The 243793-nt window shown below is 38.8% G+C and overlaps 5 protein-coding genes and 2 long non-coding RNA genes across 9 annotated transcripts; 4 read left to right on the top strand and 3 right to left on the bottom strand.

The window, feature by feature from the left end:
- Positions 1-46561: 46561 nt before the first annotated feature.
- Positions 46562-93524, bottom strand: LOC123616469 (uncharacterized). The gene is made up of 6 exons (XM_045515694.2): positions 93455-93524; positions 65794-66149; positions 52535-52676; positions 52331-52376; positions 48822-48908; positions 46562-47580 (listed from the first exon to the last, which is right to left on the bottom strand). Exons 2-6 carry the CDS (start codon positions 66073-66075, stop codon positions 47448-47450), a joined length of 690 nt encoding a protein of 229 aa, XP_045371650.2. The 5' UTR covers positions 66076-66149; positions 93455-93524; the 3' UTR covers positions 46562-47447.
- Positions 93525-104396: 10872 nt separating this feature from the next.
- On the top strand, positions 104397-106630 carry H2AZ1 (H2A.Z variant histone 1). The gene is made up of 5 exons (XM_010953576.3): positions 104397-104547; positions 104979-105056; positions 105338-105451; positions 105801-105930; positions 106187-106630. Exons 1-5 carry the CDS (start codon positions 104545-104547, stop codon positions 106246-106248), a joined length of 387 nt encoding a protein of 128 aa, XP_010951878.1. The 5' UTR covers positions 104397-104544; the 3' UTR covers positions 106249-106630.
- A 1115-nt stretch (positions 106631-107745) lies between these two features.
- On the top strand, positions 107746-149814 carry DNAJB14 (DnaJ heat shock protein family (Hsp40) member B14). Of its 2 annotated transcripts, XM_074343323.1 has the most exons (9): positions 108236-108353; positions 108744-108925; positions 119367-119538; positions 126125-126270; positions 137301-137486; positions 138919-139013; positions 139831-139940; positions 140769-140941; positions 144889-149814. In XM_074343323.1, the coding sequence occupies exons 3-9, from the start codon at positions 119384-119386 to the stop codon at positions 145011-145013; spliced, it is 990 nt and encodes a 329-aa protein (XP_074199424.1). In that variant the 5' UTR covers positions 108236-108353; positions 108744-108925; positions 119367-119383; the 3' UTR covers positions 145014-149814. The 2 variants fall into 2 exon arrangements, with proteins under 2 accessions (XP_074199420.1, XP_074199424.1); XM_074343319.1 differs by lacking the exon at positions 108744-108925 and having other exon boundaries at positions 107746-108353.
- Positions 128088-154642, bottom strand: LOC123616480 (uncharacterized). The gene is made up of 3 exons (XR_006724477.2): positions 154456-154642; positions 128460-128588; positions 128088-128218 (listed from the first exon to the last, which is right to left on the bottom strand). It is a non-coding gene; the product is annotated as an uncharacterized LOC123616480 (long non-coding RNA).
- Positions 154643-154691: 49 nt separating this feature from the next.
- On the top strand, positions 154692-171203 carry LAMTOR3 (late endosomal/lysosomal adaptor, MAPK and MTOR activator 3). Its single transcript, XM_010953574.3, has 7 exons — positions 154692-154813; positions 155138-155183; positions 157221-157255; positions 165182-165240; positions 166799-166932; positions 168060-168123; positions 169815-171203. The coding sequence occupies exons 2-7, from the start codon at positions 155175-155177 to the stop codon at positions 169886-169888; spliced, it is 375 nt and encodes a 124-aa protein (XP_010951876.1). The 5' UTR covers positions 154692-154813; positions 155138-155174; the 3' UTR covers positions 169889-171203.
- Positions 171204-173478: 2275 nt separating this feature from the next.
- DAPP1 (dual adaptor of phosphotyrosine and 3-phosphoinositides 1) lies at positions 173479-223816 on the bottom strand. 2 transcript variants are annotated; one of them, XM_010953573.3, is made up of 9 exons: positions 223572-223816; positions 203563-203685; positions 199711-199844; positions 188230-188360; positions 180588-180635; positions 179109-179171; positions 178348-178433; positions 176044-176131; positions 173479-175203 (listed from the first exon to the last, which is right to left on the bottom strand). In XM_010953573.3, exons 1-9 carry the CDS (start codon positions 223670-223672, stop codon positions 175135-175137), a joined length of 843 nt encoding a protein of 280 aa, XP_010951875.2. In that variant the 5' UTR covers positions 223673-223816; the 3' UTR covers positions 173479-175134. The 2 variants fall into 2 exon arrangements, with proteins under 2 accessions (XP_010951875.2, XP_045371683.1); XM_045515727.2 differs by lacking the exons at positions 173479-175203; positions 176044-176131; positions 178348-178433; positions 179109-179171; positions 180588-180635 and adding an exon at positions 180645-187786.
- Positions 223817-223939: 123 nt separating this feature from the next.
- LOC141573643 (uncharacterized) lies at positions 223940-227887 on the top strand. The gene is made up of 2 exons (XR_012499592.1): positions 223940-224862; positions 226949-227887. It is a non-coding gene; the product is annotated as an uncharacterized LOC141573643 (long non-coding RNA).
- Positions 227888-243793: the final 15906 nt, after the last annotated feature.

Here is a 243793-nt window from a genome sequence, read left to right on the forward strand (position 1 = left end):
AGGCTGGAGCCCTCATGAAGGAGATTAGTGTCCTTATAAGAAAGGAAACTAGAGCTGGCTCCCTCTCTGCTCTCTACTTGGTGGGGATACAATGAGAAGACGGTCAACTGCAAACCAGGAAGCAGGCCCTCACCAGACACTGAATCTGCTGGTGCCTTGATCTTGGACTTCCCAGCCTCCAGGACTATGAGAAATAAATGTCTGTCATTTCAGTCACCCAGTCTGCAGTAATTTGTCACAGCAGTCTGAACAGACTAAGATATAAACTAAATGTTTTTTTTTTTTTTTGGTCAGTATTGTTCATTGCCGTAATTCTAAGACCAAGAATAGTGCCTGGTAATTGGAAGGCATTCAGTAAATACCTGTTGAATATATATATATATTATTGAACATATATATATGTTACTTTTGGAGAACAGAACTCTGGGCAGTAGAAGAGTAGGGGATGGGGAGATAGAGGACAGGAGACCTCTTTTCTCTCCACACACTTCTACAGAGTTTAGTTCTACAAACCAACATGTATTAATTTTATTATTAAAAAAATTTAAAGAACAGGTTAAGGATGATAGTGTGTGCCCCAATCTTAATAAACTACATCACAGAGGGCCAAGGCCCCACTTTTGAGAGACAGAATACGCTGCTGGCTGGATGACTGGTCTGACCCACTTAGCAGTTGTTGGGCTCTGGAGGAAACACTATTGAGATGATCACTTTTTCCCAAATTCCATTTAGGTGGCAGAGCTAACAGAAGTGTCTGTCACTCCAACTCTGCCCCTGAGTAGACAGATTGGAGTTAATCACCTTCAGTGAATGTTTCAGTGCAAATCTTGGTATCTCTCCCACAACTCCACGGGAAGCCATGATCTAAAAGTGAAACCTGAAGGTGCCTATTACGTGAAGCTTAGCATCAAAGGAAAGGTCACCAAGACGACTGACATTTTATTTGTTCGTGTTTCTGTGGTCATATCTACTGAACATCAAGATAACTGTTTGAAAACTGAAAAATCCCATGTGTTTTTCTGCCTGGTGCCAAGTATCCTATTATATTTATGTATTTTTTCTGAATTGATAAGTATTTTGGTAATGTACAGACCCAACTAACAGTAATATTTGCTCCATGGAACTAAGAAATGGATTTATTTTCATAACTATTGCATTTAAACAAGTGCTGGACTATGAACCGGAAGATTAACTACCCACCACTTACAAACTGTGTGACCTTCGAATAGGAGTCTCCTGAAATCCCTGCTTATCCTGAAGGGAAGCCTTAAATCTCCTCTTAGTCTTCTTTGCATCTGTAAAGATGTTGTGACAGTAATTAAATAATAAGAAAAATCTTTGAAAAACTTTAAAATGCTATGAAAATATATTATTAAGAATCCTCAGCTTGATTGAAAATTAAAAACACCATGTGTTACTCCTTTTGTTTTATAATAATAGTATCCTAAACTAGACTTCAAGCTCTGTAAAGAAGGGCAGTACTTCCCTGGCTCACTGTTTGTATCCCCAAAGCCCAGCACAGTGTCTGGCATATGCAGGCTGTATCTGTCATGGGTCAACCAGAGAAGCAGAACCCCGATAAGTGATGTAAAATAAAGGAGCTCATTGTCTGCAGTGGATGTGGGACCTGAAGCTGTGATAGGTAAGCTGGAGCAGTAGTTGAGAAGGACAACTGGATATAAAGTAGGGGAGAGCAAGGATAAACCAGAGCCCACATCTGGCTGTCAGCACCTCCAGCCTCCATGATGCAGGTGATCTGCAGGAGAAGCTAATGCCATTGACACAGAGCAGTGTATGCGCCCACCCAGGGAGCAGAGACCCTGCAGCAGATGATCCAGCAAGATCTGGAGAGGCTGCAGACCCAGGTGCCACCCACCTGGCCCCTAAGGTAAGCCAGCAGATCGGTGACAGCATTCACAGGCTGCCGCAGCGCCTGGCACCCTGCACCAAGTTTTAGAGCATAAAGAAATGGCTCTGCTTTTCTGTCTTCAAAATACCATGCAAATTTCTCTTGTGGACAACTCTTTCCCTGAAACATACATGCAAGATAATTCTGGAAAACTAAATTCTAAAGTGTCAATTTGGTAAAGCTGACATAGTACAAAGCCACCATGTAGGCACTTAATAACTTTTTCTTAAATAAATTAATATATTTCAGTGTACAAGCATAGCTATTGTAAAATGAAAAATGCTTATATATGAGCTTCATATGGACATTTGGGGCAGAAGCTCGACACAATGGTACGGTTGTAACCAACACTAGAGGTTCTGCACCTGAGACCAGGAGCCTATCTCCTGTTGTCCTGCTGGTTGGCATCTTCCGGACTGAAGAGAAGAGCCATTGGGGAGGAATCAGTCTGCGTGGCAGTTGGCAAAGGTGGTCAGATGGACACAGAATGGAGACGTTGGAAGATTTGGTAAGTTTCAAAATACTCTCAAAACCAGAAATAGAGGGCAAAGAGGGTTTCTGTTGACCCTCTCAGCAGAGAGTCAGGATTTATAGACCTGGTGTGAAGAACTCTATCGCGTCCCAAGCCTCATGAGCTCCCCCACGTTGTTCTTGTTTGTTTCTTCCTATTTTTCTGTACAGATCAGCAGTAAATTCCTCAAAATGAAAAACAATGCAATTGGCTTTCTTTGAAGAAGGAAAAGTGAGTTGAGGACAGTCAATCAGCCAACTAATTCATCTCTCATCCAAGTTAGTATTTCTTCTTATTCCTTATCATCACATTTTATTTTTAGATGTACGTACAATTCATGGAAATTTTCTTATTCTTTCATGTCTTAACATGACTTTTCATTCTATGATGTCAATCAGGAAAGACAATTAGTAGGAAACACAAAATAAATGTACTTCCTTACCCCATCAAAGTGGGTCACCATCATAAATTAAATTCTGTACCTGCTTTAAACATTCATATCTTTATCACAATTAAGTGATTTTGATTTTAAAAATTTACTTTTAACCTACTATATACATAGAAATGGTATCAGAGTAGAAAGCTAAATATGCAGTTTGTTAAACAAACATTGAGCCCTCATGATGTGCAGGCATGTGCTGGATGTTGTTACGTCATTTCATCCTCACAGCAGTCCTTCGTCCAAGAACACTTCAGTGGGCAAATGAGAATTTGTGCTATTTCTGTTTGATTCTAAAATGCACATTTCTTCCACTAAATCACATTGCTTTGGTGAAAAAATATTTTATAAATATTCAAGCACGTTATGTTACATTTATCTACATAATACACTGTTTTGTTAAGATTCAGTATCCATGACTCTATTACATGTGAGAACCAACACAGTTTTTACAAGCAAGATTTTTGAATTGCTTCTTCCCAAATTCCCTACAAGGCTGTATGTAGGGTATGTGTATAAACCTTCATTGGTGAACAATTATTCTTCTAATGTCTTTAGAGAAAATAGACTTCTATCCTTGTGTATGTGAGCTGCTTTATAAGAAAAAAAATTTGAAAGATACCAAGGATCTCTCTCAAGACCTGTTGTAAGTCTGTGAAAATGACATTTTCCTCCCCTGTAATTGCTACTTCATGTCTGCAGCAAGACATTCTGGGCAACGGGGTTTCAACACTACTCTGCCTTTTGCTTTGTCCCTGACGGCATCCAGTTCGCAGTAATCCCTTCGAAACATGCAGCCTGTGGAGTCTAATTCTCTAGTTAAGCTATTCCCAGGAGGACCTCAGGCACCCCTCCCCCTCCAGCAGGGCTCCCATATGCTCATTACCTTCCTCCAGCCTGCCACTTCCCAGCTCCACCGCAGCCTCAGAAACACCACAAAGCCTATCTTAGAGAAAAATAAATTATTGAAAAGGCATTTGATTTTGGAATCCTATTTAAAAATCAGAATTGCCCTTGAAACCTAAAATACACTTTGTACACAAGCTGATCTTTCGGATGAACCTAATACAAGGTATATAATATTCAGGGTAGCCGTATGCTGGTAACTAAAGCAGCTTCAGGTATCACTGAGATATATGGAAGTTTCTTTTGTTCAGAAAGACAGTTATCACATGCCGAGGAGTCTATGAGTAAAGGCATTCTTAACCTCAAACTTAGACACACAGTGACATAAGCAATCCCCAGCATACAAAAAGGGTTGGACTCCAGATTAGTAAGTCAAACTCTAATGGGTTTTTCTACTAAAAACCATGATCAATGTCAGTCTTTTCCTCAGGCCAGCCCACAGACTTGATATAAAGTGTAACTAAGAACGCTCTATTTGTTTCTATAGCAAAAGTCATTCAGGGACTCAACCAGGACTTGAAAACACATCTCCACCCCACTGCCTCCGCCTTAGCAGGAAGAGCTGTCCTCCAACCCCACTCCCACCGTCCCACAAAACTCTGAGGCAGGGAGAGTGGGTTCACTGCGTTTCTAAGCTGAGCTCCCCTAGTCTGCATTAAGAACACCAGAGGGTTAAGAGAGAGGGAGCTCAGGTGGGCTGGGCTTAAAGGTAAGATAACGTGTGCCCAAAGCAAGACATGGAAAGAGAGAGGCAAGACTGAAATGAAAGGAGTGGTCTGATTCTGCAACAGGATAGAATTTATTTTTACCCTCCTCCCTCCCAGGTCAGTCTTGCCCTCTCTCCTGGTGCCTGATGTGACCAGCTTTAGAATAATGACAAGGAAACAGTGGGGCAAGAAAGGGGTAGCAGCATCAGGGCAAAGTTTGGGGACCCAGGAAATGCTAGGTTAGTCATCTTAAGTGTTCATGTCCAAAGGGGTCTCCCAGGGTGCTTATTAAAAGTGTGCCCCCAGGTAGGGACCAGTTCATCAGCTCTGGAGCACAAGCAGCCCAGGTGATTTTTGAGCAGACCACGAATAGTATCAACTATTCTAAATGTAGAAAGGAAAGAAAGAAACTAGGCTTACATAAGTGTCTGTCCCTCGTATTTTGAACAAGCACAACATGAGGCATGTAAATAACACGCTGCTTTACTTTCGTCTCCATCTTCCCCTCGGTGACGTGTTCAGGGAGGAAGGCTTTCCTCTGGCTCGGGTCGGGGAGTGTGGTTCACTTTTCTCATTCCCAGGAAGCTTCCCCCACCACACCCCTACAGGTCTGCAAACCCTGGCGTGGCTTACCCTGCTCCTCAAACTCTGTGTGCGCAACACCTAGAGAGCTTGTTAAAATACGGGTGCTTTAGTAGGTCCGGATGGGGCCTGAGTTTTAGCATTTCTAACAAGCTCCCAAGTGAGGCTAATGCTGCTGGTCCTAGGACACACTGAGCAGCAAGGAGTTGGAGGACAGAGAAAGAAGATGAACGAGGATAAGAAATCTGGCGCTTGGATCGGTAACATCTTGAGCTGGCTTTAGGCCTCCCGGGCCTGGCAGACGGTGCTTGTGAGCTCTCCAGAGATTTGCATCCCTGGGGGTCTCCAACTTGCAGTTACCTTGACCTGGCTTATATATCTCTCTTCTGGGTTCTCACTTGCTTTTTCTTCACCAACCCTTGGGAGTCTCAGACCTACCTCCCTCTTCTTGTTGCCAGGGTCTCCTTGGCCCTCTCTCGGCCTCTCCCTCTCACTCCCTCTCTCGGCCTCTGTCCCTCTCTGTGTGTCTATGTCCCTTGCTCTCACTCTCACTCTCTGTCTCTCTCTTAGTATCCATGGTCCATGGAAAACCCTTGCACAATCTCTGCCTTGATAAATCTTGAGAGTGCAGGCTGATTGCAAAGCAATAGACATCCCCCTGCCTGTGCCACCAAAGCAGCTGGTCAGTTCATCTCTCATCTCTAGATTTCCCGGGTGAGAGACAGACATCTGTCCACTAAAACCCCAGCAGCAGGGGCCACGCTCTGAGCTTTCTAAGTCTTCTACTTAAAGTCTCCCTCTCTGGTCTTGAAATTAAGAAGCTATAATCCCCATCCAGCCTCCCATTCAGAGGGCAGAAAGGAGATAAGGCTCAGAACACAGCTTTTTCCAAAGATAATCATCTCACTAAATTGTTATGTTATTTGGTAACAGATAAATGTCCATGTTATTTTTTTAAGCAAAGAGATAATTAATACAGAATTGAGGATAGTGATTACTTCTGACTGGGTCATAGATTTAGCTTCAAGGGTTTTGAAAATGTTCTGGTTCTTATGAGGCAGGTTTGTATACGTGCTTGTTTTATTATTGCGCATTTGAAGGGGTTCAGAGCACACAAGCCCAAAATACGCTGCTTTGGCTTACTGATTATTTTGAGTTTAAGGCACTTGAAAAACAGCAGATGCAAGAAGGGTGCTCCGACCTTCATTTTTCCTTCCCAATGGCAGGAGATGACATTCCCATGTGAAGGATACCCTCCCTAAACCAGGAAGAAAGAAACATTCTTATCAGCCGAGGTGAGGAATCGAAGCCAAGAAACTGGTACAAACAAACCTTGTTAAAACAACTTACCTTCTTTTAGTCCTCCCATATATTTTAGTTACTTTTCCACACTTGAAACCTTTTGTTCAACCTAGTATATAACCACTTAGGCCTAGCCACTTCGGGTCTTTATTTTCCTGTGGGGACCCCATGTCCATGTAAAATTTTTAAAAATAAAATGTGTATGCTTTTCTCCTGTTAATGTCTTATGTCAGTCCCAGCCAGAAACCCAAAGAAAAGAGAGGAGAAATTTTACCTCCTCTACACATTATGATTATATATTTATTCTTATTTATTTAGTATTACATGATAAAAAGGAATTTCAAGTATGCAAATATGTAAGTTACTCATTGCTGTGTAACAAACCACCCTAACACTTAGTGGCTTAAACAATGCTTTACTCTGGCTCCCAGTTCTGTCCGTTTGCTACGAGTTCCCTGCTCCATGTGGTCCTGGTGGAGTCACTCATGCAGCTGTATCTGCAGAGGAGGGGCTGGACTGAAAGGTCCAAGAAGGCCCTACTATCATCTCCAGGGGTTGTGGTGCTGGCTCTTGGCTGGGGCATTTTGGCTCTCCTTCACATGCCTTTTCTTTCTACACGGTTTCTGATCATTGACAGGCTTTCCTCATGACTCTCATCTTCCGCAGGATGGCCTAGAGAACCTTACAGCATGGGAGCTGGGGTCCAGGATAGCAAAAGCAGAAGCTGCCTGGCTGGAAAGGGCCAGGCCCAGAACTTCTGCCACTAAACCTCCTAGTTGAAGCCTGTCACAGAGCCAGTCGAGATTCAGGGAAAGGGAAACAGAATGCACCTCTTAATAGAAAAAGTGGCCTGTGCATAGATAAAGGGGAGGATTTGTTAACAGCTGTCTTTGAAGAGAATCAACCACATTAAGCCCTGAAATATTTTTCCCATAAAAGAAAGGACTGTGATCTGAGTTATAAAAACTGTTCTAAAGACATGAATCTGACCTTAAGGGAATTGGACTAATTCCACCTGTTCAAACTGTCATCACTCACAAGTATTTCTGTTAGGTAGAAGCTCTCACGTATTAACATTGACAGAGAAAGATTACATGGGAAATAAAACAAAGGGTCCTGGTTTAGAGAGAAAGAAATACGTGTAAATATAGGTTTTGGTGCCACCAAATTATCTGCACCTGGCAAACTAAACACCCTCCAAAACTAGTTGTAAAGAGGAATGCTCAACTGCAAAACTATTTACAAAAGTGAAAATTAAACAATAGTTAATTTTAACTGATACCAACTTGGAAAAATAAGTGAAAAGTCATCATTTCTTTGCCCTAAATGAGCTTCTTCATTTTCCTACAGTGTTTTGTTAGTAGATTCGCTCTTCCTCAATCAGTGAAGCTCAAATTCTCAAATCTAGTTGTAACTTTTACTTTCTTCTTCCTATCAATTCTTCCTTTAAAGGATTTTTCACCTTCACCCTTCCTCTTCAGGCCTTTATCCACAATATAGTCCATATTTTCACAGCATTCAAACAAATGGGCTATGATTTTTTTCTGTCTCTGATTTCATGTCCTCCCCCAACCCAGGACACTTGAACACTGTCATTCCAAAGATGTATCTTCATCTTTCCATGTTTTGATTCAAAAATTTCATTGCCTCTTCACTCTCTTCACTGCCTGTGATTGGGGCTAGGAAGAAGGTTTTCACAATTAACAAGGAATTTTTTTAAACTAAAAATAGACTTATCATATAATCCATCAATCCTACTCCTGCGCATATATCCAGATAGAACTCTAATTTGGAGAGATACATGTACCCCAACGTTCATAGCAGCACTATTTACAATAGCCAAGACATGGAAGCAACCTAAATGTCCATCAGGAAATGACTGGATAAAGAAGTTGTGGTATATTTATACAATGGAATAGTACTCAGCCATAAAAAATAATAAAATAATGCCATGTGCATCAACATAAACGGACCTGGTGACTGTCATTTTAGGTGAAGTAAGCCAGAAAGAGAAAGAAAAATACCATATGATATCACTCATGTGGAACCTAAAAAGAGGGGAAAAAAGACACAAATGAACTTTTTTACAACACAGAAACAGATTCAGAGACATAGAAAACAAACTTATGATTACCAGGGGGGAGGGGAGAGTGGGAAAAGATAAATGGGAAGTTCAATATTTGCAGTGCACACTACTATATATAAAATAGATACACAACCAAGTTTCTACTGTAGGGCACAAGGAACTATGTTCAATATCATGTAGTGAACTATAATGAAAAAAATACGAAAAGAAACATATGTATGTGTATGTATGACTGAAACATTATGCTGTTCACCAGAAATTGACACATTATAAACTGACTGTACTTCAATAAAAAAATAAAAAAAATTTTTTAAACTAAGGTTTTTTTTTCAAAAAAATGCCTCTCTTTGGAGATTCTAACTACATAGCTGCTCTCTGCCTGCCCTCTTTTCTGCCACCCCTGCAACACACAACCTTCAAGAAGAGAATAAGAACTCCTGGGAGGAGTGCTAGTGTAGGTAAAAGAAGTTGAGAACCACTGGGCTGCAAGATAAAGTCAAAATTCCTTGTTAGGTCCTTGAACTCATATCCAATTTATTTAACTTCTTAATATTTACTCCACTACCTTTGACTGAACACCAATTATTGCTAGAAAGAATTAAAACAGGACACTTAGTCCTCATTGTCATAAAGCTTACTGCAGTGTAATGGGAGAGAAAAACACTAAACAAATGAACTCATAACGTTAAAGGAAGAACCAGGGTGCCCAAGGCAGTGAGAGGAGGCAGCCTCATGACTGCAGAGTAGAGGGCAGAGTGCTGGCATCCTCAAGCATCCTGGATTAAGAAGAGTTTCTTCATTAGGGTGACACAGAATAACTTCCCCTGTATAGAAATATTATACAAGCAACTGTTTATTCTCTTATTCCTGGGCTTACCTCATGCCCAACAAGGGTGTGGGCTGCAAAGCAGGCCCAAGATCCAAGACAACATAACAATTTTCTGACAGATCCTGAAAACAAGTAAGATATATTCGGGTAGATTTTGTTAACCACCCAGTGTGTCTAAAATGGGAAAGAAAACAAAACAAAACAAAAAAAGGAGAGCCTGTGGGTATGTGTTGTTCATTCATATTTTGTGGGTTGTCCTACTGTTTGTTTTGTGAGCTATTTTTATTAATAATGAGCAAAACAGAAAAACAGAGTAAGTCACAAATAGAAGATGCATATTTAGGGTCTCTGGCTAAGGATCGGGAGATGACCGGAAAAAAAAAAAAAAAAAAAAGTAAGGACTGAGGGCTCTCTTGAAACCAGAAAGAGGGCTTGATTCTCCAAGGGCATTGGTTGTGTATCCCTCTCACTTCCACCAGGGAGCGTTTGTCCTGTGTAAGCAGGTGGAGCCTTTGGGATGATCCTCTTGAGGAACTTGGCCTGGAAGGTGGAAGGTCAGGTTTTGAGGCCAGACAAAGCTAGGCTGGACTCCAGGTTCCAACACTTCCTAGCAATATAAGCCTCAGTTTCCTCCTGTGTGACAAAGAAAAGATAAAGCCTTTCTGGCACATGTGTTGGTGAAAATTCACAGATGATCTACGTGAAGAGATTGGTTCACAGTAGACTTTCAATAAATAGTAGCTATTATTTTTGTCAACCCAAGGCCAAGGTCACCTTTACTTACCATAACCATGTACCCCAATGAAAAAGCACAGTGAGCCCACCTGTAATAGCAAATCTTCCCAACAGCTCAAGGAACCATGAGAACTCACTTGCTGTAAGGTCATAAGCAAAGGTGCTTGACTTCTCTACACTTGTTCCTCATACACATGGGATAATAACTTCTAAGGAGTAACAGAAATTGTTTTTAGAGTTTAGGTCAGATCAGTGTTTGGCACAAAATAAGCAGCCAATAAATGGTCAGTGTTTTAATTTTACTATTCCCCTTTTACAAAAAAAAAGTAAGGAGAAAAGATTGACACTGTTATTTTCAAGATTCTGAATTTGGAAGCATCTTATGTACCAAATACTGTCACTTCTTATCACCCGTGAGCCCAGATGAAGTTAAGACCCTGCCCTTGAATTTTCCTTTCCAGATCTTTTTTTTCCCCTTTCCACATTTTATTTTCTCTCGCAAAGGAGGCATTCATGTTTCTGCAAAAAACCCTACTGTTTATCTATTTTATTTACAGGCACTATCAAGAGTTAATTTTAAAGGCCTTCAGTGGAGAGACAGGAACGTAAATACAAATAAATTTCATCATTACCATTTTCTCCTAAGATGACCATGGTGAAGCTTTCAATCATGTGCAAGTGACTAAAAATTACATAACATGCACTTCACCCATCAACGCTTCTTATTCTAATTCAGCTCCCTCAAATTCCAGAAGAGGGACTTCTAAGATGCCTCATCTAAGGGACTTCAGAGTCATTTCACCTTCCGGATCTCTGCGTGATAAAACTCGATCATGTGGCAAGTGTAATATTTGGAGAGGAGGCATATTTCCTGTAAATATCTAAGCAGAAGTGCTGGGTGGCTATTCGCAGCCAAACACCTTACTCTGTGAATAACTTGGGAGAAATCTAAGAAGAAAGTGCTGTGGTGTTTGAAGTCTTAAGTTTGGTTTTTACTTTCAGCTTTCCTTCGGAGGGCAGACTGAATGGAGTCCACATGAGTGTGACTTCAGCTGAAGGGTGGGTGGGAGACACACTGCGGGCCCATCAGGACTTTTGAAAACATCATTGAACTTTGAGTCAACATTTATGCAGAGCCTACTCTGCACATGGCACTGAGCTGGGCCTTGTGACAGAGTAGATTAAAAGAAACCCTTATGTTTTTTCTCCAAGCACTGACCCCAGCTCTTTTCCCCATGCTCTGAGCCTGGTCATTCTTCTTTATGTCAAGCTACCCTTGGTTTGGTGCTGCAGTGAAAGAATTATGAGTTTCTCTTTGGCAGCAACTCATCACATCACTGACCCCTTCCCTTTCTGGACTTCCTGCAGACACAGCCAATCTCTGTCTTTCCAGTCAAAATAACACGTTTCCTCCAAGAGTTGTGCTTTTTACTTATGCTGAGTTAAGCGCAGGAGGCCCTCAACAGAACTTCCAGCAGACATAAGGCCAGGTGGATAAAAGATGTTTAATAAGCAAGTGCCTGATTAAATGTATACTTTCATTTTATTATCCAGAAATGCTAGTTCACCTTTTGGATTTGGTTATGTACTCTGAAAGCTTCAGGTAGAACTGAGTAGAGGGCTTTGCGAGAGCCCTCTCGGTCATTCCAGAAGGTGGAGGGATAGTGCGGCAAACAGCACAGCACACTCCGTGCGTCCAAACGGACGCGGACTGCGGCCCACTGGCCGGCTGATGAGCAGAACAACAGGCAGCCTCTCCGAATGTCTCCCTCCTGATCTGCACACTGGGAACGATAACCCCAAACTCATGAGGTTATTTTGATGATTAAATAATATAATGAATGTAAACTGCATGGTACATACGCGGCATTTCATAAATGCCCGTTTCCTTTTTCCTTCTCCCCTAGCAAAAATTTAACTTTGCCATTAAAAAAAAAAAAAAAAAAAGCACCGAAGTTGCTCATTACTGCAAGGATTATAGACTCTTTTTTATTCACCCAAGTACTCAAGAAGTGTCAGGCACATTCCAACATCCAAAGGAAATTAAAGCTATTCCCCCGCCACCCACTCTACCCACCAGGGCCCCAGAGCACGTTAAAATAACATCAGGGCAATGATTTAAGCTGCAAATTGGGCAGGCAGGGAAAGCACCAGGGCCCTCTCCTCGGAGGCTCAGCTGTACCTACGGGCACAACCACAGCGTGGCTCCCGCGCCGCTGGCGTCGCACTGAGAGTTGCTTTTGCCCCTGGCGGCGGGCGTCCGTGGGAAGGAATGGGAGGGATGACGGGTGCGGTGCCTCCGGTGTCTTGGTAAAGCCTGCTGGGGACCCCCAGTGGTCATCAGGAGTCATAGGTTTCTCTGCAAAAATGAAGCTTGTGGCCTCAGGGAAGATACCTGTGCTTCGATGGTATTTGTCTTGTCTTCCCAGTCATCAGGGTTGGTTTTTTCCTGGGAGATTAGTGGTGAGAAAGCAACTACTTCAATATCTCCTGAACCAGCCTCAGGGTTAGAAATTGGCGTTACATGCGGCACGGGCATCAAAAGACGGCTTCAAATGGGAGAGGGGTCTGAAACGTTCTTTGTAATCCTCAGCTGGGGGGAAACAGGAGGCCGAGCAAGCCTGTCGGGGATGAAGGAAGCCGAGCGAGTCCTCGCCGAGCCTCCCTTTGCTAAGGACAGCATCGCTGGGACCCCCGGCAGGGTCCCTCCTTAGAGCCTCTCCCATCAGGGAGAGAAACAAGCAGGAAGTCAAGGTGTCCTCCCTGTAAACAAACCGTTGTGCATCTGCATTTCTCCTTCCTCTAGAGTCTTCACTCCTCTAGCCCTGGTGAAAATAAGCAGTTAAAGTTGTATAATGCTGGGAAATAAATAATAAATGATTCAGCCTACACTCCAGGCATGTCTGGAGAACAGAGATGGCCCAAGAGGGATTTATGTACATAAAGTACCAAGACACTCCTGGGTAGGCGCCTTTCCTTTTGGGGAAAGACCTGGGGAATAAATACAAGTTTTTCAAAGAGGGGTGAGTGGGGTGATTTTGAACACAGCCTAGTCATTGTCACTCAGATAAATCTGCAGCTCAGCCCTCCAGCCTCAGCTCTTTGCTTACAATGATGAGGCCCCAAATTAACTTGTCCTACAGCAGTGAGAGGAGGTATCGAGTCACCGGGTGTGACATCTGCTAAGAGACAGCTTCAGCAGTGCGGGGAGACAGCAGCCCCCGCACAGCCACTAAGGGTGCCATCCTCAGACACGTGTAACTTCAGCGTCTCTGGCTGCCCTGCCAACTGCCCTGTGCTTATCATGGGAGTTCAAGCTATCACTCTGGGCATCAGCGGTGACAGGAAACATGACCTCGAATAGCCAACGTAGAAGAGGAAAATGACAGACAACACAGGCAGCCAAGGGGCCTGTTTGTTCATTCATGCATCCTTCAAGTGTGCTGGGTGTAATGGCTTAATCGGTGGCCCCAAAAATACATGTCCGTGTCCAACCCCCCGAACCTGTGAATGTGACCCTATTTGGGAAAAAGTCTTTGCAGATATCATTAAGTTAAAGATGTCAAGATGAGATCATCCCGGATTATCCGAGTAGGCCCTAAATCCAATGACAAGTGTTCTTATAAGAGACAGAGGAAAAACACAGAGAGGAGAGAAGGCCACATGAAGACAGATGCAGAGACTGGAGTTAAGCAACCGAGCTGAAAGAGGCAAGGAAGCACCCTCCCCCTGACCCTCTGAAGGAACACAACCCTGCCGACACTTTGATTTCAGACTTGTGGCCTCCAGGACCATGAAAGAAGAGATTTCTGCTGTTTTAAGCCACACAGTGTGTGGTAACTTTAAAAGGCAATCCCAGGAACTAATACATTTGAAAAAAAAAAATGTACTGAGCACATTTACTATGCCAAACACCATGCCGGGTACTGGGGGTAGAGCACTAAACAAAACGGACACCACTCTCATAGATCTCATCATACAAGGAGGAAGGAGATAATACACGGTGAATAAAACAAGGAAATCTCTGAGAGTAAAAAGCCCCACAAATAAATGCCAAACATAGTGATGTGGTAAAGAGCAATTGAGGGGTGCCACTCATTACCAAAAAGGTAATCAAGGACGACCTGTTTGAGGAGGTGACATTTTAGCTCATAACATTCAGAAATGCCCAGAAAAAACAAATGGGGAGAATTGGAGTGAGGCTGGATTTTTTCCAGAGGAAGTCAGGGTGGAGCCAGAAAAATGCTATTTTGTAACTGTTACTGTGCCCCCTTTTCCTCAGAATCGTTCTTCAAACACTGTTCCCTGGCACCCTCAGGTGTTCTGCTAAAACCTCTCTTGGAGGAAAAGAGAAAAAACATCTTGGAGCTACAAGTGGAGGGAGGTTTGGAGGGGTTGCAGACAAGACGCTGTATCCCTGACGTCCCCACCAATCAGAACAGCTGTGTGGGGCCAGCTTTATACATAGAAAACTTCCAAGTAAGCTTTTACTTAATAAAATGTTCCATGGCTTACAGAAAATCTGAAAAACACTGTCTCAAGCTGGCACAGCCTAGGGAACGTGGAATTATGCTCTGCAGCATATGTTTTCTCCAGGGCTTTCTACCTTTTAAAGTACAGCCCATAGTTCCCCAGGATCTACCTACACCAAGTGAAGGGCATGGAACTTGAGAGAAAGAATGTCTCCTGGGTTCTGTTTCCCCTTTGATTGACATCCACTCCACCAAAATACCCTGTTTTCTTCTCAGGAAAGGAGGCTTTACTTAAATGAAAGACATACATTGATTAAGTGAAATATTTTTTAACTTCAGCAGATCATGGTTCAGTTTTCACACTTTGACTAAATGTTTTCTAAGGATCTTACCCTGGAAAGATGTTTCAGTTGCTTCACAGCTGTGCTGAAGTGAAGCCACCCGCAACCAGATGAATTTCCTGTTAGCTAGAAATCTTTTCCCCTCTCTAACTGTTCACAAAGAAATGCAGCAGTAGGGTACAATAAAACTGAAGAACCCTATGGATTTAGCTAGGCCAGTTCTAGACTTCTGAAACCCTGAAGTTATCTGTTAAAATTAGAACATCTGTGAGTGACAGGAAAAAACTGAGTAATAGTGGCTTACACAGAGAGAAGGATATTTTTATTTCTCTCTCTAAGAAATCCAGGTAGTCAAGCCCAGTCTGGTATGATGCTCAGAAGTGTTGAGGACCTAGTTTCCTTCCATCTTGTTGCTCTGCTATGCACAGGATCTCTATCCCAAGGGCAGTTCATGTCTCAAAATGGCTAATTTATCCAAATTTCTTTCAGTAGGAGGACACAATAGGAAAGAGCATGTCTTTTCATTTTAAAGAAACTTTTTAGCAATTGCAATTAGTATCTCTACTTACATCCTCTTGGCCGAAACTTAGCCACAAGAGCTGAGCTTTTCCCCAAATAGCCATGTACCAGCTTAAAATTCAGGGTTTATCTTTGCTCTCTTCCCCTCTCCGTAGCCTCACATTGCTCTGTGCTCACCCCACCCCCTGAGCTCTGCCACACAGACAGGGTCAAATGTGCCACTGCCTGAGCTCAGAGGAGCACATGCTTCTCATTTGTAACACTTATCACCGTGACATTTTGACCTTTACATGTGTGGCTGTTTGATTCATGCTCGTCTCCTCCTTTAGAAAGTAGGTCAGCTTGTCTGCTGTTCACTGCCGCATCGTCAGTGTCCCGTGTCTCTTGCTTCATACCTAGTACTGAGAAGATGCGCAGTAAATATGAGTTAATGCCATTTACATTTTCTGCTTTCCAAACACGGTGCCACCGTCCTTGAAAAAAAGAATCTATTTATGCTAAATACAACATATATGACTAATTACAAACTTTTTCTTCCATTACACCTGCCTACATGATAGCTATATACGAAATGAAAATAAAATACAAAATTTTTCTTCCCCATAATCTGGAAAGTTTGAATTACTTGAGGGCTAGTGTGATTAGGGTGATTGTACTGCTGAGTTTAGGGTGGGAGAGTGAAGGGGGTTTTATTTCTATTTTTCAGTCTTTCTAACAAGCCCAGGTGTGCTCTCATCCATCCCAAGTGCATGTGTAGCTAGCTTTATGTTTTCACGTTGGTTCATTCTTGGATATATTTCTGAAATATTCTCTGATCAGAGTAGCAGCCTTGCTTTAATATTTGAGCCAATTGGATCTAATTCTAACAATACAGATCAGCGGTTTCAGTTCTCTAACTTGAACAGCCCCCTGTCCTCAGCTCTACTGAAAAATCCCCTGGTGTGCAATTCACCAACACTCCCTGCTTAGAGGTCATGGTAGAATTGGTTCAGGGAATCAAATGTGCATAACTTCCAACACTAATCTGTCACTAGAATTCAGTTACATCTTTCTGTATCCCCTTTGTATAGAAATAGCCGTGAATAATAAAATGGTTATGAGAGAAAGGAAAAAGGATCAAGAGTTGACTATATCTGTTGTGTTTTCCAATTGCAGCCTTCTAGGTAACTCCATTGTTAAATTACTTTGAATGATATATTATTCTTAATAATGATGAAATGATAATAGTAGCTAATATCTATTGAGTGTTTACTATATGGCAGGCAAAGGCAACCAAATAAAGCAGTAGGGAATAGGAGGTTATTCTAGTAACATTAAACCAAATACACTAGAGCACCCTGTGTTTGAAATTCACTGTGTCTGGCAGTGTATGTATGTATAAATATTAGTATATGTATATATAAATATAAAAATAAGTACACAGAATCTTCTACTCGTGAATTGGTTGAGGATTCAACTCAAACCTTTTGCTTGAGCTCTTTCCCTTCCACATCCAAATCTTGATATATGCCATCCATGATATCCTCTCTCCTCTCTTGCATTTCAAATTCTGAACTAAGCTACCTCCTTAGGTTTTCAGTGATTTATTTCTAAAGTGTCTTTCCCCTCCCAAAGGTTGATCAGATCAGAGTCTAATTGATAAGCATCCCACAGCGGCCAGCTTTATGCAGCTCACCTGGCTTTGTGACACTGTTTCACATATAGTTTCAGGAACAAGAAGTGAAAATTTCGTATTGGTGAATGGTATTTCCACCAAAACATACATATTGGTAAAATCTTCCTCATGCTTTCTGTTGCCTCCAGGCCTCCACACATTCTGTTCCCTCTGTCTGAAACCCACAGCTTCCTTCTGCCTAGAAAATTCTGACTCACCCTGCAGACCTCAGTGTTTTCATCTCTTAAATCCAAGTGTCCAGCAGGAGCTCCTCTTGTATAGCATTCGTCATGCTGCATTATGAAGGTGACTTTTATTTGTCTGTATGGCCCAGTGGACTATCGGGCTTCAAAACAGTAAGGACTGGTTTTCTACTCATTTATTTTTTGCATAAAATGCAGATAGAATAAATATCCATTGAATATATATATATATTATATATATCCATTGAATATATATATAATATGTGTGTGTGTGTGTGTGTATTTTTAAAAATAAACACATGGAGTATTTATCACAACTCCAGGCAATGACCAAGGAGGTATATCTTCGACACTGCTTAATAGACAGCTTTAAGGTGACAAATTGTCAAACATAAGCTGCATCACAGATTCTTCTGCTTTTGTTGCAAAAGCAACAGCTTCCCAAGTGTGAGTATAAACAAACCCATTCACTTACTCAAATCCCAAAGTAAACACTTTGAGATTCCTTTCCATCAACTGTATCTTCAATGAGTAACTTGTGGGGAGATTGGTAAAATTACAGTAGACATTTTAATGTGAGAATTTATCTAAAGATACGGATAGATTGATCATGCCTCTTAACCACTCAAAACTTTCGATGGTTCCCTAATATCTGTAAATCTGTAAAAATCCATATTTCTGAGGCTAGCAGTTGAGAAGATCCACAATCTTTTTCCTTCCTGCCCTCCCAGCCCTTTCTTCCCAACCCTCATCACATGGTCTATCTTCCAGGCAAGTCGTTATTTTCCATATTAGCCCAGTATGTGCGATCTTTTGGGTCATAATGATAATCTAATCCTCAGAGAGTCTTTATTATGTGCCAGGCCCTCTTCAAAGTGCTTTCTATGTGTTAAGCCATTTAATTCTTATAATAACACTGTCGGGTGGTGATTAGAAGGTGGGAGCCCAGGCGCCTTGCTTAAGGTCAGACAGCACGCCAGCACGCGGCAAAGCCTGTCTGATCTGTGATGCCTTCACCCCAGTACACAGACTGGGTAGTTTTGTTCGGAGTGGGTATTTGTTACATATTTTTGGAAATTGGAAGGAGAAAGAAGCAATCAATGAATAAGGTAGGTGATAAATGTGAAATTTTATATTTCTTTACTAACATCATGTCCAAAGCCAGTGAACACATGTCTAAGTAAAAAAAAAAATCTTATAAGCTGAGAAAACTCTCTAAGACTAGTTTCTCCGTTACTTGGTGCCATTTCCTCCCCACTCACACCTTAGTCTTTCAGCCAAAACATCTACTTCAGGGCTGAGCTTAAATGTCACTTCCTAGTGAAGACTTCTCTGAAGCTCCCCCTCTGACAACCCCAGGAAGGAAGGAAGCTCAGGAACTTCTCTTCTGTACCCCTGGGGCACTCCTGTCTAACTGATGCACAGCTCATCTCTTTGTGTGGATGGTTGTTGCCTGACTTCTTATCAGGCTGGGAGTGCAGTACCGTGTCATTTTTACCTGGCCAGAGGAATTAGCAGTCACCCTCTCCCCATGTCCACAGCCACAGCCCCCAAGGCTGAATGCCCCCATCTCTGAGTGACCAAAGAGCCACCATTCTGCATTCCTCTGTCACTTGTTGACTCCCAGGGCCAGTCAAGGCAGGGTTCTCACTGATGGACAAGTGTTCTTCCCTCAGTATCAGTTTGGACTGTACTGTCTCTGAGAAGAAAATTAATGTTTGTCCTTGGAATGTTTGTCCAATGTGTTGTTGACTTAACAGGTTGGCCAGTGAAGGAGCCTACAGGCCTGCAGTCTCCCTGGGGGATGTTAAGAAGGAAACTCACGTTGCTGGGCCGCTCCCCACAGGGAACTGGAACCCGCCTCTCCCCAAGCCCACACCTGCCATCTTCCCCCAGAGGGTAAGCTTGCCCCGAGGTGTTGCACTGGCGGGGGTGTGGGGGTAGGTAGCAGATTTTCAGAATGAGAAGTTTGTTTTAAAAAGGGTAGTCTTCATGGAACAATGACCAAAAAATATAAAGTACCACACTGTGAGGGTGAGAGAGCCATCCTCTGGCAACTGGGGTTGTTCAGGGAGTGCTGCCTTCTGAGATTCAAGACAAAGCACAATTGAGCTAAACTGTCTCTTCTACTTTATAATTCCCTTTGCCTTCACCTCTGATACAGAAATTCCCAATCTCACTGCACTCCCATGTCCATTGCAGCATTATTCACGATAGCCAGAAATAGAAATAACCTAAGCATCCATCGACAGATAAATGGCTAAAAAACATATGGTGTGTGTGTGTGTATGTATATAAAAGCACAATGGAATACTACTCAGCCATGAGAAAGAAGGAAATCCTGTCATTTGCGATAACATGAATGGGCCTCGAGGGCATTATGCCAAATAAAATACGTCAGACAGAGAAGAAGAGATATTGCATGGTATCACTTATACATGGACTCTAAAACAAATAAATCAAACTCATAAAACAGAAAGTAGAGAACTGGTTGTCAAGGGTTGGGCAGTGGGTAGAGGGGATCAGTTTGTACTGAGAGAAATACAGAGAAGTTGGTAAAAGAGTACAAACTGAGCTATCAGATGAATAAGGCCTGAAGATCTAATGTAAAACATGCTGACTATTGTTGATAACACCGTATTGTGTACTTGAAATTTGCTAAGAGAATAAAACTTAAATGGTCTCACACACACACAAAAAGATAAGTATGTGAGGTGATGGTTCTGTTAATGAACTAGATGGGAGAATCCTTTCACAATGTATATGTGTCTATCAAACTACCTCAATGTACACTTTAAATATCTTACGATTTTATGTATCAATTGAACCTCAATGAAGCTGATATAAAAATAAAATTAAATAAATAAATAAGGCACATTTAAAAAAAAGAGAGATTGGAGGTGATGATTTTAAGAGAGTTTCTAGCTTCAAATTTTGATATCTAAATATGAAATAACTAACCTCCAAGTTTAGCAAGAGTAGGAAAAAAAAAAAAGAAATTTCCAATCTCAGGGAGTGCTTTAGGAATTCTACAGGAAGAGGGTGGTTAGAGGACATGAGTTGTCCCCTTCACCCACCCCGGGCTCCGGTGCAAAAGCAGTATCACTGTGCTTTGTGATGCTGCCCCTTGGGTAGTACTGAGGGCAAAGCGGGGGAAGCACATGACCTGTCACACAAGAGTATCCTAAGGCAGGCATCTAAAAAATAGAGTAAAACCAAAATTTCAGATTTCTCCAAAGGAAAGGAAAGCACCACCTCCTGAGAAGGAAAGGCTGTATATAGAAAAATCTCATAAGAGGCATTTATTCAGTAAATGTTTGATGCCAATGCAAAACCGTAAAGAAATATTTCTACTATTCTCCTGAAAGTCAAGATCTAAAACCTTAGACACTTTCCTTAAATAATTCTCCATTTAGTGAGAGGGAAGCCATAGAGCCAAGTGATTAACAGCCAGGAACTAGGCAGTATTTCCAATACAAACTTTCTGTGGTAATGGAAGATTATGAACTATGTTATATATCTGTACAGTCCAATATGGTAACCCCTAGCTACTGGGCAATGGAAATGTGGCTAATGTGATTAAGGAACTGAATTTTAAATTTTAATTAATTTAAATTTAATAGCCACATGTGTTTAAAATTAATATGGCTGCCATATTAGACACCCCAACTCTAGGGTCATGTTGAGTTATACTGGAATCTCAGTTATGCCTTTTATAATCCATGTAACCTGAGGGAATACAATAAATCTTTCTAAGCTTTCAGAGTCTTCGTGTAGAAAATACAGACATTAATAACACCCACTCTGTGGGGAGTTTTGTGGATTAATTGAGATATACGGCATATAACTGTTTGATAGAGTGCCTTGTACAAATTGCAAACTCAATGAATGTTATCAAATTATTATTGAACCTCAAGACAGCTGTTAATGATATGAGATAGAAGTTTTTCCAACTGAAATAAAAGAAAAATAGTTGTCTTAATGATGGAAGAGTTGTTTTCTGTCCCATTGCCATATTTTATGTTCTTCATAGCACTACCACTCTCTAGAAATCATATTATTGATTTATTCATTTAGATGGCTTTTATCTATTTACCCTGCAAGAACATAAAGTCCATGGAAGTGGTTTGTTTGTCGTTGTTTTTAATAAGCCCAGTATCTTGACAAGCACTTAGCCCATGATCAGTACTTCACAAGCTGTTATTGAGTAGATGAATGACTTAACCTAATTTTGTACTACTTTGGGAACCTGCTTATCAAAAGAGAAAAGTAAAGAAAAAACACTTTGTTTCCCTTACGGACAGTTTATAGTGAAAGATTATTAATGGGTAAGTATATGATGATTTTATAAAATAATATGGGTCAATTAAGCCAAAAGCAAATGCTATTTCTTTTAAGATTTGGAACTTCAACTCTTCAGATTGTTTTATTACATAGTTACTCAAGAATTAATGAGTGCTTTAAGTTGCTATATATAAAATTTGCAAATAAAAATGATATTCCAAGAAAATTAACTGCCTTTTATTTTTGCTAAACTTGTTTTTAAACAATCCAATCAAAATATGAAAATGTTTTCCAGAAAATAAAGTTCAATTAACATAAATGAAATGGAGATAACTACACTTTTATTCAACGATGTGCTTCAAATGCATTTTGCATGCTTTAGTACTCAGCAAAAGTACAGCATAATAAAGTTTTTAAAAACATTTAAATCACTCTCTAATTTGCAGTACCACCAAAGTCAAAATATATTAAGTTAATAAAGTTACAATTTACATAATGTCACTGCCACCAAAGTATACTTCATATAAAAGGAACTAGATGATAATTTACTGGGAAGGAAGCTCCACTAATTGCCAGAGGAGTGTTCTGAACAGTGATTGACATCTGCAGCGCTCAGAAATACAGTCAGGATTTACAGTCTCGAAGGTTCTATAATCTAATGCTTCAAACCCAGGTGGGACGACAATGAGAAAATACACTCTATTGCAGTTAGGAAAACTGGGATTTTTGTTTGCCTACTTTGCTCCCCTTTAAGTTGTTGGATGTAACCATCAAGCCCAAGGATGGAGAAGTGAATAGGCTTACATCAGATATTTACATCCAAAATAATCATTCTTGGCATAGCTAAAAATTACATAATTTCTACTATCTGTTCAACACTGTTATAAGACTTTATATAAAAACCAATCCATCTCTCCACTAGTCAGATAATACAAAACCAGTATTTCTAAACTAATTACTTTTCCCACAAACCTACAAATCATTTGAGCCATTTTCTTAACTATTATTTATTGTTATAAATGTCCCCTCTTCAAGAAAATCTGAAAAATCAAAATATGGAGATGCAAAACAAATTATTTTAATATTGGGTATGTTGAAAAGGCACACATGAAGCATGACATATTTAAAATGCAACTTTACTTTCGGTTCCCTGTCCTTTCTTTAAAATATATTCAGTTCGGCAATCTCCACCCCAGGAGAAAAACTATAGCAGCTTCAGGGCCTTTTATCAGTTCACTCTTCAGTAACATAAAATGACTATAAATCACACAAAAAAGTCTCAAGACAAATGTTAAAGGTCTAGTCTCATATAATAATTAAAACTCCAAAAGTGACTTCTTGTTCTTCCTTCCCTCTGCAGCTCCGGCTCAGGCTGGAAGTCTGCCATGAGCTGGGTGCATGTGGTTGCTTCTTTTCGATCTGTCCGTGTTGCTTCCCCCAGCCAATAACTATGCAGCTCCTGGCCCTCTGGTCTGGTTCAGGGGAGGGAGGAAGGAAAGGGGAAAGAAGGCACTAACTTATCAGAAGCCAGCCTCGTACTCCCTGGTCCAGGTGCGCGATTGAAGTGACCCCTCTCTCTGGTGGTGGGGCTTTAGTGGGTTCCTCAGTGCTTTCCTATCGGGTCCCTCCCTCCTGCCATCCCCTTGACACAGAAGGATGCCTTTCTCTTCCAGGTGGTCACCTACACATCTTTTCTCAGGTGCACCTCCAGGCTCCTTCTGCTGAGGACTCGTCCCCACGCTGGGAGGCCTATTGGACAGCTGTAGAACTCACACTGGATTGCTCCCGTGCAGCCCACATCTGGGGAGACACTCATGCACCCCACCCCAACAGTATCTCGGAGGCAGGCCGATCCCAAAGCAGCAGCAACCATCACAGTGAGTCATCAGCCCTGATCTCTCCCTCGACACTTTCTTGGTAAGAATCAAATCCCAGAGCACAGATCCTTCTAGATTCTCAAACAAGGGACACGCACATCCACCATGTCTCTAACTTAAGGCCACAGAGATGTGAGTATGTAGGAAATCTGATCCTCCCTCCACCCCAGTTTATTGTTTCCCAGGAAAACTTAATTCCTTTTATTTATAGAATGCATGTCTTTTGTGTTAAGAAACCAAAGAGAAACAAATAGTACACTCCTAATTAAAAAAAAAAAAAAAGCAGCAGCTTCTCGGACAGGGGACGGGCACCATCCGCTACGTCTCACAACTTAAGCAAACACATCCCAAAGCCTTCCAGGAGCCACCCTGTTTTTCTAAGCTTGGGTTAGGATGGGAAATCCCTGCCATCGTCTTTCAAAGGCAGGTGATGCAGTCTCAGATCATGAAAATACTTCTCTCTAAATAAATTTCTTTGGCAATCTCCTCTCTCTTCTCCTACTCTCAATACTTTTTATATCCTTGATCTGCTAAGTCAGGGAACTGGTTCTCAGAGATTTCTCTTACTCAACTCTTCATTTACAGATTTGCTTCGCACTCAGTTTTTCTATCAATACTTATTATATTTGTGCCTCAACTGAAGCCAAGGCATGAAGAGTCCCATTCTAGTAGGACTCGTGCAGTCATCTGTAACAGAGAGACCTAAAATATGATAGATTAAGTAAGACTGAAGCTTGGCTTTTCTGAACTGCAGAGGCTACTTTGCTTGATTAACTAATTTAGGACTCAGGTTCCTGCCACCTTGATGCTCGAGATGCTCTAGGGCAGTCGTTCTCAAACCTGTTGTCCCACATCCTCTTTATATACTTAAAAATTATACTTAAAAATTGTGGAGAACTCATAAAAATTCAAAACACTGACAGCAGCAATGCTGGCTAGGATGTGAAGCAACAGGAACTCTCGTTTATTCCAGGTGGGAATGCAAAAATGGTGCAGCCACTTTGGAAGATAGATTGGAAGTTTCCTAAAAAAAACTAAACACACTCTTACTATACAATTCAGCTCCTTGGTATTTACTTAAATAAGTTGAAAACTTATGTCTACACAAAAACCTGCACACACGTATTTATAGCAGCTTTAAATTTATAGCAGCTTTAATCAAAAGCCAACCTGGAAGGAACCAAGATGTCCTTTGGTATGTGAATGGATAAAGAAATTGTGGTCCATCCAGACAATGGAATATTATTCAGCACTAAAAGCAAAGGAGCTCTCAGGCCATGAAAAGACTTGAAGGAAAGTTAAATACATTTCTAACTGACAAATGCCAATCTAAAAAGGCTACATACTGTACTGTTCCAACTATATGACATTCTGTGGGGGAGGGTGTAGCTCAATGGTAGAGTGTGTGCTTAGCAAGCACGAGGTCCTGGGTTCAATCCCCAATACTTCCATCAAAAGTAAATAAATAAATGAACCTAATTACCAACTATATGACATTCTGGAAAAGGCAAAACTATTAAGACAGTAAAGAGATCAGTGGTTTCTAGGGGTTAGTGGGGAGAGAGGGGTAAATAGACAAAGCAGAGGCAGCTTAAGACAGTGAAGCTATTCTACGTGATACTGCAATGGCGGGTATGTGTCATTATACATTTATCAAAGCCTGTAGAATGTACACCACCAAGAATAAGCCTTAATGAAAAAAGTCTTTGGATGATTACAATGTGTCAGTGTAGGTTCATGGATTAAAACAAATGAACCACCCTGTTCAAGACGTTGACAGTGGAGGAGGCCGTGCATGTGTGAAGGCAGCGAGCACATGGGAACTCACTGGATTCACAGCCCAGTTTGCTGTGAATCTAAAACTGCTCTGAAAAATAAAGTGTAAAAAAGAAAATTCTTGAGGACTCCAGAGAGCTTTGCATTTTATGGGCTATGTAATTCTCAATATTCATTACATTAAAAATTAAAACAGGAATTTGTATAATATTATTCATTCACTTAAAGACAACAATAATCAGCCCATTTATACGTAAACATAAGTCATATATTGCCAGGGGAAAACTCTATTTACTAAGACAAAAATTTAATCAGAAAAGTGGAATTGTTCGGTTTTTGAAAATCTCTTTAATATCTGGGTTAACAGAAGTCCACTGGATTCTCATATCTCCTTCTGTATGCAATCTGTTGCACTATGTTATCTTCATTAAAATAGACAAATAAAATCCAGTCTCACACAGAACTGTATTTGAAAAAGGGAGGGTTATTTTAGTAGCCTTTTTAGATATTTGGGCCTATTCTTGTTTGATATTATCCTAAAACTTGACAAGCGATAGTTTCTTAAAGATTATGTGAAGGATAGAACCTGAAACCTGATATTAAAGAACTTTTCATATTCTGTTACATTAAAATCCATTGGTCTGTTTTAGACTGGGAGTTCAAAATTCGTAGATACTGACAGGTATATGTAGAATAGATAAACAAGATTATACTGTATAGCACAGGGAAATATATACAAGATCTTGTGGTGGCTCACAGTGAAAAAAATGTGACAATAAATATATGTATGTTCATGTATAACTGAAAAATTGTGCTCTACACTGGAATTTGACACAACATTGTAAAATGACTATAACTCAATTAAAAAATGTTTAAATAAAAAAAAATCCATTGGTCTGTCTTGCGACTTGAATGAGTCTTTTGACTACGCAAGATTTTGTAACAGCATACACTAGGAATGGAAAATACTGGTTCACTGAATTAAAGCAGGTTTTCCAAACATTGACACAATTCATTATGCAATATTTTAAAAACATATTAATGAATACACTGCCAACACCATCAGAAAAAGTCTTTAAGTGTTGGAAAGCTGTGGAGTTCATGGTAGTAGAATACAAGTTTTCCAAAATTCTTATTTTGCTTGAACACTCAAATGTATCATTGGCTAATTATGTTCATTTTTTTAAAGTTGTATTGTAAATATTTTTGATTTGCTGTATGTTTAGATGTTGCAACATCTTAAAAAACTTTTCTGGCTGGAGAGAGACTGCCCCTTCTGGGGCTGGACATTTCTCAGGGACAGCAAAGTCCCCAACCAGCAGCAGGCCTCCGTCTGGAGCCACGCCTCCTCTGTCTGACCTGTGTATGCCAGGAGGAAATATTCCTCTGCCTTAAAAATCCCAGGCGAGGTGCCACGCAATGAGGGACCATCCCCACAGCCCCAGACTCCTCGAAGTCATTCAAACTAGCCAGTCTTTCCCCTGCCCTGCCTGCCTTTTTCCATGGACACCTTGATGAAAGCCATGATCTAAGCCCTTCCCTGGCTCCTGTATTCTGCCTCCTGACCATCCTGCTGGCTTTCCCATGTGGCTCTGCCTGGTGTGCCCCATGTTTCGAGGGCCTATGAGTATAATTAGTTTGTTTTTCCCTGAGCCTCTCCACTGTCTTCTCTGTGACCGCATCTGACCTATCAGAAAAGAATACAAACAAATGTCTGCCAAAATTCCCTAGTCTAAATTACCATAGTTTTTCTGTCTACCATTCAAGTAGAAATGCTGTTACACACACACACACACACACACACACACACACAAACACACATAAGAGAAAGGGGAAAAAAGGGAAAAGAAAAAGGAAAGGAAAAAAAGAGCAAGCTCAGCCATTCAGTTGCACAGGAGTTCTGAGACCACCGAGCTTAGGTGTTCAGCAGAAAGGTGTTATGTGTACTTGCCATGTTGTCGCAGAGATTATTAAAGTGATTGTACCCAAGGATTAAGATTTAACAAAATTAATCATTTTTACTGCTTCCTCAAGGACAAACTTAAGTGACACTGGCACTTCACAGCCAGAGGGTGCTGAGAAGCTGAATGATTGCTGGTACAGTACAGCAAACTGCCTGTCTGTGACAGCAGCTTTATCCACCATTGGCTTTGCATCATCAGTGTCAATGCCAACATGGGGAAAAAGACAAATAACAACTTAACGTTATTAGTAAAATAGTTTTGACCTCTCAGACCCTCAAGCGTGTCTTGGAGACTTGCAGGAGTCTGCTGGCCACACCCTGAGACCAGCTGTCCTGGAGTCCTGCCCACATCTGCCTGGTCCATGTGAGGTGATCTCCATATCAGCCTCTTGAAAGGGGAAAGCTAGTGACATGTGTACGTGTCGCTTCTGCTCATATTCTGTGGGTGAAAACTTGGTCACCTGGTATTCATTAGTTATTTCTGAGAAACTGTTCACCCCCAAAATTCAGTGTCTGAAAGCAACAACCATTTCATCCAGCTCATTATTCCATGGGTTGACAATTCAAACTAGACTCAGTTGGGTAGCTCTTCTGGCCTCTGCCGGACTCTCTCATGCATCGTTGGTCAACTGCAGGTCAACTAGGCAGTTTTGCTACTGAGGTCGGCTGACTGCCAAATGAAGAGGTGAGGTGACTAACCATGTGTCTCTCACCATCCAGCAAGCTAGCCTGCGCTTGTTCTCAGTAAGCAGCAAAAATCTAAGAAAGAATGATGATCTACTGAGATCTAGTCTGTGAACTGACACAGGATCATATCCACTGCATTCTATTAGGCAAAGCAAGCATAAGGCCAGCCCATATTCCAAGGGTGGAGAAATAAACTTAACCTATTGAAAGGAGAAGTGGCAAAGTTACATTGCAAAGAGGATGGATAGAGCATAGGGAACAGCAGCAGCCAGTGTGCAGGAACTCTACCACACACAGCCCACACCAGCCGCAGAGAAGGGGAAGTGTCTTGTGAGTAGGAAGAACAGACTTAGTAAGAACAAATTAGCAGCTTGTAAAGATTTCAGTTTCCCCCAATTCTAGTCAAAATCCCTAGAGTTTTGGGGGGAACTTGATAATTTGAGTCTAAAATGTACACAAAAATGTAAGTAGTTTTTCTATATAAGAAGAGCTAAAACAATGCTAAAAAAAAACCCCACTAAGATGGGGACACTTGCCTTGCAGATGTCAAGACCAACAGAACAGACTAGAAGCCAGAAACAAACCCACACATGCACTGAAACTCAATTATAAGTGAGTATGTATTATGTATCTGTAGAAAATTGAGGACTAAAGACTTCAATGTGAAAGGCAAAACCAAAACAATTCCAAAAGGCAATGAAGAGTATCTTTACGATCTGGAAGAAAAGAAGGATCCCTTACGTAAGACCCAAAGCTACCATAGGTGGGAGGAGAAGGCCACACTTGACTATAGTCAAATGTGAGCCTTCTGTTCATCAAAAGACACTACAAAGAGCACAAGGCAAGCCAGTATGGAAATGGGAGAAGGATCATAATATAAATGAATGGAATAGAACAGCAAGGCAGAAGTGGCTCAAACTGGTTATGAGCCACAAACTGGGAAAGAATTTTTGCAACGCAAGTAACCAATAAAAGATAGTTATCTAGAATTTATGAACAACTACTACAAAGAAAAAAATGACAAAAGACACAAATGGGTATTTAAGAGAAGAGGAAATACTTATGATGAATAAATATATAAAAAGATGTCCAGACTCACTCGTCATTAGGGGAAGAAATTGGAATCAGAATCAGATGGCATTTTACGCCTCCCTGATTTTGCAAATATCAAAGTATCTGACAAGCCAGATGTCTTCATGATGAAGGCATTCGGCATCAGAGACACTCATACACTACCAGTGGAAGCACAACCCTTTTGGAAAACAATTTGACAAAACGTAATAAAGCTGCCCGTGTCACACTCTCTAGCTCAGCAATTCCCTTCCTAGGTATATGCGCTGGAGAAAGTCACCAGGAAACGCATACAATATTCACAGAACCATCTTATAAGAGCAAAGTCTAGAGGAGAAAATAAACAGCTAATAATATTTAGGTGGATAAATAAGTTATATTTTCATATTTTGAAATTCTATATATAGTAGTTAAAAGTGAGAGACTCAACAGAAAGGAATTTCATAAATGATGTTAACAACAATAACAAAACAAAGACAAAGGAAGTCATAGAAAAAAAATACGGCGTGATTCCTATTACGATAAGGTATAGCCCAAACTAAACAGTGTATTGTCTTAGGAGTCACTCCTAGGGGGCAGAGCTGTTTTCTTCTGTTGCCAATTTGACTAAGCTAGAAACTACAAATCACAGAGTTCCCTTCCTTGTATGGCTTAAGGTTAGACTTGGCTAAAAGAGGCACTTGAGCAAAATGTTGGAGGTAGAAGTAAAGCAGCAACCCATTTTCTTTCTTTTCTTTCTTTTCTTCCTTTTCTTTCTTTCCTTTCTTCTCTCTCTTTCTTTCTTTCTTTCTTTCTTTCTTTCTTTCTTTCTTTCTTTCTTTCTTTCTTTCTTTCTTTCTTGTTTCTTAATGTTTCTTATAAAGTTTATTTCCAGCCACTTTGAGTTATTTTGTATACAATTTTTAAAGTTATACTCCATTTACAGTTATTACAAAATATTGGCTATATTCTCTGTGTATACAATACATGCTTGTAGCCAATCTTGTACCCAATAGTTGGTATCTCCCACTCCCTGTTCCCTATATTGCCCCTCTCCCCCGCTGGGAACCACTATCTGTGAGTCCACTTCTTTTTTGTTATATTCACTCATTTGCTGTATTGTTTAGATTCCACATGTAAGTGCTATCATACAGTATTTTGTCTTTCTCTGACTTATTTCTCTTAGCATGTCTCCCAAGTCCATCCATGCTGCAGCAAATGGCAAAACTTTCTTTCTTTTTTATGGCTGAGTAGTATTCTATTGTATATAGACATGTGTAGGCAGTCAGATGTGGTGATGGACAGAGCAGAGGGACGAAGGAGTCCCAACTTACACTTGCTCTCCTCTCTTCAGCCCCCAGCCCTTCTTTCTCACTGCTCATGTGGGAACCATGGCAGACAGTGGGTTGTGGCCCCACAGAGGGGCAGCTATGCAGAGGCAGTCACTTCCCTAATGGCCTCCAGCCCTCTTTCTGTGGCCCCACGCTATGGCTGGTGGACATCTTGGATCCTTAGATTTTCTGGCGGTCTAGCTTGCCCAGGCCCACAGTGCCTCAGGAGGCTGCTTAGTGGTTTTTCCTCCATTTCTCCCAAGGCCCCTTGAAGATTGGCACTGAAAAGTTGAAATTCCTATAAGAGACCTTTACGCCACATCACTCACAGTGGATCTGCCTCTTGACGAAACCCTGACTGACATACTGGCAAAACTACACTGATGAGCAAGGGAACATCTCACACAAAATTCAAGGTACTGGTGTCCTCTGGTGGGTAGTGGGGAGGGGAAAGCATTAAGGAGGGGCACACAGGGCACATCTAAGGCACTGGAATGTTCTTTTTCTTAAGACAGGTGGTGGGGACACAAGCATTCATTTTATTAACATTATCAAATTGTACAAAATACCTACTACTCTATGTGATAAGTTTTACAATTAAAAGTTGGAAATAAAAAAAAGTTACAGTGAAAGGTTTCAAGCCAGAGAGTCCAAATCTTTAGGGAAAGTCAAGACACTTTAAAGGAGGAGGAGAAAATCAATCTCATGACTCAAGGACAAAGGCGCTGTTAGCTCCTGGGACAGGATCCCCGTGCAGAGAGGCAAAGGAGGCGGTCAGACCCAGAGACCCCGAAGATGAGGTGACAGACTGCTCATTCCGCAGTCTGCGATTCTTTAAACAGCTCTGATTTAGAAGGAATTGATAATTATTACACATATATATTAGTTTTTCTGGATCTTGACTCAAACTATATGACTTTGAGCAAATTGATTTAGGGCACTGTTACTTAGTAGAAGTCTACATAATCAGAATATGGGATATCCAAGAAAGGAAATTCAAACCTGGATTCCAGGAGAATGTATGTGCATTTCAAATAGAGACAGGGACTGTGTCCTTGGGACTACATCAAACTGCTACCAAGCATCCACTGAAAACCAGGGCAGGAAAGAGGGGTGGAAAGAAACATGGCGATGTCTGAAGAGAGCCCTTTGGAAAAACATTGCATGGACTCTCACTCAGCATTGAAATTCCGTAATGATTCTATTGTACTGCATGATGGAACATCTTAATGCAGCAGAATGCTACTATGTGTGTTATAGTTTAGCTACGTTCATTGAGGACTGATAAAATCTAAACCAGAATCTGTGATAAAGATAGAAAATAGGTTTTGCAAGTGGATTTTTATCCAGAGAATGAAATGGCCACAGGATGGCAGTAAAAGGTAAGCGATAAGGATAAGCCATGTCTTTCAAGGATCCTTAAAAGCCCTTAAAAGTGTTTTAAGATATACGAAGCTTCGAGTGGTTGAATATAACCTGGGTACTATTCTTAGAATTAGATCTAGAAACAAACAAAAACTCCTAAATACTAGAATTCTTCGACTAAAATTGGTTTCCTCGAGTGTTTTCCATGCCCAATTTATGATGATGACACCTTAAAGATTCCATGCCTCTTATACCTCTATCTTAAAGTTTGAACCAATATTATTACAAGTAAATTATAAAGTAACTAAGTTATATCTTAAAGGGAATTCAAAAGTCTATGGCAAGCTTTCCACCTCAGTTTCCCTTGAGTTCTCCACCCTGGATGCTCTTCCTCTGCCCTCATCCTATTTCCAATCGAAGTCATTAATCAGCTCAAAAACACATTTTTAAAGGTCCTCTGCTCACTTTGAAAATGATCCTTGGATTCCAAATCTTGGCTTAAATCATCTGCCTGGTGAAATCTTCATACTCATAAATGTAAATGAAGCTCACTAATGTACTCCCAATTTTAACTCTTCTGAAGTCATCACATCAGAGCTGATGTGCAAACAGCCAGTGAAGGAGCTTTAATACAAAGGAACTCTTATCAAAGGATTATCAACTATGTGCTACATATGTAAAGCACACACTGGATTTCAAAGATTTTGTATGGAAAAAGGACTGTAAATTGTCTCATATTTTGCATATTGTAATAGAAATTATGATATTTTATGCATATCAGATTAAATGAAAACATTGTTAAAAATTTTTTTTAAAGAAATACCAAAGATAATCTTGATCAGGAGAACCATGAATTATGGGACAAAGGTTGGGCGCAAGATGCATGTTCATTAATTTGTTCTACATAAATTTTTCCATGTATGCAAGGTGCCAGGCAGTGTGACTTGTGCTGGAGAGAGTGGTGGGAAAGAGTATTCACCCTCAAGGAGCCTACGTCTAGTTGGGACAACAGACAGGTAAATAGGCAAACACGAGGCAGTGACAACTGCTAAGGTAGAAAGTCAGTTCCTAGTGGGCACTAGAACGTGAACTCTCAGAGGGTAGGGATATGGGTCTGTTTTGTTCGTTACCCCCATGCAGGAATGGCTACATCATTTGTGAGGCCCAGTGCAAAATGAAACTGTGGGGTTCCTTGTTAAAAAGAAAATGATTCAGCCAAATGTGGGACTCCTGCTGAGTTCAGAGGGTGTGAGGCCGCCCCCGCCCCATGCCTAAAACAGTGCCAAGCATCCAGTAGGCGTTCATTAAATATTTGTGAAAAGAAAGGAACGGAAGGAGGGAAGAAGAGCAGGCAGAGAGGGGGCCATGAGAGGTCTAAGAAAGACTTCGGGAGCTGGACTTCAGTCAGCCAAGATTCCCTGGGCAAGTTGAGATGGGAAAGGCAGAGTAGGACAGCCCCAGGGAACAAACGGAGTAAGAGAGAACGCTTTACTCAGAAGGAAGTGAAGTCCCACAAGAAGAGGGAGAACCTGGCTCACGGAGGAACTAGGGGTCATAAAATTAGCTGGGTAATGCATATTAATCCACATTATTAAAAAAAAGAAAAAAAGAAGGGAAATATTAGTGTGTATCTTCCATTTTTCCATAACATTTTTATCGGTTATATTATGCACATGTGTGCATGTATGTTTACTGGATCACAGTGCAAACGCTGACAATTATTTACTAGGTTAAGGTTACTGAAGCATGAAAGGCTAGAGCCGGAGGAGTGTGGTGTGAGCAGAGGTCGGGGGAGGTGAGGTGAGGGCAGTGAAACGAGGATGAGCCTGGAAAAGTAGCAGAAATTAGTTCAGGCGGGGCCTTGCACATCTCATTAAAAATTTAGATATCATTCTGATGGCATTAAGTCACCAAAACTTTTAAAACAAGAGTGACGTAATCAGACTGCGCTCAAAAATTAGCTGCCTTTTGGAATGAACTCCCCACTCTGCAGCCAATCTTATCATTCCCAGGTTAAAAACCTTAACTGCCTTCCAACAGCTCTTGGAATAAAAAAAAGCAAATTTTTTTCTGGTTTCCAGGCCCCTTCTAAGGCTAAGGCCAGACCTCACCGGGGCTAACTCCCACCCAACCCACCTGACCCCTAAATGCCGGTCCTCTCCTGTCTGCTGGGCACCAGCCCGCCTCTGCCTGGGTGGTGCTGGGAACATTCTCTTGCCACTGCCCTCTGCCAGCCCTCTGCTTGGTGAATCCCTCCTTGTCTTTCTGGCTTTAGGTTAGAGACCCCCTGGGCTCTTCATGCTGCCTTTCTCTGAGCTCCCACTTTCCTTCCCATGTAATGAGATCCCAGAAGCCCTATCACATTCAGCCTTTGAATGGTTACTCGTTTAAAATCTTGGTGGTAGAGTCGTGCTTAGCATGGACGAGGTTCTGGGTTCAATCCCCAGTACCTCCATAAAAATAAACAAATAGATAAATAAACCGAATTACCTCCTCTCATCAAAAAATAAATTCTCTGTCCCCACGCGGAGGCAGAGACGGTTGGTGGGGCCTCACAGTATCATCTAACGCGCGAGCGGCCAGTAGGAGCGCCGACGAGCTGCAATATGCTCCAGGAGCGGACATAAACACGGAAAACACATCTCTGGAAGCACAGGTTCCTAGGAAAAACTATGACCGCAACTCAGATGAGGTAAGAGACTGGAGATGGAGAGAAATGCACAGCTACAAGAGCTCTTCGGAATGCACAATTGACGGCATGCTCCTATATTTTCATGCTGGGCTAATTGCATTTCACCTGGCTGCTCAGTGCCTTCTCTGGCCTGGGTTTCTTCCTACAGAACAGCACTAACCGTAAAACTCCATTGAGCTAATGCAGTGGGAGGATTGTGACCCTGAAGAATTTATGAACCTGGAGCTACTCAGGACTGATGTACCCTCTCTTATTATTCTGGTAAGCTCCCCCAGGCAAAGCAGGAAAGAAACCAAATGCTAATTCCTCTACTTCAGACAATAATAGCAGCTCAGACTTTGGGTTGGGGCTGGGTGCCTTTTTACTTGAGAGACTATTTCCTTTCTCAATACCTCCCTCGGAATGTAAGGTCTGTCCTTGAGAAATTTCCTGCAACTCAATTGGTCCATAATTAGAGGAAGCAGCGTATCAGCGTCCTCCATCAGTGGGGATATCAAAAGACCCAACCCTGAGGATACCCTCCCTCCTGGCCATAAAGCTTGTGCAGGCCTTCCTCCTCACAGTTCTGAAAAAGGAATTCCAACTTACCTGTGACTCCGGGAAAGACACTGAAAGAATCTTATTTATAATCCCCAGAAACGTTTCTCAGATGGCTTTGCTCCCAAATTCTCTAGCCTCCTCAAACTACTCTATACCTTTTTTCTTAAGCAAATCCCCCAAAACTCTCTTTCCACTCTCTTTTTTTCATTCCCTGCTCTTTATTATATAGACTTTGCTGCTCTCACTAAGAACCTTTCCCTTCTCTTTTTAACTAAGTCAGGGGTCCTGTGCAAGACCGCCAGCATGGCTGAGGAGTCTGTAGATGACCCAAAAGCACCCAGGTCAAGGGCTAAAGCAGGCGATGATTTCCAACAGGGGCTCCTCTCATACCCAGAGGTCTACTGGGGTCTCCCAAGTCAGCTGGGCTTCACCTACCATGAGATTCTTTTCCAATTATTGGCTCAGAAGCAGGTGCTCCTCAGGATTGCCAGGGAGGGAGCAGAGGGAAGCTAACTGAGCACACAGTTCTCTCCCTTTTGGGGAGGAGGGCCGGAGAAAGGCTGAAAACACTCACAGGTGAATCATATTGTATGTAAAAATGAGTATAGACTCCTTATGCTTATACATTTTACATAATAATAAAACCAAGTCAAACTTACAAATTCTATTTTAAACACTAAAAAGCAATACATTCAAATGTACCACTAGATTTGAGCTCTGCTACCATTTCCAAAGAGCAGTAACCAGCATCTTGCTCTAAAATGTATTTGGAACCTCACAGTATTTAGAGACATAATATCCATGCTGATTGATAGGAGAGTTTGTCATTTTTGATCATTTTGTGCTCTTTTTAAGGCACCCACACAGTTCTCCTCAGGTTCTCGTGTGATATTGCTCTATAATTCCTTTTGACTCTGCCAATAATAATTAGTCATTTATAAAGTGTCAGTTGGATCCTCTGAGAAGCAGATGTCAAAATAAGATAGAGGCACAAGAGATTTCTTGAAGGAAATGTCTGTGAAGGGAAAAAAGCAAGAGAAGGCAGGGGGAGCCTCCAGACCATGACAGAGGTCTGACATTGTGAAGAGAAAGGGAAGGAGAGATGGGGCAGGAAAAGCCTCATATAGAAGCACAGTTCTTCAAAGTCTCAGCCAGCCAATGGGTGTCCCCAGCTGAATTCGGGCCAGCTCTGGTAAATACAATGTGATTGGGGATTGGTGGCGAGCAGCCTGGGGAAAGTGCAACCTCACATCCTGGTAAAGGCGGATCCAAAGATAATAGCTGGTGGGGAGGTATAGCTCAGTGGTAGGGTGCATGCCTAGCACTCACAAGGTCCTGGGTTCAATCCCCAGGACCTCCATTAAATAAATAAATAAATAATCCTAATGACCCCCCCCCCCAACAAAATTTAAATACATACATAAATAAATCACAGAAATAAATAAAATTCAAACAAACAAACAAACAAAGGTAACAGCTGGCTGTCAGTTCACTGTGTTCTCCACTGTAGATTCTCTGAAAAGGACGCTGGAGCAGTGCACCTCCATGGCCACCACATATAGCTTAATGTAAATGACTATAAAACTCCAAGTGTTTATGCTTCCAAGGATGTTTGCTTATAAACTCTTGCACAGATATCTGCATTTTACATTTTATTACAAATTATAAAACATTGTATTTCAGAAATCATCAAACCTGTGAGAAATTTGGACAAAGGAAATCAGAGGCCTTTGATCAACTCCTAAGACCCTAAAGACTGCCAAGGAAGAAAGCAAGCATCCTCCCATATTTCCCTTCCCAGCCTCAGCCATCTCCCTGTGCTTCTGCTCTTCGCACGCTCTTCAGTATGCCCTCACTCACCAAGTGCATTGCGCAGTAGGGTCAAGCCAACCTCCCACCTAAACAGTGCCAGTCTTGTGGAGGGTGTGGTTTCAGAATAGATTATTCAACTTTTTCTTCACACCAATTAAATTTAAAGACCAAGTTCCATGCCTCAACTCAAATTTGCTGTGCCGTTCTGGTACAACTAAAATATGTTCCCAATTGAGGTAATATTCAACAGTTTGAGAAAACTCGGTCAATTCAAGTCAGCCTCAGGTAAAAGTGGAATTTTTCTGGCACATTTATGTATGTGTGTGGTACGTATGTATGTATTTGTGCTAGGAATATAAATAATAAGAGTCTTTGAATGCTTGAAGGAAAATGTATTAGAAATGCATATTTTGTTGGTTTTCTTTGGTTTGTTTGTTTTCTGATAATATCCCAAGGGGAGGATGGGGGCAGTATGTTAGTTCTGGCTGCTGTAACAGAATACCATAGACTGAATGGCTTAAAGAGTAAACATTTATTTCTCACAGTTCTGGAGCTGGAAGCCTGAGATGAGGGTAGGGTTCTTGGTGAGGACCTTCTTCCTGGTCTGCAGACACAGCTGCTTCCTTGCTGTGTCCTCATAAGGCAGACAGAGGGAACTAGCTCTCAGGTCTCTTCTTAGAAGGACACTAATCCCATAATAAGGGCCCCACCCTCATCTACACCGAATTACCTCCCAAAGATCCCCATCTCCAAATACCATCACAGGGGCGGTTAGGGTTTCAACATTTATGAATTTGGAGGGGGTACATAACATTTAGTCCAGAGCAAGCAGGAACACCACCAGGGAAGAGGCATGGAAAAGTCTTAATATTCTTACAGATACCTTTGAGATGAAGGCAATCCTAGGCCAAACACAAAGCAGATGCTTTATTGTCAGTCCCCAAATTGTTAGTTACTGAGGCTACTCTGTGTTTTACCAACAGGAGCCAGGAACGTAAGTGAGTGAAGAAGGACTACAGAGCTGTATCTGAATATAAGTTGGGAGGAATGGTGGCTGTGACAAATTAGAGAGAATCTGGCTCCCTTAAATAAGACAGCCACCGTTCGTCTCCAGCCTTCTAAGAATTTAGTTTTGTGCATTTCCTGTTGCTTAATGGTAATAGGGTAGTGTAGGATTTTTTATGTGAAGTCTTCTTATGATTAAATGTTGGTTCAAAACAATATATAAAACAATCTTCTGGCCAAATAAATATGGCTATAAACCAGTTGTATTGTATAGGCCACTGAATTTCAGCCTGTCCTTTACTGTGATGCCTTTCCCAGAAATACTTATATTATAATGGCTTGTAAACCTTTAAAGGGAAAAATTCTGGCAAGTTAGATTTTCAGACTAAAGAAAGGGGAGGATATTGAACATTGTACCTTCTCAGGGCCCCCTAAGTCTCAGATGCACAGAACTGCCCATTCTAACAAGGTCTAAGACTAATCTTGGCTGGAAAACATAGTCTAAATGAACGCTTTGACTTTCTACAAGAATCACATCCATCTTCCATAATAGTTTTATTTCATCACCCATGAAAAAGCACACAGTCATTATTTTGGTAAGCACTTCAATTTTATTTAAAAAGTAAAGCCCTTGGCTTAAAAGGCGCTTTCTCCCAGTTGGTGTATTATAAGAATAACAAGCCTCCCACATTTGCCCTAGACCTCACATTTGCCTGGTCATGGCCTGTATGTGCTGTCAGTCACCATCCCTAATTTAAAAGGTACCTAGTATAAAGGAAAAAGTAATTATCTGTTCAAGGTCTGATTCTGTAGCTTAAATGCTTGAATGGCTCCCCAAAATTCCACTGGGAAGCATAGGCACAGAAGTGCTAGAGCATCTCATCTTTTCTGTTGAAAAGTTAAAATAGGGCATCTTATCACCATGGTTACAGAGTTCTGTGGGTAGTCTTGGTCCCTTCCCAACCAAAAAGATCAGCTAAGTGACCAACAGGGATTCTGAACTGCAGCTGCACTGACACGCTGATAACAGCAGAGGAGCTTGCAGGCAACCTGAGACATCTGGGAGCTGACATATGGCTTCACATAACAGGTCTACAGAAGGGGAAAAATGTGTATTCCAATACTTACAATTGTAAAAATCAATGTGAACTTTGGCTTATTTTAAAAATTAGAAGATAAAGTATTCATTATAAATATGTATAGAAGGGTAATTTGCATTGATATTCATCACATGTATATAAGATTAACAGAATTAAATTAAACCTGATAGAAGCAGAATGCATAGTGTTCCTTAAAATACATAAGTATACTTGAATGTGTCCACAAACAGCTAACTAATATTGGGTATTTTCTACATGTGTTGGATGTTGTGGGTGATTCAAATGAAAGAGGTAACATCTCCACCTTCAAACAGCCCATAAACTAATCAGAGATTTGTAAACAGAAAAATTACTAGGCAGCATAATAAGTGCTATGTAAATGTAATCTATAAATTGTTAGGGGACCCAAGAGGAAAGAATAATTGTTTAGGGAATTCCAGGGAGGCTTCTGAATGCAAAGCGCATTTGAACGGGTTCTTTTCTTTCTTTTTCTCTTTCTTTCTTCTCCCTTTTCCTCTCCTCCCTGCCCCTCCCCCTCCTTTTTTGTCGATTTAAGTATAGTCAGGTCACAGTGAACTGTTTCTTAACAGAGGAGCCGGAAGATAGAGCCTGCGCAGTCCCAGCTGGGAAAGAGCGCCACCTGTAGGCAGTGACGGTAAGAAGACCTTTGTGGTGGGAGCTCGGGGAGTGCACGCTCCACGGGCAAAAGCAGAAGTGGGGAAGGTTATTTGGAGTCTAAATAAGCAAAGCTTTTCATACTGGATTTAATACTGCAGGCAACAGGGAGCCAGTGGGACTTTAATCAGAAAGTAAGATGATCAAATTTAATCTGAGACGTCTTCGCAGCTGCCACATGGAGAAAGAACTAGAATAGTTAGAGAACCGTATCAAAAGTATAATGAGCACACTGCTCTGATGCACCAGCTTCTTTGTTGTTCAAAGAACTCTTCTTTTCTTAAGTAGGTATTTATAATAAAGAAAATTCTGAAAATGTACATATCAACTTTATAGTAGAACACCCATACCCCCCAGGATTTTGTGGATAGAAAAAGCATCTCATGTAACTTGGTATAGTCTCTTAATAAGAGAACAGTTTTAATTAATCTCTTTTTCAGAATTCTTAGACTGAAAGATTTGTTTGTTTGACTCTCATGCATTTTGCATTTCAGAACCTCGAAAAATATGCCTTGCCTAGAGCTCAAAGAGAGCAGAGATTATTTTAAAGACTTCCAAAAGAAAACCAAAAACAAACAGCAAAAAACCCCACAGCACTCTCTTGGAAATAAATTAATTCTGATATCTACAGCTTATTCTTAGGAAGAGAAATAGGGAAATAATGCTACAGAATAAAAAGAGGGGAAATAAAGAAAAACAACAAAGGGGAATTCAAGGAGTATTTGAAACTGTTGTGCAGTGATCCCTAGGTGACAGTAAATATTTCCTACCTTCCTCCTCAGCCACCACTGACAAGTCATGAAACCTAGACAGGAAACCTAGACAATAATGAATCACAGCCACATTCACCACGAATCATCAACAGACACAACTCTGGCAGCTTCTGTCAGCCTTGGGAGCCGGGAGGCCAAGACAAAAAGAATCCATCAGAGTTATAAGAATACGGCTTCACCCATAAGCCCCAGGACAATTTCCTGCTGATTCCACAAGAGAGGATTACTGAATTTAATTTGGGAAAAAAGACACGATTAGGACAGTATCTCCAGGTAATAGCCTAATCACCCACATATATTATCGATTATAGTGATACAACACAGTAATTTTCCCATTTCACAGGTGAGGTGACAGCTCTAGAGAAACTGAGTCATGTTCCTAAAGTCACACAGCTGGTAAGTGGCCCAAGCAGAATTGAATCTATGACTTCCTGATTCCAAAGCTTGTGCCATCAATCGAGGAGAGCTACCAACATAAGAGGGAATATCAAGGGCCAGTGGGGTAAGACAGTGAGTCCCGTAGTTTGGGGAAGAGAGAGACCCCTGTTTGGTCTGAAAGGTCAAAGAAGTCTTCACAGCAAGGTGGGAGCTGATCTGAGTCCTTTGTCCTGGATAAGTCAAAGGATGAAGAAAGCCCATTCCAGGTTTGAACGCAATAGCAAACATGAAGAGATGTAAATCTGTAAGTGAGGTAAGATGTAAATTTGTACATGACCATCCACTTAATAACATATGTATTGTGCACCTATTATGTGTCAGGCACCAGACTGGAGATGCAGTGGTAAACAAGAAGATAACGTGAGGAGAACATGCTTTGAAAATTGTTTTAAGCACCCCTGCCTTACAGGGTCTAGGTTAACCAACATCATTATAACAAGAAGTTGGTAGAGAGAGAGAAAAAAAAAGGCAAGGCTGTCAACATAATTTGGAGTTGTGAACTAATAAATTTATTCATGGTGATGACAATTCTTATGTCATATCTCAATAGAAAATGCTTTTGAAGTGGCTTACAAAGATACCATATTGAATGGAACAAAATGTAAAAAGCGGATGAAATTAGAGTGAAGAGAATAAATACAAAAAATAAGAAGGTGAGGTATGGGCAGTCAAAAAGTTAAATACCTGTTGCAAAAGGCTGTAAATTTGGCTCTATACTTCCTAGCAGTCAAATCCTTCCCCCGTCCAAAAAAAAAAAAAAAAATCACCAGCAATACGGTCCCATAAGACAAAACAAGCCATTCAATTAAAATAAAAACAAAAATTAACTTCTGGTAGTAGGAGTAATGATAATAACAGCTAATATTTATTGGTTATCATGTACAGCTATAATATGGGCTTGACTGGTTTATACATAGTTTTTCATCTATTGCTCACAATAACCCCACGAGATGAGTGCTATTATAGTCTCCATTTTACAGAGAAGAAAACCAGGCCTTACAGAATTGAAGCAGATTTCCCAAAATCATCTCATCGGTAAGGGCTGGCAACCTCCGATCAAGTAAATTCCTTGCCTACCTCAAGCCCAGGGACTAACCACTAGGCTGCTACATCTTAGATAAAATTTCCCTGTAAGTCCACAAGAAAATAGACCAAGCGGTGAAGAATAGTGCATTTCAGACTTCAGTGTGCATGTAAACCACCTGGGAATCTTAAAATGCAAGTTCTGATTCAGTAGATTCTGGGTTGGGGCTTGAGATTCTGCATTTCTCACCAGCTCCCTGGAGCTACTATGCTGCTGGCCCAGACCACACTGTGACGGGTAAGGCTGTAGGGAACCATATACCAACAGGTTCGAGGGGTTCTAGCACACAGAACCCCTTTAAAGAAGGGAATGACCGAGAACAAAGCGTTTCAATAAAAGCATCTCTTTTTAACAACAGAACTATACAAGGAATGCAGACTGGAATGGTTTATCCTAACCCAGGAATTTAAAATATCTAGAGAAAAAAATAGGTAATAATAGACTAATAATATACATACCTCATGTTCCTACTAGTCTGTCTTTAACTGCAACAAAATTGTAACTAATCACTTCAACTAGAGACTGGTACTGCTGCCTAGATCTCAGTGAGGTGGGCGGAAGTGCTAATTACACACAGGGCTCTGAGTGACTGCGAGGAAGTAAAAAAAGGCCAAAGCCAAGGGAGATTCGGAGGGAAAGGGAAATGGCCTCCTATTTTTATGTCTAGAAGACAGGCTTTTCTAAAACAACTGCCGCGTGACAGCATCCGAGATAAAGAACTTCTCTTCTCAATTAACAAAGGATGGGAAAGGGCTTCTGAGACTGCTGCTTCAGCGCCTACGATTTTTGAACAAAAGTGCATATGTTCAATCACTGTTTTGCTTTTAATTTAGAATCTGTTGCCAAGGAAACATCAATATCTAAGCACATTCAAGGTAAATCTTTCTTGCTCCTGTTTTTGAAGTGAATCGTTTAGCAAGGTAGCAAGGAGTTAGAGAGGCAAGTTTGTTAGGTTTAATCGCAGTCAGTGTGTCCGTGATAAATCGGCGGGACCTCCTGATGCTTCCATTTCTTTACCCATAAAGTAATTATGATTATCTTGTACTCTCTCCAATTTATTTCTGGGGTATGATCCCTTTATCTGACATACAGTTTGTCATCTCTTTACGTATGGTTAGGAATCTATAGATTCAAAGTCTTCCGTGTGATTACACAGGGCAAGAAGGGGGCTAAGAACCTCTATTTTCTCCCTTAGTCATGCAAAGCCAATACTCATGGCTTGCCAAAAGGAACTGAAGCAATGGGAGAGCAGAATGAAGTTTTTAAAAATCCTGTCCCTACAAATACAGTCGTCTCTTGGTATCTGCGGGGGACTGGCTCCAGGGCCCCCCACGAGATACCACAATCTGCGGATTTTCATATACGCTTTACATGAAAGGCGTAGTACAGTCAGCCTTCTTTATGCGCGCATGCAGAACCCGCGGTTGCACGGGGTCATGGTGCTGCGGCACGCAGCCTAGAAAAGCCACAAGCTGAGGTGTTTCCATCAAGGTCCTTCTGGGTCATTGGTCACAAGGTAGATGATCACAAAGAGGGACAGATTCTGGCAGTGTGCCCCAGAAGCTTGTGCAATTTGAGGGTTTCCTTTAGAAGAAAAATTCAAACTTATGAATTTAAAAATGTGTGCAAATATATCACCAAATAAGAAAGAAAATCGCAAGTAACACACTAGAAACTGACGCATAGCATAAGCATCCATAAAAACATAACATAATTGTATTGACTTTGTGACACACTTCTGTTAGCCTTTTTTTCTATTTTTTGGACTTCATACTTTTGAAGCACCTTTTGTATGACAACTATTTTATGATTTCCATAGAGAAAATAGAAGGACTTCAGTATCTCTATAAGCAGGATTGTTCAAAATTCACCTTATTGATAGTTTAGAAAAGCTTTCAGGCTTGACCCTCATTATTGGTGACTATCCATGAATTTTTAGGATTATGATCAAAGCTTTGATCATTTCTTTAATGTGAGCTCTAGGGCTTAAAAGAATTTTCTACCAGTTGCATCCAGTTCAGTACATATCAAAACTAGTCCTCCACTACCCACATACTTCTGAGGCCGGATACTGCTCACACACTCAAAAGCTTGACAACGCCTCTGGCTTTACATCTGCACAAATCACAGTGGGCAGCTGGAGTTTTCCCAGAAGCCATTCTGGTTTGACCAGCTGTTTGGATCATTGAAAGCTGCCTATTTACTGTTTAGACTTGTGCTATTAGTCTATCCTAAATCCCTCTGAGAATGTGGCCACATGGGATAGTTCACCTCCAGGAAATCACAGACAGGCTCTTTTGGGGGCTTTAAGTGCAGTACATGCTGCATTAGGTGCCCAACACCCCTTCACAAATACTTCCAAACAGATGTGCTCCCCATTATTACTCATCAGAGAAATGCAAAATGAAACTACTATAAGATAGCACTGTTACACTGACTAGAAGAGCTTAAATTTAAAGACTGACAGAACCAAGTGTTGGCAAGGACGTGGAGAAACCGGAACTCCCAAAAACTGATGGGGAGAATGTAAAATTTGCACAGCCACTTTGCAAAAATGTTTGGCAGAGCTAACTAAAGTTAAATGCATATATTCTGTATAACCCAGCAGCTCCATTCCTGGGCAAACATCCAAAAGAAATGAGTGCTTACAGTCATCAAAAGACATGTACAAGAATGCTCATAGGCACTTTTTTCATAATAGCCAGAAACTGGAAAGAAACTACTGCCCATCAAAAATAGAAAGAGTATATTGTGGTATAATCATACAATAGAATACTACATAGAAATGAGAATGAACTTGGTCAACTGCTGGCAACAACAGGATAAATCTCACAGACAGGCATGATGAAAGAATGCAGACACAACAGATTATATAGCATAATATTTACACTAAATTTACAAGCAAATATGACAGCATTCACAAGCAGGTAAAATTACTCTGCGTGAGAGAGAACAGGATAATACTGTTACCTGAAAGTATTGACTAGGAAGGAAATCTGCATCTTCAACAGAGTGGTGGCTAGGCAGGTGCTCTGCATGTAAAATTCATTGATTGTAGACTTAAGATTTATGTACCACAAATGTATACTTTGAAATGTTTTTTATATTGACAACAAGGCAGACTGAAACAGCACTAAAAACATTGACCAGCTTAAACTAGTTTTGCATCCTAAAATACATTGATAGGTTAATCAAACTCTGAGTTATTTTACAGAGGCACCACCGTGCATGTGCAAGATGGGTACCCTTGTATCCAGGATGACCCTGGAACCAAGAATCTTCAGTCTATGGAGCTTAAAGAATAGAAGTATTGCCACTCTTTACAAAGCGAGAAGTTCTTCAGTAAGGAAAACCTGGCTTCCTGCAGCACGAATAGTTCATAGACTCAAGACTAGCCAGTCAACTTCCAAGTTTGAAATTCTCCTAACCCTTTAAATTTCACCCCGAACCTTGGGTTATGGAGACATATTTGAGAGCCTTGCCTCTTGTCTTCTTGCTGGTCAATTTCACAATAAAGCTCTTTCTTTTCTCAAAAGCAAGTGGCATAGTATTGGCTTCTGTGTGCACTGGGCAACAGTCCCTTGCTCTGTAACAAGACCTGCCTTGAAGAGAAAAAGGATCAAGATATCAAAACAGCTAAACAAGGAATCTGGGAGCATCTAGAAGGGAGCAAAGTTTCAACCACTATGATTGGAGCATACAGGAAGAAGGAAGGAGGTCAGTAGAGTCACAGTGTCTCTGAGCCAACAAAAATATACAAGTTCTCTCCCTCTCTCACTCCCTCTCCCTACCTGCCTCTCTCCCTTGCTTGTTTCTTGCTTTTCCCACTTGAATCTTTCCCTAGCTACAGAAAGGAAAGGTAGAGCATTGCTTTGGCTTCAGGGGATTCCTGATCCTACCTTCTCTCTGGTTTTGCAGGAAGGGTTCGACTTCAACCCTAATGGATTGGCCGGTCAGGTCCTATCTAACACTCAAGTGATGTAAAAGTCAAAATAAAAGTGGTTTTATAGCAAGTCCTTATATAGCCTTTCTAATTGTTACACTTTTTCAATTATTTTACTTGCTTTATTTCAGCAACAATGAACTATTAAAAGACATTATTTGCACTCTAATGTAAACAAAATCAATAATAGTTGGAGATGCTTATAGAAGTCATCTGAAAGTTTTTTTTTGAAAAATAAATTAATGCTAATTTAGAGGTGATTTTTATGATATATCTTCACAGTGGCAGGTTTTGTTTGTCACTGTCAGAAGCCTTTGAAATATTACTGTAGAATGCAATGCAGTAAAGTGGGTATCACTGTGAAGGTAAAAAATGCACATTTACATGATGGTCGAAATTGTCCTAATATTATGCAAATTCATGGCTCAAGATAAAATTTTCAAAGTTATGTCTCAAACAAAATAGGCTGAAATGACAATTACATCGTCCTGGAATATGTAAGGGGAACCTGACAGGAATACTTACCAAGATCCCAGTGAAGAATTTGGTTTGTGGATTTGGGATTTTCTACATTGAAGAGTTTCAAATTGCCTCATAAAATATAAAATCAGGAGAAAAAAACACCTTTGACCATTTTATCTACACCCTTTAAAAGTTTATGTGTTCAAGTTTGGACAAAGAGCTTGAGATTCAGTCATCGTGTATGTGCAGATAGAGTAAACTTGACACTTCAAAGCAAAACAAGTATTTTAAACACAGCTGAATCATTTTGTTGAATTTTAATGTGGCACTTTTGTCATCCTCACATTATTTCTGAATTTATATTCCCAGGAGAGAATTTTGCTACAACCTAAGTGCAATAAATACAGCTCACTATATTTATGGTTAAAAATACCCCTTTAAAGGATAAGAGTATGTAGCTTGTGCTTAAAAAAATAATAATAATATTAGGGCTGAGTTGTTGGGTAAGGGCTGTTCTCACTGTGTACTAGTAACAAACCCATGTACTAGCTCTTGGAGCATCTTTGAATTTATTAGGAAGGAGATATTAATGATTCGGGGGAATAATGTTAGACAAACTAGTTAAGAAGTTCAAAACCCTATTCTACCACTCACTCTATGACCCTGCACATATTACTTAACTTCTCCACACCTCTGTTTCCACATCTGTAAAATGGGAATGATAATACTACCCGCCTTATAAGGCTTTTACAACGAGTGAAGGCTGACATACTTGTAAAGCAGTTAGGAAAATACCTTCCACAGGGCAGGTGCTCAATAACTGTGAGCTCTTAATACTTCAACCTTTTCCCTTTTGTTGATAATATTCACAGCCTTTTAATTTTTGCCCATAAAAGCCTTTCTGTAAGACAAAAAAAAAATGCATACAATAAAATACCATAGAAACTTAATAGAGCAGAAAATTGAAATGTGGAGAGATGCAAACAAGTTTATTTTAAGCAGAATATCACATGATGAAGCTAATGATGAGTTTAGTTCCTTCACAGGGGATCTGTGGGTGCCAACTCTCACATCCAAGAAGCCAGATCTCTGGTGTGACAGGTTTCTTCCTTCTTTCCCTCCCACCACTTCAGAGAATGCTTACTGGCTTGAAACTTAGCAGTAACGAAATCCAAAGAAAATACTCCTCCATCCAGAAGAGGTCAAACTCGGGTCTCAGGAAAACATGTAAACGACACCTTGCATAAAGGACTTTGAACAGCCGATTGAAGGCGCAGCAGCGTATAAAACTAACTAAAAGCCACTTCCACTGACAGTTCCACAAAGCAGTGCAGGACCACAATGGACAAGTGAGAGTCACATTTTCTATTCCAGAAAGAGTATGCAGGATACACATTAGTGTTTATAAAAACTCCCCATTCTTTTAGTTGGCAAGAGCTTGCTTTTTGTCCCGATAACATTCTCCAGAAGTTCCTGGGCTTCTTGGATCCCCTGTCTTGCAGCAACATTAAGGAGCATCTCTACGTCCCTAGGAAAGGCAGTTACTTAGTAGTGTAAAGAAAGAGTACACCAAAAGAACCTGCATGTCCAAGTGTTTAGGCTAAGGGCCAGGTTAACACCTGTTTAGACTCATTCTAAGGTACTAAGGGAAACACATGCCATTTCACCTGGGTTTCATCATGAATGTCTTCATAATAAAATCAAAGCTACCCTAAGAAATTGTATTACAACATCAGAGTCCAGCTGGACACTTTGCCTTATTTAGGAAAGGTTTTCCTAGCCAAGACTCTTAGGTAATGTCTGACACACTCCTCTCTTGCAAGCAAATTTTGTATTTTGGTTTGGGGTTGGTAACTGGAGAGGGGCTCCATTCAACCTACCATCAGTCAGTTGTAAAACTGCCAACCAGCAGCTGTAAAAGAGAACATATTGACTGCACCATTTTGAGTTGGTGGTTTCAAAATGGTCATTTCAAAGTTTCATTACCAAGTAACGCATGCAACCAATAGCCCTGAGTATTATACCAATTTCCAAGACTCACCCCATCTTCCAGCCCTTCACCGAGACTCCCTCTTTCTGAACCTTGCCTCCTCCTCAGCTTGAAGGAGATTAAGGGATGGAGTTGCGGGAGGGGGTTGTACACATTACTTGGCAATGGAGTATATGTCAGTTACATTGCTTAAAAAAACAAGCTGCAGGTTTAGTGGTTTATTTGATGGGCCCTATCAAATGTCTCTGACTCAAAATAGCTGCATAAAAATATCACAAACTATGAACTATTCGAAAACATTAAGAAAAACTTCCCCAGAGAAAATAGAAGTATTTCTCCTGATAACTGTGAGTAATTAGAAGAGGATTAGTCCAACAAACACAAGGGGAATTTGTACCCAAGGAGGGCTGTCCATCTTCATATTCTTACTTGTTCCATGCTGTTTATAAGAAAATGCTCTAAGGCTGTAAAGATGGTACTCCAGGGAGCTGAGAAATTCACAGGAGACCGTAAGGATCATGGAATAACCTGGCCTTTCATCTCGTGCTTGTGGACCTTAAGAATGTATTCAGTGGGCTTTATGCATGTGCATGAATCTTGGATTCATTTGCTTTGTACTTTTATTATAACTCATAGCCATATAAGTAGATAAAAAGGCAAGTGTGGGAAGTGAACTATATATAAAATGCTTTTGTCTGTCAATTGCAGGTAACATATGGGGGCAGGTTTAGAAAGAATGTCATCTCAGCTGGAAGGGAGAAGACAGCTAGTTTCCTTACCCTACTGCCATGGATCCAGTCATGTTTTTCAGTTTTCCTACTGCAAGGTTAAAGGAAGCATGAGGATGGTCTTGCTGGGAGGCTTGTCTGAAAAAGAAAGGAAAAGGAAAGGGGAGTGGTGATGGGGTTGGGGAGGAGTATGCAGTAAAAAACAAGGAAATAATCTTATGAAGATGCACCCCCTTAATAAAACCAAGGGCAGTGCCAATACAGATATGTAACCATTACTGGAAACCATTACTTCCATCATACCATATATCTGGACAAATGTTAATAGGCCTCTTTCATTAAGAACAATGTATCTTACTTGAAACAAATACAATACTTTTTAAAAAACTGATGTTGTTAGAATACTTAAATCACTTATTTGTTCCAAACCTGTTCATCAGCTTTTCCAAATATTAGAATAATTTTTCTCTCCAAAAGATACAGGAAATCAGAGGACCATCTGGGAATGTTAAGAATTCAGTAACATGTAGCTGATTCTTAAGCACTATTTCCAGTTGCTGAACTATAAATGTAATATGCCAGAACTTTACAACAGAACTTTCCCCAAAGATGGAAATGTTCTATGTCTGTGCTGCCCAATACAGTAGCCACTAGCCACATGGGGCTACTGAACACTTGAAATGCAGATAGTGCAACTGATGAACTGAATTTTTCATTGTAATTCATTTAAATTTAAATGACCACATGTGGCTAATGGCCATCATGTCAGACAGTACAAACTATATAATTATTGCCTTGTTACTTTGCAGTTCTTTTCCTATTAATTGTAATTGGGGGAAAAAAAGTTGCCCAAAATACAAAAAAAATGTACAAAGTTTACTATTTTTAACACACAAACATTCTGAAAAGTGAGTAGGAACATAACCATATCCAGTAGAAAAGCAGGCAGACTGCATGAATAGGCTTTTTGCAGGAAAAAGAAAAAATTTAAATTACAATAGATATTTAGAAAAGAAAGCTTCACAACTGATCAAGAAAAAAATGGAATGAGGCACTTTTTGTTGTTATTTGAGTTGGCAAATACAACAAATAATTAAAAATAATATTCATAAGCTGATGAACATTTATACTAGAGTGAAATTGGACAATTTTCAGGATAGTTTGGTAACACATATCAAAAGCTTTAGAAATGATGCTTGTCTGACCTGGTAATTCCATTTTTAGTGATTTTTTGTTTAGTAAAGAAATAATCAGATGTGCAAAAAGATGTATATGAAAGGCTCTTCCCAGCAGCAGTCTGTGATAGTAAGAAACCAGAAAAAGGACTAAGCAAAAACAGTGAAATATTCAAGGAAACTAAGGTATATTATACATACATTAATTGAAAAAAGTCTACAAGAATCCTCACTGAAATGTCAAAAGTATTTTTTACTGTGCTATGATTCAGGTGATTTTTGGTGTTTTCAATATTTTCCTCATTAGGCATAAGTTATTTTATAAGTCATAAACTATAAAATCTATTTTTAAAATACACTGGGGGGGATCTTGCCTTTGTGATGCTTTTCCCACCCCATTTCTGACAGTGGAATCCATCACTGAAAGATGGAACAATTTTCAAACTGCTCTTTAATTGTAAGGTCCCATGTAAGGAAGGCCCGGCTTACAAATTACTGTTTTGGGCAACACTTCCAAAACTTTAATGCAGAATCTTGTTAAAATGAGGATTCTGCTTCAGTAGGGCCAGGGTAGGGCCTCAGGTGCTGCATTTCTAACCAGTGCCCACCTGGGGAAGCCAGTGCCACAGGTGTGTGGCCTCCACTCAGCAGCAAGGGCTTCAGCTAGGTACACATGAGCACAAACCTCATGTAGCCACTCTGGAGCTGTGTCATTCCATCCATGATTCTCAAAGGTACTTCTTCTGCTGGCAGGTGATCTTGATCAGAATATCCATTTCAAACTTCATATTGAAGTGTGTTACTAAAACGGTTTCCTCTGCTGGTTTGCGTTCACTTTATAAACCAGTGTAGACTTCTAGAGTAGTGGTTGGACCTGGCTGCACAGCACCGTCACCTGAGGAGCTTTTTCTGCACAATTCAGCCGACCTGGAGCTGGGCGTTAGCATGTTTCAAGAGCTCCCCAGGGGATTCTGCTGTGTAGCCAAGTGTGTCACCCACTGGTCTAGCGAGAAAAATGGGAACATCTGAGAAGGATGGTCTCGTCAGTACACGGGCAATGCCAAAACCATAGCCGTGCTCACTTTTCTCGCAGATAACCAGACACTTCCCAGAATCATGAGACTCTGTATCAGCATTACCTAACAGAAATATAATGCAAGCTGTGTGTAATTTTAAATTTCCTGATAGCCACACTAGAAGTTTTAAAAGAAGTAACTAAAATTAATTTAAGTAATATATCTTATTTAACTCTATATATCCAACACATAATTATATCCACCATTCAACATGAAATCAATATAAAGAATTCTTAATGAGATATTTTATATTCCTTCCTTCTTAGGAAATCTTGGAAATTCAGTATGTACTTTACATGCACAGCACATCTGCATTCAGACTAGTCACATTTCCAGTGCTCAGTGGCCTATGTGACTAGTGGCTGGCATATTGGACAATATAGCTTTAGAGAGCACTGCTGCAAAATGCCACCTTGGGGGTTTCCACTTTTGATTAAATTGAGACTTCATGAACCCAAAGCCAGCTCTCTATATTAAGTGACTTTGGCTTTCGACCTAACTTGTCCTTGCTTTCTGCCACAGTCTCCATGTAGAATGGAGTTTCTAACATCTCAGAGCTTATTTATTTCCATTCTCTAACATTTGGAGTGTCAGATAGAGTGTTCAAGTGTATGTTTCCAAAGTTATTCCTACTTTCTGAAACTGCAGATATAATATGAACTATTTTTCTGTGAGGACTCAACAAGCCGATGCTACACAATCAGAGCCACGGAAGCTGCCTGGGGAAAATTTTGCACACTGAATACAAATCAGTTGAATAAAATTTAGAGCAAAAGATGGAATAAATGAAAGGTAAGATGTATTTCTACTTTTAAATTTCATGTGAATTTGTCTCTTATGATCACAGGAGCTCAAAACTTTAATAAACAAGGTAATGCTAATACAGAGCACTGTTAAATTATTGATGTTCTGAATCTTGACCTAGACGGTACATATTCTCCAAATTAGTTCCTTTAAAGCTAATCTATTGTTTGCTTACACTGTGTAGACTTCTTTTATTTTTAATTTTTACTTTTTGGAGCAGAAGAAGGTTTATTGCAGGGCTAAGCAAGAAGAATGGGTGGCTCATGCTTGAAAACCCCAAACTCCTAGGCTTCTTTTAAATGCATCAGCCACATCACCTGCATCACTACTCTTACCTCACCATCAAGTGGAAAAAGTAAAGAAGTTACCAAGACTTTAATATTAAGAAACTTTACCTTATTTTTATTATAGGGGAAAAGCACCAAAATCATAAGATTCTGTATTTCAGCACTTTCTCAAGTGATAGCTCTAGAGTTTTGCTTTTGGCAAATGTCGTCTTTCTTACCTAAACCAATGCATTGCCATCTCTTCATCCTTCACCACACCAGCTCCTGGGAAAAACCAAAAAGTATCACAGAAAAAAAGGGACTCAGTTAACTGCTTGATACTAAAATCTTCTATGAACCTATAGATACAGAAACCTAACCAGTAAACCCCTCCCCATCCCTTTCAACTAGTAGAATGAGCACCAGAGGAACAAAGAAGTTACCTTTCAAGTATCTCTGGCCAACAATATGCTGAGCACTGGGGTACCCAAAGTGAGCATAAAGATGTGCCACATGGAAATGGAAGCTCTGGGAAAACAGCCAGATGTAAAGCAGAGAAATGACGCTTCCCATTATGACCAAGAGCTGCAAAAAAAAAGAGAGAGAGAAGAAGACAAATAGTGTGAGGATATACTTCAGATATGGTTCAGATGTAGGAGGAATGAGTATATTCTATGAGAAAGGCATTTCAGGATGAGATGCATGTGATTTAAAGATGAAGGGTGTCCTTTATAGGTCTCTGTTGTATAGGGGAAAAATGTACTGTCACTAGTCTTTTAACTTATTTTCAGTCATTCTGACATGTACTTTTTCTGAGTGGTGCAATATAACTGGATTGGGTAATTAACTAGGATTGCAAGCTGACCAATAAGATCTTGGCTGTTTATAAAAGGGAAAAAATGGAGACAGAAACAAAAGAGGATGTAGAAAATAGAATATGTTTGCCATTTGGGCAGAAATATGGGGGCAGTTCTAAAATGGGAGGGAGGTCCTGCCCTGCTCTGCCACGGTCTGGAGAACCCATAGCCCTGGTCCATTTTCGCAATACTCTCAGCTGATTCTACAGAAGTGAAAGACCGTCAGATGGTACTTCCAGCTTCCTCCCTAAAGAGGTCTGGGTGAGCCAGCGGGCCTTCAGAAGATGAAGGAAGTTGGGAACTCACAGTTTGCTTAGGGCTGCCATAGCAAAATATGACAAACCAGGTGGCTTACACAACAGAATTTGATTTCCTCCGCATCTGTAGCTGGATATTCCAGATCAAGGGGTTAGCAGGGCTGGTTTCTTCTTTCCCTTGGACTTATAGATGACTGTCTTCTCCCTGTCACTTCTCATCATTTGTTCTCTGCACATCTGTCTCCAAATTTCCTCTTCTAATAAGGACACAAATCATGTTGAATTAAGGCCCACCTTAATTATCTTATTTTAGCTTAATTACCTCTGTAAAGATCCTGTCTCCAAATACAGTCACATTCTGAGGTACTTGGGGTTAGGATTCTGACATATGAGTTTAGGAGGGACAAAACTCAACCCACATCGGTAGCCTAGGCTGGCAGTAGGGGGATAGATTCTGAAAGAACCGGTGCATTAGCAGGAGCTTTGACATCAATATTCTCTAGCAGCTCGAACATGCCACTCAGCTCTCCTCAAGAAGCCCTCCTAAGTGAAGTCCTTTCCCATCAGTAGCTTATACACCAGGAATGGATTGATGCCCAAACAAGTTTATATTGTCCAACAACTGAATCAGCATGGCCATTACTGGTTCCAGAAACGTGGCAAACACTTTCTGAGATGTCAGTTCAGCAGGTATCCATGGCTGACAGGGAACTACATCCTGTGGGGCAGACTTGAAATGCAGCAAGACCACAAAGTGCTCCAGCAGCACGGACGGTGCAGGGGCCCCAGGCCATCTCCTGGCCACACTCAGCTGAGTAGGAAGGAGCTTATACATTGAGAAAAAAAAGTACAGTGGGGTTGACAACTTCCCTTTCAGATGTGATTCTGCTTCTAAGAGAAGATAAGAGTGCAGCTTCAAACCTGAAACCCCAGCTCTCCAGTGCTGCCGTGAAAGGTAAAGTTCTATCACTGATTCCAAGACCAAGAGAGGAGCTTGGAAACAGACTTTTTAACTTCACTCTTTCAGCCAAACAAACCCATCAGGGATTGAAGACTTGAAGAACAGAAGGGGTTTTGCAGACTTTAATTTAGAATCACTGTAACTATGAAACAAAGATCATTAAATATTTTTATTGTCACATTGAAGATACAAGAGAGAAGAAAATAGCATAATCCAATATGGACAAAATTATAAGTTATAAATAGAAGTTATAACTTATAATTTTGTCCATATTAATTAATATAAGTTATATTAATTAATATAAGTTATAACTTCATACTTACAAGTTATATATTATTATGTATATTATATATTATTCTAAATAATTTCCATAATATAATTTCAACTTTGACAACATGTCTCTTCTGTCATTAGGGAGTTGTTGGTCATTCACAAGAACGTATGGCAAAGTCTTCGTGTCAACCTTTGTGTGTGTGTGTGTGTGTGTGTGTATGTGTGTGTCTTAAGGGGCATTTTAAATTTTTTATCCTCTTATTAGGGCATCCAAAATCATCTCTATTGATTCTGCTTCATGAACAGATGATCCTGCACATATTTCTATATGTTACAAGGTTTCACAGCAGATGAGTGTCTGTTTTGAAACTCCTCAAATCCTTTTTGAAATTATTTAATTTATTTAGTATTTATTTTGAATGTGTCTGACACTGTTCTCATCATTGTGAATAAAAGAGTGAACAAAAGAAGCAAAATTCACTGGCCTATTGTAGCTTATATTATATTTAGGGTGGAAAATGAAGGAACAGACAATAAATTAAAAGTAAGTAAAATGTGATGTATTGGATGGTAATAAGTGCACAGGGAAAGAACAGAAAGAGACTAGGGAATGATGTAAGGCAGGGCGTACAGGTTTTAAAAGGATGGATGAAAATGGTGAGCCAAGAAAAATAGAAAAGGGATGTGTGGTTGCAGCTCTGTCTAATGGTGTGAACCCCAATGAGCATCACAGGATGTCCAGAAAAATTTGAGAGAAGTATATCAGCAAAAATTACTGCCAGCTTTAACCCAAAGGGACAGAGATGATACAAAATGAAAAGAGGTCACTGGACCCCCAGTTTCCTACTTGCAAGATGCAGGCTAAGAAAACTACTCACTTGCAAACACATGCTACCTGTTATGAAGAAAGGAAGGATGAATCAGAGAGTGGAACCAAGAGCACAGAGGATGGACCCAAAAGCCATGGAGAATCATCCCCAGACCTCAACCAAGGAACTTCCAGTCTTTGCCTGGCTAGACCTCAGAACTGCTTTGGACTGAGAACTCCTTTGTGGCTCCCATGTTTCCCCCTTTTTGAACTGAAATGTTTATGGGAGTTTTCCATGCCCGTCCCACCCATATTGGATGTGTGGAGTCAGATGCCTTGTCTCTATCGTCTCATAGGTCACAGATAGAAACTGTATTCAGGGAGTTGTGCTCAAGGAACAATATATGGAGAGCCTCATTCACACCAGCGATTTTCAGAGCCACCAGAAGCTAGGAGAGAAGCATGGAGTGGATTCTCCCTTAGAGCCCCTGGATATAACCAAACCTACCGTTGACTTAATCTCAGACTTCTGGCCTCCTGAACTGTAAGAGAATACATTTCTGTTGTTTTCAGCCACTCAGTTTGTGGCAAACCTTTATTACGGCTGCCCTGGGAAATAAAGACACCCTCCACAACAAAGGCTAGGCAGGCTTACTGTTTGTTATAAAAGATTTGGATTCCCCCAAATCAGGGTTCCTGTGCTGTAATTTGACCTGCAGCACGTGCAGTGTAACCTGACTTTACTGCCATCACCCCGTGGGAACTGGTGCAAATACTGATACTCTGGATACTGCTATCGCTGTAAAAAACAGCCCTTTATCTCTGACCCAACAGCCTCATGGCTTTTGCCAGCATCCATGAAACTGTGGAAGGTTGACTTGTTATCTTACACACAGGTAAAATCTCAGACTCTATAGATCTTCACAGGGCCCTCAGAACTAACTGATGAATTGATGCAAAGAGTAAGATAAATAGAAAAATCAAGGATAATCTCAAGGTGCATGACCTGAGCAACAGGGTGAATAGCAGTTCTATTTCCTGAGATGGGGCAGAGTGTGGGGGAAAGAGGCATCTCATATCTTCATATTCTGTGCTTTGATTATTCCCTGAACTTACTGAAAGCTCTGTATAGTTAAATCAGCACCCGCAGTGCACTTAACTGTTCTAACACTCAGCTTACATTTCTTTATGTTGTCTCCCAAACATGACGCTTGGACATTTGTTAAAAATCAAAAGCAATATATCTACATCATATCTATTAAAATCTATCTCATAGCTATTCCATTTAGAAAAAAAAAAACAAGGTTTGTCGTCTGCAATTTTATTTGGGTGCACTGCTGGCACATATGGTCACTAATTCCTTGTCTTAAGCATTTACAACCCATGTTGTAATACCACTCTTTCTGATTACTCTGATCACTAAATATCATGATCAATAAATCAGAAATTCACTTAAAGTTGCTGTGGTCAAGTGGCTTTGATTTTTTTACCTTTATCAATGGTGTTAGTTGCCAATGAGTTTGCTGCTTTAAGATCCAGTAAGGACAGATCATGTCACATTAAAAAATTGGGCTATTAAAACTCCAGCTATAGGAGTTCTGTGAATTATCAAATATCTTATCGGGATATTCCCTCTCCTTCTCATCTCCCCTTCCTTTTCCTATCTTTTCTTCCCTGCCCTCCCATCCTTTCCCACCTTGGAGATGTCAGTGAGTCCAGAGTCCAAGCAAGACCAGTGGTAAGGGGGTGGGCGCAGAGGAGGCTACTGAATGGTTGGAAAATTGATTGCAATGAGAAAATTGGTTAAAATGAGGAAACATTGTAAGCATTGAGCATATAAGGAAATATATTGAAGATAACAAAAACCACATTTCTTACTGTCAAAGAGGAATTTACAACATATAAACAGCCTGCTGGAAAGAATTCCAAGGCATAGGATTGAACTTAAAATTTCAACTTGAAATCAAGTTTAAAACACACAGTTATAATTGTATGTGTATGTGTACACACATGTATATGCCTATATATATATATAGTTGTAAAGCTGTATAGTTGTGTATATATATAGTTGTAATGTATATGCCTATATATATATATATATGCATAAATTTCTAGCTCTTTTCACTGAAAAGGCCTGGATGCAGTGACATCTCAGTAGTAATGATCACATTGAACATCCACATTGAGCACTCAGATATTTATTTCTAAATACTATCCTCCCCTGAAGAAACCAAGTTTCCTTTAAGAAATGGCTAATTCCAGGGCTGGAATATGGGATTAATAAAATATGGAGTGTATCGTTATCCCTGAAAATAATGTTTAGCAAATGATGGGCACATGTCAAAAGGATACAGAAGACAGCTTGAAGAAGACAGAAGAAGGAGTCCCACTGGCCACATCTGGGACCATTTCTGCATCACAACATATAATGAGATGATCAGATTTAAAACCACTAACTAAAATTGGAATCCATGAGTCCATCCTGAAGCAAACAAATAGGGAGAAGGGAAATCTCTTCCTTACAGGAGAATACCGACTAATAAATGTAAAAAGAGTGATGCAAATAAGGAGTCACCATTTGGCAGCCCTTAGTGTGATGGCTGACTGAGGTAGAAGTTACAAACAAATACTAAGGCTGATGTGGGAAACCTGATGAAGAACAGACTATTAGTGTAGAATCTTAGAATCCCTGCATACAAATGTGACTTGATTATTAAAGGAAAATTGAGGACCTTACAGTGGAAATCAGTAGACACAAATGTAAGATCAAAAGGTAGAACAGATCAACATTGCATGGCTTCTGATATTAGGCACTAAGACGACCATGGTATCGTGTCTGTGATGTTCCTGCTGAGAATGCAACACCAGACATTTCTGGTCACGGGGAAACATCAGACATACCCAGGTTTAGGTTCATCCTGTAAAATAAAAGTCACATATTCTTTACAAATCAGGGTCTTGAGAGATAGTGCAGTACCAAAACCGTTCCAGATTGAAGGAATCCAAAGAGACATGACCATTAAATGTAATGCAAGTTCCTAGACAAAATACTAGACCAAAAAGGGAAAAGAAACATGGCAGGGGGCAGTTGGCAGAATATACATGAAGTTTGTAGACTTCCTGGCCATGTTCAGTCAATGTTGATTTTCTCATTGGCTGAACTGTCTGTTGTTACAGTAGCAGAGTATTCCAGTTTCGGAGACATATAACTGGAGTATTTAGGGAGTGGTGGGGCATCAATTCAATGGAGGAGAAAGAGAGAGGACAGAGAACAAATACAGTGAAGAGTTATCTGACCACTCACCCAGACAATGAGCTTTTGTACTATTCTGACAACATTTCTGTAGATTTGAAACTAATCCCCCCCAAATTTTTTTAAACATAGAATAAATCAGAATTCTTTAAAGATATGTATATACATATGTATATAGATAGATAGATAGATAAATAGATAGATAGATGGATAAATAGATAGAAAAGAAAGAAAGAGAGAGAGAATTGGTTTATTAATCTCATCTGCAAGCTTTTTCTGTTTCTAGATGTAAAATTCATTTGGATCAAAAGCGTATGCAGGTTAACCTATAGAGAACACCTACGCCATTTCCCACAATCTGCATACCCAAATGGCAAGATTGATAAATCAAAGTCAAACTGTGGCTTTGTCACTGTCATCTGTAGTTTTATGCCATCAATTCAAAGCAATGAGTCTATGTCTTTCCCCCAATAAATCTATGACCATTTCAATTTTTTTCCATTTTAAGAAGTCTCCATTTTCTTCTTGTAGGCACATAAATGCTACTTTCTTGTATTTCCCCTTTATTGATTGACACTTGAATTTTTTCACATGTCCCTCTTTTATCTGGGTTCATATGGAAGTAAAATTATAACTGTGGTAAGTACTAGAGGGAAACTGTAAAATAAGGAGGTTCATTTCTTCATTTTTTTGTATCAAAGAGCAAGGATTAGTTTTGGTAAGATGAGGCTGGAAAAGGAGACAGAGGGCAAATTCTTAATCTACAAAATGTACCGGTTATCTCTAGTTTGTCCTCAGCTTCCATTAAGGGAATCCAGTTTATGACAATCAAGTATTTACTGAGAAATGTAAAATACACAAAAGCGTAAAATACATTGGTAATGTATGAAATGAAAATAGCTTCAATTACAAAAAACACGTAACAACCTGAGATAAGAGTTTCGCCTTTGCCTTTGCAGTGCCACCGTGGCTGCTGGTCCAACTAGTCCAACTCGACAGTCATGCTCGTGAGCCACTAAAAGGCTGAAATCTAACAGCATATTGCTCAGCTTTATGGAAGGAAACGGCACAGGAAATTCAGTGAGTACAGTTCCCGCGTCTCCTCGGAGGCCCAGAGCCACCCCTCACCCGCAGTGTGTCGGGCCGCCACAGAGCAGGTGTGTGTGGTCACCAGGCCACATCGCCCTCCCTTTCCCACCTTTTAAACTGTTCCAGTCACATCAGCCTAAAGTCTGCCGCCCAAAGCACAGAACCCCCTGCCCAGGTGCAGCTGCACAGACCAAGGGTAAATAAGGCAAGACAGACACAACAGTCCACATTTTGTGTTAACTCTGCCGTGGCCGAGGAAATGGTGCTGTGAGAAGACATCCCTCGGCGGGCCTGGATCAGCCCTAACCTGCTGTTAACCCCTTACTCACATCCTACTACCTTTCACATCCTCGACTCTAGTAAGGAACCAATCAGCAGGTAAATGGGAGGGAAAAGATACTCTGGAGTTAAAAGACAAGATCCTGGGGACGTGCAGCTTCTCCAATGAAGTGTGTGCCTCCTTCTCTCCTGGCTGCTGCCCTGTCTCCTACGTGATCCTATGTATTCACCCTTCCTGAGAGTGTTCAGCCCGGGAGTAATGGGAGGTGTTCTGCACAGACTTCCTGAGTGACAGATGTGGTCTTCCTGTTGGAAGAGGAAGCTGATAACAGCGTCTGTAACCCACGTGTGTGTCTGTGTGGCAGAGAAGCCTGGTCCTGGTTAACATCGGGGGAGTGAAAGCTTAGGGGAACATACCAGGAATGTTGAAAACCCCTGTTAGCTAAAAGAGAAATCCAACAGCCAGTTACAGGAGCATTCATTCATGAGTGCCCCTTCAATCATAATTGTACAGAAAGAAGGCTAAAAACATAAGTCCAAACTAGGATGAAATTTGGCATTTTCTTCTCCTATCAATTAAGTAATTCTAGTGACCATCGTATTTTTAAAATCGGTTCAGTAGTAAAAAGGACATGTCTGTATTTCATATTTTTCCAGCCTCATCTTACCAAAACCAGCATGTTTGTATTTTGTCTGTTGGGTACTTTTACAAGGGAGTGACACTTATACTTGAGACCAGTTTAATGTTAGGGACAAGGTAGAGATTTCATACAAGGGATTTATTTATTGTTCTCTCCCTTGGGGATTGAAATCATTTCCCTATCTTAAACTATGTGGGTGCATTTCTGGACTATTTAATAGGTATTTAGTCAGGCAGCTTCAAAGGTGCTTTCATGTAAGGCAATTTCATATTTTAATTTCATATTTGAATGATGAAAAGGGTAATCCCATATCCGTTGCCTGTTTAATTACCAGCCACTAATGCTTGGCCACTAGTTCTTAAAGAGCAGTTCGTTTTCTGCAAAACTTCAGCTCCTTCCTAATTGTCAGATTCATGGTTAAATATCAAGCAATAAATATATAATCATGTATGCTCCCTCCTGAAACCCCATTAAGTTGGCAGGAAACCAATGAGAGAGAGAAGATAGGAAAACAAAAAGATAAAAGAGAATTAGAGTGTCTTTCCAGGAAATCTGATGTCCAAATAATAGGCATTCCATAAAGAAATAAGAGAATATGAAAAGGAGAAAAGTATGAGTAAGTGATCCAAGAAAATTTCCCAAATCTGAAATGACAGGAGTTTCCAGACTGAAAGGTCACACTGTGATGAAAGAAGGTGTCTAGCTCTAAGGGAAAGGAAAAAAATTACATAAATACATAAATCACTGAGAAACTTCAGAACAGTGGCTACAGAAAAGAAGAATCTAAAAATTTCTGAGGGCAGAGGGGGATGTAACGAAAAGAAGAGAAAAGAAAAGAGGAGAGGAGACAAAAAAGGGAAGAAAGTAAATAAGAAAAGAAGGTCACATACCAAGAAGCATGAATCACAGTACACCAGATGTCTCAGCCCCAAAGCTGTTACCTGAAGCACACTAGAACAATCTCTTCAAATTTTAAGAATAAATTATTTGAAACCTAGAATTCTACACCAAGTCTAAATATAAAACAAGTGTGATGGAAGAATTAGGACCCTTTCATTTTCAGATATTCAGAGGTCTGGAAGTCTACCTCTCATGCAACCACGTAGGCAGCTGCTAGAGGATGTGCTCTCCCAGAACAGGAGAGTAAGCCCAGAAGGAGGATGTCTCAGGGGCTGAGAATGAAAGCTCCAGGCCAGGAGGAAGGCGGAGGGAATTTCCAGGATGATGTGATGAGAAATCCCAGGAAGGCCACTGAGAGGCAGGTGGAGAGGTCAAGTTGGAGCAGCAGAATGGAAAGTGTGTCTCCAGGAGGATGGGGAAACTGAGAGGTTATCCAAAGTGTTCGACTATATTCAGAGGAAGGTAATACTTTGTGAAGACGCACAGGATGAATTAGACATGGGCATATGGAGAACTAAGCCAAAAAGGGAAAAAAGATGGAATTATAACTACCTAGACAACAAAGTTGTGGGAGAAAGGAATTATAATCATGATATTGATGGAGTTCAGGACAGGGTACCCCAAAATATGGCACCTGGGCATATTGAATATTTTAAGCTAAAAAAGTCTGAGAAAACAGAAGAAGCAGGACAGTCTCTTTGACGTTCCCCGGCCCTTCTCTGCTGAAGCAGGTGATGAGACCCCCATGTGGGAGGCGCCCTCCCTATGCCTGCAGGAAAGGAGCATCCTTGTCTCTGAGACCCAGAATCCAAGTGAACAGGTCGGCTCAGTTTCCCCCAGTTACTACACTTACCCCCACCCTCTGTCCTCTCATGCTTCCCCACCACTGTCTACTCTTCATCAGACCCAGCATCCAAACACTCAGGTTTAACCATTTCTTCAGGTCTTTATTTCCTTTTGAAGGCTCCCATGTCAGGTAACATGTAATACATTTGCATGCTTTTTCTCCTATTAGTCTATCTTTGTGAGTTTAATTTTCAGACTCAACCAAGGACTTTAAAAGGGTCAAGGAAAAGTTTTTCTTCCCCTACAATAGACTACAGGGGTCAGCTGTGATAAATATTTAAATGGCTGTAATAATGAAAACTGAATATTGATTTAGTCAAAGATGAAGCTGTAGTTATATTAGAAAGAAGAAAGTGTAACTTTGTGTTTGAGGGGCAGGAGGGCGGGGGTTAGGAACAGGAATTGATCAATAGTGTATAAATTGAACAAAATAGCCTTAAATGACTGTTATTTAGAAATACAGTGGTAAACAGCAGAAAAAAATCTAAAAGTTGAAAGTGGCTTCTGAAGAGCAATAATCAGAAGGAAGAGGGAGAGGAGTGCTGTTTTTGAATTATAAGCCTCATAAAAAGTTGATTTTTTATGAAACTGTGTTTCTGTATCGATTTGAAAATAAAAATTGAGTTTAAAAAGAAGAAAAATATCACTTTATCTTCAGAGACTCCAATTTAATTTATCAGTAATGACAAATGAATATTTCTTTGATGGGTTGACCTAGGAAAATAAGTATTGAACAAGTTTAGATGCTTGTGACTTCCTACTGGCACATACTAAGGATATAACGAGTCACAGTTAGCAATACTATTAGAATACTTTCCGAGATACGACAGTCCCATCTTGAATACCATCCCTGTGTAACTGTTCTGCCAAAATTAAACGGTGCTGCTAGCTACAGAGTCCTACTTGCACCCAGCAGCCCACCTGCCGGCTGCTACATGGACCAATTCAGGTTTGAGCAGAGTGTTTCATCATTCATTGTCATCGTGGCATGTTTGTCACAATTGTTCCGATTTAATCTCACATTTATAGCAATGAGGACTAACACCGTGCTGGCATTTAGTTAACTCAGCTATAAATGCCAAGAGCCATGGATATTTTGATGAGAACTTTTTGCTGTACCATTCTGGTCAGTTTTAAATAGTGGCAAATCATAGGTATTTTGGTGACAATATCAATTTTAAAGTGCTGAGAACTCAAAAGATCTACTGCTGAATTATTAACAATTGGTATTTTATACAGACTAGATACAAGACAAGATAGTATTTTATACAGACAATATAAATTTATCAGCACTGTGCACAAGAGGGAAATGTGTAGTTTCTCCCAGTCTTTTTTTTTTCATCAGTGAATTTTCATGTGGCTGGTGATAATTCACCCAAAGCAGATAGGAAAGCTTGGATGTAACAACAAAAAACAAAGAGTAATCTGTTTCTTTTCACAGTCCAGGCCACCCATACCATTCAATCTGTACAAGTAAATCACAGCCATTTTACGTTTTCATTTGGGTTCAGCTGTAATTACTCAGCAATGAATTAATGAAATAGGCCAATTAAGGGAGGACAGCTTCCTAGGAATCATCTACTTATCTTGTCGTTAGAGAAAAGAGCCCTCTCCCGAGGCAGGATCAGGTCCACTCCTGGTATATCCAGCAAGTTCTCAGTGATCTGGACTGATCCATAGAAGTCGTTTTCAGGTCAGAATCAAAGACTAGATTGTAAGTCAATGGAAAACTGAACTTCTTACTTATGTTTCAACTAATGGATAGAAGAGAGAGTTTAAAATCTTCCACATAATATCTCTGGACAATACACAAGATATGATAACAGTGGTTGTGTCTGACGAGGAGGCTTTGGGGAGTGGGTTAGGAGTCACGGGTAGGAGCCAGTGCTAGGGAGTTGTAGGCTGCCTCTTACTACGCAATCCTTGAATTTTGCACCATATGCATATGGTGTAAAAGTTTTTTTTTTAAACTAATTTTTAAAAACATGATATGTGAGGGTATATCTATAGTCTTATAATCTTCATATAAATTACAATAGTTTCTGTTCAAGAATATTCCATACAACTGAGTCCTACATTAACATATTCCATAGCTTTTCTTCTTGTGAGTACATTACAGGTTCTCCCTAACTTCCTTTGGTTTCTGGTGTGTGTGTGTGTGTGTGTGTGTGTGTGTGTGTGTGAGTTCACAGCTGGGAGCTGAAGTTTTATGCTCTCTAAACATCCTTCTGGTTTCTTGCTTTAGGGATTATCAAGTGTGCAATGTCTATCAACTAAGACAAAAGAAATGCAGAGAGGCAGAGTGGTAGATTTAAATGGAGCTGTGAGGAGTAATACAAATCGAGACCTGTATCATTAAAGATCCTGAAGTTGTATTTCTATATGTGTGCGTGTGTGTGTGTACATATACATATATATATATATATCTGTGTATATATAATTGAATCACTATGCTGTACAGAAACTAATACAACATTGTAAAATAGCTAAAATTCATTTTTTTTAAAAAAAGGAAAAAAGTTTAAGTAAAATTTTGCACTTATTTAAAGTTCATTCCACATGGCCCTGATCTCTAAACTTATATAAAAATACAAAATATTCATGAACGATCTTGATTATAATGAAATTAAAAATAAAAGCAACAGACCTCCATATCCAGCAGTATGTTATGAGTAAACTGACCGAAGGTCTTGCTAAAAAGAAATAAAAACAGTGGATAAACACAAAAGTAAAAATAAAAAAAAAAAATAAAGTATTTCTAGCTACAGTAGATGTCTAAAATAAGAATGAATTTGCACTTTTTCATCTATTCATAAATACGTTTTCTTTGCTTTCCCATCACAAAACTTCTGGCATTCCCTCCTCCAACACCTCTGCAGCCCCCATCACTTTTATTTACCTGTGGTTAAATAATCCACTAATACCTCAGGGTAACAGTATGTCAAAATATTAGTGAGCTGAGAACACTAATTGCAAGCAAGTCTAATAGTAGATTTTTATTCTTCTCACAGTTCCAATTTTTTTTAAGCTCTAAATTTTCGGTACCAAACAAATTTTCAAGATAGAGGTTAACTGAATTTTTATACATTAACTGAAATTTATACTAGTCCTCTAATTTTCCAGCTAAGTTTGTATAAATTAGACTGTACATATTTGATTTCTAGCAGCTGACTAAAAAGTGGAAAAATGTAAATCTAGCTCTCCGATATCAAATAATCAACTAAATTTTAATGAGTTTTTGTTTTGCGAGTTCTTTATGTGTTTGCTTGCTTTCAAATAAATTAACAGGTTAATTCAGGAAGTCCAAATTTGTGTGTACATATAAATTTTGAAAATTTTTTGATGCATATAATCTTGAATAAATCTATCTTCAATATATTTTCCAAGAAAACTGAAATATTTCATCTATACACTCTTAAACCTGGAGCATTGTGGAAAAACACAGTGTGGTCTCTGTTTTATGTAACTGTCATTTACGATTGACAGCGTTTCTCCCTCGTTTCCGGTTCGGTCCTGTGTTCTGGAATTGAGCCCTTACCTCCCATGTGTGCCACGAATCCCGAGTGTGCACCTTATTCTTCCGGGGCAGATTTGCTCCCAAGGCATACATATCACTCGTCTGGGGTCTTCTTTTCTGCTTCTGAGACATCAAAGCCTTCACCTCTTTCTTCCCCAGTTGGCGTCTCTGTTCTGCCTGCGCGCTGGCGGGAGTGGTTGGGTAGTGGACGTCTGTTTGCCGTGTTTGGCCCCCTGAGGGCGTACCGTCCAGGGGCCCCTGCTTCTCCGCCCCTACCTTCTGCGGATGCCTCTTCCCGTTCATCCTCCCTCCAGGCCCCAGCTTCACTGGGTAGCTGGTTTTTCTCCTCTGATTTATGCCTGGGGTAAAGCAGCTGTCTTTTAAAGATAAGAACCAGAGAACAGAGATATCAAACAGACATGAAGAATAACCTAGGAAGGACAAAAAGCCCCCTTTCCCTAAAAAGAGCTGTTTCATTAGCTCTTTTCATGCTGAACACCCAGATTTATTTCCCTTGTCCCTCAGTTTGAACAACCCAAGTCAAACTACCTCACAGGAAGGAAAATAAAACAGGAAAAAAAGCTGTTTTTACCAAAGTAATAAATATAAAAGGTGACTAACTAGAATCTTCTACATTTTTAGTAACAGTTAGAATTAAAGTTGTATAATAGTAAGGAGGTGGTTTTGCTCAAAAACGTAAGATAAAAGATAGGATTAAAAGATGAATCAGAAGAAAACGAACTGTGAACACCAAGGAAAAGTGGAAAGCAAAGTTAAAGTAAGCTAGAAATCATGAAGCAAGTGTCATACATAAATTCAATACATAGAAACGAAGTGATTTGTGCCTCCGGACCCACAAAACGGAGGTCACCCCAGGGGCCCGGCCCATGTCACAAATCTAAACCTAAGTGAACCTGCACTTAAGGAAAACCCCTGTCAAGGAAACCCTGCGTATGATGATCACCATCCTGCAACTCAGCTTTAGCAAGCTCAGCTAAGAAAATAGGGCCTGCTGGCCTTGCCAGGAAATCCCCAACCTCCTGTTTCTGAATTCCTTCTTCCAATGCTCTATAAAAACTTGCTCTTGCCCCAAATCCCTCAGGAACTGCTAGTGAGGTACCATACTCCCCAAATCCATGGATTGCTTCCCTTGAATAAAAGACATCAAATTCTTTACTAAGTTGTTTTGGTTTGTCATTTGACTATATATATATATTTGGGCAGGAAAGGATAAATCAGAGTTGAGTGGTTCCACTCACTGAGCAGGAGAAACCCTGTGACTCAAAAGTATAAGTGAAGTGGCAGCTGCCACCCTACTTGTTCCTTCCCTCTGGAGAGCAGTGGCCCCAGAAGATTCAAGTATAGAAGAGATGGTCTGGGGTGAGGATGGTCCCTTTGTTTCCCTGCATATTCCTTAAGGGTAGAGTTACATCACAAATGTTTGTGCAATGAGAACTGACCTCTCTCTTCTACCCATAGGATGTAAATTATAATGTAATAAAGACTAAGGTCAACACATACTCTGTATAGGAGTTAAATGCAATGAGCTTTGGTGTCAAATAGCCAAGGTTAAGACATTGTCTGCCTGCCTGCCACATGCCGTTTCGTGATCTAAGACGTTGCTGCTCCATGTATGATCAGCCAGCCAACAATATTGGCCTTCACCTGTGAGCTGATTAAGATGCAGAATCTCAGGTCCCACCCAAGACCCACTGAATCAGAATGTGTTTATTAATCAGAATCCCAGGTGATGCTTTTGCACATAAAATTTTAGAAATATTAGAAATATTGGTCCAGGGTGAGCTACCTAATCTGCACATGCCCTGGCTTCCTCATTTATAAAATGGGAACACTAGTACTTACTCCTATCATTGTGGAAATTAAATGAGGAATACATGCAGAGGGATAGCAAATGTCCAATAACTATTAATAAAGACAAGTCATAAAATATGGTGCAGGATTCTGAAATTGAATTCTATGCTCTAGTGTGCACACAATTAAATGTAACTAAAGCTGGGTTTTAATTCTAAATGCTAACTGACTTTTATGACCATTTTCCCAAATGAAATAGTCATTTAAAAATGAATAGTTTCAAAAGGGCCATCCATACTAATTGCCTAGCTAAGCAAGTCACTTTAGTTTTCTGCAAATCAGTTTCCTTATCTGAGCAGAAGAGTAGTTCAGCTAAAGTCCTTGCTAATTCCAAAATTTTATTTTATGGTATTTGCTGTGAAAACAGATATCCCCATTCACTGATTAATTTGTCATGTCACAAATTGGGTGGAATGATGGCATGATACTTAGCCTTTCTGTTTATGAGTATTTTAACTTAGAGGGAAGGGAAAAGAATAAAAAAGGAAGCATGACCAGACTAAAGGCAAAACCCAAAGGAGGGACTGAGAGGAATTTTGTGTATTTCTGATTTATTTTCCATAAATATCAGCTCTCTAAGGCTGCAAGCAATTAAGTATGTTAAGTCAGAGATTCTTAAACATTGTGGTGCATAAAAATCAGATGATTCTCTTGTTTAAAAATACTAATTTCTGGGACCCCATCTCTGGAGATGCTGATTCAGAAAGCCGGAAGAAAGAAACCCTGGAATTTATATTTATAACAAACACCCCAGGAAATTACTCCGTGGGAAGATTACAATTTGAAAGACACTGTGTTAGGTGATTTTTCTCATGTCAAACACAGCTTGATTATTGCACATTAGATCATATAATATAAACATATTTCTTACTTACAAATAAATACTCAGAAGCATTCCATGCTGTTGTACGTAGGTAGAATTACTGACATTTGGGAAATATGAATATGAGTTTCAGCTTTGGTATAAGTTCATGTTAGGCAAGATAAGCAGAAGTTAAGCAAATAATTTAATGTCTATGATTCTCTTTGCCCTTAATTACAAAATAGGACTGACATGAAACTCTCCTTGTAAGAATTACATGAAATAAGTACTTTAGAAACTCTAAAGCAATTTTAAACATAATTTAAAAAAATACATTTATTTATTTACATTGTCTTTTGGGGGCAGGTGTAATTAGGCTTATTTTTATTTATTTATTTTTAACGGAGGTACTGGGAATTGAACCCAGGACCTCATGCATGCTAAACACACACTCTACCACTGAGCTGTACTCCCCCCTCAAACATAATGTTGATAATAATTCTTCAGCTCAGGATTCAAGTTTATTAAGTTCTTGAGGGCAGGGACTACATCTTTTAAATTTCTTTTAGTGGACAGCTATTGTTTCTGCCTAGCTAACATTCCTTCCCCCTTATTTTGGTAACAGAATCCTGACTTTCTTTTGGGAAACCTCTGTTCTTGCATTCTCAGTCCATGTTGTCAGTGAGGAGAACAGTGACTCAAGTCTGGGTCCAGCCATGTGCCTGTGACTGACCTAGCAAGCCAGAGCAGGCCTTTTCTCTCTGGCACCGTGATTGGCTCAGGAGTTTATAGGTGACTCAAGCCTGGCCAATGGGAGCCAGCCCAGAACTTTTGCTGAAACCACTGGGGAAGAGAACTCTTCTCGAAGTAGCTAAACCTCTAGCTAAACACAACCTGGAGTGATGTTCACCATCACATAAGAAGGCCTGAAAGGTTGAAAATGAAGCCAATGCATAAGAAAACAGAACCAAGGGTTTGAAACAGAAAGACATGTCCGATGACACTGTTAATCATACCTAGACATTTCCAACACCAGAGCCTCTCTCTCACTCTCTCTCTCATTCCTAGGCAATTATCATGCAGCTGGAGATTTTCAACAAATGTGGACTAATTTGTTTGCTAATGAGATAAAAATCCTTAGTCACAGATGACAAGGCAAGGAGGTTGTTCAAATTCATCATTGCAATATTTTGGTGATTCATTCAAAAATAAGTAACACACACATATCTATAACTGAGAGGCTTTTTAATTTAATCAGCAGAGCAATCCCAAACATCTTGTTTAACTACTCGACAGTGAAATTAGGCACGATCCATAAATTATCATTCTTCTTTGTACACTTTGCCAAGTAATTCCCTTGCTTGTTACCAAAAGCCATTCCGTTTGAAGGATGAGTCACAGCCTGATTGTCTGGTTCAACTTTAAAGTCTCAGAACTCAGAGCTCTCTCTTCTCTTGCTCCTTATTGTTTTTGAGATCTGGAAACCGTCATTTACCCTCAGTTCCTGTATCATCTAGAATAAGGGGTTCACTAAGGTAGATTTGAGGTTTTCCTCTTTGTTCATATAGAGTCAAAAAAATTAAAAGGATGGCTTCAAGTGAACAGCTCTTTATTCTTTTAACATGCTGCCATCGTGTGGTTGCTTTGCTCATTCACATGCAAATATTTGAAAGATGATGTCCATAGTGATCCCTTTTTCAGCACCACGCCAAGGAAGAAGCCCCCAAAGAAAATGAAACCGAACAGAACACATGCTTCCCATGGCCTTAGGGCAGGGGATGGTAGAAAACATGTAAATTTGCCAAAGTTGTAAAATAAATATGCAATTTGCCAAAATGCAAGATGGAATATAGTAGGAACCTAAAAAGACTTAGACTAAGTGCAAGTGTAGTCTAAGTGTACTCTTAGACTACAGTCTATTTTAATAATCTTAAGGCTGTCATTTTAATCATGCTATTTAATAAAATTTGCCAGTAATTGTTTGTACTCTTAATTTTTTGCAACATCTCAGCAATCGTCTCCATTTTAATTCTGAGGTACTTGAGACCAATAAAAAAAATTTGCCATATGTCTCAGTAACCTAAAAGCAAAAGCCAGGCTCTTGCTCATAGTTTTGTATAAAAATACCTTAGACTCGTGGAGCTGTCAGTAGTTTATACTATTGTTTCTGAGTCCTTTGAGGTAGAGAAGGCTGATGGAGTAGAGACGTTTCCATCAGAATTTTCTGACGCTAGGACTTCTCTTTATTACATTTTGCTTTATATATAGGTGCTCAAAAAAAGGTGGTTTCATTTGATTGGGTGAATCCATACGAAAATACTCATGAGTTTTGAGCTTTTGTATATGATTTCCTCTAGTCAAAGAAAAATTCAGTGAAATTAGTAGGATTAAGTTCTATTGCAATATTGTTGAACTGTTTCCAGAATAAGTTTTAGCACCTGGAGCACATTAGAGAAGTTGTGCTTTTTTAAGTTCTCAAAAAAAAAAAAAAGTTTAGTGCTTTGTACAGGACATATAACTACCAAACTCTACATATATATAATTGCCTTGATCATGTCTGCAAATTTTTCTTTAAAGAATATGACTACTATAGATTGTGTACTGAGAAGCCTTCTCAGGCCTGCCCTCATTTGAAAATCCCATTATCTCAGACTCCTGGCCTTTGGCAGTGCTTTCTTCCCCAATTAGAAGCCAATACAGCCAAAAGAGTCTTTTACAGTCTCCTCTCCTCCTCTCCTAAACACAAAATTTTTATTAAGATTAACAACAAGATTAATGTTGATTGTGCCCCTCTCAAAGTTCATATGCTGAAGTCCTAATCTGTAGTATTTCAGAATATGACCTTATTTAGAGATAGGATCTTTATAGAGATAGGCAAGTTAGAATGAGATCATGTGGATGAGCTCTAATCCAATATGACTGATGTTCTTATAAAATAATGAATTTGGACACAGACACGTACAGAGGGAAGATGATGGGTAGACACCAGGGGAAGACAGCCATCCGCAAGCCAAGGAAAGAGACCTGGAACAAATGCTTCTCTCACAGCCTGCAGAAAGAACCAACCCAGATGACACCCTGATCTTGGACTTCTAGTCTCCTAGACTGTGGGACATTCAATTTCTGTTGTTTAAGCCACCTAGTTTATGCTACTTTGTTTCAGCAGCTCTTAACAAATGAATACAATTAGTCTGGGGGTAAGGAGTTATATTAACATTTTTTAGGCCATGTGTCTCCCTATGGCTAGCCCTAACTTAATTGTTGTAATTCTAGAAAATACAAAAACAAAAACAAAAAAATTTATTTCTTCTAGAATATGTTAGCATGTTAAATGATTTTTGAGAAGAAGTAAGCAGATAGAAAGAGACTGTAAAATTTAAAAATCAGAGTATTGTAAAGGTTTAAAAATTGGTACTTTAGGCATAAATTTTGGCTTTGGCAGCTATCTTATCACTTCTATCCTATTTCCTGTCCCAGCCAAACTCTGGTCAGGCAGTGTGAAGAGAGGACCAATTATTTCCTTGCTAAGCCCTCAATATTTCAGGCCAAGAGAAGAAGTAGAGTATTGGTCTTGATTCTCAAGAGGCAGTCTTTTAAAGACCTCTGCCCAGAGAAGGAGAAAATCAGCTGAGAACCACTGATGATAAATGTCTATCTTTTTGGCCATCTAGAATCTAAACACCTTTCTAGTTACAGAGCCTCCCCATCGTATGAGGCAGAGCCTGCCTCTGACCACAGAAGATGAACACGCATGAGACTGGTTTCCATAGCCTCCCTCCAGACAGAGCACAGACACCTGACCCAGGCCACAGACCAGACAGAGCCTGGACTAACTAAATCCGAAGCTATGGGTCCAAAGAAGCAAGGATGGCTCTAAATTCCTGGTAGAGGAGCCACTAGCAGCCACATCCATTTTCTGGGGTAACAGGAGCCACTGTGCCACCAGCAACCCCCGGGGTCTGTTAATGGTAGAGATCAAGACACAGAGGCTAGCGCTCAACAGCTGTGAGAGACTCATGATTCTGTAACATGACTCTACCCTCTAGTCATGGATGAGTAGCCTGGTTAAATGCCTGTCACAGATTCTAGAGCTGTCCCATTTGTGTTTAAATCCACAGTTTCTGTTGCTTCCAACTAAACATTCTGACACAAAGATTGTTTGTATTTTTAATTTATCATTTAATAAATAAAACAGTATCTAATTATTTTTCTTTTAACAAAATAAGGAAAGGGATCACAAAATTGTGCTCAGTAAATAGATACTCTAAATATACATTTAAATTCTCTACCAGTAGTTTAGAGACGGGGGAAGAGGTAGATAGAAAAAGGAAGATAGAGAATAAAATGCAGAAGGGAAAATGATCATTAAATATTCCTCCAAATTCTCTTTAATTGTTTTAAGATTAAAAACGTTCTGTCTTGATTTCCGATCATCACTTGATCTTTATTTTACATAATTCAAAAAAGCCCATGTCAAACTCACCTTTATGATACCTATATAGAAACACTGGCAGATGATACTAACTGATAATGAATACAATGGAAAGACAAATAGTCTTTAAGCACATGAAAAGATGGCCAGCCTCACTGGCAATAAAAGAATGCAATTTAAAACAATAGTGAGATACCATCTTTCATCTGTCAAATTGGCAGAACCCAAAAAGTTTGAAAATTCACTGTGTATTGGGTAAACATGCCCTTTTATACTGCTTGTGGGGATGTACATTGGGACAATCATTTTTTGGAGGGTGAAATTTAGAAGTATCCATCTATTTAGAAGATCACACATGCACCTGCCCTTTGACACAGCAACTCTATCTCTAGAAATTGGTCCTGTGGATGGTTACATACATGCACAAAACAAGAAAAGTAAAAGGATATTAACTGCAACAGCAATAGAGAACTAATTAAGTCCATTCTGATACATCCAAACAATGGAATACTATGAAGCTGTTAAAATAAACCAGGAAGCTCTCCAAATGCTGCTGTGGCAATCAGAGCCAAGACTTGTTGGTAAATGGAGAAAAATGCTTTATTACGTAGTATGATACCATTAGGGAACAAAATAATTACAACAGCAATAATAACTATAACAGACATATATTTGTGACTATATTTATGTGTATATGCTTATGTGTGGGCAGAATATTTCTAGACATTCTCACTTAAAAAAACTGCTGATATAGGTAGTGATTGCTTCTGAATAGGGAAAATAAGTATCTAGGAAACAGGGTGGACAGTAGATGAGATGGATTGTATGCCTTTTGCACCTTTTGAATTTTATAATACGTTCTGTATTATTTATTTAAAAATTATTTTAAAATATTAAGCATACACATGAATATATATAAACATACTAAATGACTTTTACTTAACTATAAAGAAATGTAAGCATAAAAAGATCTATCAAAACCATAGAAATAAACAACAAAAAAATAACTTTATCAAGGATTGGATTTATGCAGAAAATATCCACAAACTTGTTTCTAGTTAACTAACCCACGTCTGTTGTTTTTTGCTGATACAATGTGACAAGTCGAGTTTCCTCCATGCATAGTTGCCTCTGAACCTAGATTTCACCTTAGGCCTGGGAGGATCTGACAAAGCAGAAATGGACTTGATCAAAGTCAAAGAACAAGGATGAAGAAGGTTTTCATGTGTTCAGAGGAGAAAAAGAGATTGGATACAGAATAAAGAGGGAGGGGAAAGGTCTTGAATCCATGAATAATGGTTATACACTGTGAAATCCTGGCTGTCTCCAGGACTTGGGGAGGAATATCGTTCAAACACAGAAACCAAAGCAAGAATAAAGAGAGCTGCTACAGGGAATGGCAAGGTGGTGATATGTGTGTGCTGCCAGAGCTACACCGAAAGCTGACATTTCAAGCTGAAAGACACCTTAGATAAATATACAATCTACCTAACTCTAATTTTCAAACTTGAAGAAACTGAAGCCTGGGAATGCTGTGATTGGCCCCAGTCACACAACCTGAGTGCAGCAGGATTAGCATAATAATCAGTGTCCCCTAACTCCCAGTCCGGAGCTTTGTTTACCATATATTCATGCATTCCCCACCTCCCCATAAATGATCCTTTTATACAGTTGTTTTTTCTATTTTCAGTACAAGAGAGAGAAAATATACAGGAGTATTTTCTTGTATTCTGGTGGTTGTTCAGTCAAGGTTTCCGCAATTCCTGATCTTTCGGTTTGGGACAACTCCTTAGGCTGGTCTCCAGTCCTGCAGACTAAGGATGAGTAAAGTGAGCCCTAGTTGGGTTAACCCTGTGTTCTAGCAAAGGTTGTTTTCAGTGTAAAGAACAGGAACCTACTCAAATCAGTTCAAATACAAGGAAAGCCAATGCTGGGGATTCAGGTGCGCTGCTCTTGGATTTTTCATGGCCTGAGGACAGGCAAGAAGTTAGGATACGGTTCACAGGAAATGGAAAGTTGGGAAGCAAAAATGTCTCCTATACTCTTTCACTTTTGTTTGCATCTGACCAGACAAAATCTGCAAAGAATAGGTTAAATTCCATCAGTTGAATCTTAAAAAGCCATTGTAGGAAAACAGAATGGGTAAAACATGGCTCAGACACCAGCTATTATTTAAAAAAAAAGGTCAAGATTTTAGCTAAAACTTTAATATGAATTAACAGCATATTAATAGAAGTACAGGGCCTAGAATGAGGAAAGTAACCCTTTCTGTATTATTCATATCATATCTGGAATACTCTGCTCTATTCTAGACACCAAGAGAAAAATAGAAAACTAAAAATATCCGATGAGCAGTGGTCAGACTGGTAAAAATTTTGAAAACCTAGCAAGAGGAATACACTTCTCTCTTCAAATATTTGAGGAGCAGTCTATAGTCAGGGATATTCTGTGAGGTTTTGAGGAACTAGGATGGATTAGTGGAAGTCGTGGAAATGGAATAGTCTGTGGTGGGTGGCTTTCAGGGTCACAGAGGGGAGATGTGAACCTGGGATGGATAGCCATATGCTTTATTGAGACTTTTCAAACACATGGCCCAATTCAAGGGAAAAAAAAATCATAGGATTCATATTTTTAATCTCAAAGTAGCTTTCTTGAATTCCACTGGGGACTTTTTCTTTTTTTTATATATATAACTTAGATTACATTCTTAAACAAACAGCAGAATGTTGGGAAATTTTAGTATTTCTTTGTAGGCATTAAAATGTTAACATATGGACATGTTTGCAAAATAGCAACTTTTTAACTCCTTACATTGGTATAACACTTGAATTCACAAAATGCCCTTACATGAATTATTTTATTCTGGAAACATCTCTGCAAGGTAAATATTACTATCACTAGAAAACACCCTTAGAGAGACAAGATGACTTGCCAGAGATCCTTGCAAATGAGGGTAATGTTCAAGCATTACCTATTTTTTCCATTCAGTGGAAATGTAAATGATCAAGATGGATCATTACGTGAGACACAGATTCACTAAAAGACTGAGACCTAATCACAGGGCTATAGAACACATCCCCTATCCCAACACCTTACCACTATATTACTAAAGTCCTATTTACAGCAACTCCTTTTGCCCAATACACCATATCCAGCTATAAAGAAAAAAAATTACAAGGTACACTAAATGGTAAAAAACACAGTTTGAAAAGACAGAGCAAGCATCTGAACCAAAGATATGACAGAGATATTGGAAATATCAGACAGAGAATTAAAAACAACTATGATTAATATGCAGAGGTCTCTAATGGATAAAGTAGACAGCATGCAAAAACAAATGGGCAATGTAAGCAGAGAAATGGAAATTTAAAGAAAGAACCAAAAAGAAATACTAAAGATTAAAAACCACTGTAAGAGAAATGAAGGATGCCTTGAATGGGCTTAACAGTAGCCTGAATGTGGCTGAGGAAAGAATCTCTGAGCTTGAAGATATCTCAATATAAAGCTCCAAAACTGAAAATCAAAGAGAACCCCCCCCCAAAAAAAACCCAGGATATCCAAGAACAACTACAAAATATGTGATATCTCTCTCTCTCTCTTTATATATATATATATATATATATATATATATATTAATATATATATATATATAATACCAGAAGGAGAAGAAAGGGAAAAGGACAGAAGAAATATTTGAAATAGCAATGACTGAGAATTTCTCTTAATTAATGTCACATACCAAACCACAGATCCGGGAATCTCAGAGAACACCAAGAAGAATAACTGCCCCCCAAAAATGATAGTTAGGCATATCGCCTTCAAACTACAGAAAATCAAAGATAAAGACAAAATTCTGAGAGAAGCCAGAGGGGGAAAACCACTTACTTACGGAGGAGAAGAGATAAGAATTACAGCCAACTGCTCCACAGCAACCATGCAAGAAAGAAGAGAGTGGAGTAAAACATTTAAAGGGCAGAGAAGAAATCCCACCAAGCTCAAATTCTCTACCTGAATAATTATTCCTCAAAGTGAAGGAGAAAGAAAGACTTCTCAGACAAACAAAAATTGAGGGAATTTGTTGCCATTAGGCCTGGTTTACAAGAAATTTTAAAATAAGTTCTTTAGAGAGAAGGAAAATGATATAGGTTAGAAACTCTTATCTACATGAAAAAAAGAAGAGCACCAGGAAAAGAATAAGGCAAGATTAAATAAATACTCTTATTTTTCTTATTCTTATGTGATCTAACAGATAATAGCTTTTATCAAAATAATTAGCAATGATGTATTATATATGTATATATACATATATATGTTTATATATGAGTGAAATGAATGACAGCAATGATCCAAGGGATGGGAGGGAGGGGTTGGGATTGTTTTGCTATTATAAGGTATTCACATTACACATAAGCTGTACAGTGTTATTCAAAAGTGAACTGAGATTAGTTGTAAATGTATACTGTAAACTCTACAGTAACCATAAAAATATTGAAAAAAGAACAACTGATATGCTAAGAAAGGAGAGAAAATGGAATGATATAAAATGCTCAATTAAAACCACAAAAGAAAGAGAAGAGTGGAAGACAAAATTGGAGCTAAGAAGGGCAACAAATAGAAAATAGTAACAAATATGGTAGATACAAATAAAACTATATCAATAATTATTTTAAACATCTATGTTCTAAATGCTTAAATTAATAGACAGTTTTGTCAGAATAGATCAGAAAAACAAGACCCAACTATACGTTGTCTACAAGAAAGCCACTTTAAACATAGAAACACATATAGAATAAAAGTAAATGCGTGGAGAAAGATATACCATTCTAACACTAATCAAAAGAAAGTGGGAGTAGCTATATTAATTTCAGACAAAGCAGAATTTAGACCAAGGAAAGTTATGAGAGGTAAAAAAAGGGCATTACATAATGAAAAAGGGGTCAATTCTCAAGAAGCTGTAACAATCCTTAATGTGTATGTGCCTAACAACAACACACCAAAAGATATAAGGCAAAAAGTAATAGAACTGCAAGGAGAAATAGATGAATCCACAACTATAGTTGGAGACTTCAAGACCCTTCTATCAGAAATGGACAGATCCACCAGGCAAAAATCAGTAATGCCATAGTACTCAGCAATACTGCCATGATTTATAGATATAATGAACATCTATAGACTACTTCATTCAACAACAGCAGAATACACATTCATTCTTCTCAAGCTCACATGAACCATTCACCAAGGCAGATCACATTATGAGCCATAAAACACACCTTAACAAATTTAAAAGAATAGAAATCACAAAAAGTTTGCCCACAAACAATGGAATATAAATAGATCTCAGTAACAGAAAGGTATCTGGAAAATCCCTCCAATTATGTTGCGATTAAACAACACACTTCTAAACAACACATAGGTCAAAGAAGAAATCTCAAGAGGAATTCAAAAATGTTTTGAAATAAATGAAAAACAAGACTTAGCAAAACTTGTGGGAGGTAGCAAAAGTAGTGCTTAGAGGGCAATTTATAGCATTAAAATACATACATTAGAAAAAAGAAAGATCAAAAATCAATCATTCAAGCCTCCATCTTTGAAAACTAGAAAAAAAAAAAGGAAGCAAATTAAACCCAAAGTAAGTAGAAGAAAAGAAATACTAAAAATTCCAGCATACATACATAAAATTGAAAACAGGGAATCAAAGGGAAAAAAATCAATGAAACTAAAAGTTGGCCCTTTGAAAAGATCCATGATATCAATAAACCTCTAGCTAGAATAAGAAAAAGAGAAAGAAGACACAAATTACTAATACAAGCATACCTCATTTTATTGTATTTTGCTTTATTGTACTTCAACGATATTTCAATATTGCATTGTTTTACAAGTTGAAGGTTTGTGGCAACCCTGCACTGAGCAAGACACAATTTGTCAAATCTCACACAAGAAGAAATAGACAATATGAATAAGCCTGTATTTACTAAAGAAATTCAATAAAAATTAAAAATCTTCAAAAAACAGAAGCACTGGGCCCAAATGATTCCACTGGTGAATTCTAGCAAACATTTAAAGAAGTTTTACCAATTCTCTATAACGTCTTTCAGAAGATAAAAGCAGAGAGAATATTTCCTAACTCCATGTGGTTAGCATTGCCTCAACCCCCAAACTGGATGAAGACATTACAAGAAAAGAAAACTACAGATCAATACCTCCCATGAACATAGATGGAAATATCCTCAACAAAATATTATCTAAACAAATCCAACAGTGTATAAAAAGAATCATACATCCCAACCAAGTGGGATGCATCCCAGGTATGCAGGGATGGTTTAGCATTCAAAAATCAATCAATGTAATCCATCACATCAACAGGCTGAAGAGGAAAACATCATATCAATAGACGCAGAAAAAGCATTTTACAAAATCCAAAACCCATGATAAAAACTCTCAATAAATTAAGAATAGAGGGGAGTTTCCTCAATTTAATAAAGAATATCTGCAGAAATCCTTCAGGTAACATCATACTGAATGGTGAGGACCTAGAAGCTTTCTCACTAGGATTAAGAAAAAATGCAAGGATGTACCTTCTCACCACTCCCTTTGGACTTTGTATTGGAAGTCTGAGCTAACTCAATAAGACCCCCCAACAAAGGAAATGAAAGATGTACAGATTGAGAAGAAGTAAAAGTGTCTTTGTTTGCAAATGGCATGATCATCTATGTAGAAATTCTGAAATAACTGACCAAAATTAGAACTAATAATAAAGTATAGCAAGGTCTCAGGATACAAGATTAACATACAACAGTCAATTGCTTTCCTATACACCAGCAAGGAACGAGTGAAATTTGAAAGTAAAACAAAACAACATTTGTGTTAGCACCCCAAAAATGAAATATCTTGGCATAAATGTAACATATAGAAGATCTATATGAAGAAAACTACAAAACACTGATGAAAGAAATCAAGAACTAAATAAATAAAGAGATAATCCGTATTCATACATAGAAAAGACTCACTATCATCAGGGTGTCAATTATTTCCAAATTGATCTGTAGATTCAGCAATTTTAATCAAACTCCCAGGAAACTATTTTGTAAATAATGGCAAACTAATTCTAAGGCTTGCACTGAGAGGCAAAATACCCAGAATAGCCAACACAGTATTGAAGGAAAAGAACAAAGGTGGAGGACTGACACTAATGAACTTCAAGATTTACTATAAACCTTCAGTAATGAAGACAGTGTAGCATTAGTGAAAGAATAAACAAATAGATCAGTGGAACAGAACAGAGAGCCCAGAAATAAACTCACATAAATATGGTCAGCAATCGTTGATGAAGGAGCAATTGGAGAATGGAGAAAAGATAGTCTTTTCAGTAGACGGGTGCTAGAAAGATTGGACATCCACGTGAAAATGAATCTAGACACAGACCTCACACTCTTCACAAAAATTAACACAGACCTAAATGTAAAATAAGACTTAAAAACTCTTAGAAGATTACGTAGGAGAAAATGTGGATGACCCTGGGCTTGGTGATAACATTTTAGACATGAAATCAAAGGCCCAATCCATGAAAGAAAGAATTGATAAGATGGACTTCATTAAAATTAAAATGTTTTGCTTTGTGAAAACCACTGTCAAAAGAATAAAGACACAAGCCACAGACTGGGAGAAAATATTTGCAAAAGACATATCTGAAAAAGGACTGTTATCCAAAATATGCCAAGAAGTCTTAAAACTCAACAATAAGAAAACAAACAACCAATTAAAAATGGGCCAAAGACCTTAACAACCACTTCAGCAAAGAAGATAAACAGATGGCAAATAAGCTTATGAAAAGATATTCCACATCACATGTCATCAAAGAAATGTAAATTAAAACAATAATGAGATATCACTACACACTTATTAGAATGGCCAAAATCCAAATGCTGGCAGGGATGTGGAGCAACAAGAACTCTCATTCCCTGCTGGTGGTAATAAAAAATGGTACAGCCACTTTGGAAGACAGCATGTCAGTTTATTACAAAACTAAATATACTATATGACTCAGAAACTGTACTTGTAGATATTTACCCAAAGGAGTTGAAACCTTTTGTCCATATAAAAACCTACACACAGATATTTATAGCAGCTATATTCATATTTGCCAAAACTAAGAAGCAGTTAAAAATGCCGTTCAGTAGGTGAATGGATAACTAAACTGTAGTACACTTGGAAGAGGGAATATTATTCAGCCCTAAAAAGATGAGCTATCAAGTCATGAAAAGACATAGAGAAAACTCAAACACATGTACGTAAGTGAAAGAAGCCAACCTGAAAAGGCTGCATGTTGTATGATTAGAGAGGAGTGGCTATGAATAGACAGAACACAGAGGAGTTTTAGAGCAGTGAGACTACTCTGTACAATATTGCATTCATGAAAACATTATACATTTGTCCAAACCCATAAAATGTACAATATCAAGAGTGAACCCTAACGTAAATTATGGACTTTGAGTAATTATGATGTGTCAACGTAAATTCATTAGCCAAAACAAAGGTACCACTCTGGTGGGGGATGGTTATAATCGGGGAGTGTGGGGGACACATGGGAAATCTCTGTATCTTCCTCTTAATATTGCTGTGAACCTAAAACTTCTCTTAAAAAATTGCCTACCAATTGAAGAACAAAACCCATATATGAGGCTATACCTGAAAGGATAGGGTATGGATAAAGTGTATTCTAGGCAGGGGAAACTGAATGTGGGGTAAGACACAGGTATAGAACTGACCATTAGTGGAGCCCCCTAAAGAGGTCTACATGGAGAAAGAATTCACCTAGGCTTGGGGATAATAAAGTTGGAGGATGTTTACATGAATGTTGTAAGTCATGGTGGACAGATTATTAGTGGCCCTGAAAGTCTGTTTGAAGAATTTGGAGATCATAGGTTATAAAATTCCCATTATGCCTTTATTTCATTTTAAGTATTAACAGAGATTACAGCCCCTGTTTGAAATGTCTCACTGGACAACCTTTAAATCATAACTAAATCTGAAGAGTTTCAACAGCTTCAGAGATGGGAAGCAGTATATGGAAGGAGAACCATGTGATAATTACAATGCACCTCTTTTTGCATACACGCTTACTTGATTTATAGCACTTTCATAAGAACTAAACTGTGTGAAAGCATGCATCATTGTCCATTTATAAACTATAAAACATAAGAAATAAAATATTTATGTAGCATTAAAACAATCCCAATGAAGTAGGGTAATGCTTGTATTTTACCTCCATTTTGCAGAACTGGAAACTGAGACTCAGAGAGATTAATTGACTCACCAGGCCAGTGGCAGAGCCAGTACTGTTGGTGCAGTGTAGTAGAAAGAGAACTAGTTCAGAGGTCAAAAAAGTGAGGTTCCAAAATAACTGTAATAGTAATTAGTCATGTGACCTCTGGAAAATAAGTCATTTACCCTTCTGAGTATTAGTCTTTTAATTTGTAAGTTGCAGTTGGTAGTAAGACGATGACACTACGTCCCAGTAGCTGTGAAAGTAACTTAATGTTTCTTTGCCCTTCCATGCTCATTTTTTCTCTCTTTTCTCCTTAACCTTTTCAATTTATCTGTTCCCCATAATTTGAGCAAACATGTGGTCTGTCACTAACTGGCTCTGCCTCTTGGGATCTCTTGGTATGGTCTTTCTTTTTCAAGTCCCCTTTTATCTAAATCAGTATTGATATTCTCTAGTTCAACATCCTAAGTCAGGAAATATGGTTGCCCTAAGTCAGGGAAGAATACACTCAAATAAAGACCCTAAAACTATGTCCTTGAGCAGCCAGACTAGGGAAGTGGACATTAGGAAAGAAGGGGATTATTACAAGGTACTGAATATAGTTCCCTGTGCTGTACAGTAGGACCTTGTTGTTTATCTGTTCTGTGTATAGCAGTCTGTATTTGCTAATCCCAAACTCTCAATTTATCCTTCCTCAACCTTTCCCCTTTGGTAGCTGTAAGTTTGTTTTCTATGCCTGTGAGTCTGTTTCTGTTTTGTAAGTAACTATATTTAATAACTTGCAATAACCTATAATGAATAAGAATATAAAAATAATATATATGTATAACTGAATCACTATGCTGTACACCAGAAACTAATACGTTTTTAAATCAACCATACCTCATTTTAAAAAAAAGAAGGAAAAAAGAAACAAAGAAAGAAGACAAAATGGGAGTTAGAAGTATTAATAGAGGAAGCACGACACAAATATTAGTTATTCTGATCCCTAGTCCAGGGAGCTTTCTAATGCTTTATACATTGGGAAAGACAAGTTGCAGCGGGAAATTACCTTTTGGAAAATTCTAACACCTGCTCTCTAATGTAAGTCACGAATGATAAATTATTTACGGATTCCATATACCAATACTCAAATTTTGTACCAGTTAAGAGAAAACCAGACCTTATTCTTAGACTTGCGCAGGTGTCTTGTGAGTGAAGATTCCATTTCTAGTATCTCTGCCCCATTGGGCAATTACCTGCACAATATACTTTACCATTTAATGACTTGTATACATTTCAAGCTCTTTTTGTGAGATAAAAAGCCCATACATTAATCTGCTTTAAGATATAGAATTTTAGAGTTGGCAATTATCTTTGAGTTAATTCAGACCAACTCCTTTATTTTATAGCCAAGGAAGCAGAGAGTCTTAAGAAGTACAATGACTACCCCAAGGTCCAGCAGCTGGCTGAAGGTAATGACAGTGCAGGGCCTCGAGTTTGACTTGGCTCTAATACAAACAATAGCACTTTATTTTCTGATGATTCTTATAAATGGAGTTTTTCCATATGTACATTTCCCAGATAACTAAAACTTAAGCACTAAATAATTGTCAGCCATTTTTTGAAATCCATCTAATGTGTGTATTTTATACCTTCCTGCTTTTATAGACAAAGTAAATGGAACTTCACTTTGCCTTTCATGGATGACTCATTCAGCTTTATGAGTGTTGCTGTGTTATTATAAACAGAAATCTTAAGAGACTATTGAAATATGAAAAGCTTGGTCGATAGTAATTCTCTGTGTCTCAGCAAACACTCTGTAAATGTTTGTTAGTGGATTGGTTCTGTACTTTGGCCATCATATTCATCACATGTTAGTAAACGTTACTTTTCAATGGTTCAGCTTTTCCTCATTGTCCCCCACATCCCTGTCTTTTCAGATGTGTGGTCTAGGACTTCCTAGTCACTAAACTTGATTGTGCATGAAAATGTTAGTTCCTGTGGCCTGAGGGTGACTCAAATCCTCTTTTTCAGAACAAGGGATTGAGATTCATGGCAACTATTTTCTTCAGGGGCTTAAAAACAAAAGTTGGTCTGATTCAAATTGAAGGCTAATTCCAGATTGGCATGGATGTCTGTGTCCCTCCAAAATTCAGACGTTGAAATGCTAATCCTCAAGATGATGGAATTAGGAGGTGGAGACTTTGGAAGGAGATTATTAGGTCATGAGGGCAGAGTCCTGAGGAATGGGATTAGTGCCCTTATAAAGGGACTCCAAACAGATCCTTTCCCCTTCCACCATGTGGGAAGGACAGAGCAAAAGCCAGCTCTCTGCAACCCAGAGAGGGCTTTCGCCAGCACCTGACCACACGGGCACCTAGATCTCAGACTTCCCGCCTCCATGACTGTGAGATCGAAATGCTTGTTGTTTATGAGGTACCCAGTCTGTACCGGGTGGACTAAGAGAGCATGGTACCATGACATACACATATTATTTTTGCTTATTAAAAAATAATTTCTCATGGAAGAGAATCTGAAAATATATGTATTTATATATGTGCATATATACGTATAACTGAATTGCTTTGCTGTAGACCTGAAACTCACATTGTAAATCAACTACACTTCAATAAAAAACCAAAATTTAAAAATAACAATTGCTCAACTTTCTCTTCTCCAACCACGCCCTTTCATGTGCCTTCCCTCCCAATCCCCTTCCTCTTTCTGAACAACTCAGGCCTAAAGATGCTAGGTGAGGAGGCAGGGATCCACATAAAGGGACTGATTTGCATGCGGTGTCAGAGCCCACGAGGAATGAGAAGAGCATCCACATTGGGAAGTGGTGGTCCAGGTCGTGGTGTCGGAGCGTGAGAAGGGTGAGGGGGGCATCCATGCAGGGATAGGGGCCTGGAGGGAGATGTCAGCTCCCAAGTGGAGTGAGGAAGACCTCCACATGAGGACAGAGTCCCGGCATGGGGCCTTGGAGCCCAAAAGAGTAAGGTTGCCATGCTGGAGTGAAAGCAACCTGGTATCAGGTGTTGGAGTCAGAAACTGGGTGAGGAAGGCTTTCAAATGAACCTGGGACGACAGCTCAGGCAGGGATTCGGAGCCCGAAGAGGATGTCCACACATGGGGTCTTTGGTATAGGGTTTCAGAGCCAGAGTGGGTTGAGGAGGGAATCCACATCGGGGAAGAAGACCCAGATGGAATTGTCAGAGCTCAAACAGGATAAAGAGGCCATCAGCACAGAGAAAGGCTCAGTGCAGGGTGCTGAAGCCCAGGAGAGGTGAGCAGATCATCTGTGCAGGGGAAGTGACCTGGCCGGGTGTAGATAAGCCTGAGGGAGGAATGTGCATTTGTAGCAGGAGGAAAGTAGCCTAGTGCAGGGAATCAAAGCCTAGGCCTGGGGCTGGGATGGGGGTGCTTCACATGGGGCAGGGGCTGCAGCAGATGGATCAAAGAAACGTGACATGGAAGAAAACTAGAATGAATTCTGTGTTGTTTGATTGGAATTGAAGGTATCAAACTCATAGATACTTATAGATGGCTGTGGGAATTAATGCAGTTGTAAATATGTGCATGTGTGTTTATATATCTGTGTGTATGTAGCTGTGTGTGCACATGTATATGCCACATAGTATATTCCCTCTCTATAACCACTGATAAGGCCCTGGAGCAGTGATCACTCCCACTGCCACCCCACTCCCAACAGCAATTGGCACACCAAGCACCTGGATCATGGCTTATACATCAGTCTCCAACGAAAGGGATAAGGGCTCTTTGAAAAAATAACTGATTCCAGAAATAGGATTAGCAAAGCACAAAATGAGCCTGGGTGTCTTTTCCTCCCAAAGAAATGCTCCAGAGAGATAGGAACATGTCAAAAACACACTGCATCCGCTGGAAGGGGCTCCTACCAGCCAAATCTGGGAACATTAGTCACAAGGGTAAACAATGGTAGTAAAACTTACAATGCATTGAATAAAATAAGAAATCATGGATTCAGCAATATAGCTAGCTAGCTAGATGATAGATAAAAAGTTTGATAAGAAATAGAATGAGGAGCAAAATTTCAAAGCACCTCTCCATAAAACACGTATTACAAAAAGAAGAGAAATAACTTCACAGTGGAGAAACCTGGCCATCTATCCCTTAATCACCTGATCCAAGTAAATGGCATCAATATTGGGACAAACTGAAATCATGAGCCACCGGAAAGAACACATTGAGAACAGAGCATCATCCTTGTGATATTCCCATTAAAGCTGCAGCATCTGAACATAATCATGAGGGAACAACAGACAAATTCAAACTGGGAGGTATTTTACAAAATAAGTGGTCTATAATCTTAAAAAAAGTGTCAGTCATGAAATTCAAAGAAAGGCTGATGGATTATTCCAGTCTGAGGATGAAAAAAACAAAACATGGCAGCTAAATGCAATCCATGATTCTATAACTTCATCCGTTTGCAATAGAGGACATTTTTGAGGCAAATGGAGAAACTTGAGTGGGGTCTGTGGACTTAATGTGGATTTGATGGTAGTGATGTAGGAATGGTAATGTCCTGGTTTTGATTGTTATCCTGCAGTTATGTAGAAGAATATCCTTGTTTATAAAGAATATACCTCAAAGTATTTGGGGGTGATGGGTATCAGGTCAGCTACTTACTGTGAGATGGTTTATGGAATAAAAGAGTTCTTTGTATTGTATTGTAATTATTCTGTAAGTTTGAGATTATTTTTTTAAATGTGTGTGTATTTTAATACTTATCTGTTCATGGCTCAAAAGTCACCTTCTCAGTGAGGTCTTCCATGACAATCCCTCTAAAACTGCAGCCTCTGCCCAGCACTCCACATTCCCCCATCCAGACCTGTTTTCTTCATAGTGCTTACCCTCAGACATTTGATATAGTTTACTTGTTTGTTCTCTATCTGTGTCCTTACCCAACTCCATCTCATTACAAGAATGTAAGTTCCTTAAACGCAAGACTCTGTTTTTGTTCACTGTTGTAAACCACTGTCTAGAACAGTAGCTCATATATGATGAATTTTCAAGAGATATTCATTGTGACTGAATGTAGTTGGTTGTTCAGAAACAGACTCTATTTTTGCTCTATAAATTGGTGGCTCTTTGATCAAAAATTCAGAAGGCATTTTGTTCCATTAGTAAAATGGTCTAGGTATATTAAATAAGGTAGGGGATTAAGGTTTCTTAGAACCAAATTAATTCTCTCATCTCAACTTCTAATTAAAAATAAAATCCCAGAAGTAAATATATGAGTAGATATCAATAAAGCAATAAAATATATCTCACAAGTTTGTAAAAAAATATATCACCATATATCTCACATATTAACATGTGGCTTATTTAAAGTCATCCTTATCTTGTACATGGATGGATGAATGAATAAAAAGAAGTGGTATATACATGCAATGGAATATTACTTAGCCTTAAAAATGAAGAAAGTCCTGCCACTTGTAACAACATTCATGACCCTGAAGCGCATGACACTGAGTGACATAAGCCAGTCACAGAAGGACAAATACTACACAATCTCACTCACATAAGGTGTCTAAAATGGGCAAACTCCTAGATGCAGAGCACTGATTGCCAAGGGTAGGGGGCAGGGGAAATGAGGAGTTGCTAATCAACAGGTATAAAGTTTCAGTTATGCAAGATGAATAAATTCTAGCCATCTGTTGTACAACATCATGCTTATAATTAACAATATTGTATTGCACACTTAAAATATGTTAAAAGGGTAAATTTCTTATTAAGAGTTCTTAGTGCAATAAAATAAAAATAAAAATTTAAAAAAATACATACCTTGCTTATATTCAGATTTTGTCACACAGTTGTCAATATACACAACTCCCTGAATATTAATTATTTCTTAATAGTCCACAGACCACTCTTTCATTAAGTCAAAATTTTGCCTCTCTAATATTTGTGAATTTCACTTATATTGAAAATGACTGTTGAGTATTATATTGAGTCTTAGAAATTTAGCACCATTATGCATATTTAAGCTGATTTTGAATAGAGTTACAAATTAGCATCAATAATTTATGGCAACTTTAAACCTTACTGGTATGTAGATATGTATTTTTAATTCACTATCTCAAATATTGGTAACATTTAAAAACATCTGTGTTTCTCCTCTATCATATAACTCTAACACATAGAAATTTGACTTCTTATGTCCTGGAAATATGCATCTTTTTTTAGAAATAGGGCTGCTTGTTGACAGCATCGCATATCTACAAGGCAATTCTGAAACCAGGGCAATGAAACAGTTTCTTGTGTAATGAAATATGGTTTCCCAGTAACTCTTAGTGTCCACTTTTTTGCTTTCTTGTGTGTGTTCCATTTGTGGCTTCAGATGTGCTCATAAACTAGTATGATAATCACCACAATTGCACATGGTAGCTGAGGAATAATTTTCAATATTGTGTAATTCATATTACAGTTGAATATGTAAGTCTAAATATGGCACCAGTCAAGTGCACTATCAATTCTTTATACTACTATACAGATTTACACATTGCCGTAAGAGACAGCACAAATTGCAATAAAGATGATGCCAATGAAATTTTAAATATTTGTAAAATCTTATAAGGTAACAATAATTTATCATATGCAAACCAATGACAACACTTGAAGTAAAATTCATCATTCATTACCAAATCTAAGTGTTACATTAAGAACTATATTAAAAATTCAGATGTTACTGCCTCAGCAAAATTTTGCCCAATTAAAATTCATTTTGAAAACTATTCAAATGTTTTGATGAATCAAGAAATATCTAATTTGGCATACTGTCAACATATATCAAATGAAAATCTTGATCATAACATAATTAGTGACATTTCTAAAATGAGAGCAGGAATAATTATTATGGAGTAAATAAATAATGATTTATTAATTACATATATCTTTATTTATACTAACTAAAAATCACTGGTCCATCAACAAAAGGCCAGACGTGCCAACCATAATTAAAATCAGTCATCCTTCACATATTCTAACTTGGAGTTAAATAACAGCGATTCAAAATTTTTTTTAATTTTTGTCATCATAATTTTTCCAATGCAGAGAGACAAAAGATATTTTATTTAACAAAGCTGGCTTAATTTTTAACATATCTATGTTCAGGAATATAGTATATGTATTCCCAAAAGTGCTAGGGTTTGATTTATTCAGTCATTACATAAATGTATGAAGTAAGTATTGTTTCATTCACAAGGAACTGAGAATTTGTATCTTATTTACCTGCCTCATTTAGAGTTTATCAGCTGTCACAGTTTGTGATATTAAAAAGAGATGACTCCCCATACTAAAGAATCCCATTGAAGATGCAAAAGAAAATGCAATAATAGGATAATAATAGAAATTGGTTACTCATCAAGATACTGACATCTGTATTGTTTTATTTCCTGTCCTACATAAACAGTATACTTCTTAGTGCTTTATTATAATCTAATAAATCTAATCTATTGATACTAATAGAATTATTGCATATATCATGTCAGACATTATTATGAATTTAAAAGATTCTCCCAGAACTGTTAGAAAATAGTTGACTTATTATATTATAACCATTCTATTAAAACCTTAGGGATGTGAATCTAATAATTAGAGTTGTATATTGACAAAGTTTTGTCCCATTAAATAGTTAAATAAATTGGTGATGAAGATGACAGCTTTTATCTTGACCCAGATATTTTTGAGACTCCCTGTCTCTAAAGTATACCAACATTCTTAAATGTGAATTATTCTAGACTCTTAGATAATAAAAATATATTTGAGACAAGCTTTATTATTGAAATATATGTTTATATTGTTTTATTGCCACATCTCTTTCTTCCCCAGAGTATCTCTTCTATATCAAGTAAATTTCCTATGGCTTCCTGGAAATGTATATATTCTATATTTTGAAGACTTCCAGGGCACATGAACCCCATCTTCTCAATAATACAGACAGTTTCAATACAGAGTACAGAAGAGCATCAATAAGATGTGTTTCTACTGGAGATGAGTGCGGAAGAATGGAAAGGATGCTTGAGGGGAAGATTAAAGAAAAAGGAGACATAGTAATTGATGTAGGCTTTTGGAAAGAGCAAAGGTAGCTGCAATCTGGAGAAATCTAGGGAAAGAAAAGAGATGTGTAAAGGGTGTTTTATGAAGTTTGCCATGTACTTTGCTATTTAAACTCACCCTCCTTCAATTTACAGCCTTAAAGTGAGTTTAATTTGTAGGTTGTAGTCTTTTCTAATGTCACTGAAAAGAAAGACTTATCTATTAAGATAAAATGTTATCCAAATCATTTACTATCTGAAATCATCTCTATGCACAAGTTGTACATGGAAATGTGTGGAGACAGTAGAGGGCTTAGGACAAAGCCCTGGGAAACTGCCATCCTGCAGTCAGGTAGTGAAGAGGCTATTAAAATGACAGATGGAGAGGAAAAAGATCAACCCCATAGATTCTGGAAATCAGGAAAAGACCGTGTTTGGAGCAGAGTGGTCATGTCCCTGAGAGGTAAGAAAGAGGCAAAGAACTGACCCCTGGGTTGGGCAACATGACAACATGGACAAGAGCATTTTTGGGGGCCTGATGGGAAAGAAACTCAGTTATAAGCGGGTTGAAGAGAGACTTGGAGGCGAAAACAAGAGACAATCATCTGCATAGTAAAGTCTTACAAGAAGGTTTTCAGCGGGGAGCAAAGAAAATGTGGCTGCTGGAGGGAGGCCTATGGGAGGAAGAGGAACTCTTTCTTACCTGTAACCAGAGAAAAGCAGGACAGATGGGTGCGGATGGGGGAAAGGGACACATTTTGGCATTAGTAGGAAGAGCAGGTTTTCATGAAATGAGGTCGTGGATTGAGATGAAGGGTGCAGAGGTGGGTTAGGTTACTGATTCTTAAACGTAGCTGCACACTGGAGTCACTTGGCAAGTTTTAAGTCATGCTTGTGCTTAGATCCAACCCCCAGAGATTCTGACTTAATTGGCATGGGGTGAAGCCAGGGTGTTATGAGTTACCATATCTGCCCAGGTGATCTAATAGCAGCAGATTTTGGGAACCACCGGGTAACATTTTTGAGGATAGAGAAGGTATTAGGCATCCATTAGTTGCCTAAATCCAGACCACCTGCTATGTGGAAAACAAAAGGAATAGGACTCATTTCTTGCTTTCAAGGATTCTACAAATCTGTAAGAAATCTAAAATCTGTTCAGGAAATATGAAAATAATTTAGGAACATTAGCCACTTTAAACATATTAAAGAAAGTAAGTTACAAACCTATTCAATTATGCAGAATAAGGGGAAAAGGGATCAATTTTATTTATTTATTTATTTACTTGCTTACTTATTTACTTATTTATTCAATTGAAGTGCAGTTGATTTACAATGGTGTTGTTAATTTCAGGTGTATACAGCAAAGTGATTCAGTTTTATATATATACTTTTTCAGATTCTTTTCCAGTGTACATTATTATAAGCTATTCAATATAGTTCTCTGTGTTATACAGTAGGTCCTTGTTGTTTATCTATTTTATATATAGTAGCATGTATCTGTTAATTCCAAACTCCTTATTTATCCCTCCCCTCCCAACCCCCTTCCCCTTTGGTAACCATAAGTTTGTTTTCTATGTCTGTGAGTCTGTTTTGTAAATAAGTTCACTTGTATCATTTTTTTAAATTACACATATAAATGCATCATATGATACTTGTCTTTGTTTGACTTACTTCACTTATTATGATAATCTCTAGGTCTCTCCATATTATTGCAAATGGTATTATTTCATTCTTTTTTACATTACATTCTTTTTATATATAAAATGGAATACTACACATCTTCTTTATCCAATCATCTGTTGATGGGCATTTAGGCTGCTTCCACATCTTGGCTATTGTAAATAGTGATGCTATAAACCTTAGGGTGCATGTATCTTTTTGAAATAGAGTTTCCATCTTTTCCGGGTATATGCCCAGGAGTGGGACTGCTGGATCAACGGCAACTCTGTTTTTAGTCTTTTAAGGAACCTCCATACTGTTCTCCATAGTGGCTGTACCAATTTACATTCCCATTAACAGCATAGGAGGGTTCCCTTTTCTCCACAAGTGGATCAGTTTTAGAGATGATGGTTCAGGGAAGCAATATGAACAAAAGCAGATGATCAAGGAAAATATGGGAAAACATATTTCTGGGGAACTGAGGGACGGGGTGGGAGAGAGAGTTTTCACCATATACTTTTGTTTCAACCTCTTAAATGGTGAAACATGTAAAAATTTAACTTTTCAAAAATAAATAAATAAACTTTTTAATGGGAAAAGATCAATCTGGATTGAAAGACAAGAATAGTGAAAAGTGAAGGTAAGGAAATACAGAGGAGCCAGTTGATAAAGTACTGAAAGTGCTAACAGTATCCACAGAAATATAAGGTTTTCTCTGTCATTTCATCTTGAGAGGCAGAATACTAGTTTAAGTGGTAACATCATAGTAGTGAAATGAAGCTTAGCAGGCACAAAGTAAAAAGCCAGTGTGGAATCCTGTGTTTGCTGAGCTGATCTAAACTTTCTACTGATAGAAAATGTAGAGTCAGATGAAATATGTTTCTTATTGCTGTTCATTAGGAAAAAAAAATTGTTTGTTTCAAAGAACTTTGTAGCCCTTAAGTCATTAATCACTTTAAAGAAATATTCATGTTCTTTCATGTGGCTTCTTTTGCTGAAGAGAGGGTAGGGGATAAGGTTAAGTTTTCTTCAATTCTCTTTTCATGATTCACAATTACATTGTAAAGCAACTTCTCATTAATGCAGGATGTTTAAGTGCCTTAGACAATTTAGAGAAAAGCTCTGTTCAAGGGCATAACAACACTGAGTATTAACTGTAAACTGAAATGATAAATTGCTGAAAACAAGCTAAGTCAGTTAATGTGGCCTATTGCTCCACAGTATGATAGTAAATACTGTAAGTTTTTCAATAGGTGGAACTATGTTAGGTGCTGAAATAAAACACACAAACACAAAACTTGATATGTTAAAGATAAGGCATAAAACAGTGAAACTGAGGTAATATTCTGCATTATGAAATTATCATTTCTTTACTCTATCTTTTAATGGAAAATTTTGATGTATTTATTTGCTTTGTTTTTTAAAATTCATTTAGATAGTTTTTCACCTTTGTAAAGTAAAAATAGTCACATGAAATATTGCCAGTAGTCATTCTCCATGCTAATAATGTTTTCTTGGTATAATGCTTAAAAATAATAGAGTTGAAAAAGTACTTCACAGAACGCATGCAATCTTTACAATAACCGTCTTACCATTCCCATTTTGCCCAAGAGAAGTGTAGTGGTCACAGACGCTGATTTGATCGATGTCTCTTAGCTGCGATGTGTCGATGTCAAATTCACAGTATCTGAATTCAGTTTTTCTCCTCTTTCCACTATTGCCTCATTGCTCCTTATCTTTTGTGGTCCACATTGGTACGCTGTGAACGCTTGTACAAATTCCCTGCATGTTATTTTAGGATAGCCAAAGCAAAACAAAATTAACAACAAAAACATTTACATAGATAAACTTGTCTATTAAAGGCAGTTGAGCACAATGTCAAACAATAAAGTATCCTTTACGTGGTAAAAAGAGAGTGGCTGAGAAGCCAGCCTGGTGCATTCAAATCAGATACTGGGGTTGCCCTTTATTAAAAAAAAAATTTTAAGGACAAAACATGATGCAAAACATAGTTTTGGCCCCAAACAATGTTGAGGCCAAATGTGTTAGACTTAAAACTTTGCATGACTACAAAGCAAAATTTACAATTTTTTTCCTCCCCTACATGAAGATACCACCTGTAGCAGTTTCATCACCATTAAAATTTTTTTATTGAACTTTAACCAGAATTTTCAAAATGTAAATACCCAATTTCAACAATGTTTTGCCATACTGGTTATCTCTCCTGCCTTAAAAAAATTCTTATTTTGGCTGGAACATTTTAAAGGAAATTCCAGAAATTCTTTCATCTTTCCTCTAAATATTTTAGTGTACGTCTTTAAAAATAATAAAATAAGGGACATGTCTTTGCATAACTAAATGCCATTATTTTATCTAATAACATTAACAATAATTCCTCAATATTATCTAATGCTAAGTTCACATTCAAATTTCCCCAGTTATCCAAATTAAAAAAAAAAAACAAAACTGTGGACAAAAATCGCAGCTTCCAAACAAGGTACACACACATTATCGGGTTGTACTGTCTCTTAATTCTTTTTTAAAATCTCTTAATCTAGAGCAGTGTTCTCTCTCCTTCTCTCTCCCCTTTCCTTGCTTCTCAATGCTATTTCCTTATTGGGGAAACCAGGTCATTTTCCCACATTCTAAATGTGGCTAATAATGCTCCCTTACATTATCTGTCTGGTGTCGTTTGATTTCCAGGGGCCAAGAAGTTAGTTCTAAAGAGTTGAATAGATAGGAAATGAACTACACAGCCCCATCTATGAAATATTCTTTTAAAAAGATTATTCCAGGTAAACTTAGAAATATTATTCTCAATCTTCTAGGGAACATACTATAAAGAAAATGGTTTTGCCCTAGATTTATGACCTTTATGTGATTCATGTGAAAGTTGCAAAATGGGATTTTTTCCTAATTCTATTATTTCTTCTGTATTTATTAGCCAGAATCCTTTTGTTTAGAAGAATTTTTCCCCATCAATTACTTCAGTATAAATTGAAATATAATTCGTTGCAGAGAGACAGAATAAATGTTCACTTCTGCCCCTTTGGTTATCAACCTTTAGAGTGACGAGTTGGCGCTGCGGACACTTGCAACGGCATCCAAAAGATTTTCTTTCCTCTCTATTTCTCTCTCCTTCCCTCCTCCTACCCTTTCCTTTCGCCCTCCCTCTCTCCTCTCACTGTCCTCTTTCCTCCTTTCTTTTCTCTTCAGTTTGAACTCATTGCTTTTTCTAAGTTCAATGCATTGGACTTAAACTTATAGTCATTTCCATGTTCAAATAATCCCATTTTGGCCAGTGGGAGATTCTTTAAACTTTTTACGTGTCCTTTCTGAAAGACTGTATAGTTTCTGCCTCAGCCCTGAAGAAAGTCATTTCTTCAAAGATTCCTTTTAGTAGGAAATGATATTTAGAGACCAGGATCTCACCACGAGGACTGTTTACCGCTGGTGGCTTGTCATTGCTTCTAAGGCTTTTCTCTGGGGGCTAAGATACACGTTTTTTAAGAGGAGGAGGAAATTTGTATGTTCTCACTGATACTTCTCTTAAATATCAGGTCACAGGGTCTTAAATTTCTTGATTTTATATTCATATCTTTTTCCTTATGCTAAATTATTGATAATTAAGGAAATTAACATACTTAATAATTTGCTTTATCCAATAATACACATATAATAATTTTAAGAATAATAATACTGATATTATTCTCAACATTGACTATTAAATGAAGTGTAAGACTTCTTGGTAGTTTTTCATGTCTTTATAGTTCATCCCACTGAAGACTGAGACTAATACTGTTTCTGAGTTTACTTGTAATAATTTCTTTTCTCTGTTAGAATGTGGCATCAACTTAATAGCCAGTTAGGTTTTTTAGTTCGGCTTGCTTTCAATATTTACAGATTTCTCATTAAATGTTTTAATTACATAAAAGCATTTACAACATACCAAAGTAAAAACTGTAAAACAAGAAGTTTTGCTTCCATCTCTGTCTACTCTACCTTCCTTCTTACTGTAATAATTTTTATTAATTTTTGGTTTATCAATCCACTATTGTTTCTTTCTGCAAATATAAGCAAATATGCAACTTATACAAAACATAACGTACTAGATACCCTATTCTGTACTTTATTTCCTTCATTTAATAATATATTCTGAAGATCACTGTATATCAAGGTATAAATATCATTCACTTTCACAGCTCCATCTTACTTCATTATGTTGCTGCACCATAGTTTATTACTAAGTTCTCTATTAATGATCATTTGGGTTATTTCCAATCTCTTCCTGTGCACGAGTTACTTTATATTTTTGCAAAGCACATTCTTTTTCAAAGTAGGAAATAATGAAAACAAGCATTCTTCAGTATGGCATGTTTGCCAAAACTTCTCCTTCTACTGTGTAGTTTTAACAAATGAAACCAGCATCCCAATAATAACAGATTACACTGATATGTGTCTCTCCAAAACACCTCTACAGTGATTGTTTTGTTCTATAAACCAGGTGTATTAGTTAGGGAAGCCTAACTGCTGTAACAAACAAACTACAAATTTGTGGTGACTTAATACAATAAAAGTGCTGGTCTGGGGTTCCTGGTTGGTGGGTGGCTTTTGTGTGACTGATCATGAAGCTCTAACCTCCTTATTTTGGAATCTCCTCCCTTGCATACAACTCTCAAATAGAGAAAAAGAGGGTGGAGAAGACACACTTTTTAAAAGTGTAGAAATGACACAAGCCACTTCCACACACTTTGATGAGAACCCATCACATGGCTACCCCTCCCTGCAAGGGATCAGGAGTTCTGGTGGAACACTCAGGAAATAAAAATGCGTTTGGTGAACAATAAGTGAGTCTTGGTCATTCAGGGCTCTGTTATCTACTTCATATTGTTCAATAGATTTGCTCCAATGTTTATACATAAATCTATAACCCATATAAAGATCATGTTAGTGAAAAGGTACTGTGTCCTTTTTGCAAAATAGCCTTTGGACATGTGTGAAGTAAATGGAATGAGGGAGCCTATGACAGGTACAATCTTATAAATGTTTGTATTTTCACATGAACATTCAAGGCAAAGTTTCAGCACCTATGAGTGGCTTGGGAGCTTTGGCTACCTCCAAAATATGCAGTCTGAATAAAAATGTGATGCTTTGTAAATGGAATTTCAAGTCATGCCCCCTAGCCTTTGAGGCAATCAGATTGCCACAGGCAACCAAGAGTAGAGCCTCAATATTTCAGATCATTTTCTTTGGGAATTTTCAATATGTCATTGGAAGTTGAACTACAGTTTAAATCATCTGTAAAAAATGTTTGTAAACCAACTTAATAGAGAACACAGAATATAGAAATTTTCAAACATATATTTTAAAAGTTCTTGAGCTTTGATACATTTACAAATAATTAATACTCTTAAATATTATTTTATTAAAGCAAATCTACTAGTTTTTGTTTTTGGCAAAACTGTTTACTGGTCACTTGGAGTGTTATACATATCTATGTGTAAAAGTATTGTAAATTTGTTATCTGTTTATTTTTATGTATGTCATATGTGTATTTATCTTCAAGTGCTCTGTAATTCATAATATTGATTAAAGAAGTCCTCTCTGTAAAATTAGTGCCATTATACTATGCTACAAAATCGATGATGTGAAACAGGTTTTACATTTTAATAATATACAGTAACACACTCCTCTTTCCTTATAGATTTTTGTAAAATTCCTGAATGGTCAGCTTAGTTTGGAGAAAAAGTGACTTGTTTCATTTTTGACAATTAAGATGAGTATACTGTTTTCACTTTAAAACAGGAGATAAAAATCTAAACAAAGAGCCAGCATGTAAATTTCCATATCCTGTGGTGAAATATGATAAATGACCTGGCCAGCTCTTGCCTAGAGTTGTTGGACTAATCTATTAATGGAGGAAGAGTGTCTCAGGCTGTTTCCTGCTAAGAATCTGAGCAGGAGAGAAGGCTTATTGAAGAAATTAATGACTATTTCACGAAACATCAGGACACGAGAAGACAATGAAAACAGTATTCATCTAGAATAATAACACTGATGTCTTAAAGTTGTTCAGTTAGAGAGTGTATGAGTTTCGTTTAAGACAGAGAAGATCACAGGTATGCATGGTTATAGGCACTAATTAAATCCTCTCCCCAGAAGCTTTTTACTCAGAAGTACAAAGCTATAGAAAGAGCACAGAGAACTTCCATCTGGTACTTTTATCCCTGAATATCCCCTAAGTCTATTTCTTCATCTTTTAAAATGAAGATAAGCATGTCTACTGCAGACATTTTTAGGTTGAAATCGGCCTCTAGGTCAAATTCCACTGAAAACTCATAAAATTCCTTGTAAATGTACAGAATCATTAGGAAGTATTTTGAGCGGTTGATCTTGCTTAATACCATGTCTCAAATATCCTAAACCTAGTGACTCATTAATCATGGTCTGATAACGTTATCTACTTCTACGAGCAAAAGCACTGCTCTTTCATTCTCTGCCTGGACCCAGACAGTATGAAATGTCCATGAGAGTAATTCTGTAACAAACTGGAAAAAACACCTTAAAGCAGTTTTAATAGTTAACAAGATGACTCTCAGAAAGATTGTTAGCTCTATTATTTAACTTTCCCTAGGTTGCTCTGTTTTAACAAATAATTCCAAACAACCACCCACACTCCTACACACACCACACAAAAAATGAAGTTGGGAAAGTCTAAGGATGCGGAAAAGCCTTTAGATTCTGCTCTGAGCCACATCCACCCAACTGAGAGGACTGGGGAGTCACTTCTATCTGTACAAGGTTTTAATAATAGGTATGATGGCCACACCTTTTATACTGGTTTTACCCTGGGTCTGTGGAGTGGTGTGAAGTATGCATTGTTCAAAATTTTATAAAAAGTATAAATTGCATGTTTTTAGATCCTTGTCTATTTTGTGAGGGTGTGTGGCATTCCCTTTCCTCCTCAGGATGAAGTGGCATTTGGATTCTCTCTGGTACTAAGATCACTGTGTGAAATTTCAAACTTACAGAACTTAGCCAATGATCCTTCTCATTGCCTTATAACATTGGGCATAAAAGATTTACTTGACAACCAAGAGTTTTGATAAAACCCGATTTAGTCTTCGAATTTATGACATTATCATCTTTGGTAAACAGAAGAGAGAAATAAAGATCAAACACCGATTGTTAATCACCCAGAGCAGGCAGTATATATGTGACGAACACCATCTTGTTAGACGTTGTAACTACTGGCGTTTTCTGTTATCCTATGGAGTCATGTCTAGTGAGAAACAACACTTTGCTTCTCTGGATCTTTGGCTGCTCTTCAGCTTTCAATTCTATTTCCTTTTTTTCCTTGGTACTGTCATCTGTGGCATCAAATTAACTAAACAAGAAGGAAATTAGACTGAGGTGGCTCTTACGCTATGGCGGTCTAGAATCTAAGCCTGTAAATGCCTCAGGGTTATGAAATCGTACCTAAAGGCAACCGACTGCTTTATGCTGCAGCAATCAAATCCTTTCCTTTCTTTGCTCCCACACCTTCTCTACAGAAGTCTTTCCCACCGCAGCTCCTGCTGGTGGAGCGCTCCGAATCACTTTTAGCTTGGCACTGCTCGATTCCAATCGAGTTTTGTTCAAATAAACTCTTAAGCTTTTTAATACGTCTCAGTTTATCTTTCAACAGTTCTGCCATCATCACCTAATGTTTTTGTTAAGAATACTTCTTGGCATATATTTTTGAAAGTTTTTCTTTTACAAGCTCCTGTCTTTATTGCCAACACACTTAATAGAAAATTCCACTTGAATTCCCTGAATGTCAATTTAAATATTTCGTAACCTTCCCGACTTTTGCTCTTCCTTTTCTTTGCCCATCCACGTCTACCCTCTTGGCATCCCCACTTCGACAGATGCTACTTCATGTACTGGACCACCAATCTAAAACACCTGACTATCTTCTTTTATTCCCTCTCTCATTTATCCATGTCCACTTCCTAATTGTCAAAACCAGTTACTAAATCTGATTCTCCCTTCAAGATGTTTTACATCCTTGTCTTGGTTTCAGTATTACACTGGTTTTAGGCTTTGTACATAGGTGACATACATCATCTTTACGAGCCTTCTAACAAAAATTTTCCCTTTTGTGACTTCCCTTGTACCCCATGCTAGATTAGTTCCCCATGCTAAAATTGAGGAACATTGTATTATCCCCTTCTCAGAAATATCAATTGGTTTCTCAGTGCCTCATGGTAAAGTCCACTACCTTTCCCCAAGATTTAGGGTATTGACTTAGGTTAAGATTTAGTTCAGCTGCAAGTGACAACACTCCAAAATAAAAGTAGCTCAAAATAGATGTAAAAGTTAAAAGAGACCCAGGGCAGGCTTGATATTTCCGAGTATCAAAGACTCTTGCTTCTTCTATTGGATTATTCCTTCATATGTTCATTTCATTATCCAAAATGGCTTTCCAACTTTGGCTTCATTCCAGTCAACCAGAAGAAGAAATGGAGAAGAAGAGTCTTGTCTCTTGTAAGGAAATTTCCTGGATCTTGTCTGTGCTGACCACTGATGCTTACACCCTTTGGTTAAAATGTATTTTCATGGCCAAATGTACTTATATTCTGATGACCGAGTATCCCACTAAAAATTGGAAGCTCTAGTAGTGAGGAAGATGGGGAAATAAAAACAGGGTAATAACCAGGAATCTCTGCCACACCTCTACATTCTAACTGCACTTCCTTATGCCAACCTGTCATTGTTGTCAACCTTTCCCCTTGTCCATTTAAACATAATCTTTTCAAAACACTTCAGTCCATGGTAGTTTTCTGTCCTGTAAACCAGAGGAATTGTTGGTTTGGTGGCCAATCAGGTACTTATTTTGTAATAGCCTTATTAATGTGGTCTAAATGATTAGAGCATTGTTTAAATTTTCTTGTCTAATCCTCTCAGCTAGATGGAGGGAAGAACCTAAGCCTTATATGTCCTGTCTCCCAGCTGCTATCGCTTGGCCTGTTGCCTGGCACCTCGTACAACTGAATGACTGTGTTCTAGTTTACTTACCAAGTTGACAGCACTGACCTGGAATATATCACATCTATTCCTTTATTAGGGAAGGATTATGTATCACGTGTTATATGTGGTATTACAACCCATTTTGGTTGCATATATTCAGACTAAGAAGACAATACAGTATGTGTTAAATGTCAACAACAATCTTGAAATTACATTAAAAACATATTATAGAAATTTTTAAAAAATCATAGGAACATTACAATGCATTTTGCAATTTAGCTGGCTGTACAATTTAGCTGGAGGGATAAGAGTTATAAAATAGTTATACAGGTGAAATATTATTTGGGAAAACAATATCAACACACAGACTTCCTCCTTTACCCAGCAAATCCTAAAGATCAATAATAGATAATGAAAGGATAATATGAAAAGAGCCTCAATTTTTTATTTTAAAATTAACAGCAAATTTCAAAAACTTCTGAGGATTGTTAGATATGGAAAAAATAAGTGTTGCATTAAAAGAGATATTTGGCCCCATTTTTCAATTGTTTTTCCTGAAATGGCGATGGATCAGGTAGAGCAGATTCAGCTGATCCTCTTTGTAACCTATGCGCTATATTTGTGAGCTAAATGTGTGAAATCTGTGGTCATGGGGAGTGTATAGCTGGGAAATTTGGAATATAAATCCAGGATCTTTGTTTCACCAACACTGAGTTAAACACATAGGCTTCTTTTTATTTATGTGAAGAATTCAGGGAGAATTATGGCCTTTGTACCACAATATTAGTACATCATAATCGAATATATGGAGTACATTCCTCACACTTCATGAAAGCCTCTCACAGTTCTATGAGGCTGGTTTATCCGGTCCTGTGAATCTCTAGATAATAAATGAAGAAACTGTGGCTCAGAGTTCAGCTTACTTCAGGCCACACAGCTAGTGAGTGGCTGCCCAGAATTTTTCCCAGTTTTTCACTCTAGGTCAATGGTTTGTATTACACCACACCAGAACTCAATTATTGACAACTCATTGAGTCCTTGAAGGCCTATTCTCTCCAGGATGCCCTAGGTAGCAAGAACCAAGATTTCAATGGGGATTATCTAGCCAGAAGTATCCAACCTAAGTATCTATATCACGTAGGCTGGTATCATTTGAAATAGCTGGGACGTCTGTTTGTATTTGCTTAAAAACAGGTGTTTAAAGCAAGATGTATTTGAGAAATTTTTCTCAGTTGTGAGACTATCTCTCAAATTCTCAACATAAACTCCCAGGAATAGTAGTTAATATATATACTACTGTCAGAAAGGGGATAAAAATTACCCATAGAAAGTTTGCCTGAGTTAGGAAAAGACTATTAAGGAGAAAGGCAGTAATAGTGGGGCAGTCTACTTTATATTAGTTTAGTTTTTTATGACAAAAGAGCACTTACTAAGTAGCTGATTGGGTGTGGCATTGAACAAAAAGAGTTACATAGCTCTGGCTATGTATATTATATACATATAATAGCATAAATACAAGTTCAGGAGAGATAAGCTAAGAATATTAACACATATGAAATCTTCACAAAACTGCTGTGAAAAGTAGAGAAACTAATATTGTCCTATTCTCCAAAGGATGAGGAAAACATTTGAATGTATTGGGAAAAGATTTAGAAATCAAAGGTACTTTATTTCATCCCTCCCCAGCATCCAGTGTACAAGACACCGTAGTTTTTCAGTGCTCACTATGTGATAAACACGTTAGAGAGTACATTGAATACCTTCTCCTTTAATCTTTCAACAACCACGGGAAAATAGGTGTAACTATACACTTTTCACAGAAGAGGAACTTGAAGCTCCAAAAAGTTAGTAACTACGATGACACAATGAGAAGGTAGCAAAGACAGGAATTCTTGTCTACCTGCTCCTGAGCTCATTCTCTTAACCACTATTCAGAGAGGTAACAATGAATTCCTTCAGGTGGTCCTCACAGCAAAGAGCACATATTCCCCAAATTGGAAAAGGTATTACTGTTGGTTTGTGAGTCATATATCAGGAAGACAAAGTGGAGCTCAGGTTAACTATTATATCAGGTTTCATAGATTTTTAATGTCATTTTATCAATTCAGTGGGAGAACTGATTAACTCTTGCTATTGATTCCAACACAAGAATTCCTCAGTTGCATGGGGAAGAAATAAGGCAGCTTTGACTCAAAATTGTTGGGAATCTCTTCTCTGGAACTTATCTCCCAGAAATAGAGAGGTCCTCCAATTTGATAAAATCTTTCAAATTGAAACCCAAACTACAGTACTCAAGGGTACATATTTCAAAATTTCTTAACATCAGAAATACTGAATTATGTTTAAAATGTAATATACTATTAAACACTATAAATATGAAAGATTTAGATTAGTGTCTCCAAGCAGCTGGACATGTACACAGGTGTTATTAATCTATTAGTTGGAAGATGAAGTAGCTGGCATTATTATAGTACTGTGTGTACAGTACTATTTTTTAAAGCCTACCATTTGTAATTGATTACATGGACCATCTGTAACTGCCTGTGAATCATGTTAGAAGTTACCCCACTGACATTTACCAAACATTTGTCATGTAGCAAAACGTTTAGCATAGAAAAGTTGACACATAATAGCTTTGGGGTTTCACTAAATCAACTTTAGACACCTGGCTATAAGGTACAACCCATTGATGTGGAGTCTCCAGAAAAATATGGCTTATGATTTGATTAAAGAATACTGCCTCACTCCAAGCCCTCTGTGCCTTTTGTGACCAGCGAGGTGACTTTACTCCACCGTTTTTACCGTGAAACGATCCCGGGATTTTTTGGGGGGGAGAGGCAGGGGTTCAAAACTGATGAGGAAAGAAGGGAGATACAGCTGCAAATGGGAGCACAGCGTCGTGATCAGTTGGTGGCTGGGGACTCGCCTAGGGGGAAGAAACGCGGAATCGCTATCAATGCTATAGTTCGAGGAGTCGAGGCGCGTTCGCGCCACCTGTCAGACCGGAGGAGCAGCCAGGGATGCAGAGGGGGCGGGGTGGAGGGGACCCAGGGACCCGGAAGAAGGCTGCGGACCAGAGGGTCTCGTCTGTGAGATGCTCCTGTGGCAGGGGGGAGGGCGAGAACGAGGGCAGGCTAGACCCCGCGGAGATTTCACGTGGTCTACGGAACCAGGCTAAGAGACGAAGGGGGCCGGGGGATGGCGGGGCGCTACTGAGTGCCCCTCCCCTGAGCCTCTCAGCTCCTCCTCTCGGACACGTGACCACAGGCGGCGGGTCCCCTAACTCCCGCAGCGTAGCTCGCTGTGTTTCTTCCCTCCCGCCGCCGTGCCCTTCTTCTCCCAGTTCCCATCCCTCCACCCTCCCCCACCTCCTTCCCCACGCCCCAATAGCAGCTCGAGCTGCGAAGCGCCCGCCCCTCCGCCCTTTGCATCGCTTGCTCATTGGCCGAGGCTTCAAGGACGCGTCCCGAGGGCGGGTGGCAGCCATTGGTGGGATGAGCAATCCGAGTTCCCGGATGAGGGAACATTCTGCAGTATAAAGGGAGCGGGGAAGGCGGGAGACAGCGCAGTTTGAATCGCGGTGCGACGAAGGAGTAGGCGGCGGGCTCTCGCTGGGTGTCTGACTAGTCCTTTCTCTGCCCTGCTTGTTTGAGCTTCAGCAGAATTCGAAATGGTAAACTTCGCGGAGGCGCTCGAAGACTCCGCGGGTTTTTGCCAGCGGGAGAAAAACCCGTTACACACGGCGATGGGGTGAAGCGGCGACGGTTGGGAACGCGCGGAGACAGGATTTGGAAGAGCGGGGGGAGGTGTTTTGTTGGTGGCGAGAGGAGCAGCCTCGGATCTCGCGGCGGGCGGCGACGGTTGTGTGGCGCGCGCAGCGTCGCTGGGGGCCGGCGGGCGGACGGAGGCGCGCGGCCGCGGCGGGCGCGCAGCGGGGGGCGGGCGGGCGGGGTCGCCGTTGCGCCGCGCGGCGGGCCCGAGACCCCGGCTGGGCTCGGGGCCGCGCTCGCGCCCGGGCCGCGCCGCGGTGGGGGAGGGGCGCGTCACCCTGGTAATCCTATATTCTGCGTTCCTCCTTCCCTCGCGGGCGTGTGCGCGCCGCAGGCTGGCGGTAAGGCTGGGAAGGACTCCGGAAAGGCCAAGACAAAGGCGGTTTCCCGCTCGCAGAGAGCCGGTTTGCAGGTCAGTGGCGGCTCGTGCAGTCTGGGAATCGTGGCGTTTTTCTTTGCTTTTCCTCTCTTGTTTATCATCGCTTTAGAGGAGCGTTTCGTCTTTGCGTGGGTGATGGTGTCGCGACTTGGTTTACCGATACAATAAATATCGGGGGGGGCGATCACGTGTGTCTTTGCTGGGGCGTGTTGCTGCACCAGCGTCCGTGCCCCTTGCTTTGGTGCGCGGGTAATTTTACCACCTTTGCCTTTAATATCTTTGTGCATTTATGTTTGTGTATGCTTAAAATGAAGTTCCCGGTGGGTCGTATCCATCGACATCTGAAATCTAGGACGACCAGCCATGGACGTGTGGGCGCTACTGCCGCTGTGTACAGCGCAGCCATCCTGGAGTACCTCACCGCAGAGGTAAATGGGTGTACGCCTATAATCTGGAAAAGATTGGGGGGGAGGAGGGGGGAGGCGGCGAGAGGGAAGGAGGAAAGTGATGCAAGAAAACTCCCAGGCTCTGAACGCGGCTAGAAGCTTCTGACAACGCTAGAGGGGGCTGGTGTTCATGATGGGACCCTATTGAGCTTGAGTTTGCTGCTTTAGGAAATAAAATTGCGTGCCCCTTTCATTGCTTTTGCATATCTTGCCATTCAAGTAGTGGGGGGAGATGACAGTTGGTAGATACACGTTCATGAAGGTTAAATTATTGTCTGCATCTTGATCTTAAGGAAAGTTGGAGGGAGACTGATTAGATTCTGCCTTCTAGGTACTTGAATTGGCAGGAAATGCATCAAAAGACTTGAAGGTAAAGCGTATTACCCCTCGTCACTTGCAACTTGCTATTCGTGGAGATGAAGAATTGGACTCTCTCATCAAGGCTACAATTGCTGGTGGTGGTATGTAAATACTGACATTTTTAATTTCTTTAGAGAATTCTTTGCTGCCTTAATTCCCACTGGTAATTTTTAGTCTAGAAGAGTACACTTAATATATTTTCGCTGATCTGTAGTATGGTTGTATGATAAGATTTGATTTCTGTATATAACTTAGTGAATTTTTCCTTGGCACACGTGAGCTTCCCATTTAAAGACATATTCCAAATAGAACATTCAGCTGTCTTGATTTTAAACTACTGTTAATTTATCCTTCTAGGTGTTATTCCACACATCCACAAATCTCTGATTGGGAAGAAAGGACAACAGAAGACTGTCTAAAGGATGCCTGGATTCCTTATTATCTCAGGACTCTAAATAAATACTCTAACAGCTGTCCAGTGTTGGTGATTCCAGTGGACTGTATCTCTGTGAAAAACACAATTTTGCCTTTTTGTAATTCTATTTGAGCAAGTTGGAAGTTTAATTAGCTTTCCAACCAACCAAATTTCTGCATTTGAGTCTTAACCATATTTAAGTGTTACTGTGGCTTCAAAGAAGCTATTGATTCTGAAGTAGTGGGTTTTGATTGAGTTGACTGTTTTTTAAAAACTGTTTGGATTTTAATTGTGATGCAGAAGTTATAGTAACAAACATTTGGTTTTTGTACAGACATTATTTCCACTCCGGTGGATAAGCTCAATAAAGGTCATATCCCAAACAAGTTATGTATTAAATCTGCTTGATTATAATAGGAACAGCTTTGTTATGAATAGGTATACAGTGATAATTTAAGCACTTTTCTTAAACTGTTCATTCTGAAGATCTTAAGTCAAAAGGCCCAAGTTTTTTTGTTTTTTTCTTTTTAAAACTGTGTAAATGAACTAGAACTCAAGCAGAAGCTGGATCGGGGACAAGTTGATTGTTTTTTTTTTTTTAGGTTAAGCTTGAGCGTTTCAGTTTGTTAGCTGCAGTTAGCTTTTTGTGACAGTACTACGCTATACCACTGTTGTGGACTTGGCAGGTGGGAGGAAGGGAGAGGGCAGGTAGGGAAGTCCTGTATATAGCTACCTCCACAGAAGGAACTTTCAGTTTAGACTAACAGTGTTTTCTGTGTGCAATGCACTGTTTTTAAGGCTACTTGAGTTGTTCAATACGTGGTAACATTTTGGGGGGACATACTATTACCGTTTTACAGAAGAGGATTTCTTCACCAGTCCCGAGTTACCATATTTGCTGGCATAGCTAGCAATATCTTTACTGAACATTGTGTGAAAATGGTTGTGATTAGGTTGAGTGGATCATTTTGACACTTGGTTTCTGTCAAGTTCTTAGTTTTCGAAATTTGGGTAAGGACATTACTAAGCAAAAAGTGGGCCCTTTACCTGCACTGAGGAGGCCAACGTGACATGGTACAGCATTTCACAGGGGTAATGTGGAAATGGAAGAAGGGAGGAAACCAACAAGTAGTTAACTTACGTGATGGCAGTGCCTTCCCAAAGCTGATTCCTTGTTTTGGTCATGAAGGATTATCAGGCTTACGTTTTTTCACCAGAACAAGTGAAAACTACAAATTAAAAAGTGTTTGCTTTGTACCTCCTGAATATACTAGGAAGCAGTTTTATGGAATATGGGTCAGAAAAAATGTACCACTGACAAGGCAATAAAACAAGCCCCGTGTTCTGAACACCTGTACCGGAAGCGCTGTGTAGAGGCTGACAGCGCCGGCAGCGCGGTCCTCACCTGACCAAATCCTCCCAAGGCGAAGGGGGCCCAGAGGCGGGGCCTTCGATCCCTGGGAATTTTCCTGAAAACGTACGTCCCCACCCCCATCCGTCACCCGGCCGCCAGGAAGGCGGGCTGCCGCCTGCGCCGTCGAGCCGGGAGGTCAGGGACCGCCGTGCAGCCCATGCGGGCGGCCGGGTCCGCGCCTCGGCGGAACCCCCTGCAGGCAGCCGGTCTGGTGTCGCTCGCCCCCCACTCCCCGAGCTTGGTCGGCTCCGAGCCTGGCGGTGCCACGCACGGATCGCCGAGTCGGCTCGGACGGCCAGGCTAGGAGCTCCGTCCCGGGACCGGGAGGGATGCGGCTCGCGCCGTAGCTGCCCGCGGGGGGTGGGGAGGCCGCCGTGAGGAGGCGGAGCTGCGATCCCGCCAGTGCGCCCGGGCCTGCCGCCGCCGCCGCCGTCTCCTGCGCTCCTCCCCGCTCGCCTCCGCACGCCCCCATCCCCGGCCGGCCTCGCCTCCTCGGCGGCGGCGCGGCGGGTTCCGCCTCTCGTAGCTGCGCTCCTGCAGGAAACGGAAGAAGGTGCAAGCCATGGAGGGGAACCGGGATGAGGCGGAGAAATGTGTAGAGATCGCCCGGGAGGCCCTGAACGCCGGCAACCGCGAAAAGGCCCAGCGCTTCCTGCAGAAGGCCGAGAAGCTCTACCCACTGCCCTCTGCCCGCGGTGAGGCCCTCGATGTCTCTTTCCTCCCAGCCGGGTCCCCAGGCCGCCGCGCAGCGCGCTCCCGCCCCCGCCCCTGCCCCTGGGGAGCCGGCGGGGCCCCGGGCCTGCTCGACCCCGCCGCGGGGCCCCAGGGGGAGCATCCTGACACACCTCCGCCCCGGCTCTGACCATCCCGGCCCGGCCTGCCATGGGCGGCCCGAGACTCCCTCCTCCCCAGCGGGCCTGTGAAATGCCGGCTCTCAGCTGGCAGGCGAGAGTTACCGGTTCCCGAATGGGTTTTCGTAAATGTCCAGCTGTCATTCTCCCAGGAGATTCGTCCGGTCCTGTCTTAATGGAGCGGGCCTTTTACCTGGGTGTTTGATTGTGTACCCCCCCCATGTTCACCCCCAGATAAGGCCTAGGCCCCTAATAAAGGATGGGGAGCGGGGAACCTTAGTGGCTAATGTACACGTCTCTGGTTCCACCACCTCTTGAGTCGAAAACACTTCCCAAAGGAAACATTTTCGAATACCTGAGATGACATTGCTTTTCCTTGAGAGAGAGTTCCTTCTGAAGAGAGGAGCACAAATTTGGTAAGAATGATAGAGTCTAATGATTTGCCAAATAATATCTGATTTGATAATTAGCAAATGAGGCACATCTTTAGGAACCGAGTACTGAGCTTCGTTTAGTCGAATTCGGCCAGTTCATGTCCTGCTCTCTAGGCTTTAAAGTAATTATAGCCAACATTTGTCGAGCACTTACAAAGTGCTTAGTGTTTGTATGGATTATTTTGTTAACTCCTCAGAACAGTCCTAGAATTCATTTGGCAGGGTTTATTCATGTGGAAACAGACTTTTTGATGAATGAATGAATGAATGAAAAAAAAAACTATCTTACCCAAGGTCACACAGTAATTAATAACAAAGTCAGAATAGTACTTGACCTTTCCAGCTCCGAAAGGCCTTTAACCACTACATTCCATTGCCTGGTCATTAGGATACTGTTTCACTTGAGGTTCAAGGTATTTCCAGGTTAAGAAGAAAATTACCAGTAAATCAATAAGACTGTCAGGCTACCTGTTTTATTCTTATTTTCTAAATTTTTTTCTACGTTGTTGAAGCCCTTGTATTCTTTACTTTTCTCTATTCTTTTCTTTACATTGAATACTGTTGAATACTGTACCAGAGAGGACAGTAGAGGAAAATGAAACAAAAGGAGTTAATTTTTTTAAAATGTGGCAAAAACACAACAAAACTTACTAACTTAACCGTTTTTAAGTGTACAGTTCAGTAGTGTTAGCCGTTTTCACATTGTGGTACAACAGATTTCCAGAATTTTCATCTTACAAAACTGAAACTATGCAAATTAAACAACTTCCCATTTTCCCCACCCACCCAGCCCCTGGCAATCACCATTGTACTTTCTTTAAAAATTTGGCTACTTTAGATACCTTATATAGGTGAAATCATATAGTATTGACCTTTTTTTTTGTCTAGCATCTTTAACTTGGCATAATGTCCCTGAAGTTTGTCAATGTTGTAGCATAAATATGATAGGAGTTCCTCTTTTTAAAGGCTGCATAATATTCTATTGCATGTCTATACCACATTTTCAATATCCATTCATGATCTATTAATATATTTATGTTGTTTCTATGTCTTGGCTATTGTGATAATGCTGCTATGAGCATGGGTTTGCAGATATCTCTTTGTAATCCTGCTTTCAATTCATTTGGATACATACCTAGAAATGGGATTGCTGGATCATATTGGTAATTCTGTTTTCACTTTTTTTTTTTTTTGAGAAACTGCTATACTGTTTGTTTTCATAGTAGTTATGCCATTTTACATTCCCACCAACAGTGTGCAAGGGTTTCAGTTTCTCCACATCCCTCATCAATGCTTGTTATTTTCTGTTTGGTTTTTTTTTTTTTTGGATGTTACTTTTTGATAACCATCCTGATACGTGTGAGGTGATATTCTCATTGTGATTTTGATTTGCATTTCTCTAATGATTAGTAATGTTGAGCATCTTTTTATTTGCTTTTTGGCCATTTTTATATCATTTTTTGAGAAATGTCTATTCAAGTCTTTGCCTATTTTGTAATTAGGTTATTTGGTTGTTGTTGAGTTGTTGTTCTTTATATAATCTAGATATTAACCCCTTATCAGATATATGATTTGCAGATTTCTTTTCTCCCATTTTGTAGGTTGTCTTTCATACTATTGATTATTTCCTTTGGTGCACAGTTTTAAAGTTTGATATAGTCCCACTTGTGAATTTTTGTGTTTATTGCCTGTGCTTTTCATGTTACATCCAAGAAATCACTGCCCAGAGTTAAAACTTTAAAAATTTCCCTACTGTATGAATACATGATTTCATTTAGTCATTATCTAGTACTAGAAGGACAGATTTAATGTTAAGCAGGTAACCACTTGAGACAGAATACCTTGGGTTTTGAAACCTAGGCCAAAACTAGCTTGTAACCTTAATCTTAGGCAAGTTAGATAACCTTTCTAGCTTTTAGCTTTTTTGTCTGCAAAATAGAACAAAAATGTACTGATTTCATAGGCCTGTTATAAAGATTGAATGAGTTAATACATGGAGGCATTTAACAGCAAGCACTCAATTACTTTGGTATTATTTCCATTTAACAAATGTGAGGCTTCGAAAATTTTTAAACTTGTAGCCTGTCATTCTATCATACAAGCAACTTCAGTCTACTAAAGACGCTGTAAGATATCAAAGCACAACACAATTGTTGCCCTTAAAGACATGAATATAGGGCAAATAAAGAAAATAATAGTGAAAGTTAATAGTATAATGTTTGTAAGGCAATATGTGATTACCAAATAAAGTCATTGGGTACAGTTGTGGTGTAGCCTGAAAACATTCAGATGCAGACTTCGCCTCCAACAGCTTTATAACCAAGGATGAGTTACTTAGCATTGCCAAGCCTTTTTTAGTTATATGTAAAATGAAGCTTTGATTGTAGGGTTGATGTGAACATTAGCTGAGATAAGTCTTGTGCAGATACTTAGCAAAGTGTGTCTTACATAGAATGTTCTCCGAAGATGTTTACTGAAATAATTTAAGAATTCAGGGGAGGGAAAGGTCTAGAACATTTGTATAAGCTCCTGATAAAATATTTATTGTAGAAGGGAATTGAAGCTATTGATTAAAATGAAATTTAAAATTTTTATCCCTGAATTTCAACTATTCTAAACTACTCTCAAATCCTTGTAACTCAGAGCTTTGACTAAATGTTCCTCTGGATGTGTTTTCACATTAAGGTAGGCAAAATAAAACATTGCATTTGATTTCTCTTATTCTTATACAGTGAATGGGAAAACATGAGACTAAATTGTAGCTAAATTTCAGAATTTTTGTCCTCTTTACATTTTATTCTTGCCAGATGAGAAGTCTGATTGATAGACCACTTAAAAAATTGGCAAGAGTTTTCATTGAGGAAAAACTGTATCTTCAGATGAATCTAGGACATTGTTGCTTTCTAAGTATTTAGTTGAGAATATTACTGTATAGTTTATTTATTGCAGTGGACTTCTAAGTGAATTCAGTTTTACAGCTTGTAGATATTTTACACTATGAGTTTAATTTACGTTTGAAAGGATTGGTATACATATGACTAATACATACGAAATGTAAATATTTTGGAAAAATATGTTAGCAGGAGAAAGTAAATTACATTTCAGTGTCTTAAACTGTATATTTATTGGATTATTAATATGTTTTAGATTTTCAGAGAGAGATACAGTCTCACTTTTAATGCTTTACATTGCTTTTTTAATACTTTAGTGTTTCATACTAATTGGGGCAATTTGAAGTACAGATTTTTTTTTTTTCAGAGAAAGGCATTTTTGTTTTCAAGAATTTCATAGTAATTTGAACCAATTGACAGCCTACAGCTTCAAAAAAGGCCATCTTGTGTCTCCTTTAATGGATAACTCATGTATAATTTGCAGCATCTATCTGCTCAATAGCAATTAAAATAGTCCTCTTTTTATTTTTTTTCCCTCATGTGAGAGAGATGTGTGTAGATTTTGCTTCCTTTTTTCTTGCTACATTATTTTAAAATTTAAATCTAATAAAAAATTCAAAGTTCTGTCCCCTTTTGTCTCACTTAAAATGGTAAAATAAAGCTTTTAAAATTGTTATTACACATTCTGGAGTATTATCCAGCCTATTCCTTTTAAGACAATAAGATTTTCTTTTTATTTCTGGCTTAATTGAAATTTAGTGATGAGTGCAAATTATACATTCCAAGCAGTTATTTTGATAGCACCAAGTTAAGTGTTATTTTTATAAAATGATTTCCAAAATTCAGCTAATAACTAATCTATTTCAGACGTTATAATTGAAGAAAGAATACTGAATTTGGTTTTGAACCTTAAGTGTGCCCCTGCATCCATAACTGTCTATCTGAGCCTCAATTTCCTCATCTATAAAATGGGGATATTCAACAAACATTTACTGAATCTGTACTTCTTTGTGATAGGAACTATTTTAGAGCTAGGGAATCAATGAACAGTAAGACAAAGTTCTTGTCCTCTTGGATCTTACATTCCAGAGGAATGAAATATAAAGTATCTGCTGGACACAAAAATGACTCAGTTCCTGTCATTCCGCTTTCCTCAGTCTTCTTGCCTATTGTTTACATAATTATTATAAGGATATTTTATCGCATGCTGTAAGAATGTCATGTATTACTAGCACAGCAAAAGTATTTGGATTGTGCCTTGGAGTTAACAATGTAATATTTGTCTCTTTGCTGTCATTTTTTTAATGTTAGCTATTTGAGCATAAAATAATTGCTTTAAGTTAGGATTAATCGCCATTTGGATTCAGCTACTCATTCCATTCTTAGTTACCGTGCAGTTCTCTCTGCCTTGCATTCATTCCTTGTATTATCTATGTGTATGGCTGTCCCTCTCCTAGATTAAAAATTCCTCTACTGTCAGGAATCATTTTAATGTTAATCATCTTTTCTACTCCCGTGGGGCCTAATAGTGTTTTGCATATACTTGTGGTGTCATAAGCCTGGATTTTCTGGAATTATGCTTGTTTATATAATTTTGTTCCCTTATCAATGAAGACAATTTGTTAAATAATTAAATGAAAAGTTATAGCTTTAAGGCTTTTCATGGTAATATATCCACAAATGAAGCTTTTCCATAATCAGACATGTGTGCAAAAACGTATATATAAGGGTTGTCACTGTAGCAAAAATTTAAAAAGGGTCCATCAGTGGAAATGATTAAATAAATTGCATTGCATTCATATACTGTGCACTTATTAAAGACAATGACGTGCCTCAGTAATTTTCCATCCACTGACCGACCTCACCCTGCTCATTGGCTACAAAGTCTCAGCTGTCTTTGCTGAATTTGCAGTTGAGCCTACTCTCTCCCCTCTTGCAATAGTCCTGAATAAGTTCTTAAAAAAAAAAAAATCATGTGGATCTAGTTTATTGCTATGAGATGATATATACAGTGAATTATCAGTTTATAAAGATAGGTTACCAACATATGTAGATTATTCTAGTTTTGTTTCAGAATATTTAAAAAGCTAGATAGCTAGACAACTGGAGTAACCAGAGTTAAGTGTACCAAAATGGTTGAGTGATTTTTTTTTTTCTTGTGTGGGATTTATAAGTTATCTTTACTTTGTTGTATCTTTTTAAGTGAGCTGAACAACATCACTTTTATAATCACAAATAAAAGCAATTTCCAGTTGTGAGGAGGAAGGAAAAAAATTCATTTGTTTTTCAAATCATGTGTTCTTATTTTAGGTTCATTAAATGATGGACATTATACAAAACAGGTGTGCAGCAGAAACTTATGAAATAAAAACAGATCTTGGTTCTTCACCTTTGGTTATCCACAGAAACATTTTTAACATATTTCTTCACTGGTCTTTAACATGGAGTATACGTAAATCCAGATTAGCTTAAAATTAAAACCCCAAGCACAGCAGTATGTCTGGAAAATGAATGGATAAAATAAGGTTTGATAGTTTTAAAACCAAAAGTAATCTGGTTTATAAGTACTGTATCTGCCCAACTAATGTTTGTAATACTGCACATTATTGTCAATGAGATCTCATATGATAGCCAAGACATTTAATAAATCAGAAAAAGCCAGTGTGTTCTAAATTCTGGCAGTACTTGAACTGAATCACATTACCTTCTCAGGCATTGGTTCCAATGATTGTTAATACAGAAAACCTTGCTGATTCCATTATTAAGATGACAACTGGATATTGAGTCCCAGGGGTAATGGGACTTGTCCAAATTTTCACTCTTTGGAGTCACAGACTGTTTGGTATGAGTGAATGTGTACACATAGCCATTGTTAAGCAGAGCCTTTATGCATGAAATTGTAGAAGGATTTTCACTATCATAATTGTTGAAAATCTAAAACAACTCTATGTATGATCTTGCTTTAGCATCTAGCTATTAGCATGGAAGATGTCTAGAAAAACACTGAGAGATTGTGCTGAGAATGAAAGGGGATACAGAATATTATTTTTTAGATTTTTGGCCAGTGGGAACCCCCTTTAGGTTCACCCCTGAGTCCTATAGGCACATTCTCCATGGTCTTTAATAGTTACCTTGCTCTTCGGTATGACAGAAAGTTTCAGGTTCTTCTTGTACATCCCCTGTGCTAGACCTGGAGTCAGCCATGTTTCCAATAAGCCCTGGTTTATTTTAATGGAAAATGGTGTTTCAGTATCACCATCTGGTACTAGGGATTCTGTGACTAAGATTGTTCATTGTCTTTGGGCCTTTTCAGTGTACAGACTACAGGATTTTTTTTTTTTTTTAAGCTAAAAACTATCTTACAAGCTTATACTGGAAGTCTAGTTCAAGGTAAGCACTTTGGGGTGTTTAAACTTTTCTAGCTTATATTTCTTTTTCCTTCCACAATAGTAATCTTGGTTTTCAAGGCCATGGCAAATGATAGAATGTCTTGATTATTTATTTGCTTTATGCCACATCTTATGCATAATAGTTTCAGTGTAATATTACCAATACTACCCACTAATAAAATTACTGAAAACAGTTAAATTTTCTTTGCATATGCTCTCTCCATTTCCCTCCCTATTTTAGCTTTTTCAAAATTTTGAAATACTTTCAAATTTACAGAGAAGTCACAAAAATAGTATAAATGTCCCATGTACATATCATTCAGGCTTCCTATTTGATAAAATTTTACTGCATTTGCTTTATTATGCCCTACCTCTCTCTCCCTGCTATGTCCCCTCTCCCCAACATACACACACAATTTGTTCTTAACTGTTTTTTTCCTGAACCAAGTGAGATATAGACATCATGTTCTGTTACCCCTAAATAATTCAACGTATGTTTTTAAAGACAAAAACACCCTTGAATAACCACAGCATAAGCATCAAATTTATGAAATTAATGCATGTACCTCAGTCAAGTTCTGCCAGTTCCCCCAATTATGTTTTTGATAGCAAAAAGGATGCATGTGGCATTATATTTGGCATGTTTTGTTCTCTAGGTATCATCTTTTTTCTTTCTTGATCTTGGCACTTTTGATGAGTCCAGACCAGCTATTTTATAGAATTTCCCTTAATTTGGGTTTGGCTGACATTTCCTCATATGAATTTTTGGCAAGCATACTGTAGATGTGATGTTGTGTTCTTAGTGTAATATCAGGAGACACATTATGTTGATTTGGTCCTTACTGGTGTGGTTAAGTTTGTTCAGTTGGTGAATTTGGTGATTAACAGGTTTCTCCACTCTAAACTTACTTTTTTTCCCTTTTGTAGTTAATAAATATTTTTTGGGAAAATACTTCGAAACTGTTAATGTCCTTTTCCACAACAAACTTCTAACAACTCCTTTTAGCATTTGTTGGTGATTCTTTTCAGAATAAATTTCTGATGGTTGCCGAATGTTGGTTTTTGTGGGTCAGTATTCTTAGGTGTGTGACTTGCCCTTTCATTATATAGTTTCTGATTTTATATCAGAAAAGTTTTCTCCAATTGTTGTTATATTGGTTTTATTTCCCTTATTTATCTTCTTTAAGACTCATATGTATGTTGGATCTTCTTTAACTATCTTCAGTATTTGCCTTTTTCTTTCTGATTTATCTTCTTCATGTTTTAATTAAAATTTTTTCCCTTTTTATATTCTCTTTCATTTATACAGTGTTATCTGTTGTGTTTATTAAGTCTTTGTTTCTTCTAGTTTAGTCTTCTTTTTTGAATTGGTTTTCCCTTTTATTTTTTTCCCGTAGTTTTATCACCTGAGCTCTATATAGATAATTTTGGGGGTTGTTTTAATTCTAATTTATGTTGTTCTTTTGTATGGTGTGTAATTTTTAAGTCTTTTCAGTTTGTCTTGAAATAGTAGGTTATAGTGTTTTCCTGTTCTGTCGACAGGTCTTTGTAGTGTGCTTTCATTGTGTTCTGATGTTTATTCCTAGTCTCTTTTTTCTTATATAACTTTGTATCAGATATCACTTCTATCATTTTCTTTTACTTATTATTATGTGAAGTTAGCCTTTCTAAATACATGGAGATCTTCTCCAGTTTCTGTGTAATGTTTGAAAATATGTCACCTTGCTATATATAAGATTTCCTCACTCTTTTCTCCTTCCCTACTTTATCTGGAGTTTCTCTTTTCATTTTTTTTCTATTGCCATATCCTCTTCAGACTGGATCCTGTTCCCAGCAGTTTCTCCTAGGTTTGGCTTTGTTCTGCAAGAGAGCTTTGACTGATTAGTTTTGAGAATTGTAGTGACTAGGGTAGTCTATGCCCCTAATAGTTTATTGTGGACCATTTCACTCACATGCTATTGTAGTGACCAAAACCCTCACCTTTCTCAGTTTTGCCTGCTGAGCTTCGCAGAGTCCCTGCTGGCTATTTTGGAGTTCTTTTGTTCTGTGGGCTGGTAAAATGCCCTGTTACTGTTCTCTGCTTCTTCCCACACAGATGATAATACCTACATAGATCTTGTAACTATTGATGGTTTGTCCCTACCTTCTTGTATTTGGAGACTTTGTACATGAGGTTTTTATTTTGCTATCTAATTGCTCTGATTTTCTGAGACAATTTGAAGAGATTTAAAATTCAAGCTGCTGTCTTCCTAGAATTTCCACACAATTTTTCATGTTAAAAAGTGGTGAACCACTACACCCTAGACTATGCTAGCTTCTGCTCTCAACATTAACGTGATTGCATTCAATGTGAGCTACACTATAGTTAAAAATTTTATGTTATGCTTATCTTTTTAATAACTAATAGATTGCTGTCTAATTAAGAGCCTTTCTGTATTATCTACAACTAGATTGTTATAAAAACCAAATTTCTTATGTCTTAGGTGACCTCTTGAATGCATTAACTAGGAAATGGTAGAGAGTTATAAAGAATAAATATCTGTATGTTTGCAAGTTGGCCAATGACACTGCTGGATCTTTTAAAATACATAGGTATGACAGCTTTATTGAGATAAAATTCACATACCGTACAATTCATTCATTTAAAATGTACCATTCAGTGGGTTCACATTGTTGTGCAACCATTACAACAATTAATTTTAGAACATTACAGAAAGAAACTCACTAGGAATCACTCCTCATTTTCCCCCAATTCCATTCTTCCCTCCCCACTAGCCTTTGGCAACATCTGATCATTCTGTCTCTGTAGATTTACTTATTCTATACATTTTGTATAAATGGAATCATAATATGTGGTCTTTTTGTGACGGACTTTTTTTACTTAGCATGTTTTCAGAGTTCATCTATGTTGTAATGTATATCAGTACTTCATTTTTTTAAATTGTCAAATAACATTCCACTGTATGGACATATTTATTCATCAGTTGATGGGCATTTCGATTTTTTCCACTTTTGTTCTATTATGAACAATATTGTTACGAACATTTGTGAACCATTTTTCATATACATGTATGTTTTTGTTTCTCTTGGGTTTATACCCAGGGATAGGATTGTTGGGTCAAATGGTAACTGTATGTTTAATCTTTTAAAGAACTACCAGATGATATTTCAAAGTAGGCACACTATTTTACACTACCACCAGCAATGTATGAGAGTTCCAGTTTTTCCACATCCTATTCAACACTTGTAATTGTTCATCTTGCTGATTATAGTATCCTAGTGGGTGTAAAGTGATATCTCATTGTAGTTTTGGTTTTCATTTGCCTGATGGCTATTGTTGTTAGGCAACTTTTCATGTACTTATTGGTCACTTGTGTATCTATTTTGGAGAATATCTGTTTAGATCCTTTGCCCAATTTTTTAAAGTTGAGTTTTTGGTCCTTTTATTACTGAATTGTAAGATTTCTTTATATAGTATGGATATATGTCTCTTTCAGATATATACATGATTTTGTAAATATTTTTTCCCATTCTGGGGATTGTCTTTTTACTGCATTGATTTTCTTTGAAGGGTGAAGGTTTTTAATTTTGATGAGGTCAACTTCTTTTTTTTTTTCTTTTGCCACTTTTTTTTATCGTATCTAAGAATTTTTGCCTAAATTAAGGTCATAAATATTTACTCCCGTATTTACTTCTAAGAGTTTTATAGTGTTAGTTCTTACATTTAGGTATGTGATCTATCTTGAGCTAATTTTTGTGTATGATGTGAAGAAGAGGTCTGAATTCATTGTTTGCATATGGATATCCAGTTGTCCCAGCACCATTTGTTGACCCACTATCTTTTTCTATGGCATTCTGCATTTCACCGTAATATGACAAACAAAAGTATGTCATAAGTAATTGGATGATAGTAATGTTGAGTTATTGACATTAAATGTCTTAATATTCTACTTGCAAGTGGTGATTAGTGGTCTGTAAATAGTTAAGTACATAAGGGAATGCTTACTATTTAAATAGACTCTATGGTGCATCTTTTTGGAATACACAGTTCTTAATTTGTCAGTTTTATAACTTTCTTCTCAAGATCATGTTTATGTACCTTGATGTAAACAGGCAGAGTATGCTTTCTGTATCTTTTTACAGCACTATTGGAAATAATTATGAAAAATGGAAGCACTGCTGGGAACAGCCCTCATTGCCGAAAATCGTCAGGTAGTGGTGATCAAAGCAAGCCTAACTGCACAAAGGACCCCTCATCTGGGAGTGGTGAAAGTGGAAAAGGCTACACCAAAGACCAAGTAGAAGGAGTTCTCAGGTAGGAATAAACGTGACTTGTGTGTCAATTATAGTTGATACTACTGTAATTTTAATGTCCTAACACCTAAAAAAAGTGTTTGAATTATAATTCAATAGAACAGACATCAAGGAATTGAACTCCAGGTGTCTTATGCTATATATCCTTTATAAAATCAGTCTGTAAAGTATCAACTCTCTGGGAGATTCCATCTTTTAAAGTAACTATGAGTCACAAAGCTACTTACAGAAAAAAATTTTTGAGGAAAATTATTTCAATTTTTGACACTGTACTATTAAATAACAATATTAAAAGAGGATGAAGAATTGTTTTATATATGTATGAAGGCAGGAGAATTTCATATGAGGAGAACTGAGGGCAGTTGCAACAGCATTTTCAATTTCCTGCTTATATTAAGGAAGGATAGTGGTTTTTTTCATATTTATGTTCTTTTTTTTAAGACTAACCTTTATATATATGCAAATACTATAATGTCTTCTCCTTTTAATATTTTTCTTAACTCTGGTTATTTTGTCTTAGTGTTTTAGTTTTACTTCATGATACGCTTCTACTGAAAGCAGAAGAATTAGGTAGAATTGGAAAATTATGAACTGGATTTTGCTTTATTAGTTTTATAATTAAGAAGATTTTCTGGAAAGAAAATGTACCTTTGAGTATGAAACATTAGAGGAAATACTGTTTTTGTTTCCTGCTTAAGGAAGCTGTATTGATGTTGTACTGAAATTACTTAGGGAAACCAAAATGTAAGGATGAAGGACTCTGAACAGAGAGTAATCAGATAATTCAACATGGAGAGTAAATTATAGTACAATGGCCTAGCTTAAATGAAGAGTAGGTAAAGCTAGTTAGATTGTTTTTTTCTTTTGCCCTTTCCTGTTTCTCTTTTAATCTTTCTTTTTTCACCCTTTTTTCTTCATTTTTACTGTTTAGTTTATTCTTTCTTTTTTACTCACCAGAATTTAGAATTGAAGTCATTTTTAAATCAAATATCAGTGTATTCATATTTTGCTTTTCTTCCTATATATTTAGGTGCTAAAACTTGATTGTAACATTTTGTCTGTGTGTGACCACAATAAGAAACAAAGACTCCCCTTCATTGTAAAGTCATGGTAAACGGTATTTGGTTAGCGTGAATGGTAGAGAAGTGCTTTGAGAATATAAATAATGTTGCTAACTACTTTTATAATTGTAGTATTGTGTCAGAGGTGACTGAATAAGTGAGAGACTGGCTTTTGAATTTCTTTAAGAAAAAGATTTAATTAAATAAACAGTGTGCTGAAATGTATTCCAGGAAACTACATCCCTCTGAAAACAAATTGTATATTCTTGTGGAAATTACTCTTTATTAGGAGAGCATGTTCTCAATGAAAAGACCTAAAAAAGTTAAATGCGTTATATGTGATTTTTATTTAGAATCTTTTTGTGATTTTTTTCATAAGCACTACAGAATCACCTGTATATTTGAAAATATCACCCCCTCCCAAAAAAAAGTAGTTGAAACTGTGGAGAATAGGAATCTCCTAAATCTGGTGTTATTTTTTTTTTAAATCTTTTTTCTCCGTTTCTTCTACCCTAGGCTTGAAAGGAAAAGAGGAGTACTCAAAGTATGGTAGAAATAAGGGAAGAAGAGCAGTGCTTTGCTTTGCCCTCTCTTTGTTTTAGTATTTGGGCAGGGGGACATTTTGAGAATGGAAGAATGAAAGGTCGTGGTGGGTGCAGATCCACTTTGTATATGGCCAAAATTGGACAGATGGAAATACAATGTTGAGGGAGTTCCTGTCGGTTGGGTCCATGTTCTCTGTGAAATTGCAGATGAGGTTATCCTCTGAGAGTCAGAAGAAATGAGATGAAATTGAAAGCTTGAGAAGAATGGTGAAAGTATGAGACGGAAAAGGCAGAGGAAATGGGAGGATTGCTGGTTAGCACTGAGGACCTAAGTAGGTTTGAGACTGAATTCTTACTGAGTGCAAGTATGAGCTTAGTAGTTTACCTGTATTAGATGTTGTTTCTCTGGTCAATAGTTTCAGCATACCTTTTTTATTAAATAAATGCAGTTTTTTTCCCTTGGGGGATTAATATGATCAGAGCATTCTTTAATAGAATCCCAAAGTTACTCAAAAGACTTCAGTTGGTACCTTATATAAGAATCGCTTAGCTGAATCATGTAACACTTTTTCATTGTATTAGCCTTCAGAATAAGTGTTGCTTTAGTGAGGGAGCAGATCACCAGCAGACACTTACGTGCTGTATGTTTTTTTTGTTTGTTTGTTTTACCTGTACACAGGGGATTTTTCTGAAGAAAGCCATGTTATCTTGTTGGTTAGCACTATTATGCAAACAAGTTGCTCAGTGACAGTTTGGCTCAATGGGAGAAGCCATGCAATAATACTGCATCCATTGCATAAGTAAGACTGAAGCTTACAGTAAGACTGAAGAAAAAGTGTGTAACTTTGTTTGTAAAACTCATTCTGTGAAACTAAGCACTGTTTGTTGTCTTTGAGTTGAGATATATTGAAAAAATACAGAGCAAAAGGTGTCATGGATCTAATTTGAAGAGGTTTTTAATATCTTACTGAAAAAAAGCCCAACTTACATTTTAAAAATTTGTAAGATCAGTGTGAAATCATTAACTGGGACATCATTATATTTATCAGTTAGGAACACTTCTCTATAACTGGTAACTTATTTGAATTATGAGGATTTCATTAGGATATGATTTTAACTATAGTTCTTTAAATGAAAAGAAAGCAAATCATTTTGCTAAACTTATGAAATAATAATCCTTTGTCTCAGGAATAAATAATTATTTCCCTAAACACCAAATTGAATTTGGAATTAACTTAAAAGTCATCTATAACACATGAAAAAAAAAGAATTGAAAGGGGCCCCCCCTGCCCCCCCCCCCCCCCCGCTATGCACGCACTTAAAGGAAGACATAAAAGTTGAACTAGACATACTTCTCCTTTGTTGAATTCCCAGGCAAATCTTTCTTGCCTTTTTGTACAACCTTTCCTTCCAGGGCAGGTAGTGAGTTATCTCTTTTTAATTTATTATCCTTTTTCTTTTCTTTTCTTTCCTTTTCTTTTCTTTTCCCTTCCTTTTTTCTTTTTTTTTTTTAATATAATTTTTTGGTGAGGATGGAGAAGAAGGTTTGAATCTTTCAGTAAAGAGTGAACTAAAAAAATGTGACAAATGCATTTAGCTGATGAAGAGAAGTATGATGAGTATACGGATTAAAATTAATATGTGAATGGTAATTTCTCATTCAGATGTGAAAAATTAGGTAAATGAGTATATTTGTAACATTACGTGAAATATGCGGTCTACAGCTTGTCCATTGGTGATGTCGACTTTTTGCCTCTCTCCTGACTTCTCAAAGGATTTCTCCTCTAATATATGATGAAAAATTCAGTGCAGTGAAGATACAGTAGAGCTAGATACAGCTAAGAATTAGTGAAATAACTGTTTTTCCTACCTTTTTTCTCTTTGTAACAATTCTTAGCTTTATGATTCATCTTTAGAAGATTGTGAATTCCAACCTAATTTCCCTACACTATCCGGCAGCCCTCTCCTGGGCTACCTTTTTCTGTTGCCTAGGCTTTTGTGCTCAGGAAATATCAACGAAACAATTTTAGAGGATTAATCTGGTACATAAGTAAACATTGTATGCATTCAAACCAAATAGTATAATGATTTTAGGATTATTTAGTATTTTGTGTATTACTGACTTTTGGTTTTTGCACTCAGGTAGTATCTGTTAGACAGTATTCTTAGCTCTATTCCTTGTCCCACAGTTTTATGCTCTATTCCAAATTGATTTTTGGTGGCAGTTACATTTTTCTTACAGCACTTATTACCTTTTGTCCAAAAATGACTTGAATCTTCACCATTTTTGCCCTCAAACTGAGCCAGTCATCCATCCATTCATCCGTCCATCCATTCAATACATACGGTGAGCAGGACTCAATGCCTGCTTTCAAGTGGCCTGATAGTCCGCAAGAGTAGTCAGACAAGTAAGCGGCTGCAGCGCATTGTGGTGATTTCTGGGACAGGGCTACTTTCAGATAGCTTTGGGAGAATATAAGAGGGTCACTGAACTTAATCTTGAGGAATCTGAGTTTTTGAGAAAGGAAGACCTAAGCTGAGGTCTGAAGAAATTGTATAAACTAAGCAAGAAGAGAGTCAGAGAAAGCATGTTCTGCGTACCAAAACCAACAGTCTGTTTAAATACTGATTAGAAAAGCAAACAGAAGGAAGCGGACAGTTGCTCTGGAATCTGGGTGGGTTCCTTTTCTTTATTCTGATTTGGAGACAGCAGCATTTTCAAGTCAGACAAACTGAGGTTTGAACCTTCACTTGTGAAGCATCTCCTAATAGCCCTATTTAAAATAGGAGGCCTCTCTTTCCATTCGCTGTTTCCCTTTGCCACTTCATTTTTCTCCAAATATTTATCACTGTATGATATGCTTTGTATTTTACTTGTATATTTGTTCATTGCTTGTCTCTCTCCCAATTGTAAATGTAGTGTGAACAGGGATTTTTTTTGACCGTTTTATTCACCACTTTAGTATCAGAAACAGCATCTGGCAAAAAGATGTTCAGTAAATTTTTGTTGAAGAAATAAATCTTGGTTCCTATGGCTTTTGGCAATTTACATAATCACTCGAAGCCTTGATTTCCTCTTTGGTTACATGGGGATAATATCTACATAAAGGAGTAAATGAGATAGTTTGTGTGAAATAGTCAGCATAATAAGTGTCTACAACTCTTCATATGAAATTTTTGTGGCCCAGATGTAGTTTGGAACTCAGAATTCTTCATATTTCAGAAGAGGAATAAGGAGCATATATTATGTGTGACATAATGTCTTAGCAGAGTCTGGTAAGCAGCCCGTAACAAGTAGTCACATATCTGCAGCAGAAGGTACACATACTCACACTTGAATGTGGTAAATGAAGATTCTGTAGCAGCTTCACATATGTTCAGGTCAAATTTTGCCTCTGAAGATTTTCAAACAGGTTTTTTAAGTGAAATTAGTTATAGAATAACTTTCATTTTTCAGAACTTTATGGATAGTGAAACATGGATATAGGATTGTGGACATGTGCCGGACACACAGTAGGTGTTCTGTAAATGTCCCTCTTCCCTTTTTTCCTGTCTTATAGTTTCTTAACATTTCAGGAGAATGAGGCTACAAAGGCAGTGATCATTCCCTCTTTCATTCACTAGTAGATCTCAGGTGCCTTGGGACATAGTTGGTGCCCAGTAAATAGTATTGACTAATTAAACGTTGTGTTGTGTTTATGAAATAAAATTGACTTGTGTTAGTATTTATTAAGTATCTAAAGTAGAAAAATCTGATTTTAATTATTATTGCTATGAAGAAGACTGCATAACAGATTTTTGTTGATGTGACTATAAAAAAAATTCTTTAATCTTAACAATGTGTTCTCTTGTTTTTCCTGTACATATAACAAATGATGAATGCTTTCATTATGAAAGAGAGCTAAGGTTCATTTATTCCATAAATATTTACTGAGAATCTATTAAGTACAAGGCACTGTGATGGCTAATAGGCTTAGTAGTAAAAAAAGCTGAATCTTGTCTCTTTTCTTTGAAAACTTCAAGTCAGCCTTTGCAGTTCTTTAACTGTCAGTGAACAATTGTGCCTCAGATCCTTTTTCCTCTTACTACCTCTATCATCAAGCCACTCAAATGGAACACATCTAAAGTCATAAAGAACTAGACAAAAAAAAAAAAATATTTAAAATGCACCTGGATTTTAGTGAAGGAAAATTATTAGGTCATGGGAAAATGTTTGTATCCAAAAGAATTAACGTTCTCTGCACCATTCAAAGTATTTCTTTTCCTTACATACTTCAAAGACTCAGGGCTTAAATGTTACATCTTTAGGGTTATAAACTATATGAGTAATCTTTAAGAGTATGTTCATCATAATGAAAATCTGTAACAAATAATTTTGAGTCCCATGATGTATTTTGTTATGAGATTTTATCTTTCAGAGAATGACACAAATTAATTCTTTTTAGCATTGCCTAACTGGATTAACTTGCCTTGACATTTAAGCCATAGGGTACTGTAATTGTTTTACATGTACTAACCTGTTGCTTTGATATTTGGCTAGGCTTACGTTATGCAACAACAAAACTCTTGGAATGCAACGCATATTAATCCTTAGCTGCAACATACTTGTGAGGAGTTTGGGAGTTTTTTAATGTGCTTAAGAGTCCTATAAAATTACTGTTATTCTCTCATTTTAGTTACAGTGTGTTCTCTGTCCTTTACCCACAATTGTTATGAGCTTTGCTTTGCCTCTCTGTAGTTGTGATAAATTGCACCAAGGACATTCTCATGGCTAATTCTTGGACTGAGAGAGGGTGGAAGAATGGTCTGTGGTTGAAAAAGAGAATGAGGCAATAACCCTTAACAGATAAACTATTATTTGATATTGAGAAAACAATCCACAGACGGTTCTTTATGTTATTCTAATAAATGAAAATTGCAGATATTACTCGAAGTTCTTCCTTGAAACGTACATTATAATGTAACACTCTCTTGTTTACAGCATAAACAAATGTAAAAATTACTATGAAGTACTTGGAGTTACCAAAGATGCTGGTGATGAAGATTTGAAAAAAGCTTATAGAAAGCTTGCTTTGAAGTTTCATCCAGACAAAAACCATGCACCTGGAGCAACAGATGCTTTTAAAAGTAAAGTAAACCTTTTAAAGCAATTTTCTAAGCTCTTTTTAGAATCTACTTTACAATGTTTAAGAATAGTAAAATCTGCCTATAGACTGGTACATTTAGAAGCCAGCATAAGCAAGGGTCCTCAAAATTCTTTAAAGCTTCACTGTTAACTTGTTATACCAAGAGCCAAACAAATGCTGTTTGGGTTCACAAAAGCAGCATGTCAGTTTTGGCAAAGTTCTAAATAGATTGTCTAGATACCCAAGCATCATGCTTTCTAGTTTACCTCAGCCAAGCATTCTTTCTAGTTTACCATACATACGTAGTGTGATGACTATGCATGAGCTTTTAATGTATTACCAGCTGGTTCTAAAAGAACTAAAAGCAAAATATACTTTCTGTGAGTTTTTAAGATATTAGAGATTGTCTAGAATTGGAAAATCACTTGGAATCACTATCTGTCCAGTGTTTTTATTTTTATTAACTGTAGCCAATTTTTGCACTTTTTAAATGTAGTTCTAACTAATGTGATTTTTTTTCCTAAGAAATGTTTCTTTCCTCTTGGCTGCTTTTCATGTTTCTTTGTTTTCTTTCTTATTGTTTCAGCTTTTTTGAAAATTTACTAAATAGGTGTCAGAGAACTGATTTTATAATTTCATGTTACACATAATTTATTCATAATAGTTAACTTCTGATTCATAGGAAAATGCTTAAATTTGTGATTGTTCTTGTGAATTTGGCATTCATAGAGCCACTGTATGATATTTACAGTGAAATGCTGAGGTTTTGTAATAACAGGAAAGAGATACTCATTTTTTAAATTTTCCTAAGAGACAGATGACTCAATTAGTCTTTCATAAATATACTGTTAAAATTGTTTCCAAAACAGTTTTATTTCTTAAAGGAAGTTACCAGGCAAAATACATTTGGGGATTATTAATATATTCCAATAAAAACAGCTGTCAAAGTGATGCTGATGAAAGTAAAATGTAACTGTGACGGTGAGAGCCTTCTCTGTTTGCTTCCTTAAATTAAAAGTATTTTGCATGTTGAAAGTACAGGAAAAGCTTCTTTGCTCAAAAACACTAACTTTAGCACATATTCCCCCCAAAGTTAAAAAACTTTTTTCACATTATGAATTAAAGTCATTTAATTTAATTTTTTTTGTTTTTATAAAAACATTTGGCAATGAGTTATTTTCAAGTTTGTGATCTGTTAGATGATTTCAGTATTAATTGTTCATCAATGTTAAGAACAATAAACTGCCTCTTTCTTCCATTTCTGTACTGAAGTCATATTAGCATTATTGGTCTTGGAATAACAGTAAGTGGATCTACCGGTATTTTTACAGCTTATGTTGCATTTGGAAGAGGTGAGCCACATAAATGTCACCCACACTCCCAGAGGTGTTTTACAAAGGTGATTTTACTTTGGTGTGATACATTTCAGAGTCTAATATTACAATTTGCAAAACTAGAATCTTAATATTTATCAACATAGTGGGTAGTGATTCATCTCTAGAGGGAAGGCTCACATTATTCAATACACAGGAGATTACCTCTATATCAGAATACCAGTTTATTAATTCCCAAGAGGATCATAATAAGGAGGTGGTTGATGAACCCAGTTTTCATTGAGTGGAAACTATACAGCAAATCCAGATTGTAAGCCACAGATGCTTGGTGAGCAAAGGTAGTTAATTAGAAAATATTACTGCTAGTGTCATCACATGGAAATGGCAGGTTCCATTCATTCAGCATGCAAGATCTTTTCATTACCTTCTGAATCATCTTATTTTATTTTTAACCAATTGATCTTAACTTCTGTGTTTGAGATACCAAGCTGTTTATTCTAAGCAAAGACTATAGTTTTTTTGTTGTTGTTTGTATAAGAGGTAAGTATAGATTTACTGCCCTGTAATTGCCAAAAGACTTCTTACAGAAGATGGGAACCACTTGTTTTCTATTTCCTATAAGAACAAAAAGAGAGGAGGTTATTGGTTTAAGGAATTAAATTAGATAGAAGAGATATTTTCATTTGTGTCTTTTGTAAAGCTTCAAAAGCAACAGCTTACTATCAGAGAGGGTAGACTAAATTAACTCTTAAGTTTATGTGGCTCTTTGTTCTGTAGTTAGGTTTGTGAGTTTCTCAAAGAAGGGAATATTTTATTTACATCTAGAGAGTGACTTGCATAGTATATATAAACATACCTTAAAAAATTTTGAATGAAATGGATCCTTTTCCTTCTCTCTGATGTGGATATCTTCAAAACATACCCAGTCTACATCGTATTCAAAGACTCTCAAGTATTTCAGAGACTATTTGAATAGTACCCATGCCTGTTGAAATATATATGAATATAATAACAAGGGCCATGAATTAACTGTTTATGTGTTTTCTTGATAAATAATGATGGATTGGATGCTATTGTCTGCACTAGGTCTGGTAGTTCAGTATTCTTAACATCTAGAATGAATCTCTAAGAACAAAGAGGGTTCTACCCTATGGGCTAGTTCTTGTAGACAAATATGTAAGAAAATATGAGGTAACTTCTTACTCAAAGAATTTGTAATTTACAAAGTGGGGACAAGTCTTACATAGAACATTTGGAAAAATAGTAAAACCTAACACTTGACAAGCATTTTATATGTTTTCATTCCTGTTTTTTAAATTTAATGTGTATTAAAAATCTTGTGAAATAGTCAGGAACCAATTTCATCATTTCACAAATAAGAAAATTGATGTTCAGAGAGATTAACTGATTTACCTGGGATATCTCAGAAGATAGAATGTAGCTGAGTTCAGAACAAAGATGTCCAAAGAAAAGTCAGAAGGATAAAATAGAATTTTAATCAAACTAATTGGAGAAGCCTTCATATAATAGGCAAGAATTAAGAGTTTTCTCAAGAGGGGTATGATTTTTATGGTTAGAGAAGACAGAAGATGGCAGAAACTTGGGTATGAGAATGAGAGAGGTGATTTAAAAATCAGTGAGGACTTCCACTTTAAGGAAGATGGAAGAGATTTACTTTTCTCTGTTCCTCACATTCAAGTATAACTGAATATTAGATAAAATAAAGCAAACTTAAGAAAATGGAAAGGCAAAGGGAAGAAGGTAGACCAGCTAGGGACCGTGGGATCCAAAGAACAACATGGCAGTTGTTTGGGATTTCACTTTCCTTTTATCTCCTAGACTGGATTCTGGAGAAGCAGAACACCCGGAAATACCAATGAACGCAAACACTTCCCAAGAAAAGCCTGCTCTTTCTAGCCAAACAACCAGGAAAAGGGCAACCTAGCAAGGCAAAACTTTTAAGCAGTAGCCATTCTACTCTACCCAAATAACACGAAAAAACTGGGGCCACACCTACACCCCCACCAGCAGAGGCTAAGTAGAGAACCTAGACTGTCACCCTCTCCAGGCTATAATGAGATGCCCTCATCTCCCCACTGGGGTAATAACACAGAAGATTGAGTAGGGAGCTGGTACTTCCACTTCTGCCTGGCAGTAACAAGGTATCCGTTTCTCTCCCCTCCTTTGGGTAGTGCCGTAAGTGGGCTGGTGAGACAGTCAGGACTTTTACCATCATCCAGAGGTAAACGTACCATATCCTTGTGTTGCCATTAAAGCCTAGGGAGCCATAATGAGGCACCCCTTCTCTTTCCAACCAAGGAGATACCAGTGGAAGCTTGACTGGGGACTGGAAATCTCATCCCTGCCCATCAGTAATGAGGAGCCTCTCCTTTCAGATGTCATCAGAGGCCAAGGGGGAAACCTCAACTTCTCCTCCCACCTGGGAATAACAAGGTGGTATTCTCTCTTCCTGCACCATGTAGGACCATTTAAAAAGAAGCTTTAGATAAGATCCAGTCTCATAAAACTTCAAATGATCACATTTCAGTTGAAAATCACTTGTCATACTAAGAACCAAGAAAACTTCAAGCTGAATTTAAAAATTCAATCAACAGATATGCACATAAAAATGACAGAAAAGTTAAAATTGTCTAACAAATATTTTAAAGTGTCCATCATAAAAATGCTTCAATGAACAATTACAAAGATGCTTGAAACAAATTTAGAAGAATAAGAGTCTCAGCAAAGAAATAGAAAGTCTGAGCAAATAAACAAAAGGTGTAAAGAATCAAATGGAAATTTTACAACTTAAAAATACAAAACCAAAATATGACACAACCTTGTAAAATGACTATAAATCAATAAAAAATTAAAAAAAAAATAAAACTAGCAGTGAATGGAATAAACAGCAGAATGATGGAGAAAAAAAAATTAGTGAATAGAAAAATAGACATTATCCAATCTGAACAATGAAGAAAGTAAACTGAAAGATAAAAAAGAACATAACTTCAGGTATAAGTAGGACTATGATGAAAGATTCAACATTTTTATCATAAGGGTCCTAGAAAAAGAGGAGAAAGAGGGCATAGCTGGAAAACTACTCAAAAAAATAAAGGTTGAAAACTTTACATATGTGGCAAAAGATATAAATTTAATATAATTTGAGATGTTTAAGGAACTCCAAAGAGATAAGTCCAGTGAAATCCATACCATGACACATAATAGTCAAACTTCTGAAAACTGAAGAGAAAGAAAAAAAATCTTAAAAGCTCAAAAGAGAAATGACACCTTACCTATAGGGGAAAAGCAGTTCAAATGACAGTGAATTTCATGTTAGAAATCATGCAGGCCAGGAGGAAATGGTACATTTTTCAATACTGAAAGAAAAGAAACTGTCAACCCAGAATTCTATACCAAACAAAAATATCTTTTAGGAATGAAGGAGAAATCAAGATATTCTTCAGATGAAGGAAAAAATAGAATTTGTCATTAGCAGACCTACCCTAAAAGAATAGCTAAAGGAAATTCTCCAAACGAAAGAAAACAATAAAAGAAGGAATCTGAAGTATCAAGAAGGAAAAGAGAACATCGTAAACTAAAATATAGATAAACGCAATATACTTTGCTTCTCTTGACTTTGTAAATTATGTTTGACATTTGAAGCAAAAATTTTAACATTCTTTGATATGGTTCTAAATGTATGAAGAGAAAATATATAAGGCAATTGATTATATTACAAAAAGGGAAGCATAAGGAATGTACGGAGAAGTAAGGATTTCACAGTCCACTTGAAATAGTAATGCCACCAGTAGGCTGTGATAAGTAATGTATATAGGATATACTATCTAGAACAACCACTAAAAAACTATACAAAGACATAGACTCAAAAACACTAGATAAATCAAAACGGAATTCTAAAAAACTGTTCAGGTAACTCAGAGGAGTCAGGAAAAAGAAAACAGAACAGAAAACAAAACAAAATGGCAGACGTAAGCTCTAACTTATCAGTAGTTATGTAAGCGTAAGTGATTTAAATACATGAATTAAAAGACACATTGGCAGAGGCAGAGTGAATTTTAAAAAACATGTCAACTATATGTTATCCATAAGAGACTCATTCCATTTGTAGCAGTTAGGCTGAAAGTAAAGAGATGGAAAAAGATGTTATCATGCAAACATGAATCAAAAGAAAGCAGGAGTGGCTATATTGATATCAGAGAAAGTAGAATGTAGACTAAAAAAATTACCAGAGAGAGGCATTATATTATGATAAAGGGGCAGTCCTTCAAGAAGACATAACAATATAAATGTGTATGTACCAAAAACCAGAGATGCAGAATATGTAAATTAAAAATAGAACTGGAAAGGGAAATAGGCAACTTCACAATTATAGTTGGAAACTTAAGCACTTTTCTCCGAACACTTGATAGAACAGCTAGATAGAAAATCAGCAAGAATAGAAAAGAATTAAACACCACTATTACCCAACAAGACGTAATCAACATTTGTAGAACACTCCATCCAACAACAGCAGACCGTAAATTCTTTTCAAGTTCTCAGAACATACTCCAAATTAGACCATATCCTGAGTCACAGAATAAACTTCCACCAAGTTAAAAAACTGAAATAATACAAAGTGTGTTTTGACCACGATGGTATTAAAATAGAGTCAATAACAGAAAGATAATTGGAAAATGTTCACTCACTTGGAAACTGGACAACACACAGAAATAATCTACAGGTAAAAGAAGTCTCAAGGTAATTTTATTTTAAAAAGCACATTAAACTGAGTAAAAATTCAACATATCAAAGTTTGAGGGCACAAGGGAACCAGCTAAAGCAGTGCCAAGAGGAAACTTATAACCCTAAGTGCATATATTAGAAAAGAGGAACAGCCTTCATGAACCTAGAGAAAGAAGAGCAGAATATACCTAAAGCAAGAAGGAAGGAAATAAACGTTGAGAGTGAAAATCAATAAAATTGAAATCAGAAAAACAATAGTGAAGACCAGAGAAACAGAAGAACTAGTTCTTTGAAAAGATCAATAAAATTGATAGACTGACAAAGGGAAAAAAGAAGACAGAAATTGCTATTATCAAAAAATAGCATCAGAAACAAGCATACAAACCCCACAAACATCAACAGGATAATAAGGGAATACTGCGAACAGCTCTACACGTACGTTTGCAACTTAGACGAGATGGACCAGTTTTTTTGAAAAAATGCAGATAATCAGAACTTAGTCAGTTTGAAGTAGATAATATGAACAGCCCTAAAACTGTTAAGTAAATTAAATTTGTAATTAAGAAAACTCCCCCAAAGAGATCTCCTGACTCAGATATCTTTGTTGGAGAATTCTATAAAACTTTTAAAGAGAAGGAAAGATTTCCCAATCCATCTTACAAAATAATTATTACCCTGCTATCAAAGACACTACCACAGAAAAGAAAAGGAAAGAAAAGAAAAGAAAAAAACTATAGACTAGTATCCTTCATGGAATAAACCCAAATATCCTTAACAAAATATCAGAATTAAGCAATCTTTAAAAAGAATTATACATCCTGAACAAGCAGAGTGTATTCCAAGGGTGCAGAGCTGGCTCACTATTTGAATATCAGTCACTGTGATAACACTATTTTAATAGGCTAAAAAATAAAAATCTAACCACGTCAGTCAATGCAGTAAAAGTGTTTGAAATTTTTCACCATTCATTCATGATAAAAACTGACAGGAAATGAAACAGTGATGGAAAAATGGGAATAGAAAGGAACTGCCTCAGATTGATAAAAGAGCAACTATAGAAAACCTTAACACTATACTTAATGGTGAAAGACTGACCACTTTCCCCCTAAGACTGGGAACAAACCAAGAATGTCCCCCTTTCACCACTCTTACTCAGCATACGGTTGGAAATTCTAATCAGTGCATTAAAGTGAAAGAAGGAAATAAATGGCACACAAATTGGAAAAGAAGAGATCAAACTGTCCCTATTTATAATAATATGACTATGTATAAAGTCCCCAAGAATGTACCCCCCAAATCCTAGAACTGATAAGTGAATCCTGCAAGATTTTAGTGTGTAAGATAAACACAAAAGTCAATTTAGAAGTGGTTTAGTGCATTTCTGTGTACTAATAGTGAACATGTAGACACTGAATTTAAAAATACATTATTGTTTACAATCACACACACAAGAAATACTTAGGAGTAAATTTAATAGAGCTTGTATAAGATTTGTATGCTGAAAGCTATACAATACTAATAAAAGAAATCAGAGAAGATCTAGATAAATGTAATGATACATCATGTTTATGGATTGGAAGACACAGCAGTAAAGATGTCAAGTCTCCCCAAGTTGATACACATATTTAATACAATTCCTGTCAAAATCCTAGCAAGACTTTGTAGATAAAAGGAAGTTTTTTCTAAAATTCATATAGAAAGATGAAGAACCTGGTTAAATCAAAATGATTTATTGAGAGAATCAAGTAGGAGCAATCAGTGTACTTGATTTTAGGACCTACTTTATAGCTACAGTTATCAAAACAGCGTGATTTTGGCAGAGAGATAGACACATCAGTGGAACAGGACAGGGAACCTATGCAAATATGATGAAGGTGCCGAAACAATTCAGTGGAGGAAACAGGCTTTTCAGCAGACGGTTTTGAAGTAGCTGTACATTCATAAGCAAAACAACAACAAAAAAGTAACCTTTACATAAATCTCATGCTTTATGTAAGAATGAATTCAAAATGAATCTTGAATGTATATAAAACAACACTTTTTTAACTTTTAGCAAAAAATCATGGGAACAAATCTTCACAATCTTGGGCTATGCAATGATTTCTTAGATTTAACACCAGACAGCTTATAAAAAGAAAAGTAGGTAAGTTGAACTTCATCAAAAAAATTTTCATAGCAGAGATGCTATGAGGTGGAGGAAAAGACAAGCAATGAAATAGGAGAAAATATTTCCCAAGCACACATCTGACAACAAAGGACTAATATCTAGAATATATAAAGAACTCCCCAAGCCCAAAATTTAAAAAGCAGACAATCCAATTAGAAATTGGGTAAGAGACATGAAGAGACATCCCATTAAAGACTATATACAGATGGCAAATAAGTGTATGAAAAGATTTTCAACATTATTCCTTAGCCATTAGAGATAATACAAAGTAAAACCAAGATGAGATATGACTACACATCTATCAGAATGGTTAAAATAGAACAATGGTAACAACACCAAATACTGGTATGGATGCAGAGAAACTGGATCACTTGTACATTGCTGATGTGATATGACATGACCTAGTCACTCTGTAAAACAGTTTGGCAGTTCTCACAAAGTTAAGTATTCAGCTAACAGACAACCCAGAAATTGTGTTTCTGGGAATTTATCCCAGAAATGAAAATTTATGTTTACATATCAACCTGGACATGAGTGTACAGTTTATTTGTAGTAACCAAAAACAAGAAACAACTCAGATGTTGTTCAGTGGGTGATTAGTGAAACAAACAGTGGCACTTCCAGACTCTGGAAAACTACTCAGCAATAGGAAGGAATGAATGGGTTACTTAACAACCTGGATTGATGTCCAGAGAATTATGCTGATTGATTTTATTTATATACTTTATTGTTCCATTTATATAGCATTCTTGAAATGCCAAAATTATAGAAGTGGTTAATGGTTGTGGGCAGTTAAAGAGGGGACGGAGTAGAAGGAAGTGGGTGTGGTTATTAAAGGGCAACCTGGGGATGGTGATGGAAATGTTCTGTGTACTGATTATGTCAATGTCAGTGTCCTATCTGGATCCTGTGCTATAATTGTATAAGATACGATCATTGGAGGAAATTAGGTAACAGGTAGAAGGGATCTCTGTATTACTTCTTACAACTTCATGTGAATCTAAAGTTAACTTCAAAATAAAAAGTGTAATTAAAGGAAAACGAATAAAGTAGAAGATATATTTTAGTGAAGTAAATGAGATGGAAATGTATTTTGTAATGCTTTGGAATACAAAAATAAATTTTAGTTTTAATTCTTTAGATAATAGGGAACCAAAAATCTTGATTATAGGTGTAGCACAAAGTAAATGAATAGAAAATTACTCTAGGCACAGTGGATAGAATAGTCTTATACATATAATTATGAATTATGACAGTATTTCAAAAATATCTTATAAAATATAATGTTTGAAAGTGGTTTTTTTAAGGCAAAGCCTTAAAAATAGAATTGAGTTGCCAATAACTAATAGTTTAAAAAGTAACAACATTATGAACTTGAAATAGTCCTTTTAGTATATAGAGGTTAAATCCTAAAATTGTTATTACTGGAAGTGCACCTTTGGCAGATACTGCTAGATCGGTTTCTTTTTTAGGTATGGGTTAATACCTTGGCGGTGTTTGTATATGCATTGCTTGGATTTCTGATTATGCTTTCCCACTGGAGCAACATTATAAATGACTGCTATATTTATGAGCCATAGTCCTATTTTAAAGTCTGAAGAAAGTTTTGGACTGTCTCCTCAGATAAATGGACAAGCCACCTTATTTTTTCATACCATTGGATTCAAAGACCACCTGAAAGCTAGCTCTGGATCAGAAGAAAGGTTCCAGAGAATCTTTATATAATTAATTTCACTGTGATATATAATCACCCAAAACAACTACCTAATGAGCATTTATTTGCTTGCACAGTACTTATGGCAGCTACCACGTGGGATCCAAAAGCTATTTTTAAAATAATCCCATATTGCAAGAGGCTTATGATCTAGTTTAAGAAGCAAGCTGTATTTATGAAATGATTAATTATTGAAAGTGTCAGAATAAGGATAGGGTAATCCCTGCTTTTAGATCAAAGCATTACAGCTCTGTGAATTACCTCAAGAAGACATTTTGGTAATTAATGTACTCTTTTGGACACAAGAGTATGAGATAGGAAATAGAATTCTTCATAAACAAGTACACAAAATTAGCAAAATGAGATAGGAAAACTAGAGACTACATGGATTTGTTCAAAAACAAATTCAGACTTTATGTTAGACCCCGGGGGTATTGCAGTGAAAACAGACACGGCCCCTGCCCTCGTGGAGTTTACAGTATTAAGAGAAAAATTGCTCAGGAATAGAATGAAGAATCCCTTATGCTGGGCTGCAGTGTGCAAAAAAGGTTTATGGTATAGGTTGCATAGCGTTTACTTACTGTGCTAAAATACATTTGACCTTGAATAAGTTTCCTAACCTTTTTGAGCCTCAGAGAGCGAATCTTTAAAGTGGGGATAATAATGGATAATGCAATAAGATACTGGGTTCCGAGCCCAGCACTCGGGAGTTACTGCAGTTATTATCGGTTTGAATGGCACTAATGAATGACTAGATTAGAGTACTAACAAAGAAAGAAGCAGGATATTAGAGGTGAAGCACAATAGTAAGAAAGCAGGTGGACATTCCTTTATGGTCAAGGCAATAGGAAGACTAGTATAAAAAACTGTATTGGGAGGTAATAATAATCCATGTAATTACATGCAATGTGTAATACTTTAAAAGAAATTGTTACTGTTTTATTTTCTTGATTAGCCTCAAGTAGTTTTTTATTGTTGTTGTTCAATAAGTAGCTTTTAAATGGGGTAGTCTCTTTTAATAAAAAAAAAAAAGCTTTGCTTACCTTACCAACTTTCACTTATTACTTTTCTAGAGATTGGAAACGCATATGCTGTTTTAAGCAATCCAGAAAAACGAAAACAGTATGACCTCACAGGCAATGAAGAACAAGCATGTAATCACCAGAACAATGGTAGATTTAATTTCCATAGAGGTTGTGAAGCTGATATAACTCCAGAAGACTTGTTTAATATATTCTTTGGCGGTGGATTTCCTTCAGGTATTTTAATGTTAGTTATAAGTGTTGTATTTTATGAAGCTAGAGATCCTCACTTCCAGTTAGACTATTTAGAGATAAATCTACTTTTTCCCTGACATCTTATAGTATTATGATCCTGTGATGGTTCTTCATGAAGATAGAAAAAAAAATTATACTTATTACCTTTACTCTAAGTCCACCTTTTTTCCTAGGACATATTTTAATTTTAAAAAGATATTCTATATTTTATATAAAGCTGAAGAAAGGATGTGTAAGTAGAAGATCTGGTGGCAATATCATAGTTAAATGCTGTGACAATTATAGGAGGTAACCTATACTTTGGGTAACTATTTGACATTGGTTTTCTGAAGATCTTTGTAAATATTTCATTAATAACATTGTAGATTGCTAATATGGATATATGTAGAGGTACTTTCCGATGAAATACTCGTGTCTGAGTTATAGGCTATATATAAGGTAACTGGGTTTTAAAAAATTATATTAAGATAAAAATAGTTATCTGAACTAGGCTATCAAAGTAAAATACTGTAGAAGTACTACTAAATGAATAGATTTTTATAGTACCAGCATAAGCAGTAAATTTTACTTACATTTACTGTGAGTTTCTTGTATGGAAATTAATTTTCAAGAGTAGCTACTCTGAGGTGGTTAAAATTGTAGCTCCAGTCTTGTTTACAGCAGTTATGAAAGGTGCTAAGTTAAACATCCCATTCAAAATTAGGAGAGTCTTTATGAATGTAGCAATACAGTTTGGCCTGCTAGCCCTGGCTGAATATCACTGAGAAAGATTGAGGTCATTGATAAGGCATTTTGTAAAGCATCCTTGAAAGAGGATGTGTAAATACAAATTAATGACTAAAAATATACCCTGAATTTTGACACATTAAGATACATAATTACCTATCACAGAAAAATTATTCAGACTAATAATTTTGACTGAAAATATTTTAGGAATAACTAGAAATCTTTTAGGTAATAGTGAATTTTCTGATTGTTGAAGTCCTTTTGTTTGTTTTAACATAGTTAATCAGTGGTAGCCATCTCTGGTTGGTCACCCTCTTTGAAAACAATTTGAATGTCCATCGAAAAGAAAATGTTTGAAAATTGTGGCAGAAATTGATAAATGCAGAAAGTAGAGTTTCAGATTAATGATCCAAGGTTTCTGAAAACAGCTGACCACAGCAAAAATCCTCTATGTACTCAGTATTAGGGAGGGACTCAATTCAAGTTTTCATCAAGAAAGAACTTCCCCTTTACTTTAAGAGAAGAATCATTCTTGGTTTTGTCTACCCTCTACTCACAAGAAGAGGCATTCATTCCTCAAACATGGATTGTTTTAGTAATTTTAAAAATTAAATAAAAATATAATAGAAAATATAATTTTTCTGATCATGATTTCCTCCCTAATTTAACCTTGCTTTTAATTTCCTAGGTAGTGTACATTCATTTTCAAATGGACGACCTGGTTATAGCCATCAACATCAGCATCGACACAGTGGACATGAAAGAGAAGAAGAAAGAGGAGATGTATGTTTATGATATGATTAGAAATCTTAAAATTGCAAATTTTAACTCAGGAAAAGCAATTAGAGTTGTCTGAAAATAGGACAAGTTGTTTTAAAAGGAAGTAACGAGTTTTCTTCTACCAGAGGTGTTCAGTAGAGACTAGAGAACCCCTTAGTTATGTTGGGGGAGCAGGGGTGGAAGTCAGGGTTGGAGGGTGGTTGGGCAGCATGACACTTCACATTTGATAGTCTGTGATTCTAATGAAGATAAACCTGCAGTGTGCATGCTTTGAAGGTAAAGTTTTATTGCTGGTTCTAAAGAATTTAGAATTAATACAAAAACTTAAATTACAAGTCACTTTCCTTGTTCTAATGCAATTATACCTAATTGCATATAGCAGTTAAATTACATGAAGTAGAAAGGTAAATGGAAAAGGCAGTAGACTAGAAAGTAAAAGATCTGGGCCCCAGCTCTCCCACTCTCATCAACGTCCATGATCCATGCTCAGATCCAAGGTAAAAATAGTTTTGCAAGCTACTGCATATTGATAGAGTCTGTATGAGAAGAAGAGAGAGACAGAGGACTTCCACATCTGTAAAGTGAGATGAGGTTATATCATTGTTGTCCAAATCAGGATCATGATCTCTAGGTGAAGAACCTAGAAAGTTGTGTTTTTAAGAATCACCCCCAGGAAGTTGGTATGATCAGGCAGATTTATAAGCATTGAACCAGATGATCTCAAACGTCCTTTCTGCCTCTGAAAATGTATGACAGCTGTTGGATTATTGACAACTACAGTTATATTACAATCTGTTATTCTTTGATGATTTTTTTATAGGGAGGTTTTTCTGTGTTTATCCAGCTGATGCCCATTATTGTATTGATCCTCGTGTCATTATTAAGCCAGTTGATGGTCTCTAATCCTCCTTATTCCTTATATCCCAGATCGTAAGTAGCTAAGTGAAGTTTTACGAAAAGACGAATTGTTTCTTGCCTAGCTTCATTTAAAGGGCCTGTTGCTCTCTTAAACTTTTAAGTGCCAAATCTTTTACTACTACATGTGTACCTGATTTAAAAGTCTCTAATTTTAAAAATACTCAAGCAATAAATTCGTATTTTGTTAGTTTACACTTCTGTTCCATTGTGAATAAAGACAGAAGTGCTATATTAGAACTTGATAGCAATTTAACGTTAACAGGTAGTATGTTGACATCAAAGACTTTAGAAGACAAAAATAGAATTGTGATTGATCTTATGTAGATTTGTGTCATTAAAGGGGAAATGACTTCACTCTTCTGTCTGTAAAATATTGATTAAATAAAAGCAAATATTACTTTTTTGTTATATGAGGTAGTTTTCCATAATATACATTGTATATAAAAGGTCAGGACATATAGTACATTTAATGCAGCATCCATTCTAAAAGACTTTAGTATAATACAGTGGACATAAAGGAAACTGTAAAATCAAAATCATATTGCCAGTGATTTTTGTAATATTAAAAAATAGATTGGTCTAAAATTAAATAATTTATTTCTTCCAAATAAAATTTGTACTAACTAAAAATTGAGAGAACTTATAAGAACATAATATATTAAAATGATTGCTTTTTTATGACATGAATGGTAGTTTTAGGTAATTTGAGATAATGTAAATACTTGATTACCTATATTAACTTTTAATTATTTTCAATTGTTTTTGTTAGTTTGGTTTGTAGTAGCAAATCAGAATGTACAATTTTAATTAAAAAATAATAATCAAGCATTTCTTTTACAGTGGATCAGGGCAAACGATTAAAATGCAGACAGAAAACTTGGGTGTCGTTTATTATGTCAACAAGGACTTTAAAAATGAATATAAAGGAATGTTATTACAAAAGGTAGAAAAGAGTGTGGAAGAAGATTATGTGACTAACATTCGAAATAATTGCTGGAAAGAAAGACAACAAAGTAAGTTTATCAAATGTTTTAACATTTAAAAATTTATTCAGGGTCTTTGGAATTGATTACTGTGTATTTCCCTACTCAAAGAATGTTATAGAATTGCCTGGCACATACTCGGAGCCCAATGCTTAAATGAGACCATATGTTTTAATGTGCATGTGGTCTTATAATAGTATTTGGGACATAGCAAGGACTTAATAAATGGCAGTTGTGTGCTTGTTGTTATAATAAATATTTGGTGGAATAAGTGGATAATACTAAATTTCATTGTATTTACGACGTTGTCAATTGTGGCATGCATCACTATTTTATGTACCACTAGGAAAGAAAAAGATCCTGGCATAAACTATGTCATCAGTTCTAATATACATCCTGTTTCAGATTTAAATTTGAAGCTCTTCATGAATTCACTAATTCAACATGGAGCACTTAATGTACAATGAGTTTTGTTGACATTTCATTTTCCTTTATTTTGTATGGAGAGAAGTCCTAGTGAACTCTTAATCAATTTGTTTAGCCTTTTCCAGCCTCGGCTGTCTTAATTAAGCAGTTATACCTATAAAAAAGTTGACATTAAGAATCTGCCAAGATGCTGCATGTGAACTGAGTGTTAGAGTTTTTTGTCTTTCTGACTGTTATGAATAATGTAGACTATATGGTGAAGACTTTGGAATTAAACAGACTAAAGTTGAATCCTACTCTGAAAAATTTCAGCTGAGTGATTAGGAACAAATAGTCTAACGTCTGTGAATTTATTCCCTCATATATAAAATGGATAATGATGATGATGAATGGGAAGAGGAAGTAACTGTAATTTAAATACCTATTGTTTCAGTCACTGTCCTAAGTACTATATATATATATATATACACATACACACACACATATAAAGTTATTTAAACTCCACAACACTGTGAGGTTATTACACCTACATTATTTATGAGGAAACTGAGGCAAAGAGAGATTAATTAGAACTTGCCCAAAGTCGTCAAGGTAAACTATGATTCGAAACCAGTTTGTTTCAGAATCCAGCACTGTGCTCCACAGCCTTCTCAATAGTACCTAACTTTATGGGCTTGTTGTGAAACTTAAATTAGGCAATAGTTAAAGTGTCTCATGTGTAGTAAATACTCAGAGAATGGGAGCAGTATCATTATCTCTTACTCACCAGGGAAAATTTGATGAAACTAACCTTGTGTACTTCTAAGAGAGTCCTCATCTCTAGCCTTGGTTTCTTCATCTATATACTGCTAGTTAGAGGCGATATGACCTCCTTGGTTTCTAAGTCTGGGTCTGTGAATCAGTCTGTTCTCAATGTGGAGAAGATTAGACTGGTGGTTTTCAACTGGGAATGATTTGCCCCTGCCTCCCAGGGGACATTTGGTAACAATGTCTGGAAACTGTGTCAGCACGGCAGGGATGGGGGATGAGGTGGTGGTGGAAGGGATTGCTACCAGCATCTGATGGGTTAAGGCCAGGGATGCTACTAAATATTCTTCAGTATGCAGTACAACCTCCACAACAAGAACTATCTGGTTCCAAATGCCAGCATTGCTGAGGTTGCGAAACCTTGTATTAGCCGAAGGTCTTAAGGAAGTATTTACCACATTTTATTTATTTAATTTTATTTTGCTTAATTTTTTGATCTGTAGTACTTTGCACAATCCTTGGCACGTCATAGTCATAAAGTAAGTTTTGATGGCTATGTGAGCAATTGGATGAATAATGAATGAATTCATAAGAATGAATGAACGAAAGACCTGCTTATTTTGTGTTAAAGAATGGCTAGCATGTTAGATAAAACCATTTTCAAATACAAGTTCTACTCCCCAGCCAAAATGGGTGATTTTTGGATTATGCATACTTACCTTCTATTACCTTAAATAATTGGGAATTGACTGCATAAAGAGAAAGAAGGACGGGAAAGATACTCATTTATGGAAGAGAATGTAACATTATGATTAAAGTGTAGGCTCTGGGACTGCCTTGCAAGATCCTGGCTCCACCAGCACATTACCTAGGCGAAGTTACTTAACCTAAGGCTCAGTTATCTTATTAAATATGGACCGGATAATATATATTAACACTTAGCATAATGCCTTGCACCAGTAAGTGTATTATTATTTATTATAATTATCATTATTTTTTACTCTAGCCCTAGCAAACTAAGTGGTTTTGCTTGGCATAATTTAGTTTCACCTTTTAACAGTCTGGCAAGGTAAGTATCACAATAGGTTTCATGGACGCTTCGGTCGATCTTCTGTCTACTATACCACATTATCTACAGCTATATTGTACACATTTATACGTGTCTTTCAAAGTTATTAGCAGAAGTTTTAGCTAATTCTGATTTAGTAAGTCATTATTTACAAAACAACTTGCTTGTGTTCAAGACTATTAAAACAAGACAAAACTCTTAAAGACTAGAGAGACGTGACAACTAAATATAGTGTGTGATCTTAGATTGGATCCTGAATGGGGAGGCAATGGTTATAAAGGACATCAGGACACCACTGAGACAATTGGCAAAATCTGAATATGGACTACATATTAGATAATGGTATTATGTCATTGTTAAAGTTCTGAATTTGAAAATTGTATTGTGGTTATATAAGAGAATGCCCTTGTTCTTGGGAGAAACATGCTGAAGTAATTAGGAATGAAAGGTCATGGTGTCTGCAACTTACTCTCAAAAAGTTCTACAAAATAATAATAACTACCACAACAATAACAACAACCTTTATTGTAGAGAAAGCTAAAGCAAATTTGACAAAATGAGAAGAATTGATCAAGGTAAAAGGTCTGGGAGTGTTTATTGTGGTACTCTTAATTTGGGTGTACATTTGAAATTTTCGAAATCAAATTCAACAAATTTAGCAAATCTACAGGTGAGGAATTTGGATACTCTTGTCGGGATTTTTCTGTTTAGAGTCACTTCTAACATTCTCTAATGTCTACATTGGTAAAATAGGTGTTCTATAAAATACGAGCAGTAATTTGAGGTAATGGAAAGAGTATTAGGCTAGAGTTGGAGATTAAGATTGGAGTCTAGATTCTGCCATTTCCTAGCCCTGTGAACTTTGACTTATCTACCTCATTAGGAAAGAATTGTATGCAAACAGATTTTACAAGTGCCTCATTTGTAAGTAAAAGAGGTGGAGTGATTCTGATTGAGTTGTTAAATCCTAACCTGATCATTTCTGAATGATCCTTGCAAATAGAATACACTCGTATCTGTGTATTTTTAATGTGGTCCTATCTGAAGTCCTCTAATTTGGCCACTGTTTTTTAAATCTTATTTAAGAGCTCCCACCCTTTAGAAGTGTTAACTAAACAGTGAAATGGCTGGGACTAACTGGAAAATAGAAATAGTTCCCTTAGGAATGTTTGATTTCTAATCCGTTCATCTTTCTTAATTAATGCTAACCACATATTGAAGGAAGCCTCAAAGATACTTATTTGCTAAATACCACTACTATGAATGTAAAGCAAGCTTTTTTCTCTTTTGTGTTCCTTTAGTAAGTTTATTATATGTGTTTTAAATCAGGCAAACCCAAAACAAGATTTAATTTTTTTCTACTCAGATCTTGGCAGTTAATTGGGAACCTTAATAAAAGCTCATAGCAAAAACAACTACTGGCAGTGTTGAATTGCATATGATACCTTTGGGATAAGAGGTTGAGATGATGCTTTAGAGCAGTAGTTTTTAAACCTCTGAGCACAGGAGTGGAGGCAAGAAAGAGTTGATAGGACACTATCCTTGTTTTCTAGAGCAGCTCTGCATTTGTTTTACATGCTAGGCTTTCAAATGGCTTTTAGTTCTAGTACCCGGATTTCTTTTTTTAAAAAAGTCAGTTAATAGAAATATATTGAGGGACTCATATGAAACATCATCTGAGTTTAAACAACTAGGTGATCTAAATTCTTACTCTGCCAAATATTTTTGTCAACAGAAACTGATATGCAGTATGCAGCAAAAGTCTACCGTGATGAACGACTCCGCAGGAAGGCAGACGCCTTGAGCATGGACAACTGTAAAGAACTGGAGCGGCTGACCAGTATTTATAAAGGAGGATGAACTGGAATTTGTTTATATCTTTTAGAGTACTCTTTATTTTTTCTGCAAGTAAGTTTAGTTTCATCTTGAGAGCTAAAGAAAAAGATACGATGTTGAAAACTAAACTGAACAGTTGGTCCCTGAAATCTTGGACTGTTTATGACCTACTGGCTCCTTTAAATAGTAAGAAACTGAAAACTAAAATGAATATTTTAGTTATGCTTCTGCAATTATTTTCACTTTAAAAGCTTATATGATTCCTAACTAAAAATGTCTGAGAAAGGATCATCACACCTGTAGCCGTTCCTGGTTTTAGATTCTCCATTTTTCCCTTGTCATGTAAATATTTATGGAATGATCATTTTGTGTATATACAGGTTATTATTGCCTTTTTATTTAAATTCTTTTGGTGTTTAGCTCCATGAGACACTTCAGTTTAAATTGATGGAATAAATGTTGTATGACAAAATTACATCTACCTTGTCAGATGTCAAATGTGTGGAGTTTACAATGAAACTTTATCAAAAAGAAAAGAAAAAACAAAAGCTGTTTAACTTTGTGTAAAATCTTGTAGCATTATCAGCTTAGAGGGAATTGATATTTTTAATATTGCCATTATATTCCAAGATATATATTGAGATAAATGAACTGGTGTAAAGTATCAGTTTGCTATTTATTTAGTTTTATGAATTGCTAAGCCATGCATAGAAATGAAATGCTATACTGATCGATTTTAAAGAAAATGAGGAAATGGCTATATAAATACTAACCAAAAAGGGTCTTCAACAGTAAATTGCAGTTATGTCATTTGCAATTCCAATAAAAGGCCCCCAAATGTTCCTATGTATGTCTTTGAAGGCTGCTAAATTTTATGAAGAAAAGGGCCTACCTGTTTTTCCCCCATGGAAATTTGCAGTTTCTTCTTAGTGATCATTTAAGCAGGATCCAAAAGTAAATGGGTTCTTACTATTGCCTAAGTAATAAGGAAAATTACTACTAAAATGAAGCTTTGTGCCTTTTAACTTGATTGCCAACTCTTAAACATATAAGTAGATTACAGCACACTTGATCAGAGCATGATCTGTTTGGCCATATGCAACAGTGAGCAGAAATACAGCAGCAGGTAGAATAGTGATTTATAGCAAGTTATCCTTACAAAAATTTGAGCTGAAATCTATTCACCATTGAGTAATTCAGTTAATCCTATAGGAATAAGCTCCTTATAATTAAATCCATAATATAAATTTAAAAAATCAGCTGGAAATTGAAGTTTTTGGTGCCTGTATATTGAGTATGAAACTGTTTGATTTCTAGTCTTCTAGGTTTAACAGTGGTTAATATTTTAATGATTTTACTTCTCATTTAATGGAACATGAACACATCTTTGGTAATTTTTGTGTGTGTGAGAGAATGCTAATTAGAGTGGCAGTGTTCTTTTATTTAAAGATTTTTTTTCCTGAATATAGTTAATTTATAGGATCTGTTGAATATAACTTCTAAAATGACCATTCTTTTTTAACTGTCCTCTTGTATTGCCTTTTCCAGGTAAATCAATAGAAATGCCTGATTGAATTAGTTTAACTAAACAACATTCTGTCCTAGGAAAACTAGACAGCTTAACCAACTTTCTTTTAGAAATGCATCCTAAAAAAAAGTGTGCTTGAAAGAAAATACAATTTAAAGTATTTTCTTGAGCCTATAGAATGAGTTTCTAAAAAAATGTCATAGCATTCTAATTAACTTTAAAAATTCATATGCATCAGAAAACTTAGATAAAAATTTAAATGAAATTTCAACCATTTATTTTTCCAAGTTTGATGGAAAATTTACACTCTTGTGGTTGATGCTTATGTGAATTGAACTCTTGTTGACTGATTCTTTTTCCCTTAATCCTGACTTTAAAAGGGACAGATGAAGTTATTGAGTTAAGTGGAGTTATATATTGTGAAGTCATACATGGCTTTTGGACAGTATTATATTTCAGTTGCATTACATTACATTTCATAAGTCATAAAATGTGTTTGATAAAGTAAAATTTTCAAACAACTGTGGGAAATGACCCGAGTGCCTGACGATTTAAGCCACGTGTGAAGTATGCAAGTAAAGCGTAAGTTCTTAATGTGACTTGTATCATGGTGCAAAGGCCCATCCAAGTGTCTTAGAATTTTGAGTTAATTCTACGAAGTAGGAAGACTTCATTTCAGCTATCTTGAGGTGTAAGATTTTTCACATTTGTTACTCTTGTAACCAAAATCACGGCATTTTTCCATCTTATTTTTAGCTACCTGAGCTTTGCAATTTCATTTGTTAATTTGTACTGTTCATTGTAATCACTGCCTAAAAGCCCTCTTTTTTTGAGTATTGCTCTACTAGCTTCTCTAACTGGTATTTTAGAAGATTGGCAGCAGTTATATTTATTAATGCTTTACATTTTTATCCCTTTTTAAACACACCCTGAAACATTCTTGTCCTTATGAGGATTTGGGGGAAAGTAAATAGTACCTTTTCTCCTCCTCTTTTGAGTCCTTACTTCCCAAATAGACAGGTGCTAGTCATTTGTAAGTTCTGGAATTTTGATCAAATCTGAGAATTTAATACTCAGCAATGAGAAATAATAAGTGAAGACAATATATTTTGGTAACAGACTGCATTTGAATGCTTAAATAAGTATTTGTTTCATAACATTACATTATTCTTTATGATTTATAAAGATTTGGTAGAAAAAAATATGTCCTTAAGGCATATATATATGTCAGTGCATTATTAAGCCACTCTGTTTTTATGTCAGTTCAGGTGTTCACAGGAACGGAAAGGTAGAATTCCAGCTCTTTACTTTAATTGCACTTTTATGCTTAAGTGTTCTTGTTAAATCTTTAGTTATACTATGTAAAAGTTACTGAGATAAATGATTAACGTCTTGATTTCCCTTTGTTGATCTGTAATATTTTTAAATGCAATCATTATTTAACAAATGTGACATGTTAATATTACTTAATAATGCATTTTTGCATATTTAATTAAAAAATAAATCTCCCACCTGTGTTAAAGCAGTGAAATATTTCTTGATGTTGGCCTGAGGACCAAATGAGCCATCTTTTAGTTAAGTATTAGGTCAAAGGACCAAATGGTTCAGGAGAATTTGTGCATTTATTTAGCTTCCCCATGTGAAGTTTGCATTCAATACTACTCATACTACTATCTGTCTTTATACTGAGTGAACCTACTGAAAGGGCATTCATAATCTTTTTTCTTAACTGAACAGAAAAACTTCTGAAAATGAACAATAAATCTTAATTTTAATCTTTACTAGATAGCTGGAAAACCTTATCTCTTGGCCACATTGGACTACTGCCTAGTTAAAAATCCATAAAGTTCTCTAAAACCAGTAAAAAAGAAAAGAGAGTAGTCTCAAAATAACTTCCAAAGTTTAATTCTAATTTTTAAGTTCAAGGAAAAAGTGGGTAGAATGAGGAGGTTCAAGTATTCTTGTATATTCCTTTAATAATCTGGCAGGCAACACAGTCCTAGAATTCAGGATTCCTTTTTCATTTTATTACTATTAAATAGTTTCATATAAATGGAAACATTTTCCCTCAAAACGTTAATTCAAAACATATTCCTTATATTAAGGATTATGTAACCACATTTTTTGTAAATTCCTTGTGTGTAACTTTCCTGTCAGTATGTGATTCCTTTTCCTTTAATTTTATTACCTGCTGGTTTTGGGGCCAATAGATTTGTGAATATTCTGTGGGTGTGTCCATGTATAGGTATGTGTGTGTGTGTGTATGTATATATATATACACACATACACACACATATACATATATATATATATTTTCCAGCTAATACCTCAAATATGTGATTGTTTAATATATACCACACTATGTTTGCATAGAACAGGGCTTCCATTAGCAGTGGATTTTCTTACTTCAAACTTTGAAATCCAGTCCACAGAATTTTATTGGTATGAATTCTTTCTGTTGATCTTTTTCATATTTTAAAACAGAGATTCCTATTATATGGCCCATACTTCAAATATAATTGTATCTTTCTATATATAGCAATTTGGAAATATGTAGGGGTAAGAAGTGTTTCTTGAAATAGTTTAGTAAGTTACTATTAAAAATTGGGATTACTGGTTGCCAAGGCATCTGGTAACTGCATAGCAGATGAAATCCGGCCTGAATGTGAGTCTCATCACTTCACAAGAGTTGGGACGTTTTAATCTGATATTCTACTTTGCCACTTAAGAGCACCACTAAAATAACAGAAAATCTTCAGTGACATTGGAGTATTTTAAGCATCAATTTTAAAAAGAATTGTTTTGGATTCTATATGGATGGATGACTATATCAATGAGAAGGAAACTCACACATACATGATGCTTTTGTAATTTATCTGTATTAAGAAATGCTTCTTACCTTTTTTGTTTTTTCAATTTTTGGATTGCTACATAAGACTTTTTCCATTTAAAGTTTAGAACGTGTGTTTTTAAAAGCTGCAAGTAATTTTCAAGGTGAGATCGAATTTTAATGGAAGCCTTGTATAAGTTAAATAAGTGAAACTGGTAAAGGAGATCTTACTTTGTAGACAGTCAAGATTATACAATTAGATTTAAAAATGAAACGTCTGATTTGTAAAATATTTAATGTTATATCAGACTTATAAAATAAAATTTTCTGTGTGAGAACTGTTAAAGAAAATGCATTTGATTTTTAATGAATGTTCTGCTGAATAATTTATGATGAATTTTTTGTCTTTCAGTCTTTGCAGTTTATCTCAGTATATGAATAAAAAGAAGGTGTGTTCTCACTGTAAAGGATTTGTTTTTATCATGTTTTATACCCTTAATGTCCTTTCTTTCATTCATTCATCCATTCAACAAATGTATGAATATCCCAGGCAGTGATATAGGAATTAATCATTGAACAAGACAAAAATCCTTATGAAATTTACATCTAGCAAGGGAAATAACTGTCAAGTAAATAAATATAACCATGATGAATGCTACAAAGAAAATTACAAGGTGCAACAAAAGCATATAACTAGAAAACTTAACTTACTCTGGGAGGATCAGGGAAGGTTTCTCTTAGAAAGTGAGCTTAAGCTGAAACCCAGAAGATGAGGTAAGTAGGAGTGAGGTGAATGTTAGATAAGTATTTCATATGGAGTGTGCTAAGTGATAAAGTCATAGAAACTTTACAGAAGTGAAAACAAACTTGAATGATTATGGCATAAGGAAGCCAGGCCAAGTTAGAGAATTAAAATAAGATTAAGGGCCAGATCCCATGAGACCACATATAAACTATGATGATGGTAATTGGACACTATCCTAAGACAGTAAAAAACCTTTTGAAGATTTTTAATGAGGGAGTTAACAGGATTAGTTTTGAGTTTTTAAAATAACATTTTAGTTACTGTGCAAAGAAGATTAGAGGACAAAAGTGAATGTAGGAAGGACAGGGAGTTATTGTCAAAGGAGAGATGATCATGGATTGGACCAGAGGAGGAATAGAGATGGTGACAGATTTTGAGATACAGTCCAGGATGTAGAATCAAGAGAATCTGATTGATTAGATTTGGGATAAAAATGGAGGCAGCAATTAAAAACTTTCCAAAAATTTGATGATGAAAAGAAGTAGAGAAAAGGGATGGTAGCTGGAGGAGGATGTGGTTTCTACAGAAGGCTTTTTTTTCAATTATTGTTTATTACATGAGAGGCCTTACTGATTCTTTTTATTCTGATGGAAAAAGGCAAGCAGAAAGTGAAAGAATAAAGACAGAGAAAAGAGGGATAATAGCATTAAGCACCTGCTATTCCAGAGGATATTGGAGCCATTGCAAAGAAGGAAGAATTACTTTCACCACCAACATTCTTTCAGAATGGAATATACAAGGGCTGGGTGCAAATGCAGACTTGTAGCATTGGTGGCCCGATGTTATAGTTTGTATTTTATTAACGAAATAGGCAGGTTATGTAAAGTTAGGGAGGGGAAGGATGATGAGCAAGGGTTACAAAGAATGAAGACAATTTGAAGGAATCATTTTCACTGAGTCAGCTGACTAGGGTCCCAGGTTGGTTACAGAATTTACAATCTGTTTAGTTTTGTGTATTTTCTCCAGCTTAACCCAGCAGCCTAGGCATAGGCCTAGAGAATACAACTTATTTAACTCATCCAAATTTGGGGTTCTGTCAGGCAGGAAAGATGGTAGGGGAGTTTAAGACATTGACAAGTGAGTGGTTTCACTGCTTGACTCTTGGATGTAAGCCAGAGATGGAGGGAATTAGTGATTTCAGACTGCCTAAGTCCAGGTTGTGATGACCATGGGTGATAGTATAAAAGAGAAAGTTATTTTATAGACTGTATAATTGTATTTTCAGTGGGCTAAATCCCAAACCACAGCCAGAATCAAAATTTGTAAGACGTTTTCCAACTTTACCAGTCTAATTGATAAAATTTCCATTTTTGTATGTTGGAGAATCAGCAAGACTCTCCCTCTCATGAGTTTGAATACCAGCTAGAATTTTCACACAGCCAGTGAAGCCAGCATAAATCCAGATAATTGTTGAATTTTTGATAGGAAAACAAAACCAAAAAAAAAAAAATTTGAGAGCTCTCAACTGTATACAACTAAGAGAAGTTTAAGCTAAAGAGAAACAGAAACAAAGGCTCTGATATAACAGAACTTCAACGTGTATGTTAACTATATACACGTTAATTATATAACACATGTTACATAATATACTAACATGTTGTGTACATAGCCAAAGTAGCAAATTTGTATAATGAGATAAAAATTTTTTGTGTGTATGAATGTGTACAATTTCTCCTAGTTTCTTTCTGAACCTCAGAGATCATCTGGTAGACCCCACTTTAGCGAACTGGCACATGATGCTGATAACCTTTTAGGTCAGTAAATATTCCCCTTAGTCCTATACCAACAGCAGTGGTATCAATGGGTAAATGAAAACAGATCAATCTGAGTACATAAGGAATTCTGTTGACATGCTATAATTTGGAAACCACATTTGGAAATGAAAAATCTTACTAGATTTTTCAATTTGCAGACCTTGTTGTGTTTGGAGATCTTGAAAAGTTGTGCTCTCCCTTTTTGCCACTAAAGAAGGAAAAAGCAATATTTTCCAGGTCAACTACCATTTCGTAAGGTCATTAAGATGGATAATTTTGTTAAAATGAAAAGTAGTGCCTCAGAAATTAGAAGTTCTTGCTAGAATTCATATTTTTATTTAACTCTAAACTTGGGGGCAAATAGAGGGAGGGTACAGAGGAAGTAAGTTATAGTCTTAGTCAGGGCCAGGGCTAATGGTTTCTTTTAATCACTTGCATTCTACTAATGTTGACCAAGTACCTACAGAGTGCAAGAAACATAGGCATTGTATGAAACTGAAAAATTCTAAACGGTGACCCCCTCCTTCTAGACCTTATGGTCTCATTGAGTAAACAAACCAAAACTATGGCACATAATTATGCACAAATAAATATCAGTCATTCTTGGTAGTATATAGTGGTATTCAAAAGAATGTGATAGGTGAGAAGGTGTTATAAGGAAACAAGATTTAAACAGCTAAGGTAGAAAGTAGGTGAGAAGGTGTTATAAGGAAACAAGATTTAAACAGCTAAGGTAGAAAGTGAAGGGGTTTAGAACATGCCACCCTAAAATATGCTACTTTTGAGCTGAAAGCACTAAGAAACAGCAGGTGCAGGAAGGTCTCTCTCACCTCCCACTTTATACTTAAAGGCTTGTCATAAAACTTCCCAAGAGAAAGGTACCCTCCCTTTACCAGAAAGAGAACATTCTCATCACCAGATGGGACTGACACCAAAATGGATGTGTGCAAACGAACCTACTAAAATAACCCTTATTTTCCATTAGTTTATGCCATATATTTAATAGTCATTATCCTACAATTTACTGCCCCTAGCCCAAGTCCCCTTGTCTCATTCCCACAATTTTTTGTTCTTTGTGTAAAATTGTAAACTTTGGGGCCAAATGGCTTCTTTGGATCTTCATTTTCCTTCTGAAGACTCCCATGCACATGTAAAAAAATTAAATGAATTTGTATGATTTTCCTGCTGTTAATCTGTCAATTTCATTGTTAGGCCCAGCCACAAAATCTATGAGAGTAGACGGAAGTTTTTCCTCTCCTACAAGAGAAATAAGCATTTTAGAGTAAAGGAACCTCAAGAACCAGTGGGGAAATAAAAAGTAATTTTGATGTAAGGGTGAAGTAATCAATGTGGCTGGAGTATAGGAATCACATTAGAATGCATTTAGAAGTAAATTAGAATGATATACTAGTACCAGATTGAGGAGTATGTCAACTATTGTCTGTAGAGGTATTATCACTGAAGATTTTTGATCAGCAAAAATGTACCTTTTAGAAAGGTTTAACTAGGCATTATTAAGTGGCTATTGATATAGTCTTGCTGAATAGAATAATGGTTTGAATGAAGAGTTGAAAAAATATAGTGTAAAGTCATTGTTAAGGAAGGAAAGAGCAAACATGGTAACTGACTTGATGGAATCGTGGAACTAACACAAACAGAGATCAGGAGACACAGGTTAACTGATGGTTTTGGAGCTTTTGAGTTAGCACTGACAGACTTGTATGTAAAAAAAAATAACCAATATCCAACAAGCAGTTGAAAATGTGGACCTAGGATTCAGATGAAAGGTGGGGATTTAGGACTCACATTCTCAGGACACTGTAGAAGAGAAAAACAGCAGAGAAACCGAAGACAGGCTTTACATGCCTTCACTTAAGAGTTAAGTGACCAGAGTAGGTGAGGAGCTAAAATAAGTGCAGTATCCTAGAAGCTAAGAAATGAAAGGAAGGAAAAGGAAGTGATCTTCAATGACCTCAGTTGCTGTGGAACTGTCAGGCTCACTTGTAATGACTAGCAGTTCATCTGCAACATCTGGGAGCTTTGTAGTTATGGGTATCCAACTATTTTCACGACGTTTTGGGCTATAGTTAATTCCTTGTGCAGTTCTACTTTTAGGGATTGGCGTTGAAGATCAGTCGACCTCACTTTCCTGCGGCATACTGTAGGTTTTCGTTAAATGTGCAAACAAGGCACCAAACAAAAAATAATAATAGGTAGTCCTTAAAGGCGCAGCCTTCTAAGACAAGAACCAGTGAAAGAAGGTTGTCCAATGTCTGCATATGTAGAGGCTCGAGGTGCACACATAACAGAGCACCAGAAAGCTCATGGCTCCTGGATTCTATCTACACCAAGCCTTGGGTCAGAGCATCGGGGCAGCACCCATGGGAAAGCCAAAAGAGACTAAGAAATTGGGATCAGAAACCTATGGACCTGGGACTTCTAATCACCGGCAACCTGGTGCTTGCTGTTCAGCATGTAACACCACCCCTTCAAATTTCTTCATCTACAAGAAGATAATGGTCCCTTAAAAACGAATAAAATGTATGCACCCTCTCCGAATAAAAACGTCTTGCTTGCGTTTTCCGGGGATCTTCAGGGCTCGGCGAGCTCCTGGGAATCGTGATCCAACAGCCGGTGTCCTGACGTCCCGACTCCCGAACGTCCGGGTGTCCACGCAGGCGCAGGGAGCATCCCAGGTGGGACGTGCGGGCGCCACGCAGGGCTGCGCGCTCCGCTTCCGCAGCCCCTCCCCGGAAGTCTTGCGTCACAGGGAATCGCGGGCGTGGGAAGTGCTTCCTGGAGCACCGAGGAGGTCACAAATCATGTGACGGCAGCTTTTAGAGGAACCTGTCTCAGAAGCTGTCCCTAAAGTGACAGCTCAGAGAACCAGGCAGCCCAGAAACCCAGGTAACTGGAGCTACTCTGCCCGGTATTGAGGCCTGGACACGCAGGTGGCTCGCGCGGCGAGATGGAGGAGAGGACGCCCCCCCCCCCCCACTTCGGGCCTAGGTCTTGGCGGGTAGAGGGTGGAGTGGGCTGAGGTTAGGCGTCTCGGTTACCCGTCTGGGTACCTAGGAACTCTGACTCCCTTCGGCCGCCCTGCCCCAGGCCCTAGAGCCGCGGGTCCTTGCCTCACCCTGATAAGAGCTGACGCCGATTATTAGGTTGGGGGTGGGGAGGGTGAGGGCGAGGACGTCTTGAAGGGAGAGTCACCAGGAGTTTCTCTTCCAGGCGTGGAGATTGAACCTGCTGGAGAAAGGGGTTCATCATGGCGGATGTGAGTTAATACTCCCACACCAGAGGAAGGAGAGGGTGGGGTGGTGGATGAGGCTGCTGGGCGGGGAGAGGTAGCGCTTCCCAAGTAGAAATTTGCTTAGTTTTAGCGCTCCACTCCAATTAATTGTTTTCTTTAGGATTTGGAGTGAGAACCTAACATGAATAATTTGTGGGGTCATGAGTTTCTGCCTGGAATGGGTTTGGAGGACACTAAGGTGCTTGAAGTTGAGAAAATTTTATTTTTCCTACTCTCCAATCCTGCAGACGTAAGAGGGGCACTGCTTATTTACCATTTCAATTTCTAAATGATGGTTTGCTCTCTGAATCTTTTTCCAGTAAGTGTTCATTGTGTCTCTCTAAATTTATAGTAGCAATTTGAGATGATTTATAACTAATGCCTCTTTGGCACAGCAGTACAATCAAAATTCTAAATTTGGGGAACTTAATTAGACTAATTACTAGAAACAGCAGGGAATTAATGCTACTACTAATGCTTAAGTTTGTTTATTCTTTACATGCTGTTATTTTGCTTACATACATGCTAGATAATGCTTTGAAACATTGAACATATACTCATGTCATTTTTACAACAACTTTTATGAGGTAGGCGCTATTATTATTATCCCTGTATTATAGATGAGGATGCTAAGGCACAAAAAGATCAAATGACTCGCCTCATATTTCACAGCTAGTAAGTTGTGGAGATACCAATCGAGGCCGACTGACTCCAGATCTTACCCGCTACACTAAATGACTAAATGGTCATTCAATGTCAATATGAATCTGATTTTTCTTTTTAGATTGCAAGATTATGTGTTTCAACATTTAGCAACTTTTTATGCCTCTATCGCTCCTTTTGGGGGCGTTTCTGTTGTATTTTTGAGGCCTAATTTTCCAGGCATAATCAAATCACTAAATTCTGTTGAGCATCTCCCTTGAAAAGTTTGCTGTAATAAGGGCTGTGGGAGAAATGAAGATGACTAAGGTATAAGGTGTTTTCCATTGCCAAGGTTGAGAATCACTGCAATTATGGACTGAGAAAAGGAGAATAATATGATTACTGGAATTGTGTAGAAATGTATGAGATAGAAGTGGGAGCCCATCATACCAATTGGGAGGCTAGTGCAAGTCACAAATAATAAAATGAACCTAAACTGTAATATCATTTGAAAAGTAGAGGAGATTAGTTCAAAAACATTTGACTTCGTAAGTGATTTTTAAAATGACACATTTGAGGTTAGGGTTAAATATTACTTTGTTTCAAAGCTGAGTACATAGAAGGATTGGTAGTGCCATGAGTGGAAACAAGACAAGATTGAGGAAATCTGGATTTTCAGATGAGAGATGATGAGTTTTTGGCATGTGTGTGTGAGATGAGAGCAGAGGGAAGCTGGTGGTGACAACATGAAATAAAGTGATCATTCAGGTTTGGAGAATAGTAGGGATTAGAGGGGCAGATCAACAGATACCTGATTTACTTATGTAGAGCTCATAATTGATGCCTGGATTGTCAATAAAATTCCCCAGACGAGGGAGTGTAATGAGACAAAATCGTCTTGTGTTTTTTTAGTCCTGTGTCCCTTGCTGAACACTTGACATGCATTGTCATTTGTCTTTAGTCCTGTGAAACTGAGTTTCAGAGAAGTTAGTCAATTTACCCAGAATCATTAAAGTGGTGTTAGGAAGTCTGTGGACATGGAAAGATGCTATGTATTATGTATTTATGTTTCCACTAGTGGATATGCTAATCACTTTATATGTGTCTTCTTAATAAACTTTAATGACAGTCTTATGATGTAAGTTCTATAATTATCCCTAGTCAACAAGTAATGAAACTGAGGCTTAGAGGAAAAGGCTAGTTCACTTGCTGCAAGTCACACAACTAGTAAAAGCATCAAAATCAGAAAGAGAAAGACAAAACACTAGTAAGAATGATTATGAATGAATACTTAATATACCTGAAATGTGGATAGGACAGTATCTAGAGAACCAGTACAAGGCATATTATTATAATACGATTTTTTATATTCTCTTTCAGGACCTAAAACGATTCCTGTATAAAAAATTACCAAGGTAAAAAGTCACTAATTTGTTATTAAATTCTGCTTAACACGTTAATTTTATGTTGTACTTTGTTTCTGTTTATCTTAGATTAATGTATGTACGTTATGCTACTGTTGAGCACTTTCAGATACCTAACATAATCTTAGGTAGCACAAGTGATGTACTTTGAGTTTGCAGGTGAATAACATGAGCCCTAGAAAAGTTACATGACTTGTCTGAGGTTAAACAATTAGTGAATGCCGGAGGGCTAGAACCCAGATTTCTTGCCAAGTACTTCAGAGTTCTTTCCTAGCAGTTTACTGGATTATACTTTGAAGTAGTTCAAGTAATTTTAAGGGGAAAATAACCTAAGAACTTGCCTTTATTTTTAATACTGCTTTTAAGACCTTTTACTGAGTCTACATGACCCCAAAATGCTAGACTTAGCAGCTCATGCTTGGAAAATTCACAAGGCTTTCTTCTACCTGCACACAGTCCATTAGATGCATCATTTTATAAATTAGGTTCTTATGTTGACAGCGACTTCCTTCTAAATATTTTACTGATTCAAAGGACTTTGTCACTTTAGCTGAATTAAAATTCACATTAGTTTAATGTAAAGTGATACTTGAGAGTTAAGGACATGAAAGAGAGGAGTATGACTTGAGACACCCATTTTCACATTCCATAAGAACTGAATAACCTTTGAATTAATATAGTAGGATATGTAGTGAGGTCCTTTCTTTATTTCTTTTTTTATTTTTTATTCTGTAAATCTATTTGAAGTTAGAAAGGTTTTAGATGTCAGTTTCTGTGTATGGCAGGAAAAAAACCTCTTATTTGGATTTTTGCCTAAATTGGCTTATGTGGTTTGCCTTTAGGCTGTGCCTTTACTCTGATTACAGAGCAGTCAAAATTAATATTATCTTCTGGTTTTGATTTAATCTGTATTTTTCTTCTTACTCAGGAAGAAAACACTATTGAAGTGTTAATTGTTACTATTGATTTTATGTTAATGGAGTACTTAGATTCATTTTTACTGTCTTCCTCCTGGGTGTGGTAAGCTGTAAAGCAAGCTGCCAGTTCTGTTCTCATCCTAACAGTGAGCAGTAGCAGCACTCTCAGCTTTGCACAGTAGTGCAAGACCATAAAAATGATCATTCAAACTGAAACTGTCCAAAGCAATTATAATAATCATTGGGAAAAATTGTATTTGTTTTGTGCCTTTAAAAAATGTTGCCAACACATTACAACTTCTCTTATTGTTGGTTATATTTAGGGGAATGGAAACAAATGCTATAACTAATATTTATTTAATACACTATCATTTAAAACATTAGAAACATTGAGAATTAGACTGTTTATTTCTTTGTAAAAAATGTATTAAAGTAGTTTGAACAGTGTCCACTTCTTTTCATGTCCCTTCAGATATTTGAAAGGTACATCCTTAAGATAAGGAACAGGCATTTTTGGTGTGCCTGGAAGATTGGCATGTTGCTTTTTAGGTTTGGAAGCCTAGCTTCCAGCATTTTGTCTTTCATACTTTCGGTGATGGGAAATATCCCTGAGAGTCCCTTGAATGTGAAGTTTCTTGCCAGAGTCACCTCCTGTGGGACATCTTTATCCTTTTCATCACAACCACTTTTCTTATTTGTGTCAGTACCTTTGCCTTCATTAAGTTGTTCTGGCTGCACATCCAGTACACAGCACCCAGTGGCAGCCTTCCTCAGCTGCCGGTTTCTTCTAGAACTCCAGTTACTTTCTGTTTGAATTTCACTTCCAACATTATCACTTTTTATTTCTTTGCTGAGTTTCATCTTTATTGGCCATTCCCTATTTCAGAATCCCTCTTTTTTTCCTTGTCTCATGGTTTATCACTGGAAGAAAAGAAAGTAAAAAAAACCACATGCTTTGTTATCTTTGCATAAACTGAATAACAGATGCTCAGTGATCAGTCACTCTGAAAGAAGTGATGTGACTGGTTACTGATCACAATGTGCATTTGTTATTGATGAAGTTATTTACATACTGAATGGTGAACTGAAGAGTTAGTTAAGCTTGTACTTTATGCAGTTGTTCAGTTAATACACCACACTGAGACTTGACCCAAACTATGTGGGTTGAGGGGTGGTATTATTTAACTAAACTTTGGTAACTGAAAGGTGTCTACAGTGGAACTATACGAAACAAGGGCTTTCTGTGCTTATCTGTATTTACCTTATTGGAGGCTTAGCATATTGAAACGTTGGTAAAATTGTTCTGGGGAGGGGGAGGGATACCACACTGGTGACAAAGTATAGAAACAGAAGCATAATTGGTACATGTAAAAACGGTATTTGTAAAAACAATGAAAATCTTTCCATAATGGAAGGAAGGGGATTAGTACTTTTTTTTTTCCTGTAATTACTAAGGCCAGTTTAATTCATTTTCATGATCATTTTTTGAAAGTAGGCTTAATACATCCAAGAGGTAAAAGAATGAATAAATCATAATATTGTGAACACTTATAAAGAAAAGTCATAAAATATACACTTTGATTTATTGCTAGATGTATATAAAGTTAAGGGATTGGGACACAAGCAGCCTGACTTCAGAATTGTGGGTCCATGCTTTTTCTTTTCTTAAGAATAACTTTTTAAAATTGAAATATAATTGATGTACAATGTGTAAGTTACAGGTGTACAATATAGTGACTTACAATTTTTAAAGGTTTTACTCCTTTTATAGTTATTATAAAATATAGTCTATAGTCCCTGCATTTTACAATATATCTTTGTAGCTTATTTTATACATAATAGTTTGTAGCTCTTAATCCCCTACCTCTATCTTGTGGGTCCATGCTTTTGTTACTGCCATGACTTTGAAAAACACCAAGTCAGAGAACTGCATGTGAATGGAATGTGCTTTTGTTCATTTTTTAATTCTCTGTTAGAGTTCTTTAATTTGTATTTTAAAATCTAGTTGTGACCCAAAGCAGTTTCAAGCTTTAATAATCACAATTTTTTTGTGTTTTAAAATAACCAAATGTTTCATCATTGTATGAGTAAAACTAAGTATGAGGTCCTTGATTACTAATGTAACATTTGCTTTTTGGAGATAAAAATGTTTGTTTTGGTAAGCCTAAGGTTTAGATTTCTACAGGATATTTCATAAAATTTAATTTATTCCTTCTAAAAGTGTAGTGTACCTATTAATACATCATAGTTCTTTTCAATTATTAGTAAAATGTATTCATGTTTTTCTTTGTTCACTCTGTGTAGAATTGGAAACACCTTTTTTATTTGTGACCTGATTTCTTTAAATGGGTCCTTTATGAGTCATTTTTCTCCTTTGTTGAACTTTTATCTCTGAATTTGAAATCCATTAAAAAGAAAATCCTTTTATTTCTTCCTGTTTTGGTGTTTTAATTGGCCTTTAAATTAGTTACCATGAAAATAAGAAAAAATGATGGTACAAGTATTTCTAAACATTTTTGTAGTACTCTTTACCTGTTTTTCAGTTGGCTTATTTTTTAAGTAGGCAATATATTGATAAAGCTCAAGATTCGAAAGTTAACTGAAGGACACAGAGTGAGAAGCTTTCTCTACCACCCTTACAGTGCCGTCTCCAAGGCACCCCATCGTTACCTTCAGAGATGGTTTATGCATCTACAAGCAAACGTATACTAGCACACATGTTTGCACACATATGCATATATCTTAGTTCAGGCTGCTGTAACAAAGTACCATAGGCTGGATTTCTTATAAACAACAGAAATTTATTTCTCACAGTTCTGGAGTCCAGAAGTCTGAGATCAGGGTGCCAGCATGGTCGGGTTATTGTGAGGACCCTCTTCCCAGGTTGCAGATTACTGACCTCTCAAATCCTCACACAGTGGAAAGAGGGCTAGCTCTCTGGCCTCTGATAAAGCTGCTAATCCCATTCTTGAGGGCTTCACCCTGATAACCTAGTTGCCTCCCAAAGGCCCCACCTTCAAATAACAGCACCCTGGGATTAGGGTTTCAACATATGAATTCTGTGGGTGATGGCAAACGTTCAGTCCATTGCAACATGTAAACTCACATGTCTACACGTTATTTTGTAAGTTGTTTCTTACATACACTATTCAAAATGTGTATTTTTTCACTTAACAGTGTAACTTTGAGGGCAGTCCCTCTCAGTACATGAAAAGCTCTTAGTGGTTGCAGAATATTCCATTGTATATGTGTGTCATAACTTATTTATTTTGTCCTTATTGATAGACAGTTAGGTTTCCAATTTTTTCCAACTTCAAGCAGTATTGCTACTGATAGCTGCACAAAGTTATTTGCATATGTACAAGTATCTGTTGGATATTTTCATATAGCCTCGTTTTTAACTTTGAAATATATATTTGTTTTTATGTATTGATTTTATAGTATATGTTTTAATCTATAGTTTCAAGATTGAATAATAGAAAATAATGCCAGTAAATATTTATACACAATTTTTTCATCATTCTTCTTTTAAATATGAGGGAAATAAATGGTTTTGTTTGTAACATTTTCTACTTGAATTTTAAGCACACTTCTCTGGCTTTAAAATTTTTGACAATGGGATATTTTAAAAATTTAATTTCAGTATCTGCATATTAAATTAGTATTAAAATTCCTCATTCCTAAAAATTAAGGTTAACACACTAAGGAGTGGATAATTCTAATATATAATAGGACATTAAACATATTTCTGAGTTGCAGTCTACCTATATTATAAGATACAGGCATACCTCAGAGATACTGTGGGTTTGGTTCCAAACCACCACAATAAAGCAAATATTGTAATAAAGTTAGTCACAAATTTTTCTGGTGTCCCAGTGCACATAGAAGTTATGTTTATACTACACTGTAGTCTGTTATGTGTGTGGTAGTATTTTTACTAAAAAACAAAACAAAACAAAACAGTGTACATAACTTAAATAAAAAATACCCTGTTGCTAAAAAACCACTAACCATCATCTGAGCCTTCAGCAAGTCATAATGTTTGTGCTGGTGGAGGGTCTTGCCTTGATATTGATGGCTACTGACTGATCTGGGTGGTAGTTGCTGAAGGTTTGAGTGGCTGTGACAGTTTCTTAAAATAAGAGAACAATGAGGCTTACCACATTAATTGACTCTTCTTTCACAAACACTTTCTTTGAAGCATGCAGTACTGTTTGACAGCATTTTACCCACAGTAGAACTTCTTTCAAAATTGGAGTCAGTCTTCTCGTACCCTGCCACTGCTTTATCAGCTAAGTTTTTTCAAATTCTTTGCTGTCATTTCAGCAATCTTTACAGTATCTTCACCAGGAGTAGATGCCATCTCAGGAAACCACTTTCTTTGCTCATCCATAAAAAGCAGCTGCTCATCCATTAAAATTTTATCACGAGATTGCAGCAGTTCAGTCACATCTTCAGGCTCCACTTCTCTTGCTGTATCACAATGTCTGACTTAACTTCTTCCCCTGAAGTCTGCAACCCCTCAGAGTCCTCCATTAGGATTGGAATCAGCTTCTTCCAAACTCCTGTGAATGTTGATATTTTGATATCTTCCCAAGAATCGTGAATGTTCTTAATTGCATCTAAAATGGTGAATCCTTTCCAGGAGGTTTTCAATTTACTTTGCCTGAATCTATCAGAGGAATCACTGTCTATGGCAGCTATATAGCCTTATGGATTGTATTTCTTAATTAGTAAGACTCAAAAGTCGAAAGTACTCCATGATCCATGGGCTGCAGAATGGATATTGTGTTAGCATGAAAACAAAGTGACTCTTATTGTACGTCTCCATCAGTGCTTGGGTGACCAGGTGCATTGTCAATGAGCAGTCATATTTTGAAAGGAATCTTTTTTTCTGAGCGGTAGATCTCAACAGTGTGGTAACGTACTCAGTAAACCATTTTGTGAACAGATGTGCTGTCATCCAGGCTTTGCTGTTCCATTTATAGAGCACAAGCAGATTAGATGCAGCTTAATTCCTAAGGGCCCTAGGATTTTCAGAATGGTAAATCAATATTGGCTTCAACTTAAAGTCACCAGGTGCATTAGCCCCTAACAAGAGAGTCAGCCTGTCTTGTGAAGCTTTGAAGCCAAGCATTGACTTCTCCTCTCTAGCTATGAAAGTCCTAGAGGCATCTTCTTCCAATAAAAGGCTGTTTCATCTACATTGAAAGTCTGTTGTTAGTGCAGCCACCTGCATTAGTTATGTTAATTAGATCTTTTGGATAAGCCGCTGCAGCCTCTACATCTACTTGCTGCTTCCTCTTGTACTTTTATATTACGGAGATGCCTTCTTTCCTTAAACCTCATGGGTCAACCTCTGCTGGTTTCAGATTTTTCTTCTGCAGGTCCCTCACCTCTCTCAGCCTTCATAGGATTGAACAGAGTTAGGGCCTTGCTCTGGATTAGGCTTTAACTCCAGGGAACGTTGTGGCTGGCTTGATCTTCTAACCAGACCGCTACAACTTTCTGCATAGCAGCAATAAGGCTGTTTTGCTTTCTGATCATTCCTGTATTCACTGGAGGAGCAGTTTTTTGTTTTTTGTTTTTTTTTTTAAGAACTTTAAATTCACAGCTTGACTGACATAGGAGGCCTAGCTTTTGGCCTGTCTCAGCTTTTAAGATGCTTCCTCACTGAGCTTAATCATTTCTAGCTCTTGACTTAGAATGAGAGATGTGCGACTCTTCTTTCACTTGAAAATTTAGAGGCCACTGTGGGGTTACTAACTGGCCTAATTTCAGTCTTATTGGGTCTCAGGGAATAGGAAGGCATGAGGAGAGGGAGATGAGAGAATTGCCAGTCACTGGAGTCGTCAGAACACACAGCTTTATCAGTTAAGTTCACCATCCTGTGTGGGCACAGTTTGTGGCACCCTGAAATAATTAACAATAGTAACATCAGAGACCACATATCACAGGTCACCATAGCAAATATGGTAGTAGTGAAACAGTTTGAAATATGGCGAGAATTACCAAAATGTGACACAGAGGCAGGAAGTGAGCAAATGCTGTTGGAAAAGTGCCCATAGACTTGCTCCACGCAGGGTTGTAAAAAGCTCAGTAAAATGAAGCACAGTAAAATGAGGGATGCCTGTAGTTAATAAGCCATAGGTTTTGTGTAAATTATGAAAATTTGAGAATGTTTCTCCATTATAACATTTAACATTTTTTGTACTCTAGGGATTCTCGCTAATAATTTAGTATTTAAACTGCAGTGATAAATTGTGTCATTATCAGTGTACACAAATGACAACACTGATGTTAACAGTTTTGAATGTTAACTGTAAAAACCAGCCTCTATTTTACATGCATTATTTTATTAAATTTCACAGTAGCCAAGTAAGTACAATTATCCTCATTTTCATATTGTTGACTAAGACTTGGAGAGGCTTTGTAACTGACACAAGGTAGCATAAATAGTACGTGCCAGAGCTTGGACTGGCACCCAGGATTTTCTGACTTCAGAGCTGAAGTCTTGACTGTTCTGCTTACTTCGTGTGTAGGCAGGGCTGAAAGGATTGCTGCATGACCTCCATTCTTTCTGCCCTGTTCCCTCAGCCTGCATCCATCTTTCTGCCCCTCTCTTCTTGGCACCATAGCATCTGAGCTGAGATAATCACTTCCTCAGGCAAGCCTTCCCCGACCCTGTCTAAACAGCCCCCCCTTTTATTAGGCCCTCATATCCCCTCATGGCTCTTAATGGCATTTCCCACAGATGTGGTTTGTGTGAGGTTATTTGACTGATAACTGCTCCCCTTTTAGATTGTAAGTTTTGTGAAGACAGCAGCTGTGTCTGTTTTTGCTTGTTATGGTAGAAGAATTTTGGCAAACCCATTATAGGAGCTTATATCAGTAATAGAGTTCTCTTGATGTTTCAGAAATATACATGAAAATTACCATTATGACTTTGAGGTACATGTTTTGAGAAAATGTTTTATAATATTTTAACCTTTTTTTCTAGTGTTGAAGGGCTCCACGCTATTGTTGTGTCAGATAGAGATGGAGTGCCTGTCATTAAAGGTAAAACGGAGCAGTTACCTGCCAGTGTCATGTTTGCTTTTGAGTGAAAATGTATTTATATCTGAGTAGAATAGAAGGCAACCATAGACAACCCATTTCAGTACATTCAGGAGATGTTCTTAGTTTGGGAGGAAATTTTGCTATAAGTTGAAGGCTGGGTTGGAATCTTAAATAACTTATGTATCAAATGTATCATGATATCGTCCGGAGTTTAAGTATGGGTTTATCATAGGCCCTGTTTCCCATTAAAAACATTTTATGAACATTGTAAAATGACTATAACTCAATAAAAAAAATGTTAAAAACAAAAAGCATTTTATGGTATAAGGTAAACTATTAGTAAATCTAAGTGATGAGAGTGAGCATATATGCAGCTAGATATTATACACACAGACTCCGCCTAATATATATATATATATATATGTAATTATCAACATTACTAATAGTTTTAGGATTTTAGGATAAGCATTCATACATTTGAATCAACATAAGTTTATTGTGTTGTTTGCTCTTTCCTGATTTTCTGCTTCCTTATTGGAAATAAGGTTTTTTTTAAACTTTTAACTTCACAATGCTTTAGTTAACCTGAATCTAACAAGAATTTTTGCCTAAAAAATTTCTTGTTAACCTTTAAAAAAAAAAAGGTTTCTACCTGAGTTTTAGCTTTTTATTTAAAGCATATATGCTGTCACAGAAAGATTATATAATGTTCTGCATATTTTATTTGCAATTTATTTTCCACCTGGGGTTACCATATATGTCAGATAATTTCAGATTTCAGAATTGAAAGAAAGTTTAGAAGTCACCTAATTTAGTTCTTTCATTTTGTAAATGAAAATGATCAAGTGCAAAGAGTGCATTTTCAGTCCAGAGTTGCATATGAGTCAGTGACAAAATAATTATAGAACCTGTTATCTCCTGATGTGTGGTCCAATGGGCTCTCTAATCCAACATAAAACGTAGGTGGCCATGGACAGGTCACTCACCTTTTCTCAGTTCTGTAACGAGGACTTGGAACAAAATAATCTCCGAGATTTTCCAGCTGTAATGTTCTTTCTGGGGATCTGTATTAAAGCCTTAAGCTCTGCACTTATTGGTACAATTAACTCCACTTAGAGCTTTTAGTGAGTGAAAGAAACTTAAAACAGATATTTCTGTGGATTTTAGAAGAGCAAAAAGGTTTTTGAAGCTCTTTTTGTTATTCTAGCTTTGCTCTCAGTTAACCAGAATATTCAGTTTATTAATTGTACTGATAATCATAATCTGTGTTCTAAGAGAGATATTAAGAAAATAGAAACATTTAGTATTCTTTTGAAAATTAAAAAGAAAATAATGAGAATCAGCATTTCTTCCCTTAGTTATGATCACCTGATTTCTGATTGAGTGGTTTTTCCCACCTAACTTGATGAGACCCAATTAGTAATACGATTTTCAGTATTGTTAAGCATAACCCTTGTGCTCGATTTTTTTTTACAGATTTATGTTTTTTTTTTAAGTGCTGTAAACATTTTCCCTACCAAGTCTGCATAATTTTTACTTGAATCACTTATATTTACAGTGGCCAATGATAATGCCCCAGAGCATGCTTTGAGACCTGGTTTCTTGTCCACTTTTGCCCTGGCAACAGACCAAGGGAGCAAACTTGGACTTTCAAAAAATAAAAGTATCATCTGTTACTATAACACATACCAGGTAAGTTCATAATCACCGAGTGGTTCACTGATGATTTCAGCTATCATTGTTATGTCTTCTGTGTAAAAGAGCTTATTTTGTAATTCTAAATTTTAGTGTTCCAAGTGGTGGAATTTTTAAATCTTAGCCTTCAAATTGGTTGTTAACCTATAGTAATCTTTTTTTCACATTTTACATCAAGAATCAATTAATATGGACAATTAGATAAAGAGATGTAATAGTAAAGTGTTATCCTAAAAAGGTTAAGTCAGGTCACTGTTACCTCCAGTAGATGGTGCCCTTAGCTTAACAACTGATTTCTTAACTGACACACGTTTTTAATTGTTGTTGTGGCATACAGACTTTCTCTTGAAAGTCAAATGGTAAGTTATTCAACTTTGTTATTGCTACTAATTCCTTCAGTTGGCCTTAAATATACATATAAAGTAAGTGAGGTTATTATTTGTGAGAAAGAAATTAGTTGCTACATATCTCTTGATCTAGCTGGATATTCTTCTTTAAAATGAATGAGTAGCTTCTGCTTTAGAGCAATGTTTCCCAGAGTGTAAGTTATGTACTACTGATGATGCATAAGGGACATTTTTTATTTTAAAAGTTATATATTTTATGCATGTTAGGCAAAAGATAATCAGCCCACCTGACCTTTCATTTAACCAATAAAGGTTAGGTTGAAGCTAAGTTTTAGAAAGATGGTTGATTCAAAGTTAATTTAAATTTAAATTAATTTAAATTGTAGTGGTACACAGGAGGCAAAAAAGCATGACATTATAACCCCGTGAATAACTGAGAAGTACTGCCTTTAGCTATTTAATTATCAAATATTTATTGAGCCCCTATTATGTAATTGACACTCTACAGGGCTTTAGAAGATAGAAAGATGAAGACTCAGCCCTACCTTAAAAACTTTCCAGGCTAAGTGTATTAATGTCTCTAAGAGATAATCAAAAGTCTGTTTTATGGAAAAACTTATTTTCAGGTCTTTTATGTTTCATGGTGTAATATACCATGTGAGACTAGTATCTTACACATCGACCATTTAAAGTTTTTTGAAAGATCAGGACATTTCATTTGAATTATCCTATTTCCTATGTAACATAACATAATAAGAGATCTTATTCTCTTTTTAGGTGGTTCAGTTCAATCGTTTACCTTTGGTGGTGAGTTTCATTGCCAGCAGCAATGCCAATACAGGTGTGTTTCAATTACCTTAAATATAATTTTTAATTCTTTAAAATGCCACATCTGAATAGTCTGATATGATAGGAATGGCAGGTTTAGAGTAAGAAAACCTGAACTCGTGGCCCAGCTCTGCCATCTATTCCTTGATCTCTGGAAGTGTAACTTCCCTGAATTCTGTTTTCCATATCTGCGTGATGGAGCTAATATCTGCTTTCTCCATCTTATGGGATTATTTTTTAGTTCAAATGAGACAGTGTATAGGTCAGTGATTGTTTAAGGTAGAAAGGAAATTAAATTATCTTCATTTCTTGAATGCGATATCTTTGTAACATTATAGCAGTTTAAGAAAACAAAAAGAGAATAGAAAAGATAACCAAGCAAAACACATAAAAATAATCAAGGATGAGTTCAATCACGTATAGACTAGAATTTTTAAAATCTTGAACTGTAGTGGGCAAGATGAATCTGATTGAGAATTTAAAGATGAGTAGGATAAACATATTTGTATTTTTGAGAGTTGAGGAATTTGAGGACACCAGGAAGCTGTACTTTCTAAGGAGGATAGTAGGATCTCACCATACCCAGTAACCTTCACTGCTTATTTATGTGTAAAATAATGACAGTATTCAATTGAATTGTAGTTTGTTTTGTTTTGAACTCTCTTTTGGTTAAAGTGGAATTTTTTAAGATTTGTCTCCTTCAGATTTAACTGCTGTTCAGAACTGTCGTACATTGCTCTTCTGTTTTTTGATTTCCAAAGCCAGTTCTATTTCTAGGTGTGTCACTGAAGCCTATCTTTAGATCCTCATCTTTAAAATGAGAGGTTTAGATTTGATGGTCTGCTAGGTCTCTTCCATTTCTAAATGTTTTGAAGCTGTAAAATACTATATATGAAAACATTTTGTAAATTGCATAGGATAGTGATGTCAAAATTTTAAGTATATTAAACCTCAATTGTGATCAAACACTATCACATTATAAAATCATCAGCTGTTACAAATTATGATAATGTGCAGAGTTATATGTCTATTACTTAGAACAGTTCCTTGAGAACCCCAGCTGCTTTTAATGCTCTGTGAGATGGTGGAAGATCTTTGAGCATAGAACAAGCAGTATTTAAGATATCTAGCCTTCTACTCTGGTAAACTAAGGAGAAGCTAGATATGCAAATTTCCAGACTAGTTTGTGTCTTTTCAAACATGGAAGTGTATGTTTTATACTCATACCAAGTGTCTTTAATTTTTTTTTCTTTTGAAATACCTTTATGCCTTAGCTTTATTTAATTTATATAATAAATACCTGATTATTTCTTTACTATCTACCTATCTTTTGATAAAGTTGTTTAAAATTGGCTCAGGAAAAAAGTGTACCTTTTTTAGTAAAAATCGTGTATATTATTCCTGAATTAGATTTTAAATAATAAGGTGTAAATTAACATCTTCCTTTCAAAACTAGCAAAATTATAGCATATATGTAATTCATTTTATATCTTCTAATACATATAAATATTTTCATTTATTTACTTTAGTAATAGATGATGGAAATAAACTTCATAATGAATACAGATTTTTTTGGTTACTTTATTTAGAATTACAATATTTTCTTTTAGTTATGGAGAAAAAACTATGTCTCATCCACTTTTCAGTAACTAATTTTGATAAGCATTTTTCTAATATTCAAAATTTTTTATCTCTTTGTTTTAGGACTAATTGTCAGCCTAGAAAAGGAACTCGCTCCATTATTTGAAGAATTGAGACAAGTTGTGGAAGTTTCTTAATCTGGCAGTGGTTTCAATGTGTATCTTATCTTCATTACAACAGACACAGTATCAATCCAGCAATCTTTACACCACAACAATACCTGCGTCCATGTACTCGAGAAAGGGCCCCCTTTGCCAGCTTACACTGAAGACAGAGCCTATAGATAGACTTTATGGACAGATTGATTGTTATCTTTTCTTGTGTAGAGTCTTTTCTTAGTGAGATTGGGGGATACCACAGAAACGGTTCATTCTATCCCAGCTCCCATGGAGTTAGTCCAGTCACCAAATATGCATGAGAGTCTATTCGGTGGGTCAGAATCAAAATGGTACTTTGATCCACTTGAGCCGTGAGGTGCTCCCTGTTGTACAGTACGCCAGGCCTGCAGAGTGCAGCAGACTTTTTATTGTGAATAATGAGTACATATTTTTCTTCATATTGTTTTCTCTGCATTGAGTGTGAGGAAGATAAAATGGCTTAGTAAAAGTAATAAAACCAGTACAATCACTAACTTTCCTTTGTGTATATTATTTTGCAGTATAGGCGAGCAGTACTGATTGATTCAATTCTTCTCAGAGGGTGCTGCTCTTTAATGGAAATGAAGATGATAGCTAATGGTTTTTTCTTCCACTCCGCTTTCTATAACCAATCAGTTTTTTTTTAATGTTTGTGTGTTCTTTATAAAATTTAGATATGATTCATTATTGAATTCTGTTTCCAATATTGGTATGTATGTAAACATGATAGTATAGCCATTTTTTTCATACATGAGTATAAATAAAATAGTATTTTTTAAAAGTACAGTTTGAGCACTGTATAGGTTTTTTCCCCCAGACCGGTTTCAAAAGTTTAAAGACTATAATTAACTTAATTCACTCTTTCAACCACATGAGTAAGTAGTGAATGTTTCTTGTCTGGTTTGGAGACCGTTTTACCTAGCATAAACTGTCAGTTGGAAAATAAGTCTTGTCCACCAGCCTAATTTAATCTCCGTGAAATTGGTATTGCAGTTTAGCATGTGCTTATTTTCAAGAATGTAGTCCATCTTTCATGGTTAATTTCTTTCGAGGTTCTTTGACAATCAGAGTTTGCCAGTGGTACCTGGCATAGAGCACCAACTATGTGCCATTCATCCAAGCTACCACACTGCAGAATTCTGAGGAGTGCAGTTTACATCATATTTCTGTGCTCCAGGGTGCATTTTGCATGGTGTGTGTGTGAGTGCAGCTTCTGGAGTTGTGCGGTGAGGTGGTCGGCCAGGTACTGTGCTTGTTTGCAGCCTTTAGTAATATTAAAGGATTGGAAACCATCTAAGTATCCATCATAAAGTGACCTTTGTGTCTGTTTTTCTTAACAATGCCAGTTTATACCTGCTGTTCTTTCTGTGTTATTAGTGCTCCCTTCAGCTATCAAATGCCCTACTTTAGATAAGAAATGAGACGTTCACTCTAATCACAGAGGATTAGATAAAGAAATTTCTACATTTGCCTAGTGGAAAAAAAGAATAAGACTTTAGATACTGATATGGAAAGATCAAAACAGTGTCCAGTGAAAACAGCATTGTGTGTAACTGTGTGATGTGCTACAATTTGTGTATAGGAAGGAACAGTATATGCATATGTTTATATTTGCTTGTATGTTATAGATACCTCTGCAGATATACAGAACCTGGTAACATTGGTGGCCTCTGTAGAGTGGAACTAGGTACCTGGAGGACAGAGAGCTCAAAAGTGCTCCTTTTTACTGTAAACTTCATTGTACTTTTTTAATTTTTTAACTATTCAAAAATAATTTAAAGTAACTTTAAAAATAAAAACAAATAAAATGTTTCAAGCAGCAAAATTTATAATAAGGTGGTGATGAGGTATTTGGGGAAGAAAGTTTTATCGTTTGGAGTTTGTTAAAGAAACAACCAGTAGGATATATATGGATTAGATTTATTTCAAGGAACTTGTTCATGTGATTTTTGGAAATTGGCAAGTCCAAAATCTGTAGAGCAGGCCAGGAGGCTGAAAAATCTCAGGCAGGAGCTGAAGCTGCAGTCTTCAGGCAGAATTTCTTCCCCATGGAAGCCTGTTTGCCCTTAAGACCTTTCAACTGATTGGGTGAGGCTTACCCGTATCATTGAGGATAACCTCTTTTATTTAAATTCAGGGAATTGTAGATGTTATTAAGCACATCTATGAAATACCCTCATACCAACATCAAGGTTCATGTTTGATCAAGTAACTGGGTGCTTCGTCAAGTTAACACATAAATCTCACCTTTGCAGTCTACCCTTGTAGCTTGGCACCTGTACCCATCTTCTTAAACCATGTTTACTCTCCAAATAAAGACTGTAACCAAGTCGTACTTCTGCTTAACATGATAAAACTATCCCGCATACACCTGAGAACATGTTAACCTTTTCCCCAGAAGAGGATGCAAAGTCCTTGGGTGATGTTCACTTTTCTCATTGATACACTGTGGCTTAAATACTGTGATAGAAAGTTGACCATTTTTAAGATACCTTATGTTAGATGATGGGATAAGACAGGAAACAGATAACTTGCTTTTTTGTATGGACACACACATTTATAACAAAATAAGGAAATGTAGCAATCACAGTTCTTGTTTCTCCAATTTGGGTGTGGTGGAAGCTAGTGTTTAAAACACAGTGTGACCAGGAAGAGTTTGGCAAAAATACAGGTTTGCTGCAGCTGACCTGAAGTAGTAGTGGAGGAGGGAGGGAGGATTGATACTCATTCTGTGATAATTCTCTTGCTCTCTGCCTGAAACCGGGACTCAGCATAACTCCCCGACCTGCGCTCCCAGCGTGTTTTAAGAGCCCACCCTCTGGAGTGCCGCATGGCTGGGAAGAGAGGGCTCTGGCCTACCAAGTGTTAGGACCAATGGCTCTGGATTAGGGGGCAGGTTTCCTCCAGAGGCGATAAGAGCCATCCCCACCATGGGGGAACACCCCTCATCTGGAGGGAGCAGTGCGTCGATGGGGCAAGATTTCCCTGGGAGGGATTCTGAGCATGACTGCTAATACTTTGGCTGTCTTGAGGTACTCCTTTGGTGATAAGCACATACTGTTAGTGACAGAGCTAAATACAGACAGCTATTCTCCCAAACAGACCCCCCCCCCCCCGCCCCCGATCTGGATCTGCCATTGGCTTAAAACATCCTCCCTCATCTTAGGGCCCTTCCCTGAGCTCACTAGCGAGGTGAAATCATGACCACCTTTCGGGTTGCTGAGAGCAGGTGAAGCATCTGGGGTGGCACTAATTACATGGTGAGTATATGTTTAATCGCCCTTTTCATGACAAAAACCCTCCAAAATATGGCTTTATCCCCGTTCAGCACACACCATCATATAGCTCTGTGTGCTTCCCCTGCAGTATTTATCTTCTTTACTTCCATACATGATTATGTATGTATTTATTATCTTTTCCATATTCAATTAGAAACTCCCTCAGGACGAGGACTATTTCTTAAACTCAATCCTTCCATCCTTTGTAGCTCAGAGTCGAACCCAAGTGGGTCCTTCATTGCTATTTATGATATTAATCACTTGTATTTCTTTTAAATTTTAAATGTTAAAAAACATAATTTAATAGCAAAATACAGGCACAGCAAAGTCATGTCTTTTTAATAAACAACCACAGAATATAAATAAACATGACATTGTACAAAAAGTCAAAACAATATTACCTACACAAACACCCTTGGTTCTAAGAAAACAATACACGAAACTGTACATTTCAGTGAGGATTTCTAACTCCTGACTTTGCAAACTGAACACATTTTAACTTGACATTTGGTTTATTCCATGTGATACAACAAGACATTAAAAGCCTTGTTGAAACATCCAAAAATGTAATGTCATTTCTGAGTCCTAGCTGTTTATATAACAGAGGGAACTTATTCAATGAGGACCGCTAGAGCAGTGTCATAGCTTTACATCATGATCATTTTATTTGGGTTCTTCCTCCACTTTACTCTCCCTTCAAAAGTCAATCTTGAAAAAAAAAAAAACCCACTATTAATAAAGATAATGGAGGGGTTAGAATCTACTTATGAGCTCCGGATGCTGATGTCTCATCCCCCTACTTCAGTCCCCTCATTCTAGTTTGAAAACACGGTGTAAGAAACGCATCATTATACTTCACGTGTGGACTTAGTGTTGCTCCCTCAGTTGGCAACAGAAGGTGCTCTTGAAATAAGGCGTAGGGCACTTGGCCATCATTGCCGAGCAGGGTGTGTCTTACTCCTCTTGGGTCAGTACCTAGCACTCACTCTGAGGAAGGGATTGTTACAACACGCTCTCCTGGAGAAGTCTCTTTCAGTCTGTTAGGGAAGCGCTGGATGAAGATAACTTAGTGCTTAAGAGTTACGTGCTCTGTTATTGTTACAGTTTTAATAATTATTATCATATTATTCTAATACATGATATAGTAATGATCACAATAATTATTAAACTAAAAGTTATCTATTACTTTATCACCCTTCCTCAACTGATGGTTTCTCACTCTTTAAAACATTTCCCCTAAAATGACTAAAAGAGGTGTTTTTTAGATTGTGCCTTCATCTTTGTCAAGCTACCTAGTCGCCCAGAGGACGTTAAGTTCTCACAGGCTTATCATTAGAAGGGAAGAAGAATATCTGTAGAGCCTTTTGCAAAGGGAAAATTAACACTGCAAACCTTTTCCATTTTAGTTTCAGAAATTGTTTTGTTTCTTATATAAAGAGGGGAATAAAAACAAAACCAACACCGCTCCCTGTCCCCAGTCTTGGAGGTTTCTCTCAGCACACTTTCAGAAGAAGCGGTCTCAGCCTCAGCGGGCACACAAAGAGCTGTTTCCTTCCCGGGGAACCGCACAACCTGGATGTCAGAGGAGCTGACCAGGGCGCCGAGTGGGGCCCCGGGCAGATAACATCGGCCAGCTCGGGGAGCATGATGAGGGAAAGCAAAACGCCTTCATCTCCCATTGCGCGTCCTGAGAGTGAGCCCCCGGGCGCGGCGCCGGGTGCCTCGGCCTCCCTCAGAACCATGATGCGTCCGCATCCTCAGGGAGACGCGCCTTGACCGGCAGCAGTTTTCTGTGAGTCCGCAAATGTGGCGTGTCCTGAAATGTCCGACTCTGCATCTGCTTTTGATTTGTTTCTATAGAAAAATCCTTAGTCAGCTTTCAGCTGAAGAAGCCTGCTGTGGCTCACAGCCTCGGGAACATTCCACCCTGCTCCTGGGTCAGGGCAGCCCTCACGGAGGAAGGTCTGCCTATTTAAAGATGAATGACTGAGATCGGACTGTGCCTTCCCTTTGGTCGAGCTGTTTTCTTATTTGAGACTGTAAGAGAGCACACCCACGTGGATTTATTGTTGAACAACTTTAAGATAACCAACATTTTATAAATATTACATAAGAATTGCTGATTAGTAAGAAAACCATGCACCTATAAATTAATTATCATGTCTCCTCCTCCCCCAAGTTCTACCCTGACTTTCTTTCTTTTTCTCCGGAGAAATACTGTAAAGGGGCTGCCAAAACCTGCACAAATTGGGAACTGGCCTAACACTTTTAGTAACCCATAAAGTGCAATACTATTCAGTGAATCAGAATGAAGATACAGATCTAAATTAATTGATATAGAAATATGTTCATTATATATTAAGTCAAGTGAGCAGGTAAAGAACACTAGAGAATGATTAAATTTTGAGTTGAATGTTTATCTGCACAGGGAGAAGTCTGAAAGAATGTACATTTGATATATTTTTACTTTATGTACACTGGACACTAAGCTAAGTTTCTCTGGCAAGCCTCCTTCTCTGACAAGTTAAAAGGATTTTCTACTATGGAAATATGTCAGCTTCCCTCTGTTGGACCTTCTAGTCCCTCATGTCCCTCTCCAGGCAAAACTGGAGCAGCCAAACACTTAGGGGAAGAGTGATAGACACCAGGGCGTGAGGCCAGGCTCGAGCAGCAACCCCAGTGCCGCTCTGTTCTCTTTCTTTTATTCTGTCTCCATCCCTTTCCTGTCCCAGAAGAATGAACAGACTATTCTGCAAGCCTGCAAGTAGACATCCCATTGGTTCTCGGGGGTCATCTGATTCTTTCAATAGAAAAATGTTTGAAATTATCCACATATTATTTCTGAGCATTAGACATCCAGAGACGGGCAGAACTCACCAACTTCCAGCGTAATATCTTGATCCACTCATCAGCCTCTACTCCTGTCTTTGCACAGAGATAAAATGTCCTGAATGGAAATACTAAGCTGATAAGACAAAAGGAAGAACATAAGAGACTCCAGATGGTTGGTTGAACATCTAGTTGAAGACTAATTAGAGTATTCCAATGGGGAAAATAACTGACAGAAAACCTGGGTAAGAATTTGAGGAATTGGTACATGTGGAGCTAGTCCTGCCAGCAAACTGCAGAAATGTTGACAAAGTTGTAGATTCATGTTATTAATACGGGCCACATTTCTATTTTCTAATGAGAATCTAAAGAGGGAAAAACACAGGTCGAGGGCACCCCCAGATCCGTTTGTTGTTCGTGTCTTAGATTGAATATGCTTGTGTGTTTATTCAGCTAATCTGATATATGACTCAGAACTTGTGCTCTGATAACAAAGAACAAGCAAGACAGATAAGAGTGAGTTTGTTGAAGTAACTCATTTGGGTTAGCTGGCTTCAAGGAGGATAACACTGCCCTCTGTGGATGAAGGCAGTTTCAACTTTTTAGGACAGGGAAAAGAGGTAATAACACTCTTTAACTATTCTTTCTGCCCACTTCTTGCCTTGAGTTAGTTAATCTCTGCTGGAGGGAAGAAGAACTTGCCCACTGGCATGGAAGGCTGTTCTAGGAATATGCTTGACTCCTCATCTAACTGTCTCTTTGGCTCTAGAGTCAAAATCACCTGACTGATAAGGTCAGTCCTAACTTAGATCTTGTCCATACTTCTGTCCTCACAGCTGAGATGCAAAACACTAAAAATCTTTTTGTACTTTCCATGAAAAAAAAAAAAAGCCTTGAACTGAAATCAGAAGAGTTTCTACATCCTAAAACCAAAGCAATATATCTGGTTTATGCCAGTAATTCATGTGGAATAGACAAGAGGTAGTCCCTGTGGACAGAAGGTAAACCTTGATGTGAGGTCGGTTGGGCAGTGAGGAGCCAGAGCTGAGGTTGGGGATGGGGAGTGATACTGTGCACACACTGTACAAAACTGATGGCTGGAACTGTCACTGGTATCCTCTGTGAGAGACATTATTAATTGCCTGTTAATTCAAATCATTTTTCCTTTTCTCTTGCTTACAGAACCCCAGGTGATAAGTTATAATTAGTTGGAGCCAATTATGATCATACTAGTACCCTGCTGCTGGTGATGGCAGGGGACCAGTCTGGGCCAATGAGATACGAGGGGAAATTGGATAGAAGAGTTTCTGAGAAAATGTCTGCTTTCCTGATAAAAAGGGCAGACATGCCTAATACCATCCCTGCATCTTTCTTCATGGCTTACGTGTAAATGTGAGGCCTATAGTTGGAGTAGCTGTCTTGGACCCTGAAGTAGCGCATGAGGAAAAGACCAAGAGAATCGTAGAGACGTTGGACCTGACCTTGTTAAGGTAGCTGTCTGCCTCCTGATTGCTTGTTATGTAAGAAATATAAACTCCGGTTAGTTCATATGGTACCTTTATGTGAATTTTGAAAAGATGTCCACTATTGGTTGATACTATACAATCATTAATTAATAATAGTTAATGTTAATTTTTTTAGATGGACAATGGTATTGTAGTTCTATAGGTGATATTTTTCTTCTTAGTAGTTGCATATTTAAGGACTTAAGGGTAAAGCACCATGATGTCTACAACTTACTTTCAATTGGTTCAGGAAAAAAAAGGTGAACCGACAGAGATAAAGCAAACAGAGCAAAATATTAATGACTGATGCATCTAGGTGAAGGGTATATGGGCATCTAAGTCTTTCAATTTTTGTATGTTTGAAAAACTTTAAAATAAAAGTTGGTGGGAAATAAGACACTCCCTTCTCAAGACACTTTATTTCTCCCAGTTAGAAAATTTTGATGATACACTGATTGTGTTAGAACAAAATACTTTAGTGCCATTTACCAGAATTGTCATCATAATACAAATCACCCATTGTTGGAGTCAACAAAGTTATAATTAAAATGATGTAAAACACGGCAAAGGAATAAAAGCTGTCTAAGCTGTGAATGGCACACTGTCCTGTGTCATGCTTGTGCAGTGTGCCCAGCAGCCCTGCCTATTTGTTGAAGCCACTTTAAATGATGTATTATGTCTCTGTTGAGAGAACTCAAAACATACATGCTCTGTGTGATGGTTAAACCCACACACCTTAGATCAAAACAATTGTACATGTTAAGATATACAATTTTTTTTATTCTTCAGCTAAACTAAATGTCTGGCAAGAAGACTTCAAAAAGATTTCCTTTGTAAATCAGCTTACCAAAAACAGTTCACCCTTTCTTGTGAATAATCAAATTGTACAGCTGAACATTCCGTTAAGTCTAGGATCCGAATTGGTTCTGGTGACTTAAAAAAAAAAAAATGGCAAACTATGTCATCATAGAAACACATACACAAATCTGTTCATCATTCATTCTCCTAACAAGTCTTTCACTATGAGTGACTATCAACTTCCACTATGGGGACCAAAAATAGAAAACCTTCCTAAGGGATGTCACACACTTGTCTGGGGATTGGCTTTCCATGCAACTGGACCCTAGAAAGAGCCTTTCTTTGTCAATTTAAACTTGGTGGTGATGGATTTTTAACACATGGATGGAAGCCACACTTTTCTTCCTTGTTTTTAAACATCTACTTTTCCAGAAATTTTGTATAGGAAAAATGAGGGGAAAAATGAAATAATTTTAAATCTGCTTGATGAAATGGGCATGAGAAATGGACGTATTTTTAATAAAGGGTTAGAAGAGACAGTTAATACACTGAGGTAAGAGAACAATTCCGTTGCCCTAAACAGAGGGGTTGAGATGCCCTGGGGAACTACAGCTTAAACATCTGGAGAGAGCGGTTTCTGGGATATACATCCTGTCTTTGCAAAAGAACGAGGCTCACATCAGGAATCAAGAACTCACATCTCCAGGGTGTTTCATGTGCTCACAAGGGAAATTTCTGGGATCTTAAAGGCAGACATTCCCTTCACCTACAGAGCTGAGTTGTAAAGGGAAAGCGTATTACGTTTCTCACCATCTGGTCTTTGAAGTATTTCAGCTCATTCCTATGCAAAGTGAACCATCTTGTTTTCCAAGTCTGAGAGAAAAGAAATTAAAACATGTAGGTTTTGAATACAGGACTACAACATCTGAACTATATAATTTCCTTTTGTTGTAAAAGTATCTAAAAGATTAGCTATAATAAAATATTATTGTGGTGTTATTTCTGAGAAAAAGTTTCAAAATTAAACTTAAAATTTTTAAATTTCAAGAGTTAAAATGATTCCATGCCTTAAGCTCATAACAAAGGCAAAGATAACTTTAACATTTTTAAACAAGTAAAAAGAAATAACCAATCATAAACATTCCAGGTGATTTATAACCACAAAAATTTCCATCTTAAAATCAAACTCTAAGGGAACTATATTCAATATCTTGTAAAATGAAAAAGAATATGAAAACAAATATATATATGTATATGTATGACTGAACTATTATGCTGCACACCAGAAATTAGCACAACACTGTAAACTGACTATATGTCAATTAAAAAAAAACTCTATAATAAAAACAGATGTCATTTGTGAGCACCTACTGCAGGCTACATACTATTCTTGGAGGTCTGTGTATATTAGAGCCAATCTTCATACAATGCCAACTATTATTATTCTTGTTTTACATATAAGTAAATTGAGGTTTAGGAACCTCAAACCACATGCTATTCTAAACCTTGTCTAAGAATTCCACAGCATTGGTGGAAAAACTGTTTCCTTCTCATGTACCAACAGAACACAAATCTTGTCCTGGGAGGCAACGTTCCCAGTTAAAAGAAGTAAGAGTGGACTTGAAAACAAATATGCTATGAATATGAATATTTCTCCTTAGGGAGCATCCAGTTTAGTGGAGACACAAATAACTAAATATTTAGATTGAATTCTAGCAGGCCAGTACCCTTGAGAGGTTAAGCGCCTTGACTCTTAAAATGGAAAATAGCAGGCATAAACCACGAAGGTCTTTTTGGTACATGAAAATACAGCAAAGTAACTTTAAGGATATGGTCACATAAGTGGAGGACAGTTGGTTACCCCCAATTAGTAAAGTCCTAAGTTTTGTTTTCTTGGGGATTTTATCATATAGTTACATAACTGCCTGTGATGTTTTTCTAGCCTTTTTTTAGGTAGACATTTCATACAATTTTGACTTTTTTGTTGAGAAATCTTAAACATCCAAGAAATGTGCTAGACTTAACTTACCTTCACCCTCAATCATTCCATTCAAAGGGTTGTGTGTTTTCTTTCTACTCTTAGCCATTTGGCTTTGCCAAAGAATAGTCAAGTGATTTTTCAGAATTTTGACGAATATTAGCCATAAAGATGAACACTTGAAACATGTCAATATTATAACTGAGTCAGAATGAGTAGGCAGATGTGCATTTTAAAAAGTAAACATGAGGGCTGAGTCTACATGACACTCTCTCTTTGTGTCAGGTGTTGGCAGAAACACACCCCCTTACCTTCACCAGGCCGCCTTGTTTGGTGAGGTAACCTTCTTTGGTGCCCAGCTGGAAAAAGAAAGGAACATCCAGGTGAAGCCAGGCATATCGCAACATGATTTAGGCCTTCCCAGTTCTGTCCTAGTTTGAAGTGAAACTCAAGTTTGCCTCTGATCTCAAGTGATCGCCTTTCATTCTTCATCCAGGCACTTGAAAATCCTCCCTATGCTGTGAGAGACTGTTTTTAGACTGGATTGTCAAGCATAATTCTGTAGCGACAGGCAACAGGCGAAAGACGCTCTTCTAACTCCAGTGAGCAGTTTGCCAACAACCAGCCAGATCACACCACTCGTGGAAGTCGGCATTGGGCAGAGTGTGTCAGGTCATCCCAGCTGCTCAGGTTGTTGCCGGGGTATTATGCCCATAAACGTGCACACACTCACACTGACGTGGGCTCAGTTTATGGGAAAGTCTGGATTTAAGCAAAGAAGAGGGATTTCTGTACTTCCCTGAGTTTGTGTTAGCCTAATCTGCTTTGTGAATGTTTAAGAAGGAACATTAGAAATAGCATTTTCAAAATCATATAATTCTCCTTTAAACCACTCTATTTTTTCACAGACAATCTCTTGAGACCTATATTCCATGGAACAGACTTTTAGACTTCCAGGAATGCAGATTTGTTTACAATTGATTCATCCAAAAAGGATTTGAAGTGAGAATGAATCACTTCTTTTAACTTACTCATCATTAATTCAAGGGTAACAACAGTATTATACACTTAGCTGGCTCCTGTGAAATGTAAGGAATGGTGGAAAACTGTGTAAACGGAAATCTGCATAAAACCAGGACCCTCAAATGAAAAAAAATTCTAAATTCGTACATTTCTGAAGAAACTGAATTTCCAGGATATTTTGTTCTAATATGATGTCAGTATATCTTACACTGATAAGGAGAAAATGAATAAAAACTTGGAAATGACTCAGTTGATGTCAACGTTCTCTTCATGGGAGTTTCCAGGGTATTTTTTTCCTGAGATGAAGTCTCCCTACCAAATAAAAAGAGGAACAACCACCACCACAGTAGAAAGACATAAAACTGGAAACAACATACAACCACTTCCTTTAAAACGCCCTTCTTACAGCATTGAAGTCAGGGTGAACTTCCCAGGTGTTCATGTAAATAATGTTAAATAATATTGGTGGATTTCAAATAATCAGTGTGATTTATTTTGACGTTAAAAGACATTGAACTGACTGGATTGAGTTTGGGTATTATATCATGGAAACATAAAAAACTTGACATCTTGGATGGTTGAGTCTGCAGAGGCAAAATAAGGAAGGGTAAATGGCTTTGTAGAAGAGCTGATACAAGTGTTTACTGAAACTGCACTAAAGGATTATGCTACTCAATCTATCTTACCTCCATCTAAACAATATACTCTCCATCCAGTATCTCTCTAAGGTTTTAATAGTTAGGCAGAAGGTGGCAGAGGATAGAGCTGAGAACTGGTATTTTATTCATGGTTTCTGGAGGTAAGAAAGGAAATGACTATGTAGCAGATTTATTTTTTAAAAAATCAATGAACTGTAATAAGAAAGCCATTTATAATAGTCCCAAATTGGAAACAACTTAAATATTTAAAAAATAAAGCATTAGCCTGAATACCATGCTTTCTACCTGCTGGCCTTAAATTTAGTCAAAAGCTGTCAGGTTGGATGGAGCAGGGCAGGCATCAGTGTGGGTGTGTGCAGGGCGTTGGTGCACCTGAGTTCAGGGTGGAGTCCTAGCTGGGGACAGAGGGCATCTGTGGGGACGACGGTAGGGGCAGCAGCTTGGTATGAGGCATTGAAGCCTGGCAGGGTGAGGAGAGCTTCTGCTCAAAGAGAGGTGGGGGGGTGTCCAGTTTCAGAGCCGGGTCGGACTGGGTGGGCATCTGCGGTGGGGGAGGGAGTGGCTGTGGCCGGGCAGTGGTGCCCTGTCAATCGGAGACTAATTACATTGGACTGATCAACCAATAAGCGAGTGTGTTGAAGATAATGAGATCCATTCCTCACTGTGGGGAAAGGGAGTTATAACTATGAAAAGTGAAGAAATTAAAACGAGCCTTGTGGAACAGGACTAGGATTGGAGGTATGGGTGTGAACCCATGGATAAAAGATGATAGAAATAGAAAGAAATATAGACATCAATATAAGTATGTGTACATATGTATAAGCATACACATTTTCCCAGCTCTGTCCTCAGAGTGGCCTGGGAGAGTGACAACCTGCTAACAATGCATATGTAGCACCCAAACCTGGATTTCTAAAGTACTACTCTCAAGAAAAAAAATCAATGTCTTCGAGAAATAACTGATTGTAGAGCTGGATAAAAGTGCAAGGTAAGCCTGGGCCATTCTGCTATACCAGGAAGTGAGAACATTCTCAACGACTTATGAGGCTGTATGGACACAAAGGTCACATGGAAATAGGGCTCAGTGGCCGAAACTGGGGAAACTTCCCAAGTCCAGATAAATGATGGTAATGATTGTAGCCCGCTGATATAAAAACAAACGACTGGATAAACTGGAAGAACAGAAAGCTTTTCCTTACAGCAGAATGACAACCAATAAATGTAAAAGGAGTAACAGAATCACAGAATCACCACTTGGCAACAGTCACAGAAATAATTAAAGCCGCCAAGAAACATCAATGGATAAAACTGGTGCGTGAAAGGCTAATGTGGAACAGAATAGTTAGCCTCTAATAATCTCCCCCCCCCAAATATCTATAATAACAAAGGGAGTAAGGTGACTTTAGAGGGAAGAAACCTGGCAGACACCGATTAATCAAGTGGTCAAACACACAGGGATGAGACAAACCGAAATTGTGTTCCACCCGAGAGGATGCAGTGAGACGGGCAAAGCGTCACTTTTGTGATATTTCTATCAAAAACGCAAAACCTGAATCTAATCACGAGGCTACATCTGATAGACTACAGTTAAGGAACAGTTCACAAAATAACTGGCCTTTAATTGTCAGAAGTATCAAAGTCATGACATCAAGGAAAAACTGAGAAAGTGTCCCGGAGTGAAGAATACTCAAGGGGCTTGACGAATAAATGCAACTTGTGACTTTGGACTGGATCCTTTCACTCTAAAGGGCTTTACTGGGGAAACTGGTGATGCCTAAATGAGACCTGTGGATGGGACCGCGGCGCTGTATCAATGTTAATTTCCCAGTTAGAACGGCTCCCTGCGGTCCCACAGGCGGAAGCACTGGGGTGTTGGCACGATGCAGGCAGTTTAATGTCTAATGGTTCAGGAACAAAGACAGTTCTTTGTACTACTCTTTCAATTTTTCTGTACTTTTGAAATTATTGAATATTTTAAAAATAGCACCTAAAAACATAATGGAGAATTAACTACATAAATTATGATATATCCAAATAATGAAATATTAAAGAACTTGTTTTAATGATGTTTTAGAAGCCTATGTAATGACGTGGACGATGCTCACAATACATAATTAAATAAACAAGAGTACTATAACTCTATTAACAGTGCAGAGTGAGAGATGGCGCTATAATGAAGCTGCTTAGTTAGTGTTGTCATGGTATCAATGACAATTCTATAAAGCTCCTTTTTATGCATCTTTCTATGTAAGCTGTCTCACCTTTGTTTTGAAATCCTTCCCATTAAGGAGAAAATATGACACTTGTTGAAAAGCTTATAAGAAAGCCCCTCCTTGGCCACCTTCCCTTTTTTCCCACCTTTAAACAACTAATCTGGGTAATTAAGGTTGTGAGTTTTTATTTTTGTTTTTAATGAACATTGTCTTTTAGAATAGGATTGTGTGATAATGTCTAAATGGCAAAAACAAACCATGATTTTGTGCAATTAACAAAATGTATATAGGGAAAGATAAATTGGGAGTTTGGGATTAGCAAGTACCAACTACTATATAAAACAGATAAACAAAAAGGTCCTACTGTATAGCACTAAACCATCCTGCAATAAACCATAATGGAAAAGAATATGAAAGGGAATATATATACATACAACTGAATCACTATTCTATACACCAGAAAATAACACAACGTTGTAAATTGACTATACTTCAATAAAACACACACAGGCACATCCTGAGGTTAACAGTTCTGCCTTCCCCCTGTTCTAACTCCCCATTCTCATCCCCTCTCTCCAGTGTCAGCCACCACGGTCTCCCACCTGGTCGGCTGGCACAGCCTCCTTGCCTGACTGGTCTCCTTGCCTTCAATTTTGCTCCCACTTCATTTTCAACTGAGTAGCAAAAATGGTCTTTTTAAAAATTTAGAAACAAATTATGTTACTCAAAACTCTTATGCTTTTTTATCAACATGGAGAACAAACATAGATCCTTTGTCTTATCCTACAAGACCTTCCGTGTTGTGTAAGGAAAGTACAATTGGTGATTTGGATAACTCTCATTCTGTGTTGAGCCTCCACGATCCCTGCCTGTTGGGGTCTCTCGTGTTTCTCCACGTATTATAAGCAAGGCACCAACACCCCTTGGGTCCACACCAAAGTGTGTTTGTCTAGCCAACAGCCTTAAAAGGCAGAAATAGTGCTCCCTCCAGAGAAAAAGGCAGAGAAGCAGAAGCCACGCACATCTCTCGGCACCCAGGAGAGCGCGGCAGGCTGACTGGTCAGCTGGCAAAGGAGGGTTAAGGCTCAGACTCTTCACAGTCCTGGATGCCCACCAATGCCAGCAGTGTCCCCAGAGCATTGTGACAACTGTGACACCCAGAAACTTCCAAACGCTCAGCTGGGCATCCCTGCCCTTTGAGAACTCCACTGGCTACAGGATCTGACCCCTCATTACCTCAATACTCTCACCTCCCACCACGTTCCTTCCTGCTCACTCCCTGCCAGACAATCTTCTTCCTAGTCCTTAAACCACCTCAATTTAGTTCCCACTTTGGGGCTTTTGTCCTGTTCTCTCTGCCTGCAACACTTTTCCACATCCTGACATGAGTCGTTCCTTCCCTTCAGTGAAGCCTCTGGTCTAATGTCACCTCCTCAGAGAGGCCTTCCCTTCTCCAGCTTTTTCTTTTTATGACCTATTACTATCTGTGTTTACCTGATTCCATCAATTACTGTCTGTGATCCTTCGACTACAGCGTGAGCCCATTGAGGGCGGAGCCTTTGACTAGTTTACTCCCAAACCCTTAGTGCTTAAAACAGTCCTGGGTGCATTGTAGGCACTTTAAAAAAAAATTCTTTTTGTTAAATAAATGGATTAGCTAAATTTCACCCTATCTCAGGAGCCCAATCCTAAGTTGTTTATAAAATACATAAATAGTAATTTCCCCAAATGCAGTTGCCAACGGATGGCAGACAGTTTTACAGAAGCATCTACATCTGGGGCAGTAGGACACCGATTTTCATTTTCACTTCAAGCAAGAAGTTCTTTTTCCTGTAAATAGGACTTCTCTTCCTCTACTGCCAGAGCTTGTGCAAGAACTGCATTCCCCAAAGAGAAAGCAGGTGTCTAGAAGCCCCAGAGCTCTCAGGTTACGGTGGAGGCTCAGTATCATCTAGGCGTTGGAAGTAACCAGTTAGGGCTGTGAATGCTTGTGCTCAGTAAGGGACAAGAGCATCTGAGTGGATCAGAACTGCTTCCCCAGCTGGCTGGTCCAGTTATCAGTCATTCCTTAGTGGGAAATAGTGTGAGACCCTTGAGAATCCACTAAGAAACCTTTAGTTTTCTGTCTATGTCAGTGAACAATAAATGTCATGGACCTCTCATTAGACAGTGTGAATGTAGACGTTTTCAACCATTCACTCACCACTGTTTTAAAAACTCCATTATACAGAACCTTCTGTGTGTGGTCATATTTGGATACTTGGGTGGATGAATTTATCTGATACTTGGAGTGAGCAAAGAAGGAAAGCAATAAGGCTGGCAGAACTTGGTCTCCAGAGGTCTCTTTCTACCTAAGTATGCTATGTGTCATGCTCACACCAACTCCACAAATTAGGTTTTATCTGCATTTTACTGTTGATAAAGGTCACACATAGTAGGGTATAGTTCAGTTAACCTTGAGTGGAGATCTTTATAGGAAGGTAACAGGAGAATGTAAACTTAAACTGAGAGTACAAATGAGAAAGATGTTGGAGTGACTGGCGGCAGGGAAAGGATGGTAAAGAGGTAGGTTAGGCAGGAAGAATATGGTCTCCTGGAAAACAAAGGATTGCTTAGAAGGTAGAGGATTTGTTCTTTGGTCTGTTCTGACTTGGAACTATTGTCTTGCTTTCTAAAATTTCTCCAGTTCTGAGATCTAATGCTTCCTCTTCTAACTCTAACAAAGCTAAAATATCTTTCTCAACCAATTTCCAGGGTTTTTATTTTGGAGTAGACGTAGCGTAGTAACAATGTAATATGTGCCCTGAACCTGGCTGCACTATTAAGCTAGGAAGGTGGCTATGATTCCCGTCCGGAGAAGAGTCAGGCGCCGGGGGAGGGCGGACACGCTCGGGGAGCCAGCCTCCAGCGCGATGATTCCAGGATGCAGGTGAGCAGAGGATGCTCGGAACACAGCGGAGGGGCATTTTAGGGGAAGTTGGAGGGGTCCAGGAAGGCTTCCCGGAAGATACTGATCCCTGCCTCGAGTCTGGAAGGATGAGGGCACAGTAGTGATGTCGGCTGCATTTCAGATGCGGGGACGAGCACAGCTGGTGAGAGACTCGGTTCCCCAGCGTGAGTGTGGGCGGAGCGTGAGGTGAGGCGGGAGAGGCGCAGGGTCCAGGGCGGCGGCGAAGACCCTCCGCGCGGCTGAAGGATGTTAAGCGGCGAGGTCACGTGGGAAATCTGCCTTTTAGGAGAGATGTCTCTAGTGGCAGGGTAGAAGTACCGCAGAGACAAAAGGTCATGCGTATTTTAATATAATTTGCAGATCTAGAACTAGTTCTTGAAATGTCACTTGGGCGTTGCCCTCTTTATCATCTGCACACTTCCAGATGTCTCACACCGGAGTATGCGGAGAAAAAGAACAGAGGAGCCCTGGGCATAATGAAGGGAAGAGAGTGTGGAAAGGACACTTTGCCGGGTCGCAGCCCACAGAACAAAAATAAATGGACTCTGAGGAGAACAAGGAAAGTTCCAGGCGTCCTGAAACTGAGCAGTGGCGCACACATTGCAAAGATGTGCAAGTGTCTTCTGTCTGTTCCCTTCATTCAGTGAAGGGAAAAATAAAAAGCCCTGGAAAAAAATAACATCCCGAGAGTTTATAGTCAAGATGGGGAATCTTTTTCTTCCATAGAAAGTTGAAATGTAAAAGAAACAATTTTTTCTCTTAATTTGAGAAACTTGTAGAATAACAGTTTAGCTAACTGTGTGAGCATAAACATCTCTTGCTCCTTCTACCATGAACTTATTTGGTTAAGTAAGGGTTGGTATTTAAGTGCCATTTTTGAAGTCTTTAAAAATCTTATTGCATTGCAGCTTTTTACAGTTTACCCTGGACCAGGTGATCTGAGTCTCAACTTTGTGTTCCTTTGAACTTTGTGTTCCTTTCCAGGTTTTATATCCCAAGTTAGCATTTTTATGTGAACAAACGCACTTTAAAAAGTGTGTAACCCTCTTATTGCACGTTATCACTTTTAGATAGTGAGAGCGCTGTGGGCAGAGGGACGGCCACTTACCGAAGGCGCAGTGGGCACCAGGTCATTTTCTGTTCTTCCCGTCTGCATGGCTGTGTGAACCCGGACAGACTCATAAATGGAAGGTTCTTCCACTTTTCTTGGATACGGATGTTTCAGGACGATCAGAGTGCCTGAATGAAAATGAAAAAGCATAATCAAATAGAAGCCCCAGGAAGAAGCTCCAAATGCTAACAACTGGATGACGGTGGCTAGATTGTGAAGTCTTTTGTTTTTCATGAATTTACTTAGTCATTTTCTCAACATTTATCAAGTACAAACTATGTGCCAGGCACTTAAGCAGGATGCTAGAGATAAAAGCATGGGATGGTGTCTGGCCTCCTAGTGCTCAGACAGAGCTGGCCATGAATAGTCACTTAAGGGATCCTGGTGATGAGACCAGCAACAGTCACGTGAACCAAGCATGCTGGGCACCCAGAGGCCCTGATGAGCCCTTCTATCGAAGGTTTCAGAAACACTGCCCTAGGGGAGGTGACACCATTCCTGACCTTAAGCAATAATGAGATTTTCCAGGGAGGTTTTACAAAAGCCATGAAAACAGAACTAAGCAAATACACTGGGTATAGGAGGATTCATTCCACTGCCCCGTTTCTTACTAGTTTCAGAACAACTTGCAACAAATCAGTGGATCTCAAAAATAGGAGCTCATAGCATTTGCTGTGCTGTCTCCTGCCAACCAGTTAACAGCTGAAGGAAATGAAGCCTTTGCTTTTCTCTGGAAGTGAACAGACTGGGGCTCCCATGTCATTACCTTCACTTCCAGCTGGAGGCCGGAGGTTGGGGGGAGCAGGCAGGGCCCAGGTGCTGGGGACTTGGGTGCATCATTCGGAGGACTGAGAGTCCCTCTGACTCAACGCTCTGACATTACCCCTTCTGCACCCGTCCCTTCGCCTGACACTTCCTCCAAGTCATAAACTAGAAACTGGCTACAAAAAAGTGAGTTAAGGGTTTTCTCCCCCTTGCTATGTCTTCTTGCATTTTTATTTCACTAGGATCTTTTCTATGGCAGGCTGGGGATTGTGCCATACACTAGGGGAGATGTAAAGAATTCAGTAATTCATTCAACAAATATTTACTGGGCTCCGCTAAATGCTGGGCCCTTGTCTAGGCACTGGGGACACAGCAGCAGACAAAGGAGACAGGGGAGATAGAAAAATTTTTGAAAAAAAATGTAATGTGAGAGAATTGTCATGAAAACCCTAACAGAGCAAGGTAAAGGAACAGAGAGTGAGAAGAGTCGGGTCAGGAGAGGGTGGTATTTTATACAGGGTCAAGGAAGGCTTCTTTGACAAGGGGATGAAGAGATCATAGAAAGTATGAACCTTAGACTGGAGTAAGAGAGGGACAAGGAGGAAAGAAAAGAAACCTTTGAGTAAAAAAAAAAAAAAAGACCTTAATAATAATGAGAAACCTATGAACAAGGCGAAACCTTTCTATGAGGCTTGAGCACACACAACGTACTGATACCTGGGCCCAGGTAGTGCCCTGCGGCAAAGTGAAAAGGAGCATTGAAAACGGCCAAAAGAGGGGCTCTGATCTCGGCCCCCCGGAAAACAGTGGCCTCCTCCTCCTTTCTCTGCACCCAGTTCACCGCAGGAGCTTTGGGATACAATGAAAAATGGCCTTGCAGTTATCAGAAGCCCCAGTCTTGCTCTCACGCATTGTCTGTGCTCTCTCCTGTCAATGCGATCCTTTCACGAGAGCAGATCCAGTCATAGCAGGACAAGGGGCCGGTTACCGTTTTACAGTCATAATGAAAAAGCAGCAGCACCTAAATCAGGAGCAGCCGTTGTGCAGGCTCAGGGGCTGCAAGGGCACAGCTGCGACATGGCAGGGGTTTGATGAACTTGAGGGTGGCTTCTGAGTGACCTACCCCGGAGAAACACCTCCTGGCGGTCACCGTGGCATCGTGGAAAGAGCCATCACGGCCACTCAGCACCTGCTGACTTCGGACATTCTCTTCTAAGCTTCTGTTTCCTCCTCTGACAAGTGAGAATGATTACTCTTTCTTCATGAAGCAGTTTAGTGCTAAAACTAATAAAGTGTTTGTGAAAGGATTATAAAAATGTTAGATGTTATCGTGCCTTGATATGAGTATTTTTAAATCCTTAAGTGAAATCCCAATGATTGCCATCTTTGGGAATGTGGATTTTGAAATGTGAAGTTAAACAAGACTTATTTGTAACGCTGTGCTCAGGGTAGACATGGCAGTAGTCTAGTAGTCACTGACCACAGCGCTGGGACAAACTGAGGCCTCTTCAACACTCCCACCTGACAGTGGAGAAGAGGGAGCCTGGAGCCAGGGCTCAAAGCAGCTCACAAATTAGAAAAAATGTGAAATCTTGTGCTTCATCTTCAAAGTCAATGCTAAATTGTCATCCTATTTCAAGTGATGTTCTAAAAAGATACACCCAGTCAGTCCTCTATCTCTTTGCATAGAACCAGGCATATCCTGGGTATATGTCCACCTGCACTAGCTTCCTATTGCTGCTGTGACAAATCGTCACAAGTGCAGTGACTTAAAATAACTCCAATTTATTATCTGGCAGTTCTGGCAGTCAGAAGCCTGAAATCTAAAGTGAATGTAAAGTGAAGGTGTTGGCAGGGCTGGTTCCTTCTGGAGGCTCCAGGGGTCAGAGCTAGCAACTGCAGGTCAAGTCCTTCTTATGCCTCTGTCTCTCCAGTTCCCTCTCTTCTGTCTCCATCCTTCCCTTGTGATTAAAATGGGTACACCTGGACAAGCCAGGCTAAACTCCACTTCTTAAAGTCAGCTAATTAGTGTTTTAATTCTATCTGCGAACTTAATTCCCTCTTGCCGTGTAACATAACATTCTTATTTCTGGGGAAAGCTGTGAGCACCATTTGCGGGCTGGGGAGGCCATCATCCTGCTTCCCATGGTGTCAGTTTCTGGGAGGTGAGCATAGCCAGAGGGGCCAGTTGTGGCGCAGTGTAAGGACCTCTGGGCCAGGGCTACTGCCTGAGCCCGCAGTGCTGTAACCACTTGATATTATAAAGCTGTTACCTTTCTAACACGTGCATTTCCAAGCCCCCTGAGTCCCTTCAGACCGGGTCTGGTGCCAGATTTATCTCTGTATCCTTACCTCCTGATAGAGTTTCTGACGTAGTGAAGGCTTGATGGATGAATGAATGAATGAATGTTACAGTAATTCAGGTTTAAGGCAGTTAAGAGCCTGAGATGAACCAGCCTCCCAGGTCCACAGTCACCCCAGCCTGGGGCAAGGACAGGATAGGACAGAAGCTTCAAGTTGGGCTCTCCCAATCTCCACTGGGGGGGCCCTAATTCTATTTTGAAAACCTCTTCTATAGTTCAACCAACAAATAGATAGACTAAGGTAAATAATACTGAGTCAACCAGGAAAGCAGAATTGACTATAGATTGAGTTTAACTAGCAAGACCATGACTGAAGCTAGATTGAATGGGGGAATGGAGAAAATGATGAACTACTTATAAAATGATAACTTCTGCTGATAAAAATCTGGCTTCCTGAGAGACAGGTCTCCTTAGCCCACCATTCTGCCCAAGGAAGGGCCAGTACATGGACTTCAGGGCATGGCTGCCAGGCTTACAATGATCTCCCCTTTTGTAGAGACCATCCCATCCCCTCACACATAGGTAGACCCCCTGCAGACCCTGGCCCTCCCCCACATACGCCTAACCTGGACACTCTCACTGGGCTGATTCAGAGATCTGCTCAGTTACTTCTCTGGAGAGAAGGTCCACTAACTTCAATGTCTGAGTTCATGAAGGAGACTGTTGTTTCCTGCCTTTGACATGAAAGCTGGTTTCATAAACGCTCAGTGGAGGTACATTTTTGAGATGATCAGAGGAGGACAAAAGCAGGCATTTCAATTTGCTGAGAGCTTCAGAGCTGCCACGAACGCTGGGCTGATTCCTTACTGTCTCTTGTTTGTCTTGCCCTTAAATTCTGAGCGGGAATATAAATATCCTTCCAAAAAACCCCACTTCTCTCCCTGTACTCCTATTTTTTTTTTTTTAATTCAGCTAGCCAGAATTCATTTCTATCATTTGCAATCAAAAGAAATTTATCTGCTGTAGCCACCACAGGTTCATTGTAAGTTCCACCGAAGTTTCAAGACAGTGCGTTGGCTCCGTAAGACAGGAAAGCTGGGTTAGTGCTACTCAGACCAAATTAACTCCAGGATTTGGTGGGAAGATTCAGATAAAAGGCAACAGGAGGCAGGGGCTGGAAGAGGAAGAAGAGAGAAAGATCTTCAACCACAGTTTGGAACCCTGACTGTAAGTTTCACTTCAGTTTCTGAACTACATGAAGGGGGCTGTTGTTTCCTGCCTTTGACCTGAAACCTGGTATCAGAAATGCTGGGGGCGGGGGGTGGGGGGAGGGTACATTTTTGAGATGATCAGAGCAGGACCAAGGCAGGCATTTCCATTAGCTTTGGTTGAACTGTAACTCACAGGACTCCTACTCCGTGTGTAATACTATGAGAGCGCACTGAAGGGCTCCTTGTCTTGTATTTCAGCAGGAATTCAGAAAAAGAGGAAGGACAGTCTCAAGCCTCAAGCGCTGGTTTGATACCTAAAACAGGGTGTAGTGCAGGGCACACGGTAGAAGGGAAACTTTTGTTTAGAGTATTCCTTTTATGCACGAAAGCTAGAGCTCATTCATCAGGTTTCCCAGCTAGACTGTAAGATATTTGAAGGCAAGGATCACACCTGTTTCATCACTGTATTATCAGTGGTCAACAATGCGCAGCTCATAGTTGACACTCAAGACATATTTGTTAATTATGAATTAAATTAAAATAAGATCATCCCCATCCATGTTTTATTATAGCCCTCAGGTTCAGAAACCAAGCTTTCCAGTTGGCATATGCATGGTGGGTTCCCCTGTCTCCTCCTGCCAATGGGAAGTGACTTTCTGGGGAAACGGGTGGGGTTATAGGAATATTGAAGATCTTTCTCTTCTTTTTTGCTATCCGCTCTACAAATGGACTTGAACTCTTCATAAAATGGTGCCAGTAAAGCCACATTCATTTACATGTGAAGGGGCTTTAATATTCGATTTCCAGTCTCACAGGGAGAACTACACTGAGGTCTGAGAAGCAGACCAGTTAGCTAGGGCAGGAGAAGGTTGTTACAACAACCAAGTCAAGTCACGTCACTGTTTTCTGGAGTACTTGATTCCATCTTTCATATGAATTCACTATGGAACTGGTTTAAAATTTGAAAAAGACATCACAAATATTTGATAAACGCAAATCCAATTGTCCTAAACCAACTCTTCATGATATTCCAAAGAATTTATAGCTCTAGCATATAATATGATGGGATGAATTACCATAAAAAGGCTTCATTAAATAACAGTAATAATGCTTGAGTATTTATGCCATGCTAAGAATCATTCTAAAAATCTTTCATGCGTAATTTCATTCAATCTCCACAGAAAGTCATTATGGTATCAACAATTACCATCAGCTCAGTTTTATAAAGGGATGACATTGAAGCTCAGAGAGGTTACATAACTTGCCTGAGGACACACAGCTTGTACATAGCAAAGGCTGGAGTTAAAACTGGGAGTTCACATGTTTACTTGTTATACCATACATTTTTCTCAGCCTTGGTGGTAATCACCACCTTGGAAATTCTCTGTGGCATGTGAAATGTTGTACTCTGGCTATTGTGGGCAAGAGATCACATGCATAAGTCAAAATTCGAAGAAATGGATCCTTTAAGAGGAAGCATGAGAAAAGGAGATGTGAGTTTTTGTTCCAACATTTCTCACCAGGCCTCAGTTTCTTCGTTTGTAAAGGAAAAATTAAATGGTCTCTGAGCCCCCTTCCAGTTCCAACATTCTGTGAATCTAGTTAAACTCACAGGCCCAAACTGAGGGGCAAGAAATTTTAGGATGCTTAGTAACCAAATGTTTATCCTGTTTCTGCAAATGTACAATATTCATCTGGTATACTTCACTCTGGATGTCATTTTATTTTTGCCTCTCATTTTTCTTCTCCTCCACCTTCTCTTCAAATTCTAAATTTTGCTTTACATTATTACATTTTCCTAGGCTGTTTTATATCCTCACTGGAGAAGCATGAATGAAATGGGGAGGATGCTTCCTAGTCATCCTTTTCATGTTCTGTGATTTCCTTTGGTACAATTTCTCCAATGGCAATTCATGTAAATAAAATAAGAACGGCAATAAACACAAAGATAGAAGTTCAAATTGAATGACATTCTTTAGAACAGCGGCTTTATAGCATATACCAAAAATACTGTCACAGACTTTAAAAAGACTGAGGACTAAGACGTGTATTGTAGCCCCATCGATCCTACAAACACTCTGTTACATCATGTGGCAGGGATTCCTCCCACCCAAATTTGTTCAAGGCCATGCTGTGCAGAGCAACAGTGCACGGCAGTGTCACGGGAGACCAGTTTCCCGAGACAGTAAACAAATGGACAGCACACATGGTTTAGAACCAGGTTAGCTTGGATTCCGGTCTCGGCGCCAATGCTTTCTGGGTGTGCAACCTTGAGCAAATAACTTAAAATATCTGAGTTTTTATTTCCTCATCTGAAAATGGGACTGCTTTATGCATTACTGAGGGTGGTCCAGCAGGTTAAACAATTTGGTATACGTGAAAACATCTAATAGAATGCCTGGAACGTAGTAAACTCTCCACAGAGGCTGGTTTCATCCCCTTGCCTGCTTTTCCCTTTTTCAAACACACCTCATCTACAAGCTAAGAACATTTCTATTTCTGGCAAACATAAAGAAGTGACTCCTGGTTGTGATTTGGCAACATTCCAAGTTGTCACCAATTATTTTCAGAAGTGTCACATCATTCTCAAATTAAAATTAATTTTAATGTGAAGATTTTTAAATGCCGCCTGGGTAAAATGGCGGGTGTCACAAAATAAAATAATAATAACTGTAGCAGTTATCAAAAGGTTGGGAATCCCCACATCAAAACAAAAAGAGAAGTGGAAATTTGACATTTGAGAAAGAACAAGATAGGCTCTTCAAAACAGAGAACCAACTGCTATAACGGGTAAGCACAAGCAAGGACATGACTTATGCTGTAGTTTTTCATGCTAGTTAGGTAATTAAAGCCACAACACAGTAATTTCTATAATAAATTGTACATCGTCCTCGTCCATCATGGACAAAAGTACTGCAATATAAAGAAAAGGTAATGGGAGAGGCAATTTTGTTTTAATAATAATATTAATAATAATAATTATATTCAGACATTTTAAGCATAAAGATAAAAGCTGTCTACATTTTCCAAGACTATACATAAGAAACTCAGCCAATTACAATAATGGACCAAACATATCTATACTAAAAAAAGTCTCAGATTTCCAGATCCATTTGAATTGAATTTAGAAGCCATGTACAAATATGAATAGAAGTTTTACCTAACATCTTACTATCACAAATGAAAGGCAGAGTCTGAATTTAATCATTATTGAGCATACGCACAACACAAATGGCCATTTTCAAATGATGCTTTGTATAGACTTTGGAAGTGAAAAGTGTCAGTAGCTTGCTGGTTGTGGTGTTGTAGAGGCAGCAATGTGGGCATTGGTAATGGGACACCCACCGCGGAACCTTGTGAATAATGATTAGCACTTATTCTTTTAGGTGCCGGGACACAGAGGAAAAAAATAAACTAACAAAAACCCCTCTTCTCATAGAGTTTACGTATGAGTATGAAGTTTTTTTTTTTAATAAGTGAATTAAAAATACGTTAGAAGGTAAAAGGGCCAATGAAGAGAATAAAAAGCAAGTGGGTACAATAGTGTATCTCTGTGATACACTTGGGAGATGACTGGGTTTTGAGAATTAGAAAGATCTTAACAGTGTTAATGGGTATCACTAAGGAGAAATTAGAGTGAACAGAAACTTTCATGGAGATTAGAGAGATTAAATGCAGATTATAACAAGGGAAAGGGAAAATTATAATAATAGAATCTTAAGGTTGTCAGGAGAGTTAGATCTCGTTTACAAAATCCTCATTCTTCAGGTTAGGAAACAGTAATCCTGCAGTTTAAGGAATAGAGAATAGGAATAAAATAAGAAAAAAAAATCTTAAAACAATATTCACCCCTTTAGGTTAAAGCTTTTACCTATCCTGAGTACGAATATTTTCTTATGACCCAGAACCAAGCATTCTGGTTTCACTGTACTGAAGATATTAAACAGATAAAAAACTGTACGGTGCAAGTGTATGGTTGTTGGCTATTTGGACCTCAGAGGGGATGCCATCCCTGACAGCGGATGAGTGAAAGTCTCTCTTAAATAAACTCACTACCAGGGCCCTGCAGGGCGAGGCTGGCCTGACTGGGGTCTGGACTGAGAGGAGTGGCCTGAAATACCCAATCCTAGTCCCTCCCATTCCAGGGATCTGGAGGTGAGAACCCTGGCAGGGCCTTGTCCATCGTGCTGGCAAAGGCTTCCCCCTGTGATCTTGAACCGAACAAAAATTTTAATAAGAATTTGCACTTCATCTGGTGGTGAACAAGGAAACATCAGCCTGGAGGGCTCCTGATCACTGGCAGCCAACACCAGGAGCCAAGTCTTGAATAAACAAGAAGAGATCTGTTTTTAGAAGGTGGAACCCCAGTTTTCATTTGTTGTTCACAATGCGGTGCTGACTCTGTGACTTCCAAGGACCTTCTGGACTTAAAAGTCATCATAACCTCAGCATGTTATCTTGTTTCCTAAGGTCTATTTGTCCCAGGGGACAAAATTGGAACACTCATATGTCATCAGTTTTGTGCCTTGTTCCCAGCTTTGGTGGCTTTGCCTTCATTTGGCAGGGACAGATAAAAGAAATATTCATAGGTTACTGGAATCTAATACAAGGGCTGAAAGCCAGTTTGTCAAGAATATATCAGCACCCTGAGTCTGTAGCAGGAGCTTAAATAGCAGCAAATTCCCCATTGTGTAATGAATAGGACAGAGGAGACCGTGGAGAGGATAAAAATACTAGTTTCCTGAGTTTTATCATAATAAATAAAATAACAATTATAGTAATGATAATGATACAGCAAGTTTTGCTTTGAAGAAAACTACTATAGGATTCTGGATTACAAATCCTTATAATCCCTAGTGCATTAATCACAAAACTTCTTTAGTCAGATTAGTGTATTTACAGGGAAACTTAACTTGTCCCAAATATAACATTGAATAGCCTTTACTTTGGAGCAGTCTTGTGGAGCCTTTATCTAGTGATTGGATCAGTGCCAGAAAAGTTCAACCAGAAAATACTGCATTCACTTTGCTCTCAAAGAAGATGTGGTACATATACACACACAATAGAATTCCACTCAGCCACACAAAAAATGAAATTTTGCCACAACATAGATGAAACTGGAAGGCATTATGCAAAGTGAAACAAGTCAGACAGAGGAAGACAAATACTGTGTGATATCACTTATATGTGGAATCTTAAAAAATACAATAAATTAGTGAAAATAACAAAAAAGAAGTGGACTCACAGATATAGAGAACAAACTAGTGGTTACCAATGGGGAGAGGGATGAGGGGAGGGGTAACATGGAAGCAGGGGATTAAGAGGTACAAACTGTTAGGTATGAAATAAGCTACAAGGATGTACTGTCCAACACTGGAAATACAGCCAATATGTTACAATAAGTATAAATGGAGTAAAACCTTTAAAAATTGTGAATCATTTTATTATATGCCTAACTTGTACAATATTGTACGTCAATTATAATTCAATTAAAAATAAAAATAAAACAAAAAAAACTTTTAAAAAGGGAGTTTTGAAACCTGCTGGTGAGCAGAATATGTACCATTCCTTAACTTGGAGAAAGTCCAGGAAGGAGCACAGAAAATGACCAAAAGGATTGAAACTAGAGTCTAGAGGAGAGTTTAAAAGAAGGGAGCTGACTTTGCTTGGAGAAAGACGAGGATGCTGGGAGATAAAAGTTACAAAGGCTTTGAAGGATACAAAGAGCTGCAACCTGCAGCCATCTATCCCTTCATTTATTCATTCACTCACCCAAAGCGCCATGCACTGTGCCAGGACCAGGGAGACATGGGGAAGGACAACAATCCTTGGCTTCAACATCCCTTCTCCATTGCCAGTGACCAAAACTTGAACAAAAATGAGTGAGGGTTGGACCCCACCAGGAAATAAGTCCAAAGGGAAGGGATTTGAGAAACTGAAATGTCTGCCGAGGCCAACGTAGCCCTGGAAATAAATTCATTCCCACCTGCCCTTTGTTTACGAAAGCTACTGCTGGTTAAATGGTAAAGTAATTTTCAAGGGTGATTAGGAGAATTTCCAAAAGAAAAAAAAAGATTATAATTTCAATTTTATGGTTTGGAATATACTATTAAAACCTTGTATGGTCAGTAGAAAGTAAGGCAGCTCTTTTGTGGTTTCCGCTGTAATTCTCGGCCCTCCTTGACACTGTGTGATTCAGATCTGGGTCTATTTGGGTCACAAAAGTAGCAGAAAAGGAAAGGCAACAGTGGCATCTCTCCCAGTGTGGTTAACAAAATTCCCCCGCTGACCAAGTTTCCCATGAAAAGGGAGTGTACAAATTTGCTGCAGTCCGCTGGGTTATTAAGGCTTCAGCTCCTCTTGAGCTTGGTTCTTGGAATTGCCCAACTTTTGATTCACTGAGAATTATCATCAGTTAAGACATATAAAATTGTGATTCTATATCACAAATACCGAGGAATTCATTTGCTTACTTAATTTAAATAGTACAGGCAAATGAGTTAGCTAATTCAAATCCCAAGCTAGTGTGTTTGTTTCTTAACTTGAATTTTCTGGTTTGACTCTAAACACCCAAAAAGGGAATTTCAAACCTTTTCAGCCATACTTAAGTCCCATCTAAAAACTTATAAGAAACCAAGACAGGAGAAACAGAATTTTATGATGAAATTACAGAATTGTTCAGGAGAGTTATTTCTAGTCAGTATTTTCCATATTCAATGATCCTTGTGAAAATTTAAGTATAAATTTCATTTTAAAAAATGCTCAAAAACTGCTCAAAAATGATCATTTTTAGGTCTTCCCGATATGCGAACTACCCACACTTAAACTTATGAAGAATCGAAAAGTTTTTTCCTTTGTTCTTTCTTTGTTCATTGTATATATCACTATAAAACAAATAGGCCATTTTAAAGAAATGTGTGCTTTTACTCAATCCATTGAATAACATGTAAAAAGAAAAAATCTATTTTGTACAAAACACATTGTTTTCTCCTGAAGTAATACTGAAATATGTATATTTATGTATTTTATTAATATAGTATGCAGTGCAGTAATTGAGAAAATTGTTTCTGAACATATCCAATTGCATATTGTATTGCACAGAATTCAACAGAAGTGAACACTATTTAATTGAAATCTGCTTTGTCCCGCCTTTATCCTGAAATAATGTCTCATAGGTCAAGTATCTGTTCGTAGCTTACCTGTCTCACTTCCAATCAAAGGCTGATTTGCAAAATGCTTGACAAAATCCTTCAAAGATGAGAATTCATTAAAGCCAAATTTAAATGAATATCCGGTGTATTCAACATGAAAGTGTTTGACAGAGTCTTTGGCTCTGAAAGGGACAAAAAAAATGTTTAATGTTATTTAAGCAAATGTCTTTTTTGAAGGGAAATATAACCCTAGGCATTAGCATCAGCATTAAACCCTTCTAAAAACTGAGAGTTATGACAGGATCACTGGAACCATTGGCATTTAAAGCACAGCACACGCTTCTCAATTTTTCACTCCAATGAAAGACAGGAATACCTAGGTATTCCCTGACTCAGCAAACGAGTCCTTGATCATTAATCTCCTAAGGGGCATGAGCTTAAGAAAGGCAGGAAGAAAGACCATAGAAATGGCAGGTCACATCCTCCCCCAGTTCTCCTCTGTGCTTGGTGCTTCTCCCTCACTTGTTTGAGAGTCGGTTCGAATTCAGTTTCTGTCAATCAGTTACGTCAGCCTAGCCCTTTCCTTCCTATGCCTATGCCACTGCCTACCGAATAAAATATCAAATTTCCTACATTGTCATTCTCCACCTCATTTTGGGAATAAGGCAGAATATTAAATTTAAAAAAATGTCTATATACCTGATGTGACCCCACCCTATCTCTCTAGCCTCACTTCCGCTCTTCCTGTCTGGCACGGCAGGCCCTACCTTTAGCAAGCATCAGAAATCAGAATCACCTGGAGGGCCCAAATTTCTGGGCTGTACCCCCTGAATTTCTGATTTGGTAGATCTGGGGCAGGGCCTGAGATTTGTATTCCTAACACATTCTCTGCTGATGCTACTGGTCTGGGGACCACGTCTTGGGAACTGCTGTCGTCCAACCGGGGCTACTATTCTTTTATGAGTTTCTGCCTTTGTCCCTTGGCTTGTACAGTTCCCTTCACCTGCAATTTCTGCCATGTTTTTTCTTATCAGGTGTCAGTTCAAATGCCACTTACTCTGTCAAGGGTTGCGTGGTACTTCCAGCTTGAGTTTCTTGCCTTTTCTCTTCTCAACAACCCAGGCACTTAGCTTACTTTCTTTACATCATTTACAGCACACTACTTTAGTATTCCCATATGGTCTTACTGCCTCTGCAAGGCTATACTTCCTGAGGACAGGTCTTTGAATCTTCTACAACACTTACTAAAGTGGTTGGCAGAGAGGATGCTCTGAAATATTTATTATTAGGAAAGTGAATGAACAAATGAATAAAAACAGTCATTCTCCTGAGCTGGTCTGTGGTTCTTCTCACCTTTTCTGGTGGTTATTATCTTTTAAAGCATTTCCAAGTGCTTATAACAGAAATTAATGATTTATATTTAAAATCTTTGAATAGGGAAGGTGGTTATAACTCAGTGGTAGAGCACATGCTTGGCATACACAAGGTCCTGGGTTCAATCCCCTGTACCTCCATTAAATTTTTTTTTATATAGATATAATACATATGCTAAATATTTGTAAGGAGCTTATGGTCTAACTGCTCAGATGAGACACACATAAGTGAAAAGTTAACATTCTTTGATACAATAATTATGCAGGTTTATTTGAGATTTTAGGGGATCCATGCAATAAAGAATCAACAATCTAACCACTTAATGAAATTTTAACATTTGCTGTTGATCAGAGAAATCACAATTCCTGCTTCTACCCAAACAGAATTCCATTCTTGATTAATAATTTTCCCAAAAATGCTGTTTAGAAAATGTATAAACAGCTCAGTGGTAGAGTGCACACTTAGTATGCACAAGGTCTTGGGTTCAATCCTTAGTACTTCCATTAAAGAAAGAAAGAAAAAGAGAGAGAAAGGAAGAGGAAGGAGGGGAGAGAGAGAGAAAAAAAATTTATAAACAAAATATAGTAGAGTAACAGGAAAACTGTGTTTTATCTCTGTGATCCATTACCCCCTTATTTACCCCATTACCTTCCCACCTATTTCTGCCACTCCCTTTAAAGTTGCCTGGAGACTTGCCCTGTTCCCTGGAATGGAAGCTATGTCAGACAAAATTCTAACATGGCCCCCATGATTCTCAGCCCCTGGAGCGACACATCTTCTCCCATTCATTCATTAAAATGCTAATGTGGATGCTGCTGTGAAAGAATTTTGTAGATAATTAAGGCTTTAAGTCAGTTGACCTTAAAGGAGGGAGATTATTTGGATGGGCATGACCTAATTGCAAGAGGCTTGTAAAAGCTGAGAGTTTTCTCTGGCGTGTGGCAGGAGAAGAGATTACAGAGACACACTGGAGCTGGCCTGGAGGAAAGCAAACATCCATGTTGTGAACTCCCTACAGGGGCCACATGGCAAGGAACCTCCAGGAGCTGAGAGTGTCCAGGAAAATGGGGCACTCAGTCCTACAGCAGCAAGGGAAGAAATGAAAAGAAATAAAGAAGAGAGGAGGAAATGAAGGAAGAGGACCCTGAGCCCCAGTTAAGCCACAGCCTCAGCCAATACCTTTTTGCCACCCTGGCCACACCCCAAACAGAGAATCTCGCCACATTATGCCTGGGCTTCTGACGTACAGAAACTGTGAGATAATCAATTGCTGTTGTTCCTAGCCACTACATTTTTCGGTAATTTGTTATGTATCATAGAAGACAAATACAGAACACTCCAAGCCCAAAGAGAATATAAGACAGTATGTTAGTTAAATATGTTAATTCTTGGCTTCTGAAGTCATAGAAGCCTACCATCAATTATTTACAGAAATATTTTTGTAGCCCATTTTCCTTACATCAAAGGGAAAGGAAATAAGAAAAAAGAAAAAAAAAAACTATTGTTGAGCTGGATGGAAAAGAGGATTTAGAGAGAAGGGAATGTATCTGTTGCTACTGAGTTATGACAGGGAGACCTGAACCATGTAGAGCAGAAACGAAAAGAGAAAACCTTCTTGTGCCCAATCATCATAATGGACTGACACATGAAGGGAACCTGTGACTTTCTTTCAAGGGTGTATGGACACACCATGGAAACAGTAATAAACAAAACAAAAAAAGAACAATCATAAAACAAGAATGGTTTGACGTTAATGGTAATTTCATGGAGTCATCACATCCCCATTCTGATCCTGGAGCAAATGCCTGTGAACCCAAGAAGACTTGCTATATGTCAGTGGAAGCCAAGGTGACAGATGCTGACTGATAACCAATGACTCCTCCTGATTATCACATGGCTACATCACCTTCTCTGAGAGGTATGCCAGCCAGGAGGAAGGGGGTGGGAGAGAAACCCTGGAAGGGCTGGACAATCACTGTTTTGAGCTGGGCGTACCTGGTGGGGACTTGCTTAACTTTCTTAAGAGTCAGAGGAAATGGAGCTTTGAGAAAGATTAGTCCATTTATAGAAAAAAAAAGTTGCATATTGCCTGCTTGAATTTATGATTATGAAAGTTGCACAGCCACACATCACTCTGATTTTCCAGAGGAAGCAAGGCATAATGAAAAGAGCACTGGGCCAGATTTCAGGGATGTGGTCTCCGGTGCTGCTTCTATCCTGATTTATTGAGTGGAAGACACTTTATCACTTTGGGTTTCAATTTCTTCATCAGTCAGGCAAGAGTTTGGGATTAAACAATTCACAGAATCTCCTTCAGCCATAGCATTTGTTCCCTGCCAATGGAAGGAGCAAGAGTGTTTTTTACAGTCTCACCATTCAGAGCTTGGGATCCTTGCACCTGCTGGTCTAACAGGAATCAAGAGAATTTGGTTTTCTGGCCGTTTGAGTGTGATGATGAAGTGAGCGTCTGTACAAGTAGGAGACGGGACCCTGTAGAATTCCTAGAAGAGCTCTTATGCAACCTACCTCACAGAGAGAGAGTACAGCCCGGTCCTTTCATTGCTGTCCCGCAGCAGGTAGCTCCCGTCACACCCATTGGAGAGGAGAAGGGCCTCGGCCGCGTGCCGCGTGAGGTTGCTGTGGTACCACCTGGGAGTAGAGATTGGCACTGTCACTTAGGGCCAACGGCAGGGGGCTCTTCCTGCACTGGGTTTTCTTCTCTGACATTACCTCAGCAATGCTGTCCGCACTGCTAGCCCCAAGACCAAACTCTCAGCCAAACCTTATCAAGAGAAGGAAATCGCGGGGTGAGGCTGAAGGGGAGAGGAGAGGGCTGCCTAATAGCAGAGTGTCAGGAATTGAATTGTACCCCCCCAAATTCATACCTCGAAGTCCTAATCCCCAGTTCTTCAGAATGTGGCCTTATTTGGAGACAGGGTCTTTAGCAAGTTAGAATGAGGTCATTAGGTGGGGCCTAATTCAATAGGACTGGTGAAAAGAGGACTTTGGAGACGGACTTGCAAATGGGGAGAACACCACGTGAACATGAAGACACCCGTCTGCAAGTCAAGGAGGGCGGGCTGGAACAGATCCCCTTCCCAGTCCTCAGAAGGAACCAGCCCTGCTGACACCTTCATTTTGGGCTTCTAGCCTCCAGAACTGTGAGACAGGTTCCTCTGTTTAAGCCACCCATTTTGTGGTACCTTGCCATGGCAGCCCTAGCAAACAGACACACGTTACTTTGTAAATAGAAAACTCTTTTTTTAAAAGTCCAAGTCAAAAGTAACCACAAGAATATACTTTGGCCATTTTTCTTTCTTTCTTCTGATCTCTCTCTCATATCCTCTTTCTCAAGTGTGGTACCACATTTTGCAGTGTGGAAAACCACCGAGTTATTATACCAGAGCCCACTGTCACAAGGCAAAGGAAGTAGAACAAAAGGAATTCAGACATTTTATACTGAGATGCAAGCCCCATCAAATATTGTTTCAAACTGACAAATATCTGCAGAGCTGGGGAAGTCCCAAGGAGATTCCAATTGATGTATGTGTTTGAAAAAAAACACACACCAGAAACACATCAGAAAAGGTAACAAATATCCATGTTAGGGAAAAACCCTACATAGTCCAAAGGAAGACAGAACAAAAATAAAGCTTTCTTTCTCCCCCCTTAGTCCTCAGTCCCCCTGTTCCTTTCCCCAGAGAACACCAATGTTAACCATTTTCCTGTGCTTCCTCCTAGGAGATGTCCTGTGGGTCTGGAGGCATGCCGGCGCATCCTCCACCCCAGTCCTACGGAAATAAGAGCATTCCAGGCGCACTGCTCTGTTCTGCACCTCGCCGCTTTCTCCTAATGACAGCTCTTCCCTGTTCTTTTCAGTGCCTTGATAGAGACAGTCCAGTGTGGTGATTGGGATTGTGGCCCTTGAGTCCCTTTCCAGGTGATTCCTCTTACTAGCTGTGCAACCTTGGGCAAGTTGCATAACCAGTCTGAGCCATGGTTTTCTGACCTCTAAAGTAGGATTAATAACAGTCATGTCTCATGGGCCGGCTGGGAGTCCTGCTCACATTAGACACAAGAAACAGTCAAAACAGGCTTGACAACAGCAGAGCTTAAAACACATGAGTAGTTGTCATGAAGCCATTGAGATCTATAAAGTCATAACTTGTGATGTGTCCTCTGTGGTGTGATTTTCTTGTTGCTCAAATATAACTTTCCATTACTTTCAATTTATTTCACATAACAGAAATCTAGGTCCCTGGGGATCGTTGCTGCTGCCAGGGGCCCACAATCCAGGGCAGTTGGAGAGGAAGGGGGACACCAGCGATTACATAAACATTGTCACTAATGTCAGTGAACTAAGTACACCTCTTTAATAAAGGTGTACAAGGACTTTGAGCAAGAACCCTGCTCTGCGGCTGAGAGGCCCTGCAGTGACGGCCCTAGGGAATGATATTTTGTCCTGATAAGAAAAAGTCAACGTAAGCCCATCTGTAGAAGGAAATTTATATGTAGGTCTCTTAGCTCTCTGTTTTCTAAATCTACATTTCCTAATGTCTATCTCTTTAGCATATTTCCTCTTTGAGGTAGAGATGCCTCCATCCTGTGTCAGAAATGGATTTGCTAGCTAAAAGCGATGGCCAAGAGAAACATTTTATAAGAAATCCCACTGAGTTATTTGCCCATTCATTGGACAATTTCCCAAACATGTTCAAATCTTCTCACTACAGAATTCCTTCAGAGGACAGTTGGAACCTAAAACTAATATGGTATATGTCCATTACACCGCAAACTGGAAAAAAAAAAAAAAGAGGACAATTGGAGGAACTGAAAGTGAGGCTGTCAAAAACTTGACGTTAGGTGACAGCCAAAATTCTAATTCATTTTAATGAGTGAAATCTCTACATGGCCACAAGTTCTTAAATACATTTTGCCTGTAATTACTTTGGGGATGAATATTTTAGCATAAGATTCAGTTTGAGCCAATAGACTACTTACTTGTACTTATTTGAAGTGGCAAAATCCGATCGACAAAATGTGAAAATGTAAAGGCTTCAGACATTCCTTGGGATTCTTTTTTAAAAATTTTTGGGGGGTCTTTTTTTGAGGGGAGGTAACTAGGTTTATATATTTATTTATTTACTAATGGAGGTCCTGGGGATTGAACCCAGGACTTTGTGCACGCTAGGCAGTCACTCTACCGCTGAGCTATAACCTCCCTTCCTTGGGATGCTTTTCAATGAGATCTGAAGTCTGTTTAAAGCATTTACAGAATAATCATAGCTTGATGGTAGCGTTTTTAAAAATATATTTCATCCTTTTGTTTATTTATTGTTATACTATTTAATTTTTTTAAATTTTGGCAGCGGGGGTAATTAGGTTTGTTTAATTTTAGAGGAGGTACTGGGGATTGAACCCAGGACTCTGAGCATGCTAAGCATACACTCTACCACTTAAGCTATACCCTCCTCAGTTCAATGCCAGTTTTTATTAAGAACTTTTACTAAGAATTTTTTTATGGTAATCTTTTAAACAGTGACTATTTATCATAAACACATAAGAAATCTTTGAACATAAAGTAAGAAGGATTGCACTGTGCTCTAATTTGGAACATCTCAGGGAGTGTTAACTCCTGGGCGGCTGTTTGGTTGAGTCGGTATTGCCATCCTGGGTTTCATGGAGATCTGGGTGTGGGCAAACCTAAGTCGGAGCCTGCCTGGCAGCCAGCCACGCTCCATGATGTCTGCGGGGCAACGAGGATCCTCACCCCCCAAACAGCTCCTCCGCAAATGCCTAAACTTCCTCTTTGAATTGAATTAAGCATTCCTTTCCTAAGAACTGTAGGTGAGCACATCTTCCAGGGAAGTGACGACAGAACAAATAACGTTATGTATCCTTTGTAGGAGTCTGTCGCCTTTGGTAAGGATGGTTCCCGATTGTGTCCATAAGGGGAGAAAGGTTGAAAATATAGTAGAGTTCAGTTGGTAATTGTCCCATTATCAACCTGCTTTACTTTCTACCATCCAACTTTATAAATCTTTATCAATTAAGCTAAAATCTGAGCAAGGCACTATATTAGGCAGGTCAAATGGAACAAAAGCCCACGCTGGGCTTCAAGAAACCATTACTCTAGTCAGGAGGATAAGGTAAATACTTTGCAAACTACATCCAAGAGAGAGTAAAGTATCCAGTGAGGGTTCCAGGAAGAAAGATCAAGACCATTTTTTTGACTTGAAAGACATGTAAGTTACTTTTTAAAGTGTGCACAATTTTTGTGATTGTAAAGTATATGTAGTAAAAATTAAAATATATACACATGCAAAAGAAAGTGAAAATCTTTCACAGAAGAGGAAATATGCATTTCAAATAAACAGTCTCACTACTATTCAGAGAAATGCAAATTAAAGCAACAGTGTAACATATATATTATATATTTTTAATCCACCAGATTGGCTAAAATTGAAGGGTTAGTATTAAGTATTGGAAAATTTGGGGGCCATAGATATTGTCAACTGTTGGCAAGTGTTTAAGTTGGAGGGGAATTTCAACACATCTGATGTAACTGGACATGCACACGTGACCAGTGACTCCACTTCTGGTGTCTGACTAGTAAAACACTTACCCATACACAGAAGGAAGTATGAATGAAGATGTTTACTACAAACTGTGAGAATAAAAATTTGGAGCCATCCTGAATATCCACCAACAGTGAGATGATAAAGTCAGGTGCTACTAAAATGAGATTATATAAAAAGTTAACCAAACACGTCCTAGGATGAGGAGATTATGTAAAAAGTTAACCAAAAGCATTTGAAAAGGTGAGAGCATTTTTGGTTGCCAAATGCTGAGGGCAAGGGGTTGGATGCTACCAGCACTTTGTGAGGGAGTGCCAGGAATGCTTAACATCCATAGAGACTGATGCAATCCTGAACAACCGACAGCTGTCCCACTCAGAATGCCAGCTGCACCCCCACGGAGATACACCCATTACACACATGTCAAAGTTGATAGACCCCAAAATGTATTGTTAAGTTAGAAGAACTGGTGGCAGGTACAGTATGATGCCACTTAGCTTTAAAAAGTCTATCTCATTCCCCCAAACAATACAACATATACACATATAAAAATATATAAAAGCATGAAATAGAAGTCTGAAAAAAATGCACACCAAACTGATAAATCTGGTCCTTAATGGAAGGAACTAGGATTGAGGGTGTTGACAAAGGGGATTTAGCGTGATCAAATTTCCCTAATCTGCCTTACTCAAGTGTAAAAAAATAAAACAAAATACATTCATATATTAACTGTGTAACTAAAATTTGAAAAAAGAAAACAATATTTCTACCTGAATTCAACCTCCAGCACCCTGTTAATAATTTGCTTTATTTAATTATTTTATTTAGGGGGTAGAATATAGCTCAATGGTAGAGTCCACATGCTTAGCATGCATGAGGTTTTAGATTCAAGCCCCAGTACCTCTGTTAAAAATACATAAATAAACTTAATTCCCCCCCCCAAAAAAAATAAATAAAATATAAAATCAAACAAAGGAAGCTGTTAAAATTGTTTAAAAAGGAAAATTTTTTAAGAAAATGTGTTCCACTATAAAAAATCATTTTATTTAATTTACTTATTCAATTGCTGTTTATTGAACACTGGACGTGACCTAGCACTTGGGTGGGCAGAGAGAGAGACTTTTTCTCTATTTGAAGTCTAGTGGGATTTGGAGTGACATTTTTTTCAAGGAGCTATTCTGTGCAAAGGGAGTAACAGGAGCGAAGGCCAAGAAACGAGAGTGTGCCGGGTGTAAATCGCACCAGAGCACGGCACAGCGGTGTGAGTAACTCAGGGCAGTGCCCAAGGGCAGCAGTCAGCGTGGTGAGATGAAGCCAGGAGGAGACTGGCACTGGCTTATACTTGGCACTGGACGCTGACGGCTCCTTGGCTGATGTCTTGGATTTTGATGGCTTAATATGCATGGACAACAGCTTATTACATAGAGTCTTAATTGCTTGGGCCTGAAATTCTTGTGATTGGCAATCTGTTTAAAAATTTTTTTTTTAATTTTGTTATTCTGCTTGTTAGATGGAAAAGTCAAAATTTAAGGGGTTTGAAGCTTGTAAAATTTGGATGTCTCTTTAAGAAAATTAATATAAACTTACCAAAAAAAGAAAAAGAATGATTACTTAGAGTGAGAAATCACAATAGATTATAAATTTTAAAAGCTAACATCAACAAAATGAAAAGGCAGCCCACTGAATGGAAGAAAACATTTGCAAATCATGTATCTGATAAGGGGTTAATATTCAAAATAAACGAAGAACTTATACAACTCAATAGCAAAAAAACAAACAGTTCAATTAAAATATGAGCATAAGATCTGAATAGACATCTTTTAAAGAAGATAAACAGATGGCCAACTGATACAGGAAAAGATGCTCAACATCACTAATTATCAGGGAAATGCAAATCAAAACCACAATGAGAATGGCTATTATCAAACAGACAAGAAATAATGGATGTTGGTGAGGACACGGAAAAAATGTTGGTGGGAATGTAAATTCGTGCAATCGCTATATAAAACAGGATGGAGGTTTTTCAAAAAATTAGAAATAGAACTACCATATGACCCAGCAATTCTACTCCTGAGTACTTATCCAAGTAAAACTAAAATACTAATTAGAAAAGATATATGCACCCCATGTTCATTGCAACATTATTTACAGTAGCCAAGACGTGTAAACAACCTAAATGTCCATTGGTGTATGAATGGATAAGGAAAATATTTCATGGCTGAATAATTATATTCTGCTATATATATAGTGGAATATGACACAGCTATAAAAAAGAATGAAATCTTGCCATTTTCAACAACATTGTTGTGCCCTGAGGGCATTATGCCAAATGAAGTAAGTCAGATAAAAAAGATAAATACCATATGATCTCACTTATATGAGGAATCTAAACAATCAAACAAATGAATAAACAAAACTAAACTAAACCAGACTCATAGATACAGAAAATACTAAACTAAACCAGACTCATAGATACAGAAAATAAATGGATGGCTGCCAGAGAGCAGGGGATTGTATGTGAAATAGGTGAAGGAGATTAAGAGGTATGAACCTTCAGTTATAAAATAAATAAGCTACAGGGGTGTAATATACAGCATAAGGAGTATGGTCCATAATATTGCAATGACTGTATGAGGACAGATGGTTATGAGACTTACCATGGTGGTCATTTCATAATGAATGCAAATGTCAAGTCACCATGTAGTACACCTGAAACTAACATAATATTGTATGTCAACTCTATTTCAGTTAAAAAGGAATAAAAATTCACTAAGATTTAACTATGAAAAATAATAAATACATAAAAATAAAACAACCCAAAAACCAAAAATACCAAGCTCATGGATACAGAGAACAGGTTGGTGGTTGCCTGAGTTAGGGGGCAGGGAATGAAATGGAGAAAGAGTGTCAAAAGGTACAGATTTCCAGCTATAAAATGACTAAGTCCTGGGGATATAATGTACAGCACAGTGACTACAGTTAATAATACTGTATTGCTTATTTGAAAGTAGCTAGGAGAGTGGATCAAAAGTTCTCATCATAATAAAAGAGAAGTTTTGTTAACTATGTATGGTGATGGACGTTAACTGGAATTATTGTAGCGATCATTTCACAATGTATACAAATATCAAATCATTATGTTGTACACCTAAAACTAATATAATGCTAGATGTCTATTATATCTCAAATTTAAAAAATAAAAAAAAAGCTGACAAATATCACAAACATTACAAAACCAAGGAATAAAGCTTCTGTTCATTAATTAACTGTTTAATATACCCCTATCATTTTTCCTGTACATTTTTGGCTGTATTATCTTTGGTTATTTCTTTATCTAAAAACAATTTTATTACATAATTTTCTATATAGAATAAGAATTCAGTATTTCACCTAGAATTACTTTGAGACAAAAATTATTTTGAATTCTACAATGTGATACTGATAATAAAGTCTTTCAGATTGTTGGAAAATTTGAGAACCTCTGTCAAACTGCTTTCATAAATGAACTGTAAGATTTCAGGGCATTTGAAATTTTCATGTTCAGGAACTAATCTTAAATGCTCTTCGAGTTGACCACATTTATTTTAACCACATCACTAGGGTCTGTGCAAGGCAGAGGCCCCAAAGCTGAAGTTTCATTGGCTTCACAGCAAACTCATCTCTGGTGATTATTAAAGTCATATGTGCTTTTTATTTTTTTTTTAAGTTAAACAATTAAAAACATTTAACTTAGCAAATAAAAGCCACATATAATCCCTCATTGCAGAGAAAATCACAACCATCAGCTTGGTTTATATTTCTAATCTTTGTACAGTATGTGAATAAAGTCTGAACCCTGAGAAGACTCTTAGCTAATCTTTGTTTACATTTTGCTAATGATGGGGAACTCACTACTTGTACAGGCAAGCCCATTCCATCCTTCCATGATTGATGGCTAGAAAACTCTTGTCTACATCAAGTTACTGTTTCCTGCTGTACAGCTTTCAACAGATGGTCTCAGAGCTACCTCTTGAAGTTATAGAGATAATTGTTACACAAATAGTTAAAGCATTTAGAATGTACTCTCTTTTGTTTCCATCATCTTCAACTTCTTTTATAACAGACTTTCAGTCCCTTGATCATCCAAAGACCTTATCTCGTCTGAATACCTTCTAAATTTTCAACATCTATCTTAAAGGTAAGATCTGACGTGCAAATCAAAGCCGCATAGGATCGCCCTATTCCAGCTGACAGTTACACTGCAAGCAACCCAAGATTGCATTCTTTCCTTGACAGTTGCATCACACTGCTGATTCACATTGAACCTGCTGTAGATTAAAGCCTCCAAGTAAATCATCTTCCCCTGCTGTTCTGCCATGTCTCTCCCAGCTGCATTAGAAAGGTGATGTTTTTAGAATTAAGTGCAGTAAGAAATCTTTTTGCCACTAGGAAATGCCAAGTGAAAAGGAATGCTGGTAGGCAGCTAACGTGGATCACAAACACCCATGCAGTATTAGTGAAAATTTTGCGAGAGAGCATGCGTTTGTCTCCACTCATGTCCTCAGCGATGAGTCCTTCTGTGCCAACGACTTCTAACATATTAGCGATGTGACCCCAGGTAAGGAGCAACCTCGTCTTCTCATCTGTCAAGGTGACTGATAGAAAAACTCTCTTATTTTCATGTGTTGGACCACTGACTTCTTTAATAAACTTCTTACATGATTCTCTAACTTTTGCAGAAGAGAACAAGGTGTAAGCTTTGCTAATTATGCAAATGTCATGACTATGCTGGATATGGTGCTACCTGCTGGGAATACGACTCTCTGCTGTTTGGGATAAGTTCCATTCTCCCGAGACTTAAAAAACAAAAAATTATTTTTGCCTCATTTTCCTGAAGAAGTAAGAAAGAGCAGGAAACTACTCTTTATAGCAACACATTCGATGCAGTGTTGTATTTTCCTCTTCCCCCAAGGTCCACATGTTGATGTAAGTGTGTCTCAAGGCTGATAGAGCCAGGAGAGACTCATCAGCTTCCAAAGAGTATCTGTACTAGATTTATGAAATTATCAAAACCCACAGCTGGCCTTGAAGGAAATAATGGTGTTATTCATTCCAAGATACAGTAACAAATTAGGAAACACCCACCCACTAAAGAATGTTCATAGCTGCCTCTCAGTAAGATACAGGAAATAAGCTCAACCACAGAGAAAGCAGACAAGATGGTCCTCAAGTCCACCTCCTCTCCTCTCATCCCAGTGCCCCTTTGTTCTAGAGCCTCCTGGAAAATTGCCCCAGCATCATATTGGAGACTTCATAGTTTCTAATCCCATTGGGTTTTATTGTCTTAACTTAATATGAGGATTTAAGCTTGTATCTCATTCTCCTCTGTCTTTTAAAAGAGAGGCTTTCACACGTTTGAATTGGCCCACAGTATGAAATACATTTTTGTATTTCTCTCTCTTTCTTTCTACATATATATATACACATACATTGCAAACATACACAAAGAAACAAAGTGTTTTAGGAAACAACACTATTCTTCTAAATTCTATTCAATATTTACTTTTCTATTTCTTTTTAACAAATATTGTGACCTAAATACTAAATTGACTTCAAGAACACTCTTGGGTTGTACTTGGTGTAAAATGCGAAGCCTTGCCACTCAGTGCCCTGGGATCGTGTAATAAATTCACATTCACCGACCTCCTGGACCTGCTGAATTATGATCTGTTTTTATCAAGAGCCCCACATGATTACTGTGCAATTTAGGGTTAGAGAAGCATAGAAGTGAAGGACTCTTGGTCCTAAAAACTTTAATTTATTTCAATAAACTCGATAGTTTGAGTGGACTGTGTATGGCCTCTAAAAAGGAGGACAATGAGCCAAGAAAACACTACATGGCATTACAGGGCCAGTGGGAGGGAAAGAGAAGGATTTGCAGGCTAACTTCATCAAAAAATCCTCAGATAGCTTCCATCTTAGTGATATGGACAGTAAATGGTGTAGAACGGGAGCTCATGAGGGAATGAAATGATCAGGGAAATCTTCAAGGAGGAGGAAGATTATGCGTTGAGACTTGAAGAATAAGTACAGGGTTCATTAGGTGTGAAAGAAAAGAGCATCCCAACAGGAGCAGTAGCATAAGCAAAGGCACTGGGGTCGACATGTGCATGGCGTATAAAGAAAACAGAATACCTAGCTGGAACAGAGAGTCTATGTTGAGGAGTAGTACAAAATAACACTGGAAGAACAAGTGGGCACAGAAATCAGACTTGGGTGTTAAAACATGAGCCATACATCCGTTTAGATTATATACTTCTTGGGGAGAAAATTTCTTAGTAACCCATGTCTACAGATTTTTCATATGTTTAATGACATGTTTTTCCCTTTCTTGGCAAAGAGAAGTGACATAGAACCTAGATATGTCTCATCAGACTTATAAAGAGGACGTATATTTCAACCAAAAACAACGGAAATTGCTGATTATGTAAAAACAGCTAAAAAGCTCTAGAGTTGAACAGCCAACAAAAGCACTCTTCTTTAGAGAATTTTCTCCCTTTTTTACCATTTTCAAAATTATTCTCGCTTTTGAATGACACTGACACACTTTCTGAACTCCCTAGACCAAAGATAGCAAGTGCACGACATATGATGCACTCCCCTTTTCTTAAGGCCACGGATGACATAGCTTGTTGACTTGTCTTCTTGCTTGCTAACCTATGCTTGGCCTCAGAGTCCTTCTGAACACAATGATGATAGAACAAACAATGAATCTATTAGGCAATCTCAACCTAAGCAGTCTTAACTTGGCTTAATCTTGAGTCACTCCATGGGATTGCTTGGCTGCTGATTTCCTTTGTGTTCATTTATTCATAGGGTTGGTGCTAGATACTTTGACTTCGTGAAAACTAAGACGCATAGCTCTCTAAGCCATCAGAAATCATCGGTTAAGGAAAAGGAAATGTCTTATTTAGCTCAAAAGATCAGTGCTGCAATTTGTATTACAGTCAGGCTGTGATGCATCTTCTGTGACAATGCGATGGTGTCTGGATAAGCATGGTAAGTCCCTATTTGCAGATGTAGGCTTATCTTTCCATTGGTCATAGTGAATGGACCTTGTCTAAGTAGAGAGAATCAAGCAGAGACTTTGCAAAGAATTTTCAAAGTTCTAATGAGACTTCAGACAGGCATAGTGCGATACATAGGGGAGGCTGAAGAAAGACTCACCACAGTCTTTCCAAAAAGGAGCTTTCTGTGATGGAACCGGCTTGTCTGAGACTTTCCACATTGCCATTCTAAATGCCCACATTTACAAATGCTAACAGCAGAGCTAAATGGTCAGGCCAGCTGGCCTAGGCTTTAGGAAGCATACCTGAGTGATGACAGAGGCAGAGTATGTGAGTATCTGGACAAACAGTGAACCAAAGGTGGGGCCCCAAGATTTTTTATTTGTAGGAGTCAAGGCTCAGCTAAAGGGAAACAGGACTGAAAGGGATATGATAATTCTGTGGAAGCTGGAAAGCAGGATAAACCTGTTCATGGAGGAGCCTGAGGAATGAGGCAAGGAGTTCTGAGAAAGAGAAACAGAGAGAGAGACAGAGACTCAGAGATCCAGAGACACAGAGGGGCACCAAGAGCCAGAGACACATGTCAAGGGCTGTAGAAAGATATATATAAATATAAGACCTGGAGACAGAGAAAGGCACAGAGACTCATGTAGAAAGCCAGAAGCACATAGGGACAAGGACCTAAGGAACATGAATACAGACCCAAACAGTGGGGTCCAGGAGACGTAGACAGAGAAACCGAAGAGAGTGAAGGCTGCAGACACATGGAGAGAGACCCACAGAGCCTGACTCAGGGGTGGATCTACACACCCAGGGAAGTCAGAGACATGACAGACCAGAGAGCAGAGCCGCTATGGGAAGGTGGCGTGGCAAACTGCATCTCTTTCCAGCAGAGGTCCTTTTGGGTCCCTGGGTCAGCCTGCACAGTGCACAAATGGCTGCAAGACCCAAGAAACATCATCGCTCCCCCAGTGGTTGTGGCTCAGGGAACTTAAGCCCTTTTGGAATTTGGACCAATAGTCAAACTTTAAGGGAAATGGGCTGGCCTGGGAAAGACCAGATCTGGAATCTGCTTTGAGACAGAACAAGAAGCAGATGATAAAAAAAACATGCTATCAGAAAGTATGAGCAAAATTATGTATATGATATGACTGCAATTCAATGTGTATGCATGTGTGTGTGTGTGTGTGTGTGTGTGTACAGAAAAATATTTTTAAAGGACTGGAGAGAAGTTGAATAATATGTTGTTTTGGGTGGTGGTACAGGGCTGACATTTTTGGTGATTTTCTTTATTTCTCAAATTTTCTATAATTAATGTGTATTACTATTATTTTAAACTGCTTATTGTGAATAATTTCAGATATACAAAAAAGTAGAAAAAATAGTATAAATAACACCCACATTTAAATAATACCCATATTTTAGGTAGAATTATTTTTAACTTTTTGCCATATTTCCTTCATATATTTTTGGATGAACATCTTAAATGTAAACTAGAGATATCATAGCACTTTAATCTTAAGTAATTCAGCATGTTTCTCTAAAAAGTAACATCCTCTTACATATCTATACTTGTGTCAAACAAATTAAATTATTGCCCTTATGCTTTTTAAAGTTGAAATGTTTTTAAGCAAAAGTCTAACAACAGATGATGGGAGTAGGCACTATTGGCAGGGAATCAGGGAAGCAGGACCACAGAGAAGCTGGAGGTGAACAGTGACAGTTAAGACTCAGCTATGTGGACCATGGTTGGGTTCAGACAGGTCCACATCAGGAGGGAACCCAGTGTGTGGGCTCAGACTAGGAATTTATCCTCTAGGGGAGTTGATAGGGGCAAGAAATTAACCCAGGTTAAAAAAAAAAAAAAAAAAAAAAGAGGCAAAGGGTATGGTAATGATCCTAGAAACTGGAAGAGGAAAGCCAGGTGGAAGTTTTCTTGTAGAATGAAGCTGAAGATGGAGACTCTGAGTGGTAAAGACCAGAACGAAGCTGACTGAACGCCGAGCCCCAAGAATGGGGGGGTCTGAGTCTATGTGGGCTCTTTCTATCTTCTGAAAACTCGTATGTTTTGCCACTTTTGCTGCTTTATTCATGCTAGTTTCTCTTTAGGAAATGTCTTCTTCTCTACCTTCAACAGACAAAAATCCTGTGGGTTCCAAGGCCATCTTCACCATGTCCAACAACCATGTCCAACAATCTTCCTCCTTCCTGCCACCTGCTGTGTTTTATTAGACACTGCAATGACCCCCAGCCCCACCACCCTGCATTCTAACTCTCCCCACACGTGCATTCTCTGTTCCATGCACTGTAAACTCCCCGAAGGGAGATACTTCCTTTTAGTGTCAGTATCTCCTACACTGCCTTGCATAATGTCATCCTTCAACGGATGGCTCTGTGAATGAATGGAAGGAAGAATGAATGAAACAAGGTGACCCCACTCAATGTGCAGAACCTGTGTGGACAGATTTCCATATGTAAGGAGAAGGAAGTCACCGTCACCCACAGAGGAACAGAAACACAACAACAGAAGAGGACATTTGCTTGCGTCAGCAGAGATTGAACTGTATACAGTTCCATACTCTTGCCCAACCACAAGAGAATCACCTACCATTTTTAGAGTCCAAGGTTACAGAACTGTGCACAGAAGAGGAACAAGCTTTATTGCTCTACTTGGTATCAGCTCTGTAAACAGGTTCCTTTAGAGCTTGGACTTCACTACACTCTTCTTAGCCTATTCAATGGGCCTAGCCCTGGAAAACGGAATCAACACAAAATTCAGTCAAGTTCTGATTAATTAGAATGCTGATCTGGCTTTGTGTGCCTATGAAAAATGTGAAAGAATAATGTCTTTTAGTTTAAAAAAAATGTGTTGGTGGTAGTAATCACAGAACTTTCTTTTTTGCCCTTTCAGTTCTCACCAGCACTAATAAATAGTGCTGATACAATAAGAAGAGAGACATTTGACAGAAACTAGGAAGTTGTGTTAGTGGATAAGCATGTGGGCTCTGGGACAAAACTCCTGGATTTGAAGGTTTACAGGCATGTGAGCATGTGATAAAAGCTCTGTTCTTCATTTTTCTCATTTGTAAATGCAAATGACATTAGTGGTAGTAACTATCTCCCAGTGATGTGTGGATTTAATAAGTTATATAGGCAAAGGGCTTAAAATAGCACCTGGCACATGGTAAGCATCCAACAATTTCCTATTGCCGTTCTTAGGACGTATGCCTTCTTCCGTCAGGGTCAGCTTTGGAGTAACCGCCCAGGCACTCCCAGTGGCACCACCAATGCCATCTGTGACCTGACCTGTTCACTTAACTTATTTGAAGTCACTTTCTGCATCTATAAAATGAGTATGATCATACTGTATTGAAGATGTTATCGTGAAGGCCAAATGGATGTGACTGGCTTAGTGCTGGCACAGAGCAGGGGGTTTAGTAAATAATGACTCTCACAGCAGGAGAGCCGACTGTGGTACAATGAGCATGAACTTGGGACCTGGAATCTCTGGGACTCCAGGCAGCCTGATTTCTCTGCTGCCGAGTCTCTTCGGATGTAAAGCGGAAATGCCAATACCCTTTGAAGACCAGAGCTAGTGTATGCAAAATGTCTGCCTCTTAATAAGAACTCACTTTGGTTATTATTACCTATTCCCTGGGTCAGCAAACCACCTCTTGAGGGTCAGTTCCTGCCAGGGTACATGTTTTTGTATGAAATGAGCCAAGAATAATTTTATGTTTTTGAATGGTGGGGAGAAAAAAGGAGAAGAATGTTTTATGACTCATGAAAATTAAATGAAATTCAAATGTCAGTGTCCTTAAATATGGCACAGTCATTTGTTTTTGTGTTATCTGTGGCTGGCTTTGCATGACAATGGCAGATGTGAGTAGCTGAAGGAGAAATCACTAAGGTCTGCAAAGCCTAAAATATTTATTACCTGGCTCTTGACAAAAAGAGTTTGCTGATCCGAGAAATGCAAATCAAAACTACAGTGAGGTATCACCTCACACCCATTCAGAATGGCCATAATTCAAAAGACCACAAACAGTGAATGATGGAGAGGGTGTGAAGAAAAGAGAACTCTCCTACACTGTTGGTGGGAATGTAGTTTGGTGCAGTCACTATGGAGAACACTATGGAAGTTCCTTAAAAAACTAAATATAGACTTACCATATGTCTAGCAATCCCACTCCTGGGCATATATCCAGAGGGAACCTTAATTCAAAAAATACATGCACCCCAATGTTCATAGCAGCACTATCTACAATAGGCAAGACATGGAAACAACCTAAATGTCCATGGACAGATGACTGAATAAAGAAGCTGTGGTATATTTATACAATGGAATACTATTCAGCCTTAAAAAAGTAATAAACTAATGCCATTTGCAGCAACATTGATCAGCCTGGAGAATGTCATTCTAAGTGAAATGAGCCAGAAAGAGAAAGAAAAATACCATATGATGTCACTTATATGTGTAAGCTTAAAAAAAAAAAAGAAAAAAGACAAAGAAACTTATTTACAAAACAGAAATAGACAGACTTAGAAAATAAATTTATGGTTACCAGAGGGGGAAAGGGGGTGGGAAGGGGTAAATTGGGAGTTCCAGATTTGCAGATACTAACTACTATATGTAAAATAGATAAACAACAAGCTTATACTGTATAGTACAGGGAACTATAGCCAATATCTTGTAGCAACTTTTGGTGAAAAAGAATATAAAAACGAATATATGTATGTGCCTATATGACTGAAGCACTGTGCTGTACACCAGAAACTGACACAACATTGTAAACTGACTATACTTTAATTAAAAAATTTTTTAAAAGGCAAGAAATAGGACCTAAAGGGGAAAAATAAAGAGTTTGCTGATCCTTGATCTGGCCTAACCTCTTATATATGAAAGGGCAGAGAAATTAGAGACTTTTTGATTAATTTATTTAAATATCCAGAGCTTAGAATCTACCTTCTTGACTCTGACTGACATAGTCAAATACCAACACTTTCTTATGAAATTTGAGATTTGGGAAAGTATATAAAAAAGGGAATGTTTATTCTATTTCTCACTGAAGGACTATGACTAGATAACTTGAATATTTAATTTAAAAGTATCCTAAAATATTTTTATTTCACAGTATCCCTTTTTTGTCTGTGGTTACATAGTTTGGACGTAACTCTACATTCCTCCATTGTCATGCAGGAAACTTTGTTACAATCAAAGAATTGCTGGGATTTTAAATTATTAACTGATTAACAATTCTATCCTAGTTTGTGACTTAGGTGACATCTCAGATAATCATTAGTTGTTTCATTTCCCCATCGCTTCATTTCGAAAGCCACAAACAGCTTGACTTCTGTGCCCAGCCTGCCTCCTGCCTCTTACCCACCTTCTCCACAGCCTCTGCCCCGCCCTCCCTACTTGGCCAAACTTTGAGTGAAGCTGAGGGACATTTGCAGATGGTGTTATTTCCCCTTTTGCTTCTGGATGCCTTAATATATTTAGGATGGAAGAAAGAAATGTTTTTATATTGACACTCTATCAGTGAGACACAGAAATGCATCTGAGTTGCTTGCTTTAGGTTCTTCAGGAAGAATAGACCCTGTGTCCTGGGCAAGCTGTGTGTGTCCTGGAAAGGCAGGGGCTGGGCTGGCTGTGGTTCAGGATTTTATTTGCAGAGCTCACAGATTCCAGAGCCCGAAGAAAAATAGGGACAAAAGAACAAAGGCATATAGTAGCTCTTTAATCTAACTACCACCTAATCTTTTTATAGCCATCAAAAATACAAGCATAAGAATCTACCTGACTACTCAGATAACCTATTAACAATGACTTTAGGGAGGAGGGATAAATTAGGAGTTTAGGATTAACATATACACACTACCATACATAAAATAGATGAACAAGCGGGGAGGATATAGCTCAGTGATAAAATGTGTGCTTAGCATGCAGCAGGTCCTGGGTTCAATCCCCAGAACCTCCATTAATAAATAAATAAATAAATAAATAAATAAATAAATAAATAAATAAATAAATAAATAAACCTAATTAACTCCCACTAAAAATATTTTTCAATAAAATAGATAAATAACAAGGACTTACTGTATAGCACAGGGAAATATATTCAATATCTTATAATAATCTGTAATGGGAAATAACTTGAAAAGGAATAGATTTTTATATATCTCTCTATATATAGATATATAGATACATATATAACTGAATCACTTTGCTGTACACCTAAAACTAACACAGCATTGTAAGTCAACTATACTTCAATTAAAAAAAAAAAGAAAAAAAGATTTTAAAATTAAGGCATTAAAACCTACCGCTTTTCATCTATTAACTTTATTAAATCATTTTGTTTTTATGGGAGCATTTTAAAAACTAAAATCAATTAGAAGTTGTGGGGTAGATTATACCTAACTAATAGCTTAAAGGTCCAGAGAAAAAGTTTCATCTTATTCAGAATTCTGCCAGAGCAACAGGTCATTTTCAAGTTTTCTCAGATATTATGACCTGTAAAAGATATTATCCTGGAGCGACAAGTACTGACTCAAGTCCATTATCAATTCTCAGGAATTTTGCAAGCTTGTTGTTAAACCTTTGGCAGTTTGCAACTGCCTGTAGTAGGCGTATTTATACCAGGGAAATAGGCAGACTCTCGAAATCAGGGCCAAATCTCATCCAGGTGTTTTATCAGCACACCGTTGAGTATATTCAAACAAACAAACAAAAACATGCTCCTGAGGGTTCTTATCCAGCGGATGAAAATGTTCTAAAATTGATTTATGGCAATGGTTGTACCACTCTTTAAAGTCACTAAAAATTATTAAATTGCACACTGGAAATGAGTGGGCCCTATGATCTGTTAGATACACCTCAATAAAATTGTTAAAATGCTCCCAAGCCAACAAACAAAGTGTCAACATGTGTGGATGGCTCTAAGAGGCAGGTACACACCCAACAAATGAAAAATAAAGGCACATTTACTCAGTGCTCTGATGGATGTACATTCTGTGCAGTCACTCTCAACCTTGTCTCCCTCTGGAATCACTTGGAGAGTTTAAAAAGAAAACGCTCATCCCCAAGTACTGATGTCATTTGTCTGGTGTGTGGCTTGGGCAGGAATTTTTTCAAACTCCTTGGGTAATTCTAGTGCACGGCCAAGGTTAAGAATTGCAACAGTCGAGCAATTTCCCAAGACAATGTTAGCTTGCCTGTTGTTACAGAAACCGTCCTCAAATAGTCAGTACATTTCCAGGCCTTTTGAAATAGAGAAGTCTGGACAGAAAAGCACCTTTTTGTGGTGTTTCTAGATTGTACTGAATGTCCATCTTTGCGCAGGGTGAGAAGACACAGTTCTGTTTCCTGTGGGTTTTACCTGTAGTCGCTTCCTGCTATGGGCACTATGGTGGGAGAAGAGACAGCATTTAGCTCACCTTTGTCGTCTGAGTGAGTGCCACAGGGTCTGGGCTCAAAGATTGTTGCATGAAAGGACCAGAGCTGAATATTTCCTTTATCTATCTTCTACTTTGGGGCTTCCTAATGATCTTGGGCCAAGAATACAGATAACCAAACACGTAAAGAATTATAGTTATATAACCGAATAAAGCTCCAAGCAAGAGCCCAGGGTCCAGCGTCGGTGCCTGGGCTTCATGACACCCGTTTTGGATGCTCGGGCCATTTCACCTCAGCTGCTTGGGGATTCAGTCTAGGATAGGGATGTCCTGGAACTCACAAGGGGAGTTTACTTTATTGCAAAGTCTAGCTGTTAGGTCTGATCCACCTTCTGAAGGTAGAGTTCAGTTCCGAGACCTCAAGTTTAAAATCTGAAGACAGGACTTACTGAAAACTCTTGCGGTAATGCAACCTGACACAGTCTCTACATTCTTCATGCAGAGAGGTTTCACCCCTGTTTAAGCTTTTCTCTGACGAAGGACGTGGACTTTGGCAGGTTGGAAGCCCGACTCGACTGTGTAATGGATGTGTGACCAGAGGCAAGCTATTCAGTCCCCTCTGTGAGTGTTCTCTTCCTTGTAAGACGGAGATGACAGTGGTTTCTCTGTCTTAGGATGCTTGTGAAGATTAGAGCTGTTTAGTAGGAGAGCAGGTGCAGGCCTCGCCTCTCTGGAATCACAGGTGTCAAAACCAGCCTCGCTAGGATATTTTTTCAGGGAAAAGAGCCAGTTTCTCTAGGAAATCTGCTCCTCTCTTGTGTAATACTTGCTTCTTTTATTAAATCTCCTGAATTGCCTCATCGGGTCCCTTCTTAAAGAGAGGACTACAATGACTCCACCTACTTACACTGTTTGAGGCAGAAAGTTTACCCTCTTCCTGACTTATAGTATTTAGAAGGCTCGAGGTTGCCCTTCTGGACATACATACATACAAGAGCTCACAGATGCGGTGTCAGGAGAAAGAAACACATATGAGATGTTGCCACAGACACTTCCTCATTCTTTATCTTTTGAAAAAGTCCCTCTCCCCTACAGTCGGGACTCGGCCTTCTGTTCATCTACCCGAATGCAGCACAGTCCTCTTCTGTCAATAGCTTAGCGCTCAGAACTTTCCAACAGCACATTTATTCATAACCCAGATCAATAACAAGGAGACCCAGCCGCACTCAACACCTGCAGCCCAGTTCTGTCCCTAATCTCAAAGAATGTCCAGCATTTGATTTTTGTCCCATTTTCTCCACCTACTAGTTTTCACACCTGGAAAGATGATACCTGCTTTCACAGTGGAATTGGCTGCAAACCGACACAGGCGAGGCAAGTGTAAAGGACGGAAGACTGGGGAGGCAGAGAGACACCGGGTGCAAAAGGTGCTCGTTCATCAGAGTGAGCCTTCAGGTGGGAGAGGGGAGCTAAGATTCCCCAAGCAGCACGCTGAAAAGGGAAGCTGCCCTCTTACCCCAAGTCCTGGAGAAGCTCAGCTTCTCCATCCGACCTGCTCCACAGATCTGAAGGGTCCTGGGTGCTCATCTTCCCTTCTAGAGATTCTGCTCTGCCCATTCGCGCCCCTCACGTCCGCTCGGCCCCTGCCCGGTGCTCTGGGAAAGAGGCAGCGAGAGTCGGGCTCTGCAGCTCCTCACAATCTCCCCTCCTCAGCGAGAGAGAGAAGCCGGCTAGCCGGGCTGTGAGGTCTCCAACCAGCAAGGAAGTGAAACTTGGTTACTCCTCCCACTGACACGCACCACCCTGGCCCCGAGGCCCTGGCAGGAGGGTTGTTTCAGTCAGGAAGTATGCAAACCTAGGTCTCTCCCTCTGAGGACACCCACACTGGCTCACACAACAGGCAGTTTCTGTCAAAGAGATGACGAAATTGCTCCACCTGGGACTGACTACTAATTCCAGCTCTTCTCATGAGGCCAAACCCTAGGTCCTCCTCGGTGCTATGAATCTCCATCATTCCCACTTCCTGCTTCACACGCAAGCAGAAGGAGCACCGAGGGAGCTTCTGGATGGATCCGAAACGTCTTTCGAGTGGGTAAAGAAATCAGACTCAAACCACTAGCTTCGAGCCTGAAGTCTGGATTTTAGCACGTTTGCAATATTTCTGCTTCAGTCATCCAGGCTTTCCAACGTACCCTTGACGTTCAGGCTGAGCGTGATTCAGAGACAGGGATCATTTTCTCGTGGAGGAAGATGGGTGAGAGGAAGGTAGGAAAAGGCACAGGGGGCCGGCCTGGTGCCCAGCTAACAGGGCAGGGCAGCCCTCCCGGAGTCTCTGAGTTCCACTTCCTTCCCTGGGCTTACTCACAGCAGGTAGTGCTTGTATCCAGACTCGTGTACAGAGAATCCGAGCTGCCTAAAAGTCCTACAGGGAAGCCAGCATAACTCTGAATCCTGGGGAATCGGGCAAAGTACCATAATAAATGAACAAACAACATAAGTTGCTTCCTGCCTTCTCTCTGTATGTACCTACAGGAGAGAACGTGTTTCTCTCTCTCTCTCGCCGCCTCTTGTCACACCTGACTCACTCAGGGCTCAGCAGCATGCTCTATAACTTGCTCCTCCTGGGGCTGTCTGAGGACCAGCAGCTTCAGCATCACTAGGAGCTCATTATGATGCAGAGTTTCGGTTCATCCCAGCACTTCCAAACCAGCATCTACATTTGAACAAGATCCCCACATTGACTGCACATGGAAGTTTGAGGAGACTGCTTTATAGGACACCAAGACAAAAGAGCTGTTCCAGGAGAGGTTGGTCTGCACTTGGCATCATTCTAGCTTTTCTTAAGGTCCTTCCCTATGACCTCTGTTGGTCAGTGATTTGGGAGACCCTGGCTTACTCTGATCGCCAGGGAGAAATTCCTGAGTGTCTAGAGACAGCCTGGGAGAGGCTATGATCTGATAACACACACAGAACTGATTGTACATCAATATTTAAAATTCTTTTGGCAACAGTGTGTTCAGAAAGAACACGGTGTCCACTTGCAACAGAGGCCAGCTCTGGCCAGGGAGGTGCTGAATGTGAACACGGCAGAGACGGGGGACAGCTGGGCAGATTTCCTGTTCCCTTTCTACAGCTTTTTGTTCAATGTTTTAGTATCTATTCCGTTCCTGTTTTAGCAAATTCTGGTTTTTATTTTGCTTAACCTTTTTTTCCTTTTCTCCAGGAAAGTAGCAGAATTGATTAAGATGATCCCTCTTCCCCTTTTCAATCCTCCTGCCCCCTCCCCTTCTCATTTTGTTACTCCATCTGTTGCCCTCTCCTGTGATGTCATTCTCTCTTTTTGTCACTTATTCCGTGTTCCCCAAGATGCCTCCCATCCCTACCGCCCTCCTGCTCAAGTCTATATTCAGCATTATCGTGGTACCAGCTGCTGCAGCATTACTAGATGGTTTCAACAAAATTCTGGACAGTTGTAAAATATTTGGTAATATATTTTATATTAGATTAGTCAGATGCTATTTTTTTAATTAAAGAAACTGCAACTTTTTTGAGGAGCAGGGATAAATTAGGAGTTTGGGATTAACATATACGCACTACTATAGATAAACAACAAAGACCTACTGTACAGCACAGAGAACTATATTCAATATTTTATAATAACCTATCATGGAAGAGAATCTGAAAAAGAATATAATTGAATCACTTTGCTGTACACCTGAAACTAACAACACTGTAAATCAACTACACTGCAATAAAAATACATTTAAAGAAAGAGAAACTGCAACTTTTACTTTCAAACAGCTTCCAAACAAGTACGAGGTATACATTTTTTTAAAGCACATAGTTCACTTCTTATTTATTTCAATATTCTCTTTTCAGTGGTGCTGATTCATAAAACTGACTTCTTTCCACACTAGTATTGAACATAGACATGGACACAAACAACCAGACTGTTTTTAACAATTTTAGAACATCTTATTCTTTGTTGGAAAAATATTTCTTTCATCAAGAAATGTTAGACCGTCCTCAGAATGACTGTCACACTCAAATCATCAGTCTTCTCAAAAAGATAATTCGGGGAGAGCTATTTTGTCCAGATTTGAATTTCTTTATTAGAAGAGTAAGTTTCTAATGGTGGGTATTATGCGAAACTTTTCAAAAGAATGACTCCATATAGTTTAAAACCCTTTTTTAATCTTTTCCTAATTTATTGGTCTCTACAGAAATCTCAAATGTCACATCTGGCTCTAACTCACTAACTTCAAGATGTGAAATTCATTCTAACCCCTTTCTCTTCAGAAGGGCAGGAAACTGGAAACAGAAATAAAGGGAATTTTCTCCGAAGGGGAAAGGAATGATATAAACACGCTGAATTTTATTTTCTCAATACGTTCCTAGAGAAAACATGGTTTCCTGGGTAATTTAAAATGCTGAAAAAATAAGATCCGTGGACCCATAGTGTGGGCTCGCAGATGTGTGGGAAATGTATCACAAAGGTTATATGTCATAAAGGTAAACATGTCATAAAGGTAAACATGTCATAAAGGTTATATGTCATAAAGTTAGTCATTGAGAAATACAAAATAGCCAAGTGGAGATGTCAGCTAGGCAGATGGGTACCCGAGTGCTGGTGAGAAGGGAGCTCTGTTCTCCCTCCTTGCGCCCTTCTGGGTCAGGATTGGTCACACATAATTCAGGTCCCTGTGGGTCCCAGACCCCACAGGCTGGTCTTCTCATTATTCCTCTTGGGAGTCCTTCCCCCTGACTTTGGTCAGTTATTCTTCTGCTAACCCATGTGGTGTGCTGACCTAACCTTGATCTCTGGCGTGTGTTTTGATTTCTGCTCTCTTCTCTGCTGCTGCATGTGGAACCCTGATGTCATGCTGGGAGAAGCCCAGGACACATGGACTGTGTCGTGTGTGCGCTCTGGCTGACAGTCCCAGAGGAACCAGATCGAGCCATCTCAGACCAGGTTCCAGACACATGACTGAAGAAGCCTCCAGATGACTCCAGCCTCCAGCCTCTTAGGTCACTCCCAGTGGTTTGTGTCTTGCCGACTGAATCCCAGATGCTGAAGAACAGAGGCAAGTCATCCCCTCAATGTTCTGTTTGAATTTTGGATCTAAGGAATACAGGCACGTTAAACAATGGTTGGTGCTTTATGCTGCAGAGTGTGGGGTGGCTTGTTCCCCAGTGACAGAGAACTGAAACATTTCTTTATCCTCTGGGTCGCTGTCTAGAATGTGAGCTCCAGGAAGCAGTGACTATCAGTGTCTTATTCCTAGCTATGTACCCGTGATGGTTAATTTTATGTGTCAACTTGACTGGACCACGAGATGCTCAGACACTTGGTCATACATTTTTCTGGGTGTTTCTCTGAGGGTGTTTTTAAAATGAGATTAACATTTATTTACTTATCTTTCTTATTTATTTAATGGAGTTATTGAGGACTGAACCCAAGACCTCTTGCATGCTAAGCATGCACTCCACCACAGAGCTATACCCATCCCCGACCCCCACCCCAAGATTAACATTTAAATTGGTGGATTTTGAGTAAAGCAAATTGCTCTTCATAATTGGGTGGGCCTCACCCAATCAGTTGAAGGCATGACAAGAACAGGAAGACCAACCTCCCAGAAGCAAGAGAATTCTCTGGCAGTGCCTTCAGGCTTCATCTGTAATATCGTTCTTCCTGATTCTGCACAGACAGCCTTCAGACTCAAAATGGAACATGGGCTTTCCAGGGTCTCTAGCCTGCTGGCCCACCTGCAGGTTTCATCCTTGCCAGCCTCCAAAATCAATTCCTTATAATAAATCTCTATATGTACACACCCTATGGGTCCTGTTTCTCTGAAAAATCCTATTACAGTGTCCATAGTCCATAAAACAGTGGTTCTCCACCGGGAGCAGTTTGGCCCCCCAGGAGCATTTGGCAGTGTCTGGAGACATTTTTGGTTTCACAGCTTTGGGCGCCTACTGGCATCTAATGCACTGTGCTGCTGAACATCCTACAGTGCACAGGACACCCCTCGACACACACACACACACACACAACAAAGTACTGTCTCACCCAACACACCAAAATAGTCAGTCTGGTTTACCTCAGGCACATTTTTTTTCTCACTCCAAGAGCATCCTAAAAATGATACCATAAATCCACTAAGGGCAGGGATGCAAAGTCATCTCCCTAGAGGGAGAGCTGAAGTGGAACCAAAGCCAGCCCTCCACATGTGCTTCTGTCCATTTTACTAAATTGCCCCGAAAGAGGGAGTGTAGCTCAGGGAACAGGGCGGGTGGAGTCCTGCACTGTGAGAGTGCCCTCCCGGAGCGCGTAGCTCCATCGCCTTGGCAGGACCCTTGGCACAGGGGGTAGAACAGGAGAACAGCAGGAGACTTGGTTCTCAGCACACATGAGGCAATGCTTCTTGAAAGTCCGAGAAATAACTGTGGAGGATGCGAGGGATAAAGGCTGAGGGCCTGCCTCTTCCAAGAGGGGCCTGAGTGAGTGAGTAGAAGTGAGTAGAAGTCATGAACATTAACCTGGGAGGTGGCGATCAATCTTCCTTCATGTCCACCGTGCGTTCTGCGCCCAAGCCCCCCACCGGCATTCAGTCAGTTCTGCATGGTTACAGGAAGCTGGGCTGGTTGGTTCATTGGTGACATTTGTCAATAGACAGTGTTGCAACAACTGAAGCCTTGCCCCTTAGATAAGAAACACAGTCACCCTTGGGTCATAAAGGAGCAGGTCTCCCTGTTGGCAGCAGGCTATATTGGTCTTTCTCAGAGGAAGAAATAACTTAAATATTTAACTGGATCAAGATTTTGAAGTATTCAAGGGGCTCCTGAAATTCTAGAAAGATTAAGATGTGAGCAGAACAAGGAAACTTAACCAGGATCCATAAAAAAAATATTAATGTATCTACATATATGGCGAGTGTCCATAATCACATTCATTTGGATCATGAATGTTATGTTAATGAGGAGAGCAGGTTTCATTAGTCTTCTGTTTCAACAGATGAGAAAACTGGGGCTAGAAAGCTTAAGGAACTTGTTAGTAATTAGATGCACCAGGAAGGGAATTTGTGCACATCAGTCATTGTCCAGATTGGAAAAGAGAAGCTTCTAGATGTTTCATCCAGAGAGGGCTATAACACAGGGAATTGGCTACACAGACGTTGGACGTACAAGGGGAGACGGGGGAGATCATGAAGATGTAACTTCTGATCCAGGCCACACAGGCCCACCCCCGCTGATGCACCGAGGGGGACACTCCCAGGGCCAGCCTGGGGAGCCCAGGAGGACACACTTCTGCTGGTGCAGCTGAAAGCTGGCCTCCACTTCTGACAACTGCCACGATGGCTACTGGATGCAGTACCTAAAGCAGAAAGGAAAAAAAAAAATTTTTCCTTCCTTTTTCTAGTCTCTCAGTTGGCAAATTCTTTCTGGAAGAATGCTGGCAAGGCAATCAGTGAAATGTAGTCTGGAGGCTTCCAGCCCCCTGTGATATAAGGAGAGCTGAGAAAGTGAAAAATGGAGCTGAGGATCAACACATGAGTGACTGGCACATATTTTCATTCTAGGTTCTTTCCACCATACTTCGTTTTCTCCTGTGTTGCTCAGGCTGTGCTAAACTTCTACTTCAGATAGACACAACAGTTAATACTTTGACACAGAGGAAGTTTAATTCTTACTCATGTAACTGTCCAGCATGGAGGGCAACCCCCCACCTCACGGTCATTTACAAGCCAGGCTGATAGTGGTCTTGCATCTTTAACACGTGGATTTCTAAATTTCTCTCCATTTCATAAATCCAGTGGGCATGGAGGAGCAGGTCAGGGAGGTTTTGGGGGCTGGGCCAATAAGAAGTGCACATAATCACTCGCATTCTGCTGAAGACAACTTTATCATGTGCTCTACCCAACTGAGACAGGATCTGGAGTATAACCCATCTGTGTCCCGGGAAGAGAGGAGAATGGATTTGGGGGGATCACTAGTGGTATTCGCCACACCTCCCAGGAAGGTGAAGATGTATTTAGAGCCTTCAAACCAATCCTTTCAGCACAGAAGAGACCTGGCTTGAGAAAAGTCATCTGAAAAAGAGTTGTGGGTTTGGGAGCTTTCTTCCTCACATCTGTGAGATAGTATAGGGGGGAAAGATCAGGGACACGAGGCAACGTGAACAGAAGCAAATGGCACTAATACCAAGGAAGGTCACAGCCCTGCCCCAAGCTCCTGGTGAGACCATAGCTTGGTTTTTGTAACTTTCTGTCCACCAGTCTAGTGGACTCCAACGAACTAAAGTGTGTCCAACCAGGATGGTGGAATAGTTGATAAATCTGGAAGAAAAGCCACAGAGGGGACTGTGATGGTTGCATCTAAGGGTCTTAAGGGCTGTAGAAAGGAAAAGATGCTTAGTGTGCGTGGTTCCAGGAGGCACGTCTTGGTCAGTGGCTGGGCATGCGGCCCTAGGAAAATGAGTGCTTTTTCATGCGATTTTCAGTGAAAAATAAGTTCAAAGGGGTAACTATCTACATGGGCAAAGAACTTGATCTTGTATATATGTCCCTGTGCTATACAGTATAATCTTGTTTATCTATTCTGCATATGCCTGTCAGTAGCTACAAATTTTGAACTCCCAGTCTATCCCTTCCCACCCCCCTTCCCCTTGGCAACCACAAATTTGTATTCTATGTCTGTGAGTCTGTTTCTGTTTTGTATTTATGGGGTTTTTTTTAGATTCCACATATGATTTAATTTCTAAGGTTTGTGTAAGACGTGCTTAATCTTTGACCCAGTAATTCCATTTCTAGAAATTTCAACCAAATTAATAACCAGATAGACCAAAGTAACCAAAATAAATGAATACAATAACAACTCAGTAATCATCATCTTGTAAGAGTGGCAGGCTGGAAAACAGCTTAAATGCCTAAGATTAACAAAATAGTTAAGAAATGTATAGCACAGCCATGGAGTGGATTATTATGTAGCGTTTAAAAATGTAGTTTTCCAAGAGTCTTTAGAAGAAATATACAATAACCTCAATCATTTAAAGAAAGACTTGATGGAAGGAAACACAGGAAATTTGCCAAACATTAGGCTAGAAGCAGCTGTGAATAGTGAAATTACGGACTTTTTAAATGTTTCTTTATATTGTTTGTTTATCTTCTAAGATATTAAATATCACTTTGATAATTAGGAGATAAGAAGTAGAGAGCCCATTTTTATAAAATTAGAAAGGAGTGTGTTCTTAGTCATGTAATATTAAACCAGAAACCAGATAGTGTAGGGAGAAGGGTGGGTGGGGTGGGAGGGGGGAGTGGGGCTGGCCTGCCTCTGCCCCGAGGAGATCTCCTCCCTGAGGTTGTTTGGAATCGCTGACATCTGGTGATAACAATAGCAGACTGGTTTGTTACTGTTTTTCAATTCTTATTGGCTCTCCTTGGGTTTGGGTGGCTCCCCTCCACCCCTTATCCTGCCTTTGTAGCTATCGATACAAGGATTTTTCTATTTAGAGGAAATCGCTTTGAAGATTCCTTTTATCTTGGAGATATGGTGACTTTTGGGAAACAATCGTGCAGGGTTACTGAAGCTATCCTGCCCACGCATAGTACACATCATGCTTTATGCTGAAGCCGGGGACCACTGCATTGAACAAAACACCTCTTATCACAGTGAATCAACGCGCCTTCAGCTAGAGCAGAGTTTGTAATAATTTTAAGAAAGCACATGTACATGTGGTTGAAGAAGAGCACTTTGTTTTCTGTGTCTCCTAATTTCTTAGAACTGCAGTATGACTTTTTTTTTAATCAAGTCATGCAAACAGATAAAGTGATATTAGTCTCCCTTCTGCAAAGCCCTTACTTCAGCACTCATTTTACCGTGTTAAGGCACAGTATCTGAAGAATCGGCAAACATCTGCATCTGAGGTTTAGTGTGACAGGTGCTGTTAGTGCTGTTTGCACTAGCTGTGTGGAAAGGTCACATTTTATCATCTTGGCACTGATTTCCGAATAGTGAAAGCATGAACTGAAATGAAACCTCGAACACACCAGCTTTTGTTTTTAAGTTTGCAAAATTAGCTGCTAACTCAACAAAATGAAACCGTGTCAGGTTGCACACCTTTAGATCTTACGGATCTTCTAATCCTTTTTGTCTTCGTGGTCTGACTGCATTTGAAAAGACTGTTATACTAACTAATAAGTACAAATAGCAAAGAGCAAAAATTATTTGACCAACTGGCCAGCTGAGATATTTCTGAGATATTCTAGCTTCCTGGGAGGCTCTAGGGTAGAATCGAGGTATAAAAACAAGTCAGCCTTGAAATCACCCATAACAGTGTGGGAGTGGGGTGGGGGGTTGTTGAGGAGTGCAGAGGGAATGAGCAGCTTAGCTAAAATTTCAAAGTGTTTGGTCCACCTTAGGGTGAAAATTAATCAACAAGAGAGGTCTCAGAGCATTTCATAGGGAGCATCTTAGAATCTACTTCAACTCCCCTGTTTAACAGATTGGGCCAGTGGGTCGGAAAATAATAAAGTCCTTGTCTGGGGTCCCGCAGTGGGTCATTGTTGGAGCTGGGTGAATCTCATTTAGCTCACGGTTCCTTTCTTACTGATCCCAGTGATACAAAACCCAGCAAACTTCAGTGCTTTTTAAAAAATCATGCAGTGCTTTCTGGGCTAGAGTTAAATTCACAGGAATTTATATTTTATATATGTCTATATTTATATTGACTATAATATACATCATAAATTTATAATATATATGTATATGATATATGTTACTTGTCCATTTGGAGCCTTCATGGAATAAAGATAAACTCCCTAAGAGTGAAAACATAAGTTGATATGTCCTTACATAACTCCCTTTGAAACTGCATCAATAAAGATAGATTCCTTAAAATAGACCTTAAAATAGAAGCTGTAAGAGCTCACATGATAGAAAATACAATTTCAGTCTAGTTGCCCGGTGGTTTCCGTCTGCAGATCAGCCCTGCTGTCTTGGACGCACCAGGTTCTCCTCCACGTCCCCAGTCAGGACCCTGTGATGAGGATAAGCAACCACTAGGTGGCAGTCATACCACGTTGGTTAGGGATCTCTGCGGCTTTACCCAGAGTGGAGATTAGAGCCACTGCTTTTTCCTCCCATCTATAAAAGTACATTCAGCTCTTTATTCAAGAAGCCGAATTTAAGCACTATTTCCCAATACCTCACTTGTAGAAGATCCATGAAAAAACAAACCATTAAATGATTCAAGCATAAGCCATTACCTGTCTCATCAAGCTTTAAGTGGTTGGATTCCTAATTCTGTCCCCCTTTCTCCTAAAGCTCTCTGACCTTTACCAAAAGGATTTGAATGAGTAAAAGTGATTTGAATCTAAAACTTCAATTTTATACCTACCCAATAAGGATTTTTGTTCCTGCAATTACAATATATTTTAAGCACTTACTTCCCCCTGCTCCATTTAGGAAATATAAATCTTCAAAGTATTTCATTTTTTCATTTAAAATAAGGCATGTAGATAACTATTAAACTACTGAAGTAAAATGCTTTTATTGACTGAAATTTCGTTTCATCCCCAGCCACCATTAGCAACTGGGAACAGTGAAGACATCCTCCCCAGGGTCTCAGTCTCACAAGGAAAGCTATCTGAGAGCAGCCCCTGTTTACAGGGACCATAATGTGGCCACAGCAACTCTTGTGAAGTAGATTTTTTGTCACTGCTCCTTCCTGGCCCAAAAGTCTGCGGTTTCTCTGTTAACCATCTAAATATGGAGTCTTTGATATTTTCAATATTTTAATGATAATAAAGAAAAGTGTCCCTTAAAATGTAATTGGGTTTTGTTTGGGTTTTTTGGTCGATATTAAGGGGACTGTTATAAAGGTGAATTTTTTTCCAGAGGGTGAAGTGGAGAGAGGAAGCAGAAGGAAGGGCAGAATTATAAGGAACTAAAAGAGGGTTTTAGGGAAAAAAAAAGAAGGGGTCAGAGAAACTAAAAAAGAGGGCCTGGCCAAGCTGGTGAAACAGGTGACTCTTAAAACAATAATATACCAGAAGCAGAAAGGAGGACCTGAAGGGGATTTAAGGATCTGAAGGCCATGGAGAAGCAAAAATTAGTGGCTCCAGGGGCCCCTGGAGGGTGGGGCATGGGGTTACCACACTGGAAAGCCAAGGCCAAGCGCTGGAGCAGGGCTTCTCCGAACCGGTCTTCGGACGGGCCCAGGCCCGGAATGTGCCCCCTTGAGAATCACCCGAGATGATGCTCTCCAAAGGCGGGGGAACTTGAGGCTATGGAAGAGCCTGCAGACTGAGAGATCTGGGTGTTCCAGGTAAACGATGAGCACTGGAAGCCTGAGCCAACAAAGTGGGCACCACGTGACCTCACCCGCCTTCCACGTTTGCACCAGTCAACACTCCACAAAAGGCAGGCTCAGTCGTTCCCTTGAAATGTCTGTGTGTGCTGGCAGGCAGTGGGCTGCAGAGGGGGAGAAAGGGGGAACTTCCAGAAGCAGGAAAGCCGGGATCTTTCCCTGCTTGCGTGGTGGCAGCCAAGTGAACCCGAGCTCCCCGCGTCTCCCGGCTGCAGCTCAGCTGAGACTCCCTGCAGGTGTCAGGACTTGGTGGCCCGCCCTGGAGATCCTCTGCGTGGGCGCCAAGCCTTCTTAGGGGTCATGGGTGACTCAACATCACTGATAATTCTGGGGCCCTGGAGTCCCATGAAAGGGAATTTGAACTTTATCCAGACTTAGGGTTCAGACACAGACAGGGGCAAAAGCTGGATTTCAGGGAGTGACGAAGGAGGCCCTCAGAGGTGGATGCAGGCAGGTAACAGTGGCTTTCCATGACCTCAGCTCAACCTAATCTCTCTCACGTCCTGAACCTTTGTGTCCCACAGGGAAAGGGCACAATTATACTTAGTAGTGTAACTGTTTTCTGGGTGACCTGAGTCCCTTTTGGGTACTCATTCCCTTAATTAAACAAGTATTTGTTCCAACCTCCCTTATTCCATATTCTGTAGCAAATCCAGTGACCTCCCCAAGACTTGGGGACTCACACTTTCACAGTGACTGCACTTCTGGCTTCCACTGAAATCTAGGTCACCTAGCCAGCGGGCGTGCCTTCTAAGGTGAGCAGACACTTCCTCTCACCGCATCACCCAACCTCCAGCTAGACACGGTCCTTCTAACCTCAGCTCTCCTGCCAAAGGGTTAGAGGCAGCAGGCTGTACAAAAGTTGGCTTGAAGAAAGGGAGGGAGGCCCGTACTATAGCATAACTCAGGGAAAAAACTTCACATTAAAGACTAAACTCTTTTGAAATGAGAAAAGAAAAGTGAATGAAGGGCTGCAAATGGTAGAATATCCTTTCTTATGGGTGACTTGTAATCCATTGCATATACAGGCTGCATCTTCTTTATCCATTCATCTATTGATGTGCACTTAGGATGCTTCTGTATCTTGGCAATTATAAATAATGTTGCTATTAATAGTGGTGTGTATATATCTTTTTGAATTAATTCTTATTTTGTGGTTGGCTTTATTCTTTTGATAACAATGTAAATTTAAAAGGCTAAAGCTCTAAACATTCTTAGAAACAATGAACAGTACATATATGTAAATTTTAAAAATGTGCAGTATATTGTATATATGTATTTACATGCAATATATTGTAAATGTGCAGTCAAATTGTAACAACTCTACCTAATAAAAATGAAAAATGAAAAAAAAACTAGACTCTCTGCTGAATTTTCTCTTCAGCATCTCCGCACAGCATTACGTGGGGGTCAGCTTTGCCCTCTGGCTGCATTTCCCACCATCCTGCCTGGAGCACCCTTCTTCTCCCATCCTTCTCAGTTGCTGGTCCCCTCTCCAGAAGAGAGGTGGCCGCTTGGAGGGAAATGTTCTTACCTGGAAGAGTGGTGAGTGATAGACCATTAAGCAGATGGCCAGGAGCTCCAGGTGACGGTGACGAGTGTGCAGCTGCTCTGGGCTCAGAGGTCTGAATGCGTCCCCTTTCTCTGTGGGCAGTTGGAGATGGGTGTCTGTGGCAGCATTAAAGCCTCAGAGGCCAGAAGCAGAGGCTGCCCAGGAACAGAGCAGCCGCTGGGGCAGAGGGAGCGCAGAGCCGCAGGGAGCGGCCCGAGTGTCTGTGAGAGACTCCCATCCCCTTCCGGGACCCTGCAGACAGACACAAGCAAGGGGAGTGACAGAGACCCGGCCACTGGCAGGGGGAGGGTGCTGATCCAGCAAGCACAGGGACAAACTGGTAAAGGGCCTCTTCCCGGACAGCCGAGCAGACGGGCCTGGGAGACATTCATGTTAGTCCAAGGAATAGAATGGGGTGCAGCCTCTTGTGTCCCCGTATCCTCTTTCAACATCCAGAAATGATCCATTGTCTTTCCAACCTGCAAACCCAAAATAAAGAAGTCTCCATTAAGCTGCGAGTCAGTGCTTCTTAGACTTCAGTATGAGGGTATGTCATCCGTAGGCCTTGTTAAAGTACAGACTCTAATCCAGATGTCATCAAGATTTCATTTATCATCCGCAGCAACCCAGGTGAGGCTGACGTGGCTGGACTATGGGCTGAGCTTTGAGAAGCAAATTTGTGAGCAACCTGGTGTCCTTAACTCCCCCCACACCCCCACGTTTGCAAACAATGACCAAAAATAGGCACTTGGTGAAAAAGACAATCCTTGACCCCAAGGGCTGGAGATTCCTGGTGGATTGGAGGCTCTCTGGGGAAGCAGGGGTGGTGGCAGAGGGATGGAGTAGCTGTCCTGAGACTCCTCAAGGGCTATCCTTAAGGAGAAAATCTATTTTATTCTCATTGGACTGGCCCGGGACCCAAACGCAGACCTAAATCCCCTTCTCCAGAGCTCTCCCTTCTCAGGGGACTTGTAAGACTTTATGCTGTCTCCTTACGACAGTTCCCTGACCAGTAGGTGATTCTCTCTTACAAAGTGGCCCCGTGTCACTTTGGCAGGGATGTTTTGATTCCACACTTGACCTTTTAATTATGGAACGAAGGACTTGGACCGTTTGCACAGAACGAACTAGGGGCCTTATTTCAGAAGACTCCTTGGTGCCCCCATATCAGCTTGGAGAAGCAGCCAACTTCACCCTGATCGATAGGGCCTCGGTCTTCTTCCTAAAAGTCGGTCTCCTTCTAAGCTCTCAGGAAACCTCACCATGTATCACAGAGAACCTTTGCCCCGAGTTACTTGTGGGGGCATCGCTGTGGCAGCTGCACCCAGCCCCAAAGGGACAGGTCCGTTTAATTCCTGCCTGTGTGTCAGTCCACCCGTCCAGCTCTTCCTTTATACAGCCCTGTGCAGAGCAACTCCCCAGAGAGTTATAATTAGAATTTTAAAAGCACATAAACAAAATTCAAGCCCAGAAGTCTAACCAGCCAGCCTCAGGAAAGTTGAAAGTCTCAGAATAAAACCTCTTTCAAAAAAAATAGAGTTTGTAGGAAGAAAATACAAAGGAGTAGACTTGGATTGAAACAAAAACAGTCAAACCATAAAAGGGCCAGCTAGTGGCAGGAAAGCTATTTGTTTGTGGAGGATTATATCTAAATGCAGGAGTTTGGGAGGAGAGAGTGGCTTTGAGGAACTGGGAAGCTCAGCTTGTAAGCTGTGTCTGGAGAATCCCTCGTATGTAAATGGTCGCACATTAGTTCGGTAGTTAATCGACTAAGAGTCCATAGAACCACAGACAGTCACTAGACTGGGGAGCAGGGAACCGAGGGGCCAACGTGGCTCCTGCCTTTGAGGAAGGGGAAATGCACGAGAAAATACAGAGGACCACCCCCCACCAATGGTAAACGTATAAAAAAGGAGCCAGTTTAGCATAGCTGGACCTGGTCATTCACTCACCTTCTAGCAAGAAAGAAAATTCTTTGGACTTTAAATTGGGAGTCAAATTTTTAAAAATCAGAGGTCATTTGAAATGCCAATTAACAAGAGCATCTTCCCTCTGTATTTCTGGTAGTCAGAAAATAAGCCATTCTCTGGGAGTTATCCTGAGAAAGCACAGCCACTGTAAAACTAATGCTGTCCCCAGCACTCTATCCCCAGTGCCAGTTCACATTTTACAAAAGTGCTTTAGCTGCACTAAAAACAAACAGCGGTCAACTAAACTGTTCAAGGTGATTATGTAGATGCCGAGCAAGGACACTTAAAGGCGTGCTGGTGGCACCGCGTGTCAGGGCCTCTGGAAACCACCCTGCACCGGTCCCTCATCCGATCTCACTGTTTGAGGGCGGGTTGTCATCATCTCTGAGGTAGAAGTAAACAACCCAAGGCTTGTGTATGGAGCCGGCATAAGAGTGAAACCCTGATGCAGACCCCGAGTCTATCTGGCTCCAAAGTCCTTTGGTGTTCCCACCCTGTTCTGCCAGGCCTGCTGCACTCAAGGAGGTTGGGGCTCCCCCGGGAGTGGAGAAGGCACCTCGCCGCCTGGTTGGTGGGGTCACTGCACCTGCGTGGGGCTTGCACCCCACCCTGCAAACAGACAACTCCCAAGGCGAGGGCAACAGGCAGTAAGTGACCTTAACCTCAGAGCCAGGGCTGCCAGGACTCACAGATACACAGATCCGTTTCTCAGGCTTTTACAAAACAAAGAGAATACTGTAAACAGGTGTCTGCAAGGAATTTCTAAAAAAGAAGAAGGAAAAAGATCAACTTTCAGCATCACTCCCCAGCAGCTCACAGAATGCACCTTCAGTTTCCCAAGAGTAACCTCTTCCTCCTCCTCGCCACTACCTCTTTTCATCCTGATTTTTACGATGATAATACGATCAACCCTGGCAGTCAGCCTCATTGAAGGTTTATTTTTAGGAGAGCTTTAAAAGAACTATGCAGCCCACCTGTGGCAATTAAAGATCCTAGAATGCTCCTGCAAGGCTGGCACCCTGAGCACTGGCTGTCCTCCAGTTCGGGTCACTATATTTAGCACGACTAAAAGTTCTCCCCTGCCCTGGAGCCTCAGGCCACATTTTCACTTCCTGAGTTTGCATGTGGAGTGACCCATTTCTTGGGAGGCCCTTCTGTCTTCTGAACCTGGCTCTGCCACTGCCCTATTGGGGATTTTCAGAGGTCAAGTCATTCAGTCGTCCGGTCTCAGCCCGACCACCTACCTGGAGAGGTCCGTGGACACCTGCCATGAGAAGCGGTGCACTCTGGCGATGACTCTGGATGTCTGCAGCACTACCTGGAGTCAGCGTCCTTCAGTGTGGAGGCTGGGGAGTGACGTGCACATGATAAGTTTCCACCGAGTATTGGACCTGATGGGCCAGGCATATTTAGACGACCTTCAACATGACAGGCTGTGGGCTGGGAAGGAGGCAGCAGGAGGCCTGGAGCAGAGAGGACTGAATTTGAGAGGGCATCCAAGGCTCTGAGAAAGGGTCTGTCCCTTCCATTCCTAATGGCACACTGACCTTGCGTCATGAGAATTTGCTTCACGGCTCACTGTAATCACCCCAAATCACGCTCATTAGTGGCAAGATGGAATTTTTACACAGAATGTTTTTGTTTCCCCTCACTTGAAAGTGTGTGTCTTGAGAACATTTGATTTTAGGACCAGACACAGGGATAAAACTCAGTCTTGCTAAAAACATCTTCTTGGTTGTGTATCTATTCATTGCTTTTGTAAGAGAAACAGCCACAAAGAAAAAAGACCCATGTCAGCTTTGTGGAAACTACCTAAAAATCAGAGAGAGGCATGGTGAATTTCCTAAGCAACATTTTTCCCTTTCAGATGATATTTTCATCTTCCTCAAACTGTAAAGTGATGACATTGCACAGAAATCAAGAACCCTTTTTGGATATGGATAGTCTTCTACATGGCACATGTATGCACGTTTCCTCCTGTAAGTAGAGGCAAACCTCACACACACAGACACACGCACACTCACAGTTACTCAGGAATCCTGGGCTGTGAATACTCCTTTGCAGGTAACAATGATCATAAATATCAACTGGATCAACACACTGATTATAACTATAGATGAACTTGTCAAAACACCCGCAGCTGGGTACCAAATTTGCTTTCTGTTTTTGTTTTTGTCATTCAAGAATGTGTTTTCAAAAATCACATTTTACAGAAGTGTTTTAGAAGCAGGAAACACAGACGTTATTATCTAAATTGTTCAAGATGATCACCTAGACGCTGGGCAAAATCTCTTACAGGTATTAATTCCAATGATTTGCATCTTTTAAAAGTTTCCCACCAATAAAATCTTTAATAATCGCTCTGGAAGTATACGAGGGCAATAGCTTTACTTTCAGAGGAATTTGAAACTCTTTAGCACGTGGTCCATCTAACTGTTTCACTTCGGTTACTCCTCCTGAATAAACTGTTCGGTCAAAGCACCGCCGCCCCTTCTGTTCCTGGGGCAAGACGTGTAGGCTGCCTGGAGCAGAGGTGTGTGCTTGGGGGACCACCTCTTTGGAGCTCCGCAAGATCACAAGTGAAGTCCCCCTCCTCAGAATCTTTGGGAAAGAGGATGTTCCAGGATTGGATGTTCTAGGATTGGGAGGCAAAACCCATTAGAATTGGCCAGAGGCAATTGTGTATGTAAGTAAGGGCTTTAGTAGATGAAATTAAAATAAATGGTCCTCACCCCTGCCATCCGGCCAAAGGCCTGGCCTCCCCCTCAGAAGACAGATGACTGTGGCCTTTGTAACTCTACCACAAGAGCTCCCGTAATGTTTGCCTTGACACTTGGCTCAAGTTTTCTAGAAGAGATTCGATCTCTGAGAATAGTGTCCTTCTTATCTTCAATTTGGAAGATTCATCAGAACTGAAATTTATATCTCCCCAAAGTTAATTTTCCAAACAAATGAACAACAAACAAACAAAAGGTCACCCAAAATGTTCACAAATATCTGAAACAGCAGCCCTCAGGTCCATCGAACGCTGCGAGGGAACATCCAGGGAACAGCTGTGGTCACCACTGGACCACCGCTACCCTGACAGCCACCCGGCAGCTGGCGGTCCAGTGTGTCCCCCAGTGTCTTCCTTCACCACCCAGTTCTCGCTGTTTCCCTCTTCTTCATTTAAAGCATCTCTGTCCTCCCAGTTACTGGACTTGAAGTCAGATCCTTGGCTAGTCTCAGTCTCCTCCTAGCTGAGTGTGGTCTGGGGAGCTCCAGAAGGTCTGTAAATGTCAGTTTCTATGTGAGTAGGCTGACGTCCTCTTCCACAGGTTGGGATGTTCATGAGAAGCGTGGGGGAAGGCAGTGGTCAAACAATTCAAGCTGGATCCGGAGCCGTCCTCTAGTCCCCCCCGTACCTTGGCCCACACCCCGAATCGGCCTCTCTCACAGCCATTCTCACTCTCTCTGGACGAGGTCAGGCCTCCATCATCTCACTGGAGGATGATGGCATTTGCTGGTCCTGACTGGCCTATTAAATCTCCAGTCCACTCCTCACATTCCTGGGGGCGTGTGCAGGGAGGGAAACATTCTTCCTTTCCACCCATCTTAGGTTGACTGAATGGGACCCTATAGACTGACAAATGAGGGGGGTGGACAGCTTTTCTGTAGCTGCCTTTTCTCAACTGCCTTCAGCTCAAAATAACCCATATGCCAAAGTGGCATATTTTGGGATGACACACTCTGCCATCCTTCACACACTGATATCTACCTACTGTATTTTCATGCTTTCTATATCCTCCTGTTCAAAACTTTGAGCAACTCTTTATTATTTGCCTACAGAAAAAAAATGATATCGCCTTAGCCAGGCATTCCCCATTATCTAGCTTCAACCTGCCTTGGAAAACATACTTTACATTATATCCCCTCCAACCACCCTGGGCTCCTGATCATTTTCCAAATATATCACCCATTTGCATCTTCCTTTACCTTTACTGATGCACTTCCGGTATCGTGAAATCTTTCTCTCCCCAGTCAGAATATTGTCTGCTCTGCCAACCAGAAGTCAAACGATGCTTCGGGGGAGACATCCCAGAAACATTCCCTGACAATTAATCACTCCATTTCCCTCCTCGCCCTGGCATATTCTGACCTCTCTTACAGCCTCAGACTCACTGCGCCCTGTTGCACTGCCAGAGAGGGTTTTACACTGTTTGGAGACATGAGTTCCCTCATTCACCTTGTCTGTGTTTCCCTTTTTCCCTCAAACATTTGGCAGAGAGCCTTGCACAGAATAAATGCTCAGTAAACGTGTCTTAACAAATTGAAAAAAAGTAGTAACACAGAAATAAGAAAGAATCATAAGCTGCCCCTTTGCCTAAATGACTTGGAGTAAAACAGGATCTCAGAGAGAGCCAGCATCCTTCCAGGCCTCTCTAAACCTGGGATAAATAGTGTGGAGTCACTTTCTCCAGGTTCTAAGCCCCTCAGCGTTATCCTGTTACCACTTGGTGTTCCTTTTGGGACAGAATGTCAGGCTCAGATGTAGCCATTGGCTGCGACAGTTAACTAAGTCCAGGTGTCCTCAGAAGCCATCTGGAAAGAAGGTGATCTTGGGCTGCCGCACGCTCACTAATCCTTGGGGCTGTGGAAGAGGGCTGTGTCATTTTAAATCGGTTTGGCTGGCGGGAGCTTTGTTTAGACACCCGCTCCTCCTCAGTAACTAAAGGTAACTGATATCTGTGTGCTGTACGTGCCCAGACAGGCTTCCAGTCCCAGTCAACTAAAATTATCCTTCTTGAGGGATCTATTTGAATCTGACATTTGCTCACTTATTTTCTTCAGAATATAATGGAAACCCCAAGAGACTGCGCACTACTGTCCTGGGGACAGACATAAATGTCTTCTCTCCCTTGGCACGGGGGGAGCTTCAGTCTTGGGGTGCTTTCAGAACCCTGTAGCAGTCAGAAATCCATGCATCTCAGAGGAAGGGAGGAAAAGGCTGGAGGCTGAAGATTTTTCCCCTCCATTTAGAATTCCTCAGGAATGATGTCCGCGCCTTCATCGATGCTACTTCTCATGACTGCAGAGTTCCCCTCGTACCCTGTCAACCCTAGTCCTACTCACCCCTAAATTCCAGCCCAGAGTTCCATCTCTTTCCCTGAGGCTCTCCCTGACCTCTGCGGACCACAGCTGTCTTGACTCTGAACTGCTCCTGCACTTCTCAACCGTGCCACCCAGTTTGCACATTTTGGCCTCTCACTGTTTTAAAGATGTTAGTTAGCTGAGCTTCCCTGCCAGAAGGCAAGCATTTTTAGGGCTGAGATTATGCATCTCTCTTGTCTCCCACCCTGGTCTCACTTGCAAATACTTCTCGGAAGCCATTGAAATCCAGTTGGAAGCTTTAATACTAGACCGGTCTCTTCATAACCCTGATTCCTAAAAACCTCTTAGGAATAAAAAAGCAAAGGAGTTGTTGCTTAAAAACATATTTCTTGAAAGACCAAAAATATTCCAACAAGGAACCTTACACCCAGGACAGCTTAAATGATTTGCGAGCAGTTCTGTGCATGAGTTACATTCATAGATTCTTGATGGAAGAGACTTTAGGGAAGGCACAGTTTTTAATCTTGTGAGCCACATGGTGGAGAGGAAAGTAGCCATCAGAGAAGTCCTCCAAAAAGGGCAGGATGACTCAGGGGCTTACTGGGAACATACTGAAACAGAAGAGGTTGGAAGCTACAATTTGCCCCGTTAGATGCTAAAAATCATCCTGAAACTTTTCCAGACTATATATATATATATATATATATATATATATATATATTTAAATACAGCATTTCTAAGTGTCTCTCATCAAA

The sequence above is a fragment of the Camelus bactrianus genome, chromosome 2, assembly GCF_048773025.1.
Source record: "Camelus bactrianus isolate YW-2024 breed Bactrian camel chromosome 2, ASM4877302v1, whole genome shotgun sequence".
NCBI classification, from domain to species: domain Eukaryota; kingdom Metazoa; phylum Chordata; class Mammalia; order Artiodactyla; family Camelidae; genus Camelus; species Camelus bactrianus.

Bases quoted from the DNA above. Each gene is read 5' to 3' on its own strand.
- LAMTOR3 (XM_010953574.3), top strand. The intron at 157,256-165,181 runs GTAAAAAGTCAC...CTTTTTTTCTAG, and splicing joins CTGTATAAAAAATTACCAAG to TGTTGAAGGGCTCCACGCTA. The intron at 165,241-166,798 runs GTAAAACGGAGC...TTATATTTACAG, and splicing joins TGGAGTGCCTGTCATTAAAG to TGGCCAATGATAATGCCCCA.
- DNAJB14 (XM_074343319.1), top strand. From the start codon at position 108,221: ATGGAGGGGAACCGGGATGAGGCGGAGAAATGTGTAGAGATCGCCCGG. The intron at 126,271-137,300 runs GTAAAGTAAACC...TTACTTTTCTAG, and splicing joins AGCAACAGATGCTTTTAAAA to AGATTGGAAACGCATATGCT. The intron at 140,942-144,888 runs GTAAGTTTATCA...TTTTGTCAACAG, and splicing joins CTGGAAAGAAAGACAACAAA to AAACTGATATGCAGTATGCA.
- H2AZ1 (XM_010953576.3), top strand. The intron at 105,452-105,800 runs GTAAATGGGTGT...TCTGCCTTCTAG, and splicing joins TGGAGTACCTCACCGCAGAG to GTACTTGAATTGGCAGGAAA. The intron at 105,931-106,186 runs GTATGTAAATAC...TTATCCTTCTAG, and splicing joins GGCTACAATTGCTGGTGGTG to GTGTTATTCCACACATCCAC.
- DAPP1 (XM_010953573.3), bottom strand. From the start codon at position 223,672: ATGGGCAGAGCAGAATCTCTAGAAGGGAAGATGAGCACCCAGGACCCT. The intron at 180,636-188,229 runs GTAAGTGGCCGT...TTCTTTTTCCAG, and splicing joins TGGTGCCCACTGCGCCTTCG to CTGGGCACCAAAGAAGGTTA. The intron at 178,434-179,108 runs GTGAGAAACGTA...TTTTTTTTTAAG, and splicing joins AATACTTCAAAGACCAGATG to TCACCAGAACCAATTCGGAT.
- LOC123616469 (XM_045515694.2), bottom strand. From the start codon at position 66,075: ATGAACGGGAAGAGGCATCCGCAGAAGGTAGGGGCGGAGAAGCAGGGG. The intron at 52,677-65,793 runs GTAAGGGCTCAA...TTTTTTTTGCAG, and splicing joins ATTCGTGGCACACATGGGAG to CTCTTGGTCATAATGGGAAG. The intron at 47,581-48,821 runs GTAAGGAAACTA...TGCCTTTCCTAG, and splicing joins ACTGGATCCATGGCAGTAGG to GGACGTAGAGATGCTCCTTA.